Source organism: Simochromis diagramma, unplaced genomic scaffold (assembly GCF_900408965.1).
Source record: "Simochromis diagramma unplaced genomic scaffold, fSimDia1.1 OVJJ01000487.1, whole genome shotgun sequence".
Taxonomy (NCBI): Eukaryota; Metazoa; Chordata; class Actinopteri; order Cichliformes; family Cichlidae; genus Simochromis; species Simochromis diagramma.
Window position 1 is genome coordinate 6,668,922 of NW_024387305.1, and position 288,358 is coordinate 6,957,279.

Sequence of the window (288,358 nt, forward strand, 5' to 3'; positions counted from 1 at the left end):
AGGAAACAAGATTTTTGATACTGGATGTCTTGCTCTGCTTTCCATTTGCATTCATATTGTGCTTGTATCCATTTACTACTGAAGTAAATGAAGTTCTGTTGACTATTAATCATGGTTTGGGTGCATGAAGGTAAACGCTTAATGTGTAGGAAGACTTAGCCTAAGTCAAGACATCAGTCAGAACGCTTGCATCATTTTGTTTTTTAGCCCCTTGAGGCAGGCAATAAAAAATGTGAAAGCAGTTTTGACATGTTTACTTACATAGAAGTGAATAGTTACAGTTCAGAATTCACCTCTTTCTACCTTTTTTAAAATTCTCCCTACACTTTAAGCATATATCTGCCTGCTTAGCAGATAAATACCACACTTATTACTGCCTAGTTGTTGAACTGGGTATATCTGATTACTGGTGCTAAACATCAGTCTTATGTTTTTGTATTAAAAAGTTGGCACTGGCTAAGGGAGGTTGATGATAAAGTGTCACATAACAAATGTATCTAATAATGATGATTTTCCCCCTGTGGCTCCATGGGCACACATGCATGTCACAAATACACAAAAGTTGTGTGATGCATTTCTTCTTACTATAAAAGAGTGCTGTGCACCATGTTATGCAGATTTTTAATAAGTACATATTGTTAGTGAATATTTTATGAGGTGTGTTCTGGCAGTAAAAAATCAGCAGGACACCTTTACAAGACATTACTGTTGTATACTAAGTCCAGAAAGACCGATGCCAGGTAATCAATGAACAATTCATCACAGTATTAAAAACTGGCCCACTTTCACGTGTTGGGGCACAGAAGCAGAACCCTTCCAAATCACATAGCCAGGCTATGGTGAGGAGGGGTGTAGCTAATGGAAACTCCTCACCATAGCCACTGTCACCTCCCACATGCAAACACATGCACACACTGTAATTGGCATCGATTAAAAAAGAAGGCTACAAAATATGGGAAAGGTAGAGAGGGTGAGAGGATATCCTATTGTGTAATAAGAGAGGCACAAGCTAGCCAAATTAGCTTCAGTTGGAGTTCAGTTGTTGAGTGAAAGTGATTGAGTGCTGTTTTAATGGGAGAGTGGGTGGAAGTGGAGAGGCAGGGAGGCTGCATGCCATGGCTAGCTCAATCAACACATCACTCCTCTCTCCTAGCAATTACCCAAAATACATTTATTTCACTGCTACAGCCAACTATTCCCTTCAAAAACTATCACTGAGACCAATGCAACATCATTAAATAAGCCTGAGCATTGGTGCAAAGCACTGTTTCAGGAATACAAATTACTCCAGCTGTCATTAAAATACCTTATTAAATTACAGTGATGCTCATTGCAAGTTACATCCTTGAAAATGGATCTGCGTCTTTCCCTGAAATAAACAGAATTAATAGGCATACACATGCTCACACAAAAAACCCCTCCTCATTCCTGATTCTATCAGTTCCTGGCCAATATAAATGGTGAGAGCTATGACATTGGAGATGTTACAGGAGTCTTGTTATGGGCTGAGGATGGAATCTGTTGTGTCCTGGTTAGTATTCCGGTGCTTGTGTGTTGTTTGTAGATCTGTTACAGTGACAGAGAGCTGACAATATAATTATTTCCCCTGTGGGAGCTGACTCCTGGTGATTAGGTGGCAGCGCTGTGATATGTGATGCAGATGGTGATGAGGAATTGCAAACGTGTGCGTGTAGCTGTGAATGTGCCTTTATGGTCAAGTTAATGAATAAGCGTTTCATCGCAAGATTGCAGGATACGCAACGATGGTGTGTCATAATCTGTTGATGCACAACAAAATGTCCCTTTGAGATTTCGTGTCAGGATGGTGCATGTGCGTTTGCGTGCCTGTGGACGCACACATTAATGCATATAAGTGCTCTCTGTATGTGCGTGAGTGTGTGCTGATGTGATTAATTGCACAGCAACAGCATCCAGTGTCATTCAAATTCTTTATCTCAAGGTTACAGAGTGATGAACCAAAGAAGATAAGCGGGGTGTGCAAACAAACGCTTTACAAATTGCCAGACTTTTCTGGTGTTTACCCCCCAAAAAATGTTAAAATGGAAGGGTTATATGCAGTCAGATGTCAAAAGTGAAGAGAGCACAGGAGAGACAGACAGAGAAGGAGGAGGGGGAGCAAAAGATCCTTGATGCTAACTCCATGTTTCTTATTCCCTTGTCTGTCTGCATGAGCGACAGAGATCAGAGATGGAGAAATGTCACTTAGCAAGCATTAGGCTACCACTTTCATCTCCCTTTAGATCAGAGAGATCGGGGGGAGGGACTTTTAAAAAGAGTTTTAAAGGGCTGTGAGCCTCCCTTTGCCTTTGAAATCATTCCATCATTCATTTTTATCAGCACTGAACATGTAAAACACGTACATCTAAAATTTCTCCAGCCAAAGGGATGCCAGATTTTCCTCCTAGTTTTTGAGGACAGAGAGATGTGGAGCTGTAACCTTGCTTTGCTGGTAAAAGGTGCAGAGTAAAGCTGAAAGAAGTCTGCTTATTGCATGTAGATTTTTCTGTATATATATTTTCTATCTACATATTTAACATATATCCTTGTCATACAGCCAGATGGGGAAAACAAACTTTTTATCTGTCTATTTTCATATGATCATTTTTCCCTTGTTGTCCTCTTTGATGCTGTTAAAAGAGAGTGATTACCGTGCCTTCAACTTCTGTAGCAAGGCACCATAGACAAACAAGTAAACAGCAACATAATGATACATTTACTTTGAAAACAGAATGCATTTTGTTTCTTAATTCATTCACATTTGACTGCTCTGATGTTTTTTTCACTGCACTCAGACACAGTTCTCTCAGTGACACTACAGGTGCAATGTGTAGCAAGAATGGCTGTGTATGTATTTATGAACGTTTTGGTCTTTCAGATGCAAAGATTCAATCCCTGCCTTTGTCATGTATACAATATAATATTTCTATCTTTAAACTGATTGTTTGAAATGATAAGCAATTTGAAGATTTCGTTTCTATGTTATATAAAGCATGACATTTGTTCCATTAATAATAGCTCACCACTAACTGAGGTTTTTAGGTTTTCGTATTCCTTCAAACGGGCTACTGCTAACCATTGTATTTTAACGATTACGCCAAGCCTATACTGATTTACTTGGCGCATTGGGTGGACTAGGTGTAATGCAGAATGTCTTTGCATGGTCACAGGAATAACAAGACTGAACTCTCCTGTTTTGTTTTTTTGGTTTTTTTTTTTTACATAGTTTATGTAACTGTAATTTGAACATTATTCAAGGGATACAATTATAGCAATCGTTAGTTAATTACAGAGAGTGTGGGGAGGTAACATGATGTTAAAAATATTAGTTCACATAAGATGCTCAAAAAATGCTGTAATGTACTGAATTAAGTTCATGGGGTGCTGATCAGTAGCACTTTATTCAGCCCTAGTTAATGCCCAGAGTTTTGGCTTCTCAAAAAAAGTAAAATCTAGCCAAATGAAATGATCACAGTCTTCAAGATGCAAATGCCAAGTATTTATTTTTATTTATTTTTTTACCAATCTGCATCTGTTCTCAGCTTGTCAGGTTGTTGTTAGTGAGTGCCTGGGATCACTAGGATCATCCAATTCATTTTTTCCAACTTCAAATCAAAAAGTAAAAATCAAAGTTATTTTATCAATTTAGTTTCTGATGTTTCAGGTTATGTCTTGTTTAACAATTATGAAGGTTCTTTTATTTTTGAGTTCCAGCTTTAGGTTCATTATTCTGGTGATTTTACATTTTGATTTTTGACTTGAGTATAATATTGCCCTCGTCTCTCCAGTTCTTTGGTGCGTCATGCATACGATGAGTTCATTTGTCTAGATGTTTATTAGGTGTCTTTTGTTTTTGTTACTTACATTCATCTGTCTTTTCAATCTTGTGACTAATTCAACATCAGTGAATATACACTAGTTCTTGCCTTAGTATTTGTGCATCTTTCCTAGAGTGCTCTCAGTTATCCCAATAAGGATTTTTTGGACTCCTCTTGGCTTCCATTTTGGATTTTGTCTTAGGACCTTTTTTGTCATTCCAATAAAAGGCTTGTATTTTTGTTTTCTTGCTTGTTTTTTATCTACCTGGAGTCTTGAGAACTTTACTATATACATCACAATTTAAACCATCCATTTATATGATTAACACAGTAAATGAATTCTGATCCAATCTTGTAATTGGCAACATCTTTCAGCATCTCAGTGGGAGTGAGATCCATAAGTATTGTTCTTGTTTATCTTTTTTTAAATTTATTTTTGCAGCTTCCATGTTACTCATTGGTATTGACACATAGCTATTATCAAAGGATGTAGCTTAGGTGGAAATATAATTGCTATAATTATGTATTTACCAAACTGTTACAGTTCCTGAAAATAATAATAATAATAATGGATTGCATTTATATAGCGCTTTTCGAGACCCTCAAAGCGCTTTACAATTCCACTATTCATTCACTCTCACATTCACAAATATACGTGCATGTGCATGTGTGTGTGAGAGAGTGTGTAAACTGTGAGGGAAAATAAAGAAAGCTGGTATATTTTTACATTTATTCACTGCGTGCAGCTCACGTGAGTTACAAGTTCATAAATTCAGTGGTTCCACAGGGTTACTCTAATTTCACCAACTGCAGTTTTAACAATGATATATTAAACTGAAATAGGGTCAAAACTAGGTCAGTCAGTGTCCAGCTTATATAAGTGTCTAACCACTGCACATAGGGGTGTGTAAAAGCATGTGTCTAATGAAAACATATTGATGTGTTTTTGGATTTAAAAACAAGCAAAACTGACACATTTACCTCTTTGCATTAGTACAAATCGCAACTTTCCTCCTACATCTTTCAAATTAATTCTTATTTAGTGCATAATGAAAGAAAAACTGCAATTCAATCAAATAACCAACTTAATCAGGAATGTCCATGTACTCTTAGCCGTAATGTGAACACACGTTCTTAAAAAACAGTTGACTCTCCCATTGCAAAATAAAATTGTAAATGAGAAAAAAAGAAGCATGGCTGACCACATTTTAGACTTGACTGTCTAAGGCCTCACTGACCAGTTGGCCAGTGTTTGCTCGAGGATGCTGGCAGTCGCAAAGGAAAACAGTTTCAGTTGCTGCACCAAGATATGCCAGACATATGGTGATAGTCACTAAATTGACTAGGACACAGTTTGCAAAGAGGACACTGTCTCATCTGGAAACACTGCACAACCACTCACCAAGCATTAAAGAAACTTTCTCAAAAAAAAAAAAGCCTGAGTTAAACTCTGCAGATATGATGAAATGATTCTGAATGCCAATACATATTTAGAGTAGAAACTATAATTATGAATTATTGTTTTTTTTGTTTTTAATTGCTTCCAATGACTTTCTCATGAAGAATGGCAAATATAGCACTTTTAGTTTATGAAGGATAAATGAGTAGAGATGAGTAAATGTGAAGAGAACTTAGATAATGAAATGGAAATTTATTCAAGATTGAACTGTCATGCAAAAATTACCATTTGTTCAGTAAATGAGTTATCTGTAGTAGCACTCAAAAGTTTGGACACAATCAACTCATTCAAGCATGTTTCATTATTTTCCTTTTTTTCCCTCCATGTTAGAAAAATACTCAAGACATGAAAGGTCAACCAATTTTGCAAGTGTCCTTAAAAGAAAGTATTTGCCAAAACCATTAAGGGGTGTGATTAAACTGATTTTCATTTGAAAAAAAAAAGTTATCTCTGCTGCTATGCATGAGTTGACTAAACTATCTAACCTGTGAATATTGCATGTGCATTGAACCACAGTTTATAGTATACATACACCTCGCCTCCAGCGAGCTACTCATTCATGTTTGTGACCGAACTTTCAGAAACAGACTCCATGACGGTTGCATGAAGGCAACGTCCCTTACTGGGACCTGCGCTTACAGCCCAGTAATATGCAGTGGAATGGAACTCCCCAGAAAACTCGAGAACTGGGAAGCAGTGTTGCCAACTTAGCGACTTTGTCGCTATATTTAGCGAGTTTTCAGACCCCTTAGTGACTTTTCTTCTAAAAACAAGTCGCTATAAAAAGAAGTGAAAGTGCGTATCGCTTTTACTCTCAACAAGCAGCGGGTGCTGTAACGCAGTCAGTTCTTCTTTTACTCTTTTACTCTTATGCTGTTTTGTGGATCACAAGGTTTAAAACTACTTATAAACACACACACAAAGTAACTCCACCAGAGTGCCTATTTCGGGTCACTTTTGCCGGTCCAAGCCCGGGTAAAGGAGCAGGGTTGGAATTGTGACATAAAAAAAAAAACAATAATTGCTAAAAGAAATTTAATTTATAGTTCTAAATAAACTCTAAATGCATTTAGGACATTTTTTACTCACTTTAAGTCTCTTCCACGATGTTATTTCTCTCTCCAACAACATAGGTTACAATTAGATTAGCATGACCAATTATGCAAATTAGGCGATGACGTCATTTAGCGACTTCTAGCGACTTTTAGGACAGCCAATAGCGATTTTCCTTACTGAGGAGTTGGCAACACTGCTGGGAAGTCCACTACTGTGGTCAGTGTGCTAAATTAGTAGGCTAATATTACTAAGGTTGAGTTTTATGTACTTGAGTTACAGATGCAATGTGTACCATTCTGCCTGCAGCTCTGACTGCGGGTGGTCCTTTTTCCATCCTTGAAATTGGATATTGTTGTTTTTACAACAATTTTAGAATTTCCAACATAAGTAAACTGTTACACTGGTTGGTCTTGTGAGGTCCATTTGCCCTTCATTTTCCTGGTTCAAACTATAAACGGCCATCTTCCTTCCCTCGATTTTTCCCTTGTTGCTGGATATTTGATGGATATTTGAAAGTCTTTGCCTTCACTTCCAAAATGTTGAAAATTCCACATTGTCCCCTTATTCCCCGAATCTGCAATGGCGTCACTGTATGAAGTCTGTTTCCTTCTGGATCTTTGCATACTTGAAAGTTAGCCGCTGTTGATGTTGTGCAGAATGCCCACCTTACACTCCTTGTTTCTTGTTTAACATCAGTTGTTCAAACTCATTAAATTAGTGAATACCTTTCGTATACAGAAGGAAAAAATACAGATTATTTGAGTGAATTTTAAAGGGTTTTCAGTAGTTTAAAATGCATTATTGCAATAATGTGTTAAAAACATGTTTTCTGTAATACATATAGATGCCACCATTGATCTGATTTGGAATGTATCTAAAGTTGGTTCCACAAGTTTAGAGACACGTCTTGGCTGCACTTTGGAAAAAGATGAGCACCATTCACTACTGCTTAACTTAATATGCTGCATAGTACATATTTTGTAGTATTTGTGAGTATTTATACGCAATCAAATGAATTTTATACTATACACTATATGGGGAAAAGCACAGAGTGAATTACACATTACACCTACAAAACTGCTCAGCCATGGGAACCCAGGACCCGTTTTTGGACAGATGTTAATGCCATAGGACATAGGTGTCAAACTCTGGCCCGCGGGCCAAATTTGGCCCGCAGCCTAATTACATTTGGCCCGCGAAGTCATACCAAATTACTATTAGAGCTGGCCTACTGGTATTATACAGCTAATATATATATTGTTTAGTATTAAGCTTTGCTTGTTCCATATTCAGTTTTCCAGCAAAACTTATTTGAGTCCATAAGAAAAGATTCATTCTTATATCTGGAGGAAGATTTTTTTTTCAATAAATATTAACGTTAGCCCGCGACTTTGTTCCAGTTTTGAATTTTGGCCCACTGCGTATTTGAGTTTGACACCCCTGCCATAGGAGGTTTGGAACTTTGCAGTCATTGAGTCAGTAGAGCAAAGTTTTACAAACTATGCACCTCAATATTCAATGACACCACTCCATAACTTCTTGTAGTCTGACACTTAATGGTTGAGTTGCTGTGGTTCCTGAAGTTTCAACAGCAACAATACCAATTACAGTTGACTGTGAAATATTTAAGAGGGATGGAAATTTCATGAATTGACTTGTTGCAACAGCAGCATTCGATTACAGTATCATGCTTGCAATCATTGAGCTCTTTACAATGACCCATACTTTCATAAATGTTTGTAAAGGTAGATGTCATAGATAGGTGCTTGATTTTATATACTTCTGACAATGGAACTAAAAACATAAATTCAAAGATTAAGAGATGAGGCCCAATACTTTTGTTCATATAATGTACAATGGCATAACATACAAGCTTAATTTTGAGCTGTTCTTACTGTATTAGTAAAAATGCAATTTAGAAGAAACACATTTAGTTATTTTCCATAAACAGAAAAACTGTACCAAATGTCCACAAAGTGTCCACATATGTGCATGTTAACATTTCTCTGTGTACCTAAATGAGCTGGGTATGTGCATCTGTGTATGTGCATGTGGGCAAGTGTTGGCTCTGCTATTTGTGAAGTTACAGTTGAATCGTCAGAGCAGATAAAAATTAATGACTTTCCTTGGTGAGACTGAACTCTCCACCACAGCATTACAGTGCATCACCATGAGCTGCAACAGTTAAACACATGCACATAGACAACCTGAATCATCTGCAGCTAGATGCAAGAAGTGTGGGAGGACGATGGAAAAAGCTCTTAAATCCGCAAACACACACTGAGTTCACACTCTCATTCGCACTCATACACACGTAATCACATATCTCTTGGCAGACTTTGTTTCAATTAACATTTTTATTACACAGAGGGATGTGAAGGAAGAGAAAAGGAATTGGAAGGCAGAAGTTATATCTTTTTGTGTTTGTGTGCATGTAGGCACGTGGCACGCGCAGATATACATACAAGCCAATGAGCTTTTGGGCTCATTTACATTGACTGGCACAAGAAAAAAGAAAATTGTCATTACGGATTGAGTTAGAGAAGAGCTTGGTGGAGCAAGGGGAGAAGCAGGAAGGGTAATAGCAGGAAAGGAAATGATAAATAAGAAAAAATTAAAATCATTAATTTCCTCCTTGCTCTTCATATGCAGGAAGCTTCATACAAATTGAGTTTTTCAATCAAGTATTATTTGCTGAGTGAACTGAGAGGCCACAAATGAAAATGGGTCTTAATTGTACATGCAGTTGTCCTGCTGTGTGAGCTTCCATAAGTGGTGTTGTGGCTTCGTCGGAGTTCCATCACCTCTGCTGAACCGGTTCCTGATTCCATTAAGGCCTCTTGGTCAAGGTGTATATGGTGATTAACCCCTTACAGCAATGGCAGTGAAGCTGAAATTTTTAATGAGCAGTAGTCAAATGCAGTTGACAAAGAAACATCAAACTTCAAAGAGTAAAGAAAGAGGTAAAACTTTGGCAAAGGAATTAAATAGGGTAAAAAAGAAGCTAAAGCAGTGCACCAGTCGATAGATGACGTCAACTACAGCTGGCCAGGTACCTTCCAAAGACTTGCCTTGATTACTGAATCAAAGATACCAAGATACTTTTTAGGACACTGACATTAATTTGCTCTGCAGCTGGTGCTGTGGCTAATCAGAAGTATGTGCATTATGCAGTACTGCCTATAATATTGCCTGCCGCTCTCCAACTGCAAGTGTTCATTCCAGGCAGTTTGCTGCAATTTTATTCCATTTTAGATCGTCAGAGGGATTTCGCCTCCCACTGGCTTCTTCACCCACAGCCAATAATGAGGCAAGAGGATGAAAAGAGGGAAACAGAGAGGAACCAACACACTAGTTTACATAACATCACCACATGAAAGCTATTGAAAGAGATCTGTGATTGTTAGCCAGCTCGTAATTCCATTTTAATTGTGTAATTGAGGAAGCTGATCCCTGCTGTCAAGAAAACAGTGAGATAGAAATACAATAATCTCTTCAATGTCACCCGTTGACATACTATGACTGTTGATGAGCAACAAGAAACTAGAGGAAGTGAGGCAGATAAAGAGAAAGAAAGTGACGGAGATGGAGGGACGAGGAGTCAGAAGGAGAAGAATGTTGTGGTTTTTGTCTGTCAGAGTTGATTTGCGTCAGCTGGAGACAAAGATTGATGGACACTTTGGAGAGCAAGGTGTGTGAGTTGATGGGTAGTGGAAATGCCACTGTTAACACAGACATATCCACCTTGGGGAAAAAAAACACATGGAAGTGGTACAGGTGTGGGAGTATTGCATGTGTGTAAATTACACAGCATCACACTTTAAATCTAACCTCATGATAGAGGGGGAAGGGCTTGACCCTTATGTATTCCCACATCAATCAAAGCTTCATTCTTTCTGCCTACCCAAGAGCTAGCTACAACCTCTGACCCACCCCATCATGCACCACATGGAGGGCCAACGGGAGCTAACGTGCCCTCCACATTCAGAGGTCAAATACAAAATCTCCCCAAGAAGCAGCCCTCTGAGATGTACTTCATCCACAGTTTGACATGGATGAATGATTTAGGGTGTATTGCCTGCAGGAAACAGAGGTGATCATTTGAAACCTCTTTGCGTGAAATGAAAGGCATTTGGGACAATTACGCAACAATGCTGCTTAGATCAGGGACCATACTGTTTGAGGTCACAGCTGTAATTGCATTTTTGCTTAGATTGATTGGACTCAAATTATGTTTTTCTCAGTGTTGCAAGAAATTGCACCAACACACTCTAAGAGTAAGTAAGTAGATAGTACTACTAAGATAGTAAATGTCCAGTCATGTCTTTGCAATAACAAATTGCTGTAATATAACTTGTAATCATTAGCATGTCCAGCTACCTAGGAACATATGTAGCTGATAGTATTTCCAAAGTCAGGCAACACTTTGAAACTTATAATAGATATTTGTCCCTCTAGTGATTCTACAGTATGTTATTTGTAGGCGCTGTTGCAAAGACACGTTTCCTGTTTTCCTCAGAACCATCAACACAGCACACAGAGCAATAGACGTAGAAGATGTCCACGACTAAGTATTTAGGTAAAAATTCAGTCATATTTCTTCTTTTTTACATGCTATTTTCCAATGATCCTCATTATACATAGTGGAGGGTGAACACTGTGTTCTTTGTTTGTATTAGGAGCTCCTCAATGGATCCTACTTGTTCTGCATACTAACCTTGTGTTTGCATTAGTCATCATGACAGAGAACGTGTTATTATGGTTTATTTTCTTTTCTTATGTTTTACCAAAAAAATAATTTAAAGATAAGTGTTTATTTAATGATTGGGCTGCTACAAGTAGCTGCAATGAAACATGGAAACGTGGATTACAGCGTTCCTATGTTGCAAAGCAATACAAAAACCTAAAAATGTTCTTTCAATTTCTAATAACGCAGAAGTATGCTAAGGTCATATAAAAATACTAACAGGCAGGGAGGTTTTGTGGCTCAGTAGAAATAGCCATCTGTCTTAAAGCCCATTAATTCCCTAAGCTCTCTCCATCATGTAAATGCTTGTCCCAGGATAACTCCCGCTTTATCCTGTCTTTTGTCAATCTTCCTTTTAACATTCTCTGTTTCCTCTGGAAAGCAGTTCTTTTTTCTTTTGAGGGTGGAGTTTGTAAATGTGTTTGTGTATCTGCCCTTCCAGTGAACTAAAGACATTCACTGGCAGAGAGGGGCAGTAATGGGTTACAAGTAATGCGTTACTGTAATCCAATTACTTTTTTCAAGTAACGAGTAAATTAGGGATTTACTATTGCAAAAAAAGTAAGTAGATTGCTGTTATTTTTAAGTAAACGTGCTGCATTACTACATAACTAAACTGTGATTTTGTTTGTGAGAGTGTCTTATGACAATGATGTTCTAGCGTGCGGCGTCAATGGCAACAACAGACGTGTGTAGATCAACAATGGAGTGTGGGAGAGAGTACGAGCATGCAGCATTTAAAGCGTGGAAGTACTTACATTACTTTGAGTAATGTAAGGGAATGTGAATGTGAAAATCATAGAGAAACCCCCGGACGCTTGATGCAATGTGCTTAAAGTTAAAAGATTAAAACTAATAAAACAATTTTTAAAAAGAGACTTTTTCATTTTAATCAATTTTATATGATGGATTATGCAGAAAAATTGAATCGGGCTTAAAGGTCTATTACTTTATAACATATTCAGGTTATGTATTATGTTTTCAGTAACTAAGTAATAAAGTAACTAATTACTTTTGAAAATAAGTAATCAGTAAAGTAACATGATTACTTTCTTGGAGAAGTAATCAGTAATTAGTAACTAATTACTATTTTCAAGTAACTTGACCAACACTGTTCAACAATGTCTATCACAATTTATCTCTACCTAATGGCTAACCATTTGTGGATACTAGCTAGATGGCTACATCTAAGGTCTCAATATACCCACCACACCAATCATTTTGTGCCAGATACCACATCTCTGTACCATTTACACTAGTGCTTTGGGTACAAAATAAAAGTTTTGTTTTTTTTAAGGTTTTTACAGGAAGCCTTCTCGAAATGTTGCAGCATCTCCTTCTGTGTATGCTGTGAATCTTCTGTGGTGATACATCATTAAACTGGTGGTAAAAAACAAACAAAACCCCAAAACAAACAAAAAAAACCCTGACATGTAGTCTTGTGCCTTCAATCTAGCTGTGGTGGAAATGGGACAGTTAAAAAAATCAAGAGGGGCACGACCTGCTGAAATGAAACTGAAGCAGCAGCTTGTGCCAGCAGATGTGACATCAATTTTACCGTATGGCGCTGTTCGTCAAGGCAAGAAAAACATGTATAATGGTCCCATAAATGTGCACTACAGCAAACATCTGGTAAGGAGCTAAGCCTTCATTACACTTTTTGCATCTGCAAGTCCACAAGGGTCTGCTGGGATCCACTCAGAGTTATGTGAGTTTTATTATCAGATACTGAGCATGAGAATTACATTTCACCCCTCAGTCTCATTATTTTCCTGACAAAGAATTATAAGTGTGCTATTAGACTTGTTTAATATAGAGCACTTCCATATCCATGTGTGAGGCGTTGAGTCTGCCTTAGCCAAATACCTCCAAAATGAGTGGAACCAGCATAATGGTAGGAATACAATCTGCCCAACCAGTCATCAGGAGGACTTAGATGTCACTGATGTTAAAAAAACAAAAACAAACAAACAAAAAAACCTACAGTGCAGCACCTTGAAACTGTACAAGAAAGAGGTAGGGTGAGAGTTTGTGAGTGTCAGAGCCACAATTAAGAGAAAACAGAAAGAAGCATCCAAAAATACATCAGCAAGATGTCTCCTCGGAATGTGCTTCACCCCAAGAAGGCCTCCAGCATCTTAAGACAAACAATGATGACAAACAGGAGGGAGACTGTCCGCTCCACACTGAGACACTTTAACTATTCCAACCAAGTGGGTGGGATAGAAACATCTGTGATACATAACACCCAGTGGTAGACACCACTCATGGTGGTTGAGAACGACAAGGTTCCAGACAGACAAGCAGCTACTACAGAAATATTTAATATATCTAACACGTTGTCCACCTGTGTGAAACTTCCACTAATCTTATATGTCACTGTGTGTTCCTTGAAATATGTGTTCAGCACAGCCATTTCCATACTTTTTGCAAGTCCATTTCCATCTATCCTTCCACATTTCTCTACTCAACACCTTCTCGTCATCTCTGTTGCCTTAAACTACACGTCCATTGATGTCCAATTCAGTTGCCACTTGCTTTACCACTGCATCCAACTTCTGACAATCATACTATGTGAAATTTGCACTGGCAGCATTTGATATCACACATCTGTCTTAAGCTCCAGACTCATGATCCTGTGTGACACCCCCTTCACCCTTCACATTGTGCCTTCTTCATTTCCCTTTCCATCTACACCAGGGAGTGGGGAACTCCAGGCCTCAAGGGCCGGTATCCTGCAGGTTTTAGATGTCACCCGGGGTCAACACACCTGAATGAAATGATTAGTTCATTACAAGATCTCTGAAGAACTTCAAGACATGTTGAGGAGGTAATTTAACCATTTAAATCAGCTGTGTTGGATCAAGGAGACATCTAAAACCAGCAGGATATTATTTTGATAATATTTTGATGAACCCTATGTTTGATTTGAGAAAGTTTTACACAGGATGCCGTTCCTGACTCGTCCCTCTTCTCATATATCTGGGCTTAAGATCAGCACGAGAAGTAAACTGGCTTGAGGATTGTCTTTGGAAAGTTGGAGGACATGTATTGTGAAAATTAGTAAAAGTACATTATCACACTTTTCATTTTTACACATGCTGCATAGCTTCATTTTGATTATCTCTCTTCTGCTTGATTTCCCACATTTATCTGTCACAAAACTTTTCACAGGAAATTTTGACTTCATCTGAGCAATCCATCCCACCTGTGATGTGAAACTTCTCTTTCTCTTAAGTTACTTCACACTTTTCAGTGGCCTCTATCTTCTTTCCCATCATTCTCCTTGTGTTTCTTCTCTTTGCTCCATCATTCCATTTCTCACCTTTCCCACTCCTATATTCACACCCTCAACATGGCTTTGATATTTCCTATTTCTTACTTCTCTTTGGTGCTTCTTTTCTCTTTTTTTTCTTTTTAAACTCTTTTTCTCACTTAGGATGTTCTTGGTTTGATGCCCCTCAAGCCAGGCTTGAAGAAAAGTGAATTGAACGAGTGAGGTGCTGAGAAACAATAACAACAGGATGTATTTGGCAAAGAGAACTCACTCGGAGTTCCATTACTGTGCCCTGGACTGTGTGTATGTTTGTGCATGTGTGCGCAAGTGTATTTGCTGGAATTATGGTTGCCCTTGAGATAGAAGTCAACCTTTGAAGCTGCAAACTGCCTCGATAAGCACCTCTAAAGTGGGTGGAAAAAAAATAAAGTTCGGTAAACTATTTCCACAGTACTGATTGGGAGAAAACCTAGATAATGTCTGTGTGCTTTTAAGCTGTGATGATATCTGTAGTTTTGTGTGAATTTAGCTTCAGCCAGCAGAGGATCAATGAAGTTCTTCATTCAATTCAAAGCTAATCCCCTAGACGAAATAAAAAAAACTTGCATTTTCCAGACTGTATTTGGATACACTGAGCTTTTAGTTTTGATTTAGGAAAGTGTGCTGTAAAATTGCAGAACTGTTCAATAGTGCATTGTATCTACTATAGTGACATGAAGACTATAATTTAAACTGTCCACAAAGAGATACAAAGAAGTAGAATAATCAACCATACAATACAAAGCAACTTCAGGGTACCCCCCCCCCCACACACACACACACCCCTCACACCCCTCACACACCCCTTTTTTTCTTGACAATAACCTTTGCTTTGATTTCAGTGTGAGAGACTAGCTTTCCAAGGGTTTCAATGATTGCTGCTGTCTCTTCCACATGCCTAAATCCGAAACAATTTTGAATTGGGTTTCTATCATATACAAAATGAGAAACTCAAACATAATATAAAAAATACAAACTCGAAACACAGTACAGTGACTTCTTGTTTTGTATCTCACCATTATCAGAAGATAATATAGGACAAATATCAGTATCAAGCAAGGAGTATTATTGTACATGTGTAAAAAGACTAAGATCACTCAATAATGTACTTATATGTTTCCAGGTCAATGGCTAGGTTGTCAGAGGACTTTCTGTTGTCATTTTTAATGACTGAGTGCCACAGTTCAAATTTACTTGGTCAAAAGTGGGCTGTAACACCTTTGGTTGTATCTGAAGTATGTCAGTAGGTATGCTCAAGTTATATTAAAAAGTAATCATCATAGCTTCAGTTGATAATACAAACTTTAAGTGTGCTTGTTCTTCAGCCAGAGAATCAAAAGCAGCTTGTGGTGTTTCTGCTCACTGTTAGTTTAGATCAAGGCAAATCAAGATCAAGGCTCGCAAAAATCACTAAGGTCCACAGCAGGACTTCTCAGAGAGTAGTGGGGAATGACCAAAACACAGAAAAGACATCAATGTACTGATAGTCTACTGGCATTCACAGTATTTAACATACAAGAAAATGTATTAGACCATTACATGTTCTGTAAAAGACTTAGTAAACACAAAAAAGATTTTAATAAATTTGATTTGAATTTTGGGGCAGCATGGCAGCGCGGTGGTTAGCACTGTTGCCGCACAGCAAGAAGGTCCTGAGTTCAGTTCCACCATCAGGCCGGGGTCTTTCTGTGTGGAGCTTGCATGTTCTCCCCGTGTTTGTGTGGGTTCTCCCCAGGTACTCTGGCTTCCTCCCATAGTCGAATAACATACAGTTAGTGGGGCTTAAGTGGTTAATTGGTTAATCTAAATTGCCCATAGGTGTGAATGTGAGTGCAAATGGTTGTCTGTGTGTTAGCCCTGCGACAGACTGGTGACCTGTCCAGGGTGTACCCCGCCTCTCGCCGTGTGACAGCTGGCATAGGCTCCAGCACCCCCCGTGACCCTGGAAAGGATAAGTGGAAGCGAATGGATGGATGGGTGATTTGAATATGAGTCAAACAGCATGTTAGTTGGCCAATCTAGCTTGTCGGCACAGTTTTGTAGGTTGTTTTTGCATCTTTCTACAACAGACAGTCTAACAGCTTTAATTTCAAGCAGTATCATGTAGCTGGTAGCGGTAACATGTCCACATGAGAGAAGCATGACCACTTTAAAATATTTAGGACTTCAAAATATCTTTGAATAAAATTTGACCCAGAAGTGAAACGTGCTCAAAGCCAGTACAAGCAGAGAAGCTCACTTTCTTATCTTGTTGCTTTCATTGTAGAACTGTTTCCTCCACCCTGAGACTCTGAACTTTAAGTGTGCTAAGAACAAAAGTATTTGTTCCTTTTACTGAAGAGGTTGTATTACTGCTGATACAGAGCAATGCTTGTTCATCGCCTCTGTCTGCCTTTCCTTTTCTGTGTATATCTCTCTCGCTCCCTCATGGTAGGAATTTGACCTGAGGGTTTTTCCTTTGCAGCGTGCTGAGGTTCTGATTGGAAACCAGGATAACTCCATCCCTCCCACTGTTATTTTGTGCTGAAACCAGGGGGATTGACACTGAGAGGGTCATCCATGTGTATCTGTAACTGTATATGTGTGTGCACACGCATGTCTGTGTAATCTGTACATTTGGTGATATTGTGATTGTGTAGTTTCATTGTGCGCACTTCTTGCTATCTTTACATAACAGCTTGCTTTAAATGATATTCAGAAAACATGAGACATCTTTGGAACTTAAAAACTTAAAAGATTTGAGGTTCTTTTATCATGTTGGATATAAAAAGAAATACATATACTATATCCTAGCAAAACTAAGATGTCAAGTCGAATGTACTGAAATTCAAATCAAATGTACATATCTATATGTGCATTTCACTACAACACATCTCATGTTGTCTTATTACTTATAGGTCTAATGTTACTTCTTTCATTAGTTTCTTTTATCAGTTTTTACAACTTCTCTCTTTCTCTTTCTTTGCCTAAGGGAAAATACTTTTCAAAATTCTGAGACTATGTGATGACTTTTAATGGAAAATTCCAGTCTTGAAATTTTGTACATTGTTATTAACACTCTATGAACCTTATCACATTCCAAGAGTTGTTTTATGATTTTGTGTTTCTTCTTCCATCAAACAGATAAAGCTACAGTTTGAAAACACACATTTCTAACTGTAATAAAATGCTCCTGATTAAAAAAACAAACAAACAAGAAATCAAGTATTTCTGATGTGAATAGCACATTTGGACAAAAATCACAAAAGTAATAATTTACAAAGAACTGAAGCCTAGTAGTTTGTCTATTCATTTTACATGACAGACACCTTTTTCTGTGCTCTTATTTTCTGTGATTTTCTGATTTGTGCAGAGAAAATTTAAAAAAAAAAAGCGTAATATATTTTGTATTATATTGAATAGAAAAAGCTGTTTTCAATTAAATGAATGGTTTTTCATTGTCATGTTTTAGTATAACACTAGATTCACCACATGTTGACCCTCTGCCAGCACTCCCATGCATCACATTTTATGCACTGGGTACCTTTTCGTTTCCAATTATGGAGGGCAGCGTCTTTAAGAAGATATGAGTTTCAGTCCCATGTAGGAGAAGTTCAGTTGGACTTTCACATTTTCCAAATTCTCCCATCTGCAACAGCTGCACAAAACATTTGGCTAGGATTTTATTATCTCTATTTTAGACTGCAGTGTGTCAGATTACCCTGCACATTAAAAAATGTGGCTAAGGAGTGTGGAACTATCACCATGTGTTGAGTTTGTAGTTCACTATGAAGGCTTTATGTGGGAAAAACAATGTTTCTGTGACTTTACATTATATAAGCATAATTTGTTTTAGACTGCATTTGGTGTTTTATTTTGAAAATTAATCAAATTCACGCTCCATTTCTATGTCTGACTTCCTGCCTTGCTCATCTGTTCTCTGCAGCTTGACAAATATTCAGTTATTCTGTATGGACTCGGCACTATTTTAAGCAATGCAAAAAGGAGAACCAATTGCATGGCTCTTTTATGCCATGGCTGGTGAAATCAAAAGCATCGTCTTGAATGTGCATGTTTAGCTGTGGCTGCTATGTTACGGTGCAGCTGCAACTGGTCATCATCAATTACTTCTCCAATTAAATTCACCATTAAAGTTTAATCTCAAGGTGGTTCCAGGTAATTAACTCATAACTCTACATTCTGGAGAAAAGTAAAATTGCTTTTTTTTTTTAGAAAGACTGTAAAAATTATTGGTTTGTATTAGTTACAAAGTCATTTTCGTCCCATGATTGCCAAACATAGGAGAAGACTATAAAAAGAAAACAAATGTCATTTTCTGATAGGATGGGGTAAGGGATAAGGATTAGTTGTACTTAGATCTCACAAGGTTGCACCTGATTTGGATACTGCCTTTGACATGACTGTAGTAAGAGCAAGAAGTTACTTCTGACAAAATGTAAGAGTTGCATCTAGCATCAGCCTTTCCGGTGTCTTTTCCATGTGACTCTTTTTTAGTTGAGAGCTCTATTTATTGTGACAGTGATCTCTTTGCATTACAGTGATGTGTCTATGAACAGGTATTTTCTCTTTTTAAAGACTGACAATAAAATCTGATTTCAATAAGTTAATGTTGTAGTAATTTAAGCCTGTCATTAGGCAGCTGAAATACTTATAAATCTAAACAGTTAAGGCTAAAGTCATTTAACAGAATACAAAAAGCTTTACCAGGTTACATCCTTTGGGCTTCAGTTGTGCTTTATGTTTGAGCCTGGTTAGATGTTGAAGATTGAATTAGAATCTAATCTGATCTATAAATGGAAAAAAAGATAAAGCTATCTTAAGACTTGTACACAGCCATAGGAAAATACTTAAACAACAATGTTTCTGATATGGAAATTCTTGAAATGTAATCTATTCCTCATTCTTCAATAGAAGATGCAGAATTTATGAATATACAAAATGTTTTCATTTCAGAGGATGAAGCACTGGATACATGGTGTCTCCTACATTATTGAAAATAAATTTCGAGGCTTTGTGCAGTGCACATCACAGTTGTGTAAATTGCCTATTAGGCCAGGATGGATTTCTAAACTAGATTTGATAATAAAAATTCTACTTGTGGGTACATTCCTTCAACTCAGAGAAACTTTCCACTTTCACCAAAAGAATTTGAAAACAGATTGATAGTGCCAAACTCTCTCCGTGTTGTATTTATAGTTTGTGCAGCAGAGTTCTTGTGTTCAGCAGTGTCAAAACACATTTTTGAGTGAAAGAGAGCTTCACCCAAAATTTTCAAATGCATACAAAGACGTGTTGATAAATGCTAATGCATAGAGTATGTAATATTGCATAGATTTTACTGTTTTACCCTTGTGCTGTCCACATTGTAGTATAAATTATCTGCTAACAGAAGTTTAGTGTCCTCTCTTCCACACACTCATCTGACCTTAAATACACCATAGATCAGTTATTAAAACTTTTCTTCTAAAAGTTCTAAGAGTTCATAAAAAATCTTGGGGGACGTCATGTCATGTGAACATATAACTGTAGCCGATGGATATTGCTGACCTTTTCAGCATATTTGAAAAAGCAAAAAACATGAAACATATATTTTTTTAGTATTTTCAGAATTTGATAAATAAATAAGTTGCATGTGAACAGTAAATAGACCCCTTTACTCATCACACCTTCAAACCCCCAAAGATAAAATCAATCAGATCTGTATTTGGTATCAACCACTACAGCGTCTTTAGGGAGCAAGTGATGGAACCTGTCTAATTTAAACCTCTGAGATCTAATGTCCAGTGTTCTCTTGTTACCAAATCTGTGGCATCATCATACCGAGACCTTCGTCTTCTAATTCCTTCAGAAAAAATAAGAGTTTGTTAATCCCAATGAGCCTGGCAAAGAATTTCAGTTCAGGGACTTTAAGTAAGTCCAAATTATTATTATAATAATAACAACCAATATCCAAGAACCGAAAGATTTTATCCAAGGATCTACATGAAAAATTGTGGGTGTTAATATGTATTTGTTTATTATAAAAAAAAGAATACACTTATTTGATGTGCTTGGTAGCTTTGCAAAAAGTGATAATAAATCAGTAAATAAACAAACATTTATAGAAATACCACATCTTTGATACAGTCTGATAGATGGGCAGCTTGCAGTCATTGATTCAGTGATGCATAATATCATTGCTGAAAATAATGTGAGGCCCTAATGTTTAAAAGGGAGTAGACTTGTCAGAGGGAGTGCAATAAAATGGTACAAATTAAAGCTTGTAGTTATGTTGGGGGATTTGAAGCTGGCATCGTACAGTCAGTGTTGGGAAGGTTACTTTTAAAATGTATTCCATTACAGAATACAGAATACAGAATACATGCCCCAAAATGTATTCTGTAACGTATTCCGTTACGTTACTCAATGACAGTAACGTATTCTGAATACTTTGGATTACTTAATATATTATCATGCTTTTTACAACAACGTGAATGTACTATTGCTGTGTGATTTATTACTATTACTGAAGGTCCGCGACTCCGAACTGTAGTAAAGGGACCTCTGACTAATACGGCGGGGTCCCTGTCGGCTCGTAGCCGAAAAATAGCTTTACTTTGTTGTGTGGGTCAACTTTTCTTGCGAGAGACAGAGAGAGGCGTTGAAAGACTGCTCCAACGGAACTTATTGTTTTCGGAGGAAAACACGAACACGGTGTACAGTCGAGTCTTAATAGCTTACTTACAACTGGGCTCGTCAGGCACTCTTCTTGGCTGAAGTGGTTACTATTATATTTACATGCTTCCAGCTCCCGTTTTTCCTCGATGACAACTCGTACCTTTCCACTCCCCTTTTTCTCCCTCCTCGCGCTCACAGACCCATAATGTGTATGGCAGTCCATTCTCCCTGCAACATGGACTACACTGCCCATGATGCTACATTCTTTAGAGCTATGCTTGTAGCATTCTGCCTGTTAGCTTAGCACAACAACAACAACAACGAAAAGGCGCTCTCTCACCCAGGAAACACAGTCGCAGAGAGAGAGAGAGAGAGCGTCGCCCTGTAACCATGGCAACCGTAACGCTGCCGCCTGGAACAACAGAACGTAGCTGTCAAACAAAACCCAAACAGTCCTGACCCGCGACAAAATGAAACAGGAAAGTACCGCAGTGTAATCCATTTATTTCAACAAAGTAACTGTATTCTGAATACCACCTTTTTAAACGGTAACTGTAACGGAATACAGTTACTCATATTTTGTATTTTAAATACGTAACGGCGGTACATGTATTCCGTTACTCCCCAACACTGCGTACAGTATATGCAAGAAAACCCTAAAATACACTGAATCAAGAGGTAATGGAAAATGTACTACTTGAGCAAGCCCATGTCAAGCTAATAAAGATGTGTTAGCATGTCATGTAAATATACTAATATGAGCAATGCCCTCCACAAAGTTTTCACACAAACTATATCTGCTGATCAGCTGATTATTTTGATCACTAGCTAGATTAGTTTATCAAAATGGCCTCACCATTTTCTTACAAGAAAATGTCAGTTTGAAAAAAAAAAAAGTTCTCAAAACTGATATAAACATCTTTAAAAGTGGTTGTTCAGAATGCTTTATTTTAAGATGAAATAAGTTTAAAAAGGTAAAACCAACTATCTTAACAGCTATTTACTATATATGTCCTGTTTTTATACATTATGTGTTATGTTTGACTTTATTGAAGTCTGAGCCTGGCTTCACATTAAACTTTAATTTAGGGTTTAGGCTTGATTTCAGAGTTTTCGGGACTACATATAAATGCTTTATTATAGAAAAAAGAAATTTAACGCATTGTATGATAGACACCATGCAGCCTTGGTATTTACCACTTTCATTAAAGTTAAAGTAGCCAAGAAATGTTAAATGAATGTGAAGTTTTTCTTTCTTTGTTCTATTATTTGTGCTAACAGCCAATTTCCTCTCTCTTTTGAAAGTCTTGATGTAGCAGAGTGTAATTTTCCATTGAGTGTTCATGGATTAAAATGTTTTCTTTCTGCATTGCCACTCGAACATCAACTCAAGCAACACAAGTTTTATGACGCCATAGTAATGATTTTCTATTGTGTTTTCATGATAGCTACCATTGTCTACCTTTCTCCTTTTCATGAGACAGAAGGAAGCAAGAGACACAAGGAAGGGGAAAGAAGGATGGAGGCTCATTACAGCTTAGGGGATTGCTGTCTTTCTGTTTGTCTCTCTCTATCCCTTGATTTTTAAATCCCTTGTGCTTGCCCTCCCTGATTCCCCCCTTCCTGTTAGCAGGACAGGCTTTGTATTATGGTGACAAGTCCATGCATGTGTGGGTGAGAGAACGTGTTTGTGTGAGCGAAAATGTGCGCTGACTTACAATGTCTGTCACTTGTGTGCAGGAAGGGAGCCATCTCCCTAAACTGGCCCTGATAGCTCCCTTCATTCAGAAAGCAATCAGGGACTCTGTGGCTTCCCTCTGTCTTTCAATCATTCCCCCCATCACTGATGTAATTTGTCATTAGCAGAATGAAGAAACTTTTAATTGAGTCTCAACTATTTAGGGGCAGATGACAACTCCTTCCTCATCTCATTTGGCCTGTTTTTGTTTGCTTTGCTGCTGTTTTGTTGTAACCTTTGTTTTTCATCATGGTGATTACCTGTGTGTGTCTGTGTGTGTTTCTACATGTGTGTTTGTATGATGCCCAAATGTGTACAGATGCACACTTTTATGCAGAGTTGAGTGTCTGGGTGAATCTCTGGTTGCTTGTCCTGTTTTGACCTCTCCAATTAATTTCACCATTAAAGTCAGATCTCAAGGTGAATTGCAGAGATTCACAGAAAGGTCAGTGCACTGTATTTATGTATATTCAACAAAATTTTAATTAAGCAGCAGTCATTAAAAATTCACATAGTGTGTTAGCTGCTCAGGGGGGTTGAGTGTGGTGGAGAATAGCATAAAACATTTACTGTTTAAAGCCATCTGAGCGGAAGTAATTTACTGTCAACTGCTGTCATGAGCTGCAGTCCAAGTGCCTAGTGTGGTACGATGAGTAAAAATGCACTGTTTGCTTGGAAACTCACACCATATGAGATTATAACTTTTTACAACAGTTTTTTTATTTTTCTCTTTTGATAAATAAAAATAAAAGGGTAACTCTTCATTGTGATATTTTCATGTGAGGTTTCCTTTGCTGGCTTTGGAAATCAGTATTGAGCATGAGTTGTTTGAACTCAGCAGCACTGACGTGTCTTTTTAACATACTAGTTACCTAATAGGCAGATTCCATTCAGAAATGTCATTAAAATCTAAATGAGTTTTTAAAAAAAATATATTTTAGACTATCTAGAAATAACAAGGCTACTCCATAACAAGTACAATTCAAAAAATTAATATTTGTGTATTTGTATGCAGTGCATAGATATTTGGCATTCAAGTGGCCCGGCTGTAATACAAACACTGGCACAGGTTTTTCTTACTTAAATCATAAGAACACTGACAGAAACGACTAATTGTGCTCTATAGAACAAATGTCTTCATTTGAATCAAATCCCACTGGCTTCCTGCACAACTTAGGCGATGACACCTTGTACATCAACCAAGCTTTGATTTTTCTCAGCACTGTGTAGTTATTGTACCTCTGTGCAAATTCAATCAATTCTCTCTTTTTGCTGCATGAATTGATGGTTCTTTAATATCTACAGTTCCCATTTACCTCATGGCTTCAAAGCTTCAAACATGCAAGTGTAAAGGAATCAGATGTGGCGCTGTCACTTGGTGTTCGCTCACTCTGTGGTAGAGTATCACTTCCTGTTCCTGCTTAAACATTGGTGTTTCTGAGTAGCTTATCTGCTTAGCAATTTAATTAAAAACTTTTAAATACATTCTTTTTTCATAGTATAATCTTCACGTGCTTCATCCGAAGCACACTTTCTGTGTACTCACTACCTAATTTATAGCCAAAGTATTCACTCACTGTCTCTGTACTGTTTCGCTAGCTTAGCTTAGCTCGTAGCCGACTCGTTAGCACCATGGCTACTTCACCTGTCCCTCCTGCACTTTCTTGCTCATTGTGTCAGATGTTTAGTTACTCCTCGGCCTCCTTTAGAAGTAATGATATCTGTAACAAATGTAGCATATTTGCAGCTCTGGAGGCCAGGATTACTGAATTGGAGACTCTGCTTCGCACCCTTCGTTCACCCGTAGCTAGCCAGGCCCCTGTAGCTGGTGCAGCCGAAGATAGCGTAGGCCCCAATAGCTGTTCCCCGGCAGACCTCAAGCCGCTGGGAAAAGAGGGTGGCTGGGTGACGGTGAGGAGGAAGCATAGTCCTGAACAGAAGCCCCAGGTACACCACCAACCTGTTCCTGTGTCTAACCGTTTTCCCCACTCGGCGACACACCCGCCGGGGGTCAAACTCTGGTAATTGGTGATTCTGTTCTCAGACATGCGAAGCTAGAGACACCGGCAACCATAGTCAATTGTCTTCCAGGGGCCAGAACAGGCGACATTGAAGGAAATTTAAAACTGCTGGCTAAGGGTAAACGTAAATTCAGTAAAATCATAATTCACGTCGGCAGTAATGACACCCGGTTACGCCAATTGGAGGTCACTAAAATCAATACTGAATTAGTGTGCAACTTTGCCAAAACAATGTCGGACTCTGTAGTTTTCTCTGGTCCCCTCCCCAATCAGACCAGGAGTGACATGTTTAGCCGCATGTTCTCCTTAAATTGGCTGTCTGAGTGGTGTCCCAGAAACGATGTGGGCTTCATAGATAATTGGCAAACCTTCTGGAGGAAACCTGGTCTTGTTAGGAGAGACGGCATCCATCCCACTTTGGATGGAGCAGCTCTCATTTCTAGAAATATGGACAAATTTATTAAACCCCCAAAAATATGACTATCCAGAGTTGGGACCAGAAAGCAGAGTTGCAGTCTTACACGCCTCTCTGCAGCTTCTCTCCTCCTGCTACCCCCCCAAAAACTCATCTCCATAGAGACTGTATCAGCTCCCAAAAAGACAAAAAATAAACTAAAAACCAGCAATAAACAACTTAAACATAAACAATCACAAAGAAAGAACAATACAGTATCCACATCTGAACCAAAGAGTAAAACAGTGAAATGTGGTGTGGCAGCAATTTTTCACACCAGCCTATTAATTAATGAAAGACCAAGACAGACTTTTAATTCATTTGAAAGCCTGATGCTTAACCTTGTCCACCCCATCTGTAAAACTCAGAAACCAGTCTTACTTGTTATCATCTATTGTCCACCTGGGCCTTACACAGAGTTTCTGTCTGATTTCTCAGACTTTTTATCTGATTTAGTTCTCAGCTCACATAAAATAATTATTGTGGGTGATTTTAACATCCATGTAGATGCTAAAAATGACAGCCTCAACATGGCATTTAATCTGTTATTAGACTCTATTGGCTTCTCTCAAAATGTAAAAGAACCCACCCACCACTTTAATCACACTCTAGATCTTGTTTTAACATATGGCATAGAAACTGAACATTTAACAGTGTTTCCTGAAAAACCTCTTCTGTCTGATCATTTCCTGATAACAAATACATTTACAATAATTGATTACACAGCAGTGGAGAGTAGACTTTATCAAAGTAGATGTCTTTCTGAAAGCGCTGCAACTAAGTTTAAGAATATAATCCACCATCTGTTATCATCTTCAATGCTCTGTACCAACATAGAGCAGAGCAGCTATCTGAACGCTACTCCAACAGAGCTCGATTATCTTGTTAATAATTTTACCTCCTCACTACGTACGACTCTGGATACTGTAGCTCCTGTGAAAACTAAGGTCTCAAATCAGAAGTACCTGACTCTGTGGTATAATTCTCAAACACGTACCCTAAAGCAGATAACTCGTAATCTGGAGAGGAAATGGCGTGTCACAAATTTAGAGGTTCATCATTTAGCCTGGAGAAATAGTTTGCTGCTTTATAAGAAAGCCCTCCGCAAAGCATCTTACTATTCGTCACTGATTGAAGAAAATAAGAACAACCCCAGGTTTCTCTTCAGCACTGTAGCCAGGCTGACAAAAAGTCAGAGCTCTGTTGAGCCAACCATCCCTTTAACGTTAACTAGATGACTTCATGAACTTCTTCACAAAATAAAATTTTTATCATTAGAGAAAAAATTACCAATAATCATCCCACAGATGTAATATTATCTAAAGCTACTCTTAGTACCATTGATCTATCAATCAATCAAAGCTTTATTGGCCACATGCAGGTTGCCCTGCAGTGAAATGGGACCCCCCCCCCCCCCCCCCGACCTTACACACACAACACAGACATTACATGGGGATACACGTCAGAGATCGGTAGCGTTACAGAAAAACACTGAAATGTACACTACAATGGGAAAGTACAAGAGGAAAAAAAGAGACCTCTACTCATGCTGTGCTTCCATGGTAGGACAGCATGAGAACAGGAAACAAAAAAACTCCTCTGCACAAAAAGCAAATAATGTCCACAGCACAACATTGTGAAAGACATGACAAGCCACAGGATTGGGTGGGGGTGAGGAGTAATCCGAAGCGAACACAGCAGCCGCCCTGCGCTACCATTCCAGCGCGGCACACAGACCCGCCGTGTTCCCCCGCAGGAAACAAGCATCGAAGGCGTTTGGAAAGGAAAAGCACAAGACAAGACAAGGACATAAGAAGCTAAGCAGGGAAGTTAGACTCTTTTTCTCCAATTAATCTTTCTGAGTTAACTTCAATAATTACTTCCTCCAAACCATCAACGTGTCTTTTAGACCCCATTCCTACAAAACTGCTCAAAGAAGTCCTGCCATTAATTAATTCTTCGATCTTAAATATGATCAACCTATCTCTAATAATCGGCTATGTAACACAGGCCTTCAAGCTGGCTGTAGTTAAACCTTTACTCAAAAAGCCATCTCTAGACCCAGCAGTCTTAGCTAATTATAGGCCAATCTCCAACCTTCCTTTCATATCAAAAATCCTTGAAAGAGTAGTTGTCAAACAGCTAACTGATCATCTGCAGAGGAATGGCTTATTTGAAGAGTTTCAGTCAGGTGTCAGAACTCATCACAGCACAGAAAAAGCTTTAGTGAAGGTTACAAATGATCTTCTTATGACCTCTGACAGTGGACTCATCTCTGTGCTTGTCCTGCTAGACCTCAGTGCAGCGTTCGATACTGTTGACCATAATATCCTATTAGAGCGATTAGAACATGCTGTAGGTATTACAGGTACTGCGCTTCAGTGGTTTGTATCATATCTATCTAATAGACTCCAATTTGTACATGTAAATGGAGAGTCCTCTTCACACACTGAGGTTAATTATGGAGTTCCACAGGGTTCAGTGCTAGGACCAATTCTGTTTACACTATAGATGCTTCCCTTAGGCAGCATCATTAGAAGACATAGCATACATTTTCACTGCTATGCAGATGACACCCAGCTCTATCTATCTATGTAGCCAGATAACACACACCAATTAGTTAAACTGCAGGAATATCTTAAAGACATAAAGACCTGGATGGCCGCTAACTTTCTGCTTCTTAATTCAGATCAAACTGAGGTTATTGTACTCGGCCCTGAAAATCTTAGAAATATGGTATCTAACCAGATTCTTACTCTGGATGGCATTACCTTGGCCTCCAGTAACGCTGTGAGGAACCTTGGAGTCATTTTTTACCAGGACATGTCCTTCAACGCACATATTAAACAAATATGTAAGACTGCTTTCTTCCATTTGCGCAACATCTCTAGTTAGAAATATCCTGTCTCAGAGTGACGCTGAAAAACTAGTTCATGCATTTATTACTTCCAGGCTGGACTACTGCAATTCATTATTATCAGGATGTCCAAAAAACTCGCTGAGAAGCCTTCAGCTAATCCAAAATGCTGCAGCAAGAGTCCTGACAGGGACTAGAAAGAGAGAGCATATGTCTCCTGTTTTGGCTTCCCTTCATTGGCTTCCTGTTAAATCCAGAATTTAATTCAAAATCCTGCCGGAGGTTTCTTCCTGTTAAAAGGGAGTTTTTCCTTCCCACTGTCGCCAAAGTGCTTGCTCATAGGGGTCATATGATTGTTGGGTTTTTCTCTGTATCTATGAAGCGCCTTGAGGCGACTTTTGTTGTGATTTGGCGCTATATAAATAAAATTGAATTGAATTGAATAGATGTGCACACAGAAAAACACACAGAGCCATGCAATGCACACAAACCAACAGACCACACAGCCTCCCTTGAGATTCCATTAAAAATCACATTTTTGATTTGTTGAATTGTATGCCTGAATGTTAAAGTGACTCCTAGGAAGCCTAGGAAGTACACCGAAAATTGCAACCAAGATAGAGGACGGAAAGTAGCTATATGGGAGGTAGGAAATAGCTGTGTGTGTGTGTGGGTGTGTGTGTGTATGTGTGTGTGCCCATGCTTCGATAATGGTATTTCTGGATATATCCCAAGTTATTACTGTAAATCAGGCAGGCTTTCAAGACCTTTAACACAAAGTAACAGTCCCTAACAGCAGCCTGAGGCTGCCATATAGAAATTACATGAATATGGATTAGGGGGGGAAAGCATGGAAGAGAATGAGAGATAGAAGTATTGAGTAAGGAAGAGGAAAGAAAGAGAGATTTGAAAGAGAGGAAAGAGAGAGAGATGAGGAATTATTAAAATAAAATAGAAAGGAAGAAAGTGAAGACAGTGAAAGAAAAAGCAGAGGAATTACGATGGACAGATTGAAGGGTAGACAGAGGTTAAATAGGAGAGTGGTATTTGATAGAGGTAAAACAGCATGAGGTGGCTAAGAGAAGCGGGTGTGGAATGTGCAGGTGGAAGGGCAAAGCGGGGGCCAAGGTCTGAAATGGAAGGAATGAGAAAAAAAGAAAAGACAAGCCATTTCAAATCAAGAGTCTTTCATCACAAGTGGACCACTTCCACCCATTGCCCTTTGGCTGAAGCACACAACAGACTGCACTCATATGCAAACTACTGAAATTTATGGAAATGTTTGGTCCAGTGTGGACTTAAAAATAGGATCGACTCTCCAGCTTGCTCATAAATCATGCATCATTTTTCAAGTCAGAGACTTTCACTAATGGGTCATTGTGAGGACCCTCATTTGGCACTGATACTGTATATGATTATTGTAAAAGCATGCGGTGGTCTTAACACAGCCAGAAACTGTAATCAAGGATACATCTCTAGAAGTGTTCTGTGCAGTTTTCCAAAATAAAACTAAGCCTCTACATCAGCTGTGTCTGTGACATACTGAATAAGCGAATATCAGTCAGAATACTAGTTTAGTTCAAAATAACATATGACAGTTAATGGGAGGACTCACTTAATTTTTTTTGCTGAAATGAATGGTCCCCAGAAGATCTTTCTCACCTTTTTAAAAGATTGATTTTTTCTGGCACTTTGCCTCTCCACACTGAGTACCTCAGGGGGCGGTTCCATCTAGCATGTCATCAGGCATGAGCGTAAGCACAAACCTTATTGTGACGGCTCTGGCAAGCTCTATGTCACATCGTTAAACCACAAATTATTCATTTTACTTTATTCTTTGGTAATAATGTGGAACAGTGGAGGTAGGTATGGAGGAAGGTACAGTGTTTTATTTTGTAACTTTTAGCATGAGTCAGCAAGATTTTTGTTAAACTTTGAACTGCATACCCCTCTTCTTCAGTTCTTTACTTTGAGCTAACCTTAAAAACTTGCTGATTGAGCACTGCTTTTCTTACATGCTTAAGACTGATATTGATCTCCTCATTTCATTCTGAGAGAAAAGGCAAAGAAGTACAACAATTATAATCAACTAATATTGTGCAATATACTATGAAACATGTATTCTCTATTCATCAGATATGAAAGCATCAGAATTAGAGAAGGAATATCCAGCAGGCTTTGCAGTGCTTCTTCCTTAATTACATAAAATATATCTTCTCAGTGTCAAACATTCTTTTAATAGCAATGTGCACACCTTCATCCTCACACACATACAGTGTCATACATACAGAGTCATACACACAGTATGCACATTTTGACCAAATTTCCTCACTCCTTTAACCTGCACTTCAGAAACTTTATTTTGAGCTTACAAGTTAATAGTTCAAAGAGATTGAAATCCACATATGCAGTTACACACCCAAACACGCACGCTCACCCTGCAGATGTATTCCCACTATTACTGTGCGAGGAACACTATTAAGGAAGTGCTGCGGTTGCATCTGTTCTGAGTGTGTGTACAGCCCTGAGCGAGTCATCTATTTCAGCAACCTTCCCTTCTCCTCTAGTCAACGCAAGAGAACACTCAGCGCCTGTGAATACAACTCTCCAGGCTTGAGAGGGACATACCCTATAGTTCAGCATGTCTCAGCGTCGATTTCTCTCTCTCATTATCTGCATTTCACACTTTCTTACCCTCGGTTCCAAAATCTGTATGTTTTCCCGCTGGGTTTTTCATTTTTTCTTTTATTTATCTTTTTGTTAATCTAAATATTGTATTAATGCGGGTGTTGCATGTGTTGCTAACAAGACAAGGTGAGAGAGAAAGAGCAAAATATTGACTGCGGGATGGCGTCCAACAGCAGAATGACATTTTGCAGACGATGACACAGATGGGGTGTCATTTTAGAAAAGAGTTGTGATAACAATCAGAAACTGAGTCTTGTTATGCCAGCAGTTCTTCTCCATGCATATATATGACCTCGGGTGTGTGTGAGTGCATGTATTCATGAATATCAGTGCATACTACTGTCAGAACACACACAAAAAACAAGAAAGTCAGCCTTCATATTTATGTAGTGACATTACAAAACACATATCTGTTGAACTTCTAGGAACAATGTATACATGACACATAAACATGCACTCTATATCTTTTATCTGCATCCCAGGGATTTCACATTTATGATCATGTATGTACATTGTCTTGCACACTATGTGGTGTGTGTACAAAGACATGTACACCCACACGTTGCACTGAGTGCGTGTACATGCGTTTTATGTTTGTGTGCTGACTGACAGCACCGTGTTTTTCTGCAGTGCTTTAGTGCCATCTACAGGCGGCTCGCGCTCGGGCGTAGAGCGGTACTGAGCCGGTGGCCATATGTGAGTAGTGGCCTTCCGTTCACTCTCACCATGGGATCAGAGAGTGTTTCCTCTGAGTGCGCGTGCATGTGTGTGCATGTGTGTGCATGTGTGTGAGTGCTGCAGGGAGCACAACAGACTCGCCATAAAGGTGAGAGGATGCAGGAGGAGAAAATAGCCTTGTATATTTGTGTGCGAGTGCGTGTGTGCGCAAGTGTGTGCGCAAGTGTGTGTTCGTGTGGCTTTTCACTCCTCTGGCTGACAACTAAAATACCACACTGCTCTGGTCTCACAGACATGGCCTTTTCTTTCTCCCTTCTAGCCTTTTTCCCCTCTTTCTCCTCCGCCCCTCTGTACTCAAACTCCAAACTCAGCGTCGGTCCAGAAGTTTGCTCTCGTCTCATACTTTTAACATCATTCTCGACTCCTCTACTTAAGAATGGCACTCCGTTTCTGTGCCGTCTCTCTCAGGATCTTTCTCTCACTTTGCTCTGGCTCTTATCTTATCTATACAGTGTGCTTGAATTATAAGATGCAGTTTCCTCCCAGACTCAATAAGAGAAATACAGGTCTACCATTTAGAAACTTTTAATACATTTCCACAAATCATTTGAATTCAGTTCACTGCACTACTGTCAGTGCTTTTTAGGCCAAACACTCGGAACCCATCTATTGGCAATGTGATTTAAATTCTAGTTGGTTTACGGAGGAACAGTGAAAAGGTGATTGATGACAGTGGCAACAAGATGTATGAGTAAGAGAAGCATTTGGATTACGGTGGTTGAACAGCAGTGCTTACACGTCCACCCGAGCTACTTCTGTCTTTTCCTTTCTTTTTATCTCCTCTATCTGTTTATTCATTCCGTCCCACAGAGACACTGCTCTCCTCATCTTCCACTTCCCATCTTCCTCTCTCTTCCCGCAGCCTCTCCGCTGGGGTTAATGAATGACTTGGCAGGAGGCGGTAGCTGTGGCTGTCGGGGAGCCAGTAGGGCTCGGAGAGGTGAGGAGACACTCTTCCTGTCACCTCCCAGCTACTATTTTCACTCACCAGGCTACACTGCCAGGAACAGGATGGCACCGGCTTATTGGATTATCTGTTAGAATGACTTCCTGGTCCTGGGTAGTCTTAGTGCAGAGCTCTAAAGAAAACGGGAGCTTCAACTACATTTGTTTATATCAGTGTCAGCACATGAAAAGTAAAGCCATCCAAGTTGGAGAAAAAATGTAATGGTGCATTCTAATAGGAGTACTAGAGGACACTGTGGATTAAAATTGTCCACCAAAGTAAAGCCATGGAGTAATAAACACCATCCACAGTGTCACTGAATGTCTTGTAAAGTCTTTAGAATGAGCAAAGGGTGAGTCCTACTAAAATGACTGTCACAAAATGTGGTCAAGGTCTTATTGTTCCGAGGAACTGAGAAAATATGTTGTTGTTTTTTTTCAGCTGCTCTCTTTAGGGGTCTCGACAGCGGATCATCTCCCTCCATCTCACCCTATCAGCACTAACCTCTTCTGTCAACCAACCCTCTGAATATCCTCCTTCACTATATCCATGGACTTTTGTGTGGGCTTCCTTATTGCTCGTACCTGCCAGCTTCTTCTTGTACAATAAATCCATTATTCCTCCTCTGTACATGTTGTTCAACTTTGTCTCCAAACCGCTCAACCTAAGATGTATTCATTTCTAATCTTGTCCATTCTGATCACTCCTAATGAAAATCATCGATAGTCATACATCATGGTAAAGCTTCCTTTTCACTCTTGCGGTCATCCTTCTGTCACAAATCCCCCCTAATCTTTGTCTCCACCTACTCTACCTGCACTCTTCTGCATTCACTTGTCGACTGTGCATGGGCTTGGATGTTGACCCCAGGTATTTAAACTCATCTACCTTCACTATCTCTACCCCTTTGCATGTCTCACCTCTCATTAACACAGATGAATTCTATCTTGCTTCTACTGACTTTCATTTCTCTTCTCTCTGGTGCATAGATCCATCAATGCTGTCAAAGCAAACATTTTGTCTGTAGTGCTCTTTCTTGGCATGATGACATACTGCTGCTTGCTGATTATCACCTCTCTTCTTATCCTCACATCAAGAACTTTTCCCCATATCTTTATGGTAGTTACTACAGTTTTGTATATCAGCCTTCTAATGATAATAGGTACCAGTGCACTTCTTCTCCATCCCTCAGGTATCTTCTGACTCGCCAAGGTTGCGTTAAACAGTCTAGTTAAAAATCGCGTTGCCCTCTCTCATAGACATGACCATATCTCCACGGTTATGTCAACTGTATCAACCTCCTTTCCTCTTGTCATTCTTTTCATAGCTGTCCTCACTTTCTCCTTACTAATCCTCTGCAGTTCCAGATTCACTAACTGTTCTCCGTCCATCCTTCCCTCTTTCTCATTTTCTACATCATCAGGTCCTTAAAGTATTCCTTCCATCTTCTCAGCACATTATTTTCACGTGTTAAAATGTTTCCATCTCTTTCCATCTCTGTCTCTTCCATTTCCATCTCTCTTTCTTAAGTAACCTAATCTGCTGTACAACCCAGATTTCTCTCTCTACCTAGCCAATCATTACAAGTCCTTTTTTCCTTCCTTAGTGTCCAGCTTTATATACAACTCACTATAAGCCTCCCATTACTCCTGTCTATTTTCATTACCTCTGTGAACATCACATTTTTCTTTGCTAACCTCTTCATTTGAATACTTTCCTGTACTTCCTTGTACTAAGTCTCCTTGTTCTCATTCCTCTATCCAGATGAGGCACCAAATACCCTGTTGGCAGTTTCCTTCAGGACTGTAGCTGTACTTTGAGCTTGTCTCAACTCCGAACTCTGTGCAACATTCTTCATTCTTGCTGCTACCTTAGTGGAAAACCACGCAAAATCATCATAATACAAGCCAGATATATACCAGATGGTTTATCGGCCATTGATTGTGCTGAATACAAAATGTAATCTGTAAATTGCTGTAATTTAAATTTTGTCCAGACATTCATAGTCACTCAGAAAGAATTCTAATGACATTTCAGTCAGGAGCACTTTAGTCAAAGAAAATTATTATTTCTATCTGCAGTAATTCATATTTGGCAGTTTGGCTGTGCTCTGGGAACCCCCCGCTGTTCCACTTGCAAACATGGAAAGCCTAAGGCTGGGAGAGCATGACTTACTGCCCTTTTATGTGTATACATGGAAAGCCTGAGGCGGGGAGAACAGCAGCAAAGACCCCCTAAGGGTAGACAACAGAGGAGGCATCAGTGACAACAGACGTAACATTGATTAAGTCAGACACAGCATGAAAAGGAGGAGCTACGGTCGAGGCAGATTGAAAAGTACTATTTAGTGGAAGCACCTTAACGAGGCAGGATGATGCACCACGCCCTTTTGGAGATTGCCCATTGCAGACGTAGTTAGATATTAGCTGATGTGAGCAGTCTTAAGATCAGTTGTTACCAGCTAATGTATGGAGATTGTGGGCTTATTTCAAATAAAATTATTATTGATGTAAGTAAACTTCCATCCGTAGAGCTCCCTTCTGAGGCTTTCCTCCCATGTACACAAATGGAAAGACCAAGGCAGAGAGAACAGCAGCAGAAAGCACCAACAGAACTACAAAAAACTCCCCAGCCTTCTGTGTGCTCCAATAAAAGTGGAGTTGCAGCTGGAACTTATACTACAGTTGAGCTGCATGAGCAGTGATTCTTTTCTCAGTGGTTTCTGCCAGGTGAGCACTATGGCAGGCTGAAATAACTTTTTCTCACCAAATGACTTGATTTGGAAGATTCTGTAACTCACGATTGATCAGCCGTGGATCTCATCATTGGATGGTGCTTAAAATTACAAGCTGCAGGATAAGATGAAGCATGTACCCCAACAGCTTGTTTTCTTCTTTAGAAGAGGAGCTCGCAAAGCTGCTTTCTGAGAAAGCAACAAGTTTAGGCATTAAAGCAGCTTAAATACCACATTTACATGAGATTTGCCAGTTGGATGCATAGAAGGATTTTAGCTAAGGTATCAGCTGATTTAGATTGGAAATCGTCTGTTATCAGCTGATATACCCACACTGTGGTGGAACTCAGTTTCATGAACCCTAACACTCAGAACCTGCTCGGTTTGTGACCTCCTGATGTTTTACCTATCACCATCATTTGCGTTCCTTAATTATCTTTTGTAAATGGCTCTGTGAGCGACGGCATGGGTTATGCTTGGGAGAATTTTTTGTGTTAAATACCCAGTAGCATATATTGAAACGAAAATAAGACACACAAAAAAGCAAGACTTTCGAAAAACTTTTACCACTGTTTATTATCGGGCATCTCTGCCTTTAAAGAGATATTTATCCTTTTATCCCCAATATAAATATCACTCGGTTTTTGCATTTCTAATAAGCCTGTATCAAATGTGCAGACAGCTCTCTTTTCTACCCGATGAAGCCTTTAAAAAGAGAACTTTTCTCGAGTCTTTTGTGAATCCCCTAATGGTAGCTCATATGTTTGCAGTGCTAATGGGCATAGATTTGAAAGCTATCACAATCCCTTAAAAAAAAAGTAACAGATCACTCACTTTATAAACTGCCTCTTTTATCTGCCTGCAGGTAGTTATCAGGGGGGAGTGTGTGTGTGGGGATGTGTGCATATTGGGGGGTGGGGGTGGGGGGTCTCAGACATGGGTTTTAGAAAAGCACCACGTTGAGCTCGAAGCAGCTGTGGAAAAAGACTCGAGGCAAAGTCACAAACAGACAAATGAGCTGATTTGTTGGCTGATTGAGCAGCACTGCCTGTCGATTAAATCCCTTTCAATGTTTGCTGTGTTGAAAAACAAGATAGAAGAAACATAAAGAAAGAAAGTAAGAGAGAAAGAAAAAGAGAAGACGAGAAAGAGAAAGACTCAAAAAAAGCCCCTGAAAGAGCAAACTGGGAGACCGAAGGAGGCTGCCTGTGAGACAAAAGCTTTTTAAAACATCACAAAGGCCTAGATGTTGGTTGTCATTTCACTTGTGGGAATTTTATGACAATCTCGAAAGTTGAAAGAGAAGGAACAAACATGAAAGGAGGGGCAAGGCACTTTACGGGTTCAAAAAGTGGAGAGTCAAGCTGAGAGGGAGGGATTGTACATGTCTACGTGTGTGTGTTTATATGCATTGATGCAACTCCAGTATGACTTGTGAGTATGTCTCCGCCTCTGTCACCCGGTAAAACAGTTGTCATGGGAACATGGCTGTCAGAGGAGCAGGCACATTTCCATCACAGTCTTTGTTCTTCTTGTTAATGTAATCCAATACCTACCCCCACTACACAAACTCACACAGGCAAGTTTACTTTTGTTTCTATTTTGATATTTCTTTTGACCATCTTCTTTTCTTCTCTTGTAGTTTTTCAGACACTTCCTCTGCAACACGTTTCTTCATAAAGACAAGTCTTCCATTCGACATTGTGTTTGCATAGAAAAAGAACTGATTTAGTTTGTAGCCAAAGCAAAATAGAAATATCACATTTTCTATACTATTCATTTATTCAGTGTTCATTATGTTCGGCGTGTTCTCTTCCCAGAGCAGCATTCATTCTCAATAGTTTTTTTTGTCTTAGGCTTTGGTCTCCACCAAGTCCTGAGTGAATTATATGAGTTTCCACATAGCAAGAGATGTCATTTTTTTCTTTTTTTCCTAGATGTGGAGTGTTTTTTGCTCTCTTAAAAAAAAGCAGTGCCTTGTAAAACGACAGATTTATAGTTTGTTTAAAATGCAAAATGTTGAGATTTAAAGCACAAAGTAGTATAATGCCATTGAGATATAGCATTGTGTTACTCCGCAGTATAAGAAAGACCCTTGTTTTAAGTCTTGGTCACTGGGACAAAACCCATTTAAAATCACCCTTCGAGTATGATTAAAGGAAGTTTTAAAAAGTTTGCTGACTTTAACCCAAAAAGACTTCTTTTGCAAGTGGATGCATGATGGAATTAGATTTGAATTCAGGTTTCTTTGAGTGCCATGCTTATCTCTTATATTATTTTGGAATGTAATTACCAGCTGCAAAGGTTTCCGGACTCCCGCTTTGAGCCTTGTAATTTGTCAGTGCACAAAATTACCCGCCCATCCACTGGAACAGCTTGAAAAGACATAATAATGGAGCAGGATATAGTGATGGTGTCAGGTCTCACAACGCAGGCCAGAAAACAAAAACAATTAGTTCATAATTAGATAAAGGATGCTAAAATGGTGAGGAAAACTGCAGAGTCAGGTAATATTTCTCTGTGGTTTATCATCCAAGCAACCCCTTGGTAGTATTTACTTAGCATTATACTTAATGGATTCTAAAGCAGACCAGTGGTGAGCACTGACGCACTCACACTTCAAGTTGGTGTGCTGGTCTTAAGACTCGATGAAAGCAAGTTGTTGTTATATTATATATATACTATATATATATAGCTTTGACATTGAATTGATTGCAGTGCTTACATCCAGTTTTAATCATCTTGTTAATATCACTTAAATATAATAATCCAATAATATTAATCCAAAATTCAATCTCAAAAAGCTTCACAGACTTCAGACTTTCACACTTCATTATTAATAGGTAATGACTACATAGAAGTAGCCGGTCTTTAAGGTCCAAATTCCACTTCAGGTCCCAAAGTCAAAGTAACACTACGGCATCACTGAGAGTTAAAAACTGTCTAAATTCATTTTTAATTAAAAGAGCAGTGTGGCTGTTCTATCAGGTGTAACAATTAAGTTTAACATCCAGGCATCCATGAAAACAGAATTGATGAAATTTATTGGAGTTAGAAGTTAGCAGGGATTTAGCTCGCTAGTTTCCACCTAAACATAATATACCACGTTCTGACTGAAGGATTTCCAACATAAATGAAGACAAGAAACTAAACAGCAGTGACATTTCTGGGGTTACTGAAGTTGGGCTAGCTAGTATATGATGATGTGCTATGGGGTGGCTAGCTACACAGCTATGGTTAGGATAATATAAATACATTAGCAGAGTGAAGCTGGAGGAAGAACGCTAACCTTTTTCCACTCGATAAAAGTTAACTTCAGAGCTCCCGATGGTTAGGGACAAATGCAACTGCATGGCAGGATGCTGTAAACGGGCCAAACTTCTGTCAGGAGAAAAAGTGAGATAATCCATCCACAATAGTAAGTTAGTAATTAATATACTCCTGCAATGGCTGGGCTGTAGTTACATCATAAGGTTTTAAAAACTGAGCACTGCCTTTTTTTAGGGGCTTGTTCAGATTAAACAGAACAAGATGCAAAGCATTAAATCATGTTAAAAATACAACAGCCTTAGTAAATGCAGACTAGTTTGGACCCGGAAGCAGGGTTCATACGTCATCACTTAAAGACCGGATAGTGTGCTGCACAAACTGCAGTGTTTTGTCAACTTACACTTGTCAACAAGTGTAAGTTGTCATAGAAAATTTAATTTTGAAATAACAAAGTATATATTGTTTATATTTCAGTTACACCAGGTTGTAGCTGAGAGGTATCAGCTGTGACAAAATTAGTTTTTTTGTGTTTTAGTCTGCTGCTTCCCTCCATCAAAAAAGCTTAACGACTATGAATGAATACAATAAGGCAATAATTTAACAATCTGATAATCTGTGATAAAAAATGTGTTTGCTCTTTGAAAACACCCAGGCCTGGTACATACGTTATCTGACAGTGTTTGAATCCAGAAAGCATCTTCTCTACTACGGCAGAGCAGATTACTTGTGATGTGATTTATAATTCCGCAGACTACCACTGCGATCAAGGCAATAAAAATAAATCACAGGATTTAGGGGAGCTTGGTTTCATTTGAGCTTTCATCAAATTTCCACCTGCCAGCCTCACAGGTTGAAACTCTGGAGAATTTTCTCAGTGTGATTAGAATCGCCATCAGTGACTTCTTTGAAGATCAGAGCGTTCATATGAAAGCTAACAAGCTCTTATTGTCCCCACTGTGAAGGGTCTTGCACAGATGCAGATACACCGCTGTGGCATGTTTTCTTTCCGTCCATTAGGCTACACGTTACTGCCGCTGATGATAGCAAATTCATTTTTTGTCAATTTTGAAGGAACGCTTTCAGCAAACTATTCATTTACACACTTCACCTCTTTTACTTTTGCATGAAAATCAGACTCTTAATGTCCTTTGAATTACTATTGTTATTTGTGCATTGTGAAATGCAGAGGGTTTTGTTATCGCTAACACACCGGAGAAATGCTCATTCAGCCTTCCAAGTAGCTAACAGCAATGTAGATTAGAACAAGTAGCATTCGGCTTGTTTGTCTTGGGGGTAATTATTACAATTTTCATTTATCTATTTGTTTGTGAGGGTTTTTCACCACACAGAAGCTGCTTAGAATATCAATAGCAGGACAGATGTGTCTGGCAAATTCTGTTTTCTTTTCAGAATTCCGGTGAAGAAACCACAGCGTTTCTTTTTTTTTTTTTTGCCTTTCATTCTTCACTCCTCAGCTTCCAATATGGTGATTTTTAATCACCTAATATCATGGCACAATGAACAGATTGCCATGAGTCACAAATGGAGGCCACGCGAGACAAAACAAAAAGAAGGAGTGGGAGAGAGGCTGCTCTGCCTCTAATTAAAAAAAGTGAATCTGATCAGTGTGTGGAGGTGTGTGTTTTAGTATGTCCATTCTTCAGTGTTTGTGTGACTGTAAGCAAGGACACGTACACACCAGCATCTGTTTGTCAGAAAAAGGGACAGCAAACAAAGCCATAAAAGTGTGCTGCAGAGAAAATGAACTTTTCAAAAGTCCCCATTCTTTATCGAGCAGACATCATCAAACTCCATTTATTTCTGGAATGTGATCAGGACACAACAGAATAAAGCACATCATGAAGGTGAATGAAAGTTAAAAGAGGTAACATTACAAAAAAGTATTTTCTTTTTCTTTTCTCCTTTTTATACCTGAATATAATGTCCCTACTGCCACCCTCACACCTACTAATCAGTTAGATAGTTCTCTTAGTTGCAAACTTCCAAACTTTGTATAAAATCAAGAAATTGGGAGATCCATAGCACAATATCAATGCAAAGGAGTCTACAGAAATACGTGAAATCTAAAGTAAGCACATAAGTTACTCAGAGACAGTTGCATACTTGTTAGAAAACAAATATCATCATTGCCCTGAAGACAGTACACTGATGACAACTCTCTTTGCTGAAAGGAATAATGTTGATATGTCTGGGTGAATAGCCAAGAAATCACCACTCTATAAAATACAAATTAAGATGTTCATTAAGAAAGTGAAGATTATGTTGATTAAATTGAAAGAATATCAAATTGATGAAAAAGAGTCAAAACAGTGCAATTCATCTGTCGGAAAATATGATATATGTGTCATAGCAATCTACCAAGTTTCAGACCAAAGTGTTGGACCAACACAACCATTGCAGCCATTGCACTTTCAAGGTTAAAAACTGTGCATAGTAATGCTTAACCTTGGTAAATGGCCTGTATTTATATAGCGCTTTACTAGTCCCTAAGGACCCCAAAGCGCTGTACATATCCAGTCACTCACCCATTCACACACTTGTGATGGCAAGCCACATTGTAGCCACAGCTGCCCTGGGGCGCACTGACAGAGGCAAGACTGCCGGACACTGGCGCCACCGGGCCCTCTGATCACCACCAGTAGGCTACGGGTGAAGTGTCTTGCCCAAGGACACAACGACCAAGACTGTCCAAGCCGGGGCTCGAACTGGCAACCTTCCAATTACAAGGCGAACTCCCAACTCTTGAGCCACAATCGCCCCACATTCTTGTCAGAGAAGAGAATATTGCCTGAGGTGCAGCGACTCACTGAAGCAGATTATGGCCTTTTCAGTGGTTTGTATTATTTATAATAGAGCAAATAACAGAACTTGTGTTACTGCCAGGTAAGCTATACTGTGATAACACCTTGCAGCTAACAAGCAGGTAGATATAGATATAGATATAGATATATATAACACTACACATATACCCTTTAGTAAGTAAGGCAAAAACAGTCTATTATTAACATTCAGTCTTTGCTTGGTGCACAGAGAAAAAGAATAAGCTAGAGACTGCAACTGAATAATAAACTATATTTTATTTTTATTTTATTTATTTTTTAAATTTATTTGCAGCAAACCTGAGGATCAACTGATGGTAAAAGGGCTTTACACGGATATTAAAATATATCACACAGAAACAACACAATACACAAAAACATATCCAAAAGGCTCATAAATAGATGGGTTTTCAGCTGTTTATCAAACGTCAGAGATTTTGGTGCATAGACGGGGAGGTAAACTCTTCCATAGTTTTCGCGCTAAAGTTTGGAAAGCATGATTCCCCTTAACACTGACCTATGAATGACTGACCTATGAGTCAATCATAAAAATGACACCTAACTCAAGGGATGAACCCACACTGTGTATACATATAACAATTCGCAAACAGCCAATTTTAAATTGGTATCTATAAAGAATTGTTGTTACTAGCACTCTGTTACAAAAACATAAATAATTCCCATTTACTTGGTGAATGGATCAAAAAATGCCAATCTGACAGATATAAAATAGTATTTTTGTACCAACAAGGGGATTCCCAGAGAGCTATTAGTTTTTGCATATCTAGACATGGTGTATACTGTGTCCTTAAAAAAATGAGGAAACTGAATGGTGAATGATAAAGAATGGTAAATGGTAATTGGATTCTGAAAGGGAGGAGATGTTCAATTACAGATCTTCCTTCTAGAACTTACACATAAGCTTCATGAGTGTCAGTTCAAAACCATCTGAAGCTGCATCTGAAAGTCATTAAGAAATAGGAAAAAAATACACCAAAGACCTACCACAGTTGGTAGGTTGGATCTTTAGTTGATCAATCAAACCAATCTGAAGCTTTGTCAGAAGTGCTCTCAGAAGAAGAGAAGCTGTCAAGAAGCCTTTCTTAAAGAAGGGAAACAGGGTGAACAGCCAACATCCCAAGAAGAGCTTTAGAATAATTTTCAGGAAGCCTGAATAACTGTTCCTGAAGTCTTCAAGAAAGTACAAGATAGCTTGCCTAAGAGAATTCAAACTGTGTAAACAAATATCGTTGGCCATGTGTAGTGCGTATTGTATTTCAGTTTGTGTTTATGTTTCAATAAATTGCTGATGATGATAATGATGGGTCCTCAAGACTTATGTAGGTTTTTCATATGCCTACACAATTTCCTCATATTCCCATCTAGCATCCACTTGTTTTAATGAGACTCAAGGTTAAAGGAAATAAATAACCAGTCATGGAGGATCACCTTATCTCGTGCCGTCTGATTGTTTGCTACTTGAAGTGTTGTTGAGAAAGGTTTTTACTAGCAGCCTCATCAGTGAGCTTTTACTGAACAATGGCTGTGGCAGCAGGAGATACACACTGACTCTGTATGGTTTCTTTGTGTGGACAATGTTAATAAGAAACTAAATGGACACTTTGAGCACGCACTTGGGAATGGCCATTTACTGCTTGAAAATACCCTAACAATTTAGATGGTTCAAGTCTAGATCTTTATCAGTTTTCTTTTTTTTTATCTGATAGAGTTATATTATTTGTGCAGATCACCATCAGTCTGCAGTGAAGAATTTAATTATGCCTTGAAGTAAAGCTTCTCAAAGTAAAAAGTAAGCAAACACTTAATTAGTAAGATGTAATAGTTATGCGCTATAAAGACAAAAGCAGTGGTCTACACCTCTTAATGTCTGAATTCAAGTCCAGGAAGCTAACCATGCAGTCTGCCTTTATAAACATTTGTGAAAGTGCAGGTTGTTCTAAAAAGCTGAATTCTAGTGTGGTACTTTAACAGACATTATGTCTGTGAAGGTTCTCAGTCATCCAGGTCATCGTAGTCAAAGGAGCTTGCAAAGAAAAGCGTCTGGACTTCTTTAAGTTACTTGAGTAACTTAAAGTAACTTAAAGAAGTCCAGACGCTTTTCTTTGCAAGCTCCTTTGACTTTAACAGACATTGCAAAAACTCAGTTTGTGAAATTCCATCGCTTCTAGACATTCTGTGATGAACTGTATTGCAAGCTGGGAGCATTTAGGAACCACAGCAAATCACCTACAACGTGGCGGACCACATAGAGTTACAGAACGGATTGGCTGAGTGTTGAGGTGCATAGCACTCACCGCGAGGCTCTACTGAGTCAACAACTGCAGAATTCAATGTGAAGAATGTGAATGAAATTGGAGCTCATTGAAAAAGGATCCATTATAATTTTTTGTTTTATTTATTTTCATTTTATTTTTCTCCTTGTTACTATGTGGAGTGGTATATTCTGATTGTAAATTTGTTGTTTGGTTTGAGTTAGGACCGGAGATAAATGTTAATGTTAGTTTGTTCCCTGATTTTTGGTGCCCACTTGTAATATAAGTTGGATTGTAGATAGGGGGCAGGGTTTAATAAGAATATTTTCTTTTTCCTGCTCCTTTTTACACATGGTTGTAGTGATTTATTGATAGAAATTGTGGTTGGTTTGTTTGAACTGTTGTACCAAGTGTGAAATAAATAAATAAATGAAATGAAATGAAATGAAATTCCAAATCTTATCTAGCGCTAACATCAGCACGAAGACAAACCAAGAACTGCACCGGGAGCTTCATGACATAGGTTTCTATGGCTGAGCATCTCCTGCAGGTGTAATATGTAGGTGCCCAGTACTTGTGTGTCTACTTTTGATGACAAATTAATAGCAGCTCTACGTGGATGATGACAGATGACAAAATTCCACGCCATTCTCCTCAGCTTTTCTCAATTGGAAATTTTGTTGTTCTAAATTCCACTTTGAGTGTGTTTTTTCCACATTTGGGCATATAAAAAATCCCGTCATGGCAGACTATATATATTCCATATGTAACACATCTTTTACACTGATGACAGCCAATATGATTCCATCTAGAAGCATGGTCAGCACTATGCAGTCACTGTGCTAGTCCCAGCCACACAACAATCATGGTAAAAATCACATTATCAAATTCATTTTGGTTTTATGTAACTAAAAAAGTGTCTTACCAAGTATTATTCAAGCATCCTATAGTTTTTAAATGACCTATTTTGTAAGCAATGGTTTTCCTCTAAGACAGTATCTATCTATGAAGTTCACTTCATGCAGTGTATTTCTTGCCATTCAGCAATCACAGAAATGCAAGTTTTCTAACATTGTTTTTACACCACCAGTAAAGGTTGTGCGAATAACCAGTTGTGCAAGAACCCTTTTTTAAAGGACGCTGTCACAAACAAAGTGTGTCTGTAAAACGTATTTTTTGTAAATCAAATAAAATGTATTACCACACTAACACAAATCAATAAAATGTTGACATCAGAAGGCAAGCAGTGAATGGATGTCTCATGGGTGCTGTCGAGTAGAAACCACAAATAGCTGATGCCAGGTGGATGGAAAAGAGAGAGACCACATACCTCACCTTCCATAGCATAGAAGGCCCATGGGAGCTGCATTAGTTGATGTCCCTTTCATTCCAAGATAGACTAGGACCACCTAAAAGACAGAGAGAGGGCAAAGCAATAAAAGACATTTCAACAAAATTATATACCATTGCATTAGAGTAGATGGTACATCACTGAACTCTATACTTCTAATCAATGACTTTGAGGGGGAAAAAAACACAATAAGCCTGGGTGATCAATTTATATTATATCAGAGACAGATAATCCACCTGATTACCTTCTTGGCAGCAAGGAAATTAATTGAAATGCAATGCTATACAGTGTGACATAAAGTAGTACAGTTTGAAAGAACTGGGTCTAGCCAGTGAGTTAAGGTACCTTTCTTTATCTGAAATACAGCAGAAAAAAAGCCACAGAAGCACACATTCATCATTCTGCTGTCCAGTGAACTTTTGGAACTCTTGGTTCTCCCATATTTATGTGTTTTCCATCTCGTGTAATATCTTGTAACAAATCAAAGAGGAATAGTAGTGCGTGTGTGTAAGATTGGAGAGGGTGCGGGGCTGATAGGGTCACATTAAGGTGGAACTAAAAAGAAAGAATTATTTACTCATAATGACTTTCATTTTTCTATACTCATCTGGAGTACAAAAGAAACAGTTCCTCAGAAAATATCCCATTTCTGTGAGATCACAATCATTCCCTAGATAAGAAACTTAACTGATAATGGATTATTATAGAAGCAATATGTGTCATAGGCAGTTTTTCTTTCTGCATAGCCAAGTTGTACTCAGTGACACTGTTCCAATCTGTATGACATATTATTGTATTACAGTGCTTCCACACCAGGGTCAAGGATCAACCCTTTTCAACTTTGTTACGCATTACTGTGCTCAACTGGATTCAGACCTGGTGACTATGGAAGTGACTATGCATTTCCGTACCTATTCAAGAATCATCATTTGAGCTTTTTCACCTCATGTTATCCTGGAAGCAGCCATCAGAGGATGAGTACACTTTGGTCATGAAGAGATGAACATGGTCATCAACATGTTTTAGGCAGGGTGAGGCATTTGTGCATAATGCTGCATCTGTCAGGGCTGTGTTTGTGACCCAGCGTTTTGAGTTTATTTTGTATTTTTGCTTTTCTTATGTTAGATTGCATTAATGTTAAGTTCTTCTGTTATTTAGTTACTTTTCCTGTCCTCTGTGTAGTTTGTCGTGTCCTCTGTATTTTACTTTTAGTTACGTCAGTGCTTTCGTCTCCCTTATCTGTTCCCATGTGTCTCTCCTTGTGTCCCTTGTGTCCCGAGTCTGTCATGTGTTTCATGTGGATTTCTTATGTCTTCATGCTCCTGCTCAGGTTCATGTTCATGCTCTTGCTTTGTTTCCTCTCATCATCGGTTTTGCATGCCCCCGTTCAGGTTCATGTTCATGTATTTGTCATAGTTTTCATGTTTAGCTCTAGCTTTTGCCAGTTTAGTTTAGCTTTTGGTCTTTGCCTTCGTTCGCCATTGTCCTTTTGTTTTCCACATTTTACTGCCAGCCTAAAGAAACAGCTCGCATTTTCTTACACTCTTGTTTTGTCTCCCATACGTCTGCTTTTGGGTCTGCTCCTCAAACACATTGGCCCGCTCAGCTGTAATACCATTCCCATATAGATGATAAGAGGATTGGCCATTAAGGTCCAGGTTTCCAGTTTATTTATATAAAAAAAATTGTTTCGCAAGGGTCATTAAAAAAGAAATGATCAAAGCTTGTTTAATAAGAAAGAGGTGAAGAATTGAATGCAACAAGAACTTCAAAAGTTTCATTTACTTAATTTACTTAATGAAGATGCTCATTTCCTTACACAATTACTTACTTTTTGAATGTTAAAAACTATACAGAGTGCACGGATCATTTTGTTTCCCTACTGCTTTCCCAAACAAGCTAACGGACGTTTAACACAATTTAATTCCAGAGAGTGTACATGGCATAATAATGAAAAAATTAATGAAGCAAACAATCTTAATAATTTAATCATATGCATTCATTAATGCAGAGTCACACTGGGAAAATGCTTGTAATTGTAAGACATGTTCATTATTACCTAGGGAAAGCCAGAAGGAACTAAGTTATGTAGAAAGCAAAAAATAAATGATGTTAAAAATAGCAGAGGGTGACAAAGTTGCTTAAAAGCTGATGTTTCTTTTTTTTTTTTTTAACAGTCCTGTCTGGCAGCTTTTGAATTGTGAGATGGGAGGGTTAATAAAATGATGGAGTGCAAATAGAAATGCACAATGTATGCATGGCTGGGGTTTATTGAGCTATGACACCTCTGGCACATGGTCCCACTACCTGCTAGATTGCTTCTGCCCCTCCTTGGGATCTGGGTGCTTGTTGGTTACGGGATGTGTGGTTGGCGTGTGGCGTGTTCTGGTGTGGCCCTCTTCCTTGGTGGCGCGGGGTGCCTTCAAACTCATGGGAACAGGCATTCTGTCCCCATAAGTGACTGTTGGCCCCCACAAGTATAGTGGCATGTCAATTTTCTGTCCTCACAAAGATGTCTAAACATGTACACACACACAAACACACACAAACACACACCATGGCACCCACCCACTAATGACATGCATCAGATTCATAATCTACATGCAACTCTATAACATATTGTGTGGTATATGCAACAAACAAACAAACAAAAAAGACAGGGAAAAGGCTGTTTGCCACCTGGTAATGTGTACTTTTCCTCTCAGTCTCTACTTTTACATTTTTTTTATATGTTTCTTTTTTTTTTTTTTTGCTCCTCTGGCTCACTTGTTGTGTTTTTCTCATGTGTGTAGAAAAGGAAAGATTAGTTAAGGTCTTGAAATATCCTGACCTGAGCAATACAACCTGTCATCTTAATCTTGTCATTACAAAGGTGAGCAAAAGAGGCACAGACATTGGAAACTGGGAGCTAACAACTATACATCATTCAAAACATGTTTGTTGTTGACATTTTATTATTTTTATTTGTGTAATAAAACAGCATAGCATCTATTGTTGCTAGGCGCTGCAAGCAACAAGCTTTAAATCCTTAATCTCCAACTTTTGCTTTAACCACATAGAAATTAGAAACATTTTTAGCAATTAGAAAATGTTGACCTCATGAATGATTTTGGCGTTGCATATTTCCTGTTTCCGGTTTTTCACATTTGGTGTTCCAAATAGGTATTAGTTCTATAAAGAAATATATGGATTTTATGCAAAATCTTTCCCTAATCCTGTGGATCACCAGTGACCTAGTGGATATAAAGTTGTCTGTTAGGATCTTCCAGACATTTTGGTGTTGCTGAGCTGGTCAGTCCATTCCCTCTGTGTGAGAATGTACCCAGTTGTTATTACAGCCATGCCTAAGGTTTTTGCTATCTCTTTGATAGGTTTTTCAGCCTAATGATAGCCTCCTTCAATTACATCAGTATCCTCATCTTACATTGAAAGCTCCAGTGAAAAGGAATTTTCATTATGAAGATAGACAACCCCAATGCAAATCACATCCTTGGAATCAACTTCAGATCTTTTTCCTTCTTGATTTGTGATGGATTAATGAAGGAAAGGCTCACTTTGCCATGAAACTACTTGCCAGTAAATTATCCAATTACCTTCTTTGAAAATTCTTTGAAAATGTGAAACTACATACTAATGTGCCTGTAATTTCTAAACAGTTGAAAGGAGTTTAATAAAACAAAATTATTCTGAAAATCACAACTTAATTGATTCAAAATCCACTGTGGTGGTGAGCTACATATCCAGTGTCCAAAATATCCAAGCCCAAATATTTACACTTATTTGGGCTTGGATGAATATTTTTTACACAAGCCCACTGACAGAAAAGAGCATGAACTTTTAATTTAAAACATGGCAGCAAAACAACCACTATTGGGTGCTACAAAATAATAAAGAATAACTAATATCAAATGTAAACAAACAAGCAAGACATGAATTCTGAAAGAGAGATTGAGAGACTGAAAGAGTTACTAATTTCAAGATTTACTTTTTCTACCTCATTTTATATTATTTGTATATTTTATCACTTTTAGGACACCGTAAGTCCTCACTGTTACACCAAACAGATAACTACAAAAGATAAATAGAGCATTTGACTTAATATATTACCATCTAATGTGACACATGTTAATGTGTAATAATAAACAGTGATCAGCGAAATAAGCACATGCTCAAGATTAGTCAGGATAAAGAAATAAAAAAAAATATATCTGTTAATTTCAGACTCTACCACAGACATTGTAAAGCATCTTATATCTTGACTATCTCCAAGTTCAGCACTTGGATTCAGTATCCAAAAGCTCAACTTAATTCTTGCATTATGAATTCCATCATCTGGTCTTACATTAATGATAGAGGTGATTGCCTACAGCGTTGTTGTAGAATCTCTCATTAGTCTAGTCTACTGGGTTTGAAATCAGGTGATGTTATTGGCGCTCCATTCGTAGCTCTCTCCTCAGACCAGTCACTGAGAAAGACTGTGGCTGATGGCAATCATAAAATGTTTAACATCTTAGAATGCATGTAATTATATAGTGTAGATTAGGTTTTACTTTTCCGTCCTAAGTTTTGCATTATTTTTAGGCATCTGATAGCATGGATGATAACATCAGTAGCTTTGCCAAACTGTATCCTATGCTCTACTTTGCCATTAGTGGATTTTATTGTTAGTATGTGTTGGAATTTAAAATATAATCTGAAAGCTTATCTGCTATTATATTGTTTTCTGGATAAGAGAGGCCCAACTCTTAGTACAGTTTGTGCCGACAGGACTGACAGGAAATTACATGCTTTTGCAGGCGAAAAGTGAAACTAAGCAGAGTGTTTGATTGAAACTTAAAGTGTGTGACTTCTATATAAATGACTAGACTTCCTGTTTTGTGCTTCAGACCTGGGGTTGTGTGCTCAGGTCTCCATATTCCGGAATATGTAAATAAAGATCATTTTTTAAAGTAAAAGACCACTTTTGAGCCGTGTTTTCTTGGCCCTAAGAATTAAAAGAACCGTTTTTAACACTTGGTGCCGTGACCCGGCACATCTCATGTGTCACATGGCAATATGCCAAAATAGGTCTAAGAATGTATCAAATATTATAATACTGTATAATTAATATAAAAAGTTGATGACAATGTTATTTTTGTTATAATACTTTTGCATCACATATTATTACCTTGTAATTTCTATTTTAACAAATGGGAAATAAGGCAAAGATTTCCCTTCAAAGACGGCACATATTTCTGCAGGTTTGACACCAAGTTTCTTGATTGTGATAACATTTTTACTACTTCAGGAGGAAGTACTGTTGCATTTCCACCTCTAAAGGGGCCCTGTTTTACAACATGGGTCCAGTGTGAGTGTTGCAAGTGCTGGCAGACCCTCAATAATTTTGTGAATGAATTACATATACATGTATCTTATTGTTACATCTCAGCAGTTTACACCTGAACACGCAGACAAACATGATGACTACACATTGCTACACAAACACTTGTGTCATTCTTCAGTTCTCTTTCTTTCTATTCACCTTTTTATTCAAAGCAAATGTGTTTTTGGCACGTAGTCCATCCTTCACTCGACTGGATTACCTGCCAGCACCAGCTGCCAAATGTGTACAAGCTTTTAACACTCTGGCTCAGTTGGCTGGTTTCCATGCCTTTTAAACACACGCATGCCCGACTACACAATAATGAGACTCACACACATGAAGATGTGTGCAATCCTGAACAGCTGTATTGAGATTTGTTTTAAAATCGGCACCTGAACACATTATCTGTTATCTCAAGTTTCTCTCGATTGTTGAACTGAAAAAGATTAACATACGATTAGGTCAGAGCAAGAGTATGAGAAAAGTACCTGTGCTTTCAGTGTAGAATGTGCAGGTGATTTGTAGTTAGGTATAAATGATATAACAACGGAATGAAATTATATAAACCATACCAATGTAACTATGATATGAAGTAATGGTGGTATAATTTTTATATATTATCCAATGATGTGAACAGTACATACATATACATACAGACATACAGGCATACAGGCACATATAGCTTTTTTTTCTTTTGGCTGGTCAAATTATAGGTCAAAACAACAGATGATCTGCTTACATCTTATTCCTAATATCCTCTTCTCTCACACATCCATGATCAACCTGATTGAAGAGCTTTGCATAAATAAATCCCCACAAACCTCAATGAATAGATCATGAATGAACATGATGCTTGGGACAGTGAGCACCAGACACACCTCAAATTGTAAAAACCAGATTTTAAAAACAGTTTGGTGACTTATTTCCTTTGTTACAAGTTATTTCAGCTACAACAAAAAACAGAGTCCACACCAGTATAGTAAGCATTAGCCATTTTATTTATAAAAGATAAAAATGGAAAAGCCCCTTAACCTGTTAAGCCCCACGTCCCCCGTAGCCAGAAGATGAGGGGAGCAACGGCAGTAAAAGTATTAGTAAAAAAGAAAGAAGCAGAACAGAGCAGCAAACATATTTTTCCCTCATGTTTTTCTGCCTACATTCCTTCATGTCCATTCCCATAGTTTCTGTGATTTGACGACATAGTTGTGGGTTGCGTCCATGTGACGTGTAATGACATTTTATAGGGAGGTGCATGTCAGCTTTGTGCCATAATTTTTGGGAGAGAGTTTCAGATGGGTTTGGGGTTGTGATGTAGTTATGGCATAGATTTCCTGCTAAAGCACAAATCCCAAGAAACTGACCAAGTAGCTCCTACCCAGCCTTTGTACTGTTTGGTGGCTGATTGCTGAGTGGGACCAGGTGCACACTGGCTCCTCGGGGAAAACAAGTGGCAGCTTGCACAGAAGAGAGCAACACACACACATACATACACACTGCACTACTGCATCTAACATCAGTAAATCAGTGGTGTGGCGTATGCATGAATGAATGAGCAAAGAGTCTATATCTGTCAGCCCAGGAACCTGTCTGGCATGTGGAGGAGAGAGGAAGAGAGAAAGAGTGGCCAGGCCAGCTCCTTTTTTCCTCTATGCCATAATAAGCCGTTGATGACAACAAGCCGGCTAGACTACCTCAGTCTCCCGGAGCCACATTACCTATACAGACAAACTGATAGTGGTCATTGCACTTTATTGTTACTTCAATTTGTCTTTGTATTGATTGTTGCGACTTGTTTGACAAACCTACCTTTAAGCCCCAGCATCTATGTCTTAATTTGTGCCTGCAGTGGTGTAGTAGTTAACACATCCCCTGGACAAGGAAAAACTTGCTGATTTTATTTTAGTTGGAGAAAAAATGGCCTTTAGAGTTGCATTGGGAAAAAAATATCTTGTAAAAACTGCAAAATGACACAAGTGGTGATGCCTGTTGTGGTGACCTCATCTGGCAAGGGAGCAGCTAAAAGTAGATTTTATCTTTTTTTTAATATGCATAAACAACTGGATTAAAATCTGTGTAATGTTGAAAAATAATGTTTGCAATCTACTTACTTAAATAAGTTTACTTTTCATATTTCCCAGAGGTAGAATTTTTCACCTTTTTTGCTTTTGTATTATTCTTCATAGCAATAAGCCTGGGAACCTGCAATACACTGACACCCTGCACGTCACCCCATGCCAGCTGAGACAGACCCTGAATTGTATAAGGAGAAGAACATGGATGGCTGGACAAGTCCGGACTGAAAAATAACAGTAAAGATTATTACAGAGCTCTATATGCATTTCCAGTACTCATTGCACAAACTCCTGCTGAATAAGTTGTTGTTGTTGCAGCAATCAACATTATTTTATCTGCTCCTGGTAACTTTTTTGCAGTATGTATGTATTGCAGTATATTTTTTTTTCCTTTTTTATATCAAAATGATAGTTTCCTGTCTGTCAGCACGTTTTGCAGGTGAGTGTAGGACCAAAGGGAGAAATGAGTGGAACCTCCTTGTCAGTGTGGCATGATGCTACTGTTAGGAGAGAAAGTAATGAGCACAGAGGTCAGCATTTTCTATTTCTGCGACTCTACACACAGAAAAACAATGCAAACACACATTTATAAATGCTCTCTCTCACTCTCTCTCTCACACACACACACACACACACACACACACACACACACACACACACACACACACACTCACATCCTAAATGACAGGCACTTCTGTTCCTTGGGCCCTTTTTCAAACCAGAGTTTTGCTCCACTTTACTTTCTACCAGTTTCAATATTATGCTACCATCAGTGCCCGTAATCTTTTTTTTTTCCTTATCCAAGCTGTGACTGACAGTCTTGTGAGTGTGCCTGGCAGATTGGAGTAATAAGGTAGAATGGAAATGTCTCTTTTACACAGACAGGAATGGTTTTACTGTTTAGTAGACAGTAAACAAAAACAGTCTGCCTATTTAATATATATTTTTAAAAATCTACCGACATGCAGGCATACACACACACACACACACACACACACACACATATGCACGCACACACTAGTTAGGAGTAGAAGGTTCATGCAGTTGCATAGTGTAGTACCGTGTGAGAATTGTGACTCATGCAGAGTAGAATATTTCTATTATTTTTCGTAGACATAGCTGTTGACTCATGAATTTCAGAGATTTTGGGATATGGAATGTGAAGGAAATCCAAGAATGGAGTGTAAAGGAATGTAAATCTCAGATAAATACTCTTCATGGCCAAACATATTGAATAAGCAAACAAAGTATGTGGACGACCAAATATTACACCCATATGTGATTGCTCAACGTCTTATTTCAAAGCCATGGGTATGCATCATTTATTAATGTTTATATTTGGGAAAAAGTATGTTGCATGAACTGGTATCACAGATTTCAACAAGCCTAAGCTTGTTTGCCCCATTCTTTGCAAGACAAACCTTTCAGCAAACAGACAATCACAAAAACAGCACAAACAAACCTCACAGGTCACAAATACCAAAAAGATAATAAGTCTTTTTAATATTAGAAAATGACATTTTTATGCTTTCCCCAAGATTTTGGAACCTGGCTGCAGGCATTTGCTCACATTTACCTAGGAAATGATTTGAATATATTAGTCCAAATGGGCTTTTCCTTCTATAATGGGAAACCACTTTGTACACTGAGATAATGCTGTAAGTACTCTATCTAAAATATTTTTGTGTGCTGCTCTTTTAGACCGGCCTCATTTTTAAATAAAACAGGAACATCCAGCAGTGATAAACAGCTGCCTCACCATCTATTCCAGGGGGAGTGACAATAACAAGTTTATCTTCTGTGAGCGTAGACTCAGACGTTGAATCCAGAATCCTGGACTTCACTGTACTTACAATTGATGGGCATGTTCCTAGGAAGTCCACAGATGTCCAGGACTGTCCATGCCTTTCTCCAGACATGTGACGCGCTAACTTCAGAAGATTAGTTGAAAGAAAAATAAATGCCTGCAATACCTGATATCTTGTACTTTTTAGATTCGTAGTGAAGGACTGAGTGGTTAAGAACCCCAAGCATAAGTCATGGGGTTCTTGGGAATCTTGGGATTTGCTTTGTGCACTGGGGTTATTTTGTATTTATTATGGCTATTTACCAGCAAAACTCTCCATGTTATTGAACTAAACTGATTAAACACTTTATTCACACTTTAAAGATTTGCTTTCTATTTGAAATGACATCAAAGATTGTTCCAAAACACAACATGAAATTTACTCTACTTCCTGTACATTTTAACATGCACAATTAAAATTCTGCCTATCAATCATCTCTTTTGTGTCTTTAGGTATCCTGTCTTTGCTCCTCTGTCATGGACATAGTATCTTCACTGTCTCCCTCTGTCCCACACTCTTCCTCCTTCATTCTTCTCTTATTTAGCCTCCAGCCCTGCTGTCAGCTACAGGCTACTAGTTTCACCTGAATGCTATTTTATACATGGCTAACAAAAACCTGTCATAGTTTCAATTTCCATTCTGTAATTTGATCAACAGTATGTATATCTATGTATCAATTAATAAAATATTCATATTAACATAAGAAAAAGTCTAGTCCTTCAAAGAATGGAATTTAGGAGACATACTTTTTTTTCTCAGAGTTAATTTAGAGGGTGTAAATTTGGACTAAACAGGCTGATGTTGGGGTGGTAGTGGGGAATCTGAAAATGATTAATGAAGAGTAGCAGCAGTTCCAAGTAACAGAATAGCTTACAGGTGAGCTACTAGGCAGCAGTCGTGAGTGAGAAAACCAATGATGGCTTAATTACGGCACTATAATTACGCCACATGTGTTACAGCGAGAACAATATGCTCTGTCAGGGGGCAGCCTGAGCAAGCTCACAGACTTTGCCTCATTTTTGGTTTATGAGTTTCAGGCAAAGCCTCGCCCTGCTTGCTGGTTTCTTTTCACAGAGACGCAAACTGACAGCTACATTGAAGGTACACGAGCATGCACTGATACATATGCACGTGGAAAGCTGCCTTATTTTGTTTTTACCGATCAGAAAGACTTGTAACATCTTGCTGTCAACCTTGAACTGCATCCCAACGGAGAAATACCAAAATAAAAGCAATTTAACAGGAAAAAGAAAGAGAGAAGAAGAGACAAGGACAGAGACCAGTGTGAGAAGTCCTCATATGTACGATTTGCCTTGCCCTCATAACAAAGCAAAACAAAACCCCATTTCATAAATAACATCTTGTTTGCCACTGATAAAGTAAATCATATTCTTTCTCCCAACAAATGTGGCTCCCAAATCTCATAAACCTCTTCTAACCTTTCATAAATCTGGTTTTTTTTTCTTATATCCTTTCATTCTTTGCTTTCTCTCTTTGTGACCCTCTCCCTCCCTTTTGGATCTGCAGTGCTGCTTTATTGTCTAGATAAGTTGACAGCAGCAGGATTTCTTTTTTTCCAAGCACAATGTGCTTTTGTTATGAAGGTGGAGGAATTAGTGTTTGGGATTAGCTGATATCATCTCTATATCTTACCAGAGAGAGCACAGAAGAATTTGAAAGGGAAAAAAATCACTTTCGTAGCTTCTCAATTACCAATCGCTGACCTTAAGGTTTCAGACATTTTCTCACTGCTTCTCCATATATTACTGTTGACATTTCTACATTTGATTAATAACTTGCAATAACATTCCTTTGAATCCATGTGTTAAAAGAAGACTTCAAAAGAGGAATGAGCAGAGCTCAGAATTGAGATAAATATTGTCATGTCCAATCTTCTACTTGTTCTGATTAGTGTAAGATAAAGGTTCGCGTGGTGTTAGGTTGGATTTGGACCCTCCTGAATCGTGGCACATTGACAGGGTTTAATAGGGGCCAGAGGCTTTAAAGGTCCAAGTGCATCAGAGTTACGATGTTCCTCACGTCGTTATCGCCATCAATCTGAATTTGATAGACGAGAGCACAGGAGAATAAGGAGACAAAGAGACAGCAAAACAGACAGACTGTGTGTATTTGTGCACTTCTCTTCAGGCTGCCTGATTCCTGATTCTTCTCATTATCTTATTCTTATTTTGCCTCCACTGTTTTCAGAGAAAAACACTTTTGTTCCCTGAACACAGCCCTATCTTTTTGGCTATCTCCCTTGAGATGAGTAGCCAGAATAAACTCCTAAAATTGAATTCTTTGGATTTCATTTTTTTTCTTCCCTCCCGCCTGAGGTCTTAAGAATACCGTCTTTGCCAATATCTCGTGGCAAAGACAACAAAGACAGCTTTCGTAAATAATGACAGAGGTAATAGAGCTTTAAATTCACTATTCACTAATAGAAATAGAGAAACACGCGGAGTTGATGGAATAGATAGAAGAAAGAAACGAGGATAAGAAACAAAAAAGAGAAAAACCAACAAGTGTTTTTCTTCCCAACTTTCTCATTTCTATCTGTAGAGTGACCTTGAATGAATGGTGGAGGAGAGAGGTGTTTTTAAAACATGCACTTACCTTGCATTGAGGTGATTTTAGCAGTGCATACAGTCTCACACACATGCACCAGCTGTCTCCATGCCATCTCTGTGTCCCCACCACATCCCCCTGGACTGAAGAGATTGTTTTCTCTTTCCTCTAACCGCCCACTGCTGACAACCCCCCATGTGTCCCTTCCTTTTTCCCCCTCAGTCTAATTATTCAGCAAGTGAGGGAGGCAATCTGCTCTCCCTTGTTGCTGCTCAAGTGCCCATTAGAGGGAATGTGCTTCATCTTTCTAATGAACTGATCACATTAAATGAGTTGAAAAACTCTGTGGCTTTGCTCACGTGTATTGAGGGAAACTGAGGGATGTGGTAGGTAGGGATGAAGGGGATTTAGGGGACAAATAGCAGCAATGCATGAGTGCGGTGGAATAACGGGGGGAAAGGATGAGGTAGATACATTCATTGTGCTTTCCTTTCTTTTCAAATGCACGCTGATTGTAAAACAGGGAAATTTCCATTTCTTTTCCGCACTCTGTATGTTGATCTTTCACAGTTAAATCCTCTCTGGCGCTGCAGAGCAAAACAGCTAAAGTGATGATTTGTATTAAAATATGGTTTGTGAACTTAGGGAGTATGCTTTTTTTCGTTTCATAAAAGGTTAAAAAATCAAATACCGAGAGATCGTATTGATTTAGAGAACCTAGTTGTCCTTATGAGTTCAGATCCGTGTACCTCACCAGATTTATACAGCGGTGAATGCACTGATAATCACAATAAATCACTATTCAATTTTAAAGGATCCACCTAGAAACCAATGTTTTGTTGTTTGTTGTTGTTGTTTTAGTTCATTTATTTATCAAATATACTCCATAATGTTGGAGATGTCCATATTTTTCAATGTTATTATAAAATAAAAGCCTTTTTTGTTAAAACCTGTTAAAAAAAAGGTAAATTCACGTTCTGTTTGCCTCATTTTTTTGCTATCGCTTCAACAGGAACACTTGCTTGACAAAAAGGTCTGAAGGCAAGTTGCCACAGATGGAGAGGCCTAATGCACTTAGCAAATTGCATTTTGGTTTTATGAAAATCTCATTTGCCTGAATCTTTACAACACAAGTGTGTGCCCCATAAGGGCACAATAGACACACTGGTGGGAAACATGCGTCATTAAAGAACAACTAATAAATAATAAATTCCTGGAATTTAATAAAGCCCTAAAAACATATCTTGCAAATTTATATATTTTGATTGTGTTAACGGAAAAAAAAAACCCTCATTCATGGCTCAAAATGCTTTAGATTTTTCTAGTCACTCCCTCGGTCCTTTACCACTTGCCTATAATGAATGACCAGAATAACCAAATCAACAGTAAGTAACAGACGTTGATGTCTGTCACTCCTGTCTTCACACACACACACACACACACACACACACACACACACACACACACACACACACACACACACACACACAAAGAGGAGCAGGAGATGAGAGAGAAATATCAAACATGGATCCTGTGAAACAAAGAGCAGAGAAGAGCAACAAATCAGGACGACAGACTCTCACGCTGAACTAAAATTAAAAAACAGAAACATGAATCAACTTGGATATCAAACAGTCTTTAATAAAATGAATCACCATGAAATAATTAATAGTAATATTATAAGTATTATAGTGTCTTTGCCTGATAAGGGGTTGAAGTGAAAAATAGCTTCTAAAAGGTGTGTGTGTGTGTGTGTGTGTGTGTGTGTGTGTGTGTGTGTGTGTGTGTGTGTGTGTTTTAATATCCACAAATATTATACCTTCAGACTCTGCAATTGACTGGCGACCTGTCCAGGATGTACCCTGCTTCTCTTCCTATGACAGCTGGGATCAGCTCCAGCACCCCAATGACCCTGGATTGGCTAAGGGGAAGAGAGTGGCTGATGGATGGCTGCACGGATAGATGGATGGATCTTCAACAAATATGACAAAATGATAAAATAAATAAATGTATAATAAAAAATCACAAACATCAACATATTACAATCAAAAACTAGAAATTGAATCTCAGTCGAATCTCTACAACTTATGTTTCTATGAAAGTTCAAAATGTGCTTCACTAAATAGCTGAGAACTAGATCAGATTACCAATCTCGACAACATGAAGACACTGTCCACTCGAACTGTGAAACATCACTAATAGTAAATTCTAAATTTAGTGCATGAGAGATGACAAGAGGTTGGTGGTGATCAATAGCAAGAGTTTGAATTGCCACCAGTGCAGAAAATAAATGGCAATGCATAGTGACAAGAGAATGGGAGGAAGAGAGAGAGATGATGGGAGAGGAGAGAACAGAGGGGAGGGAGGGAAAGAAAAAGAGAGAGGAGGAGATGGTGTTGGTGGTGAAGAGGAGGAAAGAAAAAATGGTCCTGTCCCCCAGTTTGGGTTAGAAACACTTATAACTCAGGACCATAGATTATGACAGTCCAATCTTCTGGGCTGCTGCCTGAAAAATAACCACGAGCTTCCAGCTGCCACACACACAAACACACACACACATGCATGCAGAGGGAGATGGGTATAAAGTGGAGCAGCGAAATGAAGGGCCAGGCGAAAGAGGAAAAAGTGGGAGGCAATGGAAATGAAAGAAGGATATGGATGTATGCAGAAAAGGTTGAAGTAAAAAGAAAGCAGAACTGTAAGCGGGATGGATGAGAGCATAAAGAGCAGAGGAAGTGTGAGTGTGATGGGAGGGTTTGTGAAAGTAGCAGATGGAAAAATAATGACAAAAGAATAAAAGAAGCAGAGCAGATAACAAACAGAAAAGGAGGGTTACTTGATGTTAAAGGTGCAATCTTGCTCTGCAGGATACAGCATCATTTTTCAAAAGATTTTTGCCCTAGCATGTGACTGAGAGATTTATTTATTTAATTTCATGTAACCCTGCACCATCTCGTTGGGATTAAAGATCTGTTTTGCAAGACAGACCTGGATAACAGAGCAGAAAAACACCTTAAAATCAACATCAAAATACACAAACTAGAAGAGTGAGACAGTGTACCAGTACTGACAATTGAAATTATATTATTACTCTTAAACTGATTATTTAAGTGATTTCACTGAAGACTTTACTGACTCAAATTAAAAACACTGACTAAATAGCAGCTTGCAGTTCCCTACATATGCACATGTAGGGAACTGCAGCCATCTTTAAAAATGTTGTGCATACAAGTCATAATGTTCTTTCTTTTTAAAAAAAAAAAAAAAAGTTATATTGCCTTTACTTCTATGTGCTTCTACTGCTACAGAAAAGATGTTGTATGCATCCATTGTACAATATCTTGCTTACTGTTGTGCCTTTGCACTACAACATCTGAAAAGCTCTTTATTAGATTTGTGAACAGGATGTTTTCATGTTGAAATCACCCAAGGATTACTCTTTTCATAAGTGTGGCCTCACCTCTGTATAACATTTGATACGGTAGAGAAACAAGCTAGGTTTTGTGCTGATTTTGTGAATATTTGGTAAATAAAATGGTCAAAATCCCTCCATCACTAAACAAATCTCTTTCAAGTGTAACATTTTTACATCTGCAAAATAAATAAATAACAAATGTGAGAATAAATAAGTAATGCAACATTTTGTCAGTTATTGTTTGTACTGGTTGAATAATAATTTGCAAAGTGCAAAGCAAAATAACATCACTTGTAGCTTACTGATCAGCAGGAAGTAATTTTGTGTTTTTGATGAAAAGGAGCTCCTTTAAGCAACTGATAGATTTTTCTTTATGAGGACAGTTGTTTGACTGTTTCAGGATAATAATCGTAATAACAGTATTATTAATAATAATAGGATAATAAGAGTTACATTTACATGAAAGTTTTAAACATAACCTCTAAACTACCAAATGTTACTGTGGCTCTCCTCAAGAGATACTTTCAGAACATATCTGGAAAAGCTGAGTCCCAAGATCATCCCCAGAGTCCCGAAATTGTATTTTATGATGAAAGGAACACCCAAACTCACACACCTCACCGTTAATCAGAGACTATGAAGAAAGTTCGATTATGAAAACCTTCACCTGGACCTGTAGTTTTGACACATCTCAGCCTCTAAAATTAATTAATCTTTCCCAAAATGGCAAACTTGATAAGACTAGAGAGAGGCTTAAAATATTGACATTATTATTATTTTACCTTCAACATCTCTCTCACCAGCTGCAAGACAATCCTTCAGCTGTCTCCCATTTGCCCTTTCCAAGACACAACATGAACTCCCCCTCAACAGCAAATAAGTCTAAATACCAAATGACAGACTTTACTCGTATCATACAGTATGTTGTGGGACCAGTGTTTTCCAACATTAACATTAGCAAATGTCAGGGCAGGCAGTATACCGCTGCACTCTCAATCACAGCTGAACCATCAGCACATTACAGTACAGTAGTACATCAAAAGGGTTCATGCATTTAACTTTGAAATGAAAGAGAATATTTCATTTGAATTTTGGCCCACTCCTCTTTACAATGTCGCTTTGTTATTCAGGTTTGCAGACTGCATAGTCCCGTGAAAACTCTCTGTTTGTTACTTGTTTGTTTTTAAAGAAATTGTGGCAGCAATTTTCACTAATATTAGTTACATAGTCACTCAATAAGAAATATTAACCATTTGAAACGGTTTAAAATTATTTTTTGATACATGGAAGTAGCAACAGACACCAATATGTTTTTCTAACTTCAAAGAAAAGTTTGTTGGTTTGCTTGTTCTGTTAGTTTTGGTAACAATAAAAAGTTCTCTAACTTTACTTTTAACATGCTACCCTGACACAATTTATGATTGTATTTCAGCAATAATTTCTTTATGCGTTGAGAGTCATGGGAGGAATCCAACTGGGCATTTTTATCGAAACAATGTTTTCTTGCCTTGAAAAACATTGCGGCCATGATTTTCACAAAGGATTTCCATAAAGTTTGTTATCCTTCAGCTTCAAGCTTTGTTGATTGTGACTGTACACAAGTTAGACCACAGCACAGAACAAACATCTGGAATTATGTGGCACATAAATGCATTATTTCAGTCAACAAAGAGAAACTTACAAAAGCAAAGTGCTGTGTATTAGTGGAATTATTACATAATACAAAATACAATATAATAAAAGCAATTTCAAATTCTTCAATGTATTTTTACTCTATACAATCTTTCACCAAAACACTATGGCATTTATTATAGAGACACGCAAAAATTGCATCGGTCTTTAAAGAAAGAGACTTCAGTCAGCTCCACAATTATTTGGACAATGACACATTTTTCTGCCACTTTATAACATGACTGGGGATTTTAAATCAGGCAGTTAGGAAATGCAGACTTTCAATGAGATGAAAAGAAAAAATGATTGTATTAATTGTTTAGAAACTGCAGGAAGTCCTTTTGATTTTACAATCTAGAGACACTTTTGAATGCCAAGGTGCAAACTATGGCATACATGCGAGAAAATATGTTTGTTTTTTCCAATAACTTTTGGGATTCAGAAAAGGGTGAGAAAAGAATGGCTGTAATTCCTAAAGCGACAATAGTTTTTTCAAACCCCTTGATTTTTAAACCTAAAGCTGAAAGTTTACACTTCAATCACACCTTGATGATTTGATTTAAAATCCACTAAGCTGGTGTACAGAGGCAAAAATTGGGACATGGTTTAAATGTTTGTTGTTGTAAATGCATTTCCCAAAATTTTACTTTACTTTACATTACTTTCTTCTTACTCTGTAAAATGATCTGAAACTTATTGTCTCTTATTACCAGTTAACAATATATCCCTGAGGCTTCAGGTCCACAGACCAACATAAATCATACATGCCAACCCTCCCGATTTTTCCGGTAGAATCACGAATTTCAGTGCCCCTCACGAAAATCTCTATTCCCCTCCGCCACCATTTTCTCCCGATTTTCCACCCAGACAACAAAATTGAAAAACCATATCCCAGAATTCATAGTGCAGCCCAGCCAATTCCAGTTTCCAACAATGGCTGCAGCTACTTAGTTTTAATATTGCTCTTATTTCTCTTTCTGGGTCGCAAAGAATGTCGCTGTGTAAACTTCAAATATCTGAGCCGGCGATAACAGTGAACCCCCGCGGTCTCTCGCTACTCAGCTTAAACATGATGTATAAGTCACTTAGATAACTTAAAAATGTTATTGTTTGGCTTTTTTCAGTGTTCTATTTGTTCGTGAGTAAATTGGTTTGGCTGAGATTAAAGTTATTAGATTAGATTATATTAAATAAAACTTTATTAATCCCTCAGGAGAATTCCTCCGGGGTTTTCACACAGCTGAATAAACGTCAAACTGAAAACTGATTAAACAGAAGTGTCAGATATTCAAGAATTTACGCCAACGTCCGGTTATATTTTAGATATCAAGGAGCAGACGGCTGAGTTTCACTCCACCGAGAGAGCTCGTGATGTAATTCTGACCATACAATTTCACAGTCGCTCACTTCCAGCCTACCTGGCTTTCGGAGGACACGGCCCACTTAGACCGCGAAGGCCGGGTCCTCAGGTGGATGCAGCCTCTGAATTTGGACACCCCTGCTGTTTCCGGCCGGACAATAATAACGGTGACATGTAACTTATTTTATCCGATAAATAAACACTGTAAAATTCAAGTTTTTTGTATATATATATGTGTGTGTATATGTATACACCCCCCCCCAACAGCCCTTTTGAACGTCTCCCTAATTCTGAGGTCTCAAGGTTGGCAAGTATGTAAATACTACATAAATCCCTATCTGTCACTGTTGCCGGGGCAAGCTGTGTGGTGTTGGAGGAAAAGAACCCAAAATGCAGGCAACGACTGATGATATGAATGAGAGTTTATTTTCAAGTGACAGAGTGACAAAGACAGGCAATGAGACATGAGAAGCTACTGAAGAAACCTAAACTGGGAAAACTAAAGAGCAAACCTGAAATCATAATAAAACGGGGAGAAGGGCTGAGGGACGCAGACCAAAGAACAAAACACCATGAAACGCAGACAAGTCGACAAATAGCACAGACCGACACCCACTATATACAAGCTGAACACACTGATAACAGACCTTGAAAGCGAAACAGGAAATTCCTAACTCCACTTCAGGGAAATGAACAAAACACAGGGGGAATGACACAGGAAATAAATCTTAGAACTGGAAACCCTGAGAATGAAACCTACATACTAATAACCATAAAGAAATTAACATCAAATGAGATAATAATGATGAACATAATCACAAACACAAAACCCTGGGTCAATGACCCAGCACCATGACACTATCCTAATAAGGACACATATATAATTGTATTTATTGTTTTGCTTTCACATATTAAGACAAAGCTAACAAGAAAAAAACAAAGAAAACTAGCCACAGCCAGAGATCACCACAGTGATTTTATTTTAGTAACATGAAGAGGTAGAAATGGAGGCTACAGTCCTGACTGCTCATCGGTGTGTTACCTGTTGAAATTCAGGCTCTGGCTGCTGAGCTGGGGTCAGTATTCACTCAGCTTCTGTTGCAGTTTGCACTTTGCCGCCATGCTCCTTTTGTTTTTTGCAATAAAAAATAAATTAAAAAGTAAAAGTAATGTCGATATTCCTACAAAGTTCCACATTTGGCCAACATTTGCCTTCTCCTGCACACAAATTAAAATCAGTTGATTGCACAGGAATAATAAAAAGCTTTATTAGCATGTTTGTTTGATGTTTTTACATTTCTATCCACGTTATGTGCAGATAACTACAGAACATTTGTAACGCAAGTATAAAACTACACATAAATAACCTTAACAATACTTTGATTACTGAATTTAGTACAGTAATGTGGTATATTACTACGCTACAGAAAAATGTAATGTAATTACACTATTGCATTAATACGTTACACTCACCCCTGTACAGGAACATTATGAGCCTGTGCTAAGGTGCTGTAAGTTTATAATAAAATACTTTTAAGTCATCAGTTCCTCCCAGCTCCAGTTCATTCTGGAGGCTGCAGTACTCCAGCCCCATCCCAATTCCCATATAAGATTTCCAGTTTAATTTTATCTGCTACAGGCAGCTCATCAACTATGCAATATGGTGACTAGCCTGGACTGTGATTGCGCCCACTAATAATGTTATTGTGCCAAGAAAAAGGATGAATTTCTGGAAAAGAGATAATACAGTAATATATATTAAATTGTTATGTATATCTCATATTACATTATAACACTGAAAGCTTTAGTATTCTTATACTTCATATTAGCTTTTTTTAAAATAAATAAATAATAATAATACAGATCAATAATTAATGTGCTTTTTCATTCTTCCCAGTTTAAGAATTATTCTGCAACAGACTCAAGAATTTCTAATGTTTAAAAATGCATTATTCTATTCTTACTTACTAAAAGTCAAACTTCAAAGCAATTTTAAATCTAAGGTTTGAGATGAGTATTAAAGGGAGAACAACAGAGGAAAAAGAGACTAAAGTAGAGATAAAGAGTAGAGGAAATAGTCAAAGGAAAGGGGAGCAAGAGTTGATGAGAGGGTGGAATAAGTAAAGATGGAGGAAGGGAGGGTCGGAAAAGATGAAGAGGAGGAATAGTTAAGAGTAATAGAGGTGAGAGGGCAGCAGATAAGAGAATGGACAGAGTGTGGCAATGGAAAGATATACAGCTGCAGGACTGTGAGAGGTGTGTAGAAGGAGCCGGCGGAGCTCATTACTGCTTATCTCAGTGGTAGAGGAAATATAGTGTGCGTGAGTGTGTGTGTGTGTGTGTGTGTGTGTGTGTGTGAGAGAGAGAGAGAGAGAGAGAGAGAGAGAGAGAGAGAGAGAGGAGGTGTGTGTCACTCAAACACACACTCAATTTACATTTCAGCTCACCTCACAGACATTAATATACGATGAATTGTGGAATTTGATTAAGTGGGTATGCTATCTGGGGCTGCTTCTGAACTATGTAGAGTAAATGCACATCCCAGCATGCACTTAGCAGCGAGTTACGTGCTCACTCTGCATGAAAGTGGAGACTTGGATTTGTCATGAGAGGCCTGAACATTTCAATTCGAATGCAGCGCTCTTTCACCGATCCCTTCGTCTCACTTGTGTCTTTCTCTCACAGCCTGCTGTACCTCCCTGCACTTTGCCATCAATCTCCAACCTCCCCCCCCATTCAACCACTCTTACTCCAACTTTCCATCCCTCTATCTGAGGCCTCATCAATCTACTGTCTCGCTGTAGACCGCACTCATGACACTGAACTTCTCAACTCTTCCTCTCACCCCTAACTACCCGTTCTCTCGCCCTCTTTGGTCGTCCCCTGCCCTGAGTTGCTCCCTCCATCAATCATGCATCCAACTCACGCATTACCAGTCTGAACCTCTTTCCCCCCTCTGCCCACCCACTCAAGGCATTAATCTCTATCAGCTGTCTACACTCAGTAAGCTAGACAAGAGTCTGGGTACACTCTTTGCTCTCTGCTTTTGTCCTCCTTTTTCTGTCTCTCCTCTCTTTTTCTCTCTTTGCAACTTTAGAGCTGACCCCATAATTCGGCTCTTGCTCCACCTGTGTAATAGCATTCATTTGATGGAACCACCTACCCATACTCCTTCTAATTTTACATCTTTCACTCTACTATTTGTTGAATTTCCTCCTATCTTTTTATTTCTACATCTTTTCTTATATTGCTTCAGTTATTTTCTTATTAATTATTTAGGAGTTTTTTTTATTACTTTATGAAGTGTAAACTAAAATTGGTCTTACTCTTTTTATCTGTTTACATTTATTTTAGCTGAAGTAAATGTATATATCATTGTTGTTGTAAGAGAGACCTGGCAGTAGCATTATTTTATCCAAAATTATAGCATATACAAACTATATAACCGTAACAATTAGCCAGTTAAAAATGATCAAATAGCGCTTACATTTCAGTTAATACATTTATAATCACATCAAAAAAAGGTGCCAAATTCCTCATAATTGATTATCGAAAACTCTGTGATGTTTCTGCATAACTAAAGATCAAGATGATTGTCCTTTGGGTTTTGTACTGCTGGTCAAACTAGAGTTAAGGATGATAATATGTTTAATGGGATTGTGCAGGAGGGACAGGAATAGAAATGAATACATCAGAGGAACAGCCCAGGTTGAGCAGTTTAGACACGTTAGAGAGGCAAGGCTGAGATGGTTTGGACATGTGCAGAGAAGGAATGGAGGATATGAGATAAGTAATAAAATGCATCATAGAAAAGTGATGGGTTATCAATAATGGATCATTACTTCTTATACAACATGCAGACACTTAACATTTTATTGGGTACACAATACTACTGATGCATGCTGTGTCGATTATGTGAAGTATTGGAAGTATTACTAATGGATTCTAATGGATATATTTTGACATGATTGGATCACGTTTCCTGCAAACCACCTCACTAGATTATTCTATAGAATTCTCTTTTTCATATAATCCAATAGAATTCTGCGAGTGAGAAGCTGTAATGTGTGTAATTCTCTCCTTCCCCCATGATGATTCCCATGACCACTCCCATCCACATGCACTTCAGTATTTAGCAAATATTTGCACGGTGTCATCCTTCATTTATCCAGGAAAAAAGTCTCATTGGGATTTAAATCTAATTTCCAAGAGAAACCTGACTAACAGGACAGCAAACGTTACAACAAATACAACACATAACATCGCAACAAGTAAAAAACAAATACAATATTCCATATAGACAAATGTGTGAATAATATGCAATAGCAGAACATTAAGGACAACCTTAAAAACATTCACACGGACTAAAAGAGTTATTCTCCAATAAGCAAGAGAATAACTCTTGGAGTTATTCTCTTGCTTATTTAAAATGCATTTACCCTCCCCTAATGGTAACTATTTCTGACAATTTCAGTTCCTTCTGTAGATTATTATTTTTATCAAACCAGGAAACAGAGGCTGCATTTCTAAAAACCTGTTTTTCCAATTCTGTTCTGATTCTTGGGAAAATAATTTGTACGACGTTGTGAGAGCTGCAATGGTGAACATTGTAATAATAAAATATTTTTGCATAACATTCTGGTGTTAGCATTTAGCCCAAGACACAGTTACGTCCATGCGTTAGTACTGAAGTCAGCAGATTCATGTTCCAAGTCCTGCTTAATGTTTGCGAAGCCAGGGTAAAAGAGGATAAAAAATAAAGCAGTTACAAGATAAGATAAGACTAATAGCACAAACTTAAACCTGGGTCACTTATAAAATAGATTAGATTAGATTAGATTAGCTTGTATAAAATTAGATTACCTAAAACTTTATTAATCCCTCAGGTGGGTTCCTCTGGGAAATTCGGTTTCCAATAGCACAGCACCAACAGAAGTTACAGAATGTGAATATACCATATATACAAGCTTAGTTCCCCCCCCTCCCTTGTCCTCCTGTTTCCCCTCCCTCCCTCAGAGTTTTTAAGTCTGTTGGTTCTTCTCCTCTGGTTGTTTATGGCCGTGTACAGAGGATGCCCAGCATTGTCCATAATGTCCAGCAGTTTCTTTAGTGTCCTTTTCTCTGCCACTGTCACCAGAGTGTCCAGCTTCATGCAGACCACAGCGCCAGCCTTCCTGATCAGTTTTTCCAGCCTGGATGAGTCCTTCTTTGCTGTGCTGCTCCCCCAGCACACCACAGCATAGAACAGTACTCCAGGAACCACTGACTGGCAAAAGATCCTCAGGAGCTTCCTGCAGATGTTAAAAGACCTCAGCCTCCTGAGGAAGTACAGTCTGCTTTGGCCTTTTTTATACAGGCACTGAGTGTTGCATGACCAGTCCAGTTTGTTCTCCACCCACAGCCCGAGGTACTTGTATGTGTTGACCACCTCCACCTCTTCTCCCTCTATCTGAACTGGCAATGGACCTGCTCTGGACCTCCTGAAGTCCACAACCAGTTCCTTGGTCTTTGAGGTGTTGAGTTGCAGGTGGTTTGTGTGACTCCATGTGACAAAGTTCCTCACCAGACTCCTGTACTCCTCTTCCTGATCATCCCAGATACACCCCATGATGCCTGTGTCGTCTGCAAACTTCTGAATATGGCATAATTCAGAGTTGTAGCAGAAGTCAGAGGTGTACAGGGTGAAGAGAAGAGGGGGCAGCACAGTTCCCTGATGTCCTTCAGCCTGACGTACTGTGGTCTGTCGGTGAGGTAGTTTGAGATCCAAGCTACCAGGCAGGGGTCAACCTGCATCCTATTTAGTTTTTCCTGAAGCAGACAGGGCCGGATGGTATTAAAGGCACTTGAAAAGTCAAGAAACAGGATCCTGACTGTGCCTTTTCCCTTGTCCAGGTGTGAGTGGGCTCTATGTAGGAGGTACAGGATGGCATCCTCCACTCCAACATCAAAAAAAAGGAGTTCAAGGTTTTTGATGCTGCTTTGGATGCTTCTTATTCTAAAAGCCAACAAAGCAAGTAAATACGTGCTGAGGCTTCCAGCAGGTAACTACGCAGGGGGGATGAACCATTTTTGCATCCCAGTATCACAGCAAAACGTGTAATTGACACACCGTTCCTGCTTTGCCTCTCTAAATCGTGAAATAGACACAATGGCAAAATTTGTTCCAGTAATCTGCAGTAAGACCAGAGGGAGATATTTACAGATATTATTACAGATGTGTCAATAACAGACACTATGAACACATTTACATATTTGCCACCTAGCTTAATCATTTCCGATGTTGAGGACCCTGGAATGTACTTCATGTGTTTTTTGCTTATTGCCGACTTTAAATATATTATCTAACACTGCTGGTAATTCAATCTCTGCATGCAGTAATGCAACTTCTGCATGCATGTCTATGTCCATCCCATCGTGTCCATTGGACCGGTGTATCTATTACACATTTTGCCGTGATATCGGGTTGATTCTTCAGTTGAATGAAGATGTGCAGGATGTGTTCTCATCATGCTATTGACTCATGGAAGAGAAGATGGAATGCCGACGATCTCACAGCATCCTTTTTGAACTCACTCCAGTTCCTCCGGAGGGCTTTTGTCAGCCCAGCTCACACTGGGCTGGCATACACAAAGACTGGACAAATGAAGGTCAGATGAACTTGCTATACAATTTCACACAGGAGATCAGAGGTCTATCCTACAAAGCAGAAACGGGTTATTAATAAGGTTGTGCTCAGTTTATCCCTGCTATTTTATTTCTTTATATACATATATATTGGAGTCTAAAAAGGTCCCTATATAGGGGCATAACAAAGAACATAATGCTAAAGCCTTAACCTTATGTACTATTTGCAAATGATCCTAGTTAACAGTTTTGTGTAACATTGCTTCTTGCTTTCTCTTACCTGCTCTGAGACTTCCAGAGTTGCAGCTGAAAGAATAGTTAAAATCAAGCACAGTTATGCATCTGAGCCCGAGGGAGAGATGTTTAGGAGGCAATCAGACACATAAGGCTAACCCAGGGATACAAACAGTCTTTTCCTGGTTAACTGTGGTTCAGCTACGGTGTTCTAGAAAGATGAGAATTGCAATTGTATATAGTGAGCAAAACATAATGTTTGAATCTTGTTAGTCTTTATAGACTAGTATAGAGTTTTACTGGTTTCTGTGTTGTATAAGTGACTGTTTAACTTTAATTACGATGAAAACATCACAGTTAGCTGACAAAGGCTCCAAGTTATGCACCGCTAATGCAGCTCTTTGTGTCTGTGTGCTGTATTCTGTAACCTCAAGAGTCTGCCGACTGTCCCAGTTATGTTCCTTTGGCTCCTTAAACCTGTACCGATGAGTGTAAATATAGGACTCATAGAATCCCCATTTAGTTCCATTAGCAGTGACCTCAGTGCCATTTGACCTCCACACTCCACAGACCTGTCATAGAGAAACATGGCAGAGCCACCACAATAGGGGTTTTTCACCCACGCACACAATCCAGAGCTCTCTCTTACTTTCTGTGTCCATCTCATATACACACGCAGCTACACGCACAACACAAACACACACAGACCCTTTGCTTCCGTTCTTTCTTTCAATCATCACAAGTGTGAGAAATGTGTACACACGTTAGGAAAACAGTAGAGTGTATACACATACACTTGGACTGACCACACACAAGCATGCACACACAAACACACTGGGCTCTAAGGGGACCCAGGGAGACATACAGGGACCGCAGGTTTCAGCTTCATCCATCACCACTAAGCCCACCTCTCCATTTCACCACCTTCTATCCATCCATCATTTTCTCTCCCTCCCTCTCGCCATTGTATTCTACCTCCTTCCTCTCCCCTCCCCTCTCCTCTCCTTCTCCTCCTCCTCCCTCTATTTCTGTCATCTCTTCCAACTCTCTCTTTTATGCTCTCACTCATCTCTTTCCCACTAACCTTTAAGCCAACCTCTGCCTTTGAGCACAGTGCTCTCGATCCATCTTAGCCACATCTCTCCCCTCTGCTTTCCCTCCCAATCTTCTCCATCTACCCAAAATTTCCTTTAGCGTGTCCATCTGCTTGCTTCACTGTCCTCTCCATTTATCTTTCTCTGAGCCTGCTTCTCATCTTCCATTTCTGAATTTCTCCCTCATTGGGCGCTTTCTACCCTTTTTCCAGCATGTTGCTTTCAATCTTATTACTTCTACCCCTTTTCCACGTCAGCTTTTCTTACCTTTTCTTCTACAGCCATTGTTGTTCTGCGATACACCTACATCCCAAATATCAAACCTTCATTAAACAACATTCACGTGAAGATTATTTTGGAGGTGTATGGTAAATTAAAATTAGTTTTTTTGTTTCCAAGACAACTCCTGTCTTCCACTGGCTTCACCCATTTTAGTGCAATCATGTTTCGTCATGTTTCAGTTGTTTTAGAGCGTCACCTTTCATTGTGAACCTGCCTCCAGCTGTTCATCTTCATCAACCCTGACTTTAATTTATCAAGTGATCTGGATTTGATGTGGATTTAAGTAGAGAAATCAATACTGGATCAGGGCTTTCACCTGGATTCTCTATGTCAATCAGTTTAATGGAGCAAGTATTTAGAAACGTAGCCCCTCTTTTACGATCAGTGTTTTTCCATTTGAGAAACACAGTGAACACACAAACAAGCTTCTGTCATCCTCCCAAAACTTTCACGAGTCCTGCTGGTGTTATTATGTAGCTCTTTGTGAGTGTGGTGGTGACGGTGGACCTGTGTGTGTGTGTAAGTATGTGTGTGTGTGTGTGACATTTAATATCATAGCTCTCCCTGGCATGCTCTTCATTACACTGCACTCAGTCTAATTTCATCGGGGCCTGCAGCCGTTTGAAAACAGGCCAAATACTCGATGAGAGATGAAGAGAGGAAGAGGAAGGAGGGGAAGAAAATGGGAGAGGTGAAACTCAGAATGTGTTGTTGATATTAACCAGCAGCTGGTGGGACATGATGTAGCTATGTTCGGCCACGCATCCACATCTGCTGCCTCCCACACAGTTCTGCATTAATCCAATTCACAGAATTAAAAGCTGAAGGATGTTTTGCTTCTTTACCCCTGTAACCCCCTTTCTCCTCCTTTCTTTCTTTTCACTTTTCCTCTTGCTCTCTCTCTCACTCTCTCTCTCTCTTGCTCTCTCTCTCTCTCTCGCTTTCGCTCTCGCTTGCCGTCTCTCTCTGTCTCTCAGCAAGAAGGATAGGCGCTAAGATTAATTCCCTATTTTTCCTAGGGTATTTGATAAACAGCCATTCATCTTTGGGACATAGGCGAAAGACACTGTATAAATCTGCATAGAGAACAGAGAGAAGCACCAAGATGAGGTATATGAGAGAGCAAAAGTACAGGGGAGAATGAATAGATGGAGGTGAAATCAGAAGAGCAAATGAGAACGATTAAGAAAGGAAAAGTTGGGGGGAAAGGCAAGGACGTGAGGAAATAAGTGACTGTTGTAGCATGAGGGCAACAGATTAAGATCAGATGAACAGACCATAAGCTTGCCAATTCAAGAAAAATCGAATTGAAACTTCCCATTCCTGTTTAAAGAAATGAGAATACGACAGAGATTATCAAGACATTTCAGCTCAGTTGGGTCCAGTATGATCAATAAAAGAGCAATAAATTCTTATATGGTTGCACAAATCTGTTCTGAAGACCCACCTTTCAACTTTTGCATGTGCATACGCTGATGAAAAGAGGATTTGGAGGGAGGTTGCAAAGTGGCTTGCATATGCAGAACAACTGTTGTCAACAACTGTTGTCAGGATCAGATATTTGATATTTGCAAATTGGAAGGGTAGGAGAGCAGTAGCAGAAACATTAGCTGACACAAGCTGGCACTGAAATCACTGGATCTGCATTACAGCTGAGCCCGACTTCCTCCATTGTGACATTTTCACGGTTAGTGTGAACCTTTGGTACTGACCTATTTACCAGCTGTGGCACTAACAGCAGCTGCCTCATACAGTTTCCCTCTTTTACACTTTCCTCTTTGTTTTGAGCGTTTGGCCGTGTGTTATGATACCAGCTGGGCAAAACACTAACTAATTAGCTAGCCAGCTTGCAATTTTTTTCGAACGCAGGAAGAACACAACACAGATTGTGCAGAGGTTGCCAGTGACTCAGCAAGGGTGGTGAATGAAAAGTGAATGAAAGTCATTTCATGTACTGTAATCACTGCTTACATTAGCAAGACAGTCTAATGAGCTTGGCAAACTATGCCAAGCTCATTTAATTTCCACTTTATTTTTAATCTTCTCTCTTTTTAATCTTTTGACAGGAATACTGGAGATGGGTGAGGAATTAAAGGTATAATAAAAGGTTATTTAGTAGGTTATTTGGAAACACACCACACCACAAGTGTGCTCAAAAAACACTTAAGCAACTTTAACTTTAGATTTTTGGCCGTCAAAGAGTTTCCACTGCTTGTTGTTACATCATTTTGTTCTCAACAAACTACATGGTGTATGTCATTAAATATTTTCAACTTAAATATTTCATTCAACAAGCTCTGATCTGCAGTTTAGGTGTAAAATTTTAAGCAGTTTATTTGCAAGCATGATATAAGCCCAGATGTACATATTGCTCTGCCTCATGAAACTCACCCAGCAAAATGTGAATACAATTCAATTTTTAACTGTTTATTAGTTTGACTATCTCAGCTCAAAGAGTTTTGTGTATGTGTGCTTTTGTGTGGGCATGACAAGTGCTTTAAGAAGTGAATGACAGCTGTCGTTCAGCTGCTTACACTGGACCGTCTTGCCACACTGATAGAATTAAACAGGACATTCGTGCCTCATTAACAGTTTGAGTCCAACCTCTGGTTTATACTCACCGCATTAAAGGCTGAACCTCCTCTAACTTCCTGTTTGAAAACTCTAAAAAGATAAGGTGTATTTTTGTCTCAGAGCAAACCGAGGACATGTGTTTGAAAGCTCTAATTGTGTTATTTTTATTGATAGATGCTGGGAGGCTGGTGTATCTCAAAGTGTTGAAATAAGGTGAAAGCGCTCTCTCAGCCCCTGTGCAAGTCAATATCTTGACTTTAAAGCAATTGACAGGTTGTTTTTGTGAACAAATCCCTCAGTTTTGACATGTAATCCTGTCTGCGTAGCGCTCCGTCCCTCATCTAGTCTTTTCCTTGTCAAACAGGGCTAGTGCCTGATTTTATTTGGCTGCCACAAAAAAGGCAAAGCCAGTGACGACGGGAGTGGAATAACACAAATGTGATGTTCTTTTTTCTCAGCTGTCTCGCTCTCTCTTTCTTGTTGACTGTTTGTTTTTCACTTTCATTTTTTTATTTAACTCTGCCTAACCCTAGTTTTCTCTTCTTTCCTCCAATTTTCCATCTCCCCTACCATTTTCCTCTCCATAGTTGTTTTTCAGATCTCAATGAAGAAAGAAGTAATTATTATTATAAAAACTCTGGCCTTCTCCTACTCCACTCTTGCTTCATTCTCTTCTGACAGGCATTTAATTTGTTTCTCAGACAGCCTTTCACCTTGATCGGGACACTAAATCCTCCAATTAAATCACCCAAATTGGCACTCTGGGCACAGCCAGAGGTTGGGAGGGTGAGCAACAGCAAAGGTGATATATACAACACCACTGTATACCACCGTTATGTGTGTGTGCGTGTGTGTTTTGACAGCAGGGACTGGCTATAGCTGGTGAGCTGACTCCATCTGTCAAAAGGCCCCCAGCCCAAGGCTAAAGGTGCTATCTGTCATGCCAGATGACAGGGACTGGGAGTCCATGACAGGGGGGTTATCATATCACAGCAGCTAAGAACGGAGGCAGAGAGTAGTAGAAGAAGGAGGGAAGAACTGTAAACTAAGAAAGGATTATGGTTAGACTGAGGGAGAAAAGATAAAGAAAGCAAAAATGGAACAGTAGAGGGGAGCAGAGGAAGGAAGAAATTGGATGTATTGTATCATAGGAGGAATTAACACGTGTCTTGGGAGATTTAATTGCAAGATGATCATTCTCAGCACACAGGATCACACTGAGAAAAAAAACTAACAATAATGCACCACTTTGGGTACCTGTGGCTATCGTCAGCCGTTTGGCCACTGTGTTGTGCAAGTAAAAAATAATCTGCTTTAGAGTGAGTGACTGGCCAAGCTTGACTCAAGATTATTAGGGCTAAAGTTTGGCTTTGATAATTTATAAATCTACGCAGGTTTGCAAAAAAGGAGCTGTGCAAGGCTATGACATTTGACCTTGTTCATGTTCATTTGCAAAGCATAGCGTAATAAAGTGAGATCCTATTTCAAGTCATCTACAGGCGTATATGGAGAAGCATTCTAATACTAAAAACTAATACGCTCTCAGCTTGTGACTGGATCAGCCAAGATGCATGTCAATGTCAGGTACGAACAAGGGTCAAACATGCATAGATGGAGGACGGATGAATCGAGGAAAGACCTGCTTGGAGACTAGCAAAGAGGAGGAAAAGAGAATCGGGGTGAGGAAGAACACTTTGAGCAGATTGGACTTGAATCAGTAATAAGACAAGGTAGGAGGTGAGGTGAGAGATGAGCTACTCTATCTATGACCAATGGAGGATGGAGGATGAAAGGGAAAGGTATAGCTGGGAGAGAGGCAAAGGAAAATCGAGGAAGAGGAAAGTGGCGTTAAAATCAGAGAAGATTTGCTTGGATGTGCTTTCAGAAACTCACACAGCCCTTGCACACACACACACACACACACACACACACACAAGCACGCACACACACCTTAGGTGTAACTCTCTTTTCAATTACTTGTGACAGCTGCTGTCCCCCTGATCCATGCAGCTACTGTGGCAATGGTGACAGGAATTATGGTGGAGCAGACAGGTGAGTCAGAGGGGAGCACGGGGTGGGAGAAGTGGGAGAAAGGCGTGCAAATGGACAGAAGGCCATGGATAAGTCTGGAAGGTATAAGTTGGACAGGAGAGATTCAATAACAAACTTAAGAAACAAGATGGAAAATACATTATTGGTAATATTTAAATAGAAGATTTGCTAATAAGCATGGATGATTTATGTACTGTGGCAGTGGTGCCAAATTTTTAATAAATAAATAGACTGAGAGAAGAATGAAATGGAGTTACATCTATGTAGTGTTTTCTGTTACTAATTACTCAAAGCACTTATCACCATTTCGGCCACCTTTTTCACACATACAGTATACAAACACGGCACTTTATTCTATTCACTTAAGTGCTTTAATTACCTTGCATGAATACCAACGGCCAGTTTTGAATCACCAGTAACCTGATAAACACATCTTTGGGCTGTGGAGGGAGACCAGAGTACCTGAGGAAAGCCAAGAGACTCAAACAAAGACGATTCTTGCTGAAGTGCTAATATATTTCTATGTATTTGAATAAAACATCTTACCACTGATATTGATTGAATGGTCTGTGACCTACATTTACCTTTACAGTGTGCAATTTCTGCCACTTAGTTTAACTACTTTGACCACCACACTTGAGCAGACTTTATGCCAGCTTACTTATTTTGCTCTTTGAATTGTCTTTCTCTTTTTTTATCACTATTTCTTACTCGCCTTTACGATCGTCACGCTGCACAGTCTCTTTTGATGTCACCTGCCTCACCATTGAGGTTTGTCTTTGGGTTCAAGCCCTGACAGTTATGGACCTTGCAGGCTCAGAATGGCTCTAAAGTGTTCTCTCTTCTGCCACTTATCATGAGGAATAACAACTTCCTTTAACCGAATGACTGGCTGCCTCCAAGGTATTAGCTGCATAATCTGTGGTGTCAGCGTAGTTCTAGAAACAGTTTTTCTTGTCTATAGCTCTTTGCACCTTTCCAGGTCTACATTTCAAGGTTGAACAGACAAGCTTCTGTCACATTTGCTTTGCCGTGAAGATTCCTGTTACCCAGCTTATGTGATAACTGTTTCATCTAATTCCATTGAGCCTCAATCAGCTGAACATGTTCCTATAAAACCGTAAGTCAAGTCAAACATCCTGATTATCCAGGTGGACAGGATGGTTCTTCTTGCCTACACCTCCAAGAGACATGTCTGCAGAATTGTGCCCACCACACACTTCACAGTTCCTCCCTCAGGCTCTAAGCTTTTCAGTGATTACCTGCCTTCTCCTTCTCAACCCTAAAAAGCAAGTCAGCATCCTTTCACTCAAGCTGTACATGCTGTCACAAGTACAGTACATGTTATAATTAGCCCTTTTGACTGGATGCCAAATGTCAAGAAGGTACATCTTTTTTTAGGATGAGGAAGACAGGAAGCATCCACACAAAAGCAACAGCAAATGCTTTTAGCATTTCTTTCTTCTGCTAGTCACCTAACGTTGTCACTTCCTTCCTGCTCCTTACCATTTTTGTATTTTTTTAGTAAAGGAGACTTCACCACTATCTCTGTTGCACTTCAGTCTGGCTGTCCTTGTCTTGACCATCATTCAGACTTCTACTAGTTGCCTATCCACTGTTTGGTTTGTGTGTCTACCCGAGTATTCTGAGCTAGGAGAGCTTGAATAAAAATCTAATTTAACCACTGTATCTTGGGTCATTTAATCTAAACAACACAGATGTGCAGTCATCAGCAAAAAAAAAACTGTTGATGCTGTCATGAAATGTTTTGATAACAGTATTAAGAAGCATAGTGAAACTGGAAAAAAGGAAAAACTATATATATAGTTTGTGATTTGGCCTCAAGATGTTTGGATTCCATACGGTTGTCTAACACTTTATGGGAGAGGGAAACAAGAAGTTGTTGGGTTGTTGTCTTATTTTTAGTTCTCTCTGTTACACAAGGGAGTATCACAGAATCAACATCTGCAGGTATAATTTGAACTGGATACTGCAGACAGGGCTCAAAACAGAGAGCCAGAAACATGCCTTAAAAGCATCTCTGTTGGGCTTTAAACTTATTTCAGTCATGTTCGGCTGATGTTTCAAACAACCCAGCGTAAACAGTGGGAAGCATCGGTGGTTGCCTGTTAGCAATTGTTATACAGTAGGGATCGCACACGGGCATGCATGTGTGCACACAAATACACACAAAGATGAATGGCTTTGGGATCTGAAGAGAGTAAACTGTTTGCTCCTTTGGAGAAAGTCTTCAGCATGTCTGTGCACCCGGTGCTGCTAGAGTGTGTTGCTCACTGTGTGTTTAACCCACCACCCTTTAGGGAGGCTTGTGGGTGGTTTTGGAAAGGGATGACAGGATCAAAAATAGGTGTACCATGCATACGCTAGAACACCTGCACACCCAGATAGACACACATGCATGAACACATGCTTACACACATGCCCCGTACACTAACTGACTGCTTGAGCTTGTTCCACTGGGTGCCTGCAGGCCCACCAACATACCCATCATTAGCCAGGTCTATTTTAAGAGATGAAAGTGACTTTTCCACGAATTGTGTAGACTCCATATATGTGATTATTATTCACGTAAGTATTGTAGATCCAAACATCCAAAGAATTATTCGATATGACTAAATTTATTATAACTGGGAATTTCCCTGTGTTATCAGTGAAAGCGTGTTGAAAAAAAACCCCAATAAAATTGATGTTGCTTTTTTGTAGAAAAAGTATATAAATATGTACATTTTAAGTGTGTAATCAGAATTTAATGATCTTTTTAGTAACATGGAAAATGATGCGCTCATTTCTCCACAAGTATATTTTCATGCTTGGTGAAGCGCACAGTGTTGAGAATCTTCCCAGAGATTCTGAGCACAGCAGACTGATCCCTTTGAAATGTTTGCTGTAATTAGAGTTTTCCTAAATGCAATGAAGTAAAACAAAATTATGGGAAGACTCTGCAGTCTTTATGAAGCAGAAATCACTGATCACGTGCTGAGTAAATGTGGCAATGTGTCAGCTGGAAACATTTCCTACTACATTAAGTTTCAGATCATCTTAAAGGGATTCCTGCATATGCACTCGTACACAAACAGCAATTACAGGACCTGGAGGTGTGGTTTGGCTCGCTGTCCTTTTGAAAAGACATAACGATGCAACTAAGCTTAAAACAGATGAAATGGCATGTTGCAGAAGCTGTGGCAGCCACTGTTGCCTTGAATACTGAAAAATTGACCAACAGTAGTACCAGCAAAGCCCCAACTAGATAGTAATTCTCCAACAAAGCAGTAAAAAAGGCACATTGCTAACTTTTCCTTGTGTTGTGCATTTTATCAAATTTTCCTGTTAAATGGAATGAAATGAAAATTAAATGTTAATTGAAATAACACTAGGCTAGGCATGAATAAATTGATAATTTCCCTTTACTCTCATAGTCATAAATGCGCAGTATGCACAATAATAAAGTGTCCAATAATATTCTTGAGATGACTTCAGATTATGTGTATATGGTCATATAAAGGTGAACAGTGAAAGACAAAATAAAAAGGACGATCCAAAGCTCAGTGTTGGGAGCTTGGCTCGCAGCTATACTGCAGCTACACAGCAGTTCATCTGTTCTTATAAGAGTTGGATGCACTGAATACATATTTCACAATATAATCACATCTCAGCACACAGATTGGGCGCTGTTTCTTCCTCATAATTCCTAATCTAAATATTAGACAACACTCACACACACACACACACACTTGCACTCCCATCCATGATAACAAAGTGTGACCTGGCCTCTGTTTATGAGCAGATGTTAATATTTGTCAAATTACAATCATCTTGTGCAGGGTTTAATAATCACACAGTTGCACACAAACGCACACACACACGCGTTGTCCAGGTGGAGCACTACCCCCAGCATTCAAGAGGAAGAGGCAAAATTACCTCGCCGTTGGCATGGCAATGGCTCATTGGAGAAAATGGCTTCTGCTCCTCCCCAGCTGAGCTCCTCACATCCTGCCAGGGATGATGGATCAGAGTGAATAAATGAATACGATAAAAGAGCACGAGAATAAAAGAAAAACAGGTAAGAATGTTTACTGAGGCCAAGAAACAGACGAACAAGCGGATGAGGAGAAGACAGAGCAGTTGCTGTGATGAGAAAAAAAAAAAGAAACAAAGTCTAAATGAGCAGTTAGTGGTTTTTCAGAAGCACCTGTGGCTCCAATACTCCTGCTCAGAAAAAGGCTCTCTGTTTCGATGCATTATGTGAATATGAAAAATGATATCTATTTGGCTATTTACACAATAGATTCAAAAGATTGAATCTGTGCAACTAAAACTATCAAGTTGATTTCTGTAGTGCTGCAAAGGTCCAATAAACTCACACAGTACTCCAAAAAGCAACCAAGGTATGAGGAACTTGAAAGCATCATACGATGGTTTAAATTCATCTCACTCTTTTCTTCTAATGAGCAACAAATGATCCTGTTGTTAAATTAAGGCTCTCTGAGCTCAGTGTTTCATCTCATTATTACAAAGGCTAAGATACTTGGGATATTCACTTCGTAATTAGGCCATACTTTAGGTGTGAGGTGCCCAATTAGAGCACCACAGTATGCTTATCATCTAATGAGCAACATATTTTGTCTAATTTGATACAAAGTACACAGTGTTGTTCATTTCTAGTAACAAAAAGGGGGCAATCAAATTATGACCATAAATATTATCAGTCTGGTTTGATTTTATCACAATCTTAAAAATTATAACCTCAGTGAAAAAAACATGTATCTACTAAAATATCGAGGTATTTCATCTCCAAAGCCCAAAACACAAGTCAAAAACAGAACAGAAAAGAAAATAAGCCTAACCTTGTTTTTCTTTTGGAGCCAAAAGGAAACACAAAAAGGAGCGCTGGGCCACAGGTGGTAAAATGCTTCAGGTTGGAACTACTACAAATTGTTCCCAATTGACATTTTTCTCCATTCCACATCTTTTTGGGATTTGAATCTCCATGGCTACAGGGGAGAGGAGTGGATCAAACCTAATTCAGTTCACTTTGAGCCCTGTTATAATGCTGGCACTGTTATAAACCAGCTGTTCACGGTGAGCAATCAAGTTCAAAAGTGTATCAGGGCCTATGCTATGAGTGAGCCAGAGCCACACAGGTATCTTATAGTACAAATGATCACACTGTTAAATAAATACACGTGAGTATTCAGCAGTGAAAAGGTCTCAATGTGTGTGTAAAATCAGGTTCTTTCAGCAAACTTTCTTTTCTGATTGGAAAAAGGCACCTATTGCCTTACCTCTTCTCTGGATATGAGGAGCATTTCTTTGCTCTACTTTTAGTTCCGACACTCCTGAGCCCACCCAGGGAACCATTTAGGAGACGGAAAGGCAAAGAAAGACAAAGAAAATGCCTTTACTTCTACCTCATCAAAGCCTCCACAGGGGACCTGTCTCTGTTTTTTTGTTCCCTTTGTATTGCTCTGCCCATCAGTTCCAACAATGCTTCACAAAGCAACCAGAACAGGCTGTAATTTCATTGCGCTACCTGGTTGTCTTGGAGATTCCTTCTGACCAATCAACAACTTTGTATCTTGTTTGCTCTCACAGCTTAAAAGGTAAAAAAGAAAAGAAAAAAAAGCAGAGCTCACTATGTTTTTTCCCCTCCCCTCAGGGGTCAACTTTAGTTTGGGCTGGCTGGCTTCTTGTTCTACACTTCTAATTGGGCAGAAAGCTCACTGATCAGTTGACACAAGTTTACACCAATTCTTTCTAATGAGTCATACACTATAGTGGGCTATAGCTAGCCAGGGTTAGACACCAGTCCAGAGAGTTTGAGTTCTCTGTTCAGGCTAAAACCATAACAAATACCCTTGTACTGTACAAATATAAGATAATTGACTTTTGTGTCCTTTCGAATATAAAGTTTGAAGAAAATAACTAAAAGTTTGAACACTGGGAACAGTTTGCAGACAATTTTGTGCCAAAGATATAGTATATGAATTGTACTTGTCTAGCCCAAAAGATATCTGCCCTTCAAATTCAAGGACATAAATTTAAAGCAGGAACAGTCAGTATCAGACAGTCAGCAATGATTACAAGGATTCATTGGAGTAAAATATGTTTTTTTTTTCTTTTCTTACTTTTATTGCTGCACAAGGAAAAGATGCTGTGTCTAAGATTTTACCAAGTATTTCTGTTTGATTTTGTGTTTATTTTGCATCCGCTTATTCTCATTCTGCCACCATATGTAAATGCAAATGCAAATCTGTGGGGATTGTCTTCAAACAGTCTATCCTGTTTGTGCCTGCATTACCTATTGTGACACATGACCAAGAACGTCTGTATTTGCACTGCAGAGAAGTAAAAACTGAGGGATTTACTTACAATGTGATTTGTCAATAAATGAGCTGTACATCCATAATTATATTTTTAACAAAATTAAATATAGCAGTCAACAACTTCCGGTGGAAACTGGTTGGTTGTTGCAGTTCAGTGGACACAGAGGTCACTAAAAGAATTTTAGCCTTTCCATAAAAATGTGATGCTTAAGACTTTGGTTATCAGTGATTTGATGGCATGTATAGTTTTTGCTGTTTCAGCACACAAGTAAGCACACACACTGGTAACCACCAGTCACTTGAGGAAAATGTATCCTCAACTGGTTGGTAAGTTGTTGCAGGAGGCTGCACCAACAACTTTCTTGTGTTTCTGTTAGTTGCTGACAGATTGATGAAGTTAAACATCATTTGAATGGAAGACACCATCTTATCTGCAAACACTTGTCAAGTGGTGAAATGTGCAACGAAAACCTGAAACATTAGACCTTCATAGAAAAATACCACTTGTTGAAACATGTTGGTTTCAGCTGTAAAGCAACACTTTTACTTTGAAAGAGAACAGTCTCCATTTTCACTTTGCATTGCACTTTTTCAAGTTTCATTGAAGCTCATGGGTTAGTTAGCAAGCGTTTGCAGATAAGCCAGTGTCTTCCATGTGCAACTATATCAATCTGCTGACAACCAATGCAATCACAAAAAGGTTTTTGGACACTGAAATGTCTTTGCGGCCAATTTCACAGTGCAACCCCTAGCAACCAGTCAACACCTGGTAAGGGGCTATCATTTTTTTCCCTATGGACCAGAGGTTGCCAACAGGTCTTTAGGCCTGTGTGACTAAGACCAAAGTTTGTTCAGACAAGCTACTCAACTGATTCAGTGTCATATACATTACAAATGCAGTATTTTTCATCTCTACCTGTAATGAACCATATCAAACGGAAAATGCAGAACACAGGATGCAACAATAAAAATCCATAACAATCCTGGACTTTCCTTCCATGTAGAGGAAATACCAATTGGTCAGTCAGGTCAATCCATCTATGCCAAAAATCTACCAAAGGTCACTTTCTGCTTCCCTGTGAGATGCCAGTGGCTCTGAAAAAATGGCAGCATCTGACACCACAAGAATGACAATGGTTCAAGTTGAATCCAGCTTGGGAATGCCAAACTTCTAAACAAAGAGTAATGACAAAATAGCCGATGGCTGAAGCTAATAAACGGCTTCTGGTTTGTTCCCTTGGGTTTGCTGTTTGTTTTTGTAAACACAAAAGAAGATGAACTACTATCAGAGTGAAAAGTTTCCCAAATACTTTGTTCTTTAAACAAAAAAGCCTTATAGCTCAGTGTCCAAACAAAACTGTAAGTGGCTTCATGAAATCTCCTGAAAACTTTTATGCGTCTGAGTTTCTCCATAAAATATCAAAGGTAAGGTAGATTTAAAGCCAAGCTTTTCTTTTTCATAAGCTTTGTCTGATAACTTTCCATTTGGTACCTGGTGCTCTTTTCACCTTCTACCGTTTACTGAAATTTGAGCTTCTGAATTCTAAAATGGAAATTTGTGCACTCTGTGGTGGCCTCAGAAGTTTCCACAATGGAGTGTAAAATCTGGTGTCAAAAGCATTTTTCTTCTTTTTGATTAAAATCCCACAATTCAAGGCTTTGACGGTGCTGCAGTGAATCCACAGCTGCAGCATTTGTTCAGTATAGTCTGAGGAGAGCGATCTGAGAAGCTGGGAACACTGTCGATTAATAGTTTTTCAGGGAAGACATACACGAGAGAGACAATACTCTTGTTGGAGAATGCCTGTTAGGGTTGCACTTTTACACTTCAGATGAACTCAGAAATGACAAAAACAGTTTCCAGAAAGATTTCTATGATAATTATGGTGGCATTGGCTGTCAAGCTAAACAACAAAAACTATGTTTCGAAGAACAACAGAGACACACAGCAGGAGCTATTTACTGTCGCACGTAAATACTGAGATTAGCTCTTCTAGTTTTAAACATTCAGTTATGTTTTTGTGATCTGATCATTCACAATATACACAGGCTGGTTTTCTCAGGCTCAGACTATCCAAAGAAGAAAGTTCATCAAGATGAGGAAATTTACAGGGGTGCCTCCTTGACCAACTGAGGTGGAGGATAACAATTTGTAAAACACTGCTGCCTTCAGGCAAAAAAGGAAATACGATGAAAAATATGTAGGGAAGATTCAAAAGTCAGATTTTTTTTCCTTTCTTCTCTTTTCATTCTTATCTATATTTAACACCCCTTCCCTCCCTCCCTTCCTCCCTTCTTCCCCTCTGCAAAGCTCTCTGTGCCTCTAACTCTTTCTTGGTATCTTACACCTCAAATGGTGCAGAGACAGACTCACAGTTCACTTCATCTACTCTGCTTCCCAACAGAACAGACAGTTATGTGCCCTCACAACATGCGGTTATGGAAGCGCACTTACGTGTAACTTCCACACGCACACATGAATACACCCTCTGACAAGCACAGAGTTGCGCATGGCTATGTGAAAAGTGGTTCACGCACACAACTGCCTAGTGGTAAGCTACATAGTCACTTGGCATGACACTCACATACACAAGCACACACATACATGAGTCATTTATATGGGCAGCCAAATGGACTACCAAGTGCTGCTTCACCTCCCATAAAGCTGCCATAAACCCTCTCTGCCTCTGACAGTTGACTGATTGGTGTTATAACAAGGCAGGTATGTGTGTGAAACTGGTGGCATATATGTGTGTCCATACACTGAGGTGGACAAACTGCCTCTTACTGCCAGGTGTGGATCTAAAGAAAGACAAATGTTTCATAAGGCAATTATCTTAGTAAAAATGGCACCCACAGTTAATAATATCTCCATAATTATTGGTGTAAAATGCTAATTTCAGCTCTTGTGAGCCATATATAATAGTGGGTGGTTTTTACTGACATTAATGTTTCGATTGTCCATCTTAATTTATTTTCTGCTCATTCAGAGTTTTTTTTCCCAGTCAAATCAAAATACCTGAAACATATACTTTAAAAAAGCTGCACTGTCTATGTTTCTCTCCCTGTAAACAAGGTCTAGATTTTTTCTCTCTCTCCTCCACAATAAATGTGTATTTGCTTGGAATTTGAAGCAATGATTCTCTCCCATCCAGCCACAAGAGCATACTGATATTGGGCATAGGTCGGGCATTAAGGTCACACAGTGATGTCAGATGTTGAGGTTTGCTTCACAGTTGGCATTCCAATTTATCCCAACGATGTTATATGGGGTTGAGGTCAGGGTAGTGTGGAGTCTAATTAAGTTCTTCCTCGACAAACCCAGAAAACCATTTCTTGTTTTAATTTTTTTTATTCGATATCTTACACTGCAGAGGCAGAGGAAGGAGGAAAGAGAGACACAAAGAAGGTCCCAGACAAATATTAAGCAGGCCATATTAAAGTCCCACAGTAACAAAGTGTTAGCCACTCAAGAAAATGGAGCCATAGGGACTGCTGTTGTTGTGTCGTGTATGAGAACGCTGTCATGTTAAGACAAGACTGAGATTTTCTAAACTGTGCACTACTGTCTGTGATTCCCAACCAGGGAAGAGGATAAGATACCCTTAGGGGTATTTTTGTAGTACACGCCCTACAACAAACTGTCACTTATGCAGGCACAAAATGCAGTTACAAGCAAAATATGTCTGAACTCTTACCTAAAAATGAGTCTACCTACTATGTGTGTGTGTGTGTCTCGACCTCAATTGCACTCTGTCTCACCTCTCACCTCGCCAACTAAAGCTCGTAACCTCTTACCAGACAGAAGCCACTCTCATATATGTAACAATCTAAGTGAAACTATACACGGAATATATTGAATAAATGCTTTAATCAAATTCCACTACTCAAAGCTTAATAAAAAGGATATAAACGAATAAAAGATAATAATGAATAACATGGCATGTATGTCTTGTAAGCGTGTAGGCAATCCTTCCATAGCTCTAAGTCACTTTGCACAATAGATCGTCTGGACCTAGCGCCAGACGAAGCTTCTGACCCTCAATTAACTGACTGAGCTTCAACTCTTTAAAAAGCACAAACTGCAGGGTGTGTATAAAAACAGTTATAACTGCACCTGGAATAAAGGTTAATATAGTGCCTGTATGTTTAAACATCTTAAGGCCGTCTTAAAGCTATCTGTTATATTGTTAATGCAATGCTAATGCTGTAGATTATATTGTAGCAGTAAAATAATTTGTTCAATTCCACAGTATCCAGGTGTTAAATGGGAAGATTAGCAGGCCAGAACAACATAGGGCAAAAACTTTTACTGTTTTTTAAAAGTAAATCTAGAGAGCTAAAATTGGTCATTGCATGATGAAAACAGAGTAATGCCATGCAGTGACTAAATTGTATATTTGAATCAAAGTTTTTAAAAAGTCAAAGTGGTTGATAAAGTATAGGTAAACAGCTGAAGTTTTAATTTATCACAATGGATGGACAAACTGAATGAATTGTTAGCTGGTTGCCAATAAATTAGTAGGTGAAAATAGTAGAGGAATGGTTAAAATGGTGAATCAATAGTTAAACAGTTCACTGACAGTTGACTACCATAGCTCTATGTGGCATATATGAAGGGATCCTTCCACCTCCACAGCCCTATTCAACGTGACAGGGAGGTGGAACCACTAACACATAATACAGTTGTAGGTTTTTAGAATGAAGTCCAGTCAAATTGCATTTTTAACTTCTACTGTCATCTCATGGAAATCCGCCCAGCTAATTGAACTTTAACAAAAAGCATTCCTCGACACCACCAAAGACTATCGGCTGACCCGATGCATCCATCAGTGTGTGTGAATGTCAGATAGAAAGCGCTCTGACAGTTTGCTTCCAAGGAGGCTCAACAGGTAAGTTTTTCTTCTGGAGTGTCAGCCAGGTTTCTCTACTGACATATAAGGTTAATTTAGCAAATTTGCAAACCACACAAAGGGTGTGTTTGTGTTAACACAGCTAAGACCCAATACCCTGACCATTGAATGAAAACCAATCCAATCCAATTTGTAAAACACCAAATGATATATTCAAACACATCAATCACAAAAGCCAAACAAACACACCAGTCAACCAGAAAATTCAGTGCGCACAGCCCATAATTTTGCTTCACAGCAGTTGCTTCAGTTCATTCATAAAACAGAAAACAAAGAAATCCACTCCGGGGGGGGTTATCCGTTCCTCGGTTCATTCCAGTAAGGTAATGTAGATCCCTCAGAATACTTTTTAGTTCTTCTGCTCATTTATCACATTCTTTATACAAACAGCCGAGACCCTAAATCCACCAGGTTTATAGTAAGTTATAGGAGATAACTTATGGCGCCCACGCAAGCTGACAGTCCCTCCTGGTCTGTTTCTTTAACTGTTTCCACTGTACTTCAGGGGAAATGCATGTCACTAACGCAAGATTAGCTTAGCCTGTGAATTCACTGTGTGAGGAGGATAAACAATGGCGAATTTCTGCCGGTACGCACATTTGTTTGGCCACAACCAACACAAGGTCTGTCTGTTGATAATTACAGACAGAATTACTACTAAAACTAAAAAAAGAAGGTCTTTGGTAGTGAATGTCTGCCTGATGTCCGAAGAACCCATGGGCATCACCGAATGCTGCTTTTCCTCTCATGAGATGCTCTGCAAGGCCTTCAGTTGTTGATTGTTTGTGGAGCTTTTTGCCTTCAATTTGTATTCAGTTACAGAAAAACATGTTCTACTGGGCTGATACCTGTCCACTGAAGAATATTGCATTACTTTGAGAAACCTTGAGAAATTCTTGGATTTGCTTTTTGCATTATCCATTTGCACTGCGGACTACTGTGCAGTTTTGTAGCATTTAGCTCAATCTGACTGGAGAATAGCCTTGTGCACTTCAGTCTGGTATTTCTATCAGCAGTCATGTCATCAATAAATTCTACAGATCTGGTTCAATACATTCCCTTGCCATTGCATTGCCTCCACAATGTTTGACTGAACTTGTGGTATTTTAGGGATTATGAGCTCTCACTTTCCTTGGTTCATCTTGGTTTCATCTGTTCAAAGAACTGTGCAGAGATTTTTCCTTCTAAATTTATTCTGGGCGTCCTATTCTCAACCAATGGCTTGCACCTTGTTGTCAACACTCTGAATTTAGATTCATGTAGATGTTTCTTGACTGCAGACTTTGACATTGACACTACCCCCTGAAGAGTTCTTGACTCTTCAGTTTTTCATTGGTAATCCACTTTATTTGTCTTCTGTGGTCTCACAAGCCTTTTGATGTTGCTGAGGTGGCAGAGTGCATTCTTTCTTTTTAAAAAATACATGAGATTGTTCAATAACCACTCCTAAAATTGTTTGCATCTCTCTGATGGGTTTATTTGGTTTATCGGTCTAATTATGCCCTCCTTCACTTGCGTCCGCATCATTTTGGACCACACATTGGGAGATCAAGTGAACAGCTACCAAATGTTAATTCAACACTTGGAAACAACTCCAGATGTTTTATCAGCTTACCAAACACGCACACGCACACACGCTTTTGCATTCCTTAACCCTTCAGAAATGGAGCAGTGGTCTCTCTGATTCATATTGTCTCTCCTCTGCTCACATTAAAATTGGTACACTCACTCTTACTGACTCCCTCCCACTCTCTGCCTCGAACACATACACACACACACATCTGGCACAGGCACACGCACACAACAGCCCACAGCAGTAGCAGTGCTACCCGGTGTGGACAGCTCCATCTATTGTCTGTGAATAATGTCCAAGGTCACTGTGTACTCAGAGGGTGATCATAAAAACCATACGGCTGCTAACCACAGGCCCAACCACTGAATTAGACAGATGCTGGGTGAAACAGGGAGAGATGAAAACAGAGGAAAAGGAGGAGGTAAGCGAGAAAGTGTGCCAGTAAGTGAGCGATGGAGAAAGAAAGGGTGCAGCACAGAGAAGAGGAGGGATAGAGATAAGGGTGGAGGGAAAGCAGGGAACGCAAGCAGTGGATGAGCATGGGTGAGGAGGAGAGAGGCATCTGATACCCTCTCTGCCTCTCTCTCTCTCTCTCAGATCAGCTTATCAGATCACAGATCACGGAGGAAGACAGCAGATCTGCACTCCTAATTTCACTCTTGCTTACTACTTGCAAATGTGGGAGCTTTTGAGTTTCTGTCACATCCAGGGACCAAATCTGAACTTCACGCCAGTTGACCAAGGACAGCTTGTCAAACCAGAGACACAATCTATTTTCCAAATTTGACTTCAGTGCACTTTCACTCAGCACACTAATAGACGGTCTCTCCCTTAATTGGGGTTTCTTAAGGTCAGGCCTCATGGAAATTAACAGAAAAGATTGCAATATTTGCTAAATTGACTGTGTGTAACAAAAAATCCATCCATCCATTTTTTTAAACAATTTATCAGTCTAGGGTTGAATAGAGCCTGGAGCCTATTCCAGCTGGTTGCCAGAGGTTGCCAGACCATCACCGGGCTAGCATAGATGTGTTTGAATTTCAGAAGATGACACATAAAGGCACACGGAGAGCTTTCAGTTTCCTAATGAGTTAGTTAGGAGACCAACAGCACTCCGATGAATACAAGGGTGCAGTTAGGAGCTGGTTTGAGTTGTTATTATTGTAGATGTATACTCTAGGCACAAAAATAATCAAGAATATGAAACTACAACTTAATACTTTGCTTTGCAAAAAACAACAACAGCAACAACAAAAATACATTACCAGCACTGAAGGTATTAAATAGTGGTTAATGGTTCCTGTTTGCACTTTCCATAATGCAAGATTTAGTGAAGATTGTAAGAAAGGCAATAGCAATTGTAGGTAACAATACTAATTAGTGGTAAGTTGAATAGCAGGTTTGCACATATAGTGAAATGCAAGTACTGCCATTTTTTTTTCAAGGTTTTGTTCATCAGCTTGCAAAAACTCTTGAACTCCCTCCATCTTTATGAAGTCTCAAAATCGGATCATACTTTAGTCAAATCCTCATGAGGCAGAGCAATGCTAAAAGATATACAATCCAGGGAAAACCCATTTTTTCCTTGGTTGTACCGTCACTAGCATCAGATTAAAGGTTCTAAAAATAAGCAAATACAGTTAAGATTAATTATATATTTTAAGAGTCTCATGCACCACTACTACACCACTACCACTCAGTGCACCACTACTAAAAATGGAAGGCTTAATTTTAAGAAAATGTAACATTGTATGTATGACCCAAATGGTCTTAAGGCTTACAATGAATCAATCACTGTGAGGGTACTAGGATCACATCTGCAGAAAAGGAAAAAAAAAGTTGTTAATTGATATTTATCTCACTAATTTATCGTGTTTTTTTATTCTTGAGCTTCTCATTTTAATAGTTCATGACAGAATATAACTTTTACAGGAATGTTTAGCAATTTTTTAAAAAAGGAACACATGAAGCTAAAACCAAGACAGGTAGACAGAAACATCACTGACTGGTAATGTTGCTGTGTATCTTTTGTACATAAGCATTTGTTACAAGGTTCAGCCACTTAAGCACTTAAGCTTAAGGCCAGGTTATGCTCTACAAAATCTAGTTTATATGCAAAAGGAGTTTATGGTTTCTCTGAACAGTCACAGACAGAAACAAGATGATACAATCATTTAAATATGGAGATGAGAGCACATATTTTTTTAGACAGTTTCTCCTGGAAGGCATTAAGAGTGTTTCACTTGGTTGTTCATGTAAAAAATAACCGAAATGCTTGTGTAAATGATCAAAAACCAGGGCTTAAGGGAGAAATTCAAACTCTGCCTCTTTTTGCAACAACACCTTGCCAGTTGCTGCATAAAATAGGTGGGAATGCTGGATTGTTAGTAGTAGAAACTTAAAGAAATGGTCAGATAAACTCTTCACACCTTCCATCACAACCACCAACACCACCATCAATAAATGGTCACATTTCATATTCCAGAGTCGCAGCTGCATTTAGTACAATCATTATTTCCTTTTCTTTCTTTCTTTTTAAATGAACAGCAGATAACAAGTTTAGATTTGGGGCTGCTGCATATTATATTTTCACACTTAGAGAGTACACCACAGAAACGGGAAACCAGATTCGTCTGTAAGCTTTTCTTTTGTAGTCCACACTTGGGAAGTTTTCTTACAACTAGACCCTCAAATGAAGCTATAATACACTCACTCCAATTAATTCAATTTGAAAATGATATTGTGGGCTGTTGTAGAAGTGAAGAAGTGTTGCTCGTTGTGTCAATGTCTAAACCCAGAAATAAAGATGCAGAAGTGTGTCTGCTTGGCATATTGGCAAAGTAAGCTGCTGGATACAATTTTCACTCAAAGCAACATTTTCTTTCATATTGGAAGGTATGCAAATTAAGATGTACCTGAGGCTACCAATGATGAGGAATTTGTTTGCGTGTCAGTCATGAATGAGATCATTTCAAGCACAGCGAGAGCATGAAAATGGCATACCGAGGCACAGCAGGCAAAATATCTCCAATTAGTGTCTGCACAAAATGTTAGGACTGATGAGGGAATCTCATATATGTGATCACCCAAACAACCTCTACCTTGCATGTGTAAGTAGTTCTCCAGGTCCAGTGCCATATACAGCCTATGTATGGAATGCACACGATCTTACTCTCTTGGGAAAGATGATAATTTAGTGGCTTTTGACAAATTTGGAGAAAAGAGAAAAGGAACTATAACTTCAAAAAGACATTTGATGCTCTAAAGGTCTTTTAAAGGAATCAAAATAGGTTCCGCTGAAATAACTCCCACAACAGCCATGGAGACGTGTACAATAACTACTACATGTTTATGGATTACTCTACTGACCTTTTGTTATTGTGAGTGGTTACAATAAAGTATATTGAGCATTCAATCATAATATACAACAAGAATTATCAATACCTTTAAAAAAAAAAAGCAATTACATTGAAAAAGTTACCTTTAATGAAGCATGTGATTAAGTGTCATTTTCATTTAATAAACTGTATAATTATGGCACCAGGAATAGAACTATTTATTGGCTTTGCTCCTGTTTAAAGATCATGACACAACATATACTGCTCAAAAAATGAAAGGAACACTTTCTTTCTCAAAAATGAAAAAAAAAAGTCATGCTGGATATCTATATTTATATGGACTGGGGAATTAAGGCATGCCACATTGTTTAATGGAAATCAAAATAGCGTAGGCTAATGGCATTCAGTGCCATTGCCTAATCTGTACAGCTCTGTGTGTCTCTCCATGAATATGCTTCCCCAGACAATCACTGACCACCACCAAATTGGCTACCAACAAATTGGTCATGCTGAACAATGTTATAGGCAGTATTATGTGCTCCACAGCCACTCCAGGGCCTGTGCTGGACTTGCCAATTCTGGTATTCTAAATGACTCCACTGCACCAGGAAGTGAGCGAAGGGCTCACTAGAGGACGCTGGGCCCTCAGGCCACCCTCATTAAGTCTGTTTTTGATTGCTTGGCTTGAGACTTTCACACCAGTAGCCTGCTGGAGGTCATCTTGTAGGTCTGGCAGTTCTCATCCTGTTCCTCCTTGCACAAAAGAGCAGATACCAGTCTCGCTGATGGGTTATGGACTTTCTACAGCCATGTCCAGCTCTCATAGAGTAACTGCCAATCTCTGGAATCTCCTCCATGCTCTTGAGACTGTGTTGGGAGACAATGCAAACCTTCTGGCAATGGAACAAATTGCTGTGTCATCTTGGAGGGGTCCTACCTGTGCAATCTCTGTTCCTCATGCTACCAGTAGCACAACGCCAAAGCAGCAGAAACCGATTAACAACCCCCTCACCTATTTAACAGCCCTAATCAGTACCCCAGAAGTTTTAATGACTTGTTTCTATACCCGGATTAAAACGAGTTCCTTTAATTTTTTTAGGTATTTTAGTTTAAGTAGCTAACACTTTTTCACACAGTAAGACTCGAGTTCCATTGGGTACAAAATTCTTTACCTTGAGTTTAAAATGAAGTCTGCAGTGTCAAAATAATTAGATTAGATGTGTGGGAAGTCCAAGTATGTATGACAGATGTACACTATTACATGTTAAGCATATATGATTATATGGCATGTATGCTCATTTTTAATGTATTAGGGGACCAAGATAAATTTAAATGCTATACACTGCCCATCAGTTGAAGTCAATAAAAATCAAACAATCATGGGATGCCACCCCTTAGTGAAAGTACGTAATTTAAAGCTAATAAGCACCACAAAAACCTAGAAAAAATTATTACTATTGCAAAATCTACTGAAATGTGCTGTACAGCACACATATAGGATACATTTTGGGATACTAAACATAAACATTTCACAACAAGCCCAGTAAAATACACTATATCATAATATTATAATATAATATATCATTATGTTCCAAAGTAATTTATGACAACTGAATGTTAAAGCAAAAAATAATTTATGAAGAACTCGCAACATCAAAGTCAGAGCAGCTTATATAAAGCCAATATCTATGGCGCCAAGTAGACGTGAGGTTGGAGAGTGAGGAAACGATTTAGAGTGGGTATTGCAAATCAGAGGGATTCCGAGGAGAAACCCTGAAAGCACCAAGCGTCAAAACCAGCTGGGGGAATATAGGCACCGAAAGAGAGAGCTAGAGAGGAGATAAGGGAACGAGGCAAGTATAGTGATTAAGTAAGCATATGAAAGACACTAAACTAGAGCCTGACGTTTACCACTTAAGCATCAGTGCAAGCTGATGAAGAGTGGGTGAATGAACTTGCTGTTAAATGGATAGGAGGCTTGTGAGCTAATGGAAAACAGGTGCGCAGTTGGAGGCCCGGCCAGGCGCTGACTGAGAGCCCCACCTCCTGACAGGCCTCACCGGAGCTGGAAGATTCACCTACATGAGAAGGGTAAGAGATTAAGAAGATAGCAAGTGCAAAAAGGAAAGAGGGAAGGAGGAAGGATACTGATACTGCCAGCCTGTGACATTATAATATTAATGATAAAATACAGCAAGTAAATGAGCGACATGAACAGTGGGAGGATCCATAAATATTGAACAGAACCATGCTCATAAAATACATATAAAACATAAAGAAGTAATGAAAAATCTATTAACCTGCTATAAAATATTTGTTTTATATATGTGCATCTGTTTTGTATTTAGTAGGTACGTATCATCTGATTTTATTGGATTTTAAAATTGCAATGTTTGTTTTTAATGCCACTTTTGGGTTTTTTTTATTCAACAGGTGTGATGGTGCCATATTTGTCAGAATGCGCGTTACTGCATGTGTGAATTATTGTGTGTGTTTTGCCTGCTTTCCCCCATATCCCCATGCACCTTCGTAATTAGTGTGTTCTTGGTAATGTAGTCTAATGGCTTCACGGGAACACTCTGAAATGCTGATGAACATCTGTTTGGCAGAAAGCTCAGAAAACACACGTTCCGTCTATGTTGGTCTCAAACCCAGATAGAAATGCACATTTCCTACAGTTTGCCATCCAAGTGACTTTGTGTGTATGTAAATCTATGTGAAGAACATAAATGTCATGAGCTCGGAAGAATTAATCCAGCTGAAAAACTTAAACACCTGTAATTACACAAATATCCCTGCATAACATTTTGCTTCGTTAATGTGGCTGCATAGCAGAATCAATTAGCATTTTAGACATGCTCAAACATTTAAGTACACACGCAGAAACCAAATCCTTCACTTGTTTATCTCAGCGGTGAAGAAGAGAATTGTGGATGATTTTATACTCATTCCATTCCCTTAATGCCCATTAAGACACATACAGTCATGCTGAATTCATAGCAGCTCTCTGACATGGAACACTTTCTACATGAGAACAGGTGGCTGTGTATGTTTGTGGCCTTGTTAGGGCTGTACAGTGTGCTGCCCCTACCAAGGTCAAAAAATGTCTCAGCACACCCTAGGAGAAGGAACAGGGCATTTTGTGTGTGTGTGTGTGTGTTGGTGTGTGCACCCCTGCCAGCTGGCAGGGACCCAACCTGCTATCAGTGTCGCGCCTTCTCCTGGAGACAGATCCGCTGCCTAGTTAAGAAGGTAAGCAGAGAATCTGATGCCTTCTCTCACTCTGGCCTCTCCTCCTCTCTTTTTGTCCTTCTGTCATTCTCTCAAATGTCAGGGCAAAGCAAAAAAGGGCAAAAAGTGTGCATGTGTGGGTGGTTGGCTCTGCAGCAATGTATTATGGTCCAACCAGCCATAGTCATGTCTAGGATCCAACAGTTTGCATGCTATAACCTGAGGCACATCCTTCAGAGGGACCAAAACATACAGTTATTGTGACACAATATGACTGACATTCATTTATTTCCTTCTCTTATTCTCAGACTGCAGGATGGACAGATGAAGGGACGGTGGGATGCAGGGATGAAGGAGAAGACGGATGCCAAGAGAGGGAACCATGCGACGACGGCGGCTTAAACAAGCTGCCTAATTGGACACAAGAGGCCTCACAAGTTTAGTGGCAGAAGACTTCAAAAACACTTTTCTAATACAAATACAACCAGGAGAGGCACATAAAGGGGCGCAGATAATTACAGACAATTGGCAAAACATGTACATAAACACACAGCAGTAAATGCAAAACAGAAACGGTGATGCGAGCAGCAAACTTGTATAAAATAATTATTGTCAGAAAACAGAGTGCACACACACACACACACGAACAGAAAGTAAAGAGCAGTGCTGTGGAGGGTTTGTGTCTTCCACTGACACATGTACATGTATAAGCTTACCAGCACACACACATACACACACACTTAATATAATAGGAGTCCCTCAGATCACAAAGCAGCTGCATTATTTAACAGTAGGACTAGGATAGCCTCCAGTGTGTGTGTGTGTGTGTGTGTGTGTGTGTGTGTGTGTGTGTGTGTGTGTGTGTGTGTGTGTGTGTGTGTGTGTGTGTGTGTGTGTGTGTGTGTGCGTGCGTGTGCGAATCTCCTTTTCCAGCTATAAATACACCTGCATCTGAGAATCCCCTTGTTCTTTTTGCTGTTTTCCTCTGTCTCTCCTCTGCTTTATTCACTGTCTCTCTCCATCTGCACCGGAACTGTTATACTCCAGAGCGATTCATCACCATTTGAAATGTTTCTCGACTTAAATCTAAACGTTACCCAGCATGGAAGCAGGATTCAGTAATATATGATATTATAGGAGACGGAAAAGTCTAGTGTCACTGTCTGCTGTTTTTATTCAAAACCTGCCATCAAAATGATATGTATCATTTTCCCACCAGGTTAGGGTGTGAGTTCACCTATGTTTCCTGTGAAAATGATTGTTATCTCTGCAATACAAACCAAAAAGTACTATAAATGTCACTGATATGTCTCTATAGTAGAATGCAATACGAGCTGTTGCACCCACACACTGGATCAGTCTCAGGCAGCGTCTGATCCAGTGCTGCTTATAGCGCCCATGTTGTAGACGAAAGACATGTGCTTCATTTCTAAATGGAAAATATTTTAATCAAGAACACGTCCCTCCTAAATGAGAGATTTTTACACTTGTTTACTGACATATTTATAAATATGGTTAATATGCTTTTACACGTATAGCATGATGGGCTTTCTCTTTCACATTCCTGAAGCTTGCAGATATGTTTAATTGAGCATCTCATTTGCATACTCCACTATATCCGGACAGACATTTCCTAAGGATTGCTACTGTACTGGTGCATAACAAAATAGCTGATCTCCTGCGTGATGCATTTCAGAAAAACCCATTAATTTCATGTCCTGCTACTTTGAGGTCTGTTCCAAGTTATATCTTGTTCTTTTACCACTTCCTGTTTTATTTTGTGTATTTAGCTCAACTCTGTGTCAGATCCTCCACTTTCTGCCCTTGTGTGTTTCCTTATGTTGTGACTGTGCGCCACCCTATTATGTTCCACCACTGCCAAATTATCCTTCCCCCTTGTGTATGTCTCCCCCTGTCTCTATGTCAGATTGTCTTTGTATCATGTGTTGAGCATTACAACAGTTTCCTCCATGTGCAAGGCTTCCTGTGAGCCTGACATTGTCTGTCTTTGATTTTTTTTTTCTTCTGCCTTCTCCCTCTGGTTGTGCTTGCATGGTTCAACTAATAACCCGTGTACCGAACAGTTTTTGCCTCAAGTAGAGTTTTTCTTTTTCAATTTTAATACTGCCTCTGGTGTCATGCATTTAAGTCTACCTGTTCCTGCCAACCAATCATTACCGGTATCTGTTATCTGTTATAATTCTAACATATTGACTGCAAGATTAATTTACCATGACAATCAGCTTTTCTCATATTTTAAAACTGAGTTGGAGGTAACAGTTCACCTAAAGAAAAAAAGGACTTCTTCTTGTTCTCGCATGTTAGAGAAAATTCGCAATAAGAGGAAAATGTTCAGATCATCGGCACCAAATTTCATTGCAGAAAACCAAATTGTTGAATAAGAAAATCAAAATAAAATCTTATGATTGTCCTAGAAAGAAAGTCGTGTGATGACTACAGTAAATCGATGTCATCATCTGAAAAACATTGATTCTTCTACAAGCATTTATGGCCATCCATCCTATAATTGTTATTCAAATTCTAAAGAGGAAAACCGCGGCTCATTAACAGAGCCACACAAATTAAAGCTTAATGATCTAATTCCATAAGTGTTCATGCGACACCGAGCCTTCAGAATCCTTCCGTTTTCTCCAATTCATCATAAATATGAATTATAATCACAAATGACTGTCAGGGGAAGTTTGCCAGTTCACTTGAATTTAATTAGTGCATTGATAACTTTCTCATTTTCATGTTCTGTTCTGTTTTAATACTATGTTGCAGATATTTTGTAGAATCAATCCAGTATCTCAAACTGAGAGTAAAGAATACCCAGCAAACCAATACTTTCGAATTTTGTCACATGGGAGGCAATTAAAATAATGCCAAGCAGCGTACTTTAGATGGGCAGACATGCATGCATGTACACTATCAACTTATGGCTGGATGTGGTCTCTTTGACTCTACTAACGATCAGAAACTGTGGCAGTTGATGGGAGCACAGCTGGATAAATATTCAGCTCAACTAAAAAGCTGAGACACAGCTAAATACAATCTTGCAATTGGCTGTACCCAAACCCCCTGACTCGCTGGACCACACAGTCGTGTGGGAGCACACACACACACACACACACACACACACACACAAACACACACACACACACACACACCGAGTGAAATGAAAATATTTCAATCTGGAGAAATTATTACATAATATAGCCTGAACTGAAATGGAAGGGAAGCCGCTTACAGCTATCCAAGGTCTTCATTTTGTCATAATATTTTATTGAACTTGAAGTGAAGATAAAGTGAAACAAAACCAGTAAAAAGCTGCAGCTCTATTAGAAGTTGTGGGAAAAAGGGGAAAACGTCTTGTAAAAATTGGAAGATTGAACTATAAAGTATAAGTCCACAATTTATTAGTCAAAAAAACCAATCCACTGGATTCGTGTCACGTTAGACGTAACATATATTATAGATGAGTAATTTCATCTCAGTTACTTAACAGGATTGTTTTCATAGTTAGGTGGTGGAAAATTCTTAATAAAATATCACTGGGGCAATCATGGCTCAAGAGTTGGGTGTTCGTCTTGTAATTGGAAGGTTGCCGGTTCGAGCCCCGGCTCGGACAGTCTCGGTCGTTGTGTCCTTGGGCAAGACACCTTACCTACCGCCTACTGGTGTTGGCCAGAGGGGCCGATGGCGAAATATGGCAGCCTCGCTTCTGTCAGTCTGCCCCAGGGCTACAACTGTAGCTGCCTCCACCAGTGTATGAATGTGAGAGTGAATGAATAGTGGTATTGTAAAGTGCTTTGAGGGTTCCTGAAAAGCGCTATATAAATGCAATCCATTATTATTAGTATGAAAAGACTGTGATCTCAGGTAAAAACTAAAGTCACCATGGAAACCTCTGTTTGATGGCACCAAAAGGAGTGCATCATCAGCAAAGAGCAAAAATGCAATTTTAAGGTGACTAAACCTTAGCAAAAAAAATAAGATTATTAACATTCAAAGGATACTCTTTAGCTCACACTACCTTTCATCAATATGTTGCAGGTTAACGTGTCAGAAAAGATTCTAAGAAGATGATTGTTACTTTATTTTAGCTATTATGAATATTGTAAACAATATTCATAGAGTTTTTGTGCATTTTGTGACTCTTGACTTTTACCAGCATGTTGCTGAATCTTTTCCCCGATGATTTTAGATTGCTCTTGAAGGAATAAGGAATCTTTATTTGGCGAAAGAAAGGTGTATTAACAGACATGTACACTCAGTGCACATGAGTCAGTGTTGACGGGACTGCTGAACGTGACGTTCAAGTCGTACCCCTTCACACTCACATGAGAACACACAGGCCATTAGGACAGAAATGCATTTGAGGCACTTTGTGGTATTGATTTTTGTTTACTAGTAAAAATAGAACAACTTTCAAATGTAGATCAATAGTCACACTATTTCTGCTTTCACGAAACAGTACCAAAAGGAACACAAATGTACAGATACTCAGTCTAAGAACAGTCTTGCACTTACCGTAGATGAGGGGTGGCGAGGTCCAGGAACCAATCAGATAACAAAAGAGAAGACAAAAGCATGTGTGGGGAAGGAAAAATATGAGGACACAATAGCTGAGAACAGGCACTTCGGCTGCGGGGTACAAATGCACTTAAGCTGTAGCCTACAATCTGTCAGTCCACTGCAAGGAAAAATAGAAGATGATTGAGAAGAGAGCACAGTGAAAGAGTATTGTTCTTTTTCTTTTTTTCCGTTCAATAAGACCAACAGAGAGCAAAGACGTGTTCCACATAAAGCTAATTTATTTTTGCTGCCTCTTGCCACTAATATGCCAAAAGAGGGATTCTTGTCAAAACGGTGAGATATGAAGTGCTTGCTCTGACACAGGCAATTGACGGAGTCCAGCCACAAAAATAAGTGGGCCCAGTGCAAGTCATTGTAAACTGAGAGGGTAGGGTGAAGGAAAATAACTCTGTGTTTTTGCCCTTCTGGCCATGTAAGTATTTCACCTTCTGAGCCATTCTGATAGTTGTTTTTTATGCAGATGACTTGTAGTTGTCTAAAAAAAATTTTAATATTAAGTAGAATTTGGCCTCAATTTTTTTTAGTGTTGCTAAGGGTTTATTTTGATTTGTCTCCTGTTTTTATTTTTCCCCGCTGTTGCAGCTGTCTTCCATGGACAAACATGGAAAAACAAAACATGTTTTTTTCCTCTCTTTCTTTCATTCCCAGCTCAGACTTCTTTTTCAGTAACAATGTAGAAGAAAAAATATGTGATGGCATTTTCCATGACATGCAAACATTCAAACATGTTCGCATTTAAAATCTTTTAACATGCATAAATGTATATTTTCAAGCAGATTTGGAGAACAAATTCTAATAGTTTTGCCCGACTTTGTCTCTCAGTTATTTTTGATTAAAATGTTGTTGTTGTAGACAATCTGGCTGGGGAAACATAAACTGGGAAGCAAAACATAAGCTTCCCACAGATTACCAAAAAACATTTGACAGCAATCTTCTTCCCTGGAATAAACACGCAGAGACTTCTCCCGAAAGTTTCTGTAACTACTCTAATGGAAGAGGAAAAACAGATCCAATTTGCCATCTTTGAAATGAGTCAGGTTGACCTATGGTTAGGTCTGTCCCGCCACAGAGGATTAAATAGCCAATATAACTCTATTTTAGCTGTTGGGCTTACTTCCAGCTGACTTTATGTTTCTCTTTTTAAGGATTACTAGCTCTTTAAATTAAAATAAAACATTACATTTTTAACCATAAGTGACTGAATTGAATTACATTCATAAAAACAGAGGACAGCGCATATGCTGTCTTTGAAGAAAACTAATAAAAACAAGTTTTTTAAGTGTTTAAACAGCTGCAAATATGAGGAGTTTTGGGAGTGTGGGAGACACTTTCAGAAACAGGCTAAAGTGTTCAAACTGTGTAACCAGTGTGCTTTCATGTAGTTTTAATGGACACCTGCTTTCCAGTCAGAAACAAGTATTCACTGCAGGTGCAGTAACACAAAACTCCTATTATATCTCTTGCAAGAAATGGGTATTTCTTTACATTTTCAAAACTGATATACTGTAACAGACCAAAATGTTTAATGGGTAACTAGACAACAAAAGGCAGGCTTTCATCTATGTCTGTGTGCACGCTCTACCTCTAGCCTATGAGCAGCATGTATATCATTTGAGTATCGCGTGTACTGCACCCCACAGACAGTGTCTTCACAGTGTAGCCAGTTTATCAGCAGACCCCCTTTGGTGCTTCGGTCACTCTGTTCTATTACTGCACAGTATGCATGAAACCAAACAAACACCATGGCCAATAGGCAAGGCAAACAGTTTCTCAGCATCCTGCTGCCATTTAAGGCACAGTATGAGGTCTGTGCTGTGCGCGTGTTGTGTATTTGGGATAATGGTAGTTGGTGAGCTTGAGAATTTTTCCAGTAACTGGATGAAGTTGAGTGTGTATGTGTCACAGATGTGGGAATATAAAAGAAAGTTGCGCTTTGCAAATATGAAAATTTATGAGCATTGTTATGTCGCCGTGTGTATTTCTAGACGCTGCTGATGTCCTGCGGCCAGAGATTCATTGTCCTTCTGCAGCCGATGAGATCAAACTCCATTCTGTCCTATTAACACCATTGTCTCCTGCTGATAATTATCTGCAACACTGCACTCTTCTACTCAGCTGTAGTTTAAAGGGGAAAGAGAAAGAGCAAGTTTGTAAAACAGCCTGAAAACTTAGTTAGGGAGTAAACAGGGGGAAAGAAAGGCAGAGCGACAGTCAGGTGGAGTGGCGTGGAGCGGGGAGGGTGGGGGTTCGGGGAAGGGGCAGACAGACGAAAGGAGAGGAAGGAGAAATGATGATGATGAGTGTGGATAGGCAGGGAGAATTGAATCTTTTAATCTCCCAAAGTGGGAAGAAAGCGACCTGAGGCATTTGTGATTGGATTTCCTTTAAGTCCACAAGTAGGTCAATAGAACTAGCATTGCTCATTAGCAAAGAGGGAGGAGAGGGGTAGCGAGGAGAGTGAGGGGAAAGTTTTTGTCAGTACAGTGAGCATCATTCATTTGCCCTTTCTTCAGAAAAGGAGGAGGAGCAGGAGAGAGGAGACAGAGCAGCGTGCACTGGGACATTTAGTTTTGTTGACTCTCTGTAAAGGGTAGAGGAGTGACAGCAAATATAATGAAGCAGAGAAGACTTGCAAAACTGTATTCACACTAAATATTAGCCAGCAGGCCTGCAGAGGAAATAAAGATTTCTCGCTGTAAAATCTAAGTGAAAAACAGAGAAAAAGAGAGGCCCTATTAAGTCAATCGAAAATCATCCAAGGTTGCTTCTAGCCTAGAAGGATATAAATAAATAAAAGCAAGCCAACATGTATAAAGTCTTGTATTTATCAAGCCTTAAAATGACTGCCTTCTACACTGGGGTGTGAATGAAAGCATTAGCCACTGGTTTTGACATTTGGCTGAATAATAAACAAGTACTAAAAGCTCGGGATAATTCTTTCAACCCGGATTTGTTTCTGCACAATTAGATCTTCCTTTTAAAGCACAATTAGCAATATGGTGCCAAAGCCAACCAGGGAGAAGAAGGAGAGGTGTGGCAGAGCTCAGGGAAAGCAATAAAGAGAAGCAAAAAGGTTAAGTTGAGTGGCGCACAGTTTTTATGGAAATGTCACAATGTTTTTAAAGCATTTATTGTGCCTGGGTGCTAGATGCTTTCTAAACTGAAAGCGCTTTATCCTAATTCATTCCAAAACAGCCTCCAAAATAAACTGGATAGAACAGCTTAATTATGGCTGTGGTAAAATATTCAGTACATGTTTAATGCAAAATAAACCACAGAATTATCGTATGGAACGACTTAACTCGCAAGAATGATATGTCCACTAAATTAAAATTATTCTTCTACTTTATATTAAAGAGATGCTAGTGATTCATTTTATTCTTTATTTGGATCTCCGCTATTTGTTACCACAGCAACAACTATTCGGTACAGTACAAGATGTTCAAACATTACACTATAGTTCCTTCAAGAGTCAAAAGCAAAACAGTGATGCCACAGATACATACATAATTAACTCATTTGTCTTTTATTTATTTCTACAGTTTTTATTAATCCAATTTTAAAAAGCTGTTCCAGTCTGACACGGCCCTCTTCAGTAGTTCACGGTTTTCTTTAAAGCACAAGATGCCATGAAGAAACATCTGGCATTATGACACTGCCCCTCATTATTGCATAATAGCTCTGAATACAAATACACAATTTTTTGTTGTTTAAAAGACCAGACCAGAAGCCAGCATGTCTTTTACCCTCATCCAAAAACAGTGCATCTCTTCTATGGTGTCCCTCATTTACAGGCAGAGAGTGAAGATTGTGAAGCTCTGCTTTGAGTGAACTGGATCTTAATAAGGTCTTGTTTTGAAGTGTCAGACCATATTGCTGGACAGTAATTAGGGTGGCATAAGACCATGGATTGCAATACTTGTTAAACTGCTATTGTTTTTTATATACATAAAGAAACATTTTCTAGTCGCGGAAACGCTCATTTTAGCACCTATGTTATGAACATGAGCTGACCATGAAACGTGACACTTAGCAATTTGGCTTCTTTAATCTGCTCAACAGCCTCCTGTTCCAAAAAATGCACCGCCTGTGATCTGTCCTGAGAGCATGCCTCGAGCTGAGTGCAAGAGTCTTTGAGATGTTAAACTTTAACCTGCTCTCCAAAACCCTTTGATCAACTACCATCAAGTCTTCTTGAAGCATTTTCTGAAGTTCCTTTGCATTTTCAGCATATATTTACGTTGCAGTGGCATCAAAGCACATAGCAAAGCGTGTTGTGTAAAGATGGAATAAGGTAGAGTTCTTAACAGCTCCTCTGGGGAATTCCATATTATAATGACTTTAAAGTTGACACAGTGCCATTAAACATAAAATGCTGCTAACTGTTGAATAAATTACTCGTTCTTGGGTTCTATCTGAAGTCTAGTTTGTTTTAATTGTTTCACTCCTGCCACTTAGCGATGCTTCCAACTCGCTAGACATCCGTGGACTATGGTTACTATGGTAACTGAGAGGCACTATATACAACAACAAATCTGACATTCGTTGCACAAATGGGTGCTTCTTTTACAATAAATTAAACCAAGTTGCATTCCCTGACAGCGTGTGACTTTTTTTGTATCATAGTTAATTTTCTATCACAGACACACAAAACAGCTTTTATTAACCCAACTAACTCTCTTTGGATTAGTTTTGCGTTCAACGTCTTCCAGTATGCAGTAATTGATAGTTTGACTAGCACTGAATTTTCTTACCACTTGTTGAGCTGGTCTTGTCTGATTTCGTGTTTTTCCAGTTTTACGTTTTTCCAGTTTTATTTTGATCTTTAATTAAAGCAGTTAGAGTAAATGACACCTGCCTACCAGTCATGTCTGCATTTGGTTCCTCCTTCTTGCTCCAACCTTGGCAAAACATTATCACGTTGAGTGTTTTAAATCCAGCACCTGGTTACATTTGAATTGGATACCATTGTCTTATCAGAGAGCTAAATATAAAAGCAGACAGCAGGCAGTAAGCTTAGATTAGCAAAGGATAGAGGCAGGCATTAAACCATGGTAAAATAACTACCTTCACTGCCATTTCTAAGACTTATTAGTAATGAATATAGTTTCATTTATTTATTTGATACACTAGGAGTCATTCAGTACGACACAAATCAAAAAAAAGGATTGTGTTTGTTGTTGGCGTCATTTGTTTTTGTGTTTTGTGAGATAAGAGCTCACAGTGCTTTTTAAAGAGTGACAGTCCATTAGAAAGAAGGAGAGGTGCAATGATTTCTCAGCCACAAGACTCTTGTTCTGTCTGGGAGCTTTGTTTTCACTTGCTGATTACTTTAGCTTTCACCTGCTTTTTGGATTAGGTTTGGGCACTCTAACTATGTGGTTAGGTTCCCAGACAAGCCTCCAAAATGTTAAACTTTAGTGCTGCCTGGGCCACGATGCCCAACGTCAAAGGATACCTTGTCTGTAGAACTGAGATGGCTTTAACAAACAGCAGTACTTGACGATGTGAAAAGCATGATGTAGGACTTTGCATTATGAGATAGGCCACACCTCCTAACAAGCAGCAGAGTTTTGTCTTTGTGTTCAAAGATGGAGTGGTGTTTCTGTACAGTAATTCTATAATAGCAATCATTTTGGTGCTATTTTCCTAAATTGGACCGTATTGGGTAAATGCATGTGTTGGAACATAACATTTCAAAACAGTTTCAACAAATTGCAGCTCGACAAATCTAAATGATGGACAGCACCCTCGCTCTGCTTGCATAAATTAATACAGAGGTTTACGGCACTCACAAAAAAGACAAGCTCAGTCGAGCACACATACACATATTAAACATTTACACACTCAGTCCTGTGCATATATTCATAGACCTTGTCTCTGTCCCCCTGCCAACCAACACACACACACACACACGTGCACGCACGTGCACTAAATGTACAAGGAGCTGATGCTGATGAAGCAGTGGCAGCCTTTGGGCTGAGACAGATGATGGATGGATGGGAGTAGATGACTGTGTTGGGTGGCTGCTCGCTCCCTTTCTTTTTTCTCTGCCAGCCCTCCCCATAAAGTATCCCTCGCTTTGTCCCTCCTTACTTCTTGCTATACCCTCTCTCACTCTGTCCTTTCCTCCCTTCACACCTTCGTCCAAGTCTTTCTTTTTCCCTGCTGATGAGTGATGGATTGAGGATCTGTTCTGGCTCCGTGCTTCCTTCCTGACACTAAAGGTGTCAGCATCTCCACTGTTTGGTTCCTGTACAATTTATAAGACCATTGTTGGACAAGAGGATGAGGAAACCAGACATGTGCTGCAATGGACAAAGAAGGAGAGAGGGATAGAAAATCTAAGATAGATGAGGGAACAGACAGAAGAAGGGGAAGAAAGTAGTGGGGCAAGAGGAGGTTGCCACAGTGGGCTGAAATGTCACTGAGCAATGAGGAGGAAATTTGCCAAATGTCCATACAATTTATACCCAAGAATCTCCAAGTTAATGATCTCTAAAGCTGCAATTTATTTCAATTTTAACTTAAAAACTTTCATCATAAGTGTAAATCTAACCTTAGCAACATGGGAGACTTTATGTCGAACCACACTGATGCTGCGGTTGCTCCAGAAAGTGACAACCGATTAAACTGTGTGAGATGGTTATTAGGATTAGCACAAAGTGATTAAATGTTAATGATATAATGAATAATGGGCCCCCACTCATTCTCATTAGCAACCAGTTGATAACTGTATACAAGGCCACTGTGAGCTGTAGCAGAGAGGGAATGAAGGAAAGAGGAAGCATAATTAGAGAAGTGGGCGAAAAACTTGAGAAATAAGGGAAGGAGTGGAAGACGCTCGGCAAAGGGGTTGTAATAATACTACTTAGTTGTGATTTTTGGATTAGCAAACACTACGGACACTTTAATCCAAAGTCAAACAGGCCTGCCTCAGTATACTTCCTGACATTTAGTACAGACCCTGGAGCAGATTGTAGAACTATGCAGCTGCTCTGGGAGCACAAAATCATTTCCTGAAAATGCCCAGAAATCTGAGACACCACCGATAACAAAAGTAGTCTTCTCAAAAACAGGATTTTAATAGAGGGTTAGGTCCTGTTTCTTACAAGCATGCGCTATTTCTTGCGAATAACCCATTTATATATTTATTTCTTTATTCGTTTGGTTGTCCCGAGGAGCTGATTTATTCGATATAACCAGAGCACCCCCAAGTGGTGAGAAAATGGAACTGCTGACTGTCCAGAGGGATGAGCATCACTTCGGGGACCTGGCAGCAGAGCACAGGAGTAGATTAAGGGGGGAAATTATTTATAAATTTCCCTTCAATTATTTATTAAGCAATTCCTCGCAGTGTTTACTAAGGGGTTATTAAATATTATGCTGCTAAGCTACTCAAAAGACAGAATCGTCAGAGGACATCCCGGGATACTTTTAATTCCAGTGCTCAGAGAATTTAGAGCTTCTAAAACCAGCATTCAGAATGCAATTAAAATAGGGGCTGCTCTGTCAGTTTTCATACCATTTCACTTTTTCATCTCTCTCTTTCTTTATTTTTTCATTTTTGTTCAGCCAGAAAAACTTGCAGTCTCTAGCCAGACACCGTGTGTGTGTGTGTGTGTGTGTGTGTGTGTGTGTGTGTGTGTGTGTGTGTGTGTGTGTAGACACACGTGTGTATGTATGGCTGAGAGGTAATGGAATAACTGCAACTCAGCTAATCCGATCTGTCTCTCCTTCTCCATCTCCAGTCCCTGTCTTCCTCTCTCTCTCTATCACACTTGCTCAGTACACTGAGAGACAGACCCCTGTCTGCTCAATAGTTTGTCCAGATACTCGCTCCAGGCTTAGCCAGGAAGAGGTAATGTAGCCTTGGATTCTTTTTCCTTCTCGGCTTCCACAATAAGCCATCTAATAGACTTTGTTAAATGGGAAAGGGAGCAGGAGAGTAACTTTAACCACACAGTACAACATTACGGAGTCAAAATTATTCTGGCTGACATGTATAACACACATTCAGATACATGTCCACACAGATACACTGGTCAGTCCCACAGACACTTCCATTGTAAAATGAGATAAAATTTACAGAGAAATGGACACGTTCATTCCAGTATGCTTCTTAAGCCACTCTTCCTGCCTGTTTCCCCCCTTGTTATATCTGCTAAGTGCCCTCATGAGAAAACAAAAATTGTATATATCTGTCTGTGTGTGCGCGCCAGTTTGCTCTAGGTGGATCCCTTTACCAAGAGAGAAAAAGGGGGAAAACACAAAACCATAGCTATCATCACTCTCCACTCTCACCCACACTCTCAGCCTGTCTTGCTTCTCCTCCCTTGCTTTGCTTTGCTATCGTGTGTGTCTTACTCAGTGTGTGTGTGTTTGTGTGACCAGAGGGTAGAACACTTCAGAAAGCAGAAAAAAGACCAAAAAGTTGGAGAAGAAGAAGCATGAAGAAGCATCCAAAGAAGAAAAAGAGGAAGTGTCATCTGCTTGATAGTTCTGGGAATCAGAGCTGGAAACTAGATTAAAGAGTGTGCTTTTGTTTGTGTGGTACCGTGTCAATTTGCGTTGTTAAGATTTACTTTTTATGGCACATTTGCACACACAGCTCAATCAACACACCCCAGAAAAGACTCGCAGTGTCACAGTTTTCCATGGAGCAACACTGACCCCTGCTGAATGCAGCCTATTTTTTAAATACACCGCATCACTATTGGTATGACGCTCCTAATCGCAGCATTTCGTACCGAGCCTGTGAATACCTAGACTCGAGGAATAAGAAGGCTTTCAAGAACAAAGTAATGAATGTGGCTAGCAATAGTGATGTAAGGTAATGTAACAGACAGGCCTAATTGAGAAAAGCAGATGTGAGATGTCCAGTACAGAAATGAGTCCTTTGAAGGGAATTTCCTGCTGTTCTATCTGTACAATCAAGGATAACTGGATTGAGAGGTTTATCTTTTTCTTTGAAATGATTCATTTTGACTCTATCAATTAGATTGACTTTGAGAGCAAATGTAGAGAATTGGTAGGAAAAGACTTAATTTCCTGTATTTTCTCTCTAAACAGTTAAACCCCACATTAATTATGCTTGGTGTTATGGGTATAACTTTTAATCACTTCTCAGTTTTCTTCTAATGTAATAATTGTTCTGGAGCACGAGCTGATATATTTCTCACGACATTTTCAAATGGCAGTTTGGGGATTCAGCAGATGTTGGCTGATTGAGCCTCTAATGTCAGAGTGCTTTTGATTTCTGTCGGCAAGTGCGTGTGTCCAAGTCATTGAGTCAGACAGGTTTGCTAAAATACCAGTAAAACAGAGTTTTCTTTCACTGGTTTGTCAGGGGTTTTCTCCTGGATACTGTAGGATCTTTACGTCTTAGTATAAAGTCCCTCAACCCTTTGTAAATAAACCTGAACTGAACTGGGTGTGAATCGATGGAGCCAGTTTTAGTTAAAATTTTAAGAAAGGTTTTTAGCTTCACCACTGCACTTCACCAATTCCACCGATGCTCCGTTCTTGTGTTGTTTTGGGAAAATAATAACTGTAATAATTAACACTACAAGCAAGCATTTTGCCCATAACAAAACAGGGAAGCAGGTGCTTCTTTTCAGCCCTGAGTAACGCCTGGAGTCATCCTCTCAGGACTCCAATAACCTCCAGTAAAAAGATGAGGTAGAAAGCCACTTGAGAGTCAAACTCAAGGAAGAAAAATGCTTGACAATCACATGGCTGCTGCTAGTTAACTTTATTGCTCTGCGCACAAGGTAATAACTGAACGTGATTCAGATGGATGAATTCATCAGCTCATCTCTTCTTTCTTCTGCCGTGTCAGAATATATTTAAAAGGGTTTCTGTAAGAAAAATGACCTGAAACTTACCTGGCTGAAATTATACCTTTGCACAGAGCTCTAACATCTCGTTGAGCAGTATGTTGTATATTCAAACTGACTGAACCTTCAGAAAGTCTTGTACAAGAAGTATGTTTTTATAGAATTATTTCAAAGGTGAGTATTACGGTATACATTTCTACTTATTCCTTGACATATCTCAGTATCTAGTGGACAGAATGGTACAAAGCCATTCTTGGTTGTAAGATGCTGAATTTTTTTTTTTCTTTTGAGGTTTTGAGAGAAATGTTTCAATAATTGGAGTCTAGCTTGGCATTCAATCTGTCAAACACATTGAAGCCCCTCTAAGAATACATTATTATCACTTTTAATGTCCTCTGAATAGTTCCATTCATTATCAAATACCAGCAAAACTAATACAATTCCAGTGAATTTTGGCCAGTTTTTGTGTTTAGAGTTGAATAGAAAGCATAAGCATAGCAACATGCCTACTACGATGCGGAACCATTTATTTTCATTGAAGACAGATTTTAAACTATACATCTTTCATTTTTAGCATTAGTAATTGATCATTTTTACCATCAGTGGAAGTATTTTAAATCTTGTAATGTTGCATGTTTAGCATTGGAAGAAACAAAAGGCAAAATGGGAATCCTGCCCTTTTAACTGTAAATATGCTGAAATTCCCTATGTCACAAAAGTACCAGTTTCATCTTCTTGACAAGGACACAGAAAAAGTAGTTAAACATAGTTTAAAAAACTGCTGCAATGATGACAGTTGCAAATGAAGCCACTTTGCTTTGAGTGTGTGGGAGGATATGTGCCTACAGCTAAACAAGGGGAAATGACAAGTCAAAATGGCACTTTTTAAAGTCCTGGATCCTGCTATAGGCAGATTTTCAGATGCTACCAGAGTTATATTATGATTGGCTGTGGGTGGAGAAACGTGTGCAGGGGGAGCCGAGAAGGAAGGATGAGGGTCAAAGAGGTGAGAGCGAGAAAACACAGGAGGTGGGGAAGAGGGAGCTGTGCAGATGAGGACAAAGAGAAAACAAGAAAGATCAAGACATAGAATATAGCATGCGGATAACATGATGAGAAAAACAAATGAAAATGGACTTTAAAGGAATAGACACGGCCAATCTGTACCACGCTGGACGCCGATGAGTATTGACAAACATCGACAAACACTGTTTGAACAGAGAATGCTTTCAAAATCAACATTAGACAATTAACAGCGCTCCAGAGAAGACAAAGAAATCTTCAATGCCCAAATTACCAGGTATGGATTAATCAAACTGCAGAACAATCCAGTGTGATGGAGGAACTCTCTGGACTTCTCAAATGTGCAAATACTGTGAACATGACAACATGACAAAATGCATTAGCAAAAAGGAACAAAAGTCAGGAAAAAACTACATAATGGTGCCAAAATTGATCCATATCATCTCTCGCAGCATTTGCACAAACTGTACTGTGCTTAATGATCATCTGATTGACAACAGAGTGGAACATATTTTGTGTCCGAGCTCAGTTCATTCAGATTCAAAACTAAAATGTTCCAATGGAGGTCTGGTGCTGGATCGAGAGTATGTCTAAATATGTGACAATCAACAATCAACAGGCGATTACAGCTGCTCTATTATTATTTAGTAGTAGTAAAATGGTTGAAGTGCTTCCTCCTAAATTATCACACTGGTCACAAATATCACCTCTTCAACACCACCGAATCAAACCTCGCAAAGTGGCAGGCCTCAGCTGGTTGAACATGATTTGATTAGCTTTGCTAATATGAGCAGGTCCTGGATTTTTATAACAAATGCTGTCATGATCTTTGTTACCATACAATCTTTTAAGAAGCTGAAGCAGTTAAAACATCTTTTTGCAGAGTCACAATGGTGACCTAATACACCCTTACAGACTTGATAGCTTTGATTTGGAGTCATATTTCTGTCTTTGTTACAAATAAATGTCCATTTTATCCTGTTTTAACTTCTACTAATTCCTGCAAACAAATGTTAGCCAACATTTATTAGGACAGTTTGCAAAATTCCTAGTTTGTAATAATTATTTGGAGGCTAACCACTAAAACAAATCCCAACACTGTTAACAAAACGTTTTCCATTTTGTTTCAGGAATTTTCGATTTCCCAGGTCTGTTTGTTGATCTTTTGCCATTTCAGTATACAGTGGAGGAAACAATCGTTTCATATCCTGTTGAATTTGTAAGTTTGGTTTGCAGATATCTCACGAAGTATTTTGGTGCACAGAAAAGCTCTAAATCCTACGTTTCTTGGCTGCTGTTCACGTTGAAGCTTCACTTTAGTTTTGGGCTGATCCGCTACCTTTCTCATAACCATCTTCACGCTATGAAGCAAGATCTTGCGTGGAGCTCTTGATCGCAGGTGATTCACAATCATTTCTTCCATTTCTGAATAATCATACCAACAGCTGTCACCTCATCACGAAGCTTCTTGCTGATGTCTTGTAGCCCATTCTACGGATTGATTGTGATCTGTGTGTCACTTGGGCACACAGCAAATCTGTAGGAGCCAGAATTTTGCCTGGGTGGTCGGGGGATCAAATACTTCTTACACTCAATGAGATGAACAAATCAATTTGTAACTTTTAAATAATGTAATTTTTTCTGGATTTTTGGTTGTTATTCTGTCTCTCTACATTAAAATGAAACTGCTGTAAAAATGTATTCATAAGTGAACAAAGTCACAAATTCAGCAGGGTGTCACATAATTATTTCCCACAACGTATAGCGGCACAATAGTGTATATGGAACTGACAATAATGGTGGCCAAACACAGAGAGTTATGCAACAGCTAACTCTGGGACCTACCCATATCTACAACAGTTTATTAGATCGCTTCTAATATATTCAGGGACAAAATTGAAATTATTACTAAGAGAAAACACTCCAGGCTCTCTGATTCATTTCAGAGACCTTGTTAACAAGGATCTTGTTGACCCTGTGCTACTCTTGTCCATGCCAAAGGTTCTCTCCTGACAAATACATAATGAATGGACATGTAAGGTGCTTAATATTACAAATGTAGTACATTGTTAGTCTTTATATAAAAGGACTATTTAGGCTTTTGGATTTATTCTTGCATAGAAACAGATTTTTCTATTATTGTGACTGTCCACTGCAGGTGCACTTACACACACAGCAAGACAGGTTATGTGATTTCGGAAGCTTTTGCCAAACTTGAAGGACAAACAAGCATCACACTGTGAGGATGGCAGGGGAAAGAGTCAAGCACAGTTATTATTACACACACAAAGAGCGATGAAAGATGTGCATGCCTGTCCATTGGCAATGACAGTGTGAACCCCACCAGTATGCACGATTCTCCATCCCTTTCTCTCTCTCTGCACACAGGTGTAGAGAGAAACAGACAAATAGAAATAAATTCCTTTTTCATAAATAACTCCCAATGTCAAGTGGCTGCTCTCATTGCTATTCACTGAGTATCAAAGAGAAATGCTTATTTGTGTCCGGTAACAGTAATCACAGTGTGTTTTATCTTACCACCAGGAGTTCTCCTGAATGTCGAAGCTCCTCAGAGCAACAGTTATTTGTCAATGAAGAGAATACTTCATCTAAAATGCAGTGAATGCTTCTTATTCGGGAACATGAAAACAAGTTCTTGAAAAAGGATCTTCTTTCAAGGATGCTTTTATGTATGCCAATCAACCACAACATAGAAACCACTGAAAGCAGAAGTGAATAATAACATTGATCAATTTCTTACAATAAAATGCTCGTCATTCATTTGGATGTTATTCTGTCCAGTACCGCCCACACTGTTGCAGATCAGCAGTGTAGCAATGGCACTTCCCAAAGGCAGTGGCCTCCCCAGCAGGGCGAGGCGCTACATGAAACTACTACAACTGATCCAAACTGCCAAGATCTCAATCTGACTGCACATGCATTGGATGCTTGGTGAAAAACACGATCCGCAAAGGACCTACCCCGTAACCCACTGTGCCCATAGGATTTGTTGCCAATGTTCCAGTGCCAGACTCCACAGTACATCAGTCAGTCAGAGCTATGTCGATGGCATAAGGAAGACTTACACAATATTAGGCAGGTAGTTACATAAAAATAAATGTAAAAAGTGAGAGGGCTTTTTTAATCACCGATTAAAGCTAAACACTCATGTTAGCATTCTAAAATACTTGCAGTAACAATATCATTATGCTGATGCTTTTTCCACCGGTCTTTGTCACTGTGCAGCAGGCTAGCATGTAAACATTAACAGCCCCTAAACACAAAGCACAGACTAGGCTGATTGGAAAGATTCTTCTAAAAACAAAACAAAAAAAAACAAAACTGAAGAGAATTAAATTTTGACCTGACAATTCACATGTTATTGCATCGTTATAGAAAAGCCCACCTGCAGAGCAAAACAAGGCTTTCCTCTGCAGCCTGACAGTTATTTCAGATTTGTTTAGCAAAAATGCTGGATAGCTGTTAAATTGGATGCACTAACAAGCCACTTGGTTTGCTCACGAGCACAGAGTACGGAAAATAGTGCACACAGCTCCCCTAGTCCTGTTATAAAATGCCATCTCACATCAATCCTCCCCTTCCGCAGCAAGACAGGTTGTCAGTGTGTTGATCTTTTAAACTGACTTCGATTAGATTTATGCCATTTAATCTTATTGAAAATATTACCGCCTTTTCACTACAGCTCCAGAACTAGCTAATATTTGCTAATTAGCACTCACCATTGATTGGACAGTGAAGAGTTTTGCGTCATTCACCTCTCACGGCAGCTTTATTGGCCTATCCAAATCAAAAATAGAGATAGGAAACCAATGGTTAACATCATAGTGGCTACATCCATCTTTCATATGCAGTCTATGATTGCACCAAGCATCAGTGTAACCCCCTACTCAATAAAGCAATTGCCAAAGCAATTCATTTGAGCCCACAAATGGAGGCCTTGAAAAGAAAAGGTCAGGAGTTCATAAAAGACACGGGGATTGATCTTTAGAGAAAAAAATCTATATAAATGTTGGTAAGGCAATGGTTGTAAGGTAGGTGTTGAAATAGGAAAGAAATAAAAGAGAGTGATGCGTTGTGCAAGCATTTCTCAATTGACTGAACATCATATCTAAAAGATTCAAGTCCGGTTTTCTATCAGATTTGAGTCTCTATGGAAACTTTCAAGATCTTCCCTTGAGTATTCTCTAAATGTTTGTGAATACAATCCAAGTTCATATTATATTAGGTAAAAAAGAAAAAAAAAAGTAGTCCCAACACCATAGCTGTACTTATTCATTCATATGAAATAAAATTAAAGAAGGGAAGCTCAAGGTCTTCAACTCCCATCTTAATAGCTTCAGTGGTCTTACAACAATGAATGTTAAGACATTAAGGCAGGGTGTGTGAAGTAGGTTGAGACATTTTAGAGAAGCAGGTGGAAAAAAAGAAATAGAGAGTAAAGAGAGAAGAAATTAATAATGGATGTTACTCGTTTTAGTGTGACAGATTTAATAAATGGTCATCAAAATGTTATAACTAAAAGATTAAGCTCCTTTCTGAATATTTTCATAATGAAGACAGGCTGAGCATGCTGAAAGTATTCTCTAAATGTTTCTGAATACAGAGCCTGCTCACACCACCTTAGTAGAAATAAGCTAAAGTAGTGCCGTGTTCATAGTTGCACTTACTCTTTAATACACAAAGAATAAGGTCTCAAGGTGTTAAACTTACTTCTAAATAGTTTTAGTGAGCATACAGGGAAGAATAAACAGAGAATAAAGGTTGGAATGAAAAACACATCATACTGCTTTTATGAAATATGAAGGTGTGATGAATAAGGCACACTAGCCTTGCAACATGACATAAATCTTCCACAGTGCGCTCCTTGGCCTGGAAAGTACTGAATATAATATTGAAATGGTTTGACACAGCAGAGAAAAGTGCTTTTTTCCTTTTATTGTATAGCCATCACTTCAGCTATGAAGACAAATTATTAGGTCCAGTCAAGCACTTCTACTGTTATTGTAACTGGGTACGAGGGGGTGACGGTTCTTTGAATATTAGGAATTTTACATGTCTTCTTTATGGTGCATTCTTTCAGCATCCTTTCTTGTCAGATTCTTTCAGATTCCTTTGTCTCTCTCCCAGCGTTGGGAAGTGTTAACAGGCTCAAGGTAATGAAAGGCAGTAGCTAAAAAACACTTGACAATGCTGAATTGCAGGTTACAATTAGAAACATATTAAAAACAGTGGGAGATGGAAAGGCAAGGCCAATATGAGTCTTGATTGTGAAGGAATATACTACAGGCTTCTGTGTATTTAAGCTTAAATAAAGGGCTGTCACAATAAAGTGTCATTTACTGTGGAGGAAGAATAGCTTTTCTGGAAGAGTATGAAAGGCTTCTTGCCCTATTGATTTTGTGTGATGTAGTATTTTGCTATAACCTACATCTGGTTCACTTATTTGACTATTATGCCCTTTTCTTGAACAACTCAACAATAGCAGGTGACTACATTTTTTGACAAGTCCTCCAACTTAAACATGGCAATATACAGTTTGTTTATGCTCTCCAGTTATCATTTGTCCAAACATGTCTTAAAAGATTCACTGGGCGATTATTTCTTTGGTTCTTGAAAGCCACGAAAGGATCAGATCAGCCAAAGAGTCACAGACGAAAGGAGACATGGTGATGTGGTAATAACAAATGCAAGGACTTACAGCTTACACCAAAAAAAAAAAAATAAATTTTAGGTGTTTTATACTACAGGTGAACTCACACAGCAAGAAAAACTAGGAAAAAAACATTTGCAGGCCAGGGCAAGAGAAAACATTACACAAAGGTTTAAGGATATCTTATTATTTAGACCAAAGATACCAGAAACCAAGGCCATTAAAACAAAAATGTAAAATACCAAAATATTGTGCATACAGATGTGCTTGATTTTTCTATTATGCTACAGTCACACTAGGAAAAACAGTGACTGGAGACAGCAGCCCAATGAAAATATTTGCCACGGGCCCTGGTCTGTGACCACTCACAGTCTGCTGTCTATCACCAGGTGACCTGCGCAGTCACATTGAGATTGAAAGTGGTTGTTCACAGGTGGAGAGTGTTGCACACTCAGCCTTTAAAGAACCAGCTGGTTGTCACACAACTTGCAATTGTTTGCAAAGTGCAAAGAATTTCAATAAAATCCACAGTCCATCCCTGATTTTTTCTAGTTGCCATCAGTCTCTGTCCTATTTTTGCTCTAGTTTGACTGAGCTATTGATTAGTAAAAATATAAAGAAATTATTATTACTCTGCTTTTAAGAAGAGGAAGGTGACAAAATTAAAAGAAACAGCAGCACAGTAGCAGTGATGACTTTATTTCCAGTAGATCAACTTACTGCAGGCCTCGTTGTATGATTTCTTTATTTTGTTTTAAGCATTTAAAGTCAGAGGCAGAGAGCCCACATTTTTCCTTTTATACCCACCATTACAGGCCTTTGTGGGGGCGATTACAAATGTTCTATTTCTAACTACTGGACAAACAAAAATGTATTTCATGCTTGAATAAATGAAACTCTACTTAACAAAATTGGTTTAAAAATGCCCGTATTATAATTCTTGTCTTGGCTCAGAACAAAATCTCTGTGGAGGGTTGCCAAAAATTTCCTCCTCTCTTAGAGTATGTTTTCTTTTTTAAGCCAAATCAAGCTTAACAGCATCCCAGCTTGAAGTGGCTTTCTGATGTCACCAAAGAAAAAGTCAGAAAGACCAACCTGCACACAAAAAAAAACCAGCTTCCTATTCTTCATAAGGCTACCAACTTAGTGAGGCTTATGATTCCCTGACAGGCCAGAAAGAGTCTCAGAAGAAAGGGAAACGTGTTCAAATGCAAAAGAGAGCAGGAAAGGGAAAATGAAAGTATAATTGTGGTTTGGTCTTTTTTGTATTTGCTTTTTTTTTAACCAAATAAACATCTTCAGAAAAACCGCTTCAGCGATGGAATTAAAACAAAACGATGACTCATACAAGAGTGTTTGAAATGCACAGGCAGAAGGTAAATGTTTGCGCGATGCATACAGCAATGTTTAGGTATACTGAGCACCGCACACATTAAACAGACTAGTTTCACAATCCCCCACAAACAACAAGCACTATCTATTATGCTCACTGCAGATTCAGCTAAGTAGGTATTTCTTAATTACACCTCACAGATAACTTCTCTTGTTATTGGGTTCAAACATCAAAAAGGAAAGATACCATCTGTAGACAGAAGCACTGCTTTAATCCACATTTTCTCTCTCCACACACACGCATACATGTACACAGGGAGAAAGAGATCAGCCTCTGCTAGCTTTTTCCTCACCTTGAAAATAAGATTAAAATGTTATCGGTTGTACCACCTGCACAGTGCTGCTCTGACTTCACAGATACAACACATCAAGCCTAATCCTGAGTGTAAGATATGTAACACACACAGGTCTGGGCACACAGATCAGCTAAAACGGTGCTTACAGACACTTGTTACCACGGATTGTTACTCTAATGGAGGGGTTTTCTTTGAGAGCACCTCTATATTACATTATTACATTAGAAGCAAGACAAGAGGGTACGAAATCCTCAAAAAAAAAAATCTCTGCCCAGGTCCTCGTTGCCACAATAAGTTTGGTGAAAGGATGACACCAAGTGTTCAATTAAGATACTGCAATATTGTTTAAAACCTTAATATCAGGGTTATTTTAAGGCTTTTTTTAAACTTAAACAGATACGATTAATGAATATTTAAATATGAATGTAATCATCACTTATGATACATCATTTTTCAAAAGAAGCACTTTTCAAGACATTGGTAAAGAAGTCTTTGCATCTTGAAATATCAGATCATCGATCATTGTACAATTTTAAAACTAAAAAAGGATGCATCTACATTAAAACTGTTTCGTTACCGGAGGGAGGGTTCTTAGATCAAATGATTTGGGCCTATATTTATTAACAAGTTTTAAAGAACAACTTGGAACCATTTATCAACTTACTCTGCAGGCAGTAAACTCTTGTATTAAAAATTATCTGCTAAAAATTAATTAAATGGATGTTCTTCTAGATTATGGCAATCGCGACTTTTCTTACTTTATGATGTAATCAATAGGGCAGCGCTGTTAACACATTCCCTCAACATGAAAGATCCCCGGTACAAGACTGGGAGGAGGCACAAATCCCCGAGAGCAGGCACAAATCCCTGGGAGGGTTGCATCAGGAAGAGCATCCAGCTTAAAACTCGGTGCCAAATCAAATATGTGGCTCCATCTGCTGCAGCAGCTCCTTACAAATAAGAGAGCAGTCATAAGCTTTTTCTTTATGATGTAATTTTCCTCATTAAAAACAAAATCTAAGCACTGATCAATAAACATAAATTTTTTTAATGCAAAGTTGGCATAACGAGAGGTATAGCAAGAAAAGTTGCTGTTGCAGACATTAACTACTGCACCTTAACCAATTTTAGTGTCCTGTGGATATCTGTTTAAATTTGTAGTATTTTGCAAAGTATTTTTAGAGCTAGGCTTACCAGTTTGAATAAATGTTACAGCTGATAAATGTAGGCTCTGATCCATGGCTGACAAGTGCTTGTGTGCTCACAGGCACATTGCAGTTGACACAACACAATAATATGCATATTCACAGTCTTTTACTGACCAAATGTATGAACTGCCCTATCTTTGCACACGGTAAACGACAACACATTCTTGTTTTTCATCCTTTAGTAACATTAAAACATTTTTATATGTTATTAGATTAACCTTTCTGGAATGCACAGTATTATTCAGGACAATCACTTTAAAAGATAAATATACAAAAAGAAGGCCTGCAAAGCCTCACACAGACTGTATTGCAACACAACATAGCTCTGTAGCATCTTAAAGAAATACACATATTTAAGTTGTCCTTTCATGATGTATGTTGGATCTCTATCAACATGCATCAAGGTGGATCCTCTGGTGGCGTTTGAGATTACATTTCTGGGTAAAGCGTTTGCCACAGGCCAAGCAGCAGTATGGTCTCTCTCCAGTGTGGACGCGACGGTGTGCTTTAAGGTTGCTCAGCTTGGTGAAACTCCGGCCACAGAGCGAACAGCAGAAAGGCCGCTCACCTGTGTGAGTCTGCAGGTGGGCCTTCAAGTTACTGGGGTGGGGGAAGCACTTCCCACACTGCCCACAGCGTAGGAGATGCCTTGGAGCGGCGTGAGACTGAGAGTCTGGATGGGTACCAGGACTGACGTGGTGAGAGTTTGCAGGATGGTGCTGGGACCTGTTGCTGACCCAGGAGTCTCCAGTTCGGTTAAGGGTTGATGTCTGTTTGTCACCCAGGTGAACTCGCTGGATTGAGGATACAGCAGGAGATGCTTTGGATGTGGAGGGAATTCTTTGAAGGTTATTTAAGTTTACAACTTGAGAGGGAGCTATAGACAGTGCCGCAGCGGTACTGTTCGAGAGAGTGTGAGACGGCTTTTTCATCGGTCGGTGGAGATGCTGTAAAGCGGCTTGCAATCTGAAACCTGAACCGGCTTTGGAATGTAGCTTCATAACCTCTTGCACAGCAGCTTTTTGAGAAATGTGGTTTAGTCTGTGTGCTTCTGAACTCACCTTGTGCTGCTTTACTGAACATGAAAAAGAGGACATACCTGAGTTTGTTATTTTCTTTTCTATATGCTCACCTTCCTCACATCCATCAGAATCAAGAATGACTTCCTTCTTGACAGTCAGGCCTAAAACATCACTGTTTTTTAGTCTTGCCTTAGGGGACCCTGAGGATGAAATTTTATCTCTGCCTGGGGTAACCTGAATGTCCGCTCTGACAGAATCAGACAGCTCATGTTCTGCTTTAGTTTTGACTGGATCACGTTCCGTTTCAGCTCCAAGTCTGGGATTCTGCAACAACTCAGCGCCTGTGACAGTCAAGCCAGCCCAACTGGTATCTATTTCCAAAGATGAAACACGCGGTCGATCTGTAGACAGGTGTTTTTCCTGCCTGTCTTCAGGAAAGCCATAACCCGAAGCTATCTGTGGGTCTTTCTTCATGACATTTCTCAATAATTCCTCACTGTTTTCTTCAGTCTGTTTGGGTTGTACCTGAACTGTTCCACTCTCGTTGTCTGATCCAGGTCCCTCTTCATCTAGAAAATAAGGATTTTTCTTTTAAATTAAGGAAATAAAAATAAATTAATTAAAAAAATGCAACAATGTTATTGTTTCTTTCGGGCCTGAATTCCTTTTAGGTGCACTGAGGTAAAGTGGACAACAAAAATTCTATCTTCATTTTGGACATAGGGACCAGTCACTTTAATGTCATCTGCTAAATTTGAAAAGCCATTTTATTCTAATTTACTTTACTGAATTTATTATACTAACGTGTTGTATTATACCCTACTATTTGCATTATATTCTATTGTACTTTATTAAGATTTTTACCTTATATTGGCTACTTTGTTTTATCATATTAGGCTTATTGAAGAAAAAAACCTAATCTTTTGTGTTCTAGGTTGTTTTTAATGTTTTGCATGCTGTAATAAAGGAATTTCCCAACTTTTCAGATGTTTAAAGTCTATTTGAGCGTATGTTAGCATGCACATCATTGTAGGTACCATTAATGCTGGAGAAACACCAACTGCAATCCAGGCGACACCTTTCTGGGAAAATGTCTTGCTTAATTCAACATTCTTCATGTAAAAGAGTCTGAATGTTAAAGTGGCCTACCTGCAACACAAACCTGTCATGTACTGGGGTGGGGAGTTTGAAATTGCCTAGTGGTCACTGTTTGTCTGGCAATTAATTTTCCCCAGGAGCCACAGAGATAAAAAAAAAATTATATTTATTTATTAATGTTGAGCAGAACTGAGTTGAGGTTAACAAGTCAAGCTCTCCTAAAGCAAAGAATAAATTATAAAACAATGTGTCAACCATAACACCTGCTTGAGGGGATAGGGAGCTATATCACGGCACACGGTAGGGTCGAGAGGGTATGTGTTTGTGCAATAAATAATGCTTAATGTTCCTTTACTATGGACAGACTGAAAGAAAGATAAGATCCTAACAATACGTACCACTACAGTTCCACCCTCCCATATGCACAGAGGAGCAAGATGGCTGACTAACTTCTTCCTCCTTCGTAGCAACAGCTGATCTCACACCCTTTTCTTCTGCTGCCTGAAGACATACAGTGCATGAAATACTGTGAATATCTACTGGTTCCATTTCACCAATTTTTAGAGCCATTATCGATACTGTTGTTTTTTTATACAACATTACAGCTCTTATAGCACTTGAAATGTGTCCAGAAGCACCCAATAAAATACAGATACATAAAGAAGATGATGATGATTATTTAATGTCAGTACAACATAACTTTGCTCTGGTAGTCATTTAATCTGGCTCACCTCTGGCTCCCTTTCAGGGCTCTGTGCAGCTGTAGCACTGTCTGCCTCTGGTAGCGACTCTGATGTGTCTTCTAGTCTGCAGCTTGCTGTCCATCTTTCAAAAGAGTCACTCTCTGTCTTCACACTAACTTGTTCTTTAAAAAAAAAAAAAACAGAAACACAACAGTGTTTACAATATTTAGGGCATCCCATGACCTATATAAAATTCATTTTACATCTGTTTCTTCTTACCTTCCTGATGGTTTTTAGGCCTTTTTTCTGCAGTGTCAGTGGACAGTTCCACACCATGCCTTGCACAGTGCACGCCCCTTCCAGTCTTTCCTCCTTCTTTCCCTGCTTGATCCTTGAATTTGCTCTCAATCCACTGCAGCTGCATCCTCAGGGACTCTATCTCCTGGCTCCTGCGCTTCACCTCCACCAAAAACACATCTTCCACCAACCTGGTCACCTCAAACATGGCTGTCTTCACTACAGCCTCCATCACATCTGAAAGCTGGGTCTGAAAGGTGACTATGAGGGTGTCCAGGTCCGACATGGTGCACTCTATCAGCCTCCCTTGTCTATTAGCTGTTACTCACGGGGCTTATGTGCTTTAGTGAATGAATGCAAAGGAGAATGACGTTTGATGTTTTATTAAATGGTGTATTGTGAAAATCCTGCTACATGTTGTAAGCTGAAGGCCATAACCGCAGAGTAATTTCTATTCAACAATACACCAATTTTCCGCTGTCGGTATTCCTCGTGAGGAGGGATAAGCTTTTATTAATAACATTATTAATGGTAAAAAGCAGCCTAACGCGATGTTTACTGATATGAGACGTCGATTTGAACTGTCAGCTAGCCAGCTAATATTTAGCTGTAGCATTCGTGTGATATCGTGTCCGGTACGAGTGCTACAGACACTTGTAAACGGGAGTGAAATCTTAATTGTCGAGATGTTTCACGCGTGGGTTTTTGCTTTCGATTGTAACAGCTGTTTAGATAAAGGAATTAAATTGCGTTGAACGGAGCTAGCTACTCATCACTCGCCTGTGGTCCTTGTTTTTGCTCGTGGCGTCACGCACAACGCAGTACGGTGGCCTCGCCTGGAGACGAGTAAAAAACGAAACGCGTTTTACTAAAGTGAAACCATCAGGCTGCACCTGGCAGTCAGTTTTAACTTGTAATCGTTTTGCGGACATTTTTTTTTTCATATTTTCTTTCCGGCCGACTGGACAGCGTTTGAAAATGTGAAGAAGAGTGTAAATTTTGGACTTTTCATACTACATGAATGTAATTAAGTATTATTTAATTAAATGACAGAAAATCTCCATTTTTTTACTGTCTACTACAGAATTTATGGGCAGTTAGAACTAACAGAACTTATTCTTTTGCACATTATTTCTTTCTTTTACTAAAAAACTATTAGTTTTGTCATAGTTTTTCTATCATGTAGAAAAACTAAGTTTTCTTCCACTTTTTTTTTTTTTGTATCTTGAGAATTAAATATGTAGCTAAACTTCTTTACACAAACAGAAGAGGCAGTGGTTTTTCCCACTTGCCTGCTTTAGGCCTTTCCCTGAGTCCAGACCTTAAATTAAATCCACTTCACTGGGTTTACAGTTCTGTCTCATATCCCCACAACAAACCTTTGAGCCTCAGAAAATTAACTTCCAGCATTCTTGTGAGGATAATATGCACCAATTTTTACCACCTTGTGGTGGAAATGTCTTTAAGGAAAATGCTAGTGTACATAATACTAATAATAATATTACTTCTTTTAACAGCAAAATAAAAACATTAGGTAAACAAATGAAATCGTAACTATAAAATGAATCAAAGTAATTTGATTGTATTCTTTCTATTCCTTTAAAAAAAATATTTAAATGTATCAGGCCCTAGATTTCATTAGGCAATAAACAGGCAACATGACTTTTAAACTATAAAAACAGTGCCTCTGAATTTGTTTTGAGAATACAGGCTCCTAATAGACATGGGACCAAGACTATTCAGCTGCTGTCTAGATCACAGTGCTGTTTGGTGTGTGTGGTAGGGATGGTTACATTTACCATAAAAGATTCATCAGTTGTATGAATTCATATTTCATGAGCAAACAAAACTGACTGTTGAAGAAAAAAAAGCCCCTGTTAAAAAAGTATTATTCTGATATCTCTGCTTCTTTTATGCGCTTCATGAAGGCAACAAATGTGTGTATTTTAAATATTGGGCAGAACATCTTCTTTGAGTCTGTATCTATCAGCTGTCAATTGTTTTATTTGTATGGCTCTTTATTATATACAAACATTTACAAAAAAATCTTATTTTGTCATACAGGATTCTCTTTAGTAGCTAACTTTAGACAAAAGTTAAAAAACACACACACTTGTTGCATCTTGTGTTTTTCCTGAGTCAACCTTTTCTCTTTACTCTTGTAAATCTAGAAGCTCTTATTGACTTTTCCAATCAATACCAGATCTTACAACATCAAATAAAGCATTTGAAGAAGCTGAGGTCAGACTTATGCTAGGCTCAGTCTACAAACTACAGATGTTTATATAATTTCTTGTTCCACACAGATGGTGAATTGACCAAGAAACACAACAAAGTACACAGATATCCATCCATCTCTTCGACTTAGCCTTTCCTGGGTCAAGCGGGGGGGGCCCTATCCCAGCTGTCTAAAGGCAAGAGGCAGGGTACACCCTGGACAGGTCGCCAGTCTGTCGCAGGGCTAGCACATAGACCAGTGGTTCTCAAAGTGTGTGGCAGGTGGGGCACAAGTTACCTGGCAGAAAAGTTATGTGGAACTAATGATTAACATCGGGATCACTTTTATGGCGGTACAAAGAAATTCGCGGCAGTTACATAAATAATATGCACATCCGCTGAAAAGCTGCAGCCGTTTGTGTAAGTTGATAGTCGCAATAAAGAAGTGTACTGAAAACTGCGAATATGTGGTCGGGTCAAACCCAGAATTGGGGCACAAAAGACCTGACCGCGTTTGCACTTTTCAGTACACTTCTTTATTGTGGCTGTCAACTTACACATGCAGCTGCAGCTTTTCAGCTACAGCCTACACACATCAACAACAACAGGACCTAGTTCAAGCCGGCGAGACGTGATTGGGGATGCCGCTCAGGTGCGTCCGCCTCCCCCACAGACCATGCCCCACCACAGCTCTGCAGTCAAAAACAGGCTCACTGCAGCCACTAAGTGAATAGTACTAAACTCGCACTAAATTATATATACCCTTCATTTCTGTTCACAAGTTTCTGGATTTGTTTGTTTTTTTAATAAAAAGTATTTTAAGACTAAGACTGAACTGTATTTTTCCATGTTTGGCAATGTTCAAATTCTGTTTAACTGGTTGCTTTTTTGAAGAAGTGTTGCAGAGTAATGAAGTAGTGTAGTGACAAAAGTTACAAATAGTTGTTTGAAATGAAAGTTGTTTGTTTAAAGCAAAAATTACTGAAGGATTCATTGTGCAGCTAGGCTTTTCTTTCTTTCTTGTGTTTAGAGGGGGCGTGTCATGTGGGGAATGATGTAAAATGTTTGAGAACCACTGACATAGACAGCCATTCTGACTCACATTCACGCCATGGGCAATTTAAAGTTTCCAATTAACCTATCTCCACTATCTGCCTGCCTTTGGACTATGGAAGGAAGCTAGAGTAGAACCCACGCAAACACATGCAAACTCCACACAGAAAGACCCCTGCTGATGGTGGAATTGAACTAAGTACCTTCTTGCTGGGAGGCAACAGTGAAAATCAAAACATTATTCCATTACTACCTGGGTGATGTCATGAGGAAGTATGTGCCAAGAACTAACTTCAGGAAACAAGAATATAAACAGACGATGGCATCTAAAGCCAGTTTTATTTTCAATCAGCTGAGTAATCACAAAGATATTGTTGGTCAAGTTTTTCAGTTATACTCCAAGGCAGTATATTTTTAATGAGTATAAAATATGCAGCAGTAACTGATTACAAATGAGACTTATTTAACTGAATGTGATAGACCTTATCTATCCATCACAGGCTCATTAATATAAATATTCACTTAAACCTTCAGATAGCACAAATAATATTAAATAATTTGATACTTCTTCTCCCAAGGAATTATAGATCTGTCATGTGCTTGCGTTGATGGGATTTCAGATGATCCAGGCGTTTGAAGCTGAGACCGCAAACAGTGCAGCAGTATGGTCTTTCCCCTGTGTGGGTACGCTGGTGAACCTTCAATATATCTGCTCTTGTGAAGCTCTTGTCACACATGGTGCACCGATGAGGTTTTTCCTGTGTGTGAATTCTCTGGTGCAACTTAAGATTCCATAGACGGCTGAACTTATTCCCACATACTGTGCAGCAATATGGTTTGTCCCCTACTTGACCACATTTGTGTGCCTTTAGGTCAGAAAATGAAGGAAAACCTTTACCACAATGGCTGCAGAGGTGAACCCCTTGCCCTAAATGAGTCCTTTGGTGGACTTTAAGGTTACAAGCTTGAGTAAAGGTCTTTCCACACTGGTTGCAGGAGTATGGGGGCCCTTGTCCAGTGCCTTTGTGTGTGTGTTTGTGAGCCTTGAGGGAAGCAGAATCCGGGAAGGACATGGAGCACTGGTTACAAGTGTATCTCCTTGCTCCTCTCACTGTTGCCTGATGTTGCATCTGTTGTCCCACGTTTAAGGTATCGCTGTACGTAGCTGAAGGCTCATACATATCCTCAGTGCTGTCTAGAGAAGGGCCAAAGCGAATACCCTGGCCGCGGAAGCTGAATCTACTACCTGAATCACTGGACACATGTTCAGGGTACAAGACATTTGTGTCCTGCAGATACCCCTCCTCATTAATTAGTAAACAGCTGAACTCCCCACTTACATCAATGTTAGTCCTAGAGGGGGAACCTGAGGGTGAACCTTCCTGATCCTTTCTATTCCGCTGAGTGCCTGTTTGGTAAGCTTGATGATCAGCTCCTTCTGGTGCTTCCACATCCTCATCATAATGGCCCACATAACTCAGATCTTTGCCCAGGTGCGATGGTGAATGTATCCCATCAAAATTACCCATGTCTATCATTCCAGTGTCTCCATATCCAGACTTGTCAATGCCATCTAAGTCTTCCATGCCGTACCTGTTTGGGAACAGAGGTTCAGTCGGTTCACCCGAGTGTCCATCATTGTTTGATTCTGCTCTCTGCTCAAATCCAGTTTCCCAATTTACTTGGCACTTTGGGATCTTTTGGTCATTAAAACATTTACTGGGTCCTGGAAGAGCTGACTCATCTGCTTCTGAAACACGAGTAGTGAGAAAAAGTTAAAATAGCCTCACTGCATTCAATATACACCATACATTGTTGTCTCTATTTGTACAGCACTTGAAAAATTAACGAGAAATTAATTTGTTAAATTTTCTGCATGTACTTGCACAGAGACTTACCATCTAAGCTGATGTGCCACCCTTGCGACTCATCATTTTCTGGTTGGATCTGAAGAGCTTCTTCCTTGAACAGTCCAGTGCCTTGAATACCTGATGACTGGGAAAAAAAAATGGAAAGGCAACATTAATCCATCAGGTTTTACCTTAGTTGCCTTAAGTAGAACCCTAACTTTGGCAAGCAGATCTAACTTAATGCTTAAGGGTTTTTCAAACAAAAAATAATTAAAATACTTAAAAATATTACATGGATGCTGTGTAATGTGCACAGTCAGTTCCCATACCCCCACAATTTTTAACAATATAAATGATTCAATTTTCATGGTGCATGGGTCACCAAGAGAGCATTAGTGAACATGTCTCCCCCCCACCCCAAAAAAAAAAAAAAAAAAAAAAAAAAATCACATTTCGTCAGTTTACCCATACCACAAATGTTTCCTTGGTTTATCACACTCCCTGCAGTGGCTCTATACCCCATAATATGAGACTAAGTGGCTTAAACACACATTTTATACACTTTTGTTTTGTAAATTTATGAAGCTGTATAATGTAATAAAACTATCATACCTGCGTTGCTTTTGTGGCACTTTGGCGCTCTATTTTTTCCTCTCCTTCCTTCTCATGGCTCAGTGTACATCCATCAGCTTCCTGGGAACTATTTATTTCTTCATGAAGCACAGTCTCCTGTTTCAGGCTTTTCTCTGAAAATAATAGATTTTTTTTTCATTTTTTTCCCATTAGAGAACATGGCTTTTCTTGAATTTCAAAGATTTAGAAAACAAAATAAGGCAAAGGTCAGTTGAGTCATATAATGTCAAGAAGATTGCCTCTGAGCTCTAGCAATCTTCTTTAAGCAGCAAAAAAGGAAACAATTTTTGGTGTTTAGTGAAAATCATAATTAACAGTGGGTGATCAGAATCTGTTTATTTTCCCCAGTATGTTTAACTTAGGGTTACAAATCCAAAAGCCAAAAGGAGAAATATGTGAATATGTGGCTATGAACATAGTCAAAAGAAACATGATTATGTTTCTCTTAAAACCCACAAGAAATAGAATTATAGATTTCTTCTTTGGGGGAAGAGATGTAGCAGTATATTACAAAGTTGTACAGACAAAGTTCAAAGTATTTTAAATTAACTTTTTTCCGCATTCTGGTGCTTGATTTGAACTTAAGCACGTTGTCTTGACCATGTCTGCATGCCTAAATGCATGGAGTTGCTGCTATGTGATTGGCTCAATATTATTTGTGTTAATGAACAGCTGAACTGGAGTAACTAATGAAGCAGCCAGAAAGTGTTTATTCATTTGTGATCAAATTCTCCAACCTGGCTTCATAAGTACTAGTTACACAAGTAAGATATGCAGAAGTCAGGCACCACAGTGTGAATAATGCAGATTAAAGAATATGTAATGCAAGTTTATGCACTGGAAGTACCTTTATTTCCAGGCAAAATTTTAAAACAACCACAAAGTGTTTAAAATGTATTCTGTGTATGCTGCATTTATACAGCTGTGGCCTGAGGTAGTGTAGTCCAACCCCAAATACTTAAATAATCACATTTCTTAAAATATTTGCAATATTTATACACCTAGTTTTGTTTGTAATGGAATTGTTAATGTAATGTTAATTCTAATGAAAGGTTAACTCTTCATTAGCCTTAAGAAAATAAATACAGGTAAAACATGGACGACTAACCCTAGAAAGACCCACCTGAGGTTCTGGGTTGGTTCTCACTGGATATCCCGACTTTTCCACAGTCAATGCATCTCCCTCTCCAGTCTCCCTCTCGTTCTTTGCGACGAGTCTCCGACCACTTCAGTCGTCTCTTTAAGGACTCAACCTGCTCCCGGCACCGCGTTACCTCTTCCAAAAAACTGTCCTCCACCAACCGGGTGATCTCATACATAGCAGCCTTGAACACCGTCTCCATGACGCCAGAAAGTTGTGACTGAAACGTTAGTATAGTCTCCGCCATTATAACTGCGCTGTGGCTTAAAGTCTTTTTAATAAACGGAAAAGGAGGAGAAAAAAATGACTGGCAATTCAAAGCCTGTTGTTGTTGACTGGCTACAGCTAAAGTCGGTGTCTCTAAGGTAGATGTGTCCGTTTCTTACACGTGCTTTTTGTGTAGTTAATGATTTATGGGTTGTATCGGTTGTCCGAGTTTACAGCTTGGTTGCTTTCATGAACCCTGCTGTTTAAACAAAGTGTCATGCTAACGTTAGCTGCAACTAGCTCGCTCCATTAGTTCTGATTTATGTTTAACGGATTCTGGACACTATTTAATTTTAAAAAACATAAGCACGCTTGAAAATTTTAACATAAATGATCGCATTCTTTACATATCGTGTATTTAGAACTCAGGCTTAGCAGAAAAAGTAATTCAGTAGCTTAGCTTTACTCTTGCGTTATGACATTTCTCCCGATTCCGTAAACAACGACACTTCCGGTATCTAAATACGGGTCGTCGATTGGAACAATTTTCATGCTACGGAAGAAAGAAAAGAGAACTGGTTCCAGTGGGAAACGTGCTTAAAGAGCACTAAATGACAGTAGTGGGTGAAGAAGTATTGTCATATTAGGATAATGTTCCATAAATAAACAGTTTCACATCCAAATTAAACCTTTTTGTTGCTTCAGTTAAATCCCTTTTTGCATCTTAAAGTTCACCTCTTTCACTTATGAGACAGGAAGTGAAACGTGTTTTCTCCGTGTAACGTGTGTGCTTTTTGTGTCATTTTTTAGATAACAAGTAGATTAAAAAGATAACTGTTTAAGCATATGAGCACGTGTTATGTGGGGCACAACCAGCCCATGAAAGGGTTCAGTTTGGCTTAATGAAAGGCAAAATTTGAAAATTGCAGTGCAGTCATTAATAAATAATTTTATTAATGTCAAAACAAGCGATAGTAACTACAGAGATGGTTCCTTAAACTAGTCAAAGAGGACATGCAGAGGCTGTGTGTGACAGAAGAGGATGCTACAGATACGATGAGATGGAGTCTAAGTAATGACTTATTTGGAAAATATTCTTTACGATTTTAAAGATCAGTTCATTCACTTTTGGAGGAAGAGGAGTAAGTAAAAGTCGGTAAATCAATAAATAAAAGTAAATAAAAAAGCACATGGAATAAATTAAAGTTATGCATGAACTAAAACAAGTTCGACACCCCGGATATCTTAAAGTTCCGATTAATCCTCCAATCCAGACGGTGGCGGTAATGCTCTTAAAAGCTGTTTACCAACTGCGGTTAAAGCAAAATCGACGAACAAGAAAGCATAATCTCAGCTGCAACGAAAAGATTGGGGTCTCTTGGTGTTGTGTGGGATTATACGACGGTAGTAATAATAATTCGGCGCCGACAGATTTCCTAGTTTATTTTTTGTTTACAGACTGAACTTCTTCAAAAAGCAAAGTTTGGCTTGAAGTGAAACACCGGATGCTTGCGTAAGTCAGTCATCCAATGTGCGTCACACAAAGCAGAGACCGCGTCCGTCCGTCCGTCCATGTGAAGAAGCCATGTTGGCGGAGCTTCTGACGGCGTGCCTTTAAAAAAAACGCCAGAGTAAAGACACTCTTTCAGGTGGGCTCGTATCTGTATCCAGGAAGTACAGTACGACATACAAAATGTCTTCGGACGATTTTCAGACGAAGTATGCCTCTTTCATGGAGAGCATGCTGAAGAGCGCTGTTGCAGAAACCACGAAACTTTACGAAACTATGGTTGACGAGCTGAAGGCAGAAATATGCAAAATCAAGAAGGAGAATGAGGACCTCAGAACAAAATGCAACCAGTTTGAGAACGCGAAAAGCCAATCGGGCAGTTATCAAAGAGAAAAACAGCCTCTTCCTGGGCAAAGCAACGACTTCGAGAAATGCGACACAGCCGTGCAGTGTGGTGAGTTGCATAGCATGTTAGCCACCCCGAGCTAACTAATATTAACAGTTATAACTGGCTTATGATGGTATGTGTTGTGTTTAGCTAACATTTTACGTGTATTCATGTTATCTGGAACACACTGAACATCATAGTTGTTAATGCTTGCTTCTCAGCATAGTCATCTTGAGCGTGGGATCCAAAATGGGAGGGAAACCATACTAGTTTCTCCATTTTTAGAGGACAGTGAACGTTGGTCCAAACTTCAAAAAATCGTCTCTTTATGGCTACAGAGCTCTAAAACGTTTTACATATATATATTTATAAGGAACGGAACAGATGCTCCATAATTATTCAAATGAAATCGAGCATTGGTATAACTGATTTGAGCTAAATTGACTGCTCCTTTACAGCTCAGACTCACCACTTCTATCTTTATATTGGTTTTTATCTATAAAATACAATTAGGATTAGCTAAAGGAAGCCAGAACCTCTTCTAAATTGGCCAATCAGTTCTTTATGCCCCCGAGTATATTTCTTTTTGTTCGTTCTGCTGTAGTTTACAGACCGTTACACATTACAAATTTTTTACGTCAGCATCCTGGTCGTGGACACCCATGTCACATGCAAACCTGTTTCTTATTCTGTTTGTAACTACGTTCACACTCAATGGTACTAAGGTTTTCCCACACAGGAAGCTGGTGAGGTGCGAATGAGGGGGCTGATAACGAACTGCAGTCTTCTAATGGCACTGGCATAGTGCCAGGCAAAACCACTAAGACGTGTATTAAAAAAAAAATTAAACTGAACTGAAATCTTATCAATGTATAGCTTTATTCCACACTTGTATTTAGATATTGATAAGTTGTGTAATAATTCTGAAACAGAAACTAGAATACAAAGGTCCATAAACTTGTATCACAGATGTTTTTGTGTACCCTAATGTAGTGTTTAAAGAGCATTCTGATAACAACTGTACTTTCAAAACATCAGAATGTTTTTTTCCTTTAGAGGAGATGATTAAGACGAAGTATTAACCAAACAATTGTTTAAGCGAATTGCTGCCTCTCTGTTGTTGTTAGAATGTTTTGCAGAAATTAGAACCCTTTCTCACTACTCAACGTGACTCGACTCTACTCGGTTACTGCCATTTTCTGTTATAATTGAGTTCCACCTAGTGTGCGTGGGGTCATTATAGCAGTGCGTCTGGAAGTCCCAGATTTGAATCTGCAACAACAGTATTAAGGTCTATACATAATGACTGTGTTGCGAAAAAAATATATGAAACTATGAATGCAAACTTGTTTAGACACTTGTGTAGAAGGGCAATACAGATTAATGAACATTTTAATAAATGTAAATATGCCAGATTATACCATTGGGCTGATTTTCATCTGCAGACCCTCTGGCAGGTTGGAGTTAAACAAAAGTTAGTAAAAACATACAGAGACACTATTTACAGATCATGTGACAAGGACAAAAACAGTGATCACATTATATTAGAACAAACAATGACAAGAAGAGGGGACACCGAGGACAGTATAGATGACAATAATGGAAACACATCAGTTATTAGGGCTGTGCGATATGACCAAAATCTCATATCCCGATATAAGAATTCTATCGTCCCAATAACGATATAAATCACAAAAATGTAACATTTTCTGTAAATTCTATGAATCTCGGGCAGCTCGACTTGCGGGAAGTGTTTCCAGCTGCGCGTCATGTAGCTGGAGTCGAGTGTTTTAACCGATGCATGAAACGATACATTTTTAGACATAAGTTGTAACAGCCGCTGTTTTCTTTGTGAGCATTTATTACACGGCGTGCTGCGGGGAAAAGCCTGTTCTAACGTTTGAGTCTAAGGTTTATTTTTTAGCACCTGGCGGCTCTTTTTTTACTTTTCATCCGTAAATAATCTGCTCGTTCACGTGATTCAGTTTATTTTGAAAAGTCTCAACAGGAGCTTGAGCTTTATTGTGAAAGGTTTATGTGGAGCATAAACAAGCGGACACGCGATGGTGTTACCGTCGTTGTTGCTAACCACAACGCATAAAAACAGGCGCTTGTCCGTCCGTAGTGTGGTTATATAAAATATAAGAGAAAGATAGAACTTTAAGAAATTAATATAGCCACTACAGTGACCATCAAAACAATGAAAAATATTGCCGTAAACAGCTTATTTTGCGACACCACAAAACAAACGATAGCGTAAAATAAAACGATAGACGTTTTTATATCGTCATCCGATATATATCAGTTATATTGCACAAACTCCAGTATTGCACATGGCCTGACTGTCCTGATATTGCGCTGACCCATTACACTAATAGTTGGTTCCCTTTTTTTTTTTTTTTAAATACACTCTTTTTCACGTCCAATATAAAGCATGATTATTAAACATGATCACATGTTTGTGCATCCACCCTTTTAAGTGACTCTTAAAGATGGGGATACTTTTACTTTCCCTCACTGACAGTGGAAGGCTATTCCAGAAGCTCACTCCCTGATATGTGAAAAGGTGGTCTGTCTAAATGCCAATTCACAATCACCTCTAACAGTGGCTCGAGTTAGTCGAGACCCAGCAATACTGCTAGACTTTTGTTTAATACAATCACTCACTGGTGGAAGCGCCAGACGATGTATAACTTTGTATATTAGACAGGCAGATTTAAATAAATATAACGCGTTGCATTTTTGCAAAAGAATCATGCTCAAATAATGCACTGGTAAAAAAAAAAAAAGAAAGAAAAGAAAATGAAGTCGACATCAAGTTATGATGAGCTGGTCCTGATGCTTCTAAACAAGAGAAGAAAGAAATGGAGATTCTGGTTTCATCCAAATCTCAAGTAAAGGCCACAGCAGGGATCATTTCATGGTTTCATTCCGGCGCTGAAGCCGTATCGCGATCGCTTTCATACTGGCTCAGGAGGTCAGTGGGGCAGTTTGAGCTCGTTGGCAAACTTAGGACCACATTGACGAGGTAGGGAAATAATTTTACAGATTAACATTGACCCAATTGGCATCCCAGCATCTAGTTGTGTCTGAATTTTAAATGGTATTGTTCTACTATTATCATATTATTGTATATGCAGTACCGGTGCCTGTTTTTACCCTCGAGTACAACATAAATGCAGTGGTTTGATTGGTCAGATCTGTTTATATGCTTCCAAAACACTGAAAGAGGTGTCACTGCCATCCTTTAGAACAAGCACAATCTAAGACTTCATATGTATTGGTGGTTGTTCATACTATTTGTCTTATAGTCCAATCGTGACTATATCTTAACTTTTTCCCATACTGTACCTTTGTCTACCTACAGAAGAGAAAGACTGTAATGTTACTTCTTTATTGTAACAAAAAAAAAAACATGACGCAATTTAAAATAAAATAAAAAATACTGATTTAAGCAGCAGATTAAAGTTATTGACTCTTGTTACCAACTCACTGGCAGTAATCATTTTTCTCAGACGGCACTTTCCCAGCTATGCACAGAACGTAGAGCGACTGTTGAGCAGCTGTGTCATACTTGGCTACCACATTGGGTTTGCGGTAAAGCCGTATAGCAGATCCATATATGAGCCTTCATTGAGATTTTTTTGCCTTGCCATTGATTTAATATGTCCGTTTATTAATGTTCTCCTTTGTTTACATTTGAACATTTCTTCAACTTGTACTGGGGATATATATATAAAGAAGTTTTTTTTTTTTTTTAATCTCTGTATTTGTGGAATTGTTCCATACAGTATAGTTGTAGTAATGGTTTTATGTTAACCCTTTAAAGCCGGTAACTATTTTTAAATCACTAGAACCGGAACCACGTAAGCTAGCGCAATAATTTCTTTTTGCATATGAAACCAGAGGAGTTGTACTTACATCTTATGCCATCAGCTTGTCCTAGGTCACGGTTTCCTTCCACATATAGCTTGAGTACAATCCTAATTGTACTCAATGATATGCAAGTCAATTTATAACTTTAATATGCTTTTCTTAGTAGAAAATAATACTTAAGCCAAAATTAAATTTTTATCCTTACTTAGGTGTAAAAACAAAGCTTGATAGGGCAAGACATGGGTAAGTTATGCAGACACCCACCAGTAGCCAGAACTTCAAAACACAGAGTAAAGCGGTCTTTTCAGTGGACCTGGCCTCTTGACAGTGGTCCGGGGTGCATATATGTGCAATAGGGCTGCCACAAACGATTATTTTAATAGCCGACTAGTCACCGATTATTTTTGCGATTAGTCGACTAATCAGATCATGCATCCATTGGACGTAAAACGTACAGCGTATTGCACCAGCATGCATCTGCTTTTATATAACTATCATTAGCTTACAGCTTTAAGTGTTTAAGGTATGTGCTAACTAAAAATAAAGACAAGATGATAGTATATTCTCGAGCATCTGACACTTGATAATAACTGATAATCAGTTGTCTGCTTGACGTTTATTCAGCTGTGTAAAAACTATAGCTTTAATTTCAGCCAAACAGATTTGCTCAGGAACAAATAAAATACTGAAAAAGGCCAAACAATAAAATATTTAAGGTATCTAAGTGACTTATATATCATGTTTAACCAGAGTAGCAAAAGTTCCTGAATTTGGACACAACTATGATACTGGACACAGCTTCTTCTTCTTTGGGGTTTAACGGCAGCTGGCATCCTTGTACATGCAGTGCTGCCATCTTCTGTTTCAGTACGTTATTACACTCTTAAATCCTACTACTTATTCCTGCGTCGTCTTTTGGGATCTTACAAAGCTTCAAACGACGAGTCAACTATTAAATTAGTTGACTCGTCGTTCCAGGTGGCTACTGTATTCTCTGTTCTCCAGCCTTTGTGAGCATAGTATAGCAGCACTAGCTCTATACCTGTTTCCACTTCTGGTTAGAGTGGCCTTCCAACTTGCAGCTGATCTCCAGAGAATTGCAAGGTCTGCCACTGCCAGCTCCAGTTCAAAGCGGTGGCATTGCGGTCTTCACTTTTTTTCTGCTGGTGCAATAAAACTAGTTCATTACTCCCCTGGAAATTGTCGCTGTACTCAACTCTCTTCTGAACTCTATTCTTGAACAATTAGTTATTCTGTTTTTTCTTTGTGTGTTTGCATGTTTCTCTTTACAGATATTGTCTCCTTCCGCACAGTGTTGGTCGAGCAATGTCAGCCACTGGGGCAGTCATCATTAAAAAACCAACAAATGTTACACGCTGGTGAGAGGTTTGGATATGGTTTGCAGGAGCAGGGAGGAAATTCTCAGATGACATTTATACTTGTCAAACAGGAGGTTTGTGTGTACCATAGCAGCATTAAAAAAATAAAATGTTCTGATTTTTTTGCACCTTCTCAAAACCTAAATTTTTGTCCTCCTCCTACAGGAATCATACAGTGATACTTCTCTACAGTCTGAGTTAAAAGAAGAGGAAGTTGAGTCTGCAGTGGCCTCTGAACAAGCCCTTAGTAATGTTTCAGGTGAGGAAATTAAACTGATGGTTTTGGAATAAAGAAAGAATTGTAAGAATTAAATAATGGCATTTTGAATTTGCTCATCAGCAAATGTATTATTTCCCAATTATCTTGTGATGGTCAAATGTGTTTAGTTATCTGAATGTCATAATCAACTGCTACTTCACTGAGATTCTGCCTCTGTATATGAACCCTACCTCTGTTGTCTGAGAGAGCTGTTTGAAACCGTAGTGCAGGTCTTCCCCACCTGCTGCAGATTGTGTTAGAGCACAACAGCAACTGCCATCCTTAGCTACAGTTTAATTTTTGTGTATGTCTAGCCAGGAGATGAAACCTCATTTGGGAAGCAGCTTGACGACAACACAATAGCAGTCAGTAGGGAAAGTGCAAGGTAGAAAGGGTTGAGGCTAAATGGTTGGCAGAGTTTAAACATCCAAAATAATAGTGGAAGATTATTCACCAGTAAACAGGTTGTGTGTGCAGCATTTCCCAGTGGTATTATATGATGAGTGCCGAATCAAAACAGGACTTAGCACATCTTTAAAAAAATAAAATAAACAGTTCCCTTTAAAATAATTGTATGGACCATGTAATGTTAAGGGGAAAAGAAAAAATGTCTAACTAAAGTTTCATTGTTCCAGAGTTTTCTCTGCCTTAGTAACTTTTTCCTCTTATGTTTCTTCTGACATCTTTATCACTGTGGTGCCTAGGTTCTTTACACGTCTCTTTAAATGGAACTGAAAATGAAGGGATGCTTATTAACCAGGAAGATTCAACAGAAGAAACTACATCAGCTCGAAAAGATGAAGAGACCAAAATGGTCCGGGAGGTATCCTGTATGGGAGAGAGTAGCCGTTCAGAGGGAACGCAGAGCCAGACCACTGATTCAGAACATTCAATAGTTATTTCACTTGCTGCAATGACGGACAATATCAAAGAAGAGTCTGAAGTTGATCAGGAGACATCAGAAGTAGAGACACAGGTTCTTCAGCAATGTCAAAGAGATGGTGAAACAGTAGAAAATGAACAAACTGCTATTACTGTTAAGCCATCTGCACATGTGCACTGTGCAGATGAACAGTTAGGGGGGTCCATATTGGTCAACAAAGAAGTTATTTGTGAAGAATTAAAAAACAGCTTGGCAGAAGATGAAACTACTCCCAAAACTAATGTGTCAGTACGGCGTAGAAGAGGACGGCCACCAAAGAAAATTAAACCAAAAGAAGCACTTGTGTTATCATCTTTTGATGCCTTAAAAGGCCAGGAACAGTTGAACACACCTTCAGAAATAGTTGACAAATCCACTGCAGTAGATGCAGTGAAGATTTCTGCTTTTGCCTCTCCAAGATCATCTGGGATTAAGTCGAAAGAGACTTCCTCTACTGCCAATCCATCTGTACAGGAGATGGCAAGCACTGATTTGAAAAACATGGACAATAGAAAGGCTGGTTCTCTGCCTGCTTCAGTTTTGTCTTTGAGTAGCAGTTCTTCTGAAAAGCCAGTAGACCCTGAAACTCAGCTTCCCACGGGTGTAGAGAAAGAGGCAGTTGAGGCTCCATCCATTGAAGCTTTATCTGCAAAGAAAACATTGAACTCTCCTCCATTGGACTCACCACAACTGACACCCGGTCAGCACAAGGAACGTCGTACTTCTGCAACACTTCAGGATGCAATGCTGCTAGTTGAAGCAATGAATCAGTCAACAATGGGAAATATTATTCCGTCTTCCGAAAAAATTTCATCACCTATGACTCATTGTGCTCCCTGTGTGGATACCCTACAAACAGTGGACAAAATCCTAGCTAAACCACAGACACAGAATCTTACTGTAAAATCTCAGTCAAGTGTAGAGGCCAATGAAACCCTCAAAGCATTTGTTACACCACAACAACAGCAAGTTTTATCAAATGCTGCTACTCAAACTTTTGTCCTGCCATCTTCCCACCCCGTAGCACCCAGAAAACTGACTAAAATTAGGCCTAAAATAATAACTGTTGTGCCAAGAGTAGGACCATCTCACAATATAGCATCGTCTACAACAAAGGTTTCTTCTATAGAGTCGAGGACTACACACAATAATTTACTTGCAACTTCTGGAGTTGCAGGGTTGCCTCTGGAAACGCCTTCACTTTTCTATCTTCCTCAACAAACAAATACTACCTCCATGACATTAGTCCCAGTTTCACAGTTGACTAAACCATCAGAAAATCAGCAAACAGGTGGTCCACCACACAAAAAAATAACAATCATAGTTCCAATACGGTTGGCAGCAGTGGCACCAAGTAAACATCCGCCACAGACAATAGTTGTGAAAGGAACGCAAGAGGCAGCAATGCCTCGTGATGTTCCTGTCACATTGACATCTACACAGTCGACTGCAGCTTCACAGGAGTTAAGTGTTTCAGCTTCCGATGACACAGCATTCTCTCAAAGTGAAAACACAACCGACAGCCCTGAATCTCCTGAACAAACTGCCTCTGTTTCTGAAGTGATAAGCACTCCTACAGAAACCAGTTTAGAACAGTCAGTTAAGATAATACCAGCATCACAGCCGACTGTTGATAGGAAGCTCACTCCTGTGGTCAGATTAACCAAACTTCCATTTTCAGTATCCCCCAACGAATCTGTTTTGGTATCGAAACTGCTTTTAAAGGGATTTTCTGAAGGTACTATGCAAGAGATGTCTTCAAAACCAGCAATCTCAGAGAAGCTAGATTCATCTTCAAGCAGTAGTTTAGATGTAACCGAAATGCTTAGTCCTGTGACTCTAAATACACCTCAGAAGTCAGAAGAATCAAATAATCATGAGCGGGCTCAACTGTCATCTGAAACATTCACTGTCATGAGAGAGGCAACTGTCGGTGAAGATTTGCAGCCATCTACATCAGCCACATCTGTTGAACCCATTCCTAATATGGACAGCAGTGACGTACAGGAGAATGAATCTGCCATCATACAGCTTACCTCCATGTCCAGAGAGGCATCTGACCCTCACTTACAGATGACTAAAGCACAGTTCTTGGCACAACTGGCAGTTTCACCGATCGTTCAAGATCCAGAAAAACAGGTAAATGCTATTCAGTACATGGGGGTCATAATTTCTGTGGTTACACATTGAAATTGATAGTCATCATGTTATGTTGATGTTGTGGGTTTTTTTTTTTTTTTTTTTTAAATTAGAACCCCTACAGAATGTGGTACCTATTTATTTATTTTTTGTTTCTTCTTTCCATTTTGATACAGGCCAACTCTGACTTTGCAAATGGTAAAGCTTCTTTGACGGAGAGAAGCTTACAGAAGAAAAGCTTACAGAAAAACTCCTTGGTCGTTCGGCTGCGAAGTCATCTGAAAAGTCACTTGCAAGTTAAAAGAACTGAAAAAAGTCTGGAACGGAATTCAGAAAGTGAGACTACCACTCTCATCTCTAAGAAACTTGGAATAGAGAATGGCAGTCTTAACGGTGAAAAGTCAACTAAGGAAACCAGTCCTGTTTGCCTTGGAAGGAGAGATGTGGTTAAAGATAATACAGCTCTAATTAATAATCCCCCATCTTCCATCAGTCCTGTAAGATCTGTACTGTGTAATGGTGGTGATTTACCCAAGATGATTGATAATGAGCCAACTTCTAAGAAGAGCAGGGCTAACACTGATTCCACCACCATGACTCCTAAGGCGGACAGTACACATAGAGATGGTTTAGGCACAGATAATAAAAAATCCACATCTGTGAGTCCTAGAGAGGGTAATTTAAATGAAGAAATTGCTAGTCCTGAAATGACTTCAGTGACTCCTAGGAGGTCTTTGGGTAGGGATAGTCCTAGATATAAAAAATCCAGTTCTTTAAGTCCGAGGAGGTCGCCTTCAGGTAGAAAAGGTTCTTTGAGTTCTAGAAGTCCGAGCTCAACTAAAGAAAGTGGTAGCCCCAAAATGACTAACAATGATACAACCCCTATAAATGAAAAATCAAGTTCTGTAAGCCTTGTAATGTCAACCAGAGGAAGCACTAGTCCTAAAAAGACTGACTTGCCTTCTGTTAGTCCAAGAACACCTAGTTTGAGGCAGTCTGGCATCCGTAGGAGTTCACTTTTCAGCAAGGATGACTCAAGGACAAAAAGGATTAAAAGGGAATTAAGATCTTTTGGTATAACCACAGGTGGCGCTATTACTAGAAGAAATAAAGGTAAAACTTGTTCCCCAAGTGTCAAGTCCCCTACAATAGCTAAAAATTGCATCAGTCCTACAAGGACTGAGGAATCTACACCTGCTAAGAAGCCCAGACTAATCCAAGATGTTACTGGTCCTAAAAGGGGTTTTAAAGTTGTTAATGCTATGAAGTTAGCTAAAGCAGCAAAAGCAAAAAAAATTGCTTCAATGAAAAAGTCTAACAAATCTAAATTGGCAAAAAGTCGGTTATCAGAGAGTCGGACCAACTGTGGGGTTGGGAAAAAATGTCGAGCTAAAGTGTGGATACCTCCTGTCATGACAGAAAGTGAAATGGCTCCACCTGGGGAAAAGGAGTCGTCTTTGTTAAACGTAAAGACGGAGACGGGATCTGATAATCAAAACCCCAGTGGCTCCCCTGATTCACCCCAACCCAAATTTGTTACGTCACCAATTGTATCACCTCTACAGCCTTTGTCAGTCATAGGTAGGCATCTGCTAAGGAACCAGTGTGGGGAATGTGGTCGAATTCTTAGCAGCAGTGCTGCACTGGAGAGCCACGTTAGTCTTCATACGGGACACAGGCCCTTCTCATGCACATTCTGTGGGAAGAATTTCCCAGACTCCAAGAGCTTTAAACGCCACGGCCGGGTGCACCGTAATGGTCGGATACATATCTGCCAGCATTGCGGGAAGGGATTTGTCTACCGCTTTGGCCTTACAAAACACATACAAATGGTGCATGGCAGGATAAGACCTTTCATTTGCCAGATCTGCAAAAAAGGATTCTTCACAAAACGAGACGTAGAAGTACATATTAGGATCCACACTGGAGAGAAACCATTTCAGTGTACCCTCTGTGAAAGGAAATTCATAAGAAGAGTAGAACTGAATGTGCATTTGCGATGGCATAATGGAGAGAAAAGACACTGGTGTCCATTCTGTGGAAAAGGATTTTTAGACTACAATAACCTTAAAAGGCACAAATACACCCATACAGGGGAGAAACCACATGCCTGTCCACACTGTCCAAAGAAATTCACGCAGACGGGTCACCTAAAAAAACATGTTAAAAATGTACATGGTGGTCCGTGAGAGATGGATATGTAAGAAACCATGTTCACCTTGGAACAATGGTATGCTTTGAAATAGGAAATATACATTCTTGTAATTCAGAAAATGCATGCTGTGGAGCGGGTTTTTGTTTGTTTGGTTTTTATAATGGAATTTATATGCAAATGGAGAATTTACTTATTTTGCCTTTTTGAGATAATTATTTTGTATCTTTGTAGAATGGTTCGAGAGTTTGGGAATTTGTACTCATTTGTTGCTTTGTTGGAAATCCATCCATCTGTCTTAAAGAACGGAAGCAACTTAACTAAAGCCAACAGACGAACATGCGTGCCACTTGGTACTGTTGAAAATAAAAACGATGCAATATAGACAGGCTAGACAAGTAAATCTCCCCAAAATCACAAATTGTACTTTAGAGTGATGCAACATAATGATTAGTGACAGTTGTTCTTTATACTAGTTACACTTTTATTCCTCCTCACTAGCAAGCAGATGAGGAAACTTTCCAGAGTGTTGAACTTTATTTTTTTTTTCTTTTTACAATGTTCTGTATGGCACTGTGTGCTCTCTGCAAAGTAAAGTGTAATATAGATGGAGATTGAGGTTTTTTCAGAAATATAAATCTTTAAATTTAAGTTGGTTTGTCAGAATATGCAGGTATCCTTTTCTCATACTTTTTGATTCAGTAGGTGATGTCACAAGATGTGTGAGAGCATAACCCCAGTTTGGCATGGTATTTCTTCACGAATGTTGTACCTGAGTTAGTTTAGGGAAAATTGTTAAGGTAAATTTGGCTTCAACTCAAGTAAGCCTTTGTGGCATACATAATGCTTTTGTTTTGGACATGGACTTTAGTGTCCTAGTGGCATTTTAAAGCTGTCATCTTTTTCTTTTCTCATTTTGTAATGAGTTCGCCATAATACATTTGCATTCGTTTTTAATTATTGTCAACTGAACACATTAAAAACAGATGTTTTGTTAGTTTTTTTAATTGGTAATTTATTGATGTTGTTTTCATATATACAGTTACAAAAATTGAAGCACTTGCCTATTATTAAAAAAGAAGTATTTGATAAACTTTCCACAATAACTCTGGAAAGCACATCTTGTGACCAGTGTTGGAATTTGGATGTTGGATTTTGAAATATGCACTAAGGTTAAAACATGTCTTAATTAAATTGAGACTGAAAATACGATCTAATTTCCATTACCCATCTTTCAATTTCTGTCAGTATGCCACGTCATTACTGATGTCTAAATGGCAATGAAGTCTAATTGTATTACTTGCACAGTAATTAACCACCTCATTCAGGGAGGACTAAAAGTGAATCTTTTTTTATTTTTAAACATATTTTCATTCTGTTTAACATTGTGCTGTATTTAAAAAAAAAAAAAAGATGTCTTTACGTTGGTGTAAATGTCTGATTTTTCTCAGATATGTTTGAAAAGCTAACTTTCCCAAAAAATATCAAACACAATATTAACACATTCTTTTACAGCCCTAAACCTCATTGTACATACTGTGAATTTATATTGATTTGATTTTTGTCAAGTCAAGTTGCATAGTTTGTTCGTACTGGCTGTTAAAATGAAAGAAATGTAAATAAACATTTTGTTTATAAAATTATTTTGTGATCATTTAAAAATGTGTAACACAAGTAATAGCTTTGCAGTCCTGGAGTTTAATGTTGACTTTGACTTTATGCTGTACGGTTTCAAATCAACTAATGCAAACCAATATTCTCCAGTGGGAGTAATACACAAAAGATCTTGCACTGTTTGTTCTTCACATTATGACCACCATTTTTTCAAAAGTCCACACTGCACTCAGGGCCGTTTCTAGACAGGCATATATGAGGGGGCAGAGAGAAATGTAAAGGGGGCACATAGTGGCAATGGAGGCAAGAAAGGTGTGGGAGTTGAGTGGGGTGCTCTGGATCAGGGCTGCCACAAATGATTATTTTGACAGTCACCAATTATTTTTGCAATTCGTCGACTAATTACATCATGCATTCATTGGACATAAAACGTGCAGCTTATTGCACCAGCATGCATCTGCTCTTATATAACTATCATTAGCTCAGGATCGTGGCTCAATAGTTGGCAGTTTGTCTTATAATCGGAAGGTTACCGGTTTGAGCCCCAGCTCCAACAGTCTCGGTCGTTGTGTCCTTGGGCAAGACACTTCACCCGTTGCCTACTGGTGGTGGTCAGAGGACCCGGTGGCGCCAGTGTCCGGCAGCCTCGCCTCTGTCAGTGCGCCCCAGGGCAGCTGTGGCTACAATGTAACTTTCCATCACCAGTGTGTGAATGTGTGTGTGAATGGGTGGATGACTGAATGTAGTGTAAAGCACTTTGGGGTCCATAGGGACTAAGTAAGGCGCTATACAAATACAGGCCATTTACAGTTTAGCTTACAGCTTGAAGTGTTCAAGGTATGTGCTAACTAAAAATAAAGAGCAGATGATCGTTTATTAAACTTTAAGAAAATTTGCAGACTGTCTCAGTGGAGTCTCTCTTCCACAGCATGTCTTTCATCCTGTCTTCCTTCTCTCACTCTAACCAGTCGCAGCAGATGGCCCCGCCCCTCCCTGAGCCTGGTTCTGCCGGAGGTTTCTTCCTGTTAAAGGGGAGTTTTTCCTTCTCACTGTTGCCAAAGTGCTTGCTCATAGGGGGTCATATGATTGTTGGGTTTTTCTCTGTACCTATGAAGCGCCTTGAGGCGACTTTTGTTGTGATTTGGTGCTATATAAATAAAATTCAATTCAATTCAATTCAATTGAGTTTAATAAACTCAGCCGTCTGCTCCTTGCTATCTAAAATATAACAGGACACTGGAGTAAATTCTCGCCCATCTCACACTTCTGTTTAATCAGTTTTGTGCTTGATGTTTATTCAGCTGTGTGAAAACTATAACTTTAATCTCAGCCAAACAGATTTACTCAGGAGCAAATAAAATACTGAAAAAAGCCAAACAATAAAATAATTAAGGTATCTAAGTGACTTATATATCATGTTTAACCTGAGTTGAACCACAGGGGGTCTGAAAACGATGTGCCAGGAGTTTGCTGTTCGTCAGCTCTAGTGAGCCTTGAACCCCGTCTAGCTATCGAGCTGGTGGGTAACAGATGTCTCCGAAAACATCAGAGCATTTTTGCAAATATGCGATGTATTGATAAATTGAGCAGATATTTGAAATTTACGCACCCACATTCTTGCCAGAAAATATCTGAAAACTTTATTTTGTGACCCAGAAAGAGTAATAAGAGTAATATTAAAACTAAGTACCTGCTGCCATTGCTGGAAACTGCAATGGACTGGGCCTCGCTATGAATTCTAGGATAGCTTGGGCCACGAAGGATACACCCTACCCATCGTTCAAATCTGGAGAAATGAAGGACGCATTTGTAGGATTCTGCGAATTTGGATAGCCTTCCTTGCGTCGCTGTAACTTAATCAGCCTACAAATGCGGACTCTATAGGATGTGGCCCCTAAATTTGGACACAGCTACGATACCAGAGACTGGTGTTTAACGGCAACTGGCATCCTTGTAGATGCATTGCATCTTCTGTTTTAGTCCATTATTGCACTCTTAAATCCTACTACTTATTCCTGCGTCTTTCAGGATCTTACAAAGCTTCGAACGATGCGCAGACTATGAAATTAGTCGTTGATGATTTTTATAGTCAACTAATCATGGCAGCCCTACTCTGGATAACTGTTTTTGTCAGGTAATTGGATTGCACTTTGTCAGGCCTCTACCCAAAGACCTGACCAACTTGGGTGTCCCAACTGAAGGCTGAGCTTCTGCTGGTCAAGCTTTTATGGTCACTAACGCGCGCAAAACCCCTGACCACGTTAAGGTGGCAATCCCTCAGGGGGAAAACAGAAAAGCAAAAAATAAAATAAAATATTCCTCATCAGATTCTAACAACTAAAAACATGACATTTAACTTAATTGGATAGATATCATAGGTGTCAAACTCTGGCCCACGGGCCAAATTTGGCCCGCAGCCTAATTACATTTGGCCCGCGAAGCCATACCAAATTACTATTAGAGCTGGCCTACTGGTATTATACAGCTAATATATATATTGTTTAGTATTAAGCTTTGCTTGTTCCATATTCAGTTTTTCAGCAAAACGTGTTTTAGTCCATAAGAAAAGATTCATTCTTATATCTGGAGGAATAAATATATTTCAATAAATATTAACGTTAGCCCGCAACTTTGTTCCAGTTTTGAATTTTGGCCCACTGTGTATTTGAGTTTGACACCCCTGGCCTATATCGAATATATTTGAACCCAACAATAACACTTCACACTATTGCCAATATTAACAAAACTAAAAAGGGTGGGCCCAGTTATAAAAAAAGAGAATTCACAAAGTCTTTTAAAATAAAACTTAAAAATAGAAATAAAAAATAAAATTAAAATATCCATTCAGATCTTTAAAATCAACAACATAAAATCTGTCTTAATTGGAGGGCCTTATTCAAATACATTTGCAAAATTAAGTAAGAACAAAATAAGACCTCTCAATATAGCCAATAGGCCTACTTACAAAACTAAAAAGGGCTGGCACAGTAATAAAAAAAACAAAAACATAAATACCTTTTATCGGGGTTTCATGGAAACTCAAATTAACACAGAGACATTAAACGCACCTCATTGCCTGCTCTGCCAAACGGGAGAAAGTACGTCCTTTGCAGATGCACTTCGTCTCAGAGGTAGGTTAATAAATTGGATTTAACTTAACCACAATAATAACCACAATTTGAAGGCAATGGCAAGATGCGCGGCATGGATGTTTAGCTGGGGGAGGGGGAGTTCTCTGCCGAGTGCTGTGTGAGCCTGCGCACAAAGAGTGCACGGAGGCAAAGAGCGGATGAGACGTGAAACCTATCATTTAATTTGTGCCTTTTCTAGCGGATTATTCAGCTACTGTAGTAAATCTTATCCATATTTAGTTTGTGGGTAATTTATTATTTTCTTTCTAAACTTCTAAAAGTTTGACTTAATGGGACATGACGTTTGTTTAAGGGGGGCATTGCCCCCTCTTGCGTATAGCCAGTAGGCCACCACTAATATTTCAGAAACCAAGAAAGTAGCACTATTTAGATGAAAAAGAAACACCACCAATCAGTAAATTTTGGAAGCACATGTTTATTGTATTTATTTGGACAATGTACAGTCTTCAGCTTTTAGCCCAAGGAATTATAACCCGATACATGACTTCTGTAAGGCATTATGAAGCATATTTCACTGATGTTTTTAAATCTGACTAAAAATTATACCTATAATTAACCTATACCCACCTATCCCCCCCCTGCGACAGACTGGCGACCTGTCCAGGGTGTACCCCGCCTCTCGCCCTATGATAGCTGGGATAGGCTCCAGCACCCCCCACGACCCTGAAAAGGATAAGCGGAAGTGAATGGATGGATGGATCATACCCATTGTTTAACCAATATTATGCCTGCTTATGCTAAAAGCATTGGGACACAAAAATCTGTGAACATTTTAATGCTGCATTTCAAAAGCAATAAAAAAAGAACAGTCTCACCCACAGATTTCAAAGTAATCAATATTACTTAAAACACTCAGAAACAACTGACTTTTTATTTTCACACAAGTATAGATTCATAATTTTATTTCAGTGTTTTATTTAAACTGAGTTTCCGTAGTCTCCAAAGTTTAGTGGTTAACATTTCATACTGGAAGGAGACACAAATACCTGGAAATGTTGTTTCAAGGAGGTTATCTGACATAAAACTGTGCTAAATCCACCAAGTGGCTATCTCTTATGGTGGCCCCTTTTAAATAAGGGAAAAGCTGAGAGAAGCTTTATTTAAGCTGAACACCAGTAAGCAAAATAGACATTATAGCAGAAGTGCATTATTTTAAATGATTTAAATTTGGCGCAGATTAAAGACACAAGATTAGCATAATGTAACCTGAGTCTTTCAAGGCCTTACTAAGAAGGCAGATACCAACAGGCATATCCATAGTGGCAGCGACAGAGTAAGAGTAGGAGGGACACCTGACAGAGCAATTGATTGGTAGTATTTTCCCACATTGCCAACTTTATCTACAGCTATTATTTCAACAATCTGTGAGCAGCAGGAGGCATTGTAGTTTGCCACGATGATAGGAGCGCTCAGTGAGGTGTATGTGAGGGTTCCATTACCCTGATGGAGGGAAATGCTCTCTATCCCAGTTCCGTTTCCATCTGTAATGTTAGCTGAGAGCCCCCACTGGAAATGTCCACACTGGGACAGATCACGAGGGCATTTGTTATCCTGCACGCTAACCACTTTACATAATGGCTGAATAAAATCTGTAATCTGGAAAAGAAGAAAGATGTGTTTGACATGTGTGAAAGGACTGTCAACATTCAGCTTTTGATCAGTAGGACATGTCTTTACCAGCAATTTGCGTGGATATGTTCAGAAGCGCTTTTGCTTATTTCACTGACTTACCTTGGTAACAACAGACAATCTCAAAACAGCATAATTTGAGTCAACGCCATTGGATGACTGTGCGTCAATAGTCAGTGTGACATCAGTGCCTGACTGCGTGCTGGCAGGTGTTGTTATGTTCAATGTAGCATTGGCATATTGCCCAGTTACCAGGGTGAGTCTGTCAAGACAAGAGTAAAATATAATAATACCACAGGGGCTACATTTGTTATATGCATTAAAGATGTGACAGAAACCTAATGCTGTATAGCACATTTGGGCGGAGCAATAACAGCTATTGCTTACCCTTACCTTCTATACCAACTGATTATTGGGGTGACACAGGTCACTCAACCCTTTTATCATTTTAAAGGCCCAACAAATTAGACTCAAACAGGACATAAGCTAGCTGTGAACCCAATTTATGTGTTTTGGTCTAAGTTACGCTAACTAAGCTTCAAAGATATAAAAATGCTGTAAATATTAGCAGACTATCAGTGCCAGTCTTTACAACATTTAACATTTAAAGTATTATTTTAGCAGTGAACCTCTTACTCATTTGGGAAAATCATGGGGAATTTTCTGTCATTTCTGGCACTGATGGAATACTTTCCACCAGAGCTCTGAGTCATCACACTGAATGGAAGCTTAAAGGTCTGTCCTGGCTCCACACTGCTGTCCACCACAGCCTAGAGTGGACAAGGAAAAGCAACAACTTAAAAGGACTGGTATCATTCTTGTACCTTGTGAATGCTTAATTATTCTGTATCTATTTATGGAATGAATTTGATTCGAATTAGACTCATTGTATCTGATATTATAGTCAAACAAAACACATTTACATTAAAGGGGAAATTGAAAAGACAAACCTGGATCTTCACTTTGGAGAGAGACACTTGGGTGTTTGACTGCCTCTGAAATTGACTGTTGGACACTTTGTCAGTTCCTTTTACAACGACCACAAACTCGCCTTTAGGGACAGCCTCAACAGTCACCAGAATTTCTCCATTGTCCATCTGAGTTAGTACACCGTTGCTAACACTCTCAGGACCTGAGACTTTTGCCAGGCTAACTTGTTCAGCAGTCATCGAAGACGGACCTCTTCTACCCATAACTGACAGCATTAGTGTGGCTGACTGGCCTGGATTTTCAGATTTAAGAATTGAAGAATCAAAGTGTGAGGAAAAGCAAACGGAAAACAAAATTATATTAAAGATAAAAATAAAATATTATTACAAGAGCTTTAAAAATCCTTTGTCTAGTTGAGCTAAACAAGGTGCCAGTGGTGACCTAGTCATACATTTCACCACTAGATGATGCTCTTGTAATACAGAAACTTCACATCAATTAACTACACTTGTTACTTGTGTTGTAATATAAATACTTTATGTGCAATGCTGTTAAAATGTCAAAAGTTACTCTATTGGTGGGGTGTGGAGCACGTTTTTTTTACTGAAAATAAATCTCTTAAAGCAAAATAAGGTCAGGTTAATGAAGTTACCTTCAACCGTAAAAGAATAAAACTGCTTTATTGCGGTGCTGTACCTTCTTGTGGACGCCCACTGAGCACTGCGTAACCTGGGTGAGGTCCAGCAAAGCTTTCCACAAAGTCATAGATAAAGGTAATTGTACTCTGGCCTGGAAAAGCAAGTGTTTACAGTAAATACAGACTTACAGGAAATGCACACAGCAAAAACTCATTGAACCTGAATCACTTCTGACACTTGTATAATAAAGACTTGTAGTAAATTGTCAGAGTATTTTTGCTTTTAAGGATTTTATTATTCATATAATAATCAGCTAAGAGTGTTTATATTTCTGTTCTGTACTCAACCAGCTGCATATTTTAATTGCTGGCTCCCTACTTTATAACGGAAACTGTTTGCCTTCACATTATCAGTCTTTGCCTTCACATTGTCACTGTTTGCTTTCACACTAGCAGGAAACCGCCACCCACGAGTAAGAAACAACCTTGTAGAGAACACGAAGTTTTTTGATAAACCACACCTGTTTTCTTGACAAGATAAGGATGATATTTCCTTTTTTGTATGCTTCATGATGTGTATAAATAAAGCCAGACTGCACCAAGGAGGTGTGTGAGTCTCTCCCTGAGTCTCTCACCCGTGCACGTTTAAAACTGCTCTAAGTGTCTGAGTGATATTTCATTGCATCTGAGTATTTGATAATAGAATATCTTTAACATTTAATTGGTCCTTCGAGCCGGATTGGACATTGATATTTTTTCAATGCTCCAATAGGAGACCTTCGCCAAGTCCTGACGTCGTGAGAAGCCCACGCTGTCGACTCCTCTCCAGGCAGAGGATAAAGTCCAGAGACGTGACGTTCGGGTTCTGGCCAGCGTTCTTATAAGAGGTCCACGACTTCAGGGGTTGATGAAGGAAACCAAAGCAACCACACAATAACTCAGGTGAATATTTAGCACTCACTCACATCTTGCGCAAAACGACTGAGGCAACCTGTGGTCTGTACATAAAATAGTTTCCCGTCAAAATATGACAGCTTAGTAACAGTCTCGTCTGAAAAAGGACTGGTAGAAAAGTTACGCAGCTCGCCTGAAAAAGGGCTTGGAGCAAGCTTTATGTCAAAATACGACAGGATAGTAACATTCTCGTCTGAAAAAGGACTGGTAGAGAGTTACGCAGCTCGCCTGAAAAAGGGCTTGGAGCAATGTAAAAAGACACAGAGTTGCCCAGAACAATACTCATTACGCGTATGATCTGTTGTTTTACTGTTTTGTTGGTGGAGTAAGTTGATTTTACAGCACATTAAGGAGGCTGAACTACTCCACCGAATTGTTTACCGTTGGTTGCTCGAGTTCTGGTGGAACGGGAAAAGGTTGTGTTTCATCACATAAAATTGACACCGCTTTCAAGGCTAGCTTGAAAGTAGAAGGCCGTGTCAATAGCCTCTCCCATTCCTCGTGCCAGAGAAAGCACCACGGGTGTGTATGTGTGTGTGTAAACGCAAATATATTTATAAATAATAATAATAATAATAATAATAATAATAATAATAATAGGAAAAATAATAATGGGTAATAAATCAACAAAACTCACTGCTGACGAGCAGTGGCTAGAGAAAAAATGTCCAAACGCCGGACTAATTAGTAAAAATAGATGGAGAAATCCAAAGAAACTAAACTGCCCTGCGTGGGAGGGAAAATGTACTCCCTTTGCAGTGACTGCTTTAAAAGACACCCTCCAAGCGGAACTAAACAATGAAAAAAGTTTTAAAAAGAAAGCTAAGCGCCTCACAGAATGGCAACACTTTAAAGCCTGGATGGCAGAAAATGATAGACGCACTAAAGCACGTGAAGAGGAAAAAGAAAAAGAAAAATGAACAAAGTAGTGAACTAAAAGATCCACAACACCCAAAACCGCCTCCTCCATATGTGCCTGCCCCCGGCCCGTCTAATCAGCCAGTATCAAAAAACCCCTTCACTGACGCGCCAGGCCCATATGATTCAGCAAGACAGGCATTAAATTTAATGACAACAAATCACCCTAGGGAAGAGAAAGACATAGGGAAAGACCCGTCAGGTAGGGATATGGGAGGACAGATTGACCCCCCAGGACCGTCAGGTCTGTTTCCAATGATAGCCACGCCCAACCCAAGATATGGCCAACTAACGGGTGGTGATAATAATGAAAGAGACAACAACCCTTTCCTATATGTTTTCAGAGCATGGTCCCAAACTGACAGATTTAACGTCTTAAAGGACGTTCCACTGTTAAATGAAGGTTTTGAGCCATGGAGGGAGGCAGTTGAATTAATTAGAACACACTGGTATTTGAATGGCCATGAAATGCTCCAGGTAATTCAGGATTTACTAGGTCTGAAAATGGGAACAGTAAAAGGAGACTTCACGGGGTCAGATGAACAGGGTATAGTCCTCCCCCCCACCTCTGAGCTTCTAAGGGCTCAGTTGACAGGATTATATGAAAGAATTAGAGTCCGTCTAGCCCCAAGAGCAGATTACGGCAAAATAGGCGAGATAAAACAGAAGGAAGCTGAGACTGCATCTGACTTCCTCGATCGCCTACGCCCAGTCTTCAGACAACATTCAGGTTTAAATTACCAGGAAGAGCCACAAACACCATTTCAGCAACAGTTAAAAAATGCATTTCTGAACGGCCTCCTCCCAAAAGTGAGGGCCCACGTAGAAAAACATTGGGTCACACAAAATACAGGAAGTCTGCCAGATGCACTACAATATGCTGAGCACGCAGTCAAAATACAGAAGCAAAAGGAAAAAGGAGGAGTCTTTACTGTAGATCCAGTAACAGGATTGGTGGCATTCTCTGGAGAATACAGAAGACATAAACCAGGCCCCTACAAAGGAAAAGGAAAGGCAGGAGGAGGGAGAAAAGGAGAGAGAAGAATAAAAAACACAAGCTGCTACAATTGCGGAAAGGAGGGGCACTTTGCCCGAGAGTGTAGACATAGAAAAAAGGATGACAGTGAGGAAGAGGATGAAAGAAATAACAAATGACTAGGAAAAGGCATAGAAGCAGAGAGCAACGACAACACGGACGTGTATAACATAGAGCAATTGCTTTTGGGCTCTGAACACAAACCAACTGTAATTATATACGTAAATGGGCAGCCAATGACGATGCTCTGTGATACTGGAGCATGTAAAACTGTACTGATTAAAAAACCACCAAAAATAAAATTCTCTAATGATACTCTGATAGTTAAGTCAGCATCAGGACATGTCAGTACTAAATCACTGACTGAGCCTCTACTCTTATCTCATGAAGACAGCGGCCGCAGCTGTAAAAACCAATGCATATATGACCCATCTTGCCCAGTTAATCTTCTAGGGAGAGATGCACTAGAGAGGCTGGAAATAGGAATCTTGCCAGGACCAGAGGGCATGTATGCAAAGCTAATGTTAAACGAGAAACAAAGTCCAGCAGATTATCAGATTAATGTGTGTAAAGGACTCGGAGAGCCTCACTACTACTGGACATTAGACCTGCCCTCACTAGAGCCTTTACAACACATAGCAAATCGATATCTGCCAACTCATTCAACACGACAGGACTACACTCAGTATCACAACACATTGAGGTTCAAACAGAGTCCAGGTCCTAATCCAGTGTATGACCAAGAGGTACATAAGCTAGGCCCACAAAAGCTGACATTGCAACACCTATACGTCACCCAAAGTGGTAATGCAGTGTGCTCTGTACTGCAACCTGAGGCAGTACAACGAGTAAATAGGATGCCAAATCCACATGTATCAGTAGCACATAATGACAGCACTGAGTGGAAAGATTTAGGCCGCATTCTTGCCCAAGTTGAAAGGGACAGATATGAAAAGACTGAAGACACGCATGAGGGATGGCTCCAAGGTCGCAGAACAGGATGCATGAAATACACATTAGGGTGGGTAATTACTACCCACCCAGCCACATACATGACTGACAGCACTGATTTGCATGTGCAGGAAGATAGTGAAAACTGACATGTACTCTCATTAGAACTACACCCAGAACTACAAGAATTGCCCACAACACTATGGTCCACAGGATCGACAGATGTAGGATTAATTAAAGGAGCAGATCCTGTTGTAGTAAAAACTACTACAACCTACAGGCCAGTTAAACCACAATATCCCTTGACGGCAGAAGCAAAAGCAGGGATCAGGCCAGTAATTGCAGATATGGAAAAAGCAGGCATTTTAGTGAAAACAACTGAAATAACCTGTAACACTCCAATTTTTCCAGTGAAAAAAGCAAACACAGGAAAATATCGCTTGGTGCATGACCTCAGAGCAATAAATGAAATAACTGAACAAATCCCACCTGTGGTAGCAAATCCACACACAATTTTAAATCAAGTGACACAAAAAGAACAATGGTTCTCAGTCATAGATCTGTCAAACGCCTTTTTCTCTGTGCCGTTACACCCAGACTCACAAAATCTGTTTGGTTTCACCTTTGATAACGAAAAGTATACTTATACAAGACTGCCACAGGGTTTTCAGAACAGCCCCACCCTGTATGCAGAGGCATTAAAGAAATCTATGTCACTATGCACGCTCCCTGCCACAGGGCAATTTCTTCTGTACGTTGATGACATTCTCGTCACGGGAGATACACGAGACAACTGCAGAAAAAACACCATGACTGTGCTGAAACATTTAGCAGAGCAGGGCCATAAAGTCTCACAGCACAAGTTACAGCTGTGGAGCCACGAGGTCACATACCTTGGCCACAAACTCACAGGAGAGGGAAGAACACTGTTAGACAGCAGAAAACTAGCAGTACAGACTGCTGCAAAACCTCTCACAAAGCAACAAATGATGAGTTATTTAGGTCTCTGCAATTTTTGCAGATGCTGGATACCTGAATATGCTCTGTTAGCTCAACCTTTGCAAAACTTAATTTATGGAAAAAATCTAGCACTAAAAGATAAAATAGAATGGACACCAGAAGCAGAAACAGCATTTAATGATCTGAAGCTTGCATTGCAGACGCGCACAGTTTTGGCATTGCCAGACTATGAAAAACCTTTTTACTTGCATGTAGACGGAGGTGCAGGCTATATGAAGGCCGTCCTAACACAAGCCTTTGGGGAAAAGCAACGCCCACTTGCATTTTACTCATGTAAATTAGACCCAGTGGTGTCCGGTTTGCCATCATGCGTACAATCATGTGCTGCTGCAGCAGAAGCAGTTAAAAAGTCTGCTGACATTGTTTTAGGACACACACTGATTATCAAAGTTCCTCATGCTGTAACCTCCATCTTACTGCAAGCAAACTTGTCCTATTTGACACATGCAAGACAACTGTCATATGTAGGCATCCTGCTATCACAGTCACACATCACTATCGAGAAGTGTGGCCAGCTAAATCCCAGCACACTTCTCCCCACATCAGAAGATGGTGAAAAACACTGCTGTATGGAAAAGCTAGATGAAGAAACAAAGCCACGAGCTGACATATATAGCACACCACAGCCAACTTTCACTGACATTTTTGTAGATGGATCAGCTTCTAAAAATAGCTTAGGTCGCAACTGTGTTGGTTATGCAGTAACCACAATAGATACAGTTCTAGAAGCAAGACCTTTAACTTCTTCTAACTCTGCACAAAGTGCAGAACTCACAGCTGTTGTGCGAGCGTGTAGGCTGCATGCAGGAAAGAGCATAAACATACACACAGACAGTCAGTATGTCTTTGCAGCAGTACATCATTTTGCGAAGATTTGGCAGAACAGAGGCATGGTCACTTCTACTGGCAATCCAGTACAACATGCACACCTTTTAAAAGAACTGCTAGAAGTGATAACACTGCCGGAAAAATTAGCATTGTGTAAATGTGCTGCACACCAAAAGGATACCTCAGAAGTTACTAAAGGCAACAACTTTGCAGACCAAGCCGCAAAGAAGGCAGCACAGCAACATATACAAACCTTAATGTCTGAAACATCAACGTTAATACCACTTGATGTACTTAAAGATGAACAGAAAGCTGCATCTATCACAGAACAGAAAAAATGGTTAAAGTGTGGAGCACAGCTACAAAATGACCTAATGACCTGTAATGGCAAACCAATACTGCCAAAATCTCTACATAAGACGGCAGCATTAGTGACACATGGCTTAACGCATTTGTCAACGGGTGGAATGATGAATGTCCTCTCTAAACACTTCTACACTAAAAATTTTGAAAATTCAGCAAAGGAATTCATCAGAACATGCATGATTTGCCAAAGACATAATGCACAGGGGAACCTCCGACCAAAAAGAGGTCATTTCCCCACACCACCTCACCCTTTCCATACAATCCACATGGATTTTATTGAACTAAACGAATGCCAAGCATCAAGATATGCTCTAGTAATTATAGATGTGTTTTCAAAATGGCCAGAAATCTATCCAGTAAAAAGAGCAGATGCAATATCAGTGGCAAAGTGCTTATGCAATCATTTCATCCCCACATATGGCATTCCCAGTCTGATAAGGTCAGACAATGGAACACATTTTGTTAATGACATCATCAGCAAAGTCTCTGAAGCTCTAGGATTTAGCATCAAACATCACTGTGCATATCACCCACGAAGTGCAGGACTAGTGGAAAGAACTAATGGCACAATAAAACAGAGATTAATAAAATGCATGGAAGAAACAGGAAGACCCTGGCCCGAATGTTTAGGTTTGGTAAAGATGTGGATGAGAATAACACAAGGTTCTCAGAAACTTACACCTTTTGAAATCATCCACGGGAGAGCATTCCCATTGCCAATTACCAGTGAACCTATTAATAAATCAATAAGGGAAACTACCCTAGCAGAATGGATGACTAAGCTGTTTGAAAATAAAGAGATTGTGTTAAACAACCAACTGCCGAGTGATATCTCTCCAGTGTCTTGCAGGTTGCAACCAGGTGATTGGATCCTGATCAAAGTACTCCAGAGAAAGAATTGGAGTTCACCAAGGTGGGAGGGCCCATACCAAGTCCTACTTGTCACACCCACCGCCTGCAAAATAGCAGAAAGACCATCTTGGATCCACCAAAGCCACTGTAAAAAAGTGAGTGACAATCCAGACGCTTAGACGCCGGCTCCCCTGGCTTCTAGGTGATCTATTGGTGGAGGGAAGGGCTGATTGGGTATATCCCGCCCTTTTTTACTTCTCGCCAATAGTCTACTCACCAGAGGTCTAGGTGTGCCTGGTCATCATGAAGACACTTGTCCTCCTAGTGGCCAGCATTGCGCTCCTAGTGAGCCTACTAACACTCACCCAGATGAGAGGAAATAAACAACACCACCTGCAAAAAAGATGGACACATGACAACTCACACCTGCGCGACCTGAACCAAGACCGTGACCACCCATGGATGAACAACGCGTGGTACAGATATGTGTATGATAGAACACGCACCGACAACAGCACGGAATGCTATGTGTGTTCACATATGCCAACAACAGCCGTACACGCAACAATATATGGAAAGGCACCTGAACTTAACGAAGCGATGTGTGTGTTCAACAAGGCAACAATTGGAAATTGCTCACGCAGAGCTTTGATGGCAACAGGACTGGCCCTGAAGGGTCAAAGCACAAAGAAAGAAGACCTAATTCCATGGTGTAGTGACACAGACGTCAAACGTGTCACGAAACCACTTTCACAACGACGGATCCTAATTGAACAGACAACCCCTTGTGCCTACAATCTGACGAACTGGAACTACACCTGCAACGAAAAACATTGGGTAAACGTCAAAGCCAACAACACAAGAACCAAATCATTCGCCATAGTTTTGCCACCGCACACCCAGCACCCAATCTGTTTCAACTTCTCAGACGGAAACAGGAAACTTGGACGAAACCGCAACTGCACACAGACACTTGACCTGACCCAATCCAAAGGAATACACACTTTCAAAAATGGAACTTTCTGGGTCCAGGGAGCCGCTTGGGCCTGCGGGCCTAAAACCTACTTCATGCTCCCACCGAACTCCACCGGTCTGTGTGCACCAGTACTAATTTCAGACCACACCTTCAAGATCACAGCAGAGACACACACTTCAAGAGCAAAACGTGAAGTTGCTGAAGTCACTGAAGTAATGCCACATGACTCAATCTATGGATCAGATGTGCCCAAGAACTTCAAACTATGGACTGATGGTCAGAAAGTCCTCCACTCCTTGTTCCCTTGGGTGGGAGTTGGGAAAAGCATGCTGAGGATCGAGACACTTGACTATCGATTTGGACTGTTCCTAAATGCTTCAATGAAAATCAACAAGGCGCAAAATGAAGAAATCGACGCAATACGCATTGTAGTGATGCAACACAGAGTCGCACTAGACATGATTCTAGCTGAAAAAGGAGGTTTGTGTGTATTGTTTGACACTACATGTTGTACATACATCCCAGACAACATACACTCACAAAACATGACCGACGCTTTGAACACCTTGAGAAAGATTAAAGATGCTGAACAACAAGACTATGTCACAAGCACTGACGATTGGTTGACATGGTTACTAGGTGGTTCATGGAAGTCCCTACTGATTAAAGGACTTGTTGGAATTGCATTTTTGCTTTTACTGTTATGTGTTTTCACAACATGTGTAGTACCCTGTCTGAAGAAAATGGTGTCAAACATGGTAACAACTTCTATCAATGCTTATGTGATGATGTCTCAAATGGAAGAAATTTTTAAAAATGATCCAAACAGTAATGTTTAGCTTAATTGAACACAGGACTGTTTTATGACGTTCAAACCGAAAATGTTTAGACAAGAGGTTATGAACTGACAAAAATAACAGTACTGTCATGTGAGAAATCTAAACAACAGGAGGGAAATGTCAGAGTATTTTTGCTTTTAAGGATTTTATTATTCATATAATAATCAGCTAAGAGTGTTTATATTTCTGTTCTGTACTCAACCAGCTGCATATTTTAATTGCTGGCTCCCTACTTTATAACGGAAACTGTTTGCCTTCACATTATCAGTCTTTGCCTTCACATTGTCACTGTTTGCTTTCACACTAGCAGGAAACCGCCACCCACGAGTAAGAAACAACCTTGTAGAGAACACGAAGTTTTTTGATAAACCACACCTGTTTTCTTGACAAGATAAGGATGATATTTCCTTTTTTGTATGCTTCATGATGTGTATAAATAAAGCCAGACTGCACCAAGGAGGTGTGTGAGTCTCTCCCTGAGTCTCTCACCCGTGCACGTTTAAAACTGCTCTAAGTGTCTGAGTGATATTTCATTGCATCTGAGTATTTGATAATAGAATATCTTTAACATAAATAAACATATACCCGATTCTACCTGTGATTTTGAGTGTGTAGGGTTGGTTGGAGTTGATGTTGATCTGCCAGTTTCCTGCCTGCTTCTCAGAGTTGAAGCGAATCCTGTGCAAGTTGCCCACAGTCTGAATGGTGCCCAGTTTACCACTGGCCTCACTTTGACTCTGGGTTACACCTGAAAATGTTTAACATCCATTATCACTAATGGGTATTTTGCAATTACATTTGTTGAAATTGGTTGTGTGAAGCACAGAAATGTTTGGAAATGAGAGGTACCAGCAGGGTTTGTCAGCGTGAAAGTAATGGATCTTCCTGTGATGTAGATAGTGATGTTTTTCAATGACTCATCCAGTGTGAAGGGGAAGGTCTCTTGCGTTCCAGGATTTCTTGCTCGCTGAAGAACTGTCACCTGACAGAATTGAGGGAAAGGGGGGGGGAAAAATGAGCGACTTACTCTGCGATCTCTATTCTTCAAACAATAGTCCAGTCATATAAGTCTCATTATATTCACTGAACTGTAGAATCATACCAGAGCTGAAGTTGAGGTGTCAAGGATAATATCTGTGGCTTGAGAAAGCTCTGATTTGGAAACATGAATGGCCTGGCCTCCAGAGGTCAGAGCTATGTCTTTGTAGTCGTCAAAGGAAGCAGCTCTGAGGGAACGACGGCGTCTGCTAAATGGTGTAGTAATGAAGAACGACACCTGTGGAGATCAGTTAATGTCACAGTTATACCCACAGCTGCCATGCCTAAGTAGGCTTAATGAATACTGATTATCATGAAGTGTCATTCTGCATTTACCTTTGACTTAGTGCTACTAATGAGAGCACTGATAGTGTCTTTGAGCTCAATGTCTTTTGCTAAAGCATCAGTGAAAACATAGATGTCAGAAGAGGAAGGAGCACCTGTCAGAGCAAGCTGGAGAAATAAAGTATACATAAAATTTCCGATGCATCCACATTTTCATCTTTCTGAAATGTTTTTGTCTGATTAACCAAAATCCCAGTTACAAGTGAAAATGTCACAAATGATTGTAGTACCTGAAGCCCTGACAGGCACATCTCAGGTTTATCACCTCCACCACTTGCTTTAAGCTTTGAGATTTCTTCTTTCATCTTATCCACGTCTGTTGTCCTGATCATAGGTCCAAACTCTACATACAAGAACAAAAAAGAGCTAACCATGTAGACTGACCTGAGGACTAAATATAGCCGGTTGTCTACAAGCACATTGGGACAATATGCAGATTTGCATCACAAATGCACTTTATGTTTCATAAAACAGAAATTACATACAACTAGTACAGGTCGTTTAAATACCAGCAAATGCTAATATCATTAACGGGATAGAGGAGTTCATACCTGGGTCATTGAAAGGCACCAGGATGTACTCGGAGGGCTCGTCTTGTGTTCCTTTGTATGCGTCAATGATTTGATAAACAACTGATCTTGCTTCATCAATGTCATCTGACATACTCCCAGTTGTGTCAATTACGAAGCACAAGACAGATGAGCGAGCAATCCCCATCATTCTGTGAGAAAAGAAAATTCAGTTTTCATTTCAATCCCAGAGTACTGAAATACTGAAGTAAAATACTTCATACTTCATAGTATACTCTGAAATACTTTGTTCATGTGTCATTATAGTACCTCAAAAAGTTACTGTCTCCTACAGCTAAGCGAAGGTCCTGCAATAACTCGAGACTGGCGTCTGTTGCTGCTTGCACAGCAGCATTGTGAAAAGCCAAGTTGTCTTGATGACGCTCATCTTTGCTGATGCCTCCTTCAGGATTGATTTTGCTAGTACGATCAGCTGCACCTCCATGGCTGCATTTACCTTACATAAGGAAGAGATCGTTGTACCCATATCTTGATTAGATATACTGATCTTGCATGTGTGTTTAAGTACTCCTAAAAAACCCTAAAAGCAAAAATTATATGAAAAAAAATTGTGCAATGAAACTGATGTGTGTGTTAGTTTGGTACAGTTCAGGTTTTATCAGTGGCACAGAAAACTGTCATACATATCTGATGAATACAAAGTCACAGACAGAAAAAAGTTAGGTTAGCTCAGCATAAACATGGCACTACTGAGGTAAAAAAAAAAAAAAAGAGTCTATCCTGTTAGTACATCTAAAGCTCACTGACATACAGTGGTCCCTCGCTATAACACGGTTCACGTTTCGCAGCCTCAGTGTTTCACTGATTTTTTTGGTTCAATTAGCATTTTTTTCTTTTCTTTTTCTTTTTTAAACAGCGCATTGTGTTCTGCATGCCGTGTCTCCTGTACAGTACAGAATGCGTTCAGCTTGTCAAATGTACCTAAATCTTTGATCGCTAGCAGTGCGACTCTGAAGTGCTGTACTGTATGTTTGTAAGTTTTCTCCCAAACAAACAGAACAATGTCGATGAAAGGTTTTGCACTGTCAAAGGCTCCTGTGGTAGCACCCAAAAGGCAGAGGAAGGTGCTAACAATCGCACAAAAAGTTGGACTTCTGGACATGCTAAAGGAAGGTAGAAGTTATTATTTTTCGGACGCATTAAGCAAAACAAAACAGTCAGATGAGTCAAACTTTACTCAACTCATTGTTCTTGCTTCCTCTACTTCTGTACCATTGATTCATTAATGTTGAATTCTCTGGCAGCTGCTCTATTCCCATGTTCTGGACCTGAAAACAGGATTTGATCTTTGGCTTCATTCTGTAATACTGGACTTATTTTTCCACAAAGTTTTGAACTTTGAGAGTCTTTAAACAGGAGAGAAAAGTGTGAAAATGTTCATGCCTGTCGGAGAAAAGTGTATAAAGTATGTAGTGAGGGGTTTTACAGCCTGAAAACATGGAGAACAAAAAAATAAAGCTGGCTACTTCGTGGATTTCAATTTTCGTGAGTTATTTTTAGAACGTAACTTCCACGATAAACGAGGGAACACTGTATTCTGTTTATTATTTTCATTGAGAAGTAGAGCATTATGTAAAAGCACAGGTTAAACGGAAAATATAAATAATATTAGCATAACTCGATTTAAATGTCCATGGGAGTGTGCGTGCGTGTGTGTGAATGTTAGATAAAAAGCACTTAAGCATTGCCAAAATAGTGTTTGTATGAATGGATATGAATTAGTGAATGAGACATGTTGTATAAAGCGTGAGTGCTCAGGTAGAATAAGAACTATATAAGAAGTTCATTTAACATTTTAAGCTACAGTAAGTGAAATCTGAAAACTTGAAAACTGAAGCCCTTGGGTGAGAGGTGAAACTTGTTCAGGAAATTTAAAGAAGTCCAATCATGTTCTTTCCAAGCTTCTTAGATGTTCTCAATCATCATGGCCTTGATGACTGAGAACCTACACAGGCATTGTAGACATTGTTTGGGCATCTGCAAAATGCTCAGATTGTAGTGTTAACTGCTTCGAGTACGCACTGCTTTCTCAACTTGAATGTAATTTATGTATGTGTGTGAAATGATACCTTTAGGTTTGACAGAAGAAAAGACTCCCATATAGCCAGATGTGAGTTTCTTGTCTTTTAGGATGTTGGGGAGCAGCTGATTGGGGCATGTTCCACTGGCACTATCACAGTTACTGCAGGTGGGGGTGTTCACATCTACACACACACACACACAAACAAAACAGGATTACTGTAGGAGACGATTGCTTGATAAATATCCAGGTATCTTTTAACAACTAGTGAGACTCTAAGCAACTCATCTATTTAATTTATTATTTATGTACACTGTTTGGAGTTGTTTTATGAATGCAGTGGTCTGAAAATGAAACATAATGACCAGCCAATGATAATCAGCCACTGTCATGTCCTTAGCAAGACTTCAGTCTCTGATATTTGGTCTATACATATTCTCTCAAGAAAAGAAAAAAGCATGGATGTTATCTTTTAATGGCACTTTACCCATCCCAAGGGAATGGGTTGGGTTCATGATGGTGGTGATAATCCACACTTACCTGCCAGGTTATCCAGAGGGAGGCCTGGGTTTATGAGGTTGCTGTATGGCTTTGTGTACCCCAGCTCAACCCAGTTACTGTGACTGTAAAAGTCCTGAGAGTGCAGAGAAACACATGTTATGCAAACCTCATATAACCTCCATACTTAAATTTCTGATTGTATGGCTGTTCCAATACCTTTTTAAGTTAATTCATTTATGCCCTGGTGTTTTGTTGCACCCCTCTCACCTGTAGTGTGTGAAGGGCTCTACCCAGTGTTGTCCTTGCAGCCTGAAAATTCTCATTGTGAACGTTAGCTTTAATGGCCATCATGCCCTGTGTGATTAGGCTCCGCCCCTCCAAGAAAGCCTCAGAGTTGAAGTGATGTGGAGCACTAAAAGATTTTTTTAACATATAAGTGAGATCCTTGCCTTACCATTTGTAAAAATGTAATTTAATAATTCCATAGGTTGTTATTCCACAATTTTGCTTTACCTGTTGACAAAGTCGCGATCTACCAACCCATTCTGGGCGTAGATCTCTTGAAGAGCAGAATGAAATTTGGCACCAGACACCTCTCCTGTTGCTGTGGGACCTAGACAGGCTTGCACCAGCTCTTCAGGAGAGGAACCCTAAAGGGTAAAGTTAAGAAGTTCAAAAAAATATTCCTGTTAAAAATGAACAGGCAAGTACAAAATACATTTTACTTTATGAGGGGAACTGCATTTGTCAGAAAAAGAAAGCTCAAATTGTTAAAAAGCCTATAAGTTATATTAAACACACACACACACACACACACACAAGCCTTGGTATTAAGTTTAATACAATCATAAAAAGGACAATAAATGGGTACATTTATTCTGTGGGTTTCTTTTTTCCTTTTAAAGCTTATCCAGACAAACATTAAACACATTAAAATGGATCTGACTTTGTATTTAAGTGTTAATGTTTTTAACTGTGGCAGGCAACTAAGTTTATGCTATTTTGTACATTTTGTATACCTACCGTGGGGTTGAACTCATAACCATTTTTCTCAGCCACCGCCCGACACGTCTCTCGCACTTTCTGCAATATAGCCGTTCCTGTAATGCTGACATGAGTGGATGCTCCACCCCCAATAGAGACAAAGGCCATACCTGGCCCTAAAAGAGCCAAAGGCAGCAGCGCTATGACCAGCAATGAATTCATGACAAATCTATTTTTAAAAAAGGAAAAAAAGGAACAGCATTTGTTAATTTAGCTGATTCAGTTAATTTTGATTAGAATACTGCAAACATACTAAAACTGTGTGGTTTGAGAAAATTACAAAGTAAGTAATTAAGTAGTTTTTTTCAGAACAGGTTCAATCATTTATAAGGATTTTAAAAGGTTTTTATTTTAATAAAATATGTTAATAATTGAAATAATCATTGGAATCTTTAACAAAAACTCTACAAACAATATGCAGATGTTTCCAGTGCGTTACAATCAAGTACAATACTGTTCTTATTTTATCTTATTTCTTTATAGTTGTATATATGTATATTTTAATTTTAATTTTTACAGTTTGCACCTTTGATCCAGAGGACGATATTTCATCCCACTGTATACTTGAGTGTATATTGTTGGGTTGACAATAAAACTCTACTTTACTTGTGCTTTTTCATCCTGTGATTTATATTTACACAGAATTCAGAGTAAAAGTTATTATGTAGTAATGAATAAAAAGCCAATGAAAAATAATGAACATTTTCAAATTAAGTTAAAGAAAACATAATTTAAAGGCTACTGTACATGCAATACTGGGAGAAAATGTCATTTCAGTTACATAAATAAACTATAAAATACAATCATACCTTGATGTTTCCAACCTATGACGACTCCAGTGGGCTTTAAAATGTGCTGCCCTGTCACTGAATATATACTGAACTAAGGGAGGGTGTTACGCCCCTAGTCTAGGCGTGTAGAGACGCACATAAGGTTGGAGGAGAGAGAGACAAATCCCCACCCTGGTTCCCAAGCCAAACATCCAAAACCAGTTGTGAGTAAAAAAAAAAAAAAAAAGATGATTTTATTGAAGGTAATGAAGCATAGCTCCAGGGTGAACCCAGGCCAAAATAATAAACAAAACCAACTAAGTCCCACCAGAAAACTAACTAAACCCTAAGAAAGAAACAGAACAAACAAAGGACAATACTAACCCTTGCTCCCTAACCCGGAAAACAGGAGACAAACAGGAGACAAAGAAAAAGGCGGCTCACCCATTCTGCTGCAGCCTAAGAGTGCGTAAGCACTACGTTAATGCACCAAGAGCGGCTCTCACAGAGCACGCTCACACAAATACACAGTAAAAATATAGGCTGCCTCTCTTCAGGAACTCTCTCTGCAGGAAGTGGAGATAAAGGAGAGGTGGAGGAAGATCTCAGCCTGGGCGTCTATTGTCTTATGTAGTCTGGAAGATGAGTGGATGGTGGGGTGGGTGCAGTTTTCTCTGTGGTGGGGTTGGGTGGACTGTCCCGGGCTCTGTGGGGCCGGGAGGCACTGCTGCACTGGGCCCCGGTCTGGATGGGCCTGGGCCCCCTTTCCCTGGCGGGTCGCGGAGTATGGGGGTCACTTGCCCCTCCCTTCCTTCCCTCCCCATCTCCAGCTGCCTCCCTCTTCCCGCTCCACCACAACCACCCACACATGCAGGGCCTTGGAGTAGGGGTATGTCATCAGGGTGCAGAGGAGGCTACCCCCCCTCTGTCCCCTTCTGGCTGCCTCTGCCTCAATTTTATCCCACAACTTAGACATTCACATTACTCACACTCTCATTACACATACATATAGGATCTTGGGGGTGGGCACGCTACACGGACTCCAAATTACCATCAGGGTGTACACCTCACCCCTGGCGTCGTTGCCCACCTCTCAATTTTAAATACACGTAGACATTGAGGGCTAGCAGGAGGGACTATGCGCTTACCTGCTGCTCTCTGGCAGGTAGCTCCATGCCCTCTGGGTTTTAAATGCACCTTAGAACACACATGCATCAACACTACAATGAGTGGGTGGAGGGAGGTTTGGAGTCTTCTCTCACCCCCATTCTCTGCGACCTGCTGGAGCGGGGGGGGCTAGGAGGAGGAGTTGGCCGTCCGACTGCGGTCTGGAGTGTGGGGCCTCCCTGCTGCTGCGGAGTCGGGGCGGTCTGCCTCTCCCCACCGCAGGGAAAAGGGTAACACCACCTGGGTCTGGGTGCAGTTCCCCCCTCCAGGGGCAAGGGTACCTAGACCCGGTTCGTAGAGTACGCTTGGGGAGTGTGATCGTGTGTACAGCGTCTCTTTATGTCTGTCTCCACGTTGGTTGAGTGTGGAGTAAGTGCATATGAGAGCATGAGGGTGGGAATGGATGTTTGTATCTGTGTGTGCCTGTATGTCTGTGTCTATATGTCAGGTTGGGTATCAGACGCCACCTCTCTGGGGACATCTCAGGCCCTCCAAGGTTTGGAGGCCTATCTCCCCCCACCACCACTTCCCCTGCCAGTGGCGGACTCCCTCAGACATCGGTGCGTTGGTGGTTCTTTGTGTCTGGGGATGGGCGTCCGGGTACACACCGGCTCACTCCTTGGCGGCCGCTTATCGGGGCCTGGAGCCTGGGGCTCGCTCGGGCCACTTCGGAGGTGGGGTGCCCCCGGCCTCTCGGCCTGGGGCTCGGTCACTCAGGCACAGCTGGCTGCCGGCGGAGCTCACGGGCGCGTTACTGCAACTCCCCCTGGCTTCTGCTCCGCGGCTGCTGAGTGAACCCTCATCTGGGACTCTCCTCAGCCCTTTCTGGGACAGTGGCGTGGCTGCCCCTCTGTTAGTCTTCCTTGGTCTCTTGTGTTCTGGGGGCCTCTGGATGTCTGGAGTTTTGATCTCCTCCATACCTGCTTCATGCCCTGGAGGACGGGGCTGTGGCCCCCCCACACCCTCTAGCAGATCATTACATGAAGGAACCTTTAAAAAAAAAAAAAAACAAGCGCGTCCATGCTCACAGGTGTACACACGGGTGATCACACCCACAAACTACACCCTTTTTGGCTCCTACCTCAAAGCACACTGTGTTCTGTTGATCTTATGTGCTGCACAATAATGTTTAATATTTAGTATTTACTGTCATATTCCCATATATCATTGTGATGTTGTTTATTCTATTACTCTTGTTCTCTTCTGCTTGTTTTCTTTTTTCTTTCTCAACAGGTGATCCAGGTGATCGATAGATGCATTTTTTTTCTGCCCATTCTGTTGTTTTTTGCCCTTCTCCCCCGTCCCTCTTCTCAGCTGTTCCTCTTTCCCTCTTTCTTTCTCCCCTTCTTTCCTCCAGTCAAGTATGTCCCGTATTCAGCAAGTGAAAATAAAATAAACAATAAAAGGTGAATCAAATGGACCATTATGGCAAGGCTGGGATGGTCAATTTGGTAAAGTAAATCCGTTGGGCATCTTTCTTTGCCTTTAGACAATAATTCTGATGGCAAAAGAGCCAAACGGGACAGGCAAAAAATAAATAAATAAAATAAAATAAATAAATAAATAAACAAAACCAACTAAGTCCCACCAGAAAACTAACTAAACCCTAAGAAAGAAACAGAACAAACTGATAGGTTTGTAGCTTGAACCTATTCGCTGGAACGTTGAAGGCAATATAATTACACAGCAAGCAAGACACGAAGTAGGCAAAGTTCTTCTTGTTACTCATGCATGAGGGAGACCTGCCTGGAGCCAAGTGTCGTTCCACCACTTGACCTCCGTCAGACTCTCAGCCAGGTTCCCCATAGCACTCCTTTTATTGTGGTTACATGAATATGCATAGGGTCATTAACATATGATGTCTACATACAAACAAAGAGTACCTTGCCTGTGTGTGTGTGTGTGTGGTCCTGCTGATCATAGGCTCATATAACATGAAAGCACAAAAGGTACATCCTTGGTCAGGAAGAGGGTAGTCTCCCCCTCACCCTAGATGGTTCACCCTAGATAACACGGTGAGGAAGTCCAGCAGTTCATCTAAACAAAAAGCACTTAGACTAGAACAGACGTAGCTACATTAATCCTACCGTAAAACAATAAGACAAGGTACGACCTCTCTCGTGCTCCCAGAGTGCTCTCTAATGCACACAAAGTTTGCAGACTATCAAGGATCAAACCTCTACCAATCTACAACTAATTATAAAACTCTAAGCATACATAAGTAAATATTTCTAAGCATAAATGACAATCAACAATACAAAACCTAACACAAACAAAGGACAATACTAACCCTCGCTCCCTAACCCAGAAAACAGGAGACAAACTGTTCCAAAGAAAAAGGCGGCTCACCCCTTCCGCTTCAGCCTAAGAGTGCGTAAGCACTACGTTAATGCACCAAGAGCGGCTCTCACAGAGCATGCTCACACAAATACACAGTAAAAATATAGGCTGCCTCTCTTCAGGAACTCTCTCTGCAGGAAGTGGAGATACAGGAGAGGTGGAGGAAGATCTCAGTCTGGGCGTCTATTGTCTTATGTAGTCTGGAAGATGAGTGGATGGTGGGGTGGGTGCAGTTTTCTCTGTGGTGGGGTTGGGTGGACTGTCCCGGGCTCTGTGGGGCCGGGAGGTGCTGCTGCACTGGGCCCCGGTCTGGATGGGCCTGGGCCCCCTTTCCCTGGCGGGTCGCGGAGTATGGGGGTCACTTGCCCCTCCCTTCCTTCCCTCCCCATCTCCAGCTGCCTCCCTCTTCCCGCTCCACCACAACCACCCACACATGCAGGGCCTTGGAGTAGGGGTATGTCATCAGGGTGCAGAGGAGGCTACCCCCCCCCCCCTGTCCCCTTCTGGCTGCCTCTGCCTCAATTTTATCCCACAACTTAGACATTCACATTACTCACACTCTCATTACACATACATATAGGATCTTGGGGGTGGGCACGCTACACGGACTCCAAATTACCATCAGGGTGTACACCTCACCCCTGGCGTCGTTGCCCACCTCTCAATTTTAAATACACTCTCCCGGCGGGAGCTGTCAGAGCGGCTTTTTGAACGTGGTCGCCGGTTCCATGGTCCAATCAGCTGCTCGCTACTCTTCATTAGGAGAGGGACCTGCAAAGAGTATTAAGCACAGTAAAGAGACACAGAACAAAACAGCCCACACAGTGTTCTTATGGCCACAGCTGTAACATCCCCCTTCCCAAAATCAAAGACATCTCCTTTGTAGATGTTTTGGACAGTTATGTTTAAAGGAAGACACGGGATAGGGCATCCGCTAACACATTCTCTGTGCCCTTTTTATGGCGGATTTCCAAGTTGAAATCCTGCACCAGGAGAGACCACCTCATCAGCCTTTGGTTCGAGTTCTGCATTCGCATTAGGAATACCAGGGGATTGTGGTCGGTATAAACGATCACAGGCGAGGGGCTGGAACCGACATACACCTCGAAATGCTGCAATGCGAACAGCAGAGAGAGGGCCTCTTTCTCAATCGTACTGTACCCTCGCTGATGGACATTGAATTTCTTTGAGAAATAGCCGATTGGGTGATCCACACCATGATGGTCTTCCTGTAGCAATACGGCACCTGCTCTGTTTGCACTGGCATCAACCTCTAATTTAAAAGGGCGTGCAAAATCAGGGGCAGCCAGCACTGGCGCACTGCACAGGAGAGTCTTAACAGCCAGGAACGCACTCTGACACGCAGAGGACCACACAAAAGGTTTCAACACACTAGTGAGGCGTGCGACCACTTCCGCGAAGTTTTGACAGAAACCCCGGTAGTAGCCCACCATGCCGAGAAAACGGCGGAGCTCACACCTAGTCCGAGGGGCAGGAAAGTCCAGTATGGCCTGGATTTTGGCCAAGATAGGGCGCACTTGTCCCTGACCCACCTGTTTTCCTAAGTACGTCACCATGGCTTTACCAAAATCACACTTGGCGAGGTTGAGGGATGCCCTTTCCAAGCGATGGAACACATCAGTGAGTGTCTCCATATGCTCTGACCAGGTGTCTGAATAGACGACAATATCATCTAAATACACTTCACACTTGCAGACGCTGCCCAGAACGATATTCATGAGCCGTTGGAACGTGGCGGGAGCGTTGCGCAACCCGAAAGGCATGACAGTGTACTGGAGAAAATGGTCAGGAGTAACAAAGGCAGAGATTTCGGCCGCACGTGATGTTAGAGGAACTTGCCAATAGCCCTTTAACAAGTCCAGCTTAGTAACAAACTTCGCAGAACCAACCCTATCGACACAATCCTCCATTCTGGGAAGAGGATAGGAGTAAGGTTTGGTCACGCTGTTCACCTTCCGAAAATCTGTACAAAACCGTGGGGTCTTATCCGCTTTAGGCACTAGGAGACACGGGGAACTCCACGCACTAGAGCTAGGAACAGCAAGACAATTTTCCAACAGATAAGAGACTTCTGTCTGGAAAAGAGCACGTTTAGTGGGATTCACCCGGTAGGCATGCTGTTTGATTGGAGGATGGTCCCTCACATCGATATCATGCTCCAGCACGGTGGTACAGGATGGGGTGTCCGAGAAAAGATTAGGATGATTCTCAATCAACCGACACACGTTATTTCGAACATCATCGTCTACCGCAGTTAAATGTGACCTTAAATCACGTAGGATTTCAGAATTCCTAAGTCGTGCACAGCCCACAGCACAACCGAAAACCAAATCATCATCTACTGGGTCATACCGGGTTTCAGAACCTGGCACCCCCACAGTCGCAACTGTTGACACACCACCAGCAAAGTAGGGCTTCATCATATTAATATGACACACATGATACTTTTTCCTTCGCTCTGGGGTGTCGATGACATAATCCGTGTCACTCAACTTCGCCTGCACCGTATACGGACCACTGAACTTTGCCTGGAGAGAAGATCCAGGGACCGGTAGAAGTGTTAAAACTTTATCACCAACCTCAAATTTCCTTTGCACAGCTTTCTCATCAAACTTCCTCTTCATCTTACCCTGCGCTGCAATGAGAGCATCGCGTGCGATTGCACATGCTTTATGAAAACGCTCTCTAAAAGAACTCACATAATCTAACACATTTTCCTTAGGAGCATCTGTGTCGGACAGGAAGTTCTCCTTGAGCAGTCGCAACGGGCCATGCACTGTGTGACCGAACACCAGCTCAGCAGGGCTAAATCCTAGCGACTCCTGCACGCTTTCCCTCACTGCTAAAAGAAGCAGCGGCAACCCCTCATCCCACTCCTTTTCAGACTCAAGGCAAAATTTTCGCATCATAGATTTCAATGTCTGATGAAACCGCTCGAGCGCACCTTGCGACTCCGGATGATAGGCACTAGATTTCTGATGTTTAATGCCAAGTGATTGCAAAACTTGAGCAAAAATCTTAGACATGAAATTAGAGCCTTGGTCGGTTTGGACAGCTTTTGGTAACCCGAAAGTAGAAAAGAAATTCACCAACGCCTTAACAACTGGTTTAACCTTAAGGGTGCGCAATGGAATTGCCTCGGGAAAATGTGTGGCAACGCACATCAAAGTCAAGAGGTACTGGTGGCCCGATTTTGTTTTAGGAAGTGGACCAACGCAGTCGATGAGTATGTGTTCAAAAGGTTCCCCTAAAACTGGAATAGGGTGTAATGGAGCGGGTGGAATGACTTGGTTAGGCTTACCACTAATCTGACAGGTGTGACAAGAACGACAATACTTAGCAACGTCATTCTTCAATCCTGGCCAAAAGAAATGACGCAGAATGCGGTGGTAGGTTTTTCTAATACCTAAATGTCCAGAAAAGCTGTCATGGGCAAGACTAAGAACTTTGTGTCGGTACTGTTGAGGCACCAGAACCTGCTTAAACACATTCCAGCCCAAATCACCAGCTGTAGGCGGATACCAGGTACGCATCAACACATCATCCTCAACACTATAAACACGAGGATACTGGTCACTAGAGTTGGCAGCTGAAAAACAACCCACAAAAGTCGGGTCACTGTGTTGTGCCAAAACAAAATCCTTTTTGTTAACTCCCAAAGGCAGTTGAGATGTCACTGATGGGCTAATAGACAGCATCGCCGCAGAGTCGCCCGTCAGAGGGTCACAGGTTTTCGATTCAGACTCCGGCTCACCACCAGCGCAGAGAAAAGAATCAGACAAATCAACATCACCATACTTGCGCCTGTGCGCGCGAGTTACAACGCAGGCAGGAAAAACAGAGGGGGAGCGCTCAGCGGCAGGGTCAGATAACAAAGTGTCAGGCACAGGATTCTCAACCACTCTCGGGGTAGAAAACACTTTCCCGTTCGCTAAATCATTCCCCAGAATCATCGCAACTCCGGGCACTGGCAACTGATCGCGCACCCCAACCGGTACCGAACCCGAAACGAGCGGCGATTGAAGAAACACATTGTGTAGTGGTACTCCCAGCACATCCATTTTTACTCCCCAGACAAGAGCATCCGAACCACAAAAAGAGTCATCAGAAAAAGGTAGAATACCCCTCAAAATGAGTGTCTGCGCGGCTCCAGTGTCACGCAAAATCGTGATCGGCACCCGATCCTCCTCTTTTCCGTTCAAAGAAACAAATCCTTCCGACACAAAGGGACGGTAGCTGTCATCAAAGCTTTCACTTCCCACTTCATTGCTAGGTGAAGTGGCAGCAGACATAGAACGAACGAAACTCACACTTTTCAGCTTCCTTACCGTGTGGGCCTGCTCCCTGCGCTGTAGTGATGGGCAAACAGCAACGAGGTGCCCGATTTCATGACAATAAAAACATTTGCGATCTGACACAGGAATAGCAGCAGAACGTGTCTGGCGCTTAGGGGAAACCCTATAACCTTTGGCAGGATGAGTTGCGGAAGTATACTCACGGCGCGCTGTCGAAAGTGCGGCACGATGAGTTAACACAAATTCATCGGCAAGGACAGCGGCTTTAGACAATAACCCCACCTTCTGTTCATTAAGGTACACCACAATATTTTCGGGGAGACATGTCTTAAACTCCTCCAGCAGGATCAACTCTTTCAGCTGAGTAAAGTTCTCTGCTTTACTGGCAGCCAACCACTTGTCAAATAAGACAGCTTTCTCACGAGCAAACTCCACAAACGTTTGACTGTCGGACTTGCGACATGCACGAAACTTCTGCCAATACGCCTCCGGAACTAATTCATAAGCCCGCAAAATAGTGTATTTGACAATCTCATAATCCAAACTGTCAGCAATGGAAAGACTCGCACAAACCTCCTGCGCTCTTCCTACTAATTTGCATTGCAACAACAAACTCCAGACATCCTTTGGCCATCTTAAAGTGGTTGCGATGCGCTCAAAAGCAGTGAAATAGGAATCAACCTCTCCCCCCCTAAAAGGAGGTACCAAAACAATCTGCTTGCTAGCGTTAAACTGATCTACGGTGGAAGTGTCGGGGAGTGTACTTACAGGGACGGGACAGCGTCTTTCGCTCGAGAATGGTCCAGCTCCATAGCTCGTATGCGGAGATGCATGAGCTCGACTTCCTTAGCCTTAGCCTCCAGCTCCACCTCCTTCAAGTGAAGGGCAAGCTTGAGATCTTCCGTCACCAAACCCGTCGCAACCTGGCCAGTCGGGTCAAATTTAGGAGACTGAACGGCGACAGGAGCTTCCGCCCCCGAAAACATCCGCCCCTTGGAAGGTTTCGGGATGGCCCCAGCAGCTTCTGCCCCCACTGCTGTCTCCAAACTCCCAGACCCACTCGGCGAGGTTTTCTGCCTCCCAAACACTCCCCTGTCCACCAGTTTCTCTATCAAACATTGTTTAATTTCCGCCTTCTTAGAATGCAACGGAACAGCCACATTGAATAAATTAGCCACTACCAACAAATCTGCTTTTGTGCACCGCTCCAACTTTTCAATGGAGGGCTGTTGCGCAAAATCATCCATGTCAAACGACATCACGAGCAAAGCAACAAAGAAAAACACAACTCTGCAGACAAACAACCGCATCCGCGCACTCCAGAGCCGCAAAACCTGCGCCTACCGCACAGAAGAACGAAACTCTCCGTCGTCCCACACTCTCCACGACGTTCCCCCCCACCGCAAACGCAAAAAAGAAACGAACCAATCATACGAACGAAAAGGGACGAGCCCCCATTTATGTTACGCCCCTAGTCTAGGCGTGTAGAGACGCACATAAGGTTGGAGGAGAGAGAGACAAATCCCCACCCTGGTTCCCAAGCCAAACATCCAAAACCAGTTGTGAGTAAAAAAAAAAAAAAAAAGGTGATTTTATTGAAGGTAATGAAGCATAGCTCCAGGGTGAACCCAGGCCAAAATAATAAACAAAACCAACTAAGTCCCACCAGAAAACTAACTAAACCCTAAGAAATAAACAGAACAAACAAATGACAATACTAACCCTTGCTCCCTAACCCGGAAAACAGGAGACAAACTGTTCCAAAGAAAAAGGCGGCTCACCCCTTCCGCTTCAGCTTAAGAGTGCGTAAGCATTACGTTAATGCACCAAGAGCGGCTCTCACAGAGCACGCTCACACAAATACACAGTAAAAGTATAGGCTGGAAACCAGGGTCAGGACCGCGTCGGCTGTCAGGCTGTCAAGCTGCTCGCTCGCTCACTCACTCACTCACTCACTCTCTCCCGGCGGGAGCTGTCAGAGCGGCTTTTTGAACGTGGTCACCGGTTCCACGGTCCAATCAGCTGCTCGCTACTCTTCATTAGGGGAGGGACCTGCAAAGAGTCTTAAGCACAGTAAAGAGACACAGAACAAAACAGCCCACACAGTGTTCTTATGGCCACAGCCGTAACAGAGGGGACCTGAACATGACATAAAGAGCTGTAATCTAAGTTAACTGGAAGGCAATATATTTCAAAGTGTGCATCACCAAAATGAATCCATTTGGCCACACCTTGAGGAACACATTTTTTCTTTCTGTAATACTTGCCATACTAAAATGAAATATAAACCTTGATTAGCAAGTGATTACCACATTATAACAAAAAAGTTTGCCTGCAAAGGTTCAATAGTTCAGTTATCTCAGTATGTCTTTATGGACAAGTATAATACCTCTAATGGAGATTATTTTTGACCTGCATTTATTTTATGAGGTCAGTTTTAAGTACTAATACAAACACAACATTGTTTTTGTATTTACATTTTCTTCTTTCCCATTATATCCATTTTTCATTTAATTCATGGCACCCTGATAAAATCTTCCCAAAGCATTTTCTCCTTTCTAGAACTTGTGTCATGCATATTAAATCAACTGAAATTCATGGCAACATAAGGGACAATTTTAGTTTATAAAATAAAAAATAAATATTATATTTCCATTATGCGCAGCATGTACTCATCTTTTATTTTACTAAAAATGGTCAGGGTTACTCAATGGGCCATTTTGCTATGTTGCCAATTAGGTTTATGCATATTTTATTTTCAAGTACTTTCATTACAACATATTCATAAATATCATCAAACATTTGTTAGTTGTGCAAATGCTCAAATAATGGATAATTTGGCGAAGCCTTAATGTCTCCCAAGAAGAAAAAGAGGCAGTGAGGAGGAAGAGGTCTCTGCTTAGACTCCCGCCCATAAGACCAGCCCCTGGACAAGCAAAATTTTGTGTGATAAAGCAATATTCCATTTATTTCCACTGAGTTCAATTTATTTCAACTCTATTTTATTTATGTAGCACGAAATCACAACAGCACAATTTTGTGACAGTGGGAAGAAAAATCCCTTTGAACAGGCAGAAACCTCTAGCAGAACATGACCCATGGTTGGGCAGCCATATACCATGACTGGTTGGGGGGTAAGGGGAGGAAGACAGAACAAAGTTAATGTGTGAGAGAAAGCCAGACACCAATAATAACTAATGATTAACATGTTTCCCTTCAGTTGGCACATTCTTACTGATAGATCACTGTTTGATTCTTACGTTGTACCTATTATCTTTGGGGTTTTAGATTATTTTTTACAATTGGACATTCTGTTAAAAAATACTAAACGTGCTTTGGATAAGTGGTTACACATATCAACCAACTAAATCCTACTTACTTTAGCTTCCTGTTCTAAGTTGCCCCCTCTTGCGTATAGCCAGTAGGCCACCACTAATATTTCAGAAACCAAGAAAGTAGCACTATTTAGATGAAAAAGAAACACCACCAATCAGTAATTTTTGGAAGCACATGTTTATTGTATTTATTTGGACAATGTACAGTCTTCAGCTTTTAGCCCAAGGAATTATAACCTGATACATGACTTCTGTAAGGCATTATGAAGCATATTTCACTGATGTTTTTAAATCTGACTAAAAATTATACCTATAATTAACCTATACCCACCTATCCCCCCCCCTGCAACAGACTGGCGACCTGTCCAGGGTGTACCCCGCCTCTCGCCCTATGATAGCTGGGATAGGGTAGAGGTCAGAGCTATGTCTTTGTAGTCGTCAAAGGAAGCAGCTCTGAGGGAACGACGGCGTCTGCTAAATGGTGTAGTAATGAAGAATGACACCTGTGGAGATCAGTTAATGTTGTGGAGATACAGAAATTCTATTTATTGCTGCCATATAATCTGCATCATTATAATTGCATTAATAACATTCTTTACAGCATTATTTCATCTAATAATATTTCTCACAGTATTGATACTGCATTACAGTTGTTTATTGAAGATGTCCATTTGAGGAACCTTCCATTATGTTAACTTTTATTACAGGTACAGTCAGAAGTATTTTATACACATTGCATAAATATTTGTGCTCATTTAGAGTTGTTGCATTAGTCTACAGAGGGTCTCAAGCTCTGTCTGGCGTGAGTCCAGACAGTCTATTGTGAAAGGACTAGTGCATAGAAGGATAACTGCAATGCATGCTTACAGTACATATAATACATATAATCTAGGAATGTGTCCGGCCTGAGGCCTTAACTCATTTGGTGTCTTACTATATTTTATTCTACTTGGTAACAGATGATCAGAGTCAATAATTAGCCTCAGAGACCCTGAGGGCTTGAAGTTTATTACCTTGTATGGCCGGTGTTATAGAAAAGAGAAGTTCTATGTCTGTTTATAGCTATTAAAGATGTACGATTAACTGTGACTAATGTCTGGAACCTATTTTAATCTGTCATTGACGCCATGGGGGGGGGGGGGGCGTGTACCCCACTGCTTTATAAGTGTCCACAACATGTATTTTGGTCAGAAGACATATGTTGATGTTTTCTCCGGGCTGTTAATAAACTCACTGTTTGATTACACTTTTCTGGAGCCTCCGTGGTTTGTGACACTGCTCTACATTGATCGATTTCGCGACAGCTTTGGTGGAGGATGCGGGCATTTGTAGAGTGCTAGTGGGGTTACTTCCACGGTGGTCGAGCCGGATTTAGTGGTCGGACAGGCAGACGTCTCAGGTGATTTCTTGACTACTCTGGGCCCACATAAAAAGGTGAGCACAAACCTCTTAAACTGAAATTGTGCTGTATTGGATTATAATTCTAAAAATGTAGTCAAGAAGTTACCCGTTGATCTCTGTTTTGAGTTTTGCCTGAGTAAAGGTGAAAGTATTAAGTAGTGTTACATTCAAGGTCGACTCGTAAGAAACAGTACTGAACTAAAAGTAACTCGAGATGTTGTTTTAAGGAAATAAGAGAGAAAAGAGACCAATGTGTGATTAAAGAATAAGAGAATATAAGAGTTATTGGTCAGTTTAAGGTTTAATAAGTGTCAAGTTCAGGGGTGCAGACCCCCTCCCTACTGGAGACGTCCAGTAGGTGGTCCGGCATGGCCGTACTGGAGATTGACCATCTACCAAGACTTGGGACCTTGGTTTTAAAATAGGTTATGATCAGAGGATCATTTTGAAAGAGACTTATTTGTGAGAAAAGGGTAATACTGGACGCAGAGATCCAAGGAGTTGACATATGATTTAAATGGTAAATGGCCTGTATTTATATAGCGCTTTACTAGTCCCTAAAGACCCCAAAGCGCTTTACATATCCAGTCATCCACCCATTCACGCACACATTCACACACTGGTGATGGCAAGCTACATTGTAGCCACAGCCACCCTGGGGCGCACTGACAGAGGCGAGGCTGCCGGACACTGGCGCCACCGGGCCCTCTGACCACCACCAGTAGGCAACGGGTGAAGTGTCTTGCCCAAGGACACAACGACCGAGACTGTCCAAGCCGGGGCTCGAACCGGCAACCTTCCAATTACAAGGCGAACTCCCAACTCTTGAGCCACAATCACCATATGATTTAACAGACTCAAGCCAGCCGTGAGCTTGAGGGGAACAGTAAACTGAGTTTGAAGCAAGTCAAGGTTTATGTGTTGAAGTAATTTTGATAATAATGCTGCAGGGGCTATAGTAGTTTCATCCGTACCTAGAGAAAGGCATGCTCATTTCGGGATCGTGCCAAATTGAATATTCACGTACAGGGGATCTTCTTTACATGAAATGTATATGTTGTGGTGAAACGGAAGAAACACCTTATGGTTTTACAGTGGCTGCAGAAATAAGACGGTCAGACTTACCTAGCTTTTTTTTCCGGTGTTTCCTTATATTTAGGTGCTTGGTAATGTACAGAAGATCTGTGTGAGGCAGAGAGGGCATTTTCTTCCTTCTGCGAGCGTGCATTTAATGAGTTTGAAATTCAGTATCAATAGACAGGGTAGATTACGCGTTGCCAAATCAGAGAACGACTAGTAGCGTCTGAGGGGAGCTCCGCCGCTCCATCATGCATCCTCGATGCATGAAGGAGCATTTCCGCAGGTCCTTCCTCCCTGCAGCTGTCAGACTGCACAATCAGAACTGCTCCCAACAAACATAGATGTTTACATCAGCGCTGCAAACAATTGGCCCAGGATCCTCCAGCAGCCACCAGGCCCAGGATCCTCCAGCAGCCACCAGGCCCAGGCTCTTCCAGCAGCCACCAGGCCCAGGCTCTTCCAGCAGCCACCAGGCCCAGGATCCTGCAGCAGCCACCAGGCCCAGGATCCTGCAGCAGCCACCAGGCCCAGGCTCTTCCAGCAGCCACCAGGCCCAGGCTCTTCCAGCAGCCACCAGGCCCAGGATCCTGCAGCAGCCACCAGGCCCAGGATCCTGCAGCAGCCACCAGGCCCAGGCTCTTCCAGCAGCCACCAGGCCCAGGATCCTCCAGCAGCCACCAGGCCCAGGATCCTCCAGCAGCCACCAGGCCCAGGCTCTTCCAGCAGCCACCAGGCCCAGGATCCTCCAGCAGCCACCAGGCCCAGGGTCCTGCAGCAGCCACCAGGCCCAGGATCCTGCAGCAGCCACCAGGCCCAGGCTCTTCCAGCAGCCACCAGGCCCAGGCTCTTCCAGCAGCCACCAGGCCCAGGATCCTGCAGCAGCCACCAGGCCCAGGCTCTTCCAGCAGTCACTAGGCCCAGGATCCTCCTGCTCCACCAGGCCCAGGATCCTCCAGCAGCCACTGGGCCCAGGATCCTCCAGCAGCCAGGCACCAACAAGTAAACCAACAGTGACTTCAACAAGGAAGCAGCTCTGAGGGAACGACGGCGTCTGCTAAATGGTGTAGTAATGAAGAATGACACCTGTGGAGATCAGTTAATGTTGTGGAGATACAGAAATTCTATTTATTGCTGCCATATAATCTGCATCATTATAATTGCATTAATAACATTCTTTACAGCATTATTTCATCTAATAATATTTCTCACAGTATTGATACTGCATTACAGTTGTTTATTGAAGATGTCCATTTGAGGATCCTTCCATTATGTTTACTTTTATTACAGGTACAGCCAGAAGTATTTTATACACATTGCATAAATATTTGTGCTCATTTAGAGTTGTTGCATTAGTCTACAGAGGGTCTCAAGCTCTGTCTGGCGTGAGTCCAGACAGTCTATTGTGAAAGGACTAGTGCATAGAAGGATAACCGCAATGCATGCTTACAGTACATATAATACATATAATCTAGGAATGTGTCCAGCCTGAGGCCTTAACTTATTTGGTGTCTTACTATATTTTATTCTACTTGGTAACAGATGATCAGAGTCAATAATTAGCCTCAGAGACCCTGAGGGCTTGAAGTTTATTACCTTGTATGGCCGGTGTTATAGAAAAGAGAAGTTTCTATGTCTGTTTATAGCTATTAAAGATGTACGATTAACTGTGACTAATGTCTGGAACCTATTTTAATCTGTCATTGACGCCATGGGGGGGCGTGTACCCCACTGCTTTATAAGTGTCCACAACATGTATTTTGGTCAGAAGACATATGTTGATGTTTTCTCCGGGCTGTTAATAAACTCACTGTTTGATTACACTTTTCTGGAGCCTCCGTGGTTTGTGACACTGCTCTACATTGATCGATTTCGCGACAGCTTTGGTGGAGGATGCGGGCATTTGTAGAGTGCTAGTGGGGTTACTTCCACGGTGGTCGAGCCGGATTTAGTGGTCGGACAGGCAGACGTCTCGGGTGATTTCTTGACTACTCTGGGCCCACATAAAAAGGTGAGCACAACCTCTTAAACTGAAATTGTGCTGTATTGGATTATAATTCTAAAAATGTAGTCAAGAAGTTACCCGTTGATCTCTGTTTTGAGTTTTGCCTGAGTAAAGGTGAAAGTATTAAGTAGTGTTGCATTCAAGGTCGACTCGTAAGAAACAGTACTGAGCTAAAAGTAACTCGAGATGTTGTTTTAAGGAAATAAGAGAGAAAAGAGACCAATGTGTGATTAAAGAATAAGAGAATATAAGAGTTATTGGTCAGTTTAAGGTTTAATAAGTGTCAAGTTCAGGGGTGCAGACCCCCTCCCTACTGGAGACGTCCAGTAGGTGGTCCGGCATGGCCGTACTGGAGATTGACCATCTACCAAGACTTGGGACCTTGGTTTTAAAATAGGTTATGATCAGAGGATCATTTTGAGAGACACTTATTTGTGAGAAAAGGGTAATACTGGACGCAGAGATCCAAGGAGTTGACATATGATTTAAATGGTAAATGGCCTGTATTTATATAGCGCTTTACTAGTCCCTAAAGACCCCAAAGCGCTTTACATATCCAGTCATCCACCCATTCACGCACACATTCACACACTGGTGATGGCAAGCTACATTGTAGCCACAGCCACCCTGGGGCGCACTGACAGAGGCGAGGCTGCCGGACACTGGCGCCACCGGGCCCTCTGACCACCACCAGTAGGCAACGGGTGAAGTGTCTTGCCCAAGGACACAACGACCGAGACTGTCCAAGCCGGGGCTCGAACCGGCAACCTTCCAATTACAAGGCGAACTCCCAACTCTTGAGCCACAATCACCATATGATTTAACAGACTCAAGCCAGCCGTGAGCTTGAGGGGAACAGTAAAACTGAGTTTGAAGCAAGTCAAGGTTTATGTGTTGAAGTAATTTTGATAATAATGCTGCAGGGGCTATAGTAGTTTCATCCGTACCTAGAGAAAGGCATGCTCATTTCGGGATCGTGCCAAATTGAATATTCACGTACAGGGGATCTTCTTTACATGAAATGTATATGTTGTGGTGAAACGGAAGAAACACCTTATGGTTTTACAGTGGCTGCAGAAATAAGACGGTCAGACTTACCTAGCTTTTTTTTCCGGTGTTTCCTTATATTTAGGTGCTTGGTAATGTACAGAAGATCTGTGTGAGGCAGAGAGGGCATTTTCTTCCTTCTGCGAGCGTGCATTTAATGAGTTTGAAATTCAGTATCAATAGACAGGGTAGATTACGCGTTGCCAAATCAGAGAACGACTAGTAGCGTCTGAGGGGAGCTCCGCCGCTCCATATCCGGATCAGCTGTGATCCACGAGTTAAAGTTGAAAACAGTGACGTAAGAAACCGTCTGAAGGGATCTAAGTGCCGCTGGCTGCAGGCGGTGTGTGAGAGGCTTAGAAGTCTCTTTTTCCTTTCTCTTTTCAGGTTGAGAAAGTGCGTAGTTAAAAGGGGAAGTGGCTGCACCCAAATGTTAAGTTTAACGTAACAGGCACGTTGATCAAACCAGAAACGTAGTAATAAATGAAGGAGTGAGTGCACAGTGAATGGAGGAAAGGTTCCCCTATCAGACGTTTGATTCTAGTACATTAACTGGTTTTACCTTCACTATTTTGCTGACACCTGTCACTCATGGGGAGCCTGTGGAGGTGTTGGTTTGTTGTGAAACATCAGATAGAGAGTTTGATTTTTTAGAGCAGAGATTTTAACCGAGCCAGAGTTTCCCAGCTTTCTGGTTGATTGTGTAGAACTGCGTGAAGGCTTAGCCCAAGTTCTGGCACAGCACGGTTATTTAGAAGAGTGAGAATTTCCACAGTAAAGGTTGGTGTGCCATAATATTTTGTTTCAGTGGAAACCGGAAAATCCATGTTATTTTTCCTGGGCTGCCTAGAAGAAGAGTTGATGATTGGGGAGGCTTAGTTTCCCCTGTGGATGACAGAGTATGATATATGGTTCGTCGATCAGGTTGGAGTTGATTTATAGCCTACATAGACTCGGAATAATTCATGTGGTTTGTTTAGTTCACGGCGAAACAGAAAATAACTATTATATGCTTGTACTCCCTGGAGACATCACTGAGGACCAGCTTCCCGAGTTTTTTGGTCATTGTTTAAGAAAGTTTAAAGAGCTGGATCCATTTGTTTTTATCAAAGTGTACCAGCAGATAAGCTAAGAGCTACTGGGTGCGGCCTACTTCCCCTTTTTACTTCCCCTTTGAACAGGAGAAAAAAAAAAAAAAAAAAAAAAAAAAAACACGCACTGTAGGCTTCTTTAAGATTAAAAGAATAACGTTGCTTGTCTCTTGGTGATTTAAAATAGCAGGCCTTGCTGAACGGTGTGAGTTTGACTTTAACAGAAAGAGAAGAGAATTGTTTTTAAACTTTGTGCAGGTCTAAGGTAACTGAACTATAGAACTGCGCAGTTTTTGGGTTGGCCCGCACTTCCTCTTTTTACTGAGGATCGGTCTACAAGTTGCACGAAGTATAAAAGCTCTGTGCTTGGTTTTTAGAGCAAGAGTTGCAGCTGGTGTGGTGTGTTTATTTTGTAGCGCTGATAATTGTGGCTGTTTTGAGAATTTATGAAGCAAATGCTGTTCTGACCCAGTGCTGGTTATATCAAGCAGGGTACAAAAAGAGGAAGTGACTGCTCAGGCTGCCACAGCGCTTCTGACGGAAGGAGGAAGTGACTGTTCGGTGGCTGCAGGACATCTGATAAAGAAATAGGGAAGTTGCCTCAAGGAGCTTGCAAGGAGGAGTCATTGGCTGTATCCCAATTCAGGGTCTGCAGCCTTAAAGTACGCAGCCTCAACGATCCTCAAGGGCCGCGTACTCAAAGACCGCTAAGGCCGGAAGTGCGAGGCTTGTGAAATGGGACGGTCTAGCCTCCATTGCGCTGCCCAGGTTGCCTAGCAACCATGATACTAACAGCTGGAAACGTGTCATACAGCTTTGTTTGACAGAAATGAAGGAGAAAATCTTTTGTTGATTTGTTTGTTTGTTTCTACATGAGCTTTGATCATTCTCTGTAAGATTAAGCTCAGCTATTGAACGGCGTATATTTTAAAGTAAAGGCTTTAAAACCAAGTTAGTACAAACTTCACTAATGTCACATAACTTTGCCAACATGTTGCCAACAGTAATGTTTTAATGTTCTGCGTTATTAAACATTTGCACATAAATAAGTGACATAATATTCAGTACTTACTTAAAGTTTACTCTTCGGCCGCCCCTCATCCGCCGTTTTTTTTCGGCAAAATTATCCACACCCACCGCCGCGCTATGCATTCTGGGATATGTTGGGCCACGAAGTCTGCACTGCCACAGCCTTAAAATTCAGGGATATGAAGGACGCATTTCAGGGCCGCATTTCGAGCAGCCTTTGAATTGGGACAGCCTTCAGCGCGCCGCTGTGACGTAATCGGCCTTGAAATGCGTACTTTAAGGCTGCAGACCCTGAATTGGGATACAGCCATTTTGGGAAAATCTCAGAGGAACCAAAATGGAGAGCTCAACTATGACATCTAGTGGACCAAGGCTATATAAGCCACTAAATGATCAGCTGGAGGAGCTGAGCAAAGCCATCCACATGTCTTGTTCAAGAACAACTAAAGCAGCAGATAAAGAATTCAAAGCTGTAAGGAAATATGTGGAGAAATTATGTGCTGCCCAACAAAAACGTTGCAGGACAGACAGCCTCTATACTTGATCTTCAAAGAGGAAGTCCGACAGAAAACACCTGGTGCTGTCAGGATGTTTAAGTGACACAGAAGTTCAGAAAATCGAGTCAGAAATGGTTCTGTGGCTCTTGGTAAACTGATTTTGAAGGAAAATCAGTGTTTATTGTGCTGAAGTAACAGATCCGGCGCGGTCTGATGGGAAGAATCAGCTGTACAATTCTGAGTGTGCAGCTTTGTTGATATCAACAGATCCGGCGTGGTCTGAGGAAGAAATAAATCGGTGAATGGTTGATATACCTACATGGATTTTGGTGAATCCGCTGAGGTCCAGAAAAATAATCAATGCGGACTGTGTTGGTTTGGATGTTGATAAATGATCCAGGAAGAATTGCCCTGGGTCTGGGTCTGGGTGTTGTTCAGTAACAACATGCGCAGTTAAAGTTGGGCGCTCTTTCTTACTCTCTTACTTTCAAAACACGAAGGGTGTTTGTTTCACTTTAAGGTTGGATTAAGAATTACTGTGTGAGGAACGGTTTCACTTTTGACTAGGGAAATAATATGCTTACTTTTGGGTCTATGAGAATTGAATTACAGTGAGAAAGGGATCTTCTGAATGCGCAGGCTGTTTTCTACTGTGAGACAGTGGAGAGAACTTACGAAGTTACCTTCTTTCACCAAGTAAGAGTGGAAGATCTCGTAACATTCTGGTGGAGATGCCGGGGTAAAGAGTGAGTTCGGACGAGGAAGTCCGAGAAAAGGACACCTTGAGTTGAGCAAGGTGTTTAACTGCCTCAGGATTCAGAGAATCGAGTCAGCTGTGATCTTGAGTTCTAATGGTAAATTGATTTTAAAGGAAAATCAATGTTTACTATGATGAAGTAATTCTGAAGATATTACTAGATGTGGTGTGATACAAGTGAAGATTAAGTTGTGTACATGAGGATACACAATTGTGTCGATATTGCTGGATCGGCTGCGGTCCATTTGATAAGTGAATGCTGACAAGAAATGGTTTTAAATCCTCACTGGCGGCGGTGAGATACATGTGCTGAAGATTACTGGACCCGGCGAGGTCCATTTGATGAAGTTCTTGGGCAGATAAATGACAAACAGTTCTTCAAGTGTGTGGAGAATTTAAAAAAGAAAAAACTGAACTTGCAGGTTCTCCGTACTGTGTGGACTTATATCAGAGTTATAAGTCCAAAGGTTATGCCCTGGAGGCCAAGAGTTGTGTATAGAGAAGAACATGACTTAGAAAAGGACATTTAAGGTCACATTTTGTCTAAGATGGGGAGAATTGTCCCATATGTGTTTATTTCTCTTCTCTTTTAAGAGGACAGACGCAGTTACTGAGTGTTGTCTACTTCCTCTTTCTGATTCTTGAAAGCATGTTTGATAAAATACTCTTAGGAAAGCGTATTTTGAGTGATTCTAAGTGTGAATGCTGTGAGTACTCGATTTGAATGATTCTGTGTGATTTGTACAAAATAATAAATAACTAATAAAAACTTATAGGCGAGTGTGTGAACAGAGGAAGTCAGAGAGAAGTGTGTGCGTAGGCAAACTGCAGAGTGTGTGCGTGGAAGAAGGGTGTAGACTCACTGGTGAGATGAAGTGAAGAAGACGGGACTTCAAGGGTAAAGCCGCTGGGCTGAGGCGGAGGGGGAAATGTGATTAACAATGACCAGTGATGAGCCAAAGAGGGAAAACACTCCCTCTCTTTCTGGTTGAATTATTCACAGCGCCATGTCTCCATAAACCTGACAAGTGGGCCCTAACTTCTGGCTGAGGACAAGGAATGCTGTTATTTAAGGAGGGAAATCAGAATTTGGGAAGGAGAAAACAGACTGTTTAAAGGGAAAATTGTGAAGGAGTCTGAAACACTGCAAAAAGAAACATATACGAACTCACACACACACACAAACAGAAAATGCATTAACCTTACAAAGACAGGACAAGCTCATGATGATTAATGCATAGACATTGATTAAACTCCTCCAGCAGGATCAACTCTTTCAGCTGAGTAAAGTTCTCTGCTTTACTGGCAGCCAACCACTTGTCGAATAAGACAGCTTTCTCACCTGCAAACTCCACAAACGTTTGACTGTCGGACTTGCGACATGCACGAAACTTCTGCCAATACGCCTCCGGAACTAATTCATAAGCCCGCAAAATAGTGTATTTGACAATCTCATAATCCAAACTGTCAGCAATGGAAAGACTCGCACAAACCTCCTGCGCTCTTCCTACTAATTTGCATTGCAACAACAAACTCCAGACATCCTTTGGCCATCTTAAAGTGGTTGCGATGCGCTCAAAAGCAGTGAAATAGGAATCAACCTCTCCCTCCCTAAAAAGGAGCGTTGCTAGCTAGCGTTAAACTGGTCTACGGTGGAAGTGTCGGGGAGTGTACTTAAAGGGACGGGAACAGCGTCTTTCGCTCGAGAATGGTCCAGCTCCATAGCTCGTATGCGGAGATGCATGAGCTCGACTTCCTTCAAGCGAAGGGCAAGCTTGAGATCTTCCGTCACCAAACCCGTCGCAACCTGGCCAGTCGGGTCAAATTTAGGAGACTGAACGGCGACAGGAGCTTCCGCCCCCGACGTCATCCGCCCCTTGGAAGGTTTCGGGATGGCCCCAGCAGCTTCTGCCCCCACTGCTGTCTCCAAACTCCCAGACCCACTCGGCGAGGTTTTCTGCCTCCCAAACACTCCCCTGTCCACCAGTTTCTCTATCAAACATTGTTTAATTTCCGCCTTCTTAGAATGCAACGGAACAGCCACATTGAATAAATTAGCCACTACCAACAAATCTGCTTTTGTGCACCGCTCCAACTTTTCAATGGAGGGCTGTTGCGCAAAATCATCCATGTCAAACGACATCACGAGCAAAGCAACAAAGAAAAACACAACTCTGCAGACAAACAACCGCATCCGCGCACTCCAGAGCCGCAAAACCTGCGCCTACCGCACAGAAGAACGAAACTCTCCGTTGTCCCACACTCTCCACGACGTTCCCCCCCACCGCAAACGCAAAAAAGAAACGAACCAATCATACGAACGAAAAGGGACGAGCCCCCATTTATGTTACGCCCCTAGTCTAGGCGTGTAGAGACGCACATAAGGTTGGAGGAGAGAGAGACAAATCCCCACCCTGGTTCCCAAGCCAAACATCCAAAACCAGTTGTGAGTAAAAAAAAAAAAAAGGTGATTTTATTGAAGGTAATGAAGCATAGCTCCAGGGTGAACCCAGGCCAAAATAATAAACAAAACCAACTAAGTCCCACCAGAAAACTAACTAAACCCTAAGAAAGAAACAGAACAAACAAATGACAATACTAACCCTCGCTCCCTAACCCGGAAAACAGGAGACAAATTGTTCCAAAGAAAAAGGCGGCTCACCCCTTCCGCTTCAGCCTAAGAGTGCGTAAACACTACACAGTAAAAATATAGGCTGGAAACCAGGGTCAGGACCGCTGTCAAGCTTGCTTGCTTGCTCTCTTGCTTGCTCTCTTGCGCGCGCGCGCTCTCTCGCTCGCTCTCTCTCTCTCTCGCTCGCTCTCTCTCTCTCTCTCTCTCTCTCTCTCTCTCTCTCTCTCTCTCTCTCTCTCTCTCTCTCCCGGCGGGAGCTGTCAGAGCGGCTTTTTGAACGTGGTCACCGGTTCCACGGTCCAATCAGCTGCTCGCTACTCTTCATTAGGGGAGGGACCTGCAAAGACTCTTAAGCACAGTAAAGAGACACAGAACAAAACAGCCCACACAGTGTTCTTATGGCCACAGCCGTAACAGAGGGGACCTGAACATGACATAAAGAGCTGTAATCTAAGTTAACTGGAAGGCAATATATTTCAAAGTGTGCATCACCAAAATGAATCCATTTGGCCACACCTTGAGGAACACATTTTTTCTTTCTGTAATACTTGCCATACTAGAATGAAATATAAACCTTGATTAGCAAATGATTACCACATTATAACAAAAAAGTTTGCCTGCAAAGGTTCAATAGTTCAGTTATCTCAGTATGTCTTTATGGACAAGTATAATACCTCTAATGGAGATTATTTTTGACCTGCATTTATTTTATGAGGTCAGTTTTAAGTACTAATACAAACACAACATTGTTTTTGTATTTACATTTTCTTCTTTCCCATTATATCCATTTTTCATTTAATTCATGGCACCCTGATAAAATCTTCCCAAAGCATTTTCTCCTTTCTAGAACTTGTGTCATGCATATTAAATCAACTGAAATTCATGGCAACATAAGGGACAATTTTAGTTTATAAAATAAGAAATAAATATTATATTTCCATTATGCGCAGCATGTACTCATCTTTTATTTTACTAAAAATGGTCAGGGTTACTCAATGGGCTATTTTGCTATGTTGCCAATTAGGTTTATGCATATTTTATTTTCAAGTACTTTCATTACAACATATTCATAAATATCATCAAACATTTGTTAGTTGTGCAAATGCTCAAATAATGGATAATTTGGCGAAGCCTTAATGTCTCCCAAGAAGAACAAGAGGCAGTGAGGAGGCAGAGGTCTCTGCTTAGACTCCCGCCCATAAGACCAGCCCCTGGACAAGCAAAATTTTGTGTGATAAAGCAATATTCCATTTATTTCCACTCAGTTCAATTTATTTCAACTCTATTTTATTTATATAGCACGAAATCACAACAGCACAATTTTGTGACAGTGGGAAGAAAAATCCCTTTGAACAGGCAGAAACCTCTAGCAGAACATGACCCATGGTTGGGCAGCCATATACCATGACTGGTTGGGGGTTAAGGGGAGGAAGACAGAACAAAGTTAATGTGTGAGAGAAAGCCAGACACCAATAATAACTAATGTTTCCCTTCAGTTGGCACATTCTTACTGATAGATCACTGTTTGATTCTTACGTTGTACCTATTGTTGTGATATTTTGATACCATGGTAGCATTTGCTGAGTATTGTTTTTGATGATATTATACAAAGGACCCTGTTTCTGCAATGCCCTTTGTTTGAACCTCATCTCCTCTTGCTGTGTCAACTGAAGATTTTATGGTGTGAAAGTAGATACTAAGGTTGGAGGGAAAACACCAACAAATCACTCTTTTACTTATCACTCCCTTGCAGAAGATGTTTATGTGAAGACCATCTGGGTGGTGTCAGAACTCACGGATGTAGGAGACTTCTGTATAAGATTTATAGGCCTTGTGAGTGCATCTTTATTGCCCTTGCTGAACAAAGGATTCCAACTGTCGAAGGACACCACCCCACCCAGTGGGCAGGGTCTGAACTGAAACTTGTTGTCTGCCTATAAAAACTGCTGCACAAAAGAATAAACTTTGAGTTAGTTTGGGATGACAATTTAGAACAGTCTCCGCGTCTTTTTGTTCTTCCAAACTGCTCCCAGTACTCCGGCCGGTGCCGTAATTAACCGTTGATCATACTTGAGAATATTTTAATTGTTATAGGTTAAAGGATGAACTCTGATGATGAAAGCCCACGCCTCAGAAACCCGGAATGGAGTTTCTTACACCTATTATCTTTGGGGTTTTAGATTATTTTTTACAATTGGACATTCTGTTAAAAAATACTAAACGTGCTTTGGATAAGTGGTTACACATATCAACCAACTAAATCCTACTTACTTTAGCTTCCTGTTCTAAGTTGCCCCCTCTTGCGTATAGCCAGTAGGCCACCACTAATATTTCAGAAACCAAGAAAGTAGCACTATTTAGATGAAAAAGAAACACCACCAATCAGTAATTTTTGGAAGCACATGTTTATTGTATTTATTTGGACAATGTACAGTCTTCAGCTTTTAGCCCAAGGAATTATAACCTGATACATGACTTCTGTAAGGCATTATGAAGCATATTTCACTGATGTTTTTAAATCTGACTAAAAATTATACCTATAATTAACCTATCCCCCCCCTGCGACAGACTGGCGACCTGTCCAGGGTGTACCCCGCCTCTCGCCCTATGATAGCTGGGATAGGCTCCAGCACCCCCCCACGACCCTGAAAAGGATAAGCGGAAGCGAATGGATGGATGGATCATACCCATTGTTTAACCAATATTATGCCTGCTTATGCTAAAAGCATTGGGACACAAAAATCTGTGAACATTTTAATGCTGCATTTCAAAAGCAATAAAAAAAGAACAGTCTCACCCACAGATTTCAAAGTAATCAATATTACTTAAAACACTCAGAAACAACTGACTTTTTATTTTCACACAAGTATAGATTCATAATTTTATTTCAGTGTTTTATTTAAACTGAGTTTCCGTAGTCTCCAAAGTTTAGTGGTTAACATTTCATACTGGAAGGAGACACAAATACCTGGAAATGTTGTTTCAAGGAGGTTATCTGACATAAAACTGTGCTAAATCCACCAAGTGGCTATCTCTTATGGTGGCCCCTTTTAAATAAGGGAAAAGCTGAGAGAAGCTTTATTTAAGCTGAACACCAGTAAGCAAAATAGACATTATAGCAGAAGTGCATTATTTTAAATGATTTAAATTTGGCGCAGATTAAAGACACAAGATTAGCATAATGTAACCTGAGTCTTTCAAGGCCTTACTAAGAAGGCAGATACCAACAGGCATATCCACAGTGGCAGCGACAGAGTAAGAGCAGGAGGGACACCTGACAGAGCAATTGATTGGTAGCATTTTCCCACATTGCCAACTTTATCTACAGCTATTATTTCAACAATCTGTGAGCAGCAGGAGGCATTGTAGTTTGCCACGATGATAGGAGCGCTCAGTGAGGTGTATGTGAGGGTTCCATTACCCTGATGGAGGGAAATGCTCTCTATCCCAGTTCCGTTTCCATCTGTAATGTTAGCTGAGAGCCCCCACTGGAAATGTCCACACTGGGACAGATCACGAGGGCATTTGTTATCCTGCACGCTAACCACTTTACATAATGGCTGAATAAAATCTGTAATCTGGAAAAGAAGAAAGATGTGTTTGACATGTGTGAAAGGACTGTCAACATTCAGCTTTTGATCAGTAGGACATGTCTTTACCAGCAATTTGTGTGGATATGTTCAGAAGCGCTTTTGCTTATTTCATTGACTTACCTTGGTAACAACAGACAATCTCAAAACAGCATAATTTGAGTCAACGCCATTGGATGACTGTGCGTCAATAGTCAGTGTGACATCAGTGCCTGACTGCGTGCTGGCAGGTGTTGTTATGTTCAATGTAGCATTGGCATATTGCCCAGTTACCAGGGTGAGTCTGTCAAGACAAGAGTAAAATATAATAATACCACAGGGGCTACATTTGTTATATGCATTAAAGATGTGACAGAAACCTAATGCTGTATAGCACATTTGGGCGGAGCAATAACAGCTATTGCTTACCCTTACCTTCTATACCAACTGATTATTGGGGTGACACAGGTCACTCAACCCTTTTATAATTTTAAAGGCCCAACAAATTAGACTCAAACAGGACATAAGCTAGCTGTGAACCCAATTTATGTGTTTTGGTCTAAGTTACGCTAACTAAGCTTCAAAGATATAAAAATGCTGTAAATATTAGCAGACTATCAGTGCCAGTCTTTACAACATTTAACATTTAAAGTATTATTTTAGCAGTGAACCTCTTACTCATTTGGAAAAATCATGGGGAATTTTCTGTCATTTCTGGCACTGATGGAATACTTTCCACCAGAGCTCTGAGTCATCACACTGAATGGAAGCTTAAAGGTCTGTCCTGGCTCCACACTGCTGTCCACCACAGCCTAGAGTGGACAAGGAAAAGCAACAACTTAAAAGGACTGGTATCGTTCTTGTACCTTGTGAATGCTTAATTATTCTGTATCTATTTATGGAATGAATTTGATTCGAATTAGACTCATTGTATCTGATATTATAGTCAAACAAAACACATTTACATTAAAGGGGAAATTGAAAAGACAAACCTGGATCTTCACTTTGGAGAGAGACACTTGGGTGTTTGACTGCCTCTGAAATTGACTGTTGGACACTTTGTCAGTTCCTTTTACAACGACCACAAACTCGCCTTTAGGGACAGCCTCAACAGTCACCAGAATTTCTCCATTGTCCATCTGAGTTAGTACACCGTTGCTAACACTCTCAGGACCTGAGACTTTTGCCAGGCTAACTTGTTCAGCAGTCATCGAAGACGGACCTCTTCTACCCATAACTGACAGCATTAGTGTGGCTGACTGGCCTGGATTTTCAGATTTAAGAATTGAAGAATCAAAGTGTGAGGAAAAGCAAACGGAAAACAAAATTATATTAAAGATAAAAATAAAATATTATTACAAGATCTTAAAAAATCCTTTGTCTAGTTGAGCTAAACAAGGTGCCAGTGGTGACGTAGTCATACATTTCACCACTAGATGATGCTCTTGTAATACAGAAACTTCACATCAATTAACTACACTTGTTACTTGTGTTGTAATATAAATACTTTATGTGCAATGCTGTTAAAATGTCAAAAGTTACTCTATTGGTGGGGTGTGGAGCACGTTTTTTTTACTGAAAATAAATCTCTTAAAGCAAAATAAGGTCAGGTTAATGAAGTTACCTTCAACCGTAAAAGAATAAAACTGCTTTATTGCGGTGCTGTACCTTCTTGTGGACGCCCACTGAGCACTGCGTAACCTGGGTGAGGTCCAGCAAAGCTTTCCACAAAGTCATAGATAAAGGTAATTGTACTCTGGCCTGGAAAAGCAAGCGTTTACAGTAAATACAGACTTACAGGAAATGCACACGGCAAAAACTCATTGAACCTGAATCACTTCTGACACTTGTATAATAAAGACTTGTAGTAAATAAACATATACCCGATTCTACCTGTGATTTTGAGTGTGTAGGGTTGGTTGGAGTTGATGTTGATCTGCCAGTTTCCTGCCTGCTTCTCAGAGTTGAAGCGAATCCTGTGCAAGTTGCCCACAGTCTGAATGGTGCCCAGTTTACCACTGGCCTCACTTTGACTCTGGGTTACACCTGAAAATGTTTAACATCCATTATCACTAATGGGTGTTTTGCAATTACATTTGTTGAAATTGGTTGTGTGAAGCACAGAAATGTTTGGAAATGAGAGGTACCAGCAGGGTTTGTCAGCGTGAAAGTAATGGATCTTCCTGTGATGTAGATAGTGATGTTTTTCAATGACTCATCCAGTGTGAAGGGGAAGGTCTCTTGCGTTCCAGGATTTCTTGCTCGCTGAAGAACTGTCACCTGGCAGAATTGAGGGAAAGGGGGGAAAAATGAGCGACTTACTCTGCGATCTCTATTCTTCAAACAATAGTCCAGTCATAGAAGTCTCATTATATTCACTGAACTGTAGAATCATACCAGAGCTGAAGTTGAGGTGTCAAGGATAATATCTGTGGCTTGAGAAAGCTCTGATTTGGAAACATGAATGGCCTGGCCTCCAGAGGTCAGAGCTATGTCTTTGTAGTCGTCAAAGGAAGCAGCTATGAGGGAACGACGGCGTCTGCTAAATGGTGTAGTAATGAAGAACGACACCTGTGGAGATCAGTTAATGTCACAGTTATACCCACAGCTGCCATGCCTAAGTAGGCTTAATGAATACTGATTATCATGAAGTGTCATTCTGCATTTACCTTTGACTTAGTGCTACTAATGAGAGCATTGATAGTGTCTTTGAGCTCAATGTCTTTTGCTAAAGCATCAGTGAAAACATAGATGTCAGAAGAGGAAGGAGCACCTGTCAGAGCAAGCTGGAGAAATAAAGTATACATAAAATCTTCGATGCATCCACATTTTCATCTTTCTGAAATGTTTTTGTCTGATTAACCAAAATCCCAGTTACAAGTGAAAATGTCACAACTGATTGTAGTACCTGAAGCCCTGACAGGCACATCTCAGGGTCATCACCTCCACCACTTGCTTTAAGCTTCGAGATTTCTTCTTTCATCTTATCCACGTCTGTTGTCCTGATCATAGGTCCAAACTCTACATACAAGAACAAAAAAGAGCTAACCATGTAGACTGACCTGAGGACTAAATATAGCCGGTTGTCTACAAGCACATTGGGACAATATGCAGATTTGCATCACAAATGCACTTTATGTTTCATAAAACAGAAATTAAATACAATTAGTACAGGTCGTTTAAATACCAGTAAATGCTAATATCCTTAACGGGATAGAGGAGTTCATACCAGGGTCATTGAAAGGCACCAGGATGTACTCGGAGGGCTCGTCTTGTGTTCCTTTGTATGCGTCAATGATTTGATAAACAACTGATCTTGCTTCTTCAATGTCATCTGACATACTCCCAGTTGTGTCAATTACGAAGCACAAGACAGATGAGCGAGCAATCCCCATCATTCTGTGAGAAAAGAAAATTCAGTTTTCATTTCAATCCCAGAGTACTGAAATACTGAAGTAAAATACTTCATACTCCATAGTATACTCTGAAATACTTTGTTCATGTGTCATTATAGTACCTCAAAAAGTCATTGTCTCCTACAGCTAAGCGAAGGTCTTGCAATAACTCGAGACTGGCGTCTGTTGCTGCTTGCACAGCAGCATTGTGAAAAGCCAAGTTGTCTTGATGACGCTCATCTTTGCTGATGCCTCCTCGAGGATTGATTTTGCTAGTATGATCAGCTGCACCTCCATGGCTGCATTTACCTTACATAAGGAAGAGATCGTTGTACCCATATCTTGATTAGATATACTGGTCTTGCATGTGTGTTTAAGTACTCCTAAAAAAACCCTAAAAGCATGTAATAATAGTAAAAAATTATATGAAAAAAAATTGTGAAATCAAACTGATGTGTGTGTTAGTTTGGTTCAGTTCAGGTTTTATCAGTGGCACAGAAAACTGTCATACATGTCTGATGAATACAAAGTCACAGACAGAAACAAGTTAGGTTAGCTCAGCATAAACATGGCACTACTGAGGTAAAAAAAAAAAAAAAAAAAGAGTCTGTCCTGTTAGTACATCTAAAGCTCACTGACATACAGTGGTCCCTCGCTATAACACGGTTCACTGCACTTTGCACCGTCAAAGGCTCCTGTGGTAGCACCTAAAATCCTGTCTCCCCCCCACCCTGGACCCCCACCAATTCGCATACCGCCAGAACAGGAGCACAGAGGATGCAGTCTCCATCGCAATGCACTCTGTCCTCTCACACCTGGACAACAACAACACCTACGCCAGAATGCTGTTTATAGACTTCAGTTCAGCATTCAATACAATCCACCCCTCACAACTCATCAGGAAACTGACAGACCTGGGCATCAGTTCCCTCATCTGCAAATGGTTACTGGACTTCCTGACCAACCGCCCCCAACATGTCCGGCTGGATAACCACTGCTCATCTACCATCACAATGAACACCGGTGTACCACAAGGCTGTGTGATGAGCCCTTTACTCTACTCCCTCTTCACCCATGACTGCAGACCTGCTGATGGTTCCAACACCATCATTAAGTTTGCAGATGACACCACGGTGATTGGCCTCATCAGTGACAACGATGAGGCCGCCTACAGGGAGGAGGTGGATCGTCTGGCTGAGTGGTGCGACAGAAACAACCTGCTGCTTAACACCGAGAAGACCAAGGAGCTCATCGTGGACTACAGGAGGAATGCTGACCCACATCCACCCATCCACATTAAGGGGACGGCTGTGGAGCGTGTGAGCAGCTTCAAGTTCCTGGGAGTCCACATCTCCGAGGATCTCACCTGGACGACCAACTGCTCCAAGCTGGTCAAGAAGGCTCACCAGCGCCTCTTCTTCTTGAGGACTCTGAGGAAGAACCACCTGTCCTCAGACATCCTGGTGAACTTCTATCGCTGCACCATCGAGAGCATCCTGACCAACTGTATAACAGTCTGGTACGGGAACTGCTCTGCCTCGGACCGGAAGGCGTTGCAGAGGGTCGTGAAAACTGCCCAGCGCATCGCCGGAGCACCACTTCCTGCCATAAAAGACATCTACAGGAAGCGGTGTCTGAAAAGGGCTGGGAAAATCATCAAAGACCCCAGTCACCCATCGCATGGACTCTTCACCCTCCTGCCCTCTGGGAGGCGCTACAGGAGCCTCCGGACTAAGACCACCAGGTACCGGAACAGCTTCTTCCCCACAGCTGTCAGACTCCTGAACTCTGCCTCCTGACATCTGACCCACGTTAAACTCATGGACTGGACATACACACACCCACAATGGACAACTGTACCCTCAAACACACAATAATAACATGGACTGAACCACCACTCACAACCACTAGCACTTTATATAGCCTCTGTAGAAACTATCTACACCCTCACTTATCTTAACTGCACTACTGTATAGCTCTGTGTAAATAATCATTCTGTACATTCGATAATCTTTAATCCTACAACTGTTTACAACTTGCATAGTTCCCATTTCTGTATAGCTGTATATCTCAGATTCTGTAAAGTTATTTATTTCATATTCTGTATAGTTTTTCATATTTATATCCTGTTCATATCCTGTACATAGCTTGTACTCACTACAGCCTGTACATACTTATAGTTATAGAATATTCACAACATACTTCATACCATGTACATTATAACATTCCATAATAGACCCATTTCTGTAATATACTCACATATCTATATTATTGCTAATATATATTGTAATATATCTATATCACTAAAGCACTTCTGGATGGATGCAAACTGCATTTCGTTGCCCTGTACCTGTGCATGTGCAATGACAATAAAGTTGAATTCTATTCTATTCTATTCTAAAAGGCAGAGGAAGATGCTAACCATCGCACAAAAAGTTGGACTTCTGGACATCCTAAAGGAAGGTAGAAGTTACCGTATTTTTCGGACCATAAGGTGCACCTGGTTATAAGGCGCATTAAGCAAAACAAAACAGTCAGATGAGTCAAACTTTACTCAACTCATTGTTCTTGCTTCCTATATTTCCGTACCATTCATTAATGTTGAATTCTCTGGCAGCTGCTCTATTCCCATGTTCTGGACCTGAAAACAGGGTTTGATCTTTGGCTTCATTCTGTAATACTGGACTTATTTTTCCACAAAGTTTTGAACTTTGAGAGTCTTTAAACAGGAGAGAAAAGTCTGAAAATGTTCATGCCTGTCAGAGAAAAGTGTATAAAGTATGTAGTGAGGGGTTTTACAGCCTAAAAACATTGAGAATAATTGTAAAAAATAAAGCTGTCTACTTCGTGGATTTCAATTTTCGTGAGTTATTTTTAGAACGTAACTTCCACGATAAACGAGGGAACACTGTATTCTGTTTATTATTTTCATTGAGAAGTAGAGCATTATGTAAAAGCACAGGTTAAACGGAAAATATAAATAATATTAGCATAACTCGATTTAAATGTCCATGGGAGTGTGCGTGTGTGTGAATGTTAGATAAAAAGCACTTAAGCATTGCCAAAATAGTGTTTGTATGAATGGATATGAATTGGTGAATGAGACATGTTGTATAAAGCGTGAGTGCTCAGGTAGAATAAGAACTATATAAGAAGTTCATTTAACATTTTAAGCTACAGTAAGTGAAATCTGAAAACTTGAAAACTGAAGCCCTTGGGTGAGAGGTGAAACTTGTTCAGGAAATTTAAAGAAGTCCAATCATGTTCTTTCCAAGCTTCTTAGATGTTCTCAATCATCATGGCCTTGATGACTGAGAACCTACACAGGCATTGTAGACATTGTTTGGGCATCTGCAAAATGCTCAGATTGTAGTGTTAACTGCTTCGAGTACGCACTGCTTTCTCAACTTGAATGTAATTTATGTATGTGTGTGAAATGATACCTTTAGGTTTGACAGAAGAAAAGACTCCCATATAGCCAGATGTGAGTTTCTTGTCTTTTAGGATGTTGGGGAGCAGCTGATTGGGGCATGTTCCACTGGCACTGTCACAGTTACTGCAGGTGGGGGTGTTCACATCTACACACACACACACAAACAAAACAGGATTACTGTAGGAGACGATTGCTTGATAAATATCCAGGTATCTTTTAACAACTATTGAGACTCTAAGCAACTCATCTATTTAATTTATTATTTATGTACACTGTTTGGAGTCGTTTTATGAATGCAGTGGTCTGAAAATGAAACATAATGACCAGCCAATGATAATCAGCCACTGTCATGTCCTTAGCAAGACTTCAGTCTCTGATATTTGGTCTATACATATTCTCTCAAGAAAAGAAAAAAGCATGGATGTTATCTTTTTATGGCACTTTACCCATCCCAAGGGAATGGGTTGGGTTCATGATAGTGGTGATAATCCACACTTACCTGCCAGGTTATCCAGAGGGAGGCCTGGGTTTATGAGGTTGCTGTATGGCTTTGTGTACCCCAGCTCAACCCAGTTACTGTGACTGTAAAAGTCCTGAGAGTGCAGAGAAACACATGTTATGCAAACCTCATATAACCTCCATACTTAAATTTCTGATTGTATGGCTGTTCCAATACCTTTTTAAGTTAATTCATTTATGCCCTGGTGTTTTGTTGCACCCCTCTCACCTGTAGTGTGTGAAGGACTCTACCCAGTGTTGTCCTTGCAGCCTGAAAATTCTCATTGTGAACGTTAGCTTTAATGGCCACCATGCCCTGTGTGATTAGGCTCCGCCCCTCCAAGAAAGCCTCAGAATTGAAGTGATGTGGAGCACTAAAAGATTTTTTTAACATATAAGTGAGATCCTTGCCTTACCATTTGTAAAAATGTAATTTAATTATTCCATAGGTTGTTATTCCACAATTTTGCTTTACCTGTTGACAAAGTCGCGATCTACCAACCCATTCTGGGCGTAGATCTCTTGAAGAGCAGAATGAAATTTGGCACCAGACACCTCTCCTGTTGCTGTGGGACCTAGACAGGCTTGCACCAGCTCTTCAGGAGAGGAACCCTAAAGGGTAAAGTTAAGAAGTTCAAAAAAATATTCCTGTTAAAAATGAACAGGCGAGTACAAAATATATTTTACTGCATTTGTCAGAAAAAGAAAGCTCAAATTGTTAAAAAGCCTATAAGTTATATTAAACACACACACACACACACACACACACACACACACACACACAAGCCTTGGTATTAAGTTTAATACAATCATAAAAAGGACAATAAATGGGTACATTTATTCTGTGGGTTTCTTTTTTCCTTTTAAAGCTTATCCAGACAAACATCCACATTAAAATGGATCTGACTTTGTATTTAAGTGTTAATGTTTTTAACTGTGGCAGGTGACTAAGTTTATGCTATTTTGTACATTTTGTATACCTACCGTGGGGTTGAACTCATAACCATTTTTCTCAGCCACCGCCTGACACGTCTCTCGCACTTTCTGCAATATAGCCGTTCCTGTAATGCTGACATGAGTGGATGCTCCACCCCCAATAGAGACAAAGGCCATACCTGGCCCTAAAAGAGCCAAAGGCAGCAGCGCTATGACCAGCAATGAATTCATGACAAATCTATTTTTAAAAAAGGAAAAAAAGGAACAGCATTTGTTAATTTAGCTGATTCAGTTAATTTTGATTAGAATACTGCAAACATACTAAAACTGTGTGGTTTGAGAAAATTACAAAGTAAGTAATTAAGTAGTTTTTTTCAGAACAGGTTCAATCATTTATAAGGATTTTAAAAGGTTTTTATTTTAATAAAATATGTTAATAATTGAAATAATCATTGGAATCTTTAACAAAAACTCTACTTTACAAACAATATGCAGATGTTTCCAGTGCGTTACATTCAAGTACAATACTGTTCTTATTTTATCTTATTTCTTTATAGTTGTATATATGTATATATGTATATTTTAATTTTAATTTTTACAGTTTGCACCTTTGATCCAGAGGACAATATTTCATCCCACTGTATACTTGAGTGTATATTGTTGGGTTGACAATAAAACTCTATTTCACTTGTGCTTTTTCATCCTGTGATTTATATTTACACAGAATTCAGAGTAAAAGTTATTATGTAGTAATGAATAAAAAGCCAATGAAAAATAATGAACATTTTCAAATTAAGTTAAAGAAAACATAATTTAAAGGCTACCGTACATGCAATACTGGGAGAAAATGTCATTTCAGTTACATAAATAAACTATAAAATACAATCATACCTTGATGTTTCCAACCTATGACGACTCCAGTAGGCTTTAAAGTGTGCTGCCCTGTCACTGAATATATACTGAACTAAGGGAGGGGACCTGAACATGTCATAAAGAGCTGTAATCTAAGTTAACTGGAAGGCAATATATTTCAAAGTGTGCATCACCAAAATGAATCCATTTGGCCACGCCTTGAGGAACACATTTTTTCTTTCTGTAATACTTGCCATACTAAAATGAAATATAAACCTTGATTAGCAAATGATTACCACATTATAACAAAAAAGTTTGCCTGCAAAGGTTCAATAGTTCAGTTATCTCAGTATGTCTTTATGGACAAGTATAATACCTCTAATGGAGATTATTTTTGACCTGCATTTATTTTATGAGGTCAGTTTTAAGTACTAATACAAACACAACATTGTTTTTGTATTTACATTTTCTTCTTTCCCATTATATCCATTTTTCATTTAATTCATGGCACCCTGATAAAATCTTCCCAAAGCATTTTCTCCTTTCTAGAACTTGTGTCATGCATATTAAATCAACTGAAATTCATGGCAACATAAGGGACAATTTTAGTTTATAAAATAAGAAATAAATATTATATTACCATTATGCGCAGCATGTACTCATCTTTTATTTTACTAAAAATGGTCAGGGTTACTCAATGGGCCATTTTGCTATGTTGCCAATTAGGTTTATGCATATTTTATTTTCAAGTACTTTCATTACAACATATTCATAAATATCATCAAACATTTGTTAGTTGTGCAAATGCTCAAATAATGGATAATTTGGCGAAGCCTTAATGTCTCCCAAGAAGAACAAGAGGCAGTGAGGAGGAAGAGGTCTCTGCTTAGACTCCCGCCCATAAGACCAGCCCCTGGACAAGCAAAATTTTGTGTGATAGGGTTTTGTGTGATAAAGCAATATTCCATTTATTTCCACTCAGTTCAATTTATTTCAACTCAATTTTATTTATATAGCACAAAATCACAACAGCACAATTTTGTGACAGTGGGATGAAAAATCCCTTTGAACAGGCAGAAACCTCTAGCAGAACATGACCCATGGTTGGGCAGCCATATACCATGACTGGTTGGGGGGTAAGGGGAGGAAGACAGAACAAAGTTAATGTGTGAGAGAAAGCCAGACACCAATAATAACTAATGATTAACATGTTTCCCTTCAGTTGGCACATTCTTACTGATAGATCTGATAGATTCTTACGTTGTACCTATTATCTTTGGGGTTTTAGATTATTTTTTTATAATTGGACATTCTGTTAAAAAATACTAAAAGTGCTTTGGATAAGTGGTTACACATATCAACCAACTAAATCCTACTTACTTTAGCTTCCTGTTCTAAGTCAGTGGGAGAACCTAAAGAGGCCAAGAAAAACAAAACAAGAAAAACATGAAAGTCACGTTCTGACCAACCTGACTATATAAGTCGAAAAAGGGAGTGGAAGGAAAAATGGCAGTCTTAGTCATGCAGAAAACTGTAACAAAGTGGCAAGAAAATGCCATATTCTCCCTTTCTTACTGTGTTAAAAAGCAAAAACAGTGTTTACTGAATTCATTGCTGTGTGCTCAATGCAAAGGCATAAAAAGTGGAGGCAGGGGCAAACAGGATTAGTCTGAATTACTCTTAGTGAGTTAGAAAGAGTTAGTCTGAACACTTTTTGGCAGATCATTTCAAAATGCTTTGGAGTGAATGGGAGGTGTTTCTAAATTACCATCTTCAAATCCAGCTCACCCCATGGTCTTTTATGCTTAAGCTTAGGTAGTGTACTTCCTTGTACTAGTGTTGGGCTGTGAGCCAGCCACAGAAAAGAGAAGACATAACATACAGAAAAATTATGCTCTCTCGTCTGACTGCTTTGAGTCACTGCTAAACTGAAATTTGAGCCAATTTGCAAGTCTGAAGTTGCAGGTACTCTAGTAAAGGTTTTACCTCTTTGTTTTTGAAAGCAGTCATCCCTTCCTGGTGTTGTTCATAACTTATATGGAGAAGAATTTCTAGGCACAGCCCAGTGGTGATTTGGTGGCCTGGGGTTTACTCCTACACTATTTGCAAATCGCGTTGCCTTTTGTTGACCTCAAGTTTACACTTGGGAAATTTGCATAGTGTAAAACGAAAACAAAAATTTTCTCCTCCAAGTCTGAAAATGTAAAAAGGATTTAATGAACTTAAAGTGAGGGAAAAGTAACCCCATATGGAGAAGTTTAAGTGTCTCAGAGTCTTGTTCACCAGTGAGGTGAACAAGACTCTTTCAATTCAGTTCAGTTCAATTCAATTCAGTTTTATTTATATAGCATCAAATCACTACAAGAATTGCCTCAAAGTGCTTTATATTGTAAGGTAATGACCCTACAAAGATACAGAGAAAAACCCATCAATAAGATGACCCTTCATAAGGAAGCATTTTGGCAACTGTGGGGAGGAAAAACTTCCTTTTAACAGTAAGAAACCTCCTTGCAACTTGTTGTGGGTGAAGAGAAGAACACAGAACAAAAGACACGCTGTAGAAGATAGTCAGAGATAATAATAACTAATGATTAAATTTATAAGATAAATGTTTATATGTTAATACACTAGAAAGATGTACAGTGCTGCTGAGATGGTTACTTTTTTGAATGCCAGCACAAGACCAGCAGAGTTCTGTTAGAGTGAAAATGGCTCAGCTTGCCTGGACAGCTTTCTAGCAAACACAATATTAGTACTGAGGGCGATGCCCAATCTAATTCTGATTCCATATATTTTCAGTGAAAATGACTGGCATTAAAAATTTTTCTGTAATAGATGGCAGTCTTCCATTTGGTACTAATGAAGAAGTAAACAGTTGTTGTACACCAGCGGTCCCCTTTTTTGCGGCACGGACCGATTTATGTCTGACAATATTTTCACGGACTGGCCTTCAAGGTGTCACGGATAAATACAACAAAATAAAACCAGTACCAGTACCAAAAAAGAAAATTTATTCATAACACACAGGAAAAGACCAAGGGAAACAGAGTTAATGATAAAAATGATAAAAAAAAAAAAATTAATAACAATAAAGAAACCCTGAAAACCATAAATTTCACACCCGAGCCTCAATGGCCTGGAACCAAACGTCTCCTGCTCTTGAATCTGAACAAATAATTGCTTTCAATGGCCTCAACTCTTCCACCCACTGAACCGCTAATAGAATTGCTATCATTTCTCCTGTAAACACAGACAATCCATCATTAATCCTCTTCCCAATTTCAACCATAAAGTCCGAATTACTACTGCTACCCCCACTTGACTAGCTGGATTCTTTGAAAGCATCCGTATACGAACTGAACTGAGTCTAGACCGCCTGCCCTATCCTTACTCTTCTGGTGCAATAACGCAAAATCTACAGCTGCTTCAGGAAGTATCCATGGAGGGATTGCAGGCCACGGCACTCGCTGACATATGTCTAACTGATCTGAATGTGGGTATGCTGCACAAAGCTTTACAACTCTTTGTGCCCATCTCAGATTTCATATCAAAGACGTAAAAAAAAAAAGTATTATGTCCATTTGAAGGTTGCTCCAAATACTCCAGTGTCTGAACATCATTTTCCAGCCATATTTCTTGAAAACATAAGCAGACAGTTCGGCATTCAAGGCAACAAGAAATTGGTGAAATTGCCATAATACAAGGACAGGACACAGTTAATCTATTAGAAGACAGGAATTCACAGCACAATAGTACTGATGAAGACGTATTTCTATATCGATTGGCATTGCTTTATTTAACCTCCTAAGACCCGAACTCTTCCAGGGCATGAATTTTTAATTTCTCTTTGATATTTGGGCTGATTGGGACCCGATGAATGTAAAAATAAAGAATTACAAGATTTTTTTTTTTTTACCTAATTTTTGTTTCTAAGAAAAATGAGAGCCACGTATGAGGATATTCGTTTAAAATTTTCAATAGAACAGTAGCAGTGTAATGTTCTCGTAAGTGGATATCAGGCCCTTGTAGGGTAAAATTTAGTATTTTGGTCTAAATAATCCAAAATGTGACGCCAGGTCCTAGGAGGTTAAAAATAGGGATGGGTATTGATAAGATTTTCATGATTCCGATTCCATTTTCGATTCTGTTTAACGATTCGATTCTTTATCGATTCTCTTATCGATTCTTTTTTTTAAAAAAAAGGAGAACACTAAGGTTGATTAGCTTAGAACTTTGTTTTATATCTTCTCTTCTTTGTTTTATATCTTCTCTATATCTTCAGGAGTAACATGGCCTTACAAACCCAACAGTGGGATCTTAAGAGATCCACAGCCTACGGCTCTTCAATGGGGTGTCACAGGGTCCCCAGGAAAAAAAATTATAAATGTAAAATAATAAAATAAATATTCTTCTGTAGCAATAACAAAGTATAACATAAATTATTTAGTAGCAATTACACAAGAATATCCAGTAATGTCCCTGCCTACAATTAAACACATTCACTTACCTAAAATCGGGGGCATCTGCTGTGGCAAATGGGTGCAAGCCTTTGACCACAAACTTAGTCACTGCTCGGTGACATTCGTCTATCCTGGCCTGAAAGGAGACGCTACCGGTAGACTGCAGTGAGAACTGCCAGCATCTGAGCCAGCCAGACTCTGTCTGTCTTTCTCATCACGGTCACCTAAATGCAGCGCACAGTAATGGCAGGTTTTGTAATAAGGCAGATCGCGCTAACATAATATGCACTGTTGTTGATTATTTACCTGCCGCATTAACGGGAGAGGACGTGCAAACGTTACCGCGGCTGCTGGGTTGAGATTCACGAGTCCGGAGCGGAATTAAAAACATGACATTCATTTAAGGTTATCGTGTGTTTTGTGAGCAAATGCGTTTGCATATTCGTAGTGTTTCCTCCCTTAAATTAAATATCTACTTTTCAAGTATTGCAAGTTGCCCTGTTGTCATCCGTTCTCTTAAAGTATAATCAAACTTTTGAGGATTAGGCGCCGTGTTTCCTGCCAGGTAAATGATGCTCCGCAACGTGGTGACGTCATTCGGGGCAACTGGAATCGATAAGGGAATCGTTTGCAAAACTGGCAAACAATTCCAAGAAATTGAAACAGTGGGAACCGGTTCTCAACAAGAACTGGTTTTCGATACCCATCCCAAAAATGCAGGATAAAATGCTCTTGCCAACCAGCACTATACAGTGCATTATAGAGGAATTTCAGGGCCTTCACAGCTGTTCAATGCACAATGTTCTTGCAAAACTGTTTGACAAACTTTCTGCATCTAATATTCCACAAGCAGAAGCGAAGATAAGGTCCCCAAAACTGCCTTTCCGTTACAATTCAATCCTAATTGCAGGGTTCATCTTTTAGTGAGGACATATTTGTTGAAATAGCCATATAAAGTAACTTTTCCAGCGCCGGAGTACGACAGAAAAGAGCCTACGACACCAAGTGCCGAGGGGGGGTTTTCATGCCTGGCGACAACCCATATGGAAAAGAAATAGTAAAAACTTATATGTGATTACTCATGAAAGTGGCCACTTACTCAATACTTTCATATATTGTTTTAGTAAGTATCCAAAACATACAAGTTTCATTATATAATTTTTCAAGGGATCTTATATCTGTTTTCACTCTTATATGCTTTTCATACAAGTTTCACACAAGACAGATACAAACTTTACAAGATTTATATATATCTTTTCCATATGGGAAGGTTTGGGTGTACTGCCCGGTTCGCAAGAGAGGAGTGTCCCCCAAACTCTGCAGTCACTGGCAAGGGCCGGCGGAGGTCGTGGAGCGGCTAACAGAAGTGGTGTACCGTATCCGCATGCCGGGCCTGGGCGCATGGTGGTGTTGCACCGGAACAGGCTCTCACCGTACCAACCGCTCGCTCCGGCAGACGCCGGGGCAGGGGATGATGGTGGCACCCCATGTTCTGACCCGAGTGACTTTTCCCCCGCCGGTCGTGACCGGCCGGTGCGCCAAAAGAAGGCACCTGGACATTTGCAGGACTTTGTGTGGGGTAATGGGGTCGTCGGGGACGACTGACCCCTTAGGTGGGGGCTATGTAGCGGGTCAGGGCTGTTCGGGGTTCTGTTTGTACAGTTATGTTTTGTTTATGTTGCCACAGTGACGGGTGACGCCCTCTCGCTGCGACGGTGTGTCCTTCCGGGGTCAGAGGGCGCCCTGTGTGTTGTTGTTGTTTTTTTTGCTGTGCTGTTGCCGCGCTAGCAGTTAGCTAGCGGAAGTGTTCTTCTGCAGATGTCAATAAACGGCTGTGCTCCCTGGCTAGCTCACGGGAAGCAAGACCAAACGATACCTCCGTCTCCTCCTTGTCTGAGCTCGCCACAGTACAGGGAGTGCAGAATTATTAGGCAAATGAGTATTTTGTCCACATCATCCTCTTCATGCATGTTGTCTTACTCCAAGCTGTATAGGCTCGAAAGCCTACTACCAATTAAGCATATTAGGTGATGTGCATCTCTGTAATGAGAAGGGGTGTGGTCTAATGACATCAACACCCTATATCAGGTGTGCATAATTATTAGGCAACGTCCTTTCCTTTGGCAAAATGGGTCAAAAGAAGGACTTGACAGGCTCAGAAAAGTCAAAAACAGTGAGATATCTTGCAGAGGGATGCAGCAGTCTCAAAATTGCAAAGCTTCTGAAGCGTGATCATCAAACAATCAAGCGTTTCATTCAAAATAGTCAACAGGGTCGCAAGAAGCGTGTGGAAAAACCAAGGCGCAAAATAACTGCCCATGAACTGAGAAAAGTCAAGCGTGCAGCTGCCAAGATGCCACTTGCCACCAGTTTGGCCATATTTCAGAGCTGCAACATCACTGGAGTGCCCAAAAGCACAAGGTGTGCAATACTCAGAGACATGGCCAAGGTAAGAAAGGCTGAAAGACGACCACCACTGAACAAGACACACAAGCTGAAACGTCAAGACTGGGCCAAGAAATATCTCAAGACTGGTTTTTCTAAGGTTTTATGGACTGATGAAATGAGAGTGAGTCTTGATGGGCCAGATGGATGGGCCCGTGGCTGGATTGGTAAAGGGCAGAGAGCTCCAGTCCGACTCAGACGCCAGCAAGGTGGAGGTGGAGTACTGGTTTGGGCTGGTATCATCAAAGATGAGCTTGTGGGGCCTTTTCAGGTTGAGGATGGCGTCAAGCTCAACTCCCAGTCCTACTGCCAGTTTCTGGAAGACACCTTCTTCAAGCAGTGGTACAGGAAGAAGTCTGCATCCTTCAAGAAAAACATGATTTTCATGCAGGACAATGCTCCATCACACGCGTCCAAGTACTCCACAGCATGGCTGGCAAGAAAGGGTATAAAAGAAGAAAAACTAATGACATGGCCTCCTTGTTCACCTGATCTGAACCCCATTGAGAACCTGTGGTCCATCATCAAATGTGAGATTTACAAGGAGGGAAAACAGTACACCTCTCTGAACAGTGTCTGGGAGGCTGTGGTTGCTGCTGCACGCAATGTTGATGGTGAACAGATCAAAACACTGACAGAATCCATGGATGGCAGGCTTTTGAGTGTCCTTGCAAAGAAAGGTGGCTATATTGGTCGCTGATTTGTTTTTGTTTTGTTTTTGAATGTCAGAAATGTATATTTGTGAATGTGGAGATGTTATATTGGTTTCACTGGTGAAAATAAATAATTGAAATGGGTATATATTTGTTTTTTGTTAAGTTGCCTAATAATTATGCACAGTAATAGTCACCTGTACACACAGATATCCCCCTAAAATAGCTAAAACTAAAAACAAACTAAAAACTTCTTCCAAAAACATTCAGCTTTGATATTAATGAGTTTTTTTGGGTTCATTGAGAACATGGTTGTTGTTCAATAATAAAATTATTCCTCAAAAATACAACTTGCCTAATAATTCTGCACTCCCTGTATGTAACCATGAATAACGTGTTGCCATGTCCACCAGGAAAGACTGGACAGTATAGATGTAAAACAAATATGCCAGCGGTTTATCTCAGTTAATGAGAGGAGAAGGCATGTGTTTGGCTCCTTCACATAGTGGACATTGAGTTGTTGTGTGGGACACCAGTAGTCCATGTCTGTTGCTGTAACAGTAGTTCATGTTTAGAGTAAAACATCCCAGCTCACTGACTTGATAGGGGCAAGAGTGTGCCTAAAATGTTGCATAATTTTGCTAAGAGATCTGTTACTTTGTGGTAATCTTAGATGAGTAGTTTTATGGACAAAAACCACCAGGTCATTCAGTGTTCCCTTAGTGCTGATGTATAAGAGATGTTGGTGTAGTATAACTGAAGTAATGTTGTTAAGTCCTTAAAGTCATATTCTTTTATTCTCATGAATGTATTTTAAGCTATTTTTTTATTTTTGTATGATATCTCATTTATATGGAATATGGCTGAAGTAAACTAAAGTATAAAATACTTAGTCAGTCATTTGTTTAATAGTAACTTAACATTATATAATTCACATATAAAACTATGAATTGTAATTTTAAATGGTTTAAAAGCATGTAGAGTAGCATATGTAGGCCAGTATATTTCTCCTTTTTTTTTTTTTTTATCAAAAAGCAAAGACGAAAAGGAAAAAAAAGAAACAGGGCAGGGTTCGGTGGTTGAATCATCCGTCCCCACCAATGCCAAAACCAAATCTACACCCTTGGCTTTGAGTCACTGCTGAACTGAAATTTGGGCCATTTTGCAAGTCTGAAGTTGCAGGTACTCTAGTACAGGTTTTACCTCTTTGTTTTTGAAAGCAGTCATCCCTTCCTGGTGTTGTTCATAACTTATATGGAGAAGAATTTCTAGGCACAGCCCAGTGGTGATTTGGTGGCCTGGGGTTTACTCCTACACTATTTGCAAATCGCGTTGCCTTTTGTTGACCTCAAGTTTACACTTGGGAAATTTGCATAGTGTAAAACGAAAATGAAAATTTTCTCCTCCATGTCTGAAAATGTAAAAAGGATTTAATGAACTTAAAGTGAGGGAAAAGTGACCCCATATGGAGAAGTTTAAGTGTCTCAGAGTCTTGTTCACCAGTGAGGTGAACAAGACTCTTTCAATTCAGTTCAGTTCAATTCAATTCAGTTTTATTTATATAGCATCAAATCACTACAAGAATTGCCTCAAAGTGCTTTATATTGTAAGGTAATGACCCTACAAAGATACAGAGAAAAACCCATCAATAAGATGACCCTTCATAAGGAAGCATTTTGGCAACTGTGGGGAGGAAAAACTTCCTTTTAACAGTAAGAAACCTCCTTGCAACTTGTTGTGGGTGAAGAGAAGAACACAGAACAAAAGACACGCTGTAGAAGATAGTCAGAGATAATAATAACTAATGATTAAATGTATAAGATAAATGTTTATATGTTAATACACTAGAAAGATGTACAGTGCTGCTGAGATGGTTACTTTTTTGAATGCCAGCACAAGACCAGCAGAGTTCTGTTAGAGTGAAAATGGCTCAGCTTGCCTGGACAGCTTTCTAGCAAACACAATATTAGTACTGAGGGAGATGCCCAATCTAATTCTGATTCCATATATTTTCAGTGAAAATGACTGGCATTAAAACTTTTTCTGTAATAGATGGCAGTCTTCCATTTGGTACTAATGAAGAAATAGGTTAAAAGGAGGTTAAAAATAGGGATGGGTATTGATAAGATTTTCATGATTCCGATTCCATTTTCGATTCTGTTTAACGATTCAATTCTTTATCGATTCTTTTTTTTAAAAAAAGGAGAACACTAAGGTTGATTAGCTTAGAACTTTGTTTTATATCTTCTCTTCTTTGTTTTATATCTTCTCTATATCTTCAGGAGTAACATGGCCTTACAAACCCAACAGTGGGATCTTAAGAGATCCACAGCCTACGGCTCTTCAATGGGGTGTCACAGGGTCCCCAGGAAAAAAAATTATAAATGTAAAATAATAAAATAAATATTCTTCTGTAGCAATAACAAAGTATAACATAAATTATTTAGTAGCAATTACACAAGAATATCCAGTAATGTCCCTGCCTACAATTAAACACATTCACTTACCTAAAATCGGGGGCATCTGCTGTGGCAAATGGGTGCAAGCCTTTGACCACAAACTTAGTCACTGCTCGGTGACATTCGTCTATCCTGGCCTGAAAAGAGACGCTACTGGTAGACTGCAGTGAGAACTGCCAGCATCTGAGCCAGCCAGACTCTGTCTGTCTCTCTCATCACGGTCACCTAAATGCAGCGCACAGTAATGGCAGGTTTTGTAATAAGGCAGATCGCGCTAACATAATATGCACTGTTGTTGATTATTTATCTGCCGTATTAACGGGAGAGGACGTGCAAACGTTACTGCGGCTGCTGGGTTGAGATTCACGAGTCCGGAGCGGAATTAAAAACATGACATTCATTTAAGGTTATCATGTGTTTTGTGAGCAAATGCGTTTGCATATTCGTAGTGTTTCCTCCCTTAAATTAAATATCTACTTTTCAAGTATTGCAAGTTGCCCTGTTGTCATCCGTTCTCTTAAAGTATAATCAAACTTTTGAGCATTAGGCGCCGTGTTTCCTGCCAGGTAAATGACGCTCCGCAATGTGGTGACGTCATTCGGGGCAACTGGGATCGATAAGGGAATCGTTTGCAAAACTGGCAAACAATTCCAAGAAATTGAAACAGTGGGAACCGGTTCTCAACAAGAACTGTGTGGTGCAATCACGTGCAGAGGGGGGGGGGGACTAGAGGGGCTTGAGCTCCCGCCCCTTTCCTGATGGGTGCCCAAGGTGCCCTTTTGTTGAGGCAACTTTTTTTTTTTAAAATATTATTATTATTTTTTAATGTGTGTGTGCGTGCGGAGTCCTGTCTGTGCCCCTCAACAATAATATTTAACTATTAATCACAGTTTTGCTAAATAAAAGGATCTGGCTTGCATCAGTCACATGATCACATTTAACCAATGATCGCCCTTGACGGCAGAACGCGCTGGTTACGAGCCGGGAACGAGCTCACAAAGAGCACGCGCATTTGTTGCGGTCTGGAGCTGTAGGAGAAACACAAGTTAACTCAGAGACACAGACTGATGCGACAAAACCAGTAAGTAGGTGTACAGCGTACACTGTAGTGTGTAGCACCCAGGAGTATTAGCTTATTATGTACACGTTGGTAAGTTGTCTTGTTGCAACTGACGAACTGAAACAAACGAGCGTGCTGTGTGTGCAACAGCGCGACAGACATTACCTGTCCTTTTATTAACTGCACAAGTAGTGCTGGTCATAGCTGCTGGCTACCTGTGTAAGGCTGTCATGGGTCTGTAGTTCTGTCACCGTTTTAGGGAACATATTTAGTTTTAAAGTAAGTTTCCGGGCTTTTCCTGCCTTTCTGGAGGGATTATATTTCACTAAAAACGATCTAATATGCATGTCCACATAATTATGCATTATTATAATATTTTAAAAAACACACGCTGTATTTTAAAAAAACATACATTAAGAAGCAGATTATATTAGATTTATATTTTAAATAAGACAAAATTTGGATTTTACAGCAGTAAAATGATTGTATCTCTACAGTTTAAAAATGTAATAAGCTTTGCCCCTGCACAGAGTGGATAGTGAAACAAATAGAATCATCATAATGACATTATTTCATATTTATTACTTCCCCCTCCTCATTGCTTTATTATTGTAGCTCTAGTAATAAATATGTAAGGATTCTGGATCAGCACAGTGATGCCCATAATATATACAGTATTCTGAAGAAGGTCTAAAATGTCACTGTGTGTGCATGCATGTGTGTGTTTTATTTAGATGGATTTTTAAAAATAAATATTACTCATGATATAACATTGTCCAGACATGGCTGGTAAGGACATGAGGAGGAAACAGTAGGAGCTGTGTGAGGCTACTAAAGGCAGTGCTATAACATTTTTCTGTCATCATTTAGATTAAGTGCAGGAGTTGTTAGGTGTGGATAATTAAATTATAGTTTATTGCAATAGCAAGTTGTGCCTTGTTCTCAGATGGACAGCAAGTGGAGAGTGATATATGAAATGATGGGATGCAAGGAAGAAGAGAAGCAAAGAGTGATTCACAGGCAGAGTCTAAATTATTTCTCACAGTTTTTTGTTGCCTTATGGTTCCAAGCGCTGTCACCAATCTTTGCATTTTGTTATTATCTCATGACACTTGTTTAATCAGCTACCATGTCTCCTATGGACTTTTTAATGTCTACAGTCTCAGATCAACACAGCCCTGCCCTCCAGCACTATCCACAGCAACCCCTCAACAGCAACATTGTACCCATCAGGTAAAGCATCGGCTACGTTTGCTTTGCCTTGTTGCCCATATTAGATTCTTGATGAATGTGTGTTGTTGTTATTCAGCCTGGTTCAATGTGCCCCTTTTTAACTTTGAGCACCCGCCCCTTTAAACCTCTCTGCACGGCCCTGGTGTGGTGATGTGTGGGTGCTCATGTGGTGATAGGGTTTGCCAACAGGGGGCGCTGTATTTGAGAGGGCTCATGAATGCCTCCAGGGGCATTGCCTCCATAAAAGAAGACTGGTTTGTGAATGGTAGTGATGGCCAAATGAAGCTTTCTGAAGCACTGAAGCTTGTATTGAAAAATGGTTCATTACTCGAAGCTTTTCAACACAGTCCTCTCTGGTGACGTCTGGTGGCCAAAAATTATGAAGAGCAGCTTGAATCCACAAAACAAAACCAACTGTTTCATAATGATTTCTCACTCTACAGAGTGGAATTCTGTCTGATATTGGGCCACCGTTGTGTTGCTTTGAACGTGTATTTTTGGTGTTAAAAAAATGTTTTTTATTTGTTTCATAAATAATTTTGACCACTAAACTTTCCTTGTTCAAACATGCACCATGGTGTGGTCTTTCTTTGCTTGTGACTTCTTGATGTTGGTAAATACAATAATTGAAAAATACCACGTTAAATATAACATACATATAATAATGCACATTATGGAGTATGCTTCTGCTGTGAGGTCCTGCCTCGTGTACTTATGCAATTAATCGCTAGACGGTTATATTTATAAATAATATTATATTAGGGAAATTTTCCCAGACATATTTTTGACCTGGGGGTAGAACTGATTGTGAACTGGAAAGGGAAAATGCTTATGAACTTGCAAATTAAAAACATTATGCATTTAAAGTAACCCTTTTTCATTTTTATTTAAGAAGAAAATTTGTTCTAGTGTGCGATGGCCGAACCTGTTCCTTTTCGTGCAGATAATTTCTCCTGCCTTAAGAAAAATCCCTTCACATGGCACAGAAGAGGCTGGAGTGCAGAGAAACTGGTAGAGATGCAGTTATACAGTCTACCTGGGCCCCACAAACTATCAGCTAAAGAGAATAAATACATTAAATTGCTGCACATTTTGTAGACTAACATTTTAAGATTATTTTAAAAATAAAATATATCTTTTCATAACATTAAATGTTATGAGTCAAATGGAAGTCTTTCTAAAGATATTTAATGATATTTATATTATGAAAAACAGATTTTTGACATTTTTAAGTTTTTCCCGTTTCCAGATAAAATAAACACGCACATAACAAAAGCAAACAGCCAGAACACAAAGCTGGAAAACCCACCCGATTGACCAAAATCAACGAAAAATACTCCCAAACAACAGAACCTCCTCTATTCCTCGCTGGCTCCAAATCTCTCAGTAGAAATATCAGTGGTTTGCTGTCTGTCACCATCAAAATCCCGCGAATGATTCACCTGCTTATAAACCATTGAATCAGATACTGAAGCAGTTAAGTTCTAAATGAAGTTTCGGACGTCACTGATCACGTGACTCTGGCCAAACGAATCAAGCTTCGACACAGTGCTTCTGAAGCAGTGTGTTGATTTTTTTTGACACGCACCGGAGCGTCAGCTTCAAGCGAGCCATCACTAGTGAATGGTGAATAAAATGTTTGGAGCAGTAGCTCACAAAAGACAAGTGGATGCTGTGTTATTTTTCAAAGCTCTACGAAGACAACACATGGTACCAGGAGTAAAAGTGGGAGAGCGGAAGCGATAGCAGCTCAAAGTTCTGTTTGAGATGGAAAGTTTGAAGCCACCGGAAGGACTGAAACTGGTGGGGAATGTGGACAGCAACTGGCGGTGTTTTAAGCAGCAGTTTGAGCTGTACATGGCTGCCATGGGACTGGACTCTAAACCCGATGCCAGGAAAATTGCATTGCTGCTCACGGTAGCTGGTCCTCAAGCCATTGAAGTCTTCAACACGTTTGAGTTTGAGGAAGTTGGTGACAGGAATAAGTACGACAAAGTGGTTGAAAAGTTTGATGCAAGCTGTTCACCACAGAAGAACACAGTATATGAAAGGTATGTTTTCCGATCTCGGATGCGGCAACCAGAAGAGACTTTTGATTGCTTTGTGACTGATTTGAAGCTAAAGGCACAGTCATGTGATTTTGGAGAGCTGAAAGATTCTATGGTTTGTGATCAAATTGTGTATGGGATCCATGATAAACGGACTAGAGAACGGCTGCTCAGAGATTCCAAGCTAACTCTGGATGAAGCAGAAAGACTGTGTCATGCAAGTGAGTTAGCCCTGCAGCATGCAAAGACATTTAATGAGACGAGCGTCGCTGCAGTACATGATAGTGCAAGAATAGCTGTGGTTAAAAAGAAAATGAGGAAGAATATGTCGCAGAAGCCCAGCAAAGAGGATACAGTGTACTCCTGTAAGCGATGTGGTAGCAGACATGAACCTAGACAGTGTCCAGCTTATGGCAAAAGATGTTTGAAATGCGATGGAAAAAATCATTTTGCCAAACAATGTCTGTCGAAAGCCAAATCCAAATCAGTGCATGTAGTTGAAGAGACTGACTTAAGCTAGACTTTCTTTGTGGGCATAGTGTCACTTGAGGATGTAAAAAGTGAGCATAACGAAGCAGAAGACAGTGAGCGACAGAGATGGGCAGTAACGCGTTACCTGATTACTTTTTTTCAAGTAACGAGTAAAGTAAGGGATTACTATTGCAAAATCGGTAATTAGATTACCGTTACTTTCCCGTAGGAACGCTGCGTTACTGCGTTACTAAAACCGTGATTTTTTTGCGAGAATGTCTCACGACAGTGACGGAAGCGAGTGCGCCGTTAGTGACAACAGCTGTGTGCAGATCAACAATGGATCACATATCGATTGTGGGAGAGAGTATGAGCGTGCAGCGTTTAAAGCGTGGAAGTACTGACCTTACTTTGAGTTTGATTCCATAAAAAGTGACAAAAACATTAGCGTCCGTTGTGCGTGGGAAGAAAACTTCTTTTTACAGCGAAAAAAACCCCTAAACTTCCAAGCAAGCACCGAGTGCGCAACGACATAATGGGAAACTCACAGAGAAACTCGCGGATTCTTCAACTGACCGCGGCACACCTGCACCAGGGTAAACCTATACCTCAGTCCTGCTTTACAGGTGAAAATAGAGCAACAGGACCGCTGAGTCTTTGACTTTATTTATTTTCTGCTGTGTTTTACTTGCATCTATTTGAAAGAGTGAGTGTAAACACAAAAAATATTTTATTTTATGTGCTGGAATGTGCAGAAAATAGGTTTAAATGTTAAACTAATTTATTCAAGTCAGAGAATGTTGCATATAATTAAATTTTTGCTTGATGCATAAAGTTAAAAGATTAAAACTGATAAAACAAGTTAAAAAAAAGAGACTTTTCCATTTGATTACATTTTGTATGATGGATTATGTAGAAAAAGTAGAATTGGGCTGAAAGATCTATCGCTTTATCACCTCTTCAGGTTGTAAATCGTGTTTTTAAAAAGTAACTAAGTAACTAAGTAATTAATTACTTTTGAAAATAAGTAATCAGTAAAGTAATGGGATTACTTTTTTAATCAGTAATTAGTTGCTGATTACTTTTTTCAAGTAACTTGACCAACACTGGTGAGCGATGCTCAGATTATGAAGACACGTGGATTGTTTCACTCCCAATACAAGGAACTTTGGTGGCACTAAGGATTGATACAGGTGCACAGGCGAACCTAATCAGCATGACAGAGATCCATGCTATGAAACCAAAGCCCAAAATAATAAAGAAAAGAGTACCTCTAAAAGACTACAATGGAAAGCATATTGAGAGCAGTGGTCAATGCAGGCTTAAAGTGACAATAAAACATAAAGATTATGATGTATTGTTTAATGTCGTTCCAGAAGGTCGTGAGGCTCCTTGGCCTCCCTCCTGCTGTGTGCCCAGCCCGGAGGCTGCGGTCTGTGACCGGCTCCCGGTGCAGACGGCTCTCTGTTATAATGTTTCCTCACTTGGCTCATGCGAGCCCAGCCCAATTTTTACTCTTTAAGTGTGCGCGTGTGTGTATGTGTGTGTGGGTGGGGGGATATATGTGTATTGAGAGTGTGGGGAGTGCGTTGGAGGGTGGGGTGGGCTGCTTTTAACTATGTAAAGCACTTTGTGCTATATTTTTTCTGTATGAAAAGTGCTTTATAAATAAAGATTGATTGATTGATTGATTGAATCACTGCTGGGTGGCGTGACATCCAAAAGATTGAACCTAGTAGAAAGAGTGTACCACATCAGCTGTCCAGAAACAGAAAGTGGACAGCGAGGAGCAGTTGACTCCATTGTACAGCATTATGAGGATGTCTTCAAAGGTTTGGGATGTCTACCATGCAATTACAGTATCCAGCTAAAAGAGGATGCAAAGCCAGTGATCCATGCACCACGTAGAGTCCCCGCTCCACTGAAGGACCGTTTAAAGAAAGAACTTAACAGGATGTTACAGTTGCAGGTCGTTACAAAAGTGGAAGAACCGACTGCGTGGGTAAACTCAATGGTGTGTGTGGATAAAAGGAATAAAAACAATGATTTGAGAATATGCATGGACCCTGGCGATTTAAATCAAGCCATAAAACGTGAGCACTACCAGATACCAAAGCGTGAAGAGATTGCAAGTGAAATTGCAGGCGCCAAATACTTCTCAAAGCTAGATGCAGCACAGGGTTTTTGGCAAATAAAGCTGGATGAGAAAAGTTCAAAATACTGTACTTTTAATACACCTTTTGGCAGGTATAGATTCCTCAGAATGCCATTTGGCATAATCTCAGCATCTGAGATTTTTCATCGTGCCATGGACAACATGTTAGAGGGTTTACAAGGTGTTCGCTGTTATGTTGATGATGTGGTTATATGGGGCTCCACCCTACAAGAACATAATGAAAGACTGGTGAAGGTGCTGCAGCGGATGAAGGAGAATGGATTAAAGCTAAATCGTGACAAGTGTCATTTTGGTGTAAAGCAAATAACATTTCTGGGAGACAAATTCTCTGCTGGAGGTATTGAGCCAGATGAAAGAAAAATAAAAGCCATTGAAACAATGCCACGCTCGACAGATAAGAGAGGTGTGCTCAGAGTGATGGGAATGATAAACTTTGTAGGAAAATTCATACCTAACTTGTCAGTGAGAACATCAGCACTAAGGGAGTTACTTCGTGATTCCATAGAATTTAAATGGTCAGCGAGGCATGAGCAAGAATGGAATGATTTAAAAACCACACTGACAACGTGCCCAGTGCTTGCATATTATGATCCAACTAAGAGTCTGAAAATCTCAACAGATGCCTCAAAGGATGGGCTTGGAGCTGTTTTACTTCAAGCTGAAGAGGGGAGCTGGAAACCAGTTGCTTATGCTTCTAGATCCATGACTAAGTCTGAAACCAGATATGCTCAGATTGAGAAAGAATGTCTTGGGCTGGCATATGGACTTGATATTTTTCACTGTTATGTTATGTTACAGGGGTTGCTGTAGCTCAGGTGGCAGAGCAGGTCAGCCACTAATCAGAAGGTCGGTGGTTCGATCCCAGGCTGCCTCCTGGCTGCATGCCAAATATCCTTGGGCAAGATACTAACCCCATGTTTGCCTACTGGTGGTGGTCAGAGGGCCTGGTGGCGCCAGTGTCCGGCAGCCTCGCCTCTGTCAGTGCGCCCCAGGGCAGCTGTGGCTACAATGTAGCTTGCCATTGCCAGTGTGTGAATGTGTGTGTGAATGGGTGAATGACTGAATGTAGTGTGAAGCGCTTTGGGGTCCTTAGGGACTAGAAAAGCGCTATACAAAATGCAGGCCATTTATGGTCTTCCTACCTTTACAGTTGAGACAGATCATTGTCCTCTGGTGTCAATCATTAAGAAAAATCTGAATGAGATGTTGCTGAGGATTCAACGTCTCATGATGAAACTGCAGAGGTACAGCTTTGACTTGATATACACACCAGGAAAGCATTTAGCTTTAGCAGATGCACTGTCGCGAGCATCAGAGGTGTGTCACGCAAGCTCCACTGAGGAAGAAGTAGACGATCATGTTAATATGATAGTAGAGTCTCTGCCAGTGTCTGACGCAAAGATAAAACAAGTATGTGAGGAGACAGCTGCAGACAGGGAGCTGCAAACGGTGATGGAAAATATCCAAGGAGACTGGCCCAAAGGGTCTTGTTCAAAGTATTATCATGTTAGATCAGAGCTCAATGTGGTAAATGGACTGCTGTTGAGAGGCAATAGGATTGTGGTACCACATAGTCTGAGACATCTGATACTTCAAAGAATACATGAGGGACATCTGGGAATAGAAAAGTGTAAAAGGAGGGCTAGAGACACTGTGTACTGGCCTGGCATTAATAAAGACATTGAGACCATGGTCGGAAAGTGTGAAACATGTAACAAGTTTCAGAGCAGACAGGCAAGAGAACCCATGATGATTCCTGAACTTCCTACAGCACCTTGGAGGAAAGTCGGAACAGATTTATTTCATTTTAATGGGAAAGACTATCTGTTGGTGATAGATTATTACTCTAACTTTCCTGAGATTGCTCTGCTTACAAGTACAATTGCTAATAATGTGATCACACATGTGAAGTCTATCTTTTCCAGGCATGGAATACCTGAAACTGTCATTAGTGACAATGGTCCTTGCTATAATTGCAAAGAATGGCAGAATTTCGCAAGAGAATATGGCTTTAAACATGTCACATCAAGTCCTCAACATCCACAGGCAAATGGCAAGGCTGAAAAAGGAGTGCATATCATCAAGCAGCTTCTGAAGAAGGCTACAGACAGTCGATCAGATCCTTATTTAGCTCTGCTGAGCTACAGGACTGCTCCTCTTGACTGTGGTTTATCCCCTGCAGAATTGCTGATGAATCGTAAGCTACACACAACTTTGCCCTGCTATGCAGAAAGCAAGCAGAGTGAAGGAATTATAAAAAAACAAGAGCATCTGAAATGGAAACAAAAACTGCAATACGACAAGGGAACAAGAGCACTTGGATTGCTTGCAAAAGGACGATGTAGTGAGAATCCAAGATCAGAATGCATGGAGCAGGAAAGCCATTGTTCTTCAGGAAGCAGGTCCGAAATCATATGACGTAAGAACTGAAGAAGGTCATGTGTTCAGAAGGAACCGTCGCAACTTGCTGAAGACTAAAGAGACATTTCAGGAGGAACAAGGACAGGAGAAGTATGGTTAGAATTGTTGTGGAAGCCATGCAAGTTCACGGGAAAGCTGTGGTTGTATTGCTTGGCAGCCAGTTAAACTTTCTGAGGGGGAAATGCCAGCTTATTTAGAGGAAAGAAAACAGCTGTGGAGAGACCTGATAGGGACGACTTCATGTGCCTCGCATATATTTCTCTACGGCAGCTTATCAACAGTTGTCCCTCACTTTCAGTAGCTGAAATTCAGAGTAGTGGCCATTCTTGTCTACTTGGAAAGGTCTTTTAAACCACTTTTACAGGCACAGGCATTGATATCAGTGAGCGCTTAAGTTAACCCCTCATAATCAAAGGCATAAAGGATTGTTAATTATTTCTCCAGTCAGAAGCTCAAATGGAAACTTTTGTATGAGGACACTTCTCCAGCAGATAGAAAGTGAGGGAGTTTTGACCAACAGCAAGGTTGGCACAGCAGACATACTTTTCATGATGAAGTATTACAAGGAAAACGAAGACTCCCTCTTTGACTTAGCAGATGTAATCTTTTTCCATACAGCTCTAGGTTTAATGCTGTTGCTCACTGTCATGTTTTTTGGGGGGTTTTTGTTACATAAAATGTCTTGGTCCTTTTTCTGATAGGAAACATCTGGCAGGAAACATCTACCAGGATGTCTCTTGGGGCAGAGGACAACCTGCCAATGACGCCAAGGCTTGTTATGCTTGGTAAAAAGTCATTTATGAAATAGAGCTGATTAGACAATATTACAATTTCTGTTTGGCACAGGAGCATTTCGTGGAGACAGGTATCCAGACTCTGTTTTGTTAGCTCACATCTCTCTAATTTCCTTTATAAACCAAGGTTGTTGGACCTGTGTCTCAGTGAATCCAGCAAAGTAACCATCAAATTTCACATTACATATTACTGATCAACATGGTAGTCTAGCTACATCAACAGCAGAAATACTGAATTCAATACTGTAAAGTTTAACAGCAGCACTGTTACACCCCGGCCTAGGCAACCGGAGTGCAACACGAAAAAAATAGAAATAAGGGAAAAAAGGCCCCCAAGCTCACTGCTCTTAAGGAGGGCAAACTCATAAAAAAGACTAATATGGGCTTCCACAAAAATAATCCCAAAAAGAAAGTATCGACAACTATTGTCTTTAAAGCAAAATACGATATTTATTTACACCAAAACACAAGGCGCCAAACTATTTACAACGGGGGGGAAGATCGCGACCCTGACACACTGAAACACAGGGTTTAAATACCTAGAGGGAGCAATCAGGAAATGGACAACAAGAGGGAAACACAGCTGGGGCAACGCTTACACTGACGAGACAGGGACACGTAAGTTGCACACTAAGATAACACAGACTTTCAAAGTAAAACAGGAAACACATAACAGTCACGCCAAAACAAAACGCCTAAAACAATACACTGCCAACGCCGAACCGTAACAAGCACAAACTAAAAACTCCAAAATAACCATACAGCTGATGCAACTCTGGTAATTTAATTGGGCTGACTCTTTGTTAGGTGTGTTTAATGTGCAGAATAATTCCCAATTATGTACAATCATAATATGTTAAAACGGACTTATGTACATAACTAGTAGCTCAGTGTTCCAACATTCGAAAGAAGGGACTGCTATCACAGCTAGAGATTGACGAGGTACAACATAAATGCTACGGCAAGGAGGAGTCAGGATGCCAGGTCAGGGGGGAGATATCATCACCCCCACCCGAGATTGGGTACATAGCCCCAAGTGCGATAGGAGAAGGATCGTTGAGTGCGAGAGGAACTGACCTGAAAAATAGGATCATGGCCAAGCTTGAAACCTGGATCCCCCGTAGCCGGTTACCAAGATTACGTGAAGTACCCTCAGAAGGTCTGCTAGATGATGTTAATGCAGCACTACGGACGATACCTACAACCACGATTACCGATTACCGACACTAACAAGCTGATCTACAATACGGCAGCAGTGATCAGTGAGATGCTTGGCTACAAGTTGAACAGCCACAAGGGGCAGTACCCTCCATGGAGAAGGAGGCTAGAGAGCAAGATCAAAGTAGCACGGAGGGAGGTTAGCCAACTCGGCAAAGAAGGTGCATAAGAAATACAGCAAACTGTCCATACCCGAGGCCTTGGAAACTGCCAAGCAAAGACTCACAGCCTTTGCCAGCCACTTGAGGAGGTACACCAGAGAGATAGAAGGCAGGAGAATAAACCAGCTGTTCTCCACAGAACCAGCAAAGGAACAATAAGAGAACAGCACTACCAAGGCTGGAGACGGAGCAATACTGGAAGAGCATATGGGAGAAGGACGCAACCCATAACGGCAATGCTCAGTGGCTAGTGGATCTGAGGGCAGACCATAGCAACCTCCCTAAACAGGGTCCAGTAACCATCACAGTGGCAGATATCCAAGAAAGGGTCTCCAGTATGAAGAATTGGACAGCACCAGGGCCCAACATGGTTCACGCCTACTGGCTGACTGCACTCCACGAGCGTCTGGCAGCACAAATGAACCAGCTGCTAGTTAACGAGAGACACCCGGAATGGCTAACCGAAGGTCGGACGGTCCTGATCCCCAAGGACCCCAAGAAGGGACCAATAACCTGCCTCAGTACTACATGGAATCTCCTGTCAGGCATCATATCGGCTAAGATGAACAGGCACATGGGTCAATACATGAGTGGGGCACAGAAAGGGATTGGCAAGAATACCAGAGGCGCAAAACACCAGCTACTGGTAGACAGAACAGTCAGCCGAGACTGCAAGACCAGACTGACCAACCTGTGCACTGCCTGGATTGATTACAAGAAGGCCTATGACTCAATGCCCCACAGCTGGATACTGGAATGCTTAGAATTGTACAAGATCAACAGGACCCTAAGAGCCTTCATCAGGAACTCAATGGGGATGTGGCGTACAACACTAGAGGCCAACTCCAAGCCCATAGCACAAGTTACCATCAAGTGCGGGATCTACCAAGGAGATGCTCTGTCCCCACTGCTGTTCTGCATAGGCCTGAACCCCCTCAGTGAGATCATTAACAAGACTGGCTACGGATACCAACTATGGAACGGAGCAGTTGTCAGCCACCTCCTGAACATGGATGACATCAAGCTGTATGCCAAGAGTGAACGAGACATCGATTCACTGATCCACACTACCAGGCTATACAGCAATGACATTGGAATGTCGTTCGGACTGGAGAAGTGTAGTCGAATGGTAACAAAGAGAGGGAAGGTAGTCAGAACTGAGGGGATTGAACTACCAGAAGGCAACATTGCAGACATAGAGGACAGTTACAAGTACTTGGGGATCCCGCAGGCGAATGGGAACCATGAAGAGGCCGCTAGAAAGGCTGCAACCACCAAGTACCTGCAGAGGGTCAGGCAAGTCCTGAGGAGTCAGCTGAACGGTAAGAACAAGATCCAGGCCATCAACACCTACGCCCTGCCCGTGATCAGGTACCCTGCTGGGGTAATAGGCTGGCCAAAGGAGGAGATAGAAGCCACTGACATAAAGACAAGAAAGCTCCTTACCATGCATGGAGGGTTTCACCCCAAGTCCAGCACCCTGAGGCTGTACGCTAAGCGGAAGGAAGGGGGCCGGGGACTGGTGAGTGTCAGCACCACAGTCCAGGATGAGACAACGAACATCCAAGAATACATTGGGAAGATGGCCCGAACTGACCGAGTGCTCAGTGAATACCTCAGGCAGCAGAAACCCAAGAAAGAGGAGGGAAACGAGGAACCATCATGGAAGGACAGGGCCCTGCACGGTATGTACCACCGGCAGATAGAGGAGGTGGCTGATATCCAGAAATCCTACCAGTGGCTGGACAAAGCTGGACTGAAAGACAGCACAGAGGCGCTAATCATGGCAGCACAAGAACAAGCTCTGAGTACAAGATCCATAGAGGCTGGGGTCTATCACACCAGGCAAGACCCCAGGTGCAGGCTGTGTAAAGATGCCCCAGAGACAATCCAGCACATAACAGCAGGGTGCAAGATGCTAGCAGGCAAGGCATACATGGAACGGCATAACCAAGAGGCCGGCATAGTGTACAGGAACATCTGTGCCGAGTATAACCTGGAAGTCCCAAGGTCAAAATGGGAGATGCCCCCAAGGGTGGTGGAGAATGACCGAGCTAAGATCCTGTGGGACTTCCAGATACAGACGGACAAAATGGTGGTGGCTAACCAACCGGACATAGTGGTGGTAGACAAACAGAAGAAGACGGCCGTAGTGATCGATGTAGCGGTTCCGAATGACAGCAATATCAGGAAGAAGGAACACGAGAAGCTGGAGAGATACCAAGGGCTCAGAGAAGAGCTCGAGAGGATGTGGAGGGTGAAGGTAACAGTGGTCCCCATGGTAATCGGAGCACTAGGTGCGGTGACTCCCAAGCTAGGCGAGTGGCTCCAGCAGATCCCAGGAACAACATCGGAGATCTCTGTCCAGAAGAGCGCAGTCCTGGGAACAGCTAAGATACTGCGCAGGACCCTCAAGCTCCCAGGCCTCTGGTAGAGGACCCGAGCTTGAAGGATAAACCGCCCGCAGGGGCGTGCTGGGTGTTTTTATATATATATATATATATATATATAAATTTTTTACAAATTATATATGTATATATATATATATATATATATATATATATATATATGTATATATATATATATATAAAATTTGTAAAAAAATAAAAAAATAAATAAAAAATAAAATATATATATATATATATATATATATATATAAAAAAAATCCCCGAGATACCGTAAAAGAGGCTACAGTTAATTACCATAATTTGTCCAAGAGTATTATACCACAACAGCAAAAAACGGTATCATCCCGGTAACTTACCGTAACACGGCGGAATGACTCTGGCAACAGTGACACCAGTATATTACTGCAAAGTGGAGACGAAAAATCTAACAGTGTGTTACACCCACTGTGTCATTAGACATTTTTTCAGTGTATGGGGTGGAGCAAAGGGAGGTATGTCAGCATTCATCTCTGTGTGTCTGGGATTCAGTAGGTGTCTCTAGGACTGGAAAGTACTATAAACTGAGAGAACTGAAGTGCTGAGTAAGAAAAGTAGGCTCACAAGAAGTGCACAACAGAAATTTTTGAAAAGTTTCAACTTTCTATTTCTTCTGTGAATCTGACCAACTATACAGGTGAGTGTTTTCTACAATACTAAAGTTTAGTTATGAGTACAAGTTATGTATGCAGTCAACTATTGCTCAACAACAGCAAGAAGTAGAGCAAAACCATGATATGTTTGGTTTTGAGCTTGTCACCTGTCTCTTTATACATTTAATTTTAGCAATGGACAGTAAATCTGATATATGGATTATTGCACATTTAGTTAGCAGGTTTTTTGGGGGGGTTTTTTTTTGTTTGTTTGTTTGTTTTTTAAAAGGCTACACTTCAATGTAATTTAATTCATTGAGACAAAGGTGTAACTTGGTTTTATGGCCAATGTAGAGGCTGTATATTATGTTGCTGTTGAATTGAATTGCTGTTACTTAATAAAATATGACCTGACTATATAGAGCACACATAAAGCATAAGAATCAATAGAATTCACATAAAAGTGTAATGTGTAGCATCTGTCAAGTAGTAAAAATAGAAATAATTCCACACTGATAATATGCTTTGACATAATAGACTCAATGTTCATAAAAGCACAAATCTCTATTTTCATAATCACTACAGCTGGTACGAAAGCAGGCAGAGTTGCCTGGTGAAATTGTTCTGTCTTGTATTAGATGGGCCTCTCATAATGTAGGTATTCAAAGACTGAGTTCACCCAAGTTCTCCAGAAAGAAAGAAACATGCATTCACGTCAGCATTGTGTCTCGTTTTTATCAACTCATCCGTCTGTATTCATGTGCAGACTTGGTGTTGTGTTTACCTCATCTACATCATGAGTGCAGGGATGTGACTAAGAATGTAACCATAGCTAAGGGAGAACAATGTTGCTTTGAATTTTATACGTGAATAGTCAAATGTTTTTATTATAAAAATCTCAACCCATATTTCAGTGCCTGTAAAATGTCTGGAATCTTTTAGAAAATAAGGGAGAAATAGCAACAGTAGAGAACAATTAGAACAGGCAGAAACTTAAAGTTCATATTAATAGTGTTTTTCTTTATTTTACCTCCCTTAATGTTCAATACTAGAACTACTAAGAAGCTACTGTAGTAATCAGATAATTTTTTATTAGCCTCACTGTCTCTGTTGTAAGGGCATCACTGCTTTGTGTTACTCCCCTTAATCTAATCTAACAATAAATACTTGTGTTAAAGCTGAGCCACAAATTATTCAAATGTATCGGCCCTAGGATTTTTTTTTCCTTTGAAGCCAGGTGTATTGGAATTGGAAATCCATAGTTCTTGAAACAATGTGGCATGTGGTAATCAGGGGGAAAAATGACTCTTCGTTTAAGACGCAGTTATCTTGATTCCATTTACTACTTCATCTACTTCCTACTTGCGTAAGTACAGTGATCCTGGTGTTAACGTGCCAGGTAACTGTCAGTGGGTTTTGTGCCTGAGGTGCAGATCATGTCTTCAGTCATGACTTTAAATAGTTCCTAACCGTTCACACTTACAGGAGAGGCTTACAACCTTAAAGTCAAATCTCTGATGAGACAAGCATATAAGCCACAACTAATCTTTGTGAGGAGTGAAGTGATAACGAGTGTCTATTTCTCTAATTTGAACATCATATCTCATTCACGCACTGTGAATTATGCAGTCATGATCTAGCAACTTCATAATCATGTCCATTTTAAGAAATGACCCTTAAGTATGTTGATAGTAGTAATATCAGGAAAAAAGAAAAAGTGATTATTTGATGTTTTCCCTTGTCTTTTACAATTTTAAAATGACTTTTATAATGATTTATCATAACATTAACAACAATCACTTGAAACCTTAAAAATGGGTGTTTTGAATTGTGTACACAGTATGGTAATGTTTTAAAACTGAAAAGTGCCTGTACATTTAAGTTTTGGCTACCCTTATGTCTTTAGAGCAAAGTGTATATTTCACTGGAGATATTATGGGCTGATAATGACAGGCATCCTCACAGATTGTTGGTATCTCTGTTGTCTCCTATGGATTGTCTTTAACTAAGCATGTGTAGTTGCCCAATAGATGGTATGTGGCTAGTCCACAAAAACAAGCTTTGACATGTTTCAAAGAGACTGTGTCGCTGTTTTTCTTATTTTTTTCTCACAGCGAACTTCCATGACAGTTATGGTGAAAGGTAACTCTAGTCAGAAAACGATGCTTTAATTTGCAAAAATATTACTACCCAGTGATTTACTATTCACCAATAATCATATTAGTCATAATGCTGAAAGCAAAGTATGTAATTGCTCAATAAAAACAAAAAGACAAACAGGCAAGAAAAGTGGAATCAATGCACCTTAGGGTGTGGGAGGAGTGTCCGTGGTAACCACAATCACATAAAAGTTTCATAACATTATGTCAAGAGGATGCACCTCCCCAGCACATTTATCTGTTGTGCCAAATCAAAATCATGAGTATCAAAAGGGGAAAAGGAATCACTAATGCAAAACCACAGGGACAGTTGACAAATCTCAGCTTATTTTTCACCTTTCCAGCAAATATGCTAATTTTTTTGCCTTCAACAGAGCTTGTATATATATTTTTATTCAAGCTCTTGTGAATATATGTTGTTTTTAATTTACCTCAACTCGTTCAAAACAAACATTTAAAAGTGAAACCATAATTCAGTCCAGCAGGTGTCACTATAGCAAGTGCTGAGATCCAATACTTCTCTCTCAGAGACAGCAACTTGGATAGATACTCCATGTATGTCTGGCTATAACATACGTGGAGTATGCGGCAGCCGGGTGTTTAGCTATGAAAAACTCCATGTTCCCAGTGCAAATTGCTGTTTTGTGCTTTGAAATGTGTTGTTTGAGTATCTCTTTGCTTGTTCAGCGTAAGCTTGCTCACAGGGGCATTTAAACACATAGATTACTTATTACATTCTCACAAAGATGGATATGAGATCAGGAAAGTAAAATACCTCCTGACCTTTTGTAAAACAAATGGTACCTGCGTTAAATCTGACTTTAACTGGTTATTCATAAGCTTCGTGTCTGTGTCTTGTTTCACTTTTCAGAAAAAATAATCTCAAACATGTCCAACAAGACAAATGTCTCAGAGGACCAGGTTTTCTGTCCCCAGCTTGAGATGATGAGGAGGCATGAACTTAATAACAACACACAGGTCAATCTGACTGTGGTTTGCATCCATGGACTGGTCTCTGGCCTGGGAATTTTGGAGAATGCCTTGATCATCTGGGTGGTGGGCTTCCGCCTAAGACAACGCACCGTGGCCTCCATATGGGTGCTCAACCTGGCCCTGTCTGACTTCCTGGCTACCCTGACGCTTCCCCTGTTCACTTTATACCTAAACTCTGGTCACAGCTGGGAGCTCGGCAACCCACTTTGCAAAGTGCAGACATTCATCTTTTTCTTCAACATGTTCGTATCAGCCTTCCTTTTGGCAGCCATTTCGCTGGACCGCTTACTTCTGGTCACCAAGCCAGTGTGGAGCCAAAATCATCGATCAGTAGCAGGAGCGTGGAAAGTGTGCATATTGGGTTGGCTATGGGCAGCAGCTAATGCATTGCCATATTATGTTTTCCGCTCAGTAACTGAAACGAAGCATAAAAGAAAGTTGTGCTATCACAATTTTGCCATGTATTCCTCATATGCCACACCTGAGAGAGACTGTAACATGAGGCAGTGGACCACAGCTATCTCCAAGCTGCTGCTGGCATTCATATTGCCACTGGCAGTGATTGCAGGAAGCTACATCAAAATTGGTCTCAGTCTGAGGAGCAGGAACAGGAGGAGGAAGCAGAGTGCCACTAGACTAACTGATGATCTGATTACGTTAAACAGAAATCAACAATCAAGAACTACACATGGAAGAACTGCAGCCACAAATAAATTATCTCTCAAATTTCTAATCCCTGGTCCATCATTAACCACTAAAGAAGGCCCCTTGACTCCTACCACCCCTAATCTGACGAGTCAGAGCCAGCTATCCCAGAGTTTCACTAAAATGGTGACATCTGTGATTACAGCGTTTGCACTGTGCTGGGCTCCTTATCACATCTTCTGTATGATTGAAGTGGCAGCCCAATATAATATGGAATATCTCAAACTAGTGGAAGTAGGTCTACCTCTAGCTACAACACTGGCATTCTTAAATCCACTACTGAATCCTATTCTCTATGTCTTCAGTTGCCCACGTTTCTGTGTAAGAATACGGCAGAGTCTGGGAGCAGTGTTTGACGGACTGGTAGAAGAAAGAGGGGTGTTACTGATGACCCCAGGAAAGAGTTTAATAAGTCACATTAGGAGGAGGAGCAGTCGAGATGTTGGCCTAAGAATCCCAGCATCACCCTGTCAGTCATACAGTAGCCAGCCCATCGTCTCACCAGCTTTGCAGGACAATATAGTGGAGCATAGCTGAGACATCAATTGATTTTTGGCTTTGTGCCTCGGGAAGTGCATGAATTACATTTAATCAAGCACACGTGCCCTACAGGTACTGTAAGACATACACTATATTACCAAAATTCTACTATCCAAATTATTGACACACTCCTAAAACATGTGGAAGAGTTGAAGCTGTTATAGTTGCAAAGGGTGGTCCAACATCATCAACTTAAGTTTATGTGTTTGTGAAGGCAGACAATCAATACTTTTGGCCATATAATTCAATTCAATTTAATCTATATAGCACCAAATCCCAATAACAGTTGTGTCAAGGCCCTCCCAATAATACAAAGAAAAGCCCAACAATCATATGACCCCCATGAGTAAGTGCTTTGCGACTGTGAGAAGGAAAAACTTCCTTTTCATACAATTAAATAACAATGTGTAAATGTATGGTTTGTGTTGTGTTTGTGCAGCAAACTATAGTTATCCATATGGTACGGTGCTTTGTTCCTGACTGAAATCACTGCTCACACTGTTGCTGAAGTTTCAACACCTGAAACTAAACATTTCCATGTTAACATCATTGATTGTCCCACCAATCAGTGTTTTGATTTAGGGCTGTAAGAAGAGTAGTTCAAATGTGGGAAATGATACATCATCAACAACTATATAGTTTTGTTAGTAATCAGTGAAGTTACATTTCAAATGTTTTTATATGGCCTTTTAAAATTGTACTACATTGTCACTACTACCCCTGAATAGCGACCCTATAAAGATCAATACATCAGCTTGTGCATGTGACTGAAAACTGGAAAATGTATATCCTTCTGATTTAGTGCAAGACCATGGCGATTTGTAGTTAGCTTTCCCGAGCTCTATCATGAGGTCGAAATTCAGTTTGTACCGTACAAAATATATTGTTCCATATCCTGTCTCATGTAAAAGTTACAAAATCTTAGCATTTATGCACAGCGTTTAACATTGTAAATGTGTCAGTGTTCGAAATTCAAGTATTTTTATACTTATCTTTTTATAGTGATGTATAGCTGTTTTAAATGTTTTAAATAAAAAGCTGTAATTGTTTGTATCACTTTGGTGGAACTTTGGTATTAAGCTCATAAACATTTTTAAATGACTGGATGAATTTAGAGTGGAATTTAGCTTGTTTGTCTTTTCAGTCACTTTATTAACCTTTTTGTAAGAAGAAAAGATGCCATAGATAGATGGCCCCGTACTGCCAATTCATACTGTACAGCAGCAGTCCCCAACCTTTTTTGCGCCACGGACCGGTTTATGCCCGACAATATTTTCATGAACCGGCCTTTAAGGTGTCGCGGATAAATACAACAAAATAAAACTAGTACCGGTACCGAAAAAAAGAAAATTTATTCATAACACACGTGAAAAGACCAAGGAAAACCGAGTAAACGATAAAAATAATAACAAAATAACGCTGAAAACCGATAAAAACCCTGAAAAATATTGTACTAATTTCACACCTGAGCCTCAACTCTCGCGGCCCGGTACCAAACGACTCACCGGTCCGAGGCCCGGGGGTTGGGGACCGCTGCTGTACAGTTTTTAGACACCAGAGGGCAGGGTAGCACTGATTTTGAACAGGAGCCATGAAACCACAATGCAGGATTATGCTTTTCAGGTCCTGTCCTCCAGTAACACTTTAAATCTAAACTGCTGATTGCCCAACCGCCTATCTGAGTGATTGGATTTGATCATATCTGATATCCATTTTGATTGACTATCTCATCACTGCAATAGCAATTGTCTGCTTTCATCACACTGAGCTGAACACAGACTAACGTATAATGTAGGCCACAGAAGGGTGGGATTACCATAGAGGTAGTTGTAATTTGAAAAGAATATTAGACAGTGGAGAGCCAGAATATAAAGACAGAGCAGGATTAAACAGGTCAGGCAAGCATAAAAAATTCCTCTTTCCCCTCAGATTTTCACTTTGAACAGATTATCATTCTTTCTCCACCTCTGCTTATGACTCACTTCTTTTTTCCCCTTCAGTAATCATCTGTTTCTGACTGCATGTTTGCGTTGATTTCCAGCAATGATTTATTTTGCTTTGTAAACGATAGAGTAAAAGAAAAAGATCACAGTAAATCAAAGACACAGAAAAAAGAAAAGAAATGCAAAAAAAGGAAGACTCAGACAGGGACGGAAAAGTGTTGCCTGAGCCTGGCATTTCGTTTATTAGTTTTACAATACACAGGGTTGCAGAACAGTCAAAGTAATTACTAGCATGAGGGGAAGTAGAGTTTCTTCTGTATTCTGTCTATTAAGTAATTTTTTATTATCTTTTTTTTTGTTGCCCAATATTTACATTCTGCTTATTTGATAATACTTTGTATATTTGATTACTTTACATATTTTTTATTGTTAGCCAAATAGTGTGTTTTGGGTTTGTTTGGGTTTTTTTTCTTGGTAATTGTAAAAATCTGAGGAAAGCATGAATAACCCTGAGTTATTGATATTTTACAAAAACTGTATATCCTAGTATTTAATCCACTACTGTGCTAACAAATTAAATTTCATATTCCATCTAAGTGATCGAGTGTTGAGTGGAGAGAGGGGCTAATCTTTATAGTCTGAATATCTCTTTAAATTCTCAATAATTCTCAGTAATTGTCAAAACCGAGAGATGTGAATCTAAAGATGAAAGATATAGAAGTAATAAAGATTAAGGGGTACTGACAGTCAACAAGAGACAATGAAACAGCAGGCCAACAGTGAGAACACTCGCAGCATAATATGCAGCAAATGATATTATCGGAGAGATTATATAAAATCTAAAAAAAAAAAGAGAAGGATGAAAAAGAGTATGGTGAGGTTAAGTATTGCTTTAAAGTATGTAATGCACTGCTAGAGCTGACAGATGCTGCCTAGAGAATTAAGCAAAGCTGAGGTTTATCACAGTGAATTTCCCATGACCATCATGTACTTAAGTGTATGCCTATGTGCACATTGGGTGATAAAGGTACAAACTGTCAAATTCATATGTCTATACAACAGTGCCTCAGCCTTGGGGATAAGGGGAAGAGCTCAGAGTGGAGCTAGTGGTCCTCTGCAGCCCAGACACATTGGTGAGATAAAGCATTGCCCCTCAGTAATTCAAAGCAGATGATTGGATGTATAACAAAGTGTTCTTCAAAGTATTTCTAAGCATTAGTGTAGAAATTTCCAATTTATATGGCTTTTTTGGCCGTTACAATGTGAGGAGTGTCTAGCTGCTACCAAGAACCTCAAATCAAACTGTTAAGAGCATTTTTCCTTTAAATGAAAAAGTGTAAATTTGGTATAAGATACAAACCAACTAAATACTCTCAAATCCCAAGAACGTTAATATTTACAAACAAGATAACACAATACAAAAGAACAGGTGACATTATGATTTATACATGCTTACTGACAGTGGCGGTCCTAGCCTGTTTGGCACCCCGGGCGAACACTCCCTCTGGAGTGTTCACACAAACACACACATATGAAGAGAGAGAGAGAGTGTATGTATGCAAACGGCTACCAAACAGCCATCATAATTCCTCATACAATGAGAACAGGACAAATCAACAATTGACAATGACTAAATATTAAAATCTGTAACATAATGTATTGTTTGGAGTTTAGTCTGTTACTGTTACTATTTTTACCATTTCTTCTTGGACCAACCCACATAACCCAAATAATTTCATTAGGGATTAATATAGTATTCTGATTCTGATTGTTTCAGGATGACCTGCCATTATCCAATGACACATCTGCTTACCTGTATCTTTTGCTCGTTTCTCCTCCTCTTCTTTTCTCTTTTTTCTAAACTGAGGACCCATCTTCCATTGGATTTAATTTTGCACTCCAGTATGAACACCCATCCCTCAACCCCAGGATCACCACAACATAACCTAACAGATCTACACCTTAGTTCACAGATTCACTTTGTTTAGGGTGCATTTCTGAGATTTCACACAACCCAGGATTTAAATCATGAATACATAATGGGCTTGGATTTACAACATTATGAATGTTGTGTGTGAGCCTTTAAATCATCAAACTGTAAATTTTAAATTTTAAATTGTTATTGATCCCTTTACCCCGAGTCCTAAAGTGTATATTTATTTTCTTACTCTTCTTATATTTATTGTTTGTTTACTTGCACTGCTGTAACTGGAGCCTTGTCGTCTCTTCTCTCTATATACTGGACTGTATGTAGCGGAGATGACAATAAAGTTTACTTTGACTTCAGCAGCGAGCAGGCGCACGGAGGGCTCTTCCGCTCACTTTTCACGTATAGAATTTCGAAAAAACATCAGTGCAAATTATAAGTCTGTATCATAATGTCCGCTGTTTTCGTGTTTGTTGGTTTGTTTTTATTTTGTTTTATTTTGCGAGTTGGTTATTAGATGCTGCTCAAGCCGGTCAGAGAATTCCCCACCTCCGCCCCCCTCCTCCCTGCGCCGCCAGCAGCAGGCTCACCTCGCAAACGAAGGGCGCCCTTACTCCCAGCAAATGGGCGATAGAAAACCGATCGGTGCATATGTCATTCCCAGTATGCGCTGACTGACGCCGATGCCCGTGATGTCGCCCCCCACCACGATGCCGCCCCGGGCAACCGCCCGTGTCGCCCGTATCTAAAACCGCTACTGCTTACACATTCCAAAAATACTCTTAAGTTATTTTATTAGGTATGTTGTATTCTTGTACAGCACTTTGGTCAACGCTCCTGTTGTAATTAAATGTGCTATATAAATAAATAAACGAAAACTATAATAAAAGATCACATAAACTGGAGAAGTGGAAGTATTTTACTTACCCCTGCATAGAAGAATGAGTCATCTAGGGTTTTTGTATGGTTATGAAGAAACTCCTGACACAAAGGCTGTTTGTTTGTGTCAGACTTCGACTGTGGTCGAGGACACTTCTAAAAGTTTGCACTCCTCCTTCTCTTTTTTACTTGCCACTGCACAATATGTCCCAGTGCAAGATCAGGCGTGTGTGTGTGTTTGTCAATGCTTGAAAGACCAATTTCCTGTATTACATTACATATAGCTGTACATTTACTTCTTTGAATTTTATTTTAAAGGAAGTACATTTTGTAATCTTTTATCATTTCTTCTTTGTCTTTAGGCAAAATTAAGGTCAAACATAGGTGAAAGTGTTAAAAGTTGATAACTGGTTCATTACTGCTGAACTGGATCGATTCTGGCTCCATTCTGTTTTTTCTTGTATTCTGCTGGAATCAATGTGCATGATTCACAGTTTATACAGCTTCTCGATTCATTCTTTCTCTTAATCGAGCTGTTTTAGCAACACCCCCTTTAAGCCTCTCCCAGTCAACACACATATGTGGGGCCCAAATAGGGAGCATCAGGGCTAATATTTGGGGCCCACTTGGGAAACCCAACTGGGGTCCAGCTACTTTTGTCCTCAGTTTTCATGGTGGCCCCAAGTGTGTTTGCCCAGATGGGCTAATGACGGGCCCTGGATGGGCCCCAAATCAGGCCCAGCCAATAAACAAGTGTGGGACCCAGATGGGTAGAAGTGGGTCTGATAGTTGGGGCCCACTTGGGTTACCCACCTGGGACCCAGCTACTTTTGTCCTCAGTTTCCATGGTGGCCCCAAATGTGTTTGCCCAGATGGGCTAATGAAGGGCCCTGGATGGGCCCCAAATCAGGCCCAGCCAATAAACAAGTGTGGGACCCGGATGGGTAGAAGCGGGTCTGATATTTGGGGCCCACCTGGGTTACCCACCTGGGACCCAGCTACTTTTGTCCTCAGTTTCCATGGTGGCCCCAAATGTGTTTGCCCAGATGGGTTAATAATGGGCCCCAAACCAGATCCAACCAAAAAAACATGTGTGGGGCCCATATGCATAGAAGCGGGTCTGATATTTGGGGCCCACCTGGGTTACCCACCTGGGACCCAGCTACTTTTGTCCTCCATTTCCATGGTGGCCCCAAGTGTGCTTGCCCAGATGGGATTTTGGATAATACAGTAAGCTAAAATTTAAATCACCTGTACAACAAAGTCAGTTTATCTTTTTTATTAATACTGATTAATATGAAATTTTAAAACAGTATGCAGTATAACAGTAATTTTTTATATACTATACAAATATTTTTTTTTGTTTAGAGAACATGTTGACAAAAAAGGTCCCTAGTATACACAAAACAATAACAAATCAATGTTATACAGTTTAAACGAAAAAGAAATGCACTGAAACACAGCTTCTCACTCATTCACTGATCCATTGGTCCTGAAAAAAAAAAGTGCATTTTTTCACAAATAACATCAGATTTGCAATACTACTGGAGTTGTTTTGAAAGTTGTGCTGATCAAGTTGTTTGACTGGCTGGCGCTGGAGTTCCTGGAGCTGATTGTGCAAAGAAGAATATTGCACAAACTGCTAAACATAACTGGAAATTGTTCACATACCGTAACACAGTGAGGAACCAAAAAATGGTTTAGTGAGAGCCGTCTTCAAGTATGCTGCAAACCAGAGAGAAATATGTGGTCATTCCTGGCAGCAGCCATCACCCTCTAGAACAACATGAGCTGATGCCCCCCCCCCCCCAAAAAAAAACCCAAACATAATTTACCTCAATAATAAAGTATTTGTAATTAATTTCATCTCCACAGTCTATCTAAACCGGGTCACTAAGATATACCTCTCCTGCATGTGACACTGTGCCCTTGCCATGCGATTTCCTCCTCTATCTCTTGCACCAATAAACCACTTGGATTCTGCCTTTTCTGCCTCTTTTCTGGTAATCTGGCTTGTAAGAGCATTTTTTTTCAAGCTGCCTGTAAAGCACAGATATTGACCACAAGAAAGTGAGACTATATTACTGAATCTAAAGACACAGCTGTAATTCTCTTTTTTTGTTACATACTTATATTTATACTGTGACACAGCATAAGATGTCACATAAATGTAAAACCAAAGTATAAAAACCTTAAGTCAGTGATTAAATTGATTGGAAGACTGACTACAGCTGAAGTGAGCATCTGTTATTCAAACATCAACAAAATATCTTACAACTAATGAGCTTACCATATAGCACTTCGAAAATTTTAAGCCCTCGAAATTCCCGCTTTCCATGGCGCCCAACGAAGTTATATTGCCTGGAAAGAGCATTGTCCATAATGAAGGCCATCATTCTTCTGGTGGCTTCATCAACAGTGCTCCCTCCGATCTCTGCCACAACAGCAACCTTAGGACACACAAGGACAATAATTTTACCGACAGTAGTACCATCAGTCACACCTAAAAGAAAACCTGCACAGCTACACAGTAATTAGGCTTAATAATTTTGATGCTATTTGACTGAGAAAGAGTTAAGTATCAAAGTCAAACACTGTCTGATGTAAATGCAAAGAGCTAAATGACTGATCCACCAAAAGTATTTTCTTAAGGTTTGGCGTGGCACAACTTGTAAAGTACAACTTGTTTTATTTTCAAAAACAGCAACTTTTGTGAAGCTCACCTTCCACTACTTCATTGCACTGACCATGTTTGAACAAACACCAACTTTCCTTGATCATAACTGCTAGCATAAAACGCAGATTGAGGCATTAATCAATGACTATTGTTATTACATCATTATTATTTACCACTTCTTTCAGGAAGACAGGGTCTATCAGTTTTTGTTCCAGTGCTTCCACGTCTGCGACTGTCCGGAGAGGAAAAACAGCACCCTCGGGTAATACTGCAGCAACTGGTCCATCACGTTGTTTGAGGAGAGACTGTAGCATTCGACTGTGGATCCTCTGAGTCTCCTTAATGTCTTCCAGGAGGGTTAGAACACGTACAAACATGCTGGTATTGGTGGCTTGTACAAGTTGTCTTGGAACTGGTTGTGAAACCACAGGTGAAGGAGTTGAGGGTGGTGGTAGCTGAACAAATGGATGAGTGACGTTCTGGTGGGGAGTTTCACTTGAATTTCTATTCTCCATTGCTGATGTTGATGAGGTCTCTGGCTGTTCCGCAGCGTTGTCCCAATCCTCATCCGAGCTTGACTGGATCACTGGCCTTAAAATGAATTTAAAAAAATATTTGAAAAACCCCACAAACAATTTAGTTACTGGTTAGTCCTACAAACTAAAAACATTAATGTATAGTCCGGCATCAAAAGGAGTCTAAAACTGATTTTTAAAAGTCAAAAAGTTACAAAGTGCTATTTTAAGATCATATCTAAATCTGGTGAGCAGTAATGGTCTGCTAAAGATACTGTCAGTTTGTTTTTGTTTTTCTTATAATCACCACAATAAATTGTTGCTTTTAAGGCGTTTTTAAGAAACCTCCTTTTCCGCTTCCCTTTTCCCAATCTGCTTCCAGAATCTGACTCAGTCTGCAGATCAGAGGTTGCTTCAGACCTCCGCAGTTTCACCCTGGCATTTTCATAGTTTTCTGTAAATTTTTGACATACATCAACAAAATGTTGTTAGTGAAATTACAGGGAAATTTTTTGTTCTGTCTTTAATGACAGAATATTTGGTAGCAATAAACAAAAATGCTTCTTACCAGCTTTCCCCAAGATGCGAACTCTGTACTGTGACCAGTTTGTATCTGGAGTAACTCCATCCTTTACAGCCTTATTGATATTGACTCTCCCTGGTGGCCAGAAACAAGAATCTTCCGCTGGTCCTGTAAACCACTTGCAAGGAATTATGGATACACCTCCACCATCCAGAAAATCAACAACTGCAAATGGTAGCATGCTGGTGAGAAAGCAAAAAGAAGCCAACTAGTACAGCAGTGGCAATGCCACATATCCAGACTTCAGTGGCAAAAGCACCATTTTCTGTTTTAGTTCATCAAGTAATACAAGATTCATTTGTTTAGACAGATTTTAAACAAAGTAAATTCCAAGGCATGTTGAATCCAATGGATAGCTGAAAAAGGCATTACAGTTTTCAAAGACCTGACACAGTGCTTTGACAACTTGGCAATCCTGTAAAATGTTTGCCACAATAAGAATTTTTCCCCCTACATTGAAACAGTTATCTCCCATGGAGCAAGAAACATATGTCTGTCCATCAGTGTATTTTCTGTACTGCTTAAAAGTTCCAAGATCACTTGTTATTGGTCCAGAGTTATGAGGCTGTTTAAGAGGAGAGGGAACAGACATCCTCTCTTTTCTTTTCTTCTGAATACTTTGCGTCTCATAGACGCGCTTGACAATTTGTTCCACAGGTTTATGAGGCCTCCGCACAATCTTTTTCAGTTTACCCAGGAAGGTTTCAAATGGGAAGCAGGAAATACTGTCCAAAGGTCCAAACTTTCGCGCATCTTCAGCTAGGTGTATTAAATTATGTACATTATAACCAACAAATTCAAGACCATAAATCGAACCAAAATCTTTCACAAACTGCTTTAAAACATCCTCTGCATAATCACAGTTATCAATACACAAATCAGGACTTCACATGCTCAACCATGCGTCACAGCTGTGACGCATGGTTGAGCAGTGAAGGCAGAAATGAAGGACCTTTAAAAGAGTTCAGCAGTTCAAGCGTCTTTTTAACTGTCCCTTTCCCATTACAACAGTGGATTAGTGCAGCAGATTAACAGTGCAGGTCAATTTGGCCAAACCTAAGAAAATGACTAAAAGTAGATTGGAAAAAAAATGTAATTGGGAATCTCTAGCAATGAAGATGAAAGTCTCACAAATATATTAACTAAGAAAACAGATTTGTATCATGCATCAATTCAGTTGTGCCTTTGGCAGTACAGTCGCTGTGGCTTGCTTAAAACTGTTTCCTGAAATAAATGGATTCTTAAGAAAAGATGTCGATAGGAAGGAGATCCATAGGAAGAAATAACATTTTTTTCCCACTATCCCAAGTGAATTATGTAACTAATCGAAAACCTGATTTCAAATATTTTGAAAACTCCCCGTCCTTCATGTCAATTTTGGCAGATTACACAGGAATCCATGGGTGACCAGAAAAGGAATTCAAAATGTTGCACAATGGTTTAGTTGTTCATGAGTCAAACCAAAGGAAGTCAGCAAAAGTAGTTATTTAGAGTGGCGTGGAGCCTGAGCTTATGGCTTACAGGGATAACTCATATTTATGACAGCTTCATAATTGCAAACTCTCATGTTTAGCATGAGAATTCAGCAGTGAAACAGTAAATGCCACTAAACAAAAACACAAGGAAAGAATTACATGAAGACATAATTTGCGGTGCATTCAGAAATATTCAGAAAGCACACATCAAAGTCACAAATATCTTATTTCTTTGTTCCCCAGTGCTCAGGACTTTCTATTTTATAGATATTTTAACAATACCACTGGTTAAAATTTAAAAGACCCAGGTACATCAAAGTGCTTCACAGATGAGATACATTTGCAGGGTTACAATAATAAAGGAGCAAAGAAAATACAGTTATCATTACAGATGGTGGCGTGGCACAAGCGCAAACCGGGGAAAAGTTAAAATCTAATTTGTTTAGAAGGCTGGAAATGGATTCTGGGATATTGCATTTCATCATTTCGAGCTGATTGAAGACCAAAACAGCCAAGTCTGGGATTGGCTGGTTTTGTTTCACAATTATAACGGTGTACAGAAAGAGTTGAATGCGCACGGGCAGAAATGTTGAGAGCGCAAGCAACACGTTGCAAGCAAGCGCAAATGTAAAAACTGAGCGAGAGGGGCTGCTATTGTGTGTGTGTATGGATAATAGCAAACACTGAAATACATCTTTTGCACGCAGCAATGAATTTTGTTCACTCAAATTTAGCTTTTCTTCGCTCAAAATAAATTTCTCCTCAAAACACAACACTTGCACCTGCAGATTTTTTTTTTTACGTGCACTCAGAATAGTGGCACAAAAATAACGCCATAGAATTTAAGCGTGCACATGACTCATAATAATAATAATGGATTGCATTTATATAGCGCTTTTTTTGGGACTGCTTTACAATACCACTATTCATTCACTCTCACATTCATACACTGGTGAAGGCAAGCTACAGTTGTAGCCACAGCTGCTGGGGCAGACTGACTCAACAGTTAAGTTATCAGTTTGCAATTCTCCCAGGCACAGAGACAAGAGGAGTTAGGCTACACGGTAAATCACAACCTTAACTAAAAATGCCCCACAAGTAGCAACATGAAACTAATTTTTGTTTCACTTTTTCTACATATGTGAAGCCCAATTCCAATTTGATTAATGTGAGCAAAAGGGCCCCATGCTTTAGTATATGTCTAACAGCATTATGGTCACAGATATTTTTATAAAATATTACATTTAGTCTGTTTAATCCATGTGCAGTTATTTTGATAGTACCAAAAACGTTCAGCCAAATGGAGCATGTGCCACACAACTAACATAACTTTATTTTACCAATTTCAGTGTAAGTTCTCTCCCATTGTGTCCATCATTGTTAATATGTGTTTTGCAAATGTTTCGTCCTTGTTCCATTTCAGAAACAACACCAAATATTGAAACAGATGAATGGAATTCAGCCTCAATGAACATTTTCCAACTGTTTCTAAAAATGTCTTCTGTGAAAACAACTTTATAATTTAAACCACATAATGGTTTAAATGATAAATTACTGTAATTATGCAGAATGAAACATGTTGATAGTAGCTTGGCTTGGAAGGAGACGGAAGTAGAGTGTTCTTCATAGATCCTTACAGTAACTGTGCTTCATCTTAATTTCTTCTAACCGCACCAGTTGGATTTTTCTCCTTTTATACTTTCCCACCCCGCTTTGTCATCTTTTTGGCTTCTCTTATGGGAAAACTGTAATTGCAGTTTCTAAATCATTTACTATTACCATTCCTGCCCCAACAAAGCTAGTAATTTGCTTTTTTATACACCCAGTAAGTGAAACATGGAAACATTGTTTACAGAGATGTATTGCAGCATTAATCTGATAAACGTCTTAACCTTTTTAAAATAAGACAGACAGACAGACAGACAGACAGATAGATCCCCCTACTGTAAATCTATACTGTACAGAGATATAGATGGGTTGCAGGATATGAAAGAAAACAACCTTCTTCTTCTTTTTTAATCAGCATTTTTCGTGTCTACATGTTGGGTCTTTTTCTGTTGATCCCTTCTCTGTTTTTCTTTGAAATCCTTTTGGATTCTCTTGTGGGATCATGTCGTTTTCTTTCCCTGAAACTATTCCTGCCCCACCTATTTTAGGAATGGTTCAGTTCTAAGGGAGTCCTTCCATCTAGATCTATGTCTGCATCTTCACATTTTGGTCTCAGAGCCAAAATTTTAAGAGACTTCTTACTATCATTCTGTACACTGTTTTGCGAGATACATTTCTATATTGGGAATATAGTAAACAATGGGAAGCAGTATTAGGTCCAGAGGATTGAGGACAAGCCTACATCAACATCGGAAGAGACGAGATCAGAGTGAGAGTGAGGAAATAAATACGGGATTACTGGAGTCACAAACACGGACAGGAAATGGTGTCAGGCTCAAAAAAAAAATCTATGTTAACCACTGTCATTGACACACTTATAAACATCTCAATATTTTGATATCTGCTTGTTAATTGGTCAGTTTCTACATAAACTGGAAAAAGACATTTAAAAATATATTTATTTACATTTTGGGAAGACTTCTGCTTATAATAATCTGTGCCTTGATGGGCTTTTCTGGAGAATTTAGCACATGTGTGACACAGAGGTATTTACAGGGGAACAACTACGAGCAAAGGATAGTAGAAACACACAGATTGAAAAGTGAGTGAGGGATGTAGATACTGTACAGGAGGAGTGAAAGATAGAGAGAGTAAAACTGAGGGATGAGAGAAGGAGGAGCGATAGCAGTAGGAGATATGCCTCAGATTATCAACCGGTGTCAGATGCTCTGGGGACAGATAAAGAGGAGGAGCGTGACACAGAGAGAAAGAGGACGTCTCTTTGAAGCGGGACTGTAAAAATGACTGATGTGAAAAATTCATCATCTGTGGAGTTGCCAGAGGGGAAGTTAATGAAGAAGGTCAGTGCATGTAGATGCAAAAATATGCAAACTCCTGTCAATGATGCTCTTAAACATCCCACATGGTTTAACTTCTGAGGTCTGGCTGGTACTAATTTATTTTTTAAGTTAATGCCACAATGCTTAAAGCTCATAATGTTACAAACCAAATGGAGTTTTATGCACTTAAACACAACATTATCACAGAAGACGCTTATATTTGTCAGAAACTAAACCATCAATGATCAACAGCTACATTTTTATTAATTTTGTGAGAGCCAACTTTTCTGAGTTGGTACATCATAAACTGTGTATTGAACGCTTATGATTTGCTTGTGCTCTCTTCTCCAGGGTTCAATCAAGAAGAAAATTGAATCATTCAGGAGATGGAGTTCAGCTAGCATCAAGAGACCACCAAAGCCCAAGGCCAAGACTTTGAGTCTGTCCTCCCCAGTGGGAGACCCAGATGACATCTGGCTGGAAGAAGGTGACAAGAGGAAGCTACGCCCTATTGTTGACTCTGTCTTTGGACAGGTAGGTGACTGAACTGGGAACTTTGTAAAGCCAAGATATATAATTAGACTGTCATTTTTAAGGGTTCTTTTTTTTTTAAGGGTGTGTCTTTCCTTATAAGGCATGGGATGTTACAATATCATATTGCTATATGTATAAATCATATATAGTAGCACCCTTTTTGAAAAATGGCTCACAAATATAGTGTTAAAACATTATATATCCATATCTCTTTAACTATTTAGATTACGTTTAGATCTGTTGTGCAGTAGTGTGAGGTGTTTGTTTGCAGTAGTGAAAATTGTGCGCATAACATTTTTGCAACAGAGTATATTTTGACTGGTGACACATTAGTAAGAACCAGCCTGTATTATTAAAGAAGGATTATTTAAATTTAGATCAGCAGAACACTTGGAGGAAACACACATTCCTTGAGGATTGGAAGGGTAATAAACCTGCCAGGGCAAGCTTTAATTCAGACATAGTGTGCAACAGATGAAAAAGATAAAAATGTACCTAAAAAGTGTGTATTTGTTAGTGGCAGCCTTGTGAACTTGTTTTGCAGTCTTTAATAAGTAGTCAGCGTAGTTAGTAGTCTGTCCCATAGTAAAAATTTCTGTGTGTATAAGCCAAGACTTCAGTTTCATGTATAATTTCTTGCCATGTACTTTTTTCTGTTCTCGCTGGTTTGATCCAGATATTTTTGGTGTATTTTAATGTGTTGCAATAGCAAATCTTCCACATTGTTTTTGGCAGTTATGGCTTCCAGTTTCATCCACTTCCTGTTTATGTTTGTGGTGTTACTGAAGAAAAGACGAAAGCTTGTTATTTATATTCTCATATATATAAAATATTTCTTTTGCCTGTGTAGCTTCTTTTAGACACCAAAACTATTTGGCAGAAACAGCTGGAACCAGTGCACATGGAGCCAGTTTTCCCATCCTTAATAATAATAATAATAATAATAATAATAATAATAATACACTTCCTGGGAAGGTTTCAAAAAACCTCCACGGATTATAATGGAAAGATCAGAGCTGACCTTGTTTAGAGGTGTCCTGACAACAGGTTTGCTTTTTTGTTGTATATGGGAGAAATGTAAAAGCATCACAGGAATTTCTTTTACCTTAAAAAATAAATCCCTGATGATGACTAACTGTACCCTTGTGTACCCTGTACCCTTTTAACATGAAAGGCAAACACTGCTTTACGGTAGTTCAATCAATCAAATGTGTTTAAATTTAAACAAAATAACAGTTCTGAGGCACAAATGATAATCCTGCTTTGTGCCTTCCTTTGTTAAATAGCAAACCTTTTAGGCTTATTAGTTATTGGGGATGTTGAGTGGCATTTTAATTAGAAAAAGAGAATGGCAGAAATAGCTATACCAATTGCAACACAGTTTTGATCAGTGGTCAGAAAGGTCACCTGGGATTAGAGTCATAAACTAACAATCATTAAATGTTCTTTAAAGCCATCTGAAAAGAAAACTAGGCTGTGTTTTGACATGTTTTTATATTTCCCCTTTTTTTCTTAGTTTCATCTCCAGCTCTCATTATTCAGATGAGTCATGCATACACTGAGCAACAGACTGACTGAATAATGAATTACTGGATGTCTGGGTCTGGGATAAAGGCTTGAGAGTGAATGATAGTTGAATGTAATAAAGGAAGAAAGAAAAGACCTATTGCAACATAAAGCGAGATTAGAGCTAGAATGAAGGAACTAAACTTTGAGCAGACAGATGTAGTTTAGTCCAACATCAGTGCTAAAATGTCACGTCTGGCGAAGCAGACGTCATGGCATGAGGAGAGCTACACGTATGTGATCCAGCTATGTGGGGATGCAGGGGGTGTTCGCGGTGCTGGGCTTGTTCAAGTGGACAAGAAAATGCAGAACTCAACAGTGATTGGCAAAAACAATGTGGACCCAAATGCAGGCACGGTGGCGAGGGCAAATAATAACAAAAGGAGAGCCTTTATTTTGGCGGTGAAAAAATACAAAGAAACACTAACACGACTGGAGGTACAGAGAAACTAACAAAAAAACGAAACTGGGAAAAGCTAAGAATAACAAATGACCTGAAGATGGCGAGTTAAGGCAAGGAACGAGGCAAGGAAAAGGGCAAGGATACCTCAGTAGGTAGAGTGGTGGCCCCATGATCGTAAGGTCGGGGGTTTGATTCCCCTGAACAGCTACCCTGAGGTACCCCTGAGCAAGGTACCGTCCCTACACACTGCTCCCTGGGCGCCCAATGGCTGCCCACTGCTTCACTGAGTTAAATGCAGAGAGGAATTTCCCCACGCGGATCAATAAAGTATACGTTATTATTGAAATAAAGAGGCGGACAGATCGACCAGGGACCGAAGGAAACACTCTATATATACACACAGAAGGTAATGAGGGAATGGGAAACGGGAGGGTAATCAGACGGAGAAAGCAAAGCAGAAAACACTGACATAGGACAAGGACTATCAAAATAAGACAGGAAAACCCAGAACAGGCATGGAAACACAGACCAAGGAGACAGCTGACCGGGAAGACAGATGACTAAACGTATAGACAGAACAAAACCTATACTAGAGACACGACACACTTACACGGAAGGCCAGGGAACAAGCCTAAGAACCAGGAATCACAAAGACACTGACTGAGGAGATACATTGTGCACATATTCAGGGATTATTTATTTACTTCTGTTTATAAATGCGTTTAAAAGTTTGAATGTGTTTTTAACTGTATAAGGTGTACTTAATTACAGAAAAACAGCAAATAATTATATTGAGAGCTTTATTTGAGTGAGGAATTGAAAGAAGTTAATCAACAACTCATTTCATATGTAGGCAAAATCCAAATATCATGCACATGTCACATACATCCACCACATGAAACCATAGAAAGAAAAAAAATTATTTCAATAAATCCTAAAATTTATCCTCTAACTGAAATGTTAGCAGATGCCAGTGATTAGCTGGCCTTCTTTTTAAACTAATATATTCTAGCAAACAAGATTCCACACCTCACTTGCATGAAGGCATAACTGAACAGCAAGGAAACACTGTATAACAGTACATCCCATTGTTTACCCAGTATGTGTGAATAGCCGTTTTATAGGGTCTAATTTACACCACTCCACACGTTTCTGGTAATTAGTATTAGTAACTTAGTATTCAGTGGCTTTGAAAAATATTGTATTATCTCACTTCTGAATGATCAAACACATTTGCTATATTTGAAAGATGAAAGACGAAATGCTACAGCTGCAGCTTTACGTCATAATATCACGAAACAGTAAAAACTACACCTTTATTTCTGATATATGTTAAAAATCACACACTCAGTTTTCTGAACTGGTCAACATTTTTAACAAAGCAACGAGGACATTGGTATAATAACCAGCACAGCTTTAGAAAACTGCTTTATAAGTGGGTTAACTGTTGTTCTATTTCCACTGGGGCAAAGCAGCAACAGTTGTTCACTGTTCAAAAAACAAAAACAATCCAACAAACACATATTCCGACATTACTGCGACTTTCTGACCCTTATTTTTGTTTGTAAGAGAAGTCTTTGATTTAATTTAACAGGACAGCCACATTTAACTTTTAGGTCACATGAAAATGCAGAAATAATATCTGGACAGGTGCAAAAGGCATTATCCTCCTTTTGGGAGTGGGTAAGTGGGCGAGAATGAGAGCAGAGAATGTGGGACAATCCAGACAGCCATATGTGGTCGCAGCCTGTAAAATGATGCCAGGTTAAATGGGAATCCTTTACTGACTACACCAGCATGTTATATTCCTCCTGTCAGCACAGTGCTGCTGCAATTTTGGACTGAGTTCAGGTTTGATTAGCATGTCTATCAACCTTTTAAACAGAAAGCATGAGATTTTGATGAATGTGTGCTTAAGCATCACTAAGCCAATTCACCGTACATTCCGTAAAAGAGCCAAGCTCATGTGGTGATCATCATTTAGTTATTCCTGGTAACATTGATCCAGCATATTTAATTCTTCAAAGCCACAAAAGGCAAGCCAGAGCCAGTTATAAATAATCTGATCACAGGCTAGTGGAGACATGTACTGAAGCTGTTAATAATAGCAAAAAGAAGGGGGAAAAAAGAAACGAAGTTCTGTTAAAACTCTTACATGACATCTCAGTATAAAGTATGTCATGAAAATCAAAGTGAACGACAAAAAAACAAAAGTGGGTAGCAATAAAAAACAGCCAACGTATGTTCTTTTCAGTTGTAGCAACCTGCAGCAATCTCTCTGTTTTACTGTTACTGTTTTTTTGCTCCCAGTTCAATTCAATTCCATTTTATTTATATAGTGCCAGATCCCAACAACACTTGCCTAAGAATGACTTCATACTGTAAAGTATTGTATTGTAAATAATACAATAATGTACCAAATGCATAAAATAACCCAGTACTCAGATGACCCCTATAATCAAGCACTTTCTTACAAGAGAAACTGAGGGGCTAGACTGGATAATGATAATGGCCAGAAACAGGTGAGAACACAGCTGGGATAAATCTAACTAATGAAACAGAGGAAGTAAAATTAAAAAAAAATGCTGCACACAGACAGATGATTAACACAATAAAACAGGTAAAATGCATGGAAACTGACAAAGGCTCCATAACTGAAAACACTGGGTCAACAACCCAGGTACTCTGACAACAACCAAAGAAATTATTAGGTAATGAATGTCATTAAAATTCTCTCTCCTTTCAAAGTAAATAAGAATAAAACGCTACTATTATTGCACCACTTTAAGGGTGATAAAGGTGGAATTTGCCCTCTAAGACACAGGCAGCATACATCAGGTAAAATGAGTTAATTATGATATTTGTGTCATATCACAGGCCACACTGTTGTTTCAGTTGTATTCTTATCACACTTTTACCTCCCCATGTGTTTTGCTAATATAAAACATATTAGATAGATTATTATTATTATTATTATTATTATTATTAGATTCTATCCTGACTGAATCAGTAATACAAGAGTATACTCTAAAGAAACATGATGATCATGCACTAGTTTTTCCACTTGAATTGTTCTTTGTTTTATAAGTGCACAAGTCGCAACCACTTCCTCCCACAAACATTTTTTTCTGTCATTTAATCTTGTTTAAACAAACAAGACTCAGAGATGATGTAACTTTATGCTCAAGCTGCTGTGATAACTGATCCAAAATCTGGTCTGGATAACTGACATATTCATATTCATATTGGCTAAAATGATAAATCACTGTCAGAGGTCAGGCCCATGGAGCCACATGTGTCTCGTTCTACTTTTTTTTTCTCCACTATGTTCCCAAGCTAGTGTCTGCTAGGCGCAGTGTATGTTTTATAGTCAGTTACTGGGTTTGTGACTGACTTTTAGTGGTAAGCAGGAAGTCTAGAGTGAATTATAAGTAAAAATGTGGCTTGAAAAACCAATAAAATAAGATCGAGACAAAAAGGCTCACAATTTGTTGCAGCCACACTTACATTAAAATACATTGATGCAGTTAGTTAAGTTGACTTCATAAGTATTATTTTGTACCTAGAGAACATGGTTTGGATTCCTTATTGCATAATGGTATTTGTCTCTACAATTATGCTTTGAAATGTAATAGAATGGGAAGTGCTAATACTCAAAACAGAGCGTGAGTTCTTCTAGTTTAGTAATTGTCTCCATTGTTGTGTTGTCGCAGATATATATTTTCACGCATTAATATGTTTGCTGTGAGCTATGTTTGTGTTACAGCTCAGTCTTATCTCTGTTCAACAGGGTTAAGCTCAATTTAGCTTAACTTCAGCCACAACTCAAGAGATTATCGCACATTGAAGGTCAAAGGTATGAAAAGAAATAGAAATAGATGAATAGAAAAAACCCAATGAAGAAAGGAACTCTTAATGTTTCCATTAAAGACGGGACATCAAACATCAAACTTAGTGTACTATACATATTCCCAGTCTTTAATTCAGTGAGAAACTTGTAAGAAGTGCAGAATGCTAGAATGGGTTGACGACACCGATGTTGTTCAGGCTGCAGCTTATTTATATAAGAAAGACTTCGAAACAGTTTTAGCAATTTTTCTTTAGCTTTTTATTTATTTGTTTGTTTGTTTTGTGATAAACTTGTGTGTCTGCACATTTTAAATTGGAAAGCACCCTTTTTTGCTCATCTGACCTTACTATGAGATCTTTTTGTGTGTGTGTGTGTGTGTGTGTGTGTGTGTGTGTGTGTGTGTCATTGTGCAAAAAGTGGGCATGCAAATACACATAGACATCCCCCATCTCAAATGGCAAAATGTTTGACCTGACCCACCCTAAAGCTGTTTGCATAGCATGCAAAATCCTGGGTTTTGGAATCTGTCCATCATGCTGTTTACAGCCCAGCACTGGATTTTCAGTTGGCCTGTCTTCCATCCTTGTCTTTCAGGCATCTGGTATGCTTGCAGTTGTCGAGGGATGGCACATGAATTCTCACCCAGCTGCTTTGTTTGGGGTTTTGTGGCTGAAAGGCTTTGTGCTCACACCAAGCTGCTGATGAAGGCAAGGTGGAAACGCTTCTTTTTTGTTGTCGTTTGGAGAGCAAAAGAACCTCTGTTCTGTATTCTGGGTGCTTTTCAATACCACTTGAACTCATTGGTCTAGTTCATCTAAAGTAATCTGTGCATGACTACCTAAGAGGCAGCACAAGCACAAAGCTTCAAAGAAATAGCAGGAAAATCTCAATTTCACCAATTTTTTTGGCATGCCAACAAACAAGCTAGCATTTCTGCCTTGTGGGCTTCATCAGAGCGTGAAACGAAACTGAAGGTTGTAACATTTACAGTAATCTGACATTGTTTCTGATCTCATGTGACGAAATTCATACATTTTTTTTTCCTTCTCTTTTTTTTTTTCTTTTTCTTTTTTCCTCTTTCTCTGCAGTGTGCTTTAGTAAAGTGCCTCCCAGTTGTCAGTTTCATAGGCATTAATGCACCTCCATACCACACGCAGGTGTTTTGAGTTGAGTGCTGACAACAACCCATCCTTGTTCTCTTTAGTCCAGAATATGCTGTGTCAATGATTTCAGAAAAAGAATATACAATTTCAATTTGTCTGACCACAGAACAATTTTCCAATTTGCCTCAGTCCTTTTCGAAATTCATACATTTTAAAACAGAGCAGAGTGAATACAGCTGGGGTTAAAGTTTTCTATACTATTACATTTCATATATATACTTATTCAGAGAAGATCTGAGCTAAAATCATTAGTCAGCCCAGCAGGTGTCATTGTGTTTAGTGATGAGATCCAACATCTATTTATTTGGTAAAATTCCCTGGCAGAAATAGCAGAAAGAATTACATGTTCAAGTCCAGTGAACAGCAGGAGGAGCAGCAGGAGAGCCATGATTGGCTTCATAGTTGTGTTTGGCTAAGACAGACTCTATGTGCCCAATTCTGTAACTCTTGTTTGAATATTCTACTTAACATCTAAAGTGTTGTTACACTCACTGCATTTTCCACATCTGAAGTTTCCTTTCGTGTATGTTTTGGTTTGATAGGCTGAAAAGTGTGTTTACAATTATCTCTGATTGTTCAAGCACTTCAAAATCACAGTGATTCCACTTAGTCATCACTCAGATTTTAAGATGTGTCAGTATTAGTAATGTCTCTGAGTTTCTTGTGACAGCAGTTAAATTAAGTGGAGAAAATTATTCTTTCCAGTTGATATTTTAGGTGTAAGCAGTTCAGATTTTAAAGCATTATTGTAGGCAGTGCTGATTATTGATCGATGATACGTTATTTCATTAAATCTTGATTTCATCTGATTGCCATGCTTTAGAATATTGGGAGGTAGACTACAGGAATCACTTTGGGAAACATTTGAAAATTGAAATTAAAACAGTTTCATTTGGACTGCAAGCATAAAGACTCTCAGTGTCAGTGTTGATTTTGTATGATTTTTCAAGCAATTTAGTCCATCTTTGTCTCTTTAAAGAAATGAGGTGTTGATGTTACAATATCTTTTAGAAAAAACTTCAGTAGAGGTTCAGTAATAGATTTTATACCAGAGACAATAGTTCTTGATTAGGAATTGTACTGTTGCACTTTGGGTGTATTGCACTAAGAGGAATTCAATCTCTCGTGTAGCTCGTGAGAGCTACGCTAGCATGCATGAAGAGACTTCTAATTTAACTTTTGATTTCATTCACTGGATTATTTTTTAACTCTTTATAGCACTCTCTATGCTCACTATCCCACTGCTTCTTTTGATACAATGTAGCTTTTTTTTCTTTTACTAATATGATGGATTTGGGTCCTCCATAGTTAGGGATGATACTGGCATCTAGTGGTAGTGCATATGTATTACCGTTAAGCGTGTGTTAATCCCACTATTTTCAACAACCTAGCTTTGCTGCACTCTACTGGCAATACTGAGGCAATGCAGAGTGTTGCCTAGGAATACATTTTACATAATAGGCATATTAAAAATTGCTGAAACTATGTCTTGTAAAAAAAAAAAGTTTTACAAACTGCTTTATAACAAGTAACTGTGGAGTAATTTGTGAACCCAGAAGAGATTACCAGCATCAAAAACATGGGATTTTGAGAAAAAGATAACTAGGTTAAACTCAGGAAACACCCAGAAGAAAATGGGTGGTCTAATGACCAGATACATGGGAAAGTAGATAGACACAAAAAATGTGTTGGTTCTCCTGAACTGACCACAGAGGATTAAGGCTGCAAGCGATGAGCCTTCATCAAACTGCGTAAATCTCTGGCACACATATTACACCCAATACACATGTATATAAAAAATGCAGTATATATAACAACAGTGCTTCACATCTGGATTCGGTTTCAACAAAGAACAGTAGATGAATTGGACTGGACAAAATAATCAAAAAATGATCCTAAGAAAACAAGTACCAGTATTTTTATTTCTAGAGGGAAAGGAATAAGCTTTGATGGTTTTAGAACGTAATAGATGGTGGGCAATTGTAAGGGAAACAATTAAAAAGCTGTGGTGAAGAGAATCATCTTTAAAAGCACAGATATAACAAGATAGTTTCTTAAACATATTCCTCATACCAAAAAAAAAAAAAAAAAGCTTTTCAATTGTGCCACAAGACTGAAGCGAGACTCCATCAAGATTAATAACACTGGCCCCATCTTTGGTGCCATCTGGTGGCTTTAGAGAACTTTATTTATATAACTTCTACTTAATCAGGGTTGAGATCAAAGTCAAGAATATAAACAGACAAGCAGCAAAATCACAGACACCGATGAGCAGAAGGCAGGTGATGGTGAAGACTTACGTTCAGAGACAGATGCTGCAGGTGAGCATCTGCACCACATCAATGCTCCCACCGCTTCACGAGCAACACAGTTATGATTATCAGTATAATCAGCAATTTCATAAAGCTATAATTATTTTTAGTAGCACTAGTAGTAGTTGTTGTGGTAGTGTCTATACTAAGTCAGAAGTTTACATCATACAGTTACACTCACTGGTTTTATTATACACCCCTGCAATTTTACTTTCTAAAATGTTTTCGCATGCACTGTTATGTGCCTCTCTTTTCACTTTTCTCTATCCCAGCATGTCTCCATGTGTTTTAATTTTTTTAATCGCCTTTTTTTTTTTGTCTCACAGTGACTAGTTGTGTAAAATAAATATTCAACTTCTATTTCTTCTACTTGCAGCCCCATGCTCTCGTAGCCTGTCAGCATAGTTCTTTTCTTCTAATCTGAACTGCTGGGGATTAAACAGACAGCCAACTCTTCATCCATAATTCTACCACCCCCTCCCTCCCTCTCTCTCTATCTCTCTCTCTTTCTGACTTAGAGACATACACACACACACAAAGCTTTGCCAGACTAGTCATTTGGAAACCATAAGCACGATGTTTGTTTGAGAGAGAGGGGTAGGTGGGTGGGATGGATTAGATTAAGTTGGTCCAAATTCAAGGGATCACTTGTAGCAAAAGGGGGTTACAGATAAAGGGAAAAACAGAGCGCATGCCCGTGTCTGTGTGTGATAGAGAGAGACAGAGAGGGATAGAAAGGGAGAGAGAAAATGGTCGAGTCAAGCAATCAGAGCCAGAGTCTGGCGCAGCGGGTTGTTTCAGCTCAGATATGACCCAACTCTCCCACCCCAACCCGTCAATCTCCATCACCCTGCCCCGATTCCATAATATCACCGTAAACATTTCAAATCTCATCATGGCAGCCGCCAACAACCCATAGGAGTTTAGGACTGAATGTGGCATCATATACACACCACTGGACCAATAGGATCTGGGACCGAAGCACATGCACTGAGAGGAGTCGCTTTTTGTAGTAGAGGTGCAAGTGGAAACATTTGCCCTCCTCCTTCCTGGGCGATAAAAGGCGTTGCCACCTAGGATGCATTGGATCTAGTATGGATTTTGGAGTTTCACGTGACGTTTGAACAGAGAAGGGTGAGAAAGAGGAAAAGAGGAGGATAAACTTTGGAGAAGTGTGAGGACCAGCAAGGAGGGAAGGGAGGGGGGAAGACAGGGAGAAGAGGGCAGGGTGATGGGAAACACCAACCAGACTTCTAAAAAGAACAGTAAAAAGAAGAAGGTAAGGAAACATTTTGTTGTTCTTGGATAACTAAAACTAGGATTTCATAGCAATTTCCTATTTCATCTCTACTTGACACAAGAGACGTTTCAAATTTGCTTTTATTTGCAATATACAAAATAAATAAATCTATTGAAAATGTCTGTAACAGTACAAAAAATGGCAAATTTGCCAAAATTTAGGTAATAGCTTTATGTGTTTCATAATCCGATTGGTTCCTCTCCTCTAAGGTAATGTCACCCATAGAACAAAGTGGTACCCCATTGGCTGCTGCCATGCTGGGGGGACTGGGTGATGCAGGGGAGATGGACACAGAGGATGAGGAGGAAGGAGGGAACGAGCGTGAGTTTGATGAACCCCTGTGCGCTCTGGTTAAGAACTGCAACATGCTGCATAACATAGTGGGGCCTGCATGTATCTTCCTCAGACAGGGCTTCGCCCAAAGTCAGCTTGTATGTATTTACCCACACTACAAACACACACCACACAAACATACAGAACTGCCAGAATTGTCATTGCCAAAATCTCCCATAAATCCTTTCATCCATCCATTTCCAAAGTGCCATCCAAAGGAGGGTTAAGGTGAAGCTGAGGTCATCGTCACGGCTCCTCTGCCCTTCATCTCCACCAATCACGAAATCAAACTGTGACTGCATCCACTTACCCTATATTCACTAACATCATATCTATAGAAATGTTTTAAAATGTTCTGAGGGCCTCTTACTTACAAACTTATATGTATTCTACTATTTTGAGTAAAGTTATTGTACACTGAAATTAATTTTTACACAAATAGCCAAAGTAAATTGAATAAAAACATGTGAGAAAGGACATGTTTTGGTCATTCTCATGTCAGTTGAGCTTAGTGAGATAGACATCTAAACATCAAAGGCTGTGACTACGCATGAAAAAAGAACACTTCATATTATAATTAAAAGATAATAATCACTAAGCCTCGAACTAAAACTAACAAAAAACAAAAAATTAGCAAATAATTAAAATGAAATAAGAAATAAAAACTGTTGAAACGTATAAAACTACGTTTTTTCACAGCTATAAAAGAAGGATAATGATAACGAGACCTGATACGTGACACAAAAATTTGTCCAGATTCAGGTACCTTTATAGTCTTGGAGTCTTCTATGCGCACCTCTTATTACAAATTAATGTCATACATGGGGAAAGTGGAAATGTCACAGACAAGGAACTAGTTTAAAAGCGCTCCTAGGACAGTGGTGTATGATCCGAGGTGATACTGGATGCCATTTGAAGTGAAAATGGGCAAGAAGTCTAAAAGTATGAAAAAAGAGTATTCAGAATGTGGTTATGTAAATACTATTTTCTTTGCTGTATTGGTCGTAAGGTGAATGCGAATTTTTGTGAGAATGCTAAAATCTGTCTCTCTGTGTTAGCCGTATAACAGACCGCGGTGTACCCCTCCTCTCACCCTAAAAAATCTTTTTGGGTGTGTGTTTTGAAATAGTCTATTGATATATTTAACTACAGCCTTGCAGAGTCACTGTCTCGTTTATCAACTGATTGACAACCGCAGTTTAAATTTGCAGTTTACATTAGCATGTCTTTCACAGCAAGCAGTATATGATAACAATTGAACAAATGGCTATGTCTAATGTGAAAGTGGTCCCTTGCAGTTCCACACTCAGTCTCTGCAGTTCGCTTAAGATTTATAAGACGTTTTAGCTGATTGCTTTGCTTTTATGACACGCAAGTTGCACCAGCTGCAGTGGACAGCTGTTTCCAGAGGAAATACACTGATAAACCTTCTGTACACCACTTTCACAGCACCAAGAAGGAAGTGCTTTATGAATATAGTGAGGCGTTTAGCAGCTAAAAAGCTAGGTGATTTTCCTCAGGAGTTTGGACTATGTCTTGATCCAGCCTCACTCATTTCATATGCCACATTTTCAGCCACAGCAGGCAACCATCAAGTGCATGTAGTGGAGCATTCAGCAGACAAACAGCTTGATATTTCAGTCAGACACCAAAAAACAAGCTAAAAGAAGAGTGAACATTAGTCTTTCAGAAACATTACTCCATACTGTGTGATTAAAAAAAAAAATGTTGCTTTGAATCTGCCGAATGTGTAAACAGGCAAATAATTTTGATAAATTTTGATATTTTTGAAAATCTTGTGTTAATACAGGCAAACTTATTTTCCAGCCAACTTCAGCAAATCTTAAATTAATCAAATCAGAATATTGTCATTTTGAGTAAAGACTACATAAAAGATAGACTAGTCTAAAAAGGGAAGCCAATGTGTTAGTGTCTTAAACCTGCATTCTTTCTAATGGTGAGCAGCACAGAGTAAGTTTGTTAATACTGAAGTCCATTACAGTCACTGCGTTACACACTTGATCTCTGACCTCTTAAACGCTTTCTGTAGTTCATTTTCTCAATTGCACAGCTACAATTGCAACGCAATGTTCATTTTATACATTTTAGTCCTAATTAAGGTATAATACACAAATAAGCAGGGTGTGTTTTAGGGCAGGCCTACCTTGGGGTTGACAAATCACTAACATAAGAGTGTACAGTGTCTGTGTTTCCATAATCAGATCAATGTTGTTCATCATCTCTGGGTTCAAAAATCCAAAATACAACTTCACAAAACATGACTTCATATTTTGTCTTAATTTTTATATACATTTTTTTTTAGCAGTATTAGCAATGCTATCTGTAAGTTTAACTACCATCATAGTTATATTTCAAAGTGGCCAGGTCAATTCTCTTGCATATGAATGAATGAATGAATGAATAGATAAATAAATATGAAATCGCATTATTAACTTTAGATGGGGACTGTTGACACTGATAAAACTGAGTTCTATAACATGTGCTTAATCTTGTAAACGGGTTTATTTCAACCCAAACCATAACTTGAACCCCAATCAAGTTTTTTTGTTTTTTTGGGGTTTTTTTTGGCTAAACCTAAGCAAACGAGGACTGAAAGCAAAACTTGTCTCACATAAGATTTAAACCTAAATCTCGTGGCATTTTCATCCTGTTGTGTCATGCTACATGCCTTCCTTCATAAACTTTTATTGTTGCTCAGTTTCTGCAGTCTTCTAAAGTCACGATTTAGCAGTAGTAACTGTTGTAGATTGGTAATGGACCACAAAAAAACAAAGGTAGGAGAAAACCGTTGCCTTTGTCTGTGGATAAATCTGTCACAAATTTTAGCAAAAGGTACGACAAAAAAAAAAAGTGGTACACGTTTTTCTGTTCAGCCTGTGCAGGTGTGTTAATGTTCGTTTAATCAAAAGCCAGCTGGACTGCAGATGCAGATAAGAAAAAAAAAATTGCTGGCAGATAGAGAAATGAAAAACCGATAAGCCTTCATGATTTGTAATACAATTTACCGCTGTAATCTCCCTGCCACTGTTCGTTCTCCTGCATCCTCTAATCCAGGGCTGTATTATTCCTGCTGATGATGTCACAATCTCGAAGAACACATCACGTACAAATTTATCCTGGTGTCACCTTGCATTCCTTTAGCCAATTCAACAACAACCGTAAATGGTGTTTTATGTTGAATCAGAATCAGAATTAGAATATTTTATTAATCACTAAAGAAATTATGCATGTGTTTGTTACTGCATTAATTTTTAGTTTAAGTCATAACTCACTCTTATTTCTATGATTTCATTTTCACTTTATTTCTTAAAGTGGCAATTCAATATTTCACCAGTTTACTCAGCATGTGATGTAATTCGTTTTTCTTTCTTTCTTATAACTTTGTGACATGCTGCATGTTTGGAAGGTAGATCTTTTAGGTGGTATGTCATTATGAATCTGCTGTTAGTACATTGTATTTCACAAGCTTGTTGTGGAGCATATGCACAGCAGACTTTCTCCAACAGAAGGGGCAGAATGAGACTGGACATGAATGCTGCTGGGTAGCAGCAGTTTTCAACTAAAAAGGCTATTAGGGTCAGTCAGATCAAAAACCCAATAATCCTCTAATAGAATCTCTGGCTGAGCAGATGAACATAGAACAAACAAAATGTTTCACAGGATTGAGAGGAGTGGAGGAGTAAAAGCACAAGAAGCAAAAATGTTTCCAGCATTTTGTGGGACTGAAATAGAGCAGATTCAAAGTATAACTTGTCTGACTATTCATTTCTCTTTATGTATGCCCTTTCTTCTTCCACACCACCGCAGGACAGAGATCTACGACCAGAAGAGATGGAAGGTACAGATTCTTAATCCAGATTCTTAATCCTCAACTTGTCTCTCAGTCCATTTATTCCACTCTGTTCTTTTTCATCTACCTTCCTTTCAAACATTCTATTTAACTGTGCACATTTTTTTTAATTTCCCTGTCTTGCATTGAAATGTGTAAGAACAAAGTGAAGGATTATCTTTCACAGGGAGGAATAATCCTTCACAGTTTAACTTCCACTCATACATCGCTTCTATTCCTCAGTAGTGGCTCACAATTTAACAGCGTACATGCACATGAAAATGTCATTTCTATTTTAAATATAGATTCTATGACTTTGGTTTAGTGTAGTAGAAACTTGATATATTTCTTCTGCAATGATTTAATGGTGACAGGGGGGTCTGTGTCACCATCTGTTCAGGTTCAGGTTAATTTTATTTGGACAAGTTTGGATATGGACTGCAATCATCCATGTCACACTATTCACAAACAACAGGCAGCAGAGTGCAAAGTACTCAGTGTTATAATGTTGTAAGAAGATTGAAGAAGAAAGAAAAAAGAAAGGCTCCATGTAAATAATGAGATGGAAGTTTAAAAGCTCATTCAAAACATTAATGCCTCATAAGAAAGTGATGCAAAAATAAAAAGTTTGCAAATGAAATAGAAAGTCCCAGGAGCAATTTAAAAATATAATTTTTCACAATCTTTGCAGCTTCAGTTTCTGTTTTTACATTTTTATTGATATAATGATGAACGACCATAAGTATTTCATAAGTTTTAAAGAATTTTATTGGGGGCAAAAATATCATATTTATGCAAAAAAATATTGAATATTTACAGTGCATAGTGTTGCCAACAAACTGTGATCATCTTCAAGCACTGATAAGACAGAAATCAATTATTTGGTCCAAAGATTGTATCCAGCATGTCACAGAAAACAGAGAAGTCCGTGAAAAATTATTGAAAAATTATTTTTTTACTATGTCATACTAGCAACAAGTCAAAAATAGTTCAAATAAAAACTAAAGAAATTTGGAAGTATTAAAAAAAGCACTCTCAGACAGATACCCCATCCCCATGTCAATGTACACTCACTGATCCAGGGCAGCTGAGACTGAAACTGTGTCTTGTTTTCTCAAGAAAGCAAATGTACTCTGTCATACTTTTGCCCAACGGCAAATATTTCACATAATCTGTATTGATGTGTTCTACTTGCAGAGTTGCGTGAGGCCTTCAGAGAATTTGACAAAGATAAGGACGGCTTCATCAGCTGTAAGGACCTGGGCGAGTGCATGAGGACTATGGGATACATGCCAACAGAGATGGAACTTATCGAACTCAGCCAGCAAATCTGTGAGTCCTGAACACAGACAGATAATTCTGTAATTCCCTAAAATCTTTCACTCGGAAGACCAGTGAAGGAGCACCAGGATAAAGCAGAACTGCAAAGCAGTTGATGTCCAAAATGTCTGTTTGTCCTTTCTTCACCTGTAAATCTGTTAAGTCTGATGAACTGCCAAAATGTTCTCCTTACATTAACTAGCAATGATTTAATTAATTTCTTTACAAATAACTTTTTAACTATTGGAGAAAAAAATATTCACTGGTACTGTCATTAAGTACAGCATCTCTGTTAAATGCTGATATGAGTAAACTTCATATCAGCAATGTGTCAATGTGTCTTCTAGACCCTACAAAACTGCTCAAAGACATTTTACCATGAATTAAAACATAAATCTTACATCATTTCACATTTATAACCTTATTTATTTCCAAAATTCCTGAAAGCTGTCAAGTAGTTAAATGAGCTTTTGAAAAGGTTTCTTTGAAGAGTTACAGTCAGGATTTAGAGTGCATCATAGCACAGAAATAGTGTAGTGAATTATATGAATGATGAATCATCTTCTTAGGAACTGTCCTGCAGTGGTTTGAATCACTGCAGTATAGTTTGTGCATGTAAATGGAAAGTCTTCCTCACATGCAAATGTTAATCACAGTTCCACAGGGTTCTGTGCTAGGACCATAACTTTTTACATTATAGATGCTTCCCTTACAGTATTATTATAAAACACTCCATTTTCATTCCTATGCAGATGACACGCAGTTTTAATTAACCATAAAGCCAGATGATACAAATAAACTAGTTAAATTATAGACATGTCTTAAACACAGCTAATGGCTGCAGTGGACAGTTTTCATTGGATATTTTCACATCACTACAAATATGCTCTTATTATGACTTCTGTTTATAACATATTGACGTGGGTCTGCTAAGCTCTGTCTTATATGCATGCACAATTAACTCTGTACCACTGGATCTTCAGTAAATAATCCAATTTGTTATTTACTTGTATATACTATGCATGCATATTTATCTTTCTTCTAGGTGGTGGCAGAGTGGATTTTGAGGATTTTGTGGAACTGATGGGCCCCAAAATGCTTGCAGAGACTGCAGACATGATTGGGGTTAAAGAGTTACGGGACGCCTTCAAAGAGGTCTGCAATTTTATTTTAGCAAAACAGAAAACCATATCCAGGCTTAAACTAGGGTTTAGAAATGAATGCGGTCCAGAGTTTTTTCTCCTAATGTATGCTATTTAAGGTGCAACAAATGACTGAGGTCCATACCTCAGTCATGCTAAAGTTGGGCATACACTGTGCGATTGTTTCAGTTGCGTTATTCAGCTCCTGCTCAAACTGTACGATTGAATCGCAGGGGTGAGAAGTTTGTAGGTGACGATGCACACTGTGCGTCCATAACATGAAGCTTATAACACAAAATCTGTCTCTCGCTCTCCCTCTCTCTCTTTAACTGACACAAACACACACACCACCACCACCATCAACTTTGTTAAATTGCTAATGAAAAACATTGACTAGCAATGAGCAGAAATGTCCATCCAACTCTTTTCACGGTTGGTCCGGTCATGATAATTTTGTGAGGCCACATCGAAAAGGCTCAGATGAGCTTGCCAAAGTTCTACACGCTGCACTGCCATGCTACTCCGTTTCTGTTTGCGCATGCACAGTGTGAGAGGCTGCGTTGACACCCTCATGAGGGCCGACAGGATTTCAAACAGGTTTGATTTTCTTGCAACTATACGATTGATGATTGGGAGCTGGTCGTGAGGTGTTAATCGCTTCTCGTTACCCCATGTATACTACACGATGCACGACACAGGAGAAACTCGGGCTGATCCCCAAAACGACTGAAAAATCTGCTCAAAATGGGCCAAAAATCGCACAGTGTATGCCCAGCTTAACTTGAGTAGGCCTTTTCTCAAACTGACACTCCAAAATGTTTTTGTTTTGCTTTTTGTAAATGCTTATTTTCCTTTTAAAGTCCTTCCATTCTGCTTTCTAGTTTGACTCTGATGGCGATGGTCAGATCAGCCTTGGAGAGCTGAGGGAAGCCATGAAGAAGCTAATGGGTGAGCAGCTCAACCACCGCGAGATCGATGAGATCCTGCGAGATGTTGACCTCAACGGGGATGGACAGGTGGACTTTGAAGGTGATACAATTTATCTCTTAGTTAAGATCGGTTGTGGTGGTGTGTTTGTGTTTGTGTGTGTGTGTGTGGGGGGGGTAATACAATTAGGGATGATATAATCTTTTTAAAGATTTTTAAGATGACTGTGGATGACTGTGGGAGTGCCCTTTTCCCAACAAACAATGCAAATATATTCTCTCTTTCCACAGAGTTTGTGAGAATGATGTCTCGTTGATTCTTCAGTAAACCTCACACTACTGCACTAAACACAACACTGGCAAGACTACGGACTGTTAATGTTTTTCTCACATGTACAAAGACATCTTGGTGTTTTTTCAGTTACGTGCAAAACCTCTTATAAAAATCCCTTAAATGTGTTACTGTTGTATAAATCTAATATGTATCATGTGTGTAATGAGAGATGAGAGTGATATTTCAGCAGGAATAGACCAAACCTATGGTGTCTTTAAAAGTTTATATTCATATGAATTTGCAGAAGAATTGCATTTAAAAGCCTGAAAAAATAAGATCCTGTTTGCACTGACTAGATACTGTGAAACTTCAATTATAAGATGTATTTTCTGTTTCTTTATTGTATTTGTAATTTGGGTGAATTGGTCACTAACTATGCAGTTTAGTATCTACAAGTTTGTTGAAACATTAATATGAATGTAAAAATGTATTTTCTGAATTTCAATATTTTAATGCCACTTATAGAATCTTCATCTTAAACTTGAATGCGTTAACTGTGAAATATCTAATACACATAGAAAACATGAATGCTTTGTTATGAGTTACAATATTTATTATACAGAGTAGCATCTGAAACAATATTTTTAATATCTTTTTGATACCTGTTTCAGAACAATTACTAGTGATTTGTGTCTACCACACAGTGAATATCAGTTTCATATCCTTGCACCATTTTTCCTCTTGGTGAAATTTAACTGACAACCTGCCTCATAGTACATGGTTATTTTATGTAAGCATACACAGTATGCATATATACCTCTTTGATGTTTCATTTGTACAGCATTTAATGACTCAGAAAACACATTGTAAATAACAAAAATGAGTGAACAATATTGAAAATAAATACTTTTTTGTGGTCAGATAGCTTATGGCCATATACTAAGTCCATATCAGTTTCATGTATTTTCTTTACACAGTCTTCCAGAATTGCTCTACCTTCCCGATGAATTGAATTAGATCCCCTCGTTCCGGGCACTTTTGGAGGTCATTTATTAGAACCTTTTTCAAAGTATAGACAGTTGCACTGAAGCCAACATTGACAGGAGCCATTGGTGGAGTCCCATCCCACACTGGAGGAATGTACCAGCTCCAATTATTTAGATCAAACTTGATCACATCTGAGAGCTTATTGATGTTGGCCTTCTTCATTTTAACATCTTTTCCGATCATTTCATTGAGCTGTTCCATCAGCTCTTTGCTTCTCTTCAGCTGCTCCAAAGCAGGCATGTCATACATGTTTGTATGTACAAAATGACAAACTGGCTTCTTCTTGCTAACACCCTTCAGCCTTGCAAAAGCATGACACACCATTTCCCAGAGGTCTTTCTCTCTGGAGCTGTCGTTGGAAATACTGACAACTACAACATCACTGAGTGCCACTGCAAAGCTCGCAACTTCTTTGTCACGTTCATGGCTGTGATCATCACGAACCATCCGATGTGGCTTCAGGCCCTCTGTATCAATGAGCATGATGCAGTCACAGCCCAGCTCTTTCCTGATGTCTTTACTGACACTGATCAGCTGTATGAATGCCCCTCTGGTGCATGTACCCACGTTGACGGCAAACCTGACCCCAAACATGGTGTTGAGCGAAGTTGATTTACCTGAATTTTCAGCTCCAATGACTGTGATGACCTTAAGCTTGCTACTGGAATTCATGATGTTGTGCAATTCAGTAAGTACCTGGCTGATCCATTTTATTGGGATGTTTGTTGCATCTCCATCAACAAGCTCAAGAGGGAAACCATCAAGCATCATCTGAGCACACTGTCCAGGAAGCTGTTCGATGTTTTTTCTCTGACGACTGTATTCTGGCAGGCAACTCACATTATTATACAGCTGCCCACACTCTCTGACAAAGTGGACTACTCTTAAAGAGCAAGCTGAAATTTGGTTGTCAGTTTCCACAATTTCTTTTGTTTCCTCGAGAGAATTCTGCCTAAGCTCTTTGTATCGATCCTGGAGAGCTGACAGTTGATGCCTGGACAGGTTATCCAGTTCTATTTCCAGCCATTTGAGAAAATGGTAGTGTTGAACCTCTGAGGTTGTCATCCCATGGTGGAAGCATTCCACTGCAGTTGTCATCTCAAAACTTCGCTGCTTGTTCCTCAGCTCTTTCTCTTTTTCTTTTATGGACTCGCAGTAATTGCCAGGGTTATTGTTTCCAACTTTACGTAGCCTCCAGCACTCAGTTTCCACCCATGAAATTGCTTTCCAGATGTTTCCCTGATAAGGCAGTTGCTTGTCTTTGAATTCAGAGATGTTAGTTACCTTTGCAGTGATTTTACTCGCATTCTCCCAAGCAGTCTGGCATTCATCCCTATCCTCATCAACGAGAATCTGACAACAGTGAGCTGTGTAAGCCAAATCTGCCAATGACACTTTTTTGGTTTGGGGGCTTACTAGCATTTTAGAGACTGATTCCTGGAGTGCCTTTAGTAGTTCTGTATCAGTCTTTTTAATCTGACTAATATCAGTCATCTTTAATCTTGGGTTCACAGTCAGTTGTTTGAGTCTATAGCTTTTTCCCTGTGTACTGCTTATCAAAAAGATATTTGCTTCCACGTGTTTTCCTTCCAGATGCTTGAAGTAATTAGTTTCTGATTCATCACAGTAGATGTAAACAGCTGCAGATGCCTGACATAGGAATGCAAATTGTCTTTCAGAAGTCTTGATATCTCCTCTCATATTGGTAAAAGCCAATGGTTCTGTGAATTTATCTATCTTCCTGTTCCCACACGGGAGGTACCAGCTGATTTCCACCAGTCCATCTGAAATTCTTCTGGGAACATCACAACATGCCATGATACGGTGACAAAATGTGTGATGAATCTGCTGATTGTTGCACAGCAACTTGTTCAACATCTGAGATTTGGACAAAGATGTTTTTCCCAGCCTGACAAACGATACCAAAGGAATATCAGACAGCACAAGTCTTTCATCACAGTATGACTTTAGGAACGCCTGCTGAGAGGGTCTGAAAGTTCGGACAATGTCGCGCATAGACCACAGCATCATTGTGATTTCTCTTGTTTCAGAGTTTGGAAGCAAGAGCGGGACAGCAAACTGACAGAGTGACATTTTCAGGACCAAGTCCTGCTGAAGAGCACTGTCTGAACAAAGGAACAGTGCAGTTACCAAGTCCAAAAGATTGATAGCATTGCACTTGTCCCCATCTTGAGACACACATGTGGCACTTCTAGCATTTGTATTCAGCAACATGAGTTGCTTTAAAAAGGCCTCAGGAACTGCCCTTGCAGATTTTGGTTTCCTCTGTGATCGATCATACTGATTAATCTCCAGGACAGTGCTAAGTGTGAGCTTGGTGTCATACTGGTCTTCCAGTCCAATCTTTGACAACACCTGCCTTAGACTTGGCTCTGTGAATTAACAAAAGAAACCAGTAAGCGTACTAGGTCATTTTTACTGATTATGATGCATTTATTCTAGTGCTGTCAGCGTTAATCTTGTCAAAATGACGTTAACGCCATAACCGCATTAACACGGCAAATCTCAGTTAGCGAGTTATTGTGGATCACTCCATGCGTGGGGCTTCACGGCGTAAACGTGTTAGCACAGTTAGCTTATTAACGCCGCGTTAATGTGGTTATGGCATTAACGCCATTTTAACGAGATTAACGCTGACAGCACTAATTTATTTTTCACAACCGAGCATCAGGATACCCACAGAGGACGCATGATAACATGCTAAGATAGTGAGTGGATCATGGTAAAGCTTTAGTGTGAAGGGCTGGTAACCAACACAAAACATATATAATTCACAACTGCCTTACATCAACCTCAAGTCAAGCTAAAACCTGGCAATTTAATGGCATTTATTTTAAATTTAAAACAAGTGAAGCGTAATGCCTTAATAACAAAGCATGACAGTCTAAGGCCATCTGTCTCCCTCACATATTCTTTCTTCCTTCTGCTAACGTTCATTTTCCTTTCTGAAGTGCATACCTTCACCTCTCCAGGTTCTCTTCACCTGCTCCCTTGTCTCACTACAGACCACACTGTTGTCTGCAAACATCGTAGTCCACAGAGGCCCCTGCCTGACCTCATCTGTCAGTCTATCCATCACCACTGAAAACCCCAATCGCAGCACCACTTTTAACCAATGTTGGGGAGTAATGGAATACATGTACCGGCGTTACGTATTTAAAATACAAAATATGAGTAACTGTATTCCGTTACAGTTACCGTTTAAAGAGGTGGTATTCAGAATACAGTTACTTTGCTGAAATAAAGGGATTACATGATGGTCTTTTCCTGTTTCATATGTTACGCGGTCCCCTCTCTGTTTCTGGTGTAAACCCAAACAAAACACGCATTAAGAGGCTCTAATGCCTGTGTCTCAATCTCGCGGCCCATGGCGCCTCTACTTGCGGCCCGCATAATGATGTTAAGATTTTTTTTCCTTTTAATTATTCTTCAAAAAATTATTTAATATGAAGGCAACAAGCAAAGTGTTACAGGCATAGCCCTAAAGAATGTAGCCTTATGGGCAGTGTAGCCCAGTTGTAAGTAAGCTATTAAGACTAGACTGTACACTGTGTTCATGTTTTCCTCCGAAACAATAAGTTCCATTGAAGCAGCCTTTCAACGCCTCTCTCTGTCTCTCACTAGCAAAGTTGACCCAAAAAACAAAGTAAAGCTAGTTTTCGGCTACGAGTCCGACACAGAACCCAACGTATTAGCCAGAAGTCCCTTTACTGCGGTCTGGAGCCGCGAACCTGTTTTATATACGCGCGGAAAAGTTTTCTATACGAGATTGCTGCAAAAAGTGCAGCCTTACCTAATGTCCACCCTACTGTTACTCATTTTATATTAAGATTTAAAAATCTAGTTGGTATTGGTATGACGAGTAACCTGCAGTAATAGTAATAAATCACACAGCAATAGTACATTCATGTAGTTGTAAAAAGCTTGTTACAAAATATATTTGGGGGCATGTATTCTGTAATCTGTAGTGGAATACATTTTAAAAGTAACCTTCCCAACACTGCTTTTAACTCATCTCTCACTCTTACCGCACACCTCACCACTGTCTCTGCTGTCCTCATCTCCTGCACCACCCTCACATACACATAGTTCCTCTCTTGACACCCTGTCATATACTTTCTCTAGATCCACAAAGACACAGTGAAGCTCCTTCCAGCCTTCTCTATACTTCTCCATCAACACAAACATAGCATCTGTAGTGCTCCTTCTCGGCATGAAGCCACACTGCCGCTCACTGATCGTCACCTCTCTTCTTAATCTAGCTTTAGCATTTCTTTCCCATAGATTCATGGTATCATTCATCACCTTTATTCTTCTGTAGTAAAATTGTTCTTGAAAATTGGTACCAGTAAAGTATATCTGTACATGTAATGTGAGAAAATAAATGCTAGCAGTTGTAATTCTTCAAATATATCAAATATGTCTATATAGTTGACATTAAAAAAAAAAAAAATTTAAAAAGCAAGTGCTTTAACATCATCTCACCTGTGCATGTGCAGATAGAAATTGGCTCGCTGCACCTATCATTCACCACTGTTGAGACAGAGATGGTGTACTTTGTGTCTGGTTCTAAATCAGAGACTTTTTTGCAGTAATCATGGGTGTGTATCACCAGAGGCTCTTTTCCTGGACTTTCAACAGCTATGAGAAATTGTTGAGGAATTCCCTCCATTTTTTCTCCATCCATCCATTTCAAGGTCAGAGATGTAGCATCGGAGTGCTCTTTTGTTAAATGTCGAGGGGGTGGCACAACTGCAAGAGAGCAGTGATTATGTTTAATCCAATTAAAATATGAACATTGAAGCAAATCTAAAAATGATGTGGATTTTCAGATTTTACCTGTGAAAACAGTTGCAGTGACCCATTCGCTTAAATTGCCATCTTCATCTTCTGTGGCCACGCTGAAGAAATACTGTTGTCCAAGTTCAAGGTTGCTTATTTCTATTTTATGAAAATTTTTGATGACTAAGCGACCTTCCACCTTCTGCAAAGAGCTCCACATGATCCTGAAGCTTTTGGGTCCTTCTAGTCCCTTTGGGTTTCCCCAGCTGAGGACCACCGAGTTTGGCTTCACTGACGGGAACTGAATCCTACCAGGAGGGGGCACCACTGGAAAATGTAATGTAAAATAAGAAAACATTTTCTTTCCGCTGTACTCATTTACCTAACGATAAAAAAAAGATAAATATTTGAATTCATTTGATTCCAACATTATCATGACTTTTAAAATTCAACTGATGTAGCAAAACACAATTTTTAAATATGGTTAAAAAAATAATTTCTTGTCTTAAAACCACAGAATGACTCAATAATTTAGTCATTATAAGTTATATTTGATAATGCATGTGTTAATACCTGAAAAACATGTTTTACACTTCAAAGTCTGTCTAATTAATTGGCTTTGGAGAGGCCTAAATCTCTGAAGATAGTGCCAACAGCACACTTTTAGCTTTGACCTTTGACTTTAGAGTAAAGTCCACACACTTTCATAAAACCATTTTAGATGTTTCTATTTCTTTATTGGTCTGCTGTGGCATGGTAGCAGTGCGCTCAACTTCAAATCTAAGGTAATGACACACACTGGTGATTATACTTCTGAGTATTTACAGATGGCAATATAAATGCATTTCAGCTATAAGCTGTCAGCAGTTCATCCATATATATTCATCAACGAAGGTCATTACTTTCTGTTTTCTGCTTTGAAACTGAACTTTCCGAACAAAATTTGATAGTCTTTTTCCCTGTATTAATTTCATATAAATTATATGAAAAGAGGAAAGTGTCAAAACTTCATTAAATGGTGAATCTCTCCATTGATTTCTTATTGTAGCCACAGATCATTGTTACTTAGATGCCTTAGTGAATCATTATATAGTGTCAGTCACCTTTGTGTGGCATTTCATAGTCCTCGGGTTCTTCATCATCAGACAACTGTAATTAAATAGCGATTGTAAACAAAATGCAGCACATCACCGATGATTTCGATATCACCCTTTCACTTGACTCACGGCCTGTTGTGTCCTCCATGCCCTGTGCTCAGTGATGTCATGTCCCCTGTGTTTCCCCTCTGCACAAATGCTGCAAATAGACATCTGATCAGTCCTGCAGAAGAAATCCAGAGACTTTTCATAATGAAGACACCGTTTTCTCTCGACTTCACTGCACACATCTATGAGCTTATGTCTATTCAGGGCATCCACTTTGTAGTGTTGCCGGCCATCCTTCTCACAGAAGGAAACGTTGCAGGTCAGGCAGGTCTTCACAGCAGCAATTTTGCGACAAATGTCACAGATCACCTGTCTGTTTTCAAACAGAAAAGTAAAAGGTTGATTAGTATTGGCATTGCCTTCTTTATCAATGAACTGAAATTCAGCAGTTATCTTACATATTATCATATATAACAGTCTCAACGTCAGAGTCGAAATCCCCTGATCCACTTGTTTTAGATGATGAGTAACCCGATGTAGATGACTTTGTGGATTCTGCTCTCTCTAGATCATCCCGGTGACGACTGAAAGGCAAAGGAGGGGGGGGGGGGGGAGGGGGGGGGGGGGGGATTTTGTAATATGAGCAGGAAGAATTCAATGGAGGTATGTTGTTTTACTATCTAAAGTCTCTGACTTTAGGTCTGCGTGACAATGCAATGATTACACTGGATCTACTTTCTACAGTTTATATACTGTGCATGTAGCTAAGCTGGAGACGACAGGGAAGGCGCCCTATTCACATGTGTTCCCTAGTTTGGGGGTATCCCAGACACCAATAAAAAGTCTGTAAGCAGTATCAGCAAATCATATTTAAACTGCTGGGGATAAAGTCTGGCGTACGTTTTGTTGTCCTCAAAAGTTGATTCTGTCTCTTGTTCAAAATAGTCCCAGTGTGGACTCTCCAATCTGAAAGAATAATGACATCATTTGTTAAGCTACTTCTTATCATGGATTCACAATTATGAACAAGGTAAGCAAGACTTTCAAGCTTAAACACATTGAAGTACCAAGCTTGGTTACCAAGATGGCTTTACTCAACAACTGAGGGTTGGATCTTTTTTATGCTTTCCAATGTCAAAATTAAATTTATGCATGAGCAGATTGAGCTGGATACTCCTAGCTTTAGCAAACATAAGTGTCAGTTGTTCTTAATTGGGTGGAATTTTCAGTTAATGTTTTGGTGGCTACTCAAACCTGATTTTAACAACAACCTGCTTTAAAAGGTTCAAAAAGCTTAAAATAAAACTCGCCAGATTTGAGTGTCTTACTGATTTTGGGGTTGGTCATCAATGGAAGTCCTCTTCAGCAAACATGGAGAAAATTTAGCCTCCTCAATGATATTAGATGTCTTCACTGGATATACAGCAGCTGTAGGCCCCATTAAGTTTAACCTGAAAAATCATTGCAAAGAGCAAATGTTATGCATGTATTTAGTTAATTCAACAGACATGCTGTATGGCATACTGTCTACTATATTTCAATGTTTAAAACATACTTGGGAAGACTCGCAACACCACTCATATGTCCACCCCAATATTTTGGCATTCCATATACTTTTCTGAAAGACAACAATAAGACTAGGACGTTCAAGCTTTATTTGGCCATTTTATTAGTAAAAATGCAAGGATAAACGTTTACATTTCACCCATTCCAGCTAGACACAGTTAACTTTAATAAAATTGTCACTAATGAAGGTTTAACCACAGAAAGAAATTTTATTAAAATCTGGTATATATTACTGTTTTACTGTAAAACAAATTCAACAAGCTTTCTATAGGGCTTCTGTACTGCAAATTAAAAAAATAATTAAAAATGAACTAGAATCTTGCAGGTATGGGAACCATAACGTCAGACATTTGAGTCTAAAATCCACCATCAAAGGTAAAAAATAATAGAAGAATCGTGAGTAAATCTGCCTTACTGATCTTTCCTAAAATGGAGAGGTACATCTTTGGAAGAACTCTCTGATGCACAGACAGACCTCGGTGTTTCCTGACTGAGAAAGAAAAAATTGCATTTCTCTTAAACAGATGACAAAAAAATAAAAATACTCAGTCAGCAGATTTTGTCCATTTAAAAAAAAAATCCAACAAAACTAACAACATCACTGAGTTTACATTTAAAGTTAGATTAGGTATCCTTTAGAATATCAGGCATACCAGTTTAAAATCCATCACTCATAAATTAATAAATACTACTACTATTACTACTAATACTAATCAGCAGCAGCAGAGCCATAAAAGAAGAAATAAGAGAGAAAATTCACCATCAACGATGAAAAAACAATAAAATCTGTCTTACAGATGTTTCTTGAAATGGAGAGGTACATCTTTGGAAGAGCTCACTGACTGACAGTCAGATTGGTGTTCATTTTTAGACCATTGTGTCTTTTTACTGTGTAGAAAAAAGGATTTAATGAGAAACAAAAACAACCTTTAAATTGTGTATTTTTAAAGAATAGGAAGGTTTGTCAGAGTAGGGTGCTCAAAGGTAGATCTTACAGATGTTTCTTGAAATGGAGAGGTACGTCTTTGGAGGAACTCTGTGATGCACAGACAGAGTGTGCAGACCCCGGTGTTTTCTCACTGAGAAAAAAAGTAACAATAAATTGTATGTCTTTTAAACAGCTGAGACATCTAAGGGAAGATAATACCATTTTTGAATCTCTAACAAAACTAACAACATCACAGAGCTTACATTAAAAACTACATGAGGCATCTTTTAAAATATCAGGCATGCCAGTATAAATCCACTATCAATGCTAAAAAATCAATATAAATAAAATAATTAAGTCATACTAGTACTACTACTAGTTATAACAGTAATAATAAAAGAAGAAGAAGAAAGAGAAAACTCATAGATAGATAGATAGATAGATAGATAGATAGATAGATAGATAGATAGATAGATAGATAGATAGATAGATGTATAACAATGGAAAATGCACAACATGAGGAAAGACGAGGAGAAAAAAAGAACTCCCCCCAGACTGAGCTCCAACAGGGAGATCAGTTTGAGAACTGAAAAAAACACCTCAGCACACAGCACATGAATCATCACATCTCACAACATAGAAGACACAGACAAAGATGAAAAAACGATAAAATCTGTCTTACAGATGTTTCTTGAAATGGAGAGGTACATCTTTGGAAGAGCTCACTGACTGACAGTCAGATTGGTGTTCATTTTTAGACCATTGTGTCTTTTTACTATGTAGAAAGAAGGATTTAGTGAGAAAAAAAAACATCCTTTAAAATGTGCTTGCTACAGTAGGGTGCTCAAAGGTAGATCTTACAGATGTTTCTTGAAATGGAGAGGTACGTCTTTGGAGGAACTCTGTGAGGGACAGACAGAGTGTGCAGAGCCCGGTGTTTTCTCACTGAGAAAACATCACAAAATCCATGAATGTAAAAAATTTAATTAATGATTCCATGATATGATAACACACAAATCTCTCCACACATGGGCTTACTTGATATGTGTATTACATGTAAATGGAAGTTAATGAGTCTTTATCAAATCTCTCAGTTGAACTGACAAAGCAGAGTACAGTTCCTTAAACTGCATCATGCTTAAATAAGATGCTGAGATCTTACCTGAGGAATGCATATTGGTAGGCAGGATGTGTGTACCTACTATTTTGAGTCTTTTTGCTAAGACAAGCTAAATGGCTGTCACATTTAACATAAGGTTAGCAATCTTTTCATCCTCCTTAAACTACTTTTTTAATGTGTATGTGAGCATGTTACGGGTTAATTTTGAAACTCTGTACCAAAACAGTCACAGGACTTTGGCCTTGGTGTCTTCAGCCCGAGTTTATGAAACCTTGGCTTCCTTTTCACAAACTGCAGGTGTTTTGAATATTGTCAGGTTCAGTGTCCTCTAACATTGTTATCAGTGCCAGCAATATTACTGTACTACTGTAGTTGGCCCTTCCTGCACCTTCTGGTTTGCTAAGGGGGCCATAAATCCTGATAACAGCATCATGGAGCATGTTTTGTTTCAAAATACATTTGCAAGGTTTATGCCTGGTGTCCAGTTATTTTCACTGCCTGACTGGGTCTTATCAGTCTCTGCCCATCCCTTGCCACATCTCTATCACATGAATCTTTTCCTTTAAGGAAACGAAGACATTAGCCTTGACTGGAGATTATATAACAGGTGTAACCTTACTAAAGGTCTATGATAGAATTTTTTTCTGGAGTTTTTTCTGGAGTTAATGTCTCTGCTTTATCATGCTGCATGTACAGGAGGCATGACTAGTGTGTGTTCCTTCACGGGCGAATTGTATGGATGGAAAACGATTCTGGAAAGAGATCATTTTCATTTTCATTTTTAAATCAAACCATGTCAGTGTGAATGTCACCGGAAAACTGAAATAGCAGAAGAGTACAGATTTGTAAGTTATAGCATAAATCATTTGCTGGACCTTCACCCAGGAGACTTGGCTTCATAATCGAATGTGGACTCGTTTTGTGTTTTTTCATCTTCTTTTTCTTTCTGTTTTGTTTTGGGGGGGTTCTTGCTTTGCATTACATTTCTCAGACAACACCTGTGTTTTCATGCCTGGATGGGTTTATTAAACCACTTTGCCGTTATGCTGGGCTGGAGGACACCTGAAAAGATTTTATGTGCACTCATTCACTACCTTGAGGTGTCAAAATAATCAAATTTTCTATTGACCATTCATCTGAAGCATAATCATCGGAGTAGCAAGCACAGACTTAAGGCATGTAATGGGTTACTAAGGTTTGAAACAGATGGTTAAATACAGCACTAACAACTTGCAGCCTTTTCCAGTAAGTCACCATGTAATTGACATATCTCTATATTTTTTCAGTAGCGCTGTCATTTGGAAGATCTTCTCACCTTTTGCTCTTGTCGCTAGAGCCAGACGATATTCCTGTCAATTCTTTATCACAGAATTTAGACACAAGGCTCTTCACTCTGACCCTTAAAAGTATCAAAACAGTATTCTGTAAATCTGCTTCATTATTTGTCCTTGAAGAGCAAATCTTGCTTAGTAGATTTTGAGAACAAAAAGTTCAAAAAAGGATCCCTACCTTGCATCATCGTTCTCCGAAGACTCCATATTTTTTTCTGATTTTCTGATTAAACCTTACACCATCCTCCTTTGGACAATACTGCTACTGGGCCATAGACGATGAGTACCAACCTGCAGATGTAATTAAAAACCACATATCAAGTATCAAATCCTCAAATGATACTGAGTCATCTAATAAACATATGGTTGTATTCTGATTTCAGTGCATAATGTTAGACACACTGGGGTAAATTTCACAATTTCAGAGGTTATAAGAACTGAAAAAATTGTAAACAGCTGTAAAGTATGTTGCCCACAATGCCTTTAACTTTAAAGTTTAATGTGATTCCAAAATTACAGGAAAATTAAAGCTATTTCTTATATTTTGTAAACTTTGTAATATATAATAACTGTTACTGTTATTTTCTTGGCACAACTGTAACCACATAATTTCCTTAGGGATTAATAAAGTATTCAGATTCTGATTCTGTTTAATTTATAAGACATAGTAATTTGTCATTATAATAATAAAGTACTGATTTTAAACAAAGTTTTACAATGTTTTTTAAAATGTTAATTCTAATAACTACTGTCACTTTCAAATTCAGAGGAAAAATAGGTCATGGTATAAATCTGGACTCACTACTACAAGACAGATAATATTAACCCTCTGAGGTCCACGTGTCATCAGTAACAGGACCAGCCCTAATCCTAACTGAAGCCCTATAATAATATATCATTTCTGGGTTTGTTTTTTTTATTAACTTATTCTCTTAAGTCTTAACAATCAGGGAGCAAATACAATTATTAGTCTAACTGACAGGCATCAAAAACTATTAACTGTTTTAAACCAGAAAAGTCAGTTTGCCTTTCTTAGAAATATAGCATCATCAAGTGTGATGATTCTCAGCATTTAGAGGGTTAGAAAGAGTTACTCACAATTTTGAAGAAGAAGGGTTTGGTAGGTATGCAAAGAGTGATGAATTAGAGTCAAGGTTAAAAAAAGAAAAAGCAGGACAAAAGAAACCCCTTGATAATAATTTGTGTGGCCCATGAAGGAAAGACGAACCATTTACAGTTGATGTTATAAACAGTAAAAATCAGCACATAATTATGACCAAACTTTATTTTTGAAGTCACCATAACAGGCCAAACTTTTCTGAACTTAGCAAATATAGATAGTTTCAGTTAATGGTACGTCACTAATTTGACTGTAAACTAGCAAGCGTACCGAAGTGGCAGTTACCAACAAAAAACACCATTCTCTCAATAAAACATTAGAAACATTATACTTGTGTTTGTGCCAGATTCTTAATTAGGCACTCTTTCAATAGCACTTTGAGAATCCTTGCACTCGAGTAAATGTTTAAACTTCTACTTAGAAAGGCTCACAGAAAATCTATATATATATATATATCACGAAAGGCAGAAGTGAAATATTACATGATAATATGTGTAGCTACTTGGACAGTCCTTTCAGGTCAAGAAACTTTTGAAGGTCAGGAAACTATATCAGCCATTGTACCGGTAGACCTTTTTTGAATGTCGCCTGCACTGTCAGACTATTATTTCAAAACAAGAGCAATTTGATGTAGAATAAAAAGTATATACCTGAAACACATCTGCATTTACATTCATCATCAGCTGTCCACTTTGACAATGATAAACCTACTCTAAAGTGTTTTTGACTTGTCTGACTTGTATGTGGAATTAAAATGACTTACCTGAGAGAGTCTCCTTGAGATCCAGTTCTTAGACAAACCCAGACTCCACTGTAGTGAGCTGGAGGTGAGAGAGTTAAAAAGGAGCAGTCTGAATTGCACAATATGACTTACACAATATGACAGTATAAAATGACTGACAAAGTTACTGGACTCTCATTCTCATATATTTAATAATTAACCTGTTCACATGCTAGCATGCTATGTGGTTTGGATTTATGATTAGTTATGACCTTGTGTCAAAAAAAACTTATTCATACTTCTGTTCAAGGTTCAAGGTTCTTTATTTGTCACATGCATAGTTATACAAGTATAACACACAGTGAAATGTAGCCTGACACGCTCCTCGACATGTGCAAAAATTGGGGGGGGGGGTGTAGAGGAAGAACATTATATATATATATACAGACATATAGTATATACACTGGGTGAATGTGCAGTAGTAGCAGCAAGCAGGTGAATTCTGTACATTAATATGAATAGACATCTGACTATTTTACAGGATAGACAATATAAACATATTTAAAATTAAAGGAATTGAAATGTACATTGTGCCTTGGTTTAGTGTCTGGAAGAGAGTCCTGTCTCAGTCAATTATAGATGATGTGAGAGGGCGGGTGTGTGTGTTTAGGGCACGGATGGCTTGGGGATAGAAGCTCCTCTTGAGTCTCTCTGTCCTTGCCCGGATGATGCGGAACCTTCTACCAGATTGCAGAAGTTGGAACAGTTTGTTGCCAGGATGGGACGGGTCCTTCAGTATCTGCGCTGCTCTAGTCCGGCATCTCCTGGTGTAGGTGTCCTGAAGCGGGGGGAGAGCAATCCTGCAGCAGCGTTCTGCTGTACGGATCACTCTATGGAGAGCTTTTTGGTCCTACACACAGCTGTTCCCAAACCACGATGTCATGTTCTGTGTGAGGATGCTCTCCACAGCGCCTGTATAGAAAATCCTGAGGATCTTTGGAGAGACCCTGAACTTCTCAGTTGTCGTAGGTGATACAGGCGCTGCCTAGCCTTTTTGGTCTGGACCTGAATGTGGGCAGCCCATGTCAGGTCTGAGGAGATGTGGACACCAAGATACTTGAAGGACTGCACCCTCTCCACTGGAGCTCCATTGATGATAATGGGCTTGTAGTCTCTGTGCTGACCCCTTCTGAAGTCCACCACCAGCTCCTTGGTCTTGCTGACGTTCAGCTGGAGGTGGTTGTCCTGGCACCACGATGCCAGATTCTTCACTTCATCCATGTAGGCCGCCTCATCGTTGTTGGAGATGGCACCCAACACCACTGTGTCGTCAGCAAACTTCACAATGGTGTTGGAGCCATGGGTGGCCACACAGTCTGAAGTGTAGAGGGAGTAGAGCAGTGGCGAGAGGACACATCCCTGAGGTGCTCCTGTGTTGATGGTGATGCTGTTGGAGAAGCACCTGCCCACCCTCACCACCTGAGTTCTGCCAGTGAGGAAGTCCAACACCCATGCACACAGCGGCTGTTAAGTCCCAGATCCCTCAGCTTTGTGAACAGTCTGCAGGGCACTATTGTGTTAAACGCTGAACTGTAATCAACAAACAGCATTCTCACATAGTTACCCTGTTTCTTGTCCACGTGGCTGAGAGTGGTGTGTAGGACTGTGGGCGATGGCATCCTCTGATCTGTGGATCTGTAGGCGAACTGCAGCGGATCTGTGGTGTCTGGGATGGAGGAGGAGATGATGTTCTTCAGCAGCCTCTCAAACACCTTCATTACTACCGAGGTCAGTGCAACTGGCCGGTAATCGTTCAGGGATGAGGGTTTGCTGTTCTTGGGCACAGGGATGATGGTGGATCTTTTGAAGCATGTGGGGACCACAGACTTCGCCAGGGCCTCGTTGAAGATGTAAGTGAACACACCTGCTAGCTGGTCAGCACAGCAGCGCAGCAGACGGCCGGTGATGCCGTCTGGGCCCGCCGCTTTCCTTGTGTTCACTCTCCTCAGTGCCGCTCGGACATCATGCTCCGCGATGCTGGTCACCGGTCTCTCGCTGATGACGTCACTGTCCTCGGTAGTCAGGCGGTAGATAGCATTAGCCGCCTGGCTAACCTCGAAACGGGCGTAGAACCGATTCAGCTCGTTGGTGAATGCAGAGTCGGCGTTGATCGGCGCAGTGTCCCTGGCTTTGTAGTCCGTAATGGTGCGTAGTCCGTGCCACATACTCCGTGTGTCGCCCTGGTGGAAGCGGGACTCCACACGTTCCCGGTACCTGCGTTTGGCATCTCTCACCGCGCGCCGCACGCCGTATGAGGCCGCTTTGTAGGCGCTCATATCGCCAGTGGCGAGACCCGCGTTGTAGGAGGCGGTCCTGGCGTTTACTGCAGTGCGGATCGATCTGTCCATCCACGGTTTTCTGGTTTGGGAATGTGGTGACTCTCGCAGTGGGGATAATCTCCTCCGCTAGCATATTGACGAAGCATACTGCTACTTCCGTAAACTCGTTGATGTCGACTGCGCATGCTCTGAACATGTCCCAGTCTACGTCGTTGAGTGCGTCCTGTAGCGTAGCTTCTGATTGGGCAGTCCACCGTTTTACCTCCCTCTTGGTCACGTCTTACACATTCTGTGAATGTGAATGCACATTCACATTCTGTGAATGTGCCCTCTTGCAAACTGCATTTCAGCAGACTTTGAAGGAAAAAAAAATAAACAGGCTCATAAAAGTTTTATTTTAGTAATCCAACCACAACTAAGTTGTAGGTCTTAAAAACACAGATTACAGCCATGTTCAAGGATTCATTAGGTGAATGATCCTGTACAAGGAGGATCAAGCACATATCAAAGGGAGAGGTGGCGTTACTAATAACTCTCTCAGTCAATCACATCCTTGCTCTGAAGCAGCTGTTCCCATCCAGTGTAAATATTCAGTTAGGTCGACAAGTTTTTGACAGCTCAAGACAATGAGTCGAAAAACTGAATTTCTGAATGTATTTACATTCATCAAGTCCCTGTTAGTATGAACTACATTACCCAGGAGGCTTTATTTAGTAATGGACTATAGTATCCAGCAGCCTTTGTGCAGTCATGGGAGTGGCTCCTGACCTCGTTGGCCTGACTTTGCTCCTGGGCTGAGGCTATAGGAGAGGGTTGCTGGGAACTGAAGGGAATAGCCCATCTTGGGGTTGTTATGACTGGTGTCCATCACATAAACCTGAGCTCATGTTCCATGTATAAAATGCTTCACAATCCACTTTGATCCATATTGTTTCTAGCTAGTGATGGGCAAAGCAAGGCACTGAAATATTCGAGGCATTTGTGTGTGTGAATTGTATCAAGGTTTCGAAACAATCTGAAGCCCATCTCCACAGTGACACTTGCCGGCTAGGTCTTGATATCGTCAGATCTTGATAAGGCTGTGTTAACAGTGATGCAGTCATGTCCTGCACAGTTCCAAACAAAACTACTTATTACACCAGACTGTCAATAATGATGTTAAAAACATGATTTGGAGAAATCTTCGCACAAAAAAAGGTGAGAAAAATATTGACCGTTAACGCTAGAAGCTTTAGGTTTTAATTCTAATTAATTAATTTAAATATATATATTTAATGAAAAAGATTAAATGTGTGTCCCTTTTCTTATAAAAAGGGTGACATTTATTATATTTTCACATGCCAATTCTGACCAATCATAACAGTCCATGTCACGTTCACCAGTACATTTTTAAATCATCCTCTGCTGAGCGACCTTTGAATCATGACGAAACTTTCATTAACTTTACACTGCTGTGGATGCTGTATCTTGTAACACTGGCATGAACCTGCAAGCCTCCTGTTTACGAGATTTTCGCACCATAGGTGTCAGGATGAATAAAACAGGAAGGGAAAAAAGTTATTTGACATGATACTTGTTCGCCTGTAATTCATGGATATGTTTCTCTGACATTTCTTTTTACAGTATAAATTTATTCTTTATGGCAAAACCTAATGTGAGTAACAGGTTATAGTGAGAATGACGTCATATAACAGTTTTTTGTTGAAAGCAGAAAAAACTAGAGACCAGAAGGAGTCAGAGCTAAAAACTCCTCCCGTTATATTTTCTCATTGAATGCAGAGAGGAGCTTTTTATTGAGATATTTTAATCTACAGCACAGCATGCTGCTCTCTCTCTCTCCTGATATGAGTGAATGAAGCTCACCCACCAATCTCTGTTTCTTTCATCTATGTGACAGTCATTCAGTCATTCGAATACTATATTTACATATTATTTATATATCTATATATGATATTCATTTAATTACACTTTTGATTTCAGCGTTTAAATAATTGGATAGTAATAATATAATATCTTATAATATATTATTATATATAATAATTGGATATTATTCTTCATAATCCACAGTGAAAATAATAATGAGAGCGAGGGCATTCTTTTCTTTTGCACATGCATATGTAATGAATAGATATAGTAGTATCGAAAACATTCATTCAGTAGTTACCCATCGAAATCACTCTCGCTGATAAAAAAAAAAAAAAGTGAATCATTGCACCTGGCAATAACTAGAAGAGCAGGTACGCCACCTGCTGAAACTGCAGGAGTCACAACAAAACCTTGTTTAATCATGGTCACGTGACCTGGGTGTTTTGAACAGCGCTGTAGAGCAGCGTTTCGAAACATCGAAACTTCGTTGTTCGAAACGGAAGCTCGACACAGTGCCGTAACGTCTGTTTCGAGCTCCCATCCCTAGTTCTAGCCACCTTATTAATTGCGCCTTGGGGATAAATAAAGTCTCTCTGATTCTGATTCTGATTTGGTGTATGTGCTAGTTAGCGATAACTGTATACTGTATACTGTATACAATAACTGTTATTGTCCTGCTGCAAAACCCAAGTGCACTTTAGCTTGTGGTCATGAACAAATGGCCGGACATTGGTTCCCTTTACCATAGCAAGTTTTCCAAGTCCTGAGGCAGCAAAACAGCCCCAGAGCTGGGCTGGAGCGATAGGCAGGGTACACCCTGGGCAGGTCACCTGTGTGTCACAGGGCTAACACATAGACACAGACAACCATTCACACCTGCATTCACACCTATGGCCAATTTAGAGTTTCCAGTTAACCTATCCCCACTAACTGCATGTCTTTGGACAGTGGAAGGAAGCTGGAGCACCCAGAGAGAACCCACACAAACACAGGGGGAACATGCAAAGTCCACAGAGACAGAAAGATCCGCGGCCTGATGGTGGAATTAAACTTGCTGTGAGGCAATAGTGCTAACCAAGTGCTTTGCGCCTTTTTTATTTAATTAATGTAAATGGTAAAATGGTAAATGGCCTGTATTTGTATAGCGCTTTTCTTTAATGTACGCATATTTAAACATCAATTTTATTATCTGAGACCACTAATGAATATACTTGTGTTATGCAATATGTGTGAAGCACTTAATCACAATTAATAGTACACTCTTAACAATTTTAGTGAAAAGTTTCATTTCTCAAAACTTGTATATGAATTTATGAATGTCTCATTCTCTGTTGTCCCATTTTGTCCCCTATTTAATAACAGCACTGCAGATGTAAGGACTCTGTTTTTTGTAGAACCTGATAACGTATGCTATCCCATCATGACTGAGATCACCAGAAGCTTGTGTGATGGCAGCTATGTTATTCCTTAGTTGTGTGAAACATTCTGCTTGTCCTCCAATCATGTCCTTTTAAAAGGGTAGGAAACACTGGGACTAAATTAAATCATGACCATCCACTAACGGTGAACTTATAATCAGTCCCACACATGTTCATATGCATAAGACTGATAATAACTGATAAAGACTATTCACAGGGGTGTTGACATTCAAAACAGGTGGTCTGGGGTTCGAGCTATTATTCCAGCTCTTAAATGGTAAACGGCCTGTATTTGTATAGCGCTTTACTTGGTCCCTAAGGACCCCAAAGCACTTTACACATTCAGTCATCCAGGCATTCACACACACACTGGTGATGGCAAGCTACATTGTATCCACAGCCACCCTGGGGCGCACTGACAGAGGCGAGGCTGACGGACACTGGCGCCACCGGGCCCTCTGACCACCACCAACGGGTGAAGTGTCTTGCCCAGGGACACAACGACCGAGACTGTCGGAGCCGGGGCTCGAACCGGCAACCTTCAACAAGATGAACTGCCAACTCTTGAGCCACGATCGCCCTATCGCTCTTATTCCCTATTAAAAACCTTACATTTTGTTTGAATTTTCCTGCCTCCTGCATTATGGGTCCATTAATGCACACTCCACAGAGCTATATTGTGACTGATGTTGCTTTTAGCTCAGTAAGCAAAGCCTGATGTGTTGCCCTTCTGAATGTGTGGTCACTTTTGGTCAGTCTGACTGTGCTTTATGTGCACCCTAATTCAGTTTCCACAGATCGTTTAGAGGTCCATGTGCAGCCTTGTTAGCAACCTTTAGCATAGCCATGACTTGACACTGTGAAAGAGCCTCTTGTCTTTGTATAGCATTTTGAGTTTGACACTTTAACTCAGTGTCAGTGTTTCCCACTGTCCCAGTGTTTCATAGTAATCAGTGTTCTGGAAACTTGAAGGGAAGATGTATTTGTAATAGCTGGCTGCAAGTTTTTTTATTTGGACAAGCTTCAAATATTATGATCAAATCTACCTGAGTGTCACCTGAGTTTTACTAAAGGAACAGAAGTCAAGTAAATCAAACCTATAGTTTGCTGGATGTGAAACACTGCATATCTCCTTTATTCTACATTTGAAAATGTGTCTAAATCCTCAAACTGTTTGATTATTTCCAGGTTTATATACAAACATGACAGGTACTTACACTTAAAAGATATTGCAATGAGGCTTTCCGGGTGTATTACAGAGGTTATAACCCAGAATACCAATGATATTATGTGTTTGATATTATAAACAAGTGCAGTAAATGAATGTGAGGTGGAGACTTTGTATTGGAGCTCTGGGAGGGTTGGTGTCAGTCTACACAGAGCTGCTCCCACACAGCAGCATGGCCAAACTAAGAACTCACCACCTACTTGTACGAGTAGGTGGAGAAGTAGAGATAGACAGACAGATGGATGAAACAGACACACATAGAGAGACTGTGTGTGTGTCTCTCACACTTTCACTGTGCATAACAGAAAATCCTAATGGGGTCCTTCAAACCCATGTTGGACAAGCATCCGGACCAACATGGGATATGTCAAGAGAACACTTTTTAGGAAAATAACAACCAAAGAAGTCATGCACATGTCACAATTTTATATAAATTTACATTGTTAAAATTATAACTACACTCTGCAATTTTTTGGTATTTTAACAAATGTCTATAGCATGACATGTATAGATAGATATGCTGTTACACAGACAGCCTGCCTGTCAACCCCAGAATAATTGTCAGAAATTTAGTCACAGAACAGATGGAGCTCAACTGTTGAGGAGCACAGCCACATGTAGGGTGTAAAAACACCTGTGAATAAATGCCAACTAACAAGATAGTGGGAAAAGCAACAGTTATGTTGGTGAGGCTGTGTAAGTGTGAGTTTAAGTGTGATTGTTGGGGTTTTCTCCAGGATATTGTTGGGTATTTACCTTGCAGTGTAATGTCCTTTGAGGCAACTGTTGTTGTGATTTGGCCTAAATTGAACTGAACATTTACAGAGACTGTAACTGAACTCAGCTGTAAAACTAGCAGATTCAAAATACACCAAATCAAAGCATCAGGTTGAGAATTTATTTGGTCAAACTTTAAAATGCTCCTTTGAGAGTTCCAGAAAACTAGGTGTGTAACACTCTGTGACAAGTAAACTGATCCTGATAAAGATAAGACGAAGAGAACGGATAGGTGGATAAACCATTAAATCACTTTTAAAAAGTAGTTAAAGAGTAAAGATAAGCTATATCTACACTATATAGAAGACTGAGAGCAAACTCCTGCCTGGAGTAGCCTGGAGAGAAATGAGTAGGATCTCTTGTGTGGGACTGCAAGGCCAAATGGTAGAAGAAATTCAGGCAGAAATGTAACAGACCCATCCTCTTGTAACAACATTTTATTTCTTAGTGATGTAGAAGCGTATCCTCTGATGGGCTCAAAGAACAAAAATTTTGTGGAGCACATGTATTAGCATTCACTAGTGCCAGAAAGGACTGTTGACATGGAAAAAAAAGAGGGAGAAGGTACTTGAACCAACATGGGCTAATATGGTTGCAAAATTCTACTAAAAGTTTTGAGAATGAAAAATATAAAGCAGACAAAGCTGACGGGAATGTGTTGGCTGTACCTCCCTCTAGTGGACTGTTATTGTTAAACACTGAAATAGTCTGAGCTGTCACACCACTGCTTCCCTTTTTTCCCTACTTTAACACATTCATTCCTGAAACTGACTGTTATCCTACCCTAATGTTTATAGCTGTGATTCTGTCAATTCCACTACATTGGTGAAACAGGAAACCACTGTGAGCACAGAGGTTTCAGCACATGTCACCCTTGACTATACTCTTGCTTAAACACAGTGTAACATATGAAACAGGCAGTTGTATGTAAAAACACATGTCAAAAACTACAAGGTCATAACAAGTCTTTGAATATAATTTCTGTAAAAAGTAGTGCAGGCTGTGTTATTTAATTTGCTTGGATTAATATCTAAATGAAAGAGCAAGATAAAAAATTTTATTTCCTTTATTTTATTGTAATAATGAGAGTGAAGAACTGAATGGTGGTTAATTAATATATCCATAATTACACAGCATTTAATTTGGTACCATTTTCCTAGTTATAAAAAAATCACTGATAAGCAAGTACAGCATAATTAAGTGATAATAACATAACTGATTATAACAGTACAAGGCTTTGTAAAGGCTTTCGTTAATCATTGTACTAAATGGTCATGATAGTAAATTAATTTCATGCAAACTGGCATATGGGTAAGTTACATGTGTCAAATTAATTGTACCTTCAAAAATATCTGTTGGCAAGTGACAGATACTGTGTCACCATCAGAGTCAGGAATAAGATGATAAACAGTATACGCAGATATTTTTGGAGTTACTTTTGGGTCACTCATTCAACAAGCTACATCAATCTGTATTTGCTCCAGCAAATAACATTTGGATAAATTGGTGAGTTGTAAAACATACTATTATAATCCTTAATGTGTTTCTATGCTTACATTACATGATGTTCATTGGTAACAGACAGTATCACCTAACGCATTCCAAAGTTCTGGAAAACTACATCTCACAGATCCAGTTTTGTTCAATATTACAGTTCTCATCATTCCAATCACCGACGCCTGATGCGCGGTGCCAAAACTCCACACAGTCTTGGTTTCTCCCATCATAGCTGTTGGGCTGGCCTTTACCCCAAAACCTACAAGAGATGGGGAAATATCAAAGTCAGAATAAAAATGTCCTTGGATAAGCAGAACTTTACAAAAAAAACAAAAAACAAAAGATATATATTAAATTTCCTACGTTAAGGTCACTGGAGTTCCATCCACCCATTTCCACTGCCCCTCTACTCCTTCATCAGTCAGTCCAATCCAGACTTCTTTGTCACTGCTATACAAGCCATTGATGAAGGTCTATTAAGAACGAGACATGCAAGTTACAGCAAATGTTTGTCATACAAAAGGATCAATTTAATTCAATTTTATTTATACAGCACCAAATCAAAACAAACAAGGCGCTTTATATTGTAAGGTATACCCTACAATAATACATACAGAGAAAAACCAAACAATCATATGACCCCCTATGATCCAGCACCCCGGCCTACACCTATTGCAGCATAGGGAGGATTCAGGGTCACCTGGTCCAGCCCTAACTATATGCTTTAGCAAAAAGGAAAGTTTTAAGGCTAATCTTAAAAGTAGAGATAGTGTCTGTCCCCTGAATCAAAACTGGAAGCTGGTTTCATAAATGGGAAGATTGCAGATCAGACAGCACCAATCAGTAGTTTTATACGAAGAATGGATAATAACATCTTCAAAGTTAGTGACCTGTTGGTAATACATAGGAGAGAAAAAACTAATAAGCATTGGTGATGAAAGAGTGAGCTAGTAGACTTTGAATATTGTTATAATATCTGTATTAGCAAAGCTTTCTGTTTTTTAAGGTAACATTTTTATGAGTATGTCATTTATGTCATTACGATTATGTTATTGTGTTAGTTTTATGAAAAAAAAATGACTTAATAAAAAAACTTTCAGGAGCTGAAATTCATAGCATTCGTTGTCAGTTGATGTACTGGTGAAAATGGGGAGGAAAAAAATGAGTTCAACTTTAAGAAAAGAAAATGACCTCAAATACTATATATGGAGAGAAGACAAATGTAAACAAACCATTTCTTCTTTGCTTTTTATTATTGCCAGGTCTGCTCCTCTGTTCTGGCAGTCAGTTCTGCTCCTTTCCCACGTTTTTTTGCTAACTGATGTGAAGTAGCAGCTGTACTCAAACTTCTTCCAGCCAGTGGGGCATTTCTTCTCTGTAATTTACAATTTTTGTTGATCAATAACCAAACACTGGGGCAAAAGTAAAGAGATGTTTGATAGCTGTTTTCTTTTTGCTTACCTTGCATTGTTGCATTCAGTCTGTTAATTTCCTCCAACAGCTTTACTCTCTCAGCAGTCAGGTTTTCATTAATCACCTTCAGCAGGTCTCTTTCTGATGTTACATTCTGAAAATTGCTTTGAAGAGCGTTTTTTTCCTTAACCAATGAGTCATAATTAGCCCGCAGGTGATTTTCTGCTTCTTTGATTACATTGTAGGTAGACTGAAGATGCTCAAGTTGTACAGTCAGATTTTGGTGACCTTTTGCTAACTTGTCCTTCTCAGTTGTAGAGAAGTTGTAGTTATCTTGCAGATTTTCCACTGTCTTAATCAAGTCGTTGTAACGATTCAGCAGCTGCTCTCTTGATCCGGTTACATTGTTGAATTTGTTCTGTAAGTTGTTCCTCTCTTTGGTCACAGAGTTAAAACTGGTCTGCAAGTCATTTCTTTGCTTGAGGACTGAATCATATTGTTTTTGTAGCAAGTCTTTGCCTGTAGTCAAGGCATCATTGTTCAACTGCAGCTGGTTTTTAAGAGTTTCTAGCTTTTCAAAATTTTGGTTCAAAGCGGCGTTACTGTCCTTTAACTGGGCTTGGCTTTGTGTAAGCTGCTGTTTTTCCTCCATCAGTAAATTGTAATTGGTCTGCAACCGTTCTCTGCTTGTAGATAAGGAGTTGTAATTTTCCTGTAAGCGATCATAGCGTATCATCATATCCTGTTTCTCTTTTTGCACAGCTTTTATGTTTTGCTGCAGGTCCTGATTCTGCATAGTCATGGCTTTTGAGCTATTCTGATAGTCTCGTTCCACATTTTGATCTGTTGGAGAGGAGTCATGACAGAGGTGAGGACAATCAATTTATTTCACCTTGATATAAGGAAATGTTAATACTTAACAGACAGAACAAAAAGGTAGACTCACAGTGGATGCTTTGACCTATGACACCAGCCAAAAGGAGTAAACACAGCAACCCCAGGCACACTGTGGCAAGCTTGAAAGGACTGCTTCTTACTATATAAACTGAATGACGGATGGCAAAGGAGAAGGAGAAACTATAAGTTGGTGAAGCATGTTAAGGAAGTTGTGGTTTTAGAGGGTGGTATTGCAAAATTACACTTTAAAAAACATTCATCTTGCATAAAAATGGTTAATTCCTCTTTCAAAATGTACCTAATTCAAATATTTTTAATAAAGCAACTTCAACCATATGTGCTTTATACAATGACTGTTAATGGAATAAATAATATTATGTTCGCTGCAGCCTCAAAAGTGTTCTGTTTGACTTTAAATACAATATATTCACATGAATGCTGTTATTTTGATAAAAGGACATATTTAAGTTAAATATTCATCTAGGTGCATTTTGGTTCCACCAGTTCCTTGTGCAAATAATAAAGAGATGAGACTGCATGGTGATGTTGTGCAGGTACTAGCCAAATGGTTGATTTTTCTATAAAACTACTGCTTAGCACTATCGTTACCAAAAAAGCACACCTTCAGCTACAGGAAGGTTACCATTTCCCAATTGCTCCATGTAGATTAAAATTTTCCATCGGAGCCAAGCATAAAAGTTGAGAGCAGAGCAATGTTATGTATTTGTGATTTCCTTTAAAAAAAAAAGACAGGAAATTTAAAATCAAGGTTCAATACCTGCAGAGTGAAATTTGCTGCCTTCTTCAAAAAACTGCTTGTAGGCAATTTTAGTGCCATGTGTGGATGCATGGTACTCGACACTCATCCTTGCATCTGCCTTAAAAGCTGGAGTCCAATCTGTGAAATCAAAAATGTTTTATGTGAAATAGTTTTCACTATAATAAATCCCCTCCCTTTCAAACTATTTACACTGAGGTGTTGATTGCTTTTAAAATAATATAAGGTTAATGATAGATAATCAAATATATATATGCCTAAACTTTAATGAATGCAAAATATAATTGAAATAATCCTTACCTCCCCTTGCAGATCAAACAAAATCAATGGACGAGCTGGAAATAGAATGATGAGCTTTTTCAGTTTGAAGAGTTTAAAATCTAATCTACTTCCTTTTTTTTTGCTTATAGGGCAAACTTTGGGGGTATTTTAGGAGGTGGAGCAAGAGCATACCTCTTTCCTGAGTGAGTCAGCTAGAAATGATGGGAAATCAAAAGATAATCTAAACATATGTGATGAATTTTAACAGTGCATTGCACAGAACACAAGGCAATTATGATAAACTTAATATTATAGTGTTTCTGATTTACCCACCAATAAACTCTCCAAATATTTTCCACCATAGAAAAGTTTTG

The 288,358-nt window shown here is 39.7% G+C and overlaps 9 protein-coding genes and 1 long non-coding RNA gene across 27 annotated transcripts; 4 read left to right on the forward strand and 6 right to left on the reverse strand.

The window, feature by feature from the left end:
- Positions 1 to 78,918: 78,918 nt before the first annotated feature.
- On the reverse strand, positions 78,919 to 130,590 carry si:ch73-109d9.3 (zinc finger protein 880). Of its 8 annotated transcripts, XR_005692059.1 has the most exons (8): positions 129,540 to 130,586; positions 128,396 to 128,529; positions 127,832 to 127,928; positions 122,646 to 127,683; positions 122,415 to 122,548; positions 122,082 to 122,184; positions 114,737 to 114,794; positions 78,919 to 80,147 (listed from the first exon to the last, which is right to left on the reverse strand). XR_005692059.1 is itself a non-coding variant. In XM_040004653.1 (4 exons), exons 1-4 carry the CDS (start codon positions 122,947 to 122,949, stop codon positions 114,787 to 114,789), a joined length of 549 nt encoding a protein of 182 aa, XP_039860587.1. In that variant the 5' UTR covers positions 122,950 to 123,665; the 3' UTR covers positions 106,299 to 114,786. The 8 variants fall into 8 exon arrangements, 2 of the variants coding, with proteins under 2 accessions (XP_039860587.1, XP_039860586.1); XR_005692058.1 differs by lacking the exon at positions 78,919 to 80,147 and having other exon boundaries at positions 109,275 to 114,794; XR_005692060.1 differs by lacking the exons at positions 78,919 to 80,147; positions 114,737 to 114,794 and adding an exon at positions 118,742 to 121,154 and having other exon boundaries at positions 122,646 to 127,680; positions 129,540 to 130,590.
- Positions 130,591 to 130,740: 150 nt separating this feature from the next.
- On the forward strand, positions 130,741 to 143,788 carry LOC120716926. The gene is made up of 5 exons (XM_040004645.1): positions 130,741 to 131,728; positions 136,831 to 136,991; positions 137,083 to 137,176; positions 137,881 to 140,237; positions 140,414 to 143,788. The coding sequence occupies exons 1-5, from the start codon at positions 131,458 to 131,460 to the stop codon at positions 142,424 to 142,426; spliced, it is 4,896 nt and encodes a 1,631-aa protein (XP_039860579.1). The 5' UTR covers positions 130,741 to 131,457; the 3' UTR covers positions 142,427 to 143,788.
- A 3,762-nt stretch (positions 143,789 to 147,550) lies between these two features.
- Positions 147,551 to 176,615, reverse strand: LOC120716929 (von Willebrand factor A domain-containing protein 7-like). Its single transcript, XM_040004650.1, has 18 exons — positions 176,602 to 176,615; positions 164,609 to 164,798; positions 164,099 to 164,235; positions 163,853 to 163,997; positions 163,625 to 163,718; positions 163,134 to 163,268; positions 161,314 to 161,500; positions 161,026 to 161,195; positions 160,705 to 160,817; positions 160,466 to 160,582; positions 160,194 to 160,367; positions 159,941 to 160,073; positions 159,687 to 159,839; positions 150,411 to 150,503; positions 149,735 to 150,006; positions 149,421 to 149,554; positions 148,887 to 149,046; positions 147,551 to 148,751 (listed from the first exon to the last, which is right to left on the reverse strand). Exons 2-18 carry the CDS (start codon positions 164,789 to 164,791, stop codon positions 148,371 to 148,373), a joined length of 2,781 nt encoding a protein of 926 aa, XP_039860584.1. The 5' UTR covers positions 164,792 to 164,798; positions 176,602 to 176,615; the 3' UTR covers positions 147,551 to 148,370.
- A 7,215-nt stretch (positions 176,616 to 183,830) lies between these two features.
- LOC120716934 lies at positions 183,831 to 197,981 on the forward strand. The gene is made up of 3 exons (XR_005692063.1): positions 183,831 to 183,840; positions 185,645 to 185,654; positions 197,874 to 197,981. It is a non-coding gene; the product is annotated as an uncharacterized LOC120716934 (long non-coding RNA).
- LOC120716927 (von Willebrand factor A domain-containing protein 7-like) lies at positions 190,480 to 234,737 on the reverse strand. Of its 4 annotated transcripts, XM_040004648.1 has the most exons (19): positions 234,607 to 234,716; positions 202,157 to 202,188; positions 199,973 to 200,162; positions 199,464 to 199,600; positions 199,218 to 199,362; positions 198,990 to 199,083; positions 198,501 to 198,635; positions 195,180 to 195,366; positions 194,892 to 195,061; positions 194,571 to 194,683; positions 194,332 to 194,448; positions 194,060 to 194,233; positions 193,810 to 193,942; positions 193,556 to 193,708; positions 193,331 to 193,423; positions 192,655 to 192,926; positions 192,341 to 192,474; positions 191,807 to 191,966; positions 190,480 to 191,671 (listed from the first exon to the last, which is right to left on the reverse strand). In XM_040004648.1, exons 3-19 carry the CDS (start codon positions 200,153 to 200,155, stop codon positions 191,291 to 191,293), a joined length of 2,781 nt encoding a protein of 926 aa, XP_039860582.1. In that variant the 5' UTR covers positions 200,156 to 200,162; positions 202,157 to 202,188; positions 234,607 to 234,716; the 3' UTR covers positions 190,480 to 191,290. The 4 variants fall into 4 exon arrangements, with proteins under 4 accessions (XP_039860582.1, XP_039860581.1, XP_039860580.1 ...); XM_040004647.1 differs by lacking the exon at positions 202,157 to 202,188 and having other exon boundaries at positions 234,607 to 234,737; XM_040004646.1 differs by lacking the exons at positions 202,157 to 202,188; positions 234,607 to 234,716 and adding an exon at positions 200,816 to 202,066.
- On the forward strand, positions 213,686 to 230,902 carry LOC120716931 (prostaglandin D2 receptor 2). 2 transcript variants are annotated; one of them, XM_040004655.1, is made up of 2 exons: positions 213,686 to 213,699; positions 225,540 to 230,902. In XM_040004655.1, exon 2 carries the CDS (start codon positions 228,460 to 228,462, stop codon positions 229,804 to 229,806), a length of 1,347 nt encoding a protein of 448 aa, XP_039860589.1. In that variant the 5' UTR covers positions 213,686 to 213,699; positions 225,540 to 228,459; the 3' UTR covers positions 229,807 to 230,902. The 2 variants fall into 2 exon arrangements, with proteins under 2 accessions (XP_039860589.1, XP_039860588.1); XM_040004654.1 differs by lacking the exon at positions 213,686 to 213,699 and adding an exon at positions 225,309 to 225,456 and having other exon boundaries at positions 228,443 to 230,902.
- Positions 234,738 to 235,114: 377 nt separating the features above from the next.
- On the reverse strand, positions 235,115 to 239,187 carry LOC120716932. 5 transcript variants are annotated; one of them, XM_040004659.1, is made up of 7 exons: positions 238,319 to 239,187; positions 238,096 to 238,204; positions 237,409 to 237,826; positions 236,849 to 237,008; positions 236,463 to 236,598; positions 236,230 to 236,283; positions 235,115 to 236,050 (listed from the first exon to the last, which is right to left on the reverse strand). In XM_040004659.1, the coding sequence occupies exons 1-6, from the start codon at positions 238,512 to 238,514 to the stop codon at positions 236,259 to 236,261; spliced, it is 1,044 nt and encodes a 347-aa protein (XP_039860593.1). In that variant the 5' UTR covers positions 238,515 to 239,187; the 3' UTR covers positions 235,115 to 236,050; positions 236,230 to 236,258. The 5 variants fall into 5 exon arrangements, 4 of the variants coding, with proteins under 4 accessions (XP_039860593.1, XP_039860594.1, XP_039860592.1 ...); XR_005692062.1 differs by having other exon boundaries at positions 236,230 to 236,598; XM_040004660.1 differs by lacking the exon at positions 236,463 to 236,598.
- Positions 239,188 to 241,293: 2,106 nt separating this feature from the next.
- Positions 241,294 to 262,677, forward strand: cabp2a (calcium binding protein 2a). Of its 3 annotated transcripts, none has more exons than XM_040004662.1 (7): positions 241,294 to 242,777; positions 243,108 to 243,290; positions 258,046 to 258,076; positions 259,265 to 259,399; positions 260,433 to 260,542; positions 261,411 to 261,558; positions 261,747 to 262,677. In XM_040004662.1, exons 1-7 carry the CDS (start codon positions 242,718 to 242,720, stop codon positions 261,770 to 261,772), a joined length of 693 nt encoding a protein of 230 aa, XP_039860596.1. In that variant the 5' UTR covers positions 241,294 to 242,717; the 3' UTR covers positions 261,773 to 262,677. The 3 variants fall into 3 exon arrangements, with proteins under 3 accessions (XP_039860596.1, XP_039860595.1, XP_039860597.1); XM_040004661.1 differs by lacking the exons at positions 241,294 to 242,777; positions 243,108 to 243,290 and adding exons at positions 252,897 to 253,863; positions 254,094 to 254,315; XM_040004663.1 differs by lacking the exons at positions 241,294 to 242,777; positions 243,108 to 243,290 and adding an exon at positions 254,110 to 254,205.
- Positions 262,678 to 262,698: 21 nt separating this feature from the next.
- On the reverse strand, positions 262,699 to 272,159 carry LOC120716789 (up-regulator of cell proliferation-like). The gene is made up of 14 exons (XM_040004398.1): positions 272,080 to 272,159; positions 271,901 to 271,993; positions 271,286 to 271,369; positions 271,086 to 271,178; positions 270,706 to 270,780; positions 270,280 to 270,342; positions 270,053 to 270,175; positions 269,625 to 269,690; positions 269,183 to 269,308; positions 268,806 to 269,097; positions 268,683 to 268,728; positions 267,637 to 267,906; positions 267,283 to 267,549; positions 262,699 to 265,169 (listed from the first exon to the last, which is right to left on the reverse strand). The coding sequence occupies exons 6-14, from the start codon at positions 270,327 to 270,329 to the stop codon at positions 262,699 to 262,701; spliced, it is 3,711 nt and encodes a 1,236-aa protein (XP_039860332.1). The 5' UTR covers positions 270,330 to 270,342; positions 270,706 to 270,780; positions 271,086 to 271,178; positions 271,286 to 271,369; positions 271,901 to 271,993; positions 272,080 to 272,159.
- Positions 272,160 to 284,203: 12,044 nt separating this feature from the next.
- Positions 284,204 to 288,131, reverse strand: LOC120716964 (C-type lectin domain family 4 member M-like). Its single transcript, XM_040004720.1, has 7 exons — positions 288,024 to 288,131; positions 287,724 to 287,843; positions 286,995 to 287,093; positions 286,097 to 286,891; positions 285,868 to 286,010; positions 284,999 to 285,108; positions 284,204 to 284,894 (listed from the first exon to the last, which is right to left on the reverse strand). The coding sequence occupies exons 2-7, from the start codon at positions 287,809 to 287,811 to the stop codon at positions 284,756 to 284,758; spliced, it is 1,374 nt and encodes a 457-aa protein (XP_039860654.1). The 5' UTR covers positions 287,812 to 287,843; positions 288,024 to 288,131; the 3' UTR covers positions 284,204 to 284,755.
- Positions 288,132 to 288,358: the final 227 nt, after the last annotated feature.

What these genes read in the sequence shown, in the direction of transcription:
- LOC120716931 (XM_040004655.1), top strand. Translation starts at nt 228,460, where the DNA reads ATGTCCAACAAGACAAATGTCTCAGAGGACCAGGTTTTCTGTCCCCAG.
- LOC120716929 (XM_040004650.1), bottom strand. Translation starts at nt 164,791, where the DNA reads ATGAATTCATTGCTGGTCATAGCGCTGCTGCCTTTGGCTCTTTTAGGG. An exon ending in TGTGCCTGTCAGGGCTTCAG is followed by an intron (nt 160,583 to 160,704) that starts GTACTACAATCA and finishes TTATTTCTCCAG; the next exon opens with CTTGCTCTGACAGGTGCTCC. An exon ending in TTAGTAGCACTAAGTCAAAG is followed by an intron (nt 160,368 to 160,465) that starts GTAAATGCAGAA and finishes TGATCTCCACAG; the next exon opens with GTGTCGTTCTTCATTACTAC.
- LOC120716789 (XM_040004398.1), bottom strand. Translation starts at nt 270,329, where the DNA reads ATGCCAAAATATTGGGGTGGACATATGAGTGGTGTTGCGAGTCTTCCC. An exon ending in GGTGTTGCGAGTCTTCCCAA is followed by an intron (nt 270,176 to 270,279) that starts GTATGTTTTAAA and finishes ATGATTTTTCAG; the next exon opens with GTTAAACTTAATGGGGCCTA. An exon ending in CTATGAAATGCCACACAAAG is followed by an intron (nt 267,907 to 268,682) that starts GTGACTGACACT and finishes TACATTTTCCAG; the next exon opens with TGGTGCCCCCTCCTGGTAGG.
- cabp2a (XM_040004661.1), top strand. Translation starts at nt 253,816, where the DNA reads ATGGGAAACACCAACCAGACTTCTAAAAAGAACAGTAAAAAGAAGAAG. An exon ending in AGAACAGTAAAAAGAAGAAG is followed by an intron (nt 253,864 to 254,093) that starts GTAAGGAAACAT and finishes CTCTCCTCTAAG; the next exon opens with GTAATGTCACCCATAGAACA. An exon ending in CGAACTCAGCCAGCAAATCT is followed by an intron (nt 259,400 to 260,432) that starts GTGAGTCCTGAA and finishes TCTTTCTTCTAG; the next exon opens with GTGGTGGCAGAGTGGATTTT.
- si:ch73-109d9.3 (XM_040004652.1), bottom strand. Translation starts at nt 122,949, where the DNA reads ATGTCGGACCTGGACACCCTCATAGTCACCTTTCAGACCCAGCTTTCA. An exon ending in GCCTAAAAACCATCAGGAAG is followed by an intron (nt 122,549 to 122,645) that starts GTAAGAAGAAAC and finishes TTTTTTTTAAAG; the next exon opens with AACAAGTTAGTGTGAAGACA. An exon ending in GCCCTGAAAGGGAGCCAGAG is followed by an intron (nt 122,185 to 122,414) that starts GTGAGCCAGATT and finishes GTATGTCTTCAG; the next exon opens with GCAGCAGAAGAAAAGGGTGT.
- LOC120716926 (XM_040004645.1), top strand. Translation starts at nt 131,458, where the DNA reads ATGTCTTCGGACGATTTTCAGACGAAGTATGCCTCTTTCATGGAGAGC. An exon ending in CGACACAGCCGTGCAGTGTG is followed by an intron (nt 131,729 to 136,830) that starts GTGAGTTGCATA and finishes TTCTCTTTACAG; the next exon opens with ATATTGTCTCCTTCCGCACA. An exon ending in TTATACTTGTCAAACAGGAG is followed by an intron (nt 136,992 to 137,082) that starts GTTTGTGTGTAC and finishes CTCCTCCTACAG; the next exon opens with GAATCATACAGTGATACTTC.
- LOC120716964 (XM_040004720.1), bottom strand. Translation starts at nt 287,811, where the DNA reads ATGAGTGTCGAGTACCATGCATCCACACATGGCACTAAAATTGCCTAC. An exon ending in CAGCAAATTTCACTCTGCAG is followed by an intron (nt 287,094 to 287,723) that starts GTATTGAACCTT and finishes TCCGTCATTCAG; the next exon opens with TTTATATAGTAAGAAGCAGT. An exon ending in CATAGGTCAAAGCATCCACT is followed by an intron (nt 286,892 to 286,994) that starts GTGAGTCTACCT and finishes CCTCTCCAACAG; the next exon opens with ATCAAAATGTGGAACGAGAC.
- LOC120716927 (XM_040004646.1), bottom strand. Translation starts at nt 200,910, where the DNA reads ATGTTCAGGTCCCCTCCCTTAGTTCAGTATATATTCAGTGACAGGGCA. An exon ending in TTCTTCTGTCAAACCTAAAG is followed by an intron (nt 195,367 to 198,500) that starts GTATCATTTCAC and finishes TCCTTATGTAAG; the next exon opens with GTAAATGCAGCCATGGAGGT. An exon ending in CACGCTGACAAACCCTGCTG is followed by an intron (nt 193,709 to 193,809) that starts GTACCTCTCATT and finishes AAACATTTTCAG; the next exon opens with GTGTAACCCAGAGTCAAAGT.
- LOC120716932 (XM_040004656.1), bottom strand. Translation starts at nt 238,514, where the DNA reads ATGCTACCATTTGCAGTTGTTGATTTTCTGGATGGTGGAGGTGTATCC. An exon ending in CTGTCTTCCTGAAAGAAGTG is followed by an intron (nt 237,009 to 237,408) that starts GTAAATAATAAT and finishes GTGTGTCCTAAG; the next exon opens with GTTGCTGTTGTGGCAGAGAT. An exon ending in AATTTTCGAAGTGCTATATG is followed by an intron (nt 236,599 to 236,848) that starts GTAAGCTCATTA and finishes TGTGCTTTACAG; the next exon opens with GCAGCTTGAAAAAAAATGCT.